A 242,934-nucleotide genomic window follows, 5' to 3' on the forward strand; every position below is an offset into this window, starting at 1 on the left:
CCCTGCCTGTCAGGCACCGAACAATGCCCCATTTTACAGTTTGTTTTTAACTCAGTTGTTACTTAGATGTCACTCTAAATAACTCAAACATTATTTTAAATTTATTCCTTGTTTTATTCTGTTCTGCACTGTAATCTCATTGTCCTCAGCCATGACAACTAATTAGATTGACTTTATGTCCCTAGAGTGGTGCTACACACAGGAGTGGTCTGTACACAATGTGACTGACAGGATGGGGCATGTGGAGGGGAGGGTTAGTGGTGTTGGTATTGATTAGTCTTACTACTTTAAGAATCGTAACTGTTTTTCAGTCTGGTAGTCCTGGCGTGGATGGGATCCTTTATTGTGTCACCTTTCCGTATACATGTCCTCATTGGCAGGCAGGGTCGGGCCAGTGAATCATTCGGCAGTTTTGTCTACCCATTGTAGAAACATTGGTGTACAGTACATTGCATGTTAGGATGTTCCCCACTGCACAGCTGAGGAAGGGTGTGCGTGTGTATGTGCACAGTCCAGCTCTCTTCCGTCGTTCTCATAAGAGGCTTTGTTGAGCTTTCCTGATTTGTGTAGACTGTTCTAGGACCACACAAGGTTGTGCGATATGTGCATTTGCAGGATTTTGAAACCGCTTGTGGTTCCCACTGCAATGCTGCCATGTAAAGAGGGGTGTGAGTGAAGCAAGTTATCCTGAAGTCAATAATTATTTCCTTTCTAACATCAAGGAAGTGGTTATTTGCCTGGATCCAGGCCTAGAGCTCTCCCACATCCCCTCTGCAGGCCTTCTCATTCTTAAAGGTGATGAGCCCACCATTCTTAAATCTCAAATTCAAGATATTCTTAAAAAGTCTATTCTCTAAAAGAAATTAAAGTGCAAAGCATTTCGCTGAGAGACAGTAATACTGGATCGGATTCTTTCACATGAAATCATATTAAAAATTCAAAATCAAATCTAATGGTACTGACTGCAATTACTGGAAGTTGGAAAATAGGAGATTTGAATACAGAAATAGAGTGATGACATCTCAAGAAAATGCATAGCAGAGGGGCATAAATAAGTAACTACCAATATTTGCATCTCTCAGTATTCATTTGATTTTATGTTTTTCTCAAGGTATTTATTTTCTAAGTGTTCTGCCTTCCTCACAAATACTTTGGATTACTGTCCTACAGAGTTCAGTACTGTCCTCCAAGTACTGAACTGTAATCAGCTTTCTGAAGACACACCAATGATCTGTATTTCTTGCTGCAACACTATTAGATCACAAGAATAATTATTACTTTTCTGAAATGAAACTTTGGAAATTAAGTGGGAAGATGCCCAGTTGAGATGAAGGATCATTCATCTTATTGAATAAGGGAGCTGAACACCAAGAAAATCTGCAGATGCTGGAAATCCAAGCAACACACAGAAAATGCTGGAGGCAGCCTGGCCTGCTGAATTCATCCAGCATTTTGAATAGTGGAGCTGGCTTGTTTCTCCTCCTCTTGCTTTCATTTTTGATATCTATTTTGTGGATATGATTGTTACCACTTTAGACTTCGACAGTTCATCAGTCACCTATTATTAAATTAATTTTCTAACATTTAATCTTCTCCTGAAAGCACATACCCTTTACTAACCTTGCCCAAAATGCATGAATCTTAATAATAAATGGTAGCTGTATGAAGAGGCAGTGGCTACACCCCCTCATGATAAGTCAGATTAGAAAAGGAAGAGTTTTCAAGGTTTTGCATTTCATTGACTCCAACCATGAAATAGTAGAAGTCTGATGACCTTCTTGTTCATTCTAAAATGAACTAGCACCTTATGTTTAAAACAAATGCCACAACTCTAGGAGCTAAGGAGGACAAACACATTCTCCTAGGCAACTTCAATGCCAATGTCATAAAAGGCACAAAACTCTGGAAGACTGAATGGCAAGGAAGGAGAGAGAAAGCCAACTCCAAGTATCCTTGTCCTGACAAAATGCCTGGAGCAGAGTCATGTCATAATCTGTTTCATAAGAGACAAGAACATGACATTATGGAAAGACACCTGATCTAGGCACTGACATCATGAGTAATCAAAGAAGTAAACCCACTGAGCTATGACAAAACCTTTTTCAATTTGTACTTTCTTTTTAAAGTCGCCTGTCAGATTCAAACTTTAAAAAGCAGTGAATAATAATGAAAAATAATGGTTTTATACTTACCATAGAGACTGCATGATCTACACTTAACTGATAAATATAAATTTATAAATCAAAATCCCTCATGTATGGCTAGAGCTAGTAATTGCACAGTAAACAAGGTTACATACTGTACAAAAGAACTTGATGACATTGTATTGTAATGTGCACAGATCCACAGTAACAGTCTTGGATAATTATCTACCTAAAAACACCACTATAAATATCATATTTTTGTCTGAACAAAGATAATATATCTGAAGTGTATGCAATGACTCCACTCATCAATATGATGAGAAATAGCAAGTTAATTTAGTTAGAAAAATGAAAAGCTTAACTTCAGCAGAGATGGAATTCCATCAAGTTTTATGAATGAAACCATTTAAATTGGATCTAATTTAAACAAATGCTTGACTAAGATATAAAATTCTAAGCACGTCCAATTTCAGGCTTTAATGCTTGAACAAACTTAAAATTCAAATATCACTATAATTGTATTTTTTAAACATAGGAAAATGAGACACTTTTCTGGGAAGGGCTAGGACACGGTGTTAACTTGACATAAAGACAGCAGGGAAACTCCAATATGTCATAGTTCCACTCCATCTCCATATGTCAAAGGCAATATATTCCAAAATATTCTTTACAATAATTTGATAAAAAAGAAATGACTTAAGATCTGAAAATAAACAGATTTGTTTTTTAAACTGAGCAAATTAATTCTGCTTTCTATACTTGATCCCAAATCAGCAGTATAATAATATATTCACATCACAGCTCATTGTCAATAATTACACATTCACTACTACACTATTCCTTGAAATCACTTTTAGTGGATTCCAAGGTCACAGGACAGGTCCAGAAGGTGCAGACGCCATGATCATATGGCATGGCACAGCCTGGAACAGGCATTGTTGATGTTGAATTCTGTGAGACATCTTAAAAAATCATCTACCCATCAAAAAAACATCCAGCAACATTGAATGATGCCAGATAGTAGGTAAGTTGTATGTTCAGTTCAGAGAGAATACCACCATATCTTCTATAATGTGCTAAGATTTTTATTCTGTGTATCAAAATTATAAGTGCCTTCAACATTACCATGAAAGAATTGTTTTTGAGTTTTACAAATATTTACAGCACTGTGTAACACGGTTCAAGTCTGGGGGGTTGGGTTTCCTTTCTTTTTTACACAAGTTAATCAGATCAGACCAAAGCACAGAATTCCAAAAGTACTATGTACAAACGCCATTAAAAAGTACAAGGAGACTGTTTGCTGTCAGTAGGTAGTTACAGCTAGTTACATGGCTGGCTCTGACAGCACAGCTCTATTTTCTCAGGAGTACCAGTCCCCTTGTGCACCCTTCCTACCAGTTAGGAAAAGGGTGTTTATTTATTCAGTACCAGTTTTTGCTGTGTATTGGAGACCACTTTTCACCACATTGGCTTAAAACTGAGTTGGATTGCTCCAAAAAAACAAGGATTAAAAAAACAAGTAAAGACTGTGGAAAGAATTTATAAATTAATGAGATTGAACAGATGTCCTGACAAGCATAAAATACTCTCACATCTTGAAGGGCAGCGTTAAGGAGCAGTGAAGCGCACTTAAGAATGAATGAAAGTACAAAGTCCGCATATGAAAATAAGATTTCTCTGAAAATGCATTTTGGCACAGGTAAAATTGTATGTTTTTTGTCATCTCAGCAAAGTTTGAATTCATGGTTCCAAGGTTTCAGCATTTCCCACCAGCTTTATTTCCCTTTTCAGCTTAAACTGTTCATCCCTCTTCTTTCAGCAACGGTCCGATAGATTCCTCAAAAGAAGATTTACAAAAGGAAAAAGTTGATCATTACTGTTGATGGTGGGGTTGAGAAGCATCCCATATCTGCCCTGCTGAAATAGGTAGCGATTTTAAGGTCCTGCCTTCCAAGTCCGTCAGAGGGGTCCAGGATGCTACCATGATAAGATCCATAACAATCTACTGCCATACAGTCACCAAGTCACTAATATAGTGCAATGGTAATCCCAATTCACTTAACAGGAATCGCCGAGAGTGCAGGATTACATAGAGGTGTTTCCACTCTGCCACTGGAGCCCACCAGTTCGCCCAGTACTGGAAACATTGTAAACACGTAGCTGCCCATTGTCCAAGTCGGGCCTTGCTTGGAAGAAGATTGGCAGTTGGCAGTGTAACGGAGTTCAAGATTAAAAGAGAGCAAACCAAATGCTCACACTGAAGCAATGACAATCATCAAATGAGGGGAGATGTTGGAGATGCTGGCAAGCAAATCTGGGGCTAGGCGGGATAGATGACTTTCAGAGAATTCACAGGGTGGGAATATTTGAAGAACGTAAGCAGGCTGTAAAGAGAAAAAAAATACAAAATCAGTTTATGTAGTTTTCAAAACATTAGTGGATTTCATGTAGAGTAATATTTATAAAGAAAGGTCATTTAAAATATTAACATAATTCCCTGTGAACCATTTTGATATATAAAAGGACCATAATAAGATTTAATTTTACTGGTGGGGGGAGTGAGGTTGTAAAAATCAGCTTCATTATGTCAAGAAGCTCGGAAACAAATCTCTTATAATTCATCAATATTAACTGTTTATAAATAGATCAGATTCCTCATTATTTCACCAACTGGAAATACAGCATGATCAGGGAGAAGGAAAAAAAAAACCAGCATATCCAGCAGGAGGGCAAATGACAGAAATGGCCTAGAAATAGTCAGATTCAACGTAGGGTTGGAAACACTAAAGTAAGGAATGAAAGAATGCTTTACCTTCCTGCTGCCAACCACTTTATCCTCAAGTACATGCTATTATTTCAAATCCCACTGAAAAATGCAATTATCTATTTCTTACAGCCCACTGGAAACTCCTATAATATTGTTCAGTTACATTCATTGGGGCAGCACAGTATTTCCCATTTCTGCAATGAAACTAATACAAAATAATACAAGACAAAGAAAATTTTGTCATACTCCTGAATGAATGACATTGCCAGCAACACACCCCATGCTTATTTGGCATTCCCACAAAGGAAAAAAAAACGCACACACAAAGAGCCATGAGGTAATGCTGCATCTCTATAAAACTCTGGTTAGACCAGAGTTCTGGTTGCCTCATGCCTCATATCAGAGGAAGGATATGGATGTCTTAGAGAGGGCGCAGAGGAGATTTACCAGGATGTTGCTGCCATTACAGAGCATGTCTCATGAGGAAAGATTGAACTGAGCCATAGTTTTTGTCTTTGGAGTAAAAGGTGATGAGAGGTCACTTGATAGAAGTGTATACAATGAATAGAGGCATAGATAGAGTGGAAAGCCAGCATCATTTTAGGAGAGTGGAGGAGACTAGGGGATGTCAGAAGTAAGTTTTTTTCCCCCAAAATTGAGTGGTAAGTGAACAGATGGTAGAGGCAGATATGTTAGGTACATTTAAATGACTATTAAATAGGTATAAGTTTGAAAGAAAAATGGATGACTACGTGGGAAGGAAGGGTTAGATTGATCTTAGAGTAGGTTAAAATGTTAGCACAACATTGTGGATTGTACTATGCTCTACTGTTCTATGTTCTCAATGAATTTCAGTTTGATAATCTACCTGATTCGAGCCAGGATTTGGAACATTGATAATTCCAGCAGCTTGTTTGAGCTGTAGATAGCTGATAAAACCAGCCTTCAGTGACTCTGTCTGACTCACTACCTCCTCCTGATCACGGCCACAAGGTAATGCTAATAGTAAGCAGTAATCAGTTTCCACCTGGAAAACAAAATTTGTGAATTAATTTTAAAACAACCAAGATTTCTTTCTTTGCAAGCACCATATTAAACTTACAATGTAAAAACAAAATTGCTGTTGAGGCATTTAATGCCCCATTAAGGCATTTTAAAGTCACTTACTGTCATTCTGCGTGCTACACCTTCTAGTTGTGTTGCTTCCAACCGCATGCGCTGAGCAATTCTGAGTGGAGGTCCACCCTCTGATGCTGGAAGCGATCGATGGGCCAGCACATTGTTGCCAGACACAAAATGTAGTTGTACTGCAGCTGTATCATTCTTAAGAGCTAGCAGACCCTGCCACACAATTGGGTATTTCTAAAGAGATAAACATTTCAAAATATAAATCACAGTTAACAATCCTTGAAAATTACTGCACTTCAGGAATATTAATCCCTTCTTGAAAAGCAGTTTAGTCTTTAAATTTGAGTTAGAAGCACATCATTTTTAATCATGGAAAAATGGTTAGGTGGAAGTATGAAACAAAGTGGACAAAGGTGTCAAAGTAATAACAGAGATAGAAATGGGAGAAATAAGTCATCACAAGACATCACCAGTATAAGTAAATAACTTCCACATTCAGTCTTAACATTTGTACATAGCTTGAAATATCATCTTATTAAATTTAAATCATCATGTTAGTAAATAAATCGAAGATAGTGATAAAGCTGATGCTTACAGTTAGAAGCTGCACCATGTCCACAGGTCTTTGTGAGCCTGATGACGTCTGTGGTTCCTGCTTCACAGTGGCTTGATGATCTGGCCTGGATATTACAGGTGACGGGGCTGCTCCTGGTGTTGAGGACTGTGTGGAAATAAACGATGACTGCTTTGGGGTTAGTGTTTGGTGAGGAGAGGGCAGTTCATGTTTGATTGGCAAAGACACTCCAGTTGGAGAAGGATAGGAAGTTGGATTAGCATCTGGTTGAACACGCTCTCTTTGTAGATGCTGCAGATGAGGTGAGTGCAGTTCCACCTGCCCAGACAGTCTGGTATCCTGGGATATTTGTGGAGTTTTACTTTTCTGTCCAGGATGGACATGTTCCCCTTCTGAAATACCCTATCAGAAATAGAAAGTTTTACAATCATGGAATTGAAAATATTTTTTTTTACTCATTCTTCCCACTGTTTTTATTAATGAATTAAGACAACCTCAGCAAAATTGCATAATAATTCTGCCTCCTCAATGATCTACAGTGACTTGTCATCTGGAAATTGTCTTTTCAGGCCTGCTTTTAATATTGAGAATCAGCTACCATCCCACAATATTTTAGAAAAGTTGAGCAGAAATCTTTCATGGGAAGGAAGAAATGATGTGACTTATTATGTAGAAATAGAACTATACTTTTTATAGATAATTCCAAAATCAGAGAAATCTCTCATTAATGGATAATATAATTTTGCAGTATCCTGAACTGAAATGATGGCTTTTGAAAGGATAGAAAATAACTCAATTAAAGATATAACTGAAGGATGGTAGTGGTGTGGAGAGAATTGAAGAAAAATATCTCATTGAGAAGAGATCTGAAATTTTCAAGGCCAGTAAATTCCTCAGTGGATCTTCCAACATAAGTGTTTACATATCAATCTGTAGTTGGAATAGGAAAGCTCAAAGCCGTGACGGAAGTTAATACGTTAGTCTTTGTTGGAGTCACAATAAGTTCTTGGTTGTTGTAATTGCTGAATATAGATTTTCCTTACATTGGGGATAAAACAGATCAGCAATGTCTCAGTTCATCATAAAAAAACTGAATATAGATAGAATAACAAATGTCCAGACATACAAAAGCCCTGTGCATACAACATGGGAGTAGTCAAAAAGACGCACAATGAACTTAATACTGATGACTACAATCAATTACAAGTGTCTTTTGAAAAAATGGGGACAGCATGAGTGCAAAGACTAAAAAAAAGTATGTGGTAAGTGAGCAGACTAATTTTCTTCTGAAGGTTATAGGAAGTTAGAGAGACAGATAAAACTAATCACCAAAAGCTTAGGAGTTGAAATCCATTAGATAGATAGTGCACTTCAGTTCAGATTTCACTGTCAGCCCAATTTCAAAGATAAATTTCAAGTCCGTGAGGCATCCTCAAGGAAAATAATTCAGTGACAAACACATACAAGAAAAAGTTAGTGAGCCCTTTGCAATTACCTGGTTTTCTGTACTAATTATTCACGAAATGTAGTCTGATCTTCATCTAAGTCACAATAATGGACAAACACAATCTGCTCAACTAACAACACACAAACAATTGTACCTCTTCTAATGAGTACACCATTTAAACAATCAGTCTAAAAAATTATGTGAACCTCTGGGGTAATGCCTTCTATAAAAGCTATTTGGAATCAAGTGTTCCAATCGATGAGATGAGATTGGAGGTGTGGGTTGTAGAGGTGCCCTGCCCTATAAAAAAGACACAGAGAAACAGGTTACTGACAGAGCCTGTGCTTCTCAAGAAAGATTTGTAGGTTTGTTTATGTGCACCATGCTTCGATAAAAACAACTTTTAGAGGACCTTAGACAAAGAATTGTAGAGATACATGAAGCTCGAAAAGGCTACAAAAGCATTTCTAAAGACCTGAGTGTTCAACAGTCCACATTAAGAGAAATTGTCAACAAATGGAGGAAATTCAGTACTGTTGCTACTCTCCCTAGGTGTGGGCATCCAGCTAAGATCACAAAATGCAATAATGAAGGAGGTGAAAAAGAACCCAAAGATAACAGCAAAAGACCTGCAGAAATCTCTAAAACTTGCTGAAGTCGCTGTTCATGTGTCTACTATAAGAAAAGCACTGAGCAAGAATGGTGTTCATTGAAGGGCACCATGAAGGAAACCAATGCTCTCCAAAAAAAAACACATCGCTGTATGTCTTAAGCTTGCAAAAGATTACCTGGGTGTTCCACAACATTTCTGGGACAATGTTCTGTGGACAGATGAGACAAAAGTTGAACTTTCTGGCAGAACTGTACACCGCTATGCTTGGAGGGAAAAGGGCACTGTACACCAACACCAAAATCTCATTCCAATTGTGAAGCATGGTGGAGGGAGCATCATGGCTTGGGGCTGCTTTGCTGCCTTGGTACCTGGACAGCTTGCAATCTTTGAGGGAACAATTAATTTAAAATTGTATCAAAACATTTTACAGGAGAATGTCAGGTTAGCGGTCCTTCACCTGAAGCTTACTAGAAGTTAAATGATGCAACAAGACAATGATCCGAAACACAAGAGTAAATCAACAACAGACACTATGGCATGACCTGAAGAGGGCTGTTCATGCAAAAGTATCCCAGAAACACTGAAGAATTGAAACTGGTTTGTTTGGCAGAATGGTCTAAAACTCCTCCTCACCATTGTGCAAGTCTGATGAACAGCTACAGGAAATATTTGGTGGAGGTTACTGCTGCTAAAGGAGGTTCTAACAGTTACTAAATACAATAGTTCACAGACTTTTTACAGGCTGGATTGTAAATGATTAAACGACGTCTTCAATAATGACATGAAAAGTACAATTGTTTGTGTGTTATTAGTTTAGGCAGATTGTGGTTGACTGTTACTGTGAATTAGATTAAGAACAGACCACATTTTATGAGTAATTAATGCAGAAAACCAGGTAATTGCAAAAGGTTCACAAACGTTTCCATGCAACTGTAAAAGGCAAATATGTAGGTGAAAAATAAAAAGCATTGACAATCTAAGTAAAACAATCAAAGTGCTATAGTAGGTAAATTTTGCAATGAACATACTCAAAAATGACAAAGAAACTGAACCTACAAATTTGACAACCATTAAAAATAAATTCAATCCAATATAAAACAGCAAAATTTACAACATTGTCATCAGCAGCAAAAGAAGGAAATCCCCAAGCTGCAATGTTTGGAAGTACAGGAAAATCACTTGACTTGAAACTTGCAGTGTCACAGGGATCAGAGCCATTACAAACTACATTAATGGCATAGATAATTAAACAATCAACTCTAGCCATCTAAGCCTACTGACAGTACAAAGATAGATGGAAAACTTGGCAAACAAACAACAAATGAACAAGGTGGAATGTAATTTGGGGAACAACAGAGAAACATTTTAGTACATAATTAGAAACCAATATATGTGGGCAATCCTTTGGACCAATGTCTCCGGATACAGAAAACAAACAGCCAATATGTGGCAAGTGACTAGAAAGCCAAAATAAATGATGTCATTGTCTCAAATGGGAAAAGAAAAAGAGGGTTTAGACTTATAAATGACAATAGTAAAAAATGCATTTGGAGTATAATGTGGACCTATGGTCATTCTTTTTTGGAGTTGTTATAGTAAATACTAACAAGTTTAATTTCCGAGGTGACAAGGAGGTTCAATTAATAGATATGAAGTGAAATGCCCTAAAACTCACTGGGATCAGAAGAATAAGTAACCGTCAGAATAGATTCGGAGAGGTCTTTTCCTTAGTACAGCATTCAGATGCTTAATCTTAGTCTGCTCATTTTCTCCACTTAAGAAACAATGTGAATCTTTAACATTTTCTACAATAGAAGGCTTGGTTGATCAGTCTCTGATTATATTTAATTATCAAATTTTCAAATCCAGTGCTGTATAAAAACTAAGGTAGATGTCTAAATGGTTGTCATATTGTCCTTTTTACAGAATACCTGCAAGTCAGATTATCACCTCACTTCAAAACTTAAGTATTTGAAAATGATACATTGTGGCGACCCATTTCCTGGCACATCCGAACCGGCTCACAATTAGCCAGCGTTCCGGCTAAGGGAGATAGCCTACGGGGATTTGCGAGCACAGAGCTTTGGAGCCTCTGCGCCACGGGGGGCAGGTTGAGGGAGGCTTAAAAGTGAGGCTGAGGATTTCGAATAAAGTTTTTCCTTCGACTGCAGTTACCGACCCCGTGTCGTAATTTTAGCGCTGCATGTAGCACACTGCTACAACATTGCACTTATTCAAGCAATATTTAGTTTAGCAGAACCGTCCTGGACTGACCATATCAAAAAATGTCAAGTTTATGCATTCAAACAATCTTACCAAACAGTAACTATTGCAAGGACAATGCTGCAAGGGAGGTCTGAGAAAGATGTACAAAAATACACTCAGAACTAATGAGAAGGGCTGTGGGATTGATGATTTGATGTGTGGAATAGCCACATAGATTAGATAATGTGGCACACAACCTGCAAGATTATAGAAAGATCATGATTTTCAGTAGGTGTCAAAGGAATCTATGCAAGGTCTGCCATCAAAAAGCTGTGCTACCAGTGTGACATATATGGTCTGCTTACGGATCATGATTCAGCCATGCATCATACCTGATAATCAACAGATGAAATTGTGTGTTAATATTCAGAGCAGAGATCAATAGATTGTTTAGACTCAAAGCGCATAAAGGGACTCAGCAAGGTAGCGAGTTTGAATGGACAATCAGTCACCGAACAACAAGGTAACTTGCCAGGCTTAATGGCCTACTCCTACTATTCTGTAGTTTTCTAAGAGGAACTAAAATCTCTCTGCAAGCTTTGAGTCAATTCCCTTCACCCATTGTCATAGGTGAAACATTTTCTGATTATTACATTGTTACTAATTGTGAAAGCATCTTACCACAAGTAGGCTGCTGTGTTTCTTATATTAAAAAAGCAATTATACTCATTTTAAGAATTATTGAAAAGAGATTTGTGATATCCAATGAATATGAAAAGTCTTACTGTCTTGCATATGTTTACAAAAATTGGGTGCAATCTTTTAATCTCAATTATAAGTGTGCATTCAAATAAAACATTTCTCTAAAGGAAAATGACCCAAGGGATATACACTCAGTGGTCACTATTATCAGATACACATGCTCATTGATTCACACGTTCAATCAAGCAATCATGTAGCAGCAACTCAATATATAAAAGCATGCAGATGTGGTCAAGAAGTTCAGTTGTTGTTTAGACCAAACATCAGAATGAGGAAGAAATATGATCTAAGTGGCTTTGACCTTAGAATAATTGTTGGTGCCAGACAGGGTGGCTTGAATATCTCAGGAATTGTTGATCTCCTGGGATTTTCACGCACAACAGTCTCTAGAGATGACAGAAAATGGTGCGCAAAACAGAAAACATGCAATTCTGAGGGTGAAAATGCCTTGTTAATTAATGAGGTCAGAGGAATGGCCAGACAGGTTCAAGCTGACAGTAACTCAAATAACCACACGTTATAACTCTGGTGTGCAGAAGGGCAACTCTGAATGCACATGTTGAACACTGCAGTGGAGGGGCTACAGCAGCAGAAGACCATGAATATACATTCAGTAGCCACTTTAATAGGTAATAAAGTGGACAGAGTTTATGTAAACAAATCTTTGAAGTGGCAACATGATTTGTGAAAACAGCTAAAATAAAGGATCCTTGATTTTATAAATAACATGTATCATACCTTCAACTTGGCAAAATACCCCAAGATAATTCATAGCAGCATTATCAAACAAACTTCAGTAACAAGCCATAAAAGGAGATAATTAGGTTAAGTAAATTTTTATATGTAACTTGGAGGTAAGAGAGCATAGAGGCAGAAATACTTGGGAAGGGAGTTCCAAAGCTTAAGGTAGAGGTAGTTAAAGACTCATCAACTAATGCTGAAATAGATAAAATTAGCCACACACTAAAACTGGAGAACGGTATTGAAGCTGATAGGGTAGAATGACTGTACAGAAATAGATAATCGCAAGACCCTGGAGGAATTTGAAAATTACACAAAATAATTTTAAGTAAAGGTGTTGCTAGATAAGGAGCCAATGTAAGACAATGTACATAAGATTGTTAAGTGAATGGTATAACTTCGGTAAAGCTTTGAACCAATGTTTCAAGGCCAGTCAAGCCCAAGGCAGAAACTCTTGGAGAAGTCTGATCCAAAGTAAAAAAAAGTGATAAGATGAAGGATTCAGAAGCACATGATCTGAAGTATGTGGAGAAAATAATAATAACATGCAAGTAGCAGATCTGACAATGGAGAAAATAGAGAGTCAATTTGTATCTCTGTTGCTATTAATCTGGTTCAGCAACAGGGAATGGCTAGGAGGATAGATGGAGGTGATGGCTTTAATTCTTCTTAATTATTTGTGTGAAATATCTACTCATTCAAAATAAGGTGTTGAAGGAGTAGCATACTTTTAAAAATACTGCGAACAAGACTTGAATTCCAGAAGTGACTAAGAGTGACTTTCTTGACATCTAAGTGACATTACGGAGCCCTGTAAAAAATTAAGTCAATGAACATAAAATAAAAATACCAATAGAACTACCTACCCTGACATACAATGGCAATCATTCTGGGAATTTCCAATGACCAGAAACATAACTGGACCACTGACATAAACACCATGGCTATAATGGGCACAAGTTGGGAATCCTATAGTGAGTGACTCACTTACTGACTGACAGTCTAAAACCTTCACATCATTAAACAGATTAAGTTAAGAGCATGAAAAATTTCCCCACTCGACTGGATGAATGGAATACCAACAATTTTCTAGAAACTTGATAGCATCCAAAACAAAGCAGTTCACTTGATTGGAACTCCATCAACTCTCCTAAACATTAACTCTCTAATACCACTGATAGACACTGACTTCAGTGTTTACCACCCACGAAGTTGCCTGAGCTACTCCAATATCAAACTGGCCACAACAAAGGAGAAAGCCAATTTGGATGTAGGTACAACGGCACCTGCAGGTTCTCTCCCCAATCACACGCATTGAGTTAGAAAAAATAACACTGGTGCTTCACTGTCACCAGGTTTAATCACAAATCTCTCTCCCCAGATGCACTCTGGAATATCTTCACCAATAGAGCCGCAGAGATTGAAGGCCTGGCTTACAACCACCTTCTCAAGGGCTAGCAGGAATGGGCAGTAAATGCCAGGCTTGGCAGCAATGCCCACTTTCTGAAAACTGAATGCAAAAAAAAAGTGACTCAAGTGAAAGAGACAGTATTCAGGTAGAGCCATGTGTTATCAGAGTGCATGCAAAATATTTTCAGATCATATTACAAAGAGGTCAGATTAAGATTAAGAAACAAAGAATATTCTAAGAATACTTCTGATATAATGTTGTGAGTTATAGGATAGTGGCAGAGAATAAAAAAACACAAATTACAATGAACTGTTAGAAATTGCCCATTTCATGGGAAAATGAAAAATATCACAACCTTTGAGACTGCAAAGCAGGCAGTTAAATGGCAACATGAACTAGAGAGTTAAATGGAATTTTACTCCCTAAAGCAAAGAATATTATGAGAAAATCTAATAAAGGCATTTAACATCATTAAAGGTGCTGAGAGAGCAAATTAACGAAAATAGTCATCATAAGCAGAAGGATAAGTAACCATAAGGTGTCCATTTAAGGTAAAAGCAAATCACTCAGATTTCTTTTTGAATACTGCAAGGTATTATGATCTAGAATATGCCCAAAATTATGGTGGAACTGGATGGGAAATAGTATTGGAAAAAAAGAGGATTCAAGAAAGAGTACAGAAATAATCTAGATTGCTCATTCAAAAGCTGGTACATGCCAAATACCATCCTGAATTTTATGATTCTGAAATCCTAAGAATTAATCTAAACTGTGGAATTTAAGCAACTTTTAAAAATTGACAGAGCAAGACCCAAAAGTTTAGCTGACTTCATAATTTGTTTATGGAATACAATGAGCATCAGAATTGATGAGAGCAGACTTCTTGTTCTTCACAAACATTTTACAAGCTACATTGTATTTCTTCACTAATAAATTACCATAGATAAGAATTATCTCAAAACAATAATCAGTTTTTAAAAGGAAATAATTGAGGGAGGAAAATTGCTGTACTTACCTGAGGTGTCATACTTCGAGATGGCAGGTTTATTCCACCAAACTGTGGATGACCAAGATGAGAAGGATGGAAGTTCCGAAGATCTTGATATCGTGGATAGTCATGGAAGGAACTAGGGACCTGGTGCATGAGCTGAACACCGTGGGAGACCATTACAGATTGAGACATGGGCATTCCAGGGGGGACATTGATCAGCCGAGCTTCACTGTGAGGGGACTTCGCCATTTTCACTTCAGATGTCTTAGGAGCTTCTTTAGCTGGCTGAGGGGTTTTACTAGCTGGAGGAGTTTTAACTGACCCTTCTGGAGTCCTGGCTTGTCTGGTTTCATTATGGACATCTCCAACTGCTGTTAGAGGTGGATACATCATCCGAACATCACGCAGCAGCATCTCCTGGGGGACATTATATTGATCCAATCGTAAACTTCCAGGATGAATTCTGTATTCTGGCTGCATCACAAGGACATCAGGCTGTAGGGGACCCGACCCCCTTCTAATCCCATGATAATGGATTAAATCATCATCAGGTTGATGCTGATTGGGTATCTGAGGCATGCACAAGTCCCTGATAACCGTTGACTGTGGCGTGTTTGATCGCTGCGAACGAAGTTCCATCTGAGATTGAAGCACAGCTCTAGGGGATGGGTGATGAGCTTCAGGTCTAATTCCATATGGGATACCTGGTACTGAAGGGGCATTCATTCTTACTTCACCCTGAGAAAGGTGTCCTAAGGAGACTACCTGAGTCTGTGTCACACTGTGAGGAGGCATAATTACAGACTGTTCTGGTAAATGCACATTGGGAACAAATTGTGCCATTGTGAGGCCAGCATTCAGAACCATGTTTGCATTTATTGACTGAGAAGCAGATGATGTACTACTAGGCTGGCACACTTTGGGAAATGAGGAAGGAGAATGAACAGATGTGTGTGGGGAATGAGGTTCCTGTTTAATGGAAACTGGCAGAGACAGAGCACGTTCTGTTGGGGTGCCACGACCGGAACTGATGTGGTTAGTGTCTGACTGCATCTTACTTGGTATAGCAGCATGGTGAGTGCTGATTCCTGGACTCAGTGTTGACTGCTGAGTTACTTTGACAGGTTCAATTTTAGGAACAACTGGTTCTCCACCTTTTTTGTTAGTAGTTATAATGTTTGGCAGAAGATTGTATACGATCTTCACTGATGCTGGTTGAGAAAGGATGGCAGATTCAGATTTCTCAAGGATCTGATGCTCCTGCTTAATACTTGAAATCACAGGTGGTGTATTATATGGCTGCGCACCACCATGTCCTGCAAGTATGCTTGAGGAATGAGTTCCAATCACATTGTAGCCTGTTGGAGTTTGTGACCCTTTTGTCACAGGTTGTGACTGTGAAACTGGCTCCTGTTTAGCTTGTGACTTGGACACAGATTGTTGAAACTCTATGTCTACTGCACTAGCAGGTGGAATCTGGCTGATCGGAGCACTTATTCGTTGAGGACCTTCAGTCTTCTGGCCCGAGTAGCTCAGTACCACAACTCCTTCAGACGTATTTACTCTTAGCCCTGGACTTGACCCCTGATTTAATGGGATATTATCCACTGACCTTGGCTCATCTGCAATATACGCCATTGTTCCAAGTTTGTATCTGCTGTTTTCAGTCAAGTTTGATCTATATTTCTGTTTTGTCAGAGACATATTTGGGAGGCTGGGTGATTGAGATGGAAGATTACCAGGGCCTCGGTTGTTCACTGAAACTTTTGCCATGTCCTCCTGGTCTAAACTTGGTGGCATTCTGCTTATTACTGAAGTAACTTTAGGTGAGATCAATGAACTAACATGTTTTTCTTTTTCATTAAAGGTTGGTATCTCTGCCAACTGTTGCCCTGCAGTAGTGCATGGTGGAACTGCAGGCTTCTCATCCAAGACCAATTTGTTGATTTCAGCTGAAGGAAATGCTTCATCTGTCCGAACTGAAGTCAAAGGTTCATTTATAGCTGTGGTAACAAAAGTTGTAGGGACTCCTGTGGCTGATACATACTTTGGCTCCATGAGAATTTTCCGCAATGTACTGGAATTTGTGTCAAGATCTGAAGCTTTGGTATCTGGGGGAGGAGCAGCAGGAGGAGGTGTGGAACAAGAACGGGATGCTTCATGTCTTGAAATCCAATCTGACACAGCCCCAGATGTAACATGTGTAGTTCCTAAAACAGGTGCCGGACTTACTGAAACCTTTGCAGTGGTGGTGGCTGGGAGTGCATTAATAGCCAATCTTGACATGCTCTGCTTAGGTTGAGACTCAGGTGTATGATCATTGTGTTGCTTTAATTTAAAATATGGAGGACTTTTGTTATCCTCACTACATGAAGAATGCTGTGGATCCTGAGGTGAAATAGCTTCAGTTACTGACTCCTTACTTGGTACAGTAACTTTCATTTCATCAGGTTTACACTCTTCTACTCCAGCCACATTGTCAACACCAGCCTTGGGAACACAAAGCGGTTCCACCACTACTCTTTTTGTAGGTTTTTCTACAATGGTTTCTGGTGTAACAGTACTTTGCTTTATGTCAGTAGAAACAGTCACCGGCTCAGGTTCAGAGCTGTTGTCGTCTGCTAGTTCCCCTTTTCTGCCAGTGCTTCCTCGCCTATTACGCCTCGATGCTCTAGGTTTTGAACGCCCTCTGCGACTTGGAGTTCGTGGGACTTCAACAGGTTCTGGTTTCAGAAGGTTCTCAGTTTTCTGGGAGATAATTTCAGACTGCTGGAGGCACGTGTCAGGATCTTTTACCTCAGACAAAGTAGTTAATAGAGCAGATCCAGAAACTGAACTGACTGAAACTGCTGACTGACTGTCCACCACTGAAGTTTTAGAAACCAAACTGTCTGAAGATATAGTTGGAGAAGCAAGACTGACTATTCCAATGGGAGTTTCAGAAACTACATTCTCAATTGAAGTTGAAGCTTTGGAAATCACACTTTCCACTGAGGCAGGAGCTTTAGATATCACACTTTCCACAGAGACAGGAGCCTTAGATATCACACTCTCCACTGTAATAGTGCTTTTAGATAACACACTCTCTTCTGAGACAGGAACTTTAGAAATCATGGTATCTAATGAGGCTGAAGCTTTAGAAATTACACTGTCTGCTGAGGTGGAATCTACTAGCGTAGTAGCTTCAGTTACTACATTACTTGTTGAGGTAGTAGCTTTAGAAATTATGCTATTTGTTGAAGAGGGAACTTCAGAAACCGTTCTTTCTACTGAGGAAACTTCTGAAGACATAGTCTCTGTTGATACGGGAAATTTAGAAACTGAGGGTGGGGCTTTCGAAACACCACGATCTGAAGTTGGGATCTTTGATACCAAACGATTTGAGGGTGACGTTTTTGTCAATAACCGGCCTGAGGCACTAACATCATTATTAGACTCTAATATATTTACAACTGCCTGATCGGTTTCAGGCTGTAATGCATCTGAGGGTGTAGGGAGCACCATATGATCTTCAGAGATGCCTGCCACAGTTTGTTCAGCAGAATATCTTGGAGCAGATGTGAAGTTGTCAGGTTCTGCTGATTCATCTGCAATAATGGAGTCAATGGCAGCTGCAAGTTCGGTTTCACTTGCCTGATGAGCAGGCTTTTCTACTTCTTCCTCTGGCCTAACATCAGGTTCATTTGTTGCCTCTTTGTAAGGATGAACAGTTGGGATTTCTGTTAATTTTGCAATGTTCTCTACTGCTCTTTCAAGTTCTATCTGCTTAGCACGTTGCACAGCTTCTGGTGAACACTCAAGTTTTGGGGTTTCTTTTTCTGGTGATTTTGGTGGTTCTGAAAATGGATTACTTGCTTCTTCTTCTATTAGTTTGGGTGACTGAATGTCATTTTTCACGGAGTCTTTCTTTACTGTCCCAGTCATCTCTACATCACTTTTAGTAACTTTTAACTCTTCGGTATTTAGTCTTATTTCCAAATTCCGTAAACTCATTTTGTCTTCATTGGTCTTAGAATTTCTTCCCCTTCCGCACTTTGATTTTGAGCCTTTCTCCAAAGTTTTTTTATCTATTATTTCACTAGTGTTTTTATCTGAAGGACATTTTTCTGATGCAACATCATTTTTGTCTGCTTTTTGATCAATTACCATCTCACTTTCTTCTACTGAGGTTTTTATATTCTCATTCGAACTTTGCTCAGCTAAGGGTTCTGCAACTTCATCTCTATGGTCAACACAAATCTCAGATGTCCTTGATTCTGTTTTAAACCCTTTTTTTCCTACGTGGCTGCTAAAAGCAGCTGAAGCAGGTACAGAATGTACAGCTTTCTGTGATCTTGGTGATTTCCAGCCTTCAACAGGTTTTGTGCTTTCAGTGCTATCTTTAGTTTCTGTTTCTTCAACTTCTTGCTTTACCTGGTCAGCTTTAAAACAGGGGACTTCTTCCCCTGGTCTACGGCGGGATTTTGGGGGTCTACCTCGTCGTGGTGGTGTTTGTACATTTGATGGTTCCTGAATTTCTTTATCGCCTCTTTTCCTGGTTGACCGTGATGTATCAGCTGAGTCCTTTAGATTTGGTCCATCATCAACTGTCGCGTAAACTGATCGCACATTTCTGCGTCTTGTTCTACCTAAAGGCAAACTTGGCTCCACTGTTTCAGACTCTGGGGCAGAACTTGGAGACTTTGCTGTATTTTTTGAGACTCTTTCTAATTCCAATTTCTGTTCCTGAACTTTCTGAGTGTCAACACGGGGTGATGATGACCTCTTCAGCTTTTCACGGTCTATCCTCTCACTCTTCCTTGTTACAGGTTTTTCTGTGATGGCTGCAGTGACTGCTTGAAGTGGTGCCTTTGTTCTTTTGGTTTGAGAAGACCTTTTCTCTTTTACATTTATAGGTTCTGCATCTACTTCATTATCCGAAATCTGTGGTTGTACCTCCAAATGTTCTTCTTGCTGGATGATATCAAACTGGGCAGTGGTAGAAGGATTTTTATCTCCTTTATGGTCTTCTGCTGTCACTTCCTTTTTGTTAGTTTTGGAGGAATCTACACCGAGTTCTTGCACTTCAGTTTCAGGATTTACGCACTTTTCTTGTAAGTCAGTTCCCCCTGGAGTTGGTGGTTTAATATTCAAATAAGAGGAATGTTCTCCAGCTGATATTTCCTCCTCAGCAGTCACAAGATCTGGAGTAACATTTGCATCTAATTGCTTGTTTACAATAGGTTCTACTTCACAAGGGCTCACACTTACAACAACAGGTTTCAGGACATCAGCTGCAGAAGCAAATTCTGAACGATTCTCTGTTGAGCTGGAAAGTACATTTTCTACCACTGATGCTTCATTCATTACATTATTCTTAACTGTATCCTGCTGTTCAAGGGGAACTGCCTGGGGAACAACTGATGATGGTGGTGGTATATGAGACCTAAAAAGTGGTGTAGCATTCTTTACCTCTGATTCAGGAAGAGATTCCGGTGTTTTAGGCTGAATTTCTTTTTCAATTTCTCGTCGCTCAAGTTCCTTTGGTTTCTGATCCTTTTCCTTTTCCTTTTGCTGCATACGTGTCAATTCAATGAACCGACTGTGAAACAAGACTACAGGTTCTTGCATCAGTTCTAGGGTGTTACTGGAACCATCTACAGATCCCTGCCTTCCAAATAATTTACCAGAAATTACATCCAAATCATCATCTTTTCTTTCAAGGTGCTGTAGACGTTTTGAATCCTGCTCAAAAATTGAGCTATGCAGGAACCGGGAAGCAAATAGTTCCTGCCTTTCTTGCTCATCTTCCTTATGGTCTTCCTTCTTTTCATCTAATTTACCTTCAGAATCTGTTCTGATTTTTTTCTTTTTCATATACCAAGAGGGGATTGGCCTTGGTGCCGATTCCACCTTTTCCTTATCTTTATCCTTTCTAAAATTTGCAAATCTAGAATCTCGATCCAGAAATGACCAATTTTCCTCTCGCGATGATGACAGAGACTTTGCCCTTTCAAGTAAAGCTTTAGTGTCAGGAGTAATTGTCTTGTCAAGAGCAAAGGAGTAGAATTTATTTCTTTCTAGAGAACTGGATAGCTTTAAGTCTGATATCCTATCCTCCCTATTCCGGTAAAACGAAGGAAATCTAGAACTTTCAAAGGATGTTGAAGCTTTGGGTGAATGAGACTTATGTTCATTATCCTCATCAGAATCACTCGGTACCTCACCTGGTTCTAGCTCACGCACTGAACGCTTGCGAATTCCATCTCGTTTTATAATGCTACTTGGAAAACTAACATCAGATCTACTTGCATCAAGTTTCAAACGTGTTTCCCAACGAGGTGTCTCCTCTTCAGAGCTCTGGGATGTTATTTTAATTCTCGACAAATCTAATACTTGTTCTCGCTTATTTGATTCATATGCATTGCACTTTAAAGGTTCTTCTTTAACAGGAATTTGAATGGTGGAGTCTAGTTTGGGAGAAACTTTAGATTCTTTTAGTAACAATGTCTGATGTGGTGAGTCAGAATTATCATCCTCATCTTGATAAGCCAGAATATGTCGAAACCCAGGAGAAAGGACAGTTTTTTCAGAATCCTCACTTTGCTGTCGAGAACTCCTATAATTCCTCTCTCGTTTCATGCTAATTTCAAAATCAAATTGGTCAGTTTTTCTCCGCTTAACTGGAGGAGAGTCATCTGTAACATCCTGAGGTGGCTTCCCCACTTCATGGACCAAACTTCTTCTCTCAAATTCATCTGCATTCTCTTTTTTGGGGCTGTTAAATTTTTCTGATTTTGCCATTTCCATTTCCTGCTGCTGCTTAAGCCGGCGGTTCTGTTCCATTTGTTTCCTATAACTCTGAGTGTAATCGATATCAATCCCAAGTTTCTCCTCTGCATCAGATGTCTGCAGTTTTTCATTGGTGGTCTTGTGATCATTTGTTTCTTCAGTGCCACTATACTTCCTCTTCCGTTCATCTCTTTTAATCTCCCCTTCTCCAGACATTTCGTCAAGATGTGGAGGCAGCTGCTGAAGAATTCCCTTAGCCAGAGGTTTCTGTGTGCCCACTTTCTTCACTCCAGTTTCCTGAATATCCACCAATTCTTCAGATGGCTCACTTAATCTACACTGTACCTCTATGCTGGACCGCAAGCCAATCCCTGCAGAAGCAGTGGAAGACTCCTGCCCTTCTCTGGGGCTAAATGCTGGAACCAATTTTTCTTGCTTAATTTTTCTGTGCTCTCGTTTGAGTGCCTCTTTCCGCACTGGTCGTCGGTCCAAGTCTCCTTCTTTACCCACTTCTCTCCAGGGAGCCAACTCGGGTTGTTTTTTTAGGCCTAGACGCAGTTCCTCTTCCTCTTGACTGCCTCGTTTAACCTCTAACTTCTGCCTGTCTGTTCTTAAAGCTGGATCTGCAAAACGCCTCTTCCTCGCCTCCAGTTTGTCAATATCCATTGCATTTGGTGCATCAGCACACTGTTCAGGTTTGAGGTTCTTTTTATGCTTAATTTTCACTTCCTTGTCCACAATTTCTATTTGGCTGGCAAGCAGTTTCTCTTTTAACAGTTTTGGCCTAGTAGGCTCTGATTTTGACAGCTCAGCTTTTGTTTGATCAAGTCGTGTTAACTGTACTTTGTTTTGTTCTGTAGGAGGAGATTTGACAACATCATTCTCTGGCTTCCCTCTCAATTTCTCTGAAACCAAGGGTTCAATCACCTTTGTCTCTCTTTCCTTTACACGAGTTAAGATCACACATGGAATTAAATCCAAACGATTTTTTGAAGCTCCTTCTTTCTCTGCTTTTTCTTTCCCTTGTTTTATTTTACCCTTTTGTCCATCAGGATTTAGATCCCTATCTATTTCCTGGTCTGTTTCAGAAGATGGGGAACTTGGAGTTAGGGGTTTCACCTTGCGTAGTTTGAGCTTTTCAGTTTTTTCCTTCTTATCTGGTTTCTCCACCTCAGATTTTTCAGTCTTTTTCACTCTTTCCAATTTGTCAACTTTTTCTTTTCGTTGAGTTCGTTTATCGATTCTTTCAGGCTCAAACAGCCGATCTTTCTCTTTTTCATTTTTATCATAACGATCTGGTCGGATTTTGTCAGGCTTATCAACTTTATCATATCGAGGAGGTGACAATGAGCTGCAACTACCACTACGATCAGAAGATCGACTATAAATCCTGCGTTCAGAGTCCATGCTGTCACTCTGATGTCTTTCAGATTGTGTTGGTGATGCACTACAGCTCTGGGCTCTCCTTGAATGTGTTGGGCTTTGGCTTCGTTCACAAGTTCGTCTTTCATGATCTCGTTCACGATCAGATTCATAACGTTCTCTCTCTCTTTCCCTTTCTCGCTGTCTGTAACTGTACTCCCTTATGTCCTGTTCATAGGGATCTCTGTAGTCTCTATACTCTCGTGGATCCTCATAATAGCGAGGATCATAATAATCACCCTGGTAGGGATCCCATTCTGCATAAAAATCTCTACTTCTTGCCCGATAGTCTCGACGAGGATCTTCAGGAAATACAGCAGCTGGACCCCTTACTGCATCAAAGTATGCTCGATCTGTAGGATATTCATGATACGATCCTCTCCGGTCCTCTCTGTTAATTAAAGAAATGTATATCAATTCAAATGTCATTGTTTTAAACAAATCAATGGCAGTATAAAATTAATTTTCTATTTGTAAATAGGCCATCACCAAAATTAAATACTCTGGATTTGATCCTTGTTTCAAAGCTATTCTGTAATGGAAAACTGCAGTCTTTTTTTTCACAAGCTGTTGTTAACAGACATTCATTTGATGACGTCTTATCCTGTGCTGTTGAAGTTTTCTAACTCTTTAAATTTAGATAAATTTAAATTTAAATAATAAGACGCCTTTAAATTTGTTTTGTCTTGCCAAGTTTTATCAGCACCTGGAAAGCCTACCTTCTTGTATACAAACCAGCAAACTGCATAGGTTCAATGCTGACCTCTGATGCTGACCATGTGGGATTTCACCTGAGTGCTCTGGTTTCCTCCCTTTCCCAAAAATGTACTGGTAGGTTAACTGGCTAGTTTAAGTTGTCCTTACTACAGATGGGTTGCAGGAAAATCAGCTGAGTTAATGAGAATGGTGCACTGACTGAGGGGCAGCCTATAATCTATGGGTCAAACAGACTTCTTCGATGTCAACTGGAAAAAAAAATCAAAATAGAATATGAAAGGGCAGCATTTGTAAATTTCCATGTCATGAAAACCATTCCGTAAACAGGGCAGCACAGATTGCCTTGTTTTGAAAATGTTACCATAGTGCAGGTATAAAAAAATTCTTTTCATTGAATCAATGTAGCACAGGGAGCAAAAAAAAAACATAATCTTCTGAAATGGGGAAAAGTAAGTGTTGCACTGATGAAATTCCAGGACTATATTTGACATAAAAGACAGAAACCATAAGGGACATTACCTATTTACATTGGACTTTTCAAGTAGGCAACAAGCAAAACACCTGTTTCCACATGTCCCCCCCGCCCCAAAAAAAAAGCACTTCCTACACAGCTACTTCCATCACCTTTGGATAATTCAGATTCAAGCAAGGACATCATCAAATGCTCCACAGAATGTATGGAGTTGCAATATTTGCTGATTAGTAAAGGTCCTACAATGGATTGATCAACAAATCATGGAGTCAAATAGCATGGAAACAAATCTTTCAGCCCACTGAATCCACACAAATCCCATTTAATCCTTCCCACACTATCTTCAGCTCTCCCCCAAAACAGTTCCACTCAATGAGTGCTTGGGCAATTTACAGTGGCCAATTAACTTATCAATCTGCACATACTTGTGAAGTGGATGGAAACCAGAGGAAACCCATGCTTTAATAGGGGGATATGCTAACTAAACACATAATGTACCTGAGGTCAAGATTGAATGCAGATTGCTGGAGTTGTAAGGCGATGGTTCTATTTGTTGTGCTATTGCACTGCACGAATCTCATTTTGAAAGTATATTATTATTTACTGAGTTAATGCTTGCAGACACTGAATCATTAGTTTTTTTTCTGCTGCAAGTCCTTTAAGTTTCTGTCTTGACAACAGAAGATTCACAAATGGATGAATGTTTTCACCAAGTCACTGGAGTGATTGTTTAAAGTTTGTTCTGTCTTCTTTATACAATGTGCATTTTATTAATTTATATCAAAATAAACAGCTACATAAAAATACCAGTAATACAGAATAGTCATTTTGAATTTGGACACAAAGTCTGATATTTTTACCCAGTGATGAATTGATACATCCCTGATCAAAATTGAAGTGCAAGCTGAAAACCAGAAAATGAATTATAATGTTTAAACCCATATATATCTGAATTAGGGAAGAGAGAATTATATCTGACTGCCATGGCCCTTGGATTATGCTAAGTATAGGAAAAACATATGCTAAAGACTTAAACAAAGCTTCCTCTAGAGTAAACCATTTTACCAACAATGCTTTTGAGAGGTAATTAAAACACTAGTGGAATGCATTGGAAACACATTTCGAATATACAAAGGTTCTACATTTTAAAGTTGCTAAGGCAAAAATTACGCATTTATGAGTAACCAATCCATGGACATACAATTCCTAATTTACATATAATAAATGTTCAGACATCTAATTGTCAAAGTTGATCAAAAATCCTGAGCTGAACAGTGTAGCAAACCAGAAGTTCTTCACACTATATAGTTTTCATTGTTTAAGAAGCATTAACAAACTTAAAAAAAAGATTCACTTGCCTTCTCTCTGCAAAGATTTCATATAGATCTCTAATATCTTGCCCAGAGACTTCCATTGAACGATAAAATGCCAACTGACTCTCACGGTTTGCAAAATCCACCTGGTATGGAAGATATCTCACTGTTAGGCATTAGAAGCAGAAACTATATCAAGTATGGATATATATATATATATATATAAAAAAACAAATAAATATAGCTGAATATTCAACTGCAAAGTTGAACTGGCAGCAAATAGTACTGTTTTAAATGCTTATGTTTCTTGCAAGCATTAAACTGCTTTTCCAATTTGCTTGCTAGTCATTATGCCACTTTAAATTGCTGAATGCCAATAGAGTATGCTTTCCAAAGTTATAAAATAAAATTTTAAACTTTCTGGGCTTTTCTTAAGATTTAAACTAAATAATCCCCTTCAATGTTGCTATTATTTCATGCTCTGGTTCTGAACATAACACATCAGCATTTCATGCAATTCCACAGAATTGAGGAAGGGTTGGGAAAAGTTTGTGTATGTGAGTGTGAGAAGACAGGGAACATTGCTATAAACATCTACCTGAAAGACAGAAAGAGAGGAATTTTAAGAATGAAGAGAACGTGCACTCCTAGATTCCCCATGAACTCTCTTATACTAACCTTTATTCTATTTCCTCCAATCTTCCTGCCCTTGGTCTCCTGCACCGCTGTCTGTGCGCATTCAATTTCATCGTACAACACCAGAGCCATTCCTTTCTGACGATCCAACACAATCTGTCCCAGGAGGTAAAGAAAGAAGTCAGCTAGTTCCCTGAATAGGAAGGGCATGTAACTGATATCTGGTAGAATCTCTCGAGGGTTTGTGCATTTTTGAGAAGGGCTAAGTTAGAATTGATGTTTGATGTCATTTCCCTGTAAGTAATCCATAAGCAGAGAGGTCTACTAGAGCTCATATCAATTATGATTATTGTGAAGGTTGTTTACATAGCTTATTCGTGAGCAAGGGACCTGTAATAAAATGTTATTAGAGAAGTTGTGTATCAGAGAGTGACATAGTGAATGACAAATTAAAAGATGAGCTGAAGATATAGAGAATGCTATATCAAAGAAATAATGCATCATCTTACTACTTTCACATCATTTTACACCCAGAAGAAATTAGCTGCAATGATAAATATAATTTTCAAATAAGCTTTGAACATATGATTTGTTTGATTCAATATCCTCTTCATAAAACTATTGTTGGTCTTACAACCAATTTCAAGATTTAATATGAGAAAAATCAACACCAGGGCTTCCAAAATAACCCAGCAGAGATTGTAAAACAATGGCTCTCTACTACCATTACTATTGTTATACAATGCAATGGTTCAATGTTCAGCAGCTCCTCACTGCTACATTCAGCTTTCTGAAAGGAGCCGGGTTACATTTTGATGCTAAAATATAGAACCGCTCCATATGGACATAAATAAGATTGATCAGTAATTCACAGAGTAATCAGTTCAGTGGCTTGGGTGGGAATATTCATTAGAAATGAGATCTGACAAAGAACTTGCACCTGAAACATTGAACAACTTTTTATTTCAGATTCCCTGTTCGTAAGCTGATTATTTAAAAGTGGTGGGGAAAAAAATGATTAAATATGCCATGCTGTGGGTGACATTACAGGGACCAGACATTAACTTTTTTAAGCATTTTAAACTGGCCAGAGCAGCAAACACAATCTTATTAAGGAAATAGTTTTTAAAAAGATTATGTTTAAATACTCTGAATAAAATGCATTTTTCACAAGTTTCTTTTAAGGTACAAAATAAAACTGAAAACTGACTAGATTAATATGCTTATGATACAAACTGATTATTATTATTTGCTTTTATCAGAACATGAAATGTATAGAAGGAATATTTTGAAGGGGAAATTGAAATCCAAATGATTGGAAGAAAATTCTTTTTGCTGCCAGTTGTTAATAACTTAAGGAATGTAAATGAGCACTGCAAGAAGACACTTACTTTGAGCACAGGACCATAACGACAAAAATGTCTGGACAAGTATTGTTCAGTAATATTTGAAGATAGACCATCCAGCCATACACAATTAGTTGGCATACTCTTTCCAAATCCCAGCTAAGGAGAATGAGAAATAGAGAGAAGAAAATAAGTGTACTTTAATTGTAACAAAACTCAAGGACCTAAATTCAAAGGATTAAGCTATATGGTAGACTTTCATTTTTGCAAATATCATCTAATTGGCTAATGGACAAAATTTACAAACTCTACTTATCAATTATAGAATAACTGATATAAAGATATTCACTGGAGATAATTGGTATAGAAACACGATGGAAATTTATACATGATTTATATATTTTGAAGATTTTATTCATCATATCTTCTTTCACACATAATTGACTCATACATTATTTGGCAGCTGAAACAGGAACTCTGCCTTTCAGTTTCCTTGCAGAACTGGCCTTTCAGGATATACTCAAACATGTTGGGATGACATTCTAAATTTCCCTCACTTCATTTGGGAATCTGCCATTTCTTTCCTTTACAGCTGAGCTAATTTCTCATGGAGTACTGATGTTATGCTTTGTAACTTCAAGATATAATATCCTGAAGCATTTCCTCGCTGTTTAAAAGTACTAAAGAGCACACAAATGTCTAATATTTTCATTTGTACATAAAAGCATTACTTAATTATAAATAATACTTCATTATATTAAGTATTAATTATTGTTATTTATCTTATTAGATAAGTACAATATAATGGTAGTAGAGAAGAGATGGCCACTCAAATTGTAGTACATAGTCAATCATACAAAGTAGTAATTTTTGGCTTTCTTTGGTATATGCCTACTGTATTCAACTGAGCAAAATGAATTTCATTTGAACATTCTTAAGTAAATATTTTATTCAGCTTCCATGTTGGCATTATTATAATTCAAATTTACATTCAGTGTTATGATCAGATATTCCTACAAATATCCTTGCACTAACTAGATATTATATACATTATTACAACTTGCCCATATAAAGTCTTGCAAAATGCAAACTTATGCATATTGCTTTCAAATCAAATTACAAAATGCAAGAGAAAAAACGGCACTTTGCCATATTGGGGACATAATTACTTTATTGTTGATTTCCTAGATGTTGAGTTCCTGATTTTTACTGAACCAGGTCAAGAAAAAAAAAATCCAAATGGAAGTGAGTGAAATCTAAGGATAAGTTGAATTTTGAATCAGATGCTTCAACCACAGAGGTCTGCATTAGCTCATTAAAGTTAGCATGGGTTGCTGTGTGACATGGGGATGGGATGTAAGGAAGGAGAAACCAGAGCAGATCAATCTTCCAATCTAGCCCAATGGAATCTTAAATCAGAAAGTGCCAGGCTTCACCATTGTCCAGGTCAATTTAGCTTGTTTCAACTCTTATCTGAGAGAGAAACAGTAATGTTTGCGTTCATACACTGTTCAGTCACAGCTCAGACAGGTTGACCAAAGGTAACACCAAATACATCCACAGACAGATCTGCAGGTTGGACACTATACCTAATATGCCAAAGAGAACAATGTAAAAACTTGGAGGGAGGAAAGGGAAAAGTAACTCAATAAAACAATGGGGAATATTACAAAAGTAAAGTTACAACAAAAAACAGTATACAAGAAATTGTTCAACAGAAAATTCTTACTAATATTTCACTGTGAATTCCTGATAAGTGAATATTCCTGATAAGCAAATGACTGTATTTCTCCTTCCTGACCTTGAGCCGATTATTTCCTAAGTACTCTCCGTCCATTTTCTTGATGGCTTTGCAGACACTTGCAATGTCACAGTACTGTAGGAAGGCGTATTGAGGAACCCCATTTACCTTCTTGATGTCAATATCCTGTCATTTTAAATAAAAAAAAGACAATAGCATGGACATTGAACTCTGGGCCTTTGCCTCATTTGGCAATTTTAATGTTTTGATATAGTTTTCTTTGCATTTACTTTTTAGATTAAGTTGTGCTGCAAAAAAAAATTCTTTGTTAAACATTTGATAGCTATTTTCATGTGGAAATGTAATGCATAATATCAATCACTACTATTTGCATTGGCCTCTTAAAGGAGTAGAAATAGTCAATTAGAAGATTACTCAAGGAAATGTAAATTTCTTAAATTTTAACAGTATTAAAACACCTGCTTGGATAGCACAATGTGTCTTCACCCAATGCTTGAACTTAAAGACTTGGCAGCAGTTAGGACTTGCACACAACCTTTTAACCTATAAACTATGGTTCAATTTGGAAACCAGACTGCTTCATATAATGGTGCTATTCGGGTTGCAAATCTGGTTCCAAATTTTAATAATTCATACTAACCAAATATAGAATTCAATGTGTGCAGATAAAAAGACAACAAAAAGTGAGTCATTCCTTGCCCTTTAAAAACTTCAGCCTGTAACCCTATACCCCATTAGGTCATACTCATGCAAAATCCTGTCCCCATGCTTACTATTCCATTGTTCCAGAAGCCCTAACGCTTCCAATTTAAAATTCCTAGTCATGTTTAAATCTTAGCTGGCTTTTTTTACTCTAGTGTTTCAATTAACAAATCAGGCAGGTTGATCAATGTTTAACAGTGCCTTGAAATACTGCAGGCATTCCCAAATGAGGTATTTGGAGTGTGCAGAGTGTTAATACACTTTCAACCTTTCAGCATTATGCACATTGATTTAGAATTAATTTGACCCTGCTCATCAGTTTTACCCATCACCCAAGAGGACTCATAATGTGACAATTAGACTATCAAAATTAAATGTAACAAATATAGCTTATTCTCCACAAGAGATTAAATACAAATCACAAAAGTTATTTATTTAATGCTTGGTAAAAAGATCTGCTCTGCAGCAATTATGGAAGATAATCAAGATGATAAATGATTAGAACGTTGATAAATCTATACAGCCTAACTTCACTTGCAAATCAGAAGCTCATAGAAAATCCTGTCATCTTCATAATGACCAATTCAACAGTGTACATACCACAATCTCCCCAAAGCGTTCAAAGATGTTTCGAAGATCTCCATAGGTTGTTGTTTTCTCCAAGTTTCCAATAAATAACGTCCTTGTGGCCTTGGGATGAAACTCATCTATTCGGTCATCCAGCGGTCGAAATTCATTCTCACTTTCCGTTTCTGCAAGGGGACCCAAACAAAAAAAAATTCAAAAATATATTATGTCACCACCACTAAAACATTATGCATATTAATCCTTCACATGTTCATACATTATACTGCATTTAACAATGCAGTACACATTACGTTCATGTAATCCCACAGTTACTTTGTATTTTTCAATCCTCAAAAGCTTTAACTAAGGTATAACTGACTAAGGAACTGTGTCATCTAGTTATCAAATACTGATTCCACCCAACCATTGTTGGTCATTTGTTCATCACCTGAGGCCTATTTTCCTAGAGTGGATATATATTCTGTGCTGCAGCAAAGACTCAATGCTGTTCCCTTCAGCCTGACAGAGTAGTGAAGCAAACAGATCGAGATTAGTTACAGCAAGCAGACGCTAAGGAGACCAGCAAAATCATGGCTGGCAAGTCACAGGTTGGAGGACCAAATAAGCAGGAGTCATGTGAGCCGATCGCCAGGGTTGGAGGTCCGTGTGTGATAAGAGTCAAGACTCAAAGGTCAAGACATCAGTGAGACCTAGGGTTGAGGTTGGAGGCCCAATGTCTGCAAATTTGGGAGCTTGGGGCCAAGGACTAGAGACAGTCTGTCCTGAAGTTGGAAACCAGTTTGTCTGCCTGGGTGGGAAAGGTTTGTTTTGCTATTGTTGTCTTTTGTTTTGCTCTGTTAAACAATGCAGGCATGCTATGTTGGTGCCAGTAAGTGTGGCCACACTTGTGGGCTACCCCCAGTACACTAATGGGTGTTATAGTTAACATAAATGACACATTTCACTGTACAAGTGATGTACATGTGATTCAATGTATACATGATAAATGAATCTGAATCTGCTCTAATTTTTAACGCAAGGAAATCCTATCAAAAGCAGTTATTACAGAATTCGTAGTTAAGTGAAAATGCTTTGACTACAGATTCTAGTTGACTATTGCCTCTACACTTCTACTCACACTGGCCAATCAATAGTTTTCATTTAAAGATAGACCTGAAATCAGCAGCCCACTGGTGAAGTGTGTACACAGATCCACTTTGAGGAGCACTGAATTGTAGAATTTCTCAATGAAATAAACTATACACAAATGAGACTTACACAAACTGATGCTTCCAAGTCAAAATGTTTAAAACAAGGGATCAGTTTTAAAATAAGTAGCTAGAAAGAAGTAAGAACCAATGCCTTCATCCAGATGGTGCGATATCTTTTGAATTTTCTATTCAAGCAGGTTATGGGGACTTCTCACATTCAAGATAGACAGTGCTAGATTTTTGTACACAAGTAGAAATAGGGGACATGAATTTTTAGTGAAAAATGATTTTCAGGCAAAAGCTGATCCATAATCTTATTGAATAGCAGAACTGAGACAGTCTGGCCACCATTCGATCCCCTCCGAACTCCTCGACTCGCAGCTCAGGACCCTCCGAGTGGTCAACCAAGCACATCTAGCTTCATCCCCCCCCTCCTCGGAGTACCTCCAACTTCTGGTTTTCTTTCTTTATGACCAAGAATAGGCACTTAACAGGACACAAAGCAGGAAGTCAGTTGATTTAATTGAGTTGAGTTTGTGTACCTTTCATCTCTGCATAAAGATAACAGGCAATGTACTAAGGTTCTTGTTCTGGCCTTGTGTAAAGGGGGGTTTCTTTTTCTACTGTGCAGTATGTAATCAAAAGGGCTTTGTTTTGTTAACTAGCAGGAATGTTTCTTTGTTGCGAGAGAGTGCTGGGAGAAGTGTTCCTTTGTAAACCAAATGGAGATTAATGTTCTTTCTTCTGAGTCTGTAAGCTTTTGTTGACGGGCTTTTGGGCAGATCAGCGCGAGGGGGTCCAGAGAGAGGACGCAATGCTGTAAACTGGGCGAGGAACGGACCCCAAGGGGCGGGGGGGGGGGGGGCCGAGGCCAGGAGGTACTCCGAGGAGGGGGGATGAAGCTAGATGTGCTTGGTTGACCACTCGGAGGGTCCTGAGCTGCGAGTCGAGGAGTTCGGAGGGGATCGAATGGTGGCCAGAAGACTTCAATAATTGAGCTCCAACGGTTGTGCACGAAGTGGTTTGGACTTTGATAAGTTTGGCACCTGTTCTTTATTTTTTCTCTTCATATATACTGTATCATTATTAATCACTTAGTTATAGTAACCTTTATAAATTGTACTCATTTAATCGCTTATGGTGTACTGTCTGTTTTTGGGCGAGGCGGGGACATCACACAGCATCCACACCAGCTGATTACCCAGTTTGGCCGGGCCAAAGACTGCTCCCCCTAGACGAGAACGAGCTGAGCGAGCCTGAGGCGACCCAGGGGGTTACACAGGCAATGTACTACGGTTCTTGTTCTGGCCTTGAGAAGCATCGTTTGCTTTGTTCAAACATCACTTCCTGTTCATAAGCTGTTTTTCACATCATATCCTGCACAGGTTAACTTGGATTTCGACCTGAACCACACATGGTAGAAAGACATCCATCTCCAACCACTCTTTATTTGCCATTGAAACTGTGATATTTTGTGAATCCTGAGCTTTCTTAATATTGGTAAACATTTAGTAGATGGACTTTGAAGAGGTAGTATGTCCTTTATCACTATTAACCCACAAATTCACTCTGATCTAAATGGCATAGTTACAGAATGTTGCATGTGTGTGTGTGTCACCTTGTATTCTCACTGATTGTGAGAATAATTGATAGTGTTAGTATATTCAGGCGTGTGATGATTCTGTATTGAATCTAATACGTACTTAACTTAATACAGTTTTACAAGCTTGTCCTCACCAAAAATCCAGAAAAAAGTCTCTGGCTTGGGTGACTTCTGAGAGAAGTTAAACTCCTTGCCTGGGTTTGTACACACACACACTGCAAGGGCAGTAGAGTTTCTATGTAATAAACTAATCCAAAACACAATTGTTCCATGCTTCCATAAAGCCTTTGATATAACCATACTCTCTCAAAACTCAGTGCTGCTCAGTATACACCTACCTGGGCCAGTCCAGGCAGTGACTTCAATCTGCATGCCAAAAAATAACTTCCCCTTAGATGCATTCATAGCCTTCTCTTGATCTTCTTGTTGTCGAAAGAAAACTAGGCCATAGCGCTCTTCGGATGCACCGTGGATCTGTACAGATGTTACCTTTCCATACTTCTTAAATTCATGAAATAGACCATCTTTAAGGCTTGTGTCTAAATGCAAAAATAAATATTTTCAATACAACACTGTCCACATGATGCAAAGTATCATTTTTCTTTAGCTTAATTAGTATTCAACAGAAACTCCAATTTTACAAGTGCTTACATCTAGAATGCTCTTCTGATCTGCAATGATAGACAATCCTGGTTTTCAGAGATTCTCAGATGAGAGCTACCAAAATGATCTGAAAGTATGGAAAGCACTGGCCATGCTGCAGTCAGCAGACAAATATAATATCCCCTGCAAAATCAATGGAGGGGAAGTTGGACTAAGAGAGAATTTGACCTGCTACTTGTATCCAATAATTATAATGACAAGGCTTTGCTCAATTTTAATCCAGATCTGTGTCATCCTTTTCAATAATATTACTAGCACGTAGAAAAATACAAAAAAATTAAGCTGCAATGAGGATAAAAAAAATCCTAAATTTTATTTTTATATAAATTATGCCGCAAGATGGCATCCCTAATTTAAACTTCTATTAAATTCTCCTATTTTATAAAAATGGATGCCAGATTTATTTCTAGTTCAGATTCTAACTACTATACACGACTGAGACATCAATATTTATAATTTCAACTGCTTCAAGAAATGCAGTAATAATAAAAAAATCCCAATATTAGTATTTCAGAGTTAAACCCTTTAAAAGGACATACATTAAGAAACCAATTAACTATGGGTTCTGAAATTAAAACGTAGTAATTAACCATGTGATAGCCATCAAGTTTGGAACTTTAACCTTTTAGCACTGATATAATATCAAATCCAGGTAACTTCTGAGTTTGCTTCCTCCACACGTGCTTTCAATCTTTTTGTTAGACTCAATAAAGTGAATAGATTGAGGTAAAAAAAAATCACATTTTTCTGAAGAGTGCTAAAGTTAGTACCCAGTGCTCCCTTACCCCTCACTCTTCCTCCTAACTGTTTTTCCTTCCCATTTGAAGAGATTTATTATTTGCTGGGGCACAACTGCACAGACTGTTAGTATATGTAGAAATGGCCATTTTCATGTGTACCTACCAAATTTAATATGAGCAGATTATTTGGTAATCACACACACTGACCTCATGTTCACAGAAATAATTTTGACAGTGATAAAGCGAAGGTCTATTTTTCTATCCATAACATGGGTATTTTAGGATCAGAAACGGATAATGGATTCTACCAGTAAGATGGCGGTGTGCAAAGACGCAGCAGCCTCTTAGGGTCAACCAAAGGTGTTTGACTCTGTTGAACACCAATAATGTAAGGTGCTTCAGTTGAACCGAGGTGTAGGCCTCAATCTGCAGGTTTGGCTGCTACTGCAGTCCAGGAGAAGAGGTGTCTGAGGTGGAGTAGCATGCCATCCATGTTCGGTTGGGGGCTGGCCTCGGGAGGGGGTGTTTGTGTGTGTGTGTGTGTGTGTGTGTGTGTCTATGGACTGGCGGGAACAGCACTATCAATTTGTAGGATATGCCACTCAGGTACTTGGGCTATATACATTTTGTGTGACTGTATGTATGCTCGCCATCTTGAATGTGCTGTGTATGTTTTGCACCTTGGTCTCAGAGGAACGTTGTTTCATTTGGCTGTATTCATGTATGGTTGAATGATAATTAAACTTGAATTTGATTTGATAGCTGAAGTCATCCTATTAAGCAGAGGATTCCAAATACCTTTATGGCTTAATTTTAAAATTCTCATACAGATTTCTAAATTTCTCTCATAGCCTCGCGACTTTCTGTGTTGTATTCTCCTCTAGCCAGTATGAAAAATTTTCAATCTTCCAATTCTGGAAATGTCTCCCTAAAAAAGTTCTCCTCTCTCTCTGTTCTTCCTTAAGACACTCGCTAAAGCCTCTCCTCTTGACCTAGGTTATTTATTTGTGGTGCAGTGTGAAATGTTACTTAATTATGTTCTTTACAGAGTACTCTGAGGCATTTTACTAAAAGCACTGCATGAATTAAAAAATGTTTTATCAGTCACCTATTGAGTGATTTAACTGCTATCATTGTGGCTCTGGCCTGAAGTATATTCTAACGTTTTATCAATTTTATTTTTACTTCATCATAGTAGTGAGGCTGTCAGGAAGGACAGGTAGATGATAAAGCAAAATTGCACACGGTGGGATGAATTGCAGTATAGAAGGGGGACAAAATCAAAAAGTGTTTTGGAAACAGGATTGCAAATTTTATTTTTGAATGCATAATGCATTTGGAATAAAGTAGATGATCTTGTAGTGCAGTTAGAGATTGACAGGTATGACATTCTGGGCAACACTGAGTTGTGGCTGAAAGATGATGATATTTGGGAGATAACATCCAAGGATACACATCATATCGAAACGACAGGCAGGGAGACAGTGGAGGTGGTGTGGCTCTGTTGGTAAAAAATAAAATCAAATCCTTAGAAAAAGGTAATATAGGATCAATGTTGAATCCTTGTGGGTAGAATTAAGAAACTGCAGGGGTAGAAATATCCTGATGGAAGTTATATTCAAGCCTCCGAACAGTAGTCAGGATATGGGGTACAAATTACAATGGGAGATAGAAAAGGATTGTCAAAAGGGCAATGTTACAATAGTCATGAGAGATTTCAAAATGTTGGTAGATTGGTTTGTGCTGGATCCCAAGAGAAAGAATTTGTAGAATGCCTACTAGATAGCTTTCTGGAGCAGCTTGTAGTTGAGTTCACGAGAGGATCAGCTATTCTGGATTGGGTGCTGTGTAACAAACCGGATTTGGTTAGGGAACTTAAGATAGAGGAACCCTTGGGAGACAGTGACCACAATTTGATAGAATTCACCCTGCAATTTGAGAGGGAGACACAAAAGATGTATGAGTATTACAGTGGAATAAAGGGGCGAGAGAGAGGGGAGCTGGTGGAAGTTGACTGGAAGGGTACACTAGCAGGGATGACAGCAGAGAAGCAATAGTTGGAGTCTCTGGGAGCAATTTGGGAGGCGCAGGATATTTATATTCCAAAGAAGTGATAGTTTTCTAAAGGCAGGATGATGCAACTATGGCTGACAAGGGAAGTCAAAAGCCAACGTAAAAGCAAAAGTGAGGACATATAATACTGCAAAAATTAGTGGGAAGTTAAGTGGATTGAGAAACTTTTAATAACCAACAGAAGGCAACTAAGAGAACCATTAGGGGAAAAGGTGAAATATGAAGCAAACCAACAATATCAAAGAGAATACCAAACATATTTTCAGATGTATAAAGTGTAAAAGAGAGGCAAGAGTAGATATTGGATAACTGGAAAATGAGGTAGTAATGGGGGACAAGGAAATTGCAGACAAACAATATGGATTTTGTATCAGTCTTCACTGTGGAAGACACTAGTAGTATGTTGGAATTTCAAGAGTGTCAGGGGTTAGAAGTGAGTGCAGTTGCTATTACTAGGGAGAAGGTGCTTGGAAAGCTGAAAGGTCTAAAGGTAGATAAGTCACCTGAACCAGATGCACTACATCCCAGGGTTAGCTCCTATGTGTTGTAAAGCAATTCTTCAGCTATTAGAGCAAAGTCTGGTACATACTGAAGAACATTTTTAAATGACTTATGCTTAGTTTATTTTTGTTTTCATGTATTTGATCACAGAAGACAGATGCACATTGGACGTTTTTCTTTATCTCAATCTCTACAAGAAATTGCAGAAATACCCATTCGCATTTTATTCTCATAATCTCATCAGCTCCTAAGATTCTATCATTCACCTGCACACCTGAAGTAATTTACAGTGACCTGCTAACTTACAAATATCCCACAACAAAATAAAGAAATCTAATTAAACACAAAGAAATTGTCATCTGTTAATTTAAACCAAACTGAAATTTAAAATTCCAAATTGTAAAATTGTCTCTTTACTGAAGCTACAACGTTGCGGTAAGATTACCAGACAATTTCTTCAAACTTAACAAATATCTACTAGAATATGACTGCTATCTGGATAAATCTTAACAAATGAGGTGTTACCCACCAGTAGAACGGACTGGCAAATTTTGGACCTTGATTCCATAACTCTTGCGTGGTTCATCCTTTTCCACAGGTGTTGGGAGTTGAACTGGTGGTGCAGGGACTGCAGCAGACTGAACAGATCTTGCTGGAGACTCGTCACTGGAACTGCTGCTTGAATCACTACTGTGAAAAGAAAAAAGCTGCTGATCAGATTTAACCATTTCAGCTGCAGAATAAACAGCATCCAACTTATTTATATCTATCCTACAATCTCAAAACTGTTACTTTGGAAGATAATTTATTATTTCCCCCAAAATACAAAGCTGTAAATAAGCATTAATTGAGACACTAGACTAGAGGCTCTTATAATCAAAGCTAGCATAGCAGCAACAATGAGCTTTTAGAAAGTTTTGCTCAGGTTAGCATGAATGCACATCAATTTACTATGTAACAATTTTATAAAAATGCAATATTAGGATAAAAACCATTCTTTTATAGTAAGGCTTGCTGCCTTTCATGGCAATTTTATTCAATCAGTACTTAATGTATAAAATGTCTTTATACATTAAGTACTCAGCATGGCATTATCATGTCTCTTTACAAACACTAAATTGTATTCAAGGTATACAAAATAACAGAGCAGCACAATATATGAATTCTCATCAGTTTAACCATATGTGTTAATAATGTGATGTCTCCAGCTTCAGCACTTTATAAGCAATCAGATTTACATTTCAGTGACCAAATACTAACTTTTTAAAAGATTGATATATTAAAGAAAGCCTTATAATCTATAACTCAACTTAGCATTAGTCATGTGGAAAAATCTTCAAAAAGCTGATAACAACAAGCATTAAATAAAAACTTACAGACTCAATGTACACAGGGTAAGCACAATTAAATGCAAAACAAACCTAAAAAGACCAACAACTGTTCAATCAAGCTATCTACTCTCAATGATCAGGAACTGATGGAAACCATCACCAACAGTGCTATCAAGTGGCAGGTAGCCACCAAAGGATCATGAACACAAGAGACACTGCAGAAAAATTCAGTTATACACACAAAATGCTGGAGAAACTCAGGCAACACTCATGGAGGGGAACAAATATTGGCTATTTATTCCCCTCCATATATGCTGCTGGGCTTGCTGAGTTCCTTCAGCATTTTGTATGAATAACCAGTGGAATCATCTAGCTCTACATAACAATTAGGTTTTAAACATGGACTAAAGATCTGAATGCCATGATGAAGTAGATTCTGAGGTCAACAGAGTTCATCTTATTGTACGAGATCATTCAATAGTCATGAAACAGCAGGACAAAAGCTTTCCTACAGCCTGGTGGTGCATACTTTCAGACTTTTGTATTTTTGCCTAGTGGGCAGAGTGAAAACAGAGATGGGTAGTGCCTATGATTGTGCTGGCTACTTTATTGAGGCAATAAAGAGTGTAGACAGATGCTATGAAGGGTAAGCTGTTTTCCATAATGTGTTGAGCTGCATCCATAACTCCCTGCAGTTAGGTTATTGTAGTCTCGGCCAGTCCAATTGCCATACCAAACCCTGATGCATCTGAGTTCGATGCTTTCTATGGTGTATCTATAACAATGTTGAGAGTTAACAGGGATATGCCAAATTTCTTTAGCTTGCTAAGGACTTATAGGCGTGGCTATACTTCCTTGGCTATAGGTCTATATGGTTGGAATAGATAAGGCTATTGGTGATGTTCACTCCTAGAACTTAAAACTCTCAACATAGTTGATGTAAACAGGAGCATGTGCACCCCTTTTGCCTTGAAGTCAATGACCAGCTCTTTTGATGATAATGAGGGGAAAATCATGGTCATGACACAATGCCACTAGGCTTTCTCCTTCTAGTACTCTGACTCATCATTATTTAAGATTTGGTCCATTACATTGGTGTCATATGCAAACCTGTAGATGTTGTAGAGCTGATTCTGCCACTACAGCTATGAGTGTATGGGGAGTACAGTAGGGGACTGAGGACACAATCTGGTTGAGCATCAGAGTTGAGGATAATTGTGCCGGATGTGTTGCTGCATGTCTTTATTGATTATAGTCCATTCACCAACAAGTTAAAGATCCAGTTGCAAAGGGAGGTGTTAAATCTGAGATCTAGGAGTTTGGCGATGAGTTTCCTTGGAATTATGGCAGAGCTGATGTCTTTACTATCCCAATATTCCAAGGGCCAAGGAGATGGTACGTCCTGTGGACTTTTTTTTTTGTGGTAGGCATACTGCAGACTCTGGCTGGAAACTGGAGTTACGCCATGTCTAGCTTCTTGAAGCATTTCATGATTGTGGACATCAGAGCCACTGGGCAGTAGCATCAAAGCACATTACCTAACTTTAGGTACCAGTGTAATAGTGATCTTCTCAAAGCAGATGAGAATCTCAGACTTAAATAGGGAGACATTAAAAATGTCTGCAAACAACCCCAATGTCTGATCAGAGCAGAATCCAAGTATGTGGCAGGACTCCATTGGGTCAGATGCTTTTTGAGGGCTCACTCTCCAAAAGATTTATCTTACGTATTCCGTGGTGACTCTGTGTACAGGTGAATTGGAGGTTATTGGGTGGGTAGTGTCATTCCATTTCTTTTCTGTTCAAAATGTGCATAGATTGATGCATGGGAGCACCACACCTGCAGGTTCCCTTCAAAGTCATACAACATCCTGACTTGGAAATGTATCTCTATTTCTACACTGCTGCCAGTTCTAAATCCTGGAATTCCTTGCCCAACTACACTATTTGAGTATCTGTATCAAAAAGACTGCAGTGGTACAAATGGCCAGTTTACCTCAATAATTTCAATCACAATTAGGATGGGCAAAACCCAAGTCCTCAGAAAAGTATACATGGGATAAACTTGCACACTTGAGGATGGATGGATAGATGATGTATTAATGATATGGTGTGAATTTAGGACAAATGACCTAGTTCAGGAGTTTCCAACCTTTTTTAAGCCACGGACCAATACCATTAAAGCAAGGGCCCATAGGTCCCAGGTTGAGAACTCCTGATTTAATATATTTACTTAAACTTTCAAATTCAAGGATTACACAGCATCCCCTTGGGTGAATCCTGAGGTTTGGAAACCATCAGAAAATGTATATAGCTTATGGAAGCAGCAAATTTCATGGGGACAGGAGAATATTTCTTCTTTGATAACCAAAAATATTGCTGATGCTAAAAATTTGAAATGGATCAGAAAACCTTGCATCTGTGGAGACTGAAACAGATCAATTACTTCTCATCAGAATTCCTGCCTGATCCTCTGATTATTTCTGAAACATTCCTTTTTAAAATTTCTATACTTTTGTATTAAATTTTTAGCCACGTTGTATCTCATCTGTTTGTTTTAAAACCATAGATATGAATCAGTCATGCAGATAAGGCAATCAGCCTAGCAAAATTATGAGGTCCCATAGTGTTTGATGCTAAGTATGAAGACTAATTTGTGTACTGCTATTAACAAGTCTAATTAATTACTAACACCAAATAAATAACACATTATCTAATATCATTCTGAAAACATAAGTACTGAATGTTTCAAAAATTGTTGACTTGAATGTTCACACATGAGAATCTACCGAAATTTGCTACCTCTTTTTGTTACAGAAGAGGACATGCCACTTCCAAAATAAATTTTCAAATGAATTAAAAATGCAACAGAGGCAAGAAATTGGAATTAGAAGCCAACTGCACTTTTCTCTGTGGAAGACATGGAAGAAAAATCAGGAGGTATGTTCTTATAAATATATGCCTGCCTACACTTACTCCCGGATGATGCAATATTTTAGTATCTGGACATCTAAATAATTTCAGAATTTTGTGGACTGGATGCTCTTCAACTATCTGTTTGACTAATGTTGAGTGGATTTAATGCATTTCAAATGACCAGTGTTCTCATAGATTAAAATAATGTGCAAAATTATCTGCTATGAATTTATATTGTCTTACATGCATACATATAAGTTTTTAAAAAAAAACATGAAATTGCATGATTACACATATAATTTAACTCTGTACCTCACTGAATGGTAGTCATCAATTTCCAGCAGCGCTGTCATATTATACTCAAAGCAGCTGCAAGGTCACATCACGTCAGGCTGCTAACACCTAACCCAGCTGAAAGATTATTTCTTAGCAGAGCTATAAAAGTCACCAGCAACTGACATTTTGGGTTAAGTACAGTGGCACAAAGCCAGAAATTACTCAAATTTTGTACACTGCATCATACAATAGGCTCTATTAGATAGCAATTGTTCTACACTTTTCTGGTTTTATGAATGCTTATTTCAATACTTATTTCATTTAGAAACACTCAATTCATAGTTACTCATTACTTTTACTGTGATGCCCTAACCCAAGTCCACCAGTTAACTTCTTAAATATCTACATAACAGCTGATCAACATTTCAGATATCCAATAGCCACCATACATAAAAACTGGGGAAAAAATTACAACCAATTTATCTAGCTGAAACACTTTTTTATCCACATCTGTTGCTGCTATAAATCTAAATTTTTGAAACTTACTCTCTTTAAGCGGTAACCCTCAAATTAATTTTATTAAATATATAGTACAACGCACTTAACAATAATGATACAATATTACAGACTGCCTCATAAGCAAAAACACAACTAAAATATCCATAGGGATATTCTGTGCTCCATAAGCTTCTAAGTTGAAAGAAGTTATTACATTTGTGTTTATTTATTAGTATTATATCAAAACCAGTTTGGTTTCATTAAGAAGTCACTGAAACGGGACTTTGAAATCCACTAGGAGGTGGTTCTGTGGTCCCATGAAACCAAAATTGAGCTTTTTGGGTATCACATCAAAAACACACCATCCCTACTATGAAGCATGGTGGTGGCTGCATCGTGCTAAGGGGATGCTTCACTGCAGCAGGCCTTGGAAGGCTTGTGAAGATAGAGGGTAAAATGAATGCAGCAAAATACAGGGAAATCTTGGAGGAAAACATGATGCAGTTGCAAGAGGACTGTTTTGTTTTTCAATAAGACGATGACCCCAATCATGAAGCCAAAAGTACAGAGGAATGGCTTTAGAACAACAAAGTTAATGTCCTGGAGTGGCCAAATCAGAGTTCAGACCACAATACAATTCAGAATTTGTGGCTAGACTTGAAAGGGGCTGTTCACTCACAATGCCCATACTATCTGATAGAGCTTGAGCAGTTTTATTTTTTTTAAATCACTAATTTTTTATTGCAACACCAACAAATTACATTCAATACAACCAGTTGCCGATTACATTTTGACTGTTTAACCCAGCCATCCCCCAACCCTCATCCCCACCCCACTTCCCCTTCACCAACCAACTGAATAGTAGTGCATACACAGACAGAGCTTTCCTATTTTAACAGAGGATCTTTTAAGTTAAATATCAAATTTGTCCACATTAAGAATATGTTTGGTCTTGCATAATTTACTCTTGCTGATGATAATTCCAGGTAAGAAATGTCCAAAAAGCTCCGAAGCCAGCAAGTACGTGAAATATCAAGAGGAGGTTTCCAACGTTGGACTACAATCTTCTTAGCTGCAGTCAGGCCTGCCAGCCAGATTTTGCGTGTTTTTTCCATAAGGGAAAAGTGGGAGTCATTACTTAGAAGATGTACAGCGGGGTCCATTGCTAACTGCACCCCCACTAGTTCTCTGAGAGTACTGGTAACCTTCCCCTACAAACCAAAAACCCCTGGACATTCCCATACAACATGTATAAAAGAGCCAATGGTTCCGTGGGGGCAAAATGAGCAATATGAGTCAGGAACCAGTCCCATTTGATGTTTAATTCTCAGTGTCAGATATGCTCTATGACAAAATTTCAAGTGTATACACTGATGATTTAGGTTTTTCGAAGCACCGGCAGCATTATCCCAAATCACATTCCAGTCTCAGTCTTGTCTCAATTCAGATATGTCCCTATCCCAGGCTTTCATTCCTGATGTAAGCATATATTTCTGGGAGTTTAATTTATCATAGATATATGACACTATCTGTCTTGGAGCACTCTGAATCCAACTTAAAATGGGATGGTCCTTTAAATCTGACCTCCAGCTGATCTTACTCTAAAGTAGTAGAAAAGAGAGTGCCTATCAATGCTATATCGAAATACCAGTTCTTGAAAGCTAAGGATAGTACTACTTGCTCCATTAACATCTTGAAGAGTAGTAATACCTTTATCCTCCCAAGTTCTGTTAGTGAATGGTTCACCCCCAGATAGAAATGATTATTGTTCCATAATGGAGATGATTTGCACCATTAAATTTTAGGAATTTTTCTGCTGCTCTAAACACGTGTGGCATATGGGTTAAAATTGGACCGTAATACAAATCACATTTTTTGGTAGACATACCTTCTACATTATTTGTGCTATTAGCTCTTGTTCTATATTTTTCCATGACAAAACTTTATCCTTCTCCATCCAATAGCTAAGACTTTTTAATACAAATGCACAGTAATACAGTTTAAAATTTGGACATACCAATCCCCCATCTGACTTTTTGAATTGTACAGGGGACCACTTTATTTTGGGTCATTTACCGTTCCAAACATAGCATCGCAGTAAGGAGTCCAGTTTTTGCCAATATCTTGCTGGAGGCGCAAGTTGGATCATTGAGTTGATAAAATTAATGCGGGGTAAGATGTTCATTTTAATGACCAATATATGAACTGGGACTGATGCTGGCAGGTGTCTCCATCTATTACTATCTTCTTCTAGTTTTTTCAAATTAAAGAGTAATTTGTTTTAGCCACAGATGATAGGGAAGTATTAACTTTAATACCCAAGTAGAGGACCTCATTTGTAACATTAATCTGGGGAGGGAGAGACACCTCACTTTTATCTATATTAATCAGCATCAGTGCTGATTTTGACAGGTTAACTTTGTATCCTGAAAGAAATCCAAATTGCTTCTGTGTTTTTAAAACATAGGGGAGTTTGTTGAACATAAGTCGTACAAACATTTGCGTGAAGTGATACCGAATGTGATATTGTACCTATTGTAATAAGGGAAATCTAAGGAGAGTTTCTAATTAAATGCGCAAGTGATTCAATAGATATAGCAAAAATTAAAGGACACAAAGGGACCCCTTGTTGTATGCCTTGTCCTATGTCAAATAACTCTGTGAAACCTCCTCCCACATATACCCAGGCTGAAGGATTAGCATACAGTGTTTGAAAAATATTGATAAATTTATCGCTGAACTTACATTCTTTTAGAACTCTCCAAAGATATGTCCATTCAAGGCGTTCGAACACTTTTTCAGCGTTTAGAAATAGCAGGCCACAGGCAGATGGGATTTTATGTATTGCACTCAGTATACATAAGAGTGGGCGATTATTATCAGATGCTAGACATCCCCTGATAAAGCCTGTTTGATCTGGGCTAATTATCTTCCCAACTACTGTCTCGAGTCTACTGGCTAAACCTTTGGAAAATATCGTGAGGTCGGCATTTATCAAGGAGATTGAACAGTAATTGGCACACTCCAAGGGGTCCTTACTGAACTTAGGTATAACTGTGATCAGGGTTGTGTTTAGATCTCTATGGAAAGAGCAAGTTCCAATAGCATAATTTAATGTTTCTAATCATACTGGTCCAAGAATATCCCAAAGTGCTAGGTAAAGTTCCACAGGTATGCCATCTATACCTGGCGTACGGCCCTTACTTGTAGCTTTGAGTAGCTCATCCAGTGTAATAGGAGAGTCTAGAGTTTTGGTGTCCTCTAATGACAACATATTGAGGTCTAATTCTTTAAAAAAAAATGTGAAGTCATTCTCAGAAGGAACTGAGCCACTTGTATACAGTTCTTTAAAGTAATTCTTGAATGTCTCATTTATTTCCTCTGTTGAAGATACTACTCCACGTTTAGCACACCTAATCGCTGGTTTAGACCTTTTAGCTTCCTGTTGCTTGAGCATTAGTGCCAGAAGATGGCTCGGTCTGCTGCCTTCTGCTTAATACTTATATTTGGTTATGTGGATCAACTATCCTACCCTGCTTCTTAATAAGTCACTTAATTCTGCTTGTTTTGTTTTGAGTTCATTTTCTTTTATTGTGGTGTATCTCCTTTTGAGATCATTCTCCAACACCTTACATTGTTCTTCTAGGATGGAAATCTTTTGAAGCCGGCTTTTATGCAGATAGGAGCTGAACCATATGGCGTTATTTCTTAAAAACCCTTGATGGAGGCCAAAACCACTGTCACATCTGAGACTCTATTTTTATTTAAATTTATAAATTCCGTCAGTTTTGTTAGAAATTTAGAAGGGTGGAGTTAAAGCTCCACCTAGTAACCTTATTTTTGATTTTGCCTAATTAAAAGTAGATCACAATCTATCTGATTGTGGGGGGATACTTTTTGGGGGTACTTTTTGATTGTGGGGGGGGGGGGATACTTTTTATAGGCACTGCATGTGCCTAAGACTTTTGCACTTTACCAATAACCATTATTACATAAACACCATCGGCTATGCAATCCAAAAAGCTTAGTAAATAGGTACGACAGCAACATTTCAGAAGCACAGAGGAGGCAGGCATGTGAACAGGCAGGGAATGAAGGCATATTTGTAGGCAGATGGGATTAGATAATGATAAATTGGTATCATGGTCAGCAGACTTTGTGGACCAAAGGGCCTGTTTCTGTTCTGTGTTCTGTGATCAATGTGGTACAAAACTTTCACTGTCTTACCACTTCTGTCTGAACTCTTGAACAATCAGTGATCCAGCCCAGTGAGGTAAATAATTTCCACTACATGACTTCTTATATTAAAAAGAGTATCCATACTTCACATATGCATAATAAAAAAACTGAAAGATTAAATAGAACAATAAAAATATTGATTGGTCTTCAAGCAAAAATTTCTTTGATCTATACTTTTTAAATAAAGTTTTTAGTTGCTTTATGCATAGCTCTGCAACACAAGTTTTATTTCTAAAAAGATGCTATGATTAATTTCCAAGCGGTCACCAAGTTAATAGACTCAAAATTTCACAATTCTAGAAAGAGAATGCTGACCAAGTTGATCCTGCAAACATCAACCAATGATCAAACAGACCAAAGAACAACTAGTTCTTGCATTTTTACAGAAGGGGGGTAGCATAGAGAACATGTCAACAGGGTGGAAACCAAATAAGACGAAATATGCAAGTGGTCAATCAGCTGAGAGGGCAACAAGTGTTCGTTAAAGTTGAGTTCAGAAGAATAATAAATTAAGGGAGCTGAATTGAGATCTGAGGAAAGGGGGAAATAAAAACCCATTGGAACTGTCAGTCACAGAACAATGCGGGTATTAGAAACTGGAAATACCAAATAGGTCTGGCAGAGTCAGCAGAAGGAAAACTGAGTTAATGTCAAGAGTTTTCAGCTTTTCAGCAGAATGGGCCGGTTCTGACACAAATTATGCCAAAAGCTCCATTACCCACCATGCCAATGTTTCTTTACATCATGCAAGTTACTACCCAAATTATATTTGAAGGATGTTCAATAAACTTAATAACCATCCATATCCAACATGATCTACAACAATGTTCAATCCACAATTCCCTGCAGGAAGCTTTCCACCTGAATAACACCGTGGGAGAACATGGTTGGTCTGTCAGAGGTATCTTTAAAACAAACATAAATAAAGTCCTCAAAATAAACCAGAATTATGCCATGCATCACTTCATACTCTAGGAATTTTTCAAATACACACACATCAAATATTAGCATGTACCTAACAATGTGATACTAGGAACACTGGAAATGCAAGGTCTTGAAAAGATACATTAAAGGAAAAGTTAGATGAATACACAAGCAAAGATGGGAAAAATATAAAGCAACTAGGCAAAATGCCTTGGAATGCCATGCATCTGATATCCTCTACAGTACACTACTTATTTCTGGCACTGTTTATTTGAGAAAATTCACAGCAATTATAATTTCTACTTTCGAGGAAAAAACTGTTAGACATGTAAGGTAAATAAACCTCCTCTATGTCAAGAACAGCTTTAGACATCTAAATATAGATGTAAATATACAATATAAAATGTAAATGTAGATGTAGATTAAATATAGCATTGCTCAACTAGCACTAAATTTTGGCACTGGAGCTAGATGGTGCACAAAGGTAAGAGAGCAGTGCAAATTATATTTACGCCTGAGATACTGCATTCAACTACTAAAATAAAAACACTTTACAATTACAACAAAATACAGGAGTAATTTACAGAAGCATTGTCAATTACCAACTGGGTCTTAACCACAGAAGATATAACAACAGAGGATCAACGGCTTAGTCAAAGAGATTTCAACAAAGTATAAAGGGTGAAAAGAGATGTTTAGGAAGGGGAAACCCCAATATTTGGCTAACAGAGCAGTAATGTGGATTATCAGTAACAGAATGACTAGTATCAATAATACTATCTTTTTGATAGCATCAAAAGATATCAATAATAGGAAGACTGGAAGGAGTGAGGATATGGAGAACCCTAAAACAAAGACATGAACAATAAAACTGAGGCACTGTTGAACTTGGAGCAAGAGTTATTCAGTCAATAGAAATATGATAGGTGAATGATGCAAGTTAAAGCAGGCACTGCTAAGAAAATTTGTGAGCCTGTTTATTTAGTGAAATGGAATACAGTAAACTCTTGTTTATACTTTCACAGTCTTCAAGAACCTGGCAAAAATTTCTAAGAACATTAATAAGGGAATTTTGTTTCAAGTGATAAACAAAAGAGTGAAAAAAATTACATATTTATAAGAAAGGACAGTACATTTGTGTTTTGATTAGTAGCAACATCATCTGTGATGATACGGCACTTTATTGGGTAGCAAGTAGTCATTCATTAGATTCATTTTTGCCATATTTTACATTAGTTCTGCTTAGCCTTAAATATAGAGTTGCAGTGTAAAACATGGTAATTTAAAAGGGTAAAGGGATGAAATATAGTTAAAATTTATTTAAAGGTTTATGGATAGGACACTAGTTGTGTGATACATCATAATTTTTTGATTAATTCTGAACTGTTGCCACCTGCCCCCTCCTCATTCACATACCCCACAAAGTATACTGTAATCAGGCAACAGTGACAACAATAAGGATGTCAACATAGTTGATATTAGCTTGGTGGAAGTAAGCAGTCTTGTTGAGTTACAGATACACAGCCAAATGTTCATCTTGAGAAAAATACCATACCAATGTTATTCTGTATAAACACTGATTCATCTTCAGAGAGATGCTATGGGGGGCAGCAAAATCAGTGAATGGGAGCTTTTCAAGATACTAACAACTAAAACACTATCTATATTTTTTCCTTAAAATAGTCTAACTAATCAAACATCAATAGTTCTCAAATTTGTTTCAAAAATATTTATCTCCTGTTTTTGCCCTAATCCAAAAGCTGAGTCTTGTTCAGGCACAATTACAAGGCTAGGAAATTGCAGTCAAAATATACTCCAAGTCAAGATACAACGTGAAGCTTATAAGACTGTTTAAAACACAATTTAATAGAGGAAAAAAATTCCAATTATTGAATTGTTTCTAAAATTAAATTGAAAATAAATATACACATCGAATTATTAATATTTGTAACACGATTATTTGTTTATATCTTCCAGAACATACAGAAAGCTATTCTATTTAGTGTTTTATGCACAATTAAATGCAGGTAGTCCCTGAGTTATTAGTTTTTTTTAATGCATTTTCTACAGATAAAAAAACCCCCAAATCGAAAAGAAGAGCATTAATACAGTGCAAAAATAAACATGCAATAATAATATAATACAAAAGAAGATAATTGAGAAAGCACCTAAATTGAAGATATGAAAAATTAGTATCCTCCCCAAGCCCCGCAACAAAAAAAAGCTCCAGACCAACCACAACACAATATAGAGAGTATAAATCAGGACAATCAAACCCCCAAAACTGTGAATACACTTAGCAACAGAAGATATTGATGTCTACTACCAAAAGAAAAGCAGCTGAAAGCAAGGGACCAAAAAAAACCTTAGTTAAGAGGAAGGTTATGAAAGTACTCATTTTATTAAGGTCCCCAGACCTTATGGAACTTGGTATCCGAATTAAGAACTGAATAATGAATTTTTTCAAGGTCTAAGCATGACATAATATCATTAAGCCACTGAGCATGCGTGGGCGGGGCAACATCCCTCCATCTAAGGAGGATTAAACGTCTAGCCAGGAGAGAAGCAAAAGATAATATTCGACACTTGGGTCGAACTCAGACGTAAATCTGTCTCACCCAAAAAACCGAACAATGCAATTAAAGGGTTAGGTTCTAGGTGGTGATTCAGAATATAAGATAACATTGTGAAGACGTCGTTCCAAAACTTCTCCAAGCTAGGACAAAACCAGTACATATGAATGAGAGAGGCCTAGCCCCTTTTGCATTTATCACAAAGAGGACAATATTAGGGTAAAATCGAGATAGTTTAGATCTGGACATATGGGCTCTATGAACAATCTTAAACTGTAAAAGGCAATGGCGAGCACAAAGAGAGGTTGAATTAACCGACTTGAGAATCGAGTCCCAAGTCTCATCAGATAAGAAGATATTTAAATCATGCTCCCAAGCCATTCTAATTTTATCCACAGGGGCATGCCGTAAGGATGCTAATTTATCACGAATAAATGATATTAAACCTTTACCTAGTGGATTAACAGAAAGAAATAAATCCATAACATTTTTCTCAGGCATTTCAGGGAAGTTAGGAATTAAAGGATTAATAAAGTGTCTAATTTGGAGATACCTAAAAAAATTAGCATTGGGCAGATTGAACTTAACAGAGAGCTGTTGAAAAGATGCAAAGCGATTATCAATAAAAAGATCTTCAAAATGTCTAATGCCCTTCCTATACCAATCATGGAATGCTGAATCATACGTAGTAGGTTAAAAAAAAGGTGATTATGTAAGATAGGGCTAGAAGAGGAAAAACCATGGAAACCATAAAATTTCCTAAACTGAGCCCATATACGCAAAGTGTGTCTAACAAGAGGATTAACAATTAATCTGGACAAACTACTAGGGAGTACAGAGCCAAGAAGCGCAGAGATAGATAAATCTTTAGTGGAACTCCATTGCCACCCAATTAGGGCACTCAGGTTGGCCATGGAAAAAAGACCAAAAGGTAGCACAACATATATTGGCTATCCAATAATATAAACGAAAGTTAGGTAAAGCCATGCCATCCTCTTTTTTAGATTTTTGGAGATAAACTTTATTAATTCTAGAGCGCTTATTCTTCCACAGATATGACAAAATAATAGAGTCTAAGGAATCAAACAAAAATTTAGGAATAAAAATTGGGATTGATTGAAATAAATATAAAAGTTTAGGGAGAACATACATTTTAACAACATTAATATGACCTACCAAACACATAGACAGAGGTGACCATTGTAACAGACTCTGTTTTATAGTATATGAAAGATTGGCAAAATTTTCATGGAGATCTTTAATCTTCCTTGTGACTGTAATCCCAAGATAAGTAAATTAATTATGAACTACTTTAAAAGGGAGATCACGAAATGTTAATTCTCGTGCTTCTTTATTAATTGGAAAAAGTTCACCCTTATGTAAATTAAGTTTATAGCCAGAGAACTGGCTAAACTGATCAAGAAGTGAAAACATTGGAGGTAAGGATGTAGACGGATTTGAAAGAAAAAGTAATAAGTCATCAGCATAAAGAGAAACTTTATGCTCAACACCCCCTCTCCAAATCCCAGTCAATTCAGGACAATTTCGAAATGCTATCGCCAAAGGTTCTATAGCCAAATCAAAGAGAAAGGGACTTAAAGGGCATCCCTGACAGGTGCCACGTTTGAGGTTAAATATCTGGGATTTCTGAAAATTAGTCAAAACAGAGGCAGTAGGACACAAATACAGCAATTTGATCCAAGAGATAAAACTTTGACCGAAGTCAATTTTTTCTAAAACTGCAAAAAAGTAGTTCCACTCTATACGATCAAATGCTTTCTCCGCATCGAGGGAAATAACACATTCAGGAATCCCAGATGGAGGTGAATATAAAATGTTAAATAAACGCCGAATGTTAAAAAAAGGAAGACGGTTTTTAATAAAACCAGTTTGATCATCAGAAATAATAGAGGGAATACAGTTTCTAATTTATAAGCCAAAGCTTTGGCCAAGATTTTAACATCAACATTAAGCAAAGAAATCGGCCTATACGAGGAACACTCTGTTGGGTCATTACCCTTTTTTAGTAAAAGAATAATAGATGCCTCATTAAAAGAGGGTGGCAATTTACCGTAATTAAACGAGTCAGACAATACTGAGAATAACTGAGGAGAAAGAAGTGAAGAGAATGATTTATAAAATTCTATGGGGAACCCATCAGGTCCAGGAGATTTCCCTGAAGACAATGCAGAAATTGCAGAAGATATTTCTTCTGATGATATAGGCGCGTTAAGTTTGGCTTTAAAATCAGATGAAAGCGAAGGAATATTCAGATTATTTAAAAAATGATCAACAGACATATTGTCATTCAAAGATTCAGAGGAATAAGGTCGAGAATAGAAATTTTTAAATGTGTCATTGATTTCTAAGTGATCCGATGTAAAGTCTCCATTCTCCTTCCGGATCTTTGTAATATGTTGTTTAGCTTTGGAACGCCTCAGCTGATTGGCTAGAAATTTACCAGATTTCTCACGATGAATATAGAAGTGACTCTTACTTTCAAGAAGTTGGCGTTCGACAGGTTGAGTAGACAGAAGATTAAACTTAGTTTGAAGTTCTACACTCTTCTTGTATAATTCAGGATTCTTAGTTTGAGCATACAGTTGATCCAATTCTTTAATCTGATTAATGAGGTCTAATCGATCTGCACAGGACTTTCTATTAAGATTTGCTGTATAGGAGATTATTTGACCCCTCAAATATGCTTTGATGGCATCCCAGACAATCTGGGATGACATTTCAGATGATGTATTGGTGTTAAAATAAAAGGTTATCTGATCTTTAATAAATTTTAGAAAATCATCATCCGATAGTAAAGTCAAGTCAAAACGTCAATGTTTATTCCTCTGAGGGAGACCAGGAAAATTTAAAGACAAAGTAATTGGGGCATGGTCAGTAATCAGTGTACTCTGATAGTCACAAGAATAGGCAAATGGAATAAGTTGATTATCGAGTAAAAAGTAGTCAATTCTAGTAAAGGTATGGTGAACATGTGAAAAAAAAGAATAGTCTCTCTCAGTAGGATGAAGGAAACGCCATATATCAGAGATACCATAATTAGAGAGAAAAGAGTAAATAGCTAAGGCAGATTTAGTAGGTAGTCTAGTAACAGAGGACGATCGATTGAAATTAGGATCTAACCAACAATTGAAATCGCCACCCAGTATAAGAGAGTATGAGTTTAAATCTGGTAGGGAGGAGAAAAAATGTTCAAAAAAATTAACATCATCAAAATTGGGAGCAGACAGGTTTGCTAGTACAACTTTAGTATTATATAATTTACCAGAAACAATAATAAAACGGCCATTTGTATCAGATATCTTATTATGGAGTTCAAAAGGAATATTTGAATTAATAAGGACGGAGACCCCTCCTAGCTTTGGCAGCAAAGGATGAATGAAAATGCTGACCTGCCCACTTTGACAGAAGCCGAGAATTATCAAAACTACGAATATGAGTTTCTTGAAGGAAAGCAATGTCAGCTTTGAGTTGTTTAATATGCGAGACCTTCCTTCTTTTAACAGGATGATTCAATCCCTTTACATTCCAGCTCACAAATTTAAGTGAATTAACCATTATCAAATGTTAGTGCATATAAGGTAGCAGGCATATAAAAAAATAAAGCAGTACAATAACAGTCTGGGAGCAAAAATGTAAACATAGATCCGAAGAATCAAAACAAAGACAAGTCCTGAGTAACAAAGGAAAACAAAAGAAACAGTGAGCAGTGTTGGAACTGGAGAACCCCCCCCCCTCGCAACCCAAAATTAGACGGCTACCTAAAAAAGCAGCTAGCTCTACCAAAAAAATTAACCCAAGTATGACTTCCAGTTCTGTGTCGTTAACAAAAGTTCCATATAAATAATATAGCAAATAATAACTAATTTATGCACTAGAAAACAGAATTACAAATAGAAACAACTTCAACAGAAGTATAAAACTTAATACAAAGAAAATCAGAAGGAAACTAAAACTAACCTACCCGCGAAACATTATAAAAGATTAAAAGAGAAAAAAAGGGAGAAAAGGGGGTAATTATAAAATTCAAAGAGAGTCCTTATCAACCATTTACAGGGAAAAAAAAGCAAAACTTAAACTATGAATCAACCAACAGGGAGGCCTTCAATAAAAACTCCAAACCTCCAAAACAAGTTAAAGACAATTGTAGTTCTCTATAGATAAGGTTATACAAAAATAAAATAGATTACACAAATAAAATCTAAAAGTTCGCAGGGAAACATTAAACTTAAATTATCTATTTAGAAAAAACGCACCAAGTCCAGGGAGAGATTGACTACAGCCCTTAGAGTTTCAATAGATAATGACTGAATTATTCAAGTAAAGTCTGAGTTCGGAAAAAATAGTTTTACTCCGGGAAGTATTTATCAACCATTTTAGAAGGTCAGCCCGGTTCCGAAGCAGACGAGGTGGCTGGAGGACTTCCAACAAATGCCTCAGCCTCCTTCACTGATTTAAACCACTTATAATCTCCAGTAGTAAGCGTAATTCGAAGATCTCGGAGATCTCGAAGATTTCGGAGAGAGGGTCTGAATCCGTGATCAAAAAGCACTTTCATTACACCTTTAAACTCAGCAGGCATCTTCAGAACATGGGGGGCAAAATCCTCCACAAAACGAATGACTGTATTTTGAAAAGCCAAAGTACCTCTGCGGCATGCCTCCATCGTCAAATGGTTTTTCACTTGGTATTGATGAAAGCATAAAATAATTGGCCGTGGGCGAGAACCCAGAATTGCTCGAGGAACATAGATCCTGTATGCCCTTTCAAGCTCAGGTGGAGTCGGAAGGAATTCTTTCCCGAAGATCTCACAGAGAAACTTAGAAAAAAATTCAACGGGAGAGCCTTTTTCGGTGGCCTCTGGCAAACCAAGAATTCGTAGATTGCAACGCCTGCTCCAATTTTCAAGATCCGCCATTTTGGAAAAAAGTTTACTGTTCTTCTCCTCTAGACTGGAGCAGAGAGTTTCAAGATATTGAACACGGCGTTTTAAATCTTCAGAAGTTACGTCAATGCGAGATAAATGTTCAGCATGTTCATCCACTCTAGCATTAATCTGATCCAATTTGACATTCAGCTGGTTGAAAGAAGTTCTAAATTCAGTTCTAAAGTCCATTAAAGTATCTTGTCGATGTTGTTCCAGAACAGCGAGAATGTCAGCCGACAAAGCCGTAGAAATTTCCTTTTTCCCGGTTTTAGTACTTTTGGTAGCCATTATAAGATAGATGTGTTCGCAGGCAGGTAAAAGAGAACTAATAAAATACCTAAGGTTTGAGAAGGGAGACACATAGTGCAAAGGTAAGAAGAATAACAGAGCAAAAGTTCAGAGCAACTAAACAATCGCCATCTTACCGGAAGTCCCAGTCGCTGAGTTATGAACATCCGACTTATGGATTTAAATGCGTTTGCATTTCCCCCTCCCCCCACTAGTTTCAAATCTCTTACTATATTTCCTTTCAGTTAGTCCTGACGAAGGGTCTCAGCCTGAAACGTCGACAGCGCTTCTCCTTATAGATGCTGCCTGGCCTGCTGTGTTCCACCAGCATTTTGTGTGTTGTTGTTGTTTGAATTTTGAGCATCTGCAGATTTCCTCGTGTTAACTCAACCTGCAAGTTAACTTTTAGGGAATCTTGCAAGAGGACTCCCAAGTCTCTTTGCACCCCTGATTTTTTGATTTTTTTTCACCAATTAAAATAGTCTAAGCCTTTATTCCTCTATCACATTCATGCATTTCCCTACATTATGTTCCATCTGTCCTTCTTTGCCCATTCTCCTAATCTAAGCCTTTCTGTTGACTCCCTGCTTCTTCAACACCACACACCCCTGCACCTATCTGCATATCAACTGCAAGCATAGCCACAAAGTGGTCGATTCTGCCATCCAAATCATTAACATATAACAGAAAAGAACGGGTTTCAACACTGACACCTGCAGAACACCACAATTTGCTGGCATCCAACCAATCCCTTGATTCCCACCCTTTGTCTTTTATTTTTCCTGTAACACCATGGCCTTTTATCCTCCAACCTGATGGCATGCCGGGTAGCCTCCAACCTGATGGCATGAAGATTGATTTCTCTAACTTCTGTTAATGCCCCTCCCAATCCCTTATTTATTTGTTTATTTATTATTTTCCCCCTTTCTCTCTTTTTCTTCTCTCTATCCCTCTCACAATCATTCCTTGCCTGCTCTCCATCTTCCTCTGGTGCTTTCCCTTTCTTTCTCCCTAGGCCTCCCATCCCATGATCCTCTTCCTTCTCCAGCTCTGTATCTCTTTTGCCAATCAACTTTCCAGCTCTTAACTGCATCCCTCCCCCTCTTTCTTCTCCTATCATTTCAGATCTTCCCCTCCCACTTTCAAATCTCTTACTATCTCTTCTTTCAGTTAGTCCTGACGAAGGGTCTTGGCCCGAAACGTCGACTGTACTTCTTCCTATAGATGCTGCCTGGCCTGATGCGTTCCACCAGCATTTTGTGTGTGTTGCTTGAATTTCCAGCATCTGCAGATTTCCTCGTGTTTGGGCTTTTATTTTGTTAAGCAATCTCATGTGTAGCACCTTATCAAAGGCTTTCTGAAAGTCCAAGTAAACAGTATCCACTGACTCTCCATTGTCTATCTTGTTTGTTATTTCCTCAAAGAATTCCAACAGATTTGACAGACAAGATTTCCCCTTAAGGAAATCATGTATGTAGTCTTTGGTCTCCAAATATCCTGAAACCTCATCCTTAATAATGAACTCTTGAATCTTGCCAACCACTGTAGTCAAACTAACCAGCCTACAACTTTTTTTTCTTCTTCCTCCTTCCCCTCTTAAAGAGTGGAGTGACATTTGCAATTGTCCAGTCCTCCAGAACCATGCCAGAAATCTAGTGATTCTTGAAAGATCATTACTAATGGCTTCACAATCTTTTCAGCTAGCACTTTTAGCATCCTGGAGTGCAGTCCATCGGGTCTAGGTGACTTATCTACCTTCAGACCTTACAGTTTACTAAATACCTCCTTATAGTAATAGCAACTAAACGCACTACTGCCCCGACACACTCAATTTCTCTGGCATACTGTTAATGCCTTCCACACAGAATAATTATTAGGTTCTTCTGCCATTGCTTGGTCCGCAATAACTACCTCTCCGGTGTCATTTTTCAGTGGTTCAATATTCACTCTCACGTCTCTTTTACTCTTTATAAATCTGAAAACGTTTGGTATTATTATTAGCTAGCTTTCAGTGGACTACAAGTGCAAAAGACTTGTGCTGCACCAACAGTCTGGCAAAATGCCAGCTTTTGCTGATTTTTCTAGCTCTTGGGCTGAGAAATCTCTTAATTGAACCTGTGCCAGGCTAACCTTGGCAGAAATACATTGGAGCCCACTGAAATGAAAAGGGAGAAATTTGCTTCAGAACGAAAGGTAAATTAAACTTTTTATTAATTAAATTAAATGATTTTAATTGTTTCAAGTAATGTCTGTAATTGTTAATTTCCATATTTTATTTTTAAATAACTCTAATACTTTGAATTATTATGGTTATTTGGCAATCAGAATCATTATATCATCACTTGCAATGGAAGAGTCTCTGCACTGAACCAAGATTCTACAGCAGTGAGTTGTGTTCCAAGTCACAAGGGGAAAAAGAGCGCAACACCACAGATCATGAAGCTGTGCAAAATGTGCTCTGAAATTTTTATACTTTAAAAAAAACAGAATATACTGTTTTGATGGAACAAAGGTCATTTACCTGAAATATTTGCAGCTGTTCTCTGACCTATTGATCACTCCAGCATTTTCTGCTTTAAGTTCAGGTGCCAAATATCCAGTGTTTTGTTTATGTGCACAGTGTACAGACAGCATTAGCACTGACTGGACATTAGCAATTTCTTTAATTCACAAATGAAATTACTGAAAGTGCATTGTTTAGCACCTTTAGCAACAGCTTGTTCAGGCAATACACACAAAATGCTGATGGAACACAGCAGGTCAGGCAGCATCTATAGGGAGAAGCGCTGTTGATGTTTAGGGCTGAGACCCTTAGTCCTGATGAAGGGTCTCAGCCCTAAACATCAACAGCGCTTCTCCCTATAGATGCTGCCTGACCTGCTGTGTTCCACCAGCACTTTGTGTGTGTGTGCGTGTGTTGCTTGAATTTCCAGCATCTACAGATTTCCTCGTGTTCGCTTGTTCAGGCAGTTTCCATTCCGTGTGTACAATAATTCATATAGTCCAAAATAAAACAGAAAATCGTTAAACTGCAGAATTTTCACAAAGCTGGCAGCTCAATTATATAATGCTGTACATACAGAATTACTGCCATTTCCTTCTGCCTTTATGTTGCTTTTTCAATCTATCCATTCTTTTTTGGATAGCATTAACATTTTGATTCCTTTTTCATTTAAATTGATACTGAGTCACGAAAGACAGCAGGTTGTGTTGATTGTCTGTGAGTTAAACGGGACTTCTCTAAACACAGCCGAATAATCGTGCTTGTCCTCAATGACACAGTCTTACTATGCCTGCTACCCTTTTGTTCAATGGCCATATCTACCCTGTCCCTCAAAATAACCTGCTCAATCTCACTACCCACTCTCCTCTCCGTACTGTTCATTCACATCAACCTACCGAACATCTCTGGTTCTTAGCAATCTCTGATATAGGTGAGAATTTCTTCACAATTCACTTTTCTTTTCATTTACTCTGCATTCAAAATTCAGATTTTTTTAAACTGTCAGAAGAGAATGAAGAGATAATTTACCCCTCTCCTTTTGTATCTCTCTCTCGTTATCTGTCTCTTATTCTGTATCACATGATGGAATTTAAAATTTTGTCATGGATGTAAATCAATCAACAAAATACAGGTAAAACAGTTAATTGACTGAAGTAAAATACATTGTTCTTCCTTTCCTTTATTTTTCAGCTCTTTCCAACTCTGAACAATTTACTTAATCTTTTAACAATGCTCACTTTTTAACATGGTCTGGATGCTTTACATTAGCAGTGCTTCTGGAATTTATCCATTAGCTTAGTCTTCAAATAATTTTAGAATGCATCTGCAAAAATAGTAGAAACTAAAACAAATTCCATCTGTACAGCTGAGAATCCTCCATACACACCGCACATCCAGGACAATGCAATTTTAATTCTAAATCAGCTCTGGGACAGGTCATTAGCTCCAAATCTGAAAGAGAAATCTTCAAGCAGTATTTATATGCAAAGAATACATTTCATGTTATGATAAAAGTGATTTTTTGTTTGCAACAAGTACTTCAAATTCTTGGGGGGAAATTATAGCTGAAAAAAAGGTGTGTGGGGGGAGAGGGGTAATCTTAACTGACAAACTCTCAGTCCATCTGCCAAAAATGAACAGTTAAAATTATAAAGTTCAGAATCAGAATCAGGTTTATTATCATTGTCATATATGACATGCAACTCATTTTGCAGCAGTAGTACACTGCAAGGATGTAAATTTACTCTAAAATGCTAAATAAATAATTAGTGCAAAAAAGGAAATAATGAGGAAGTGTTCATGACGGTTCAGAAATCTGATGATGGAGGGGAAGAAGCTTTCTCTGAATTGCTACAGACGCTGTCTATAATAGGTATGGACTTGGAATTTAAAATATTTTTAGAATCGTAAAAATAGGAATTCAAGTGGTACATACAAATTGTGCCATTAGATACATGCACATAAATATAGATATTAAACAAATATGACAAAATGGCATGATTTACACACATTGGATGTAAAGTCACTTCATGCAGCAACAAAGCATTTTGCTTTTTTCAATGAAAAACAAAGAAAGAAGAAATAGCAGGTTGATATAAATATATATTACATTGCTGTAACCATTTTACTGGGGTGATATTTTAAGTTTTATTTCTTATACTAGTGAACACAGTTTTAAAATGTAATAGCAGATTTTTCACTTTTATCCCAATCTAGATTGCTCTTCCAGTTTATTGTGGGAAAAAGGATAACCTAATCCTCCAAAAGTTCATTATTAAATTGGAGGTCTCCAAATGGAAAATGGAGGAAAGGCAATTTGCTCTGTTACATAAAAGGTTTTTTTAAACTAGAGAAGCCAAGGCAGACAAAGAGAAAAGAAAATGAAAGGTAAATTTTGTAATTTAGGAAAATAAAGTGAAAAGTAATAAATCAAACCTCATTAGGCAAAAGGGCTCATTCACCAATTTTGATCAATGAACTTTAGCATTATGCTTCCAATCATGTGAAGCCTATGTTAATTTGGTATCAGGAAACATTTGGTAGAAGGTTAGCAGAACTCCTCCACAAGCTATAATGACAAATAATTTCTGTGATGTTTAATTCATGGCATCAAAATAACTCCAATGGTTGGAGAGAGCAAGAATAAATAGGATCTCGGACAGCATTGTGAAGATTATTTTGGATACAAGCAGATCATCTATCATGGCAAGTCAATTTTATTTGTAAATGCACTATAGTGAGTCAAAAATACTGTAGCATACATGAAGTACTCCTAAACAAAGTTCCTTCAGAAATTTGTGACCTAAAGAACAAAAGCTGAATGAAGAAAAGATCCAGAAAGTCACTAACGATCGCGCTTCTACATTGTTAAGACCATATCTTGTCCAAGCCCTCAAAAGCCCATCCTGACAGCCAAAAATGGAGGAAAGCACAAGGATAGAGGATGTTCACTGGAAAAAGAGTACTATGAGGAAATTCTCAAACACAATTCTTTCCTTGACTCAAGTGCTCCACACGTGAACTTCACCACAAATTATACTGTTCAGGCCCATGGCCACTCAAGGCTAAAATCAACAAAGCTATAAACAATGAAACAGAAGCTTTGAAGTTTTGAAACGTGGTGGAGGAACTTCAGCGATAAAAATTGATTTTCATGTCAGAGGACAACAGAAATGCCATAACTTTGACCATCTGCAAGATAAAGAGGAAAATCTGATCAAGGTAACTACATCTCCCTGCCACCTACAATAGCAAAATCATCATATGGCTCTCCCTTCCAGTGACTGTAGCACTGCCTCCTGATTTTTCAGATTGGATTTCTGACAATCAAGATTCATGACAGACATCAACTTCATTGTAAGACAACAGGAAGAGAAATGCAGAACATGGTGTAAGATGGTCTTTTTAAACCCGGAAATCCTTCAACTCCATCAACTAAGGGACCATGATGTACTACTCTCAAATTGGACTCCCTACAGAAATATGTCAGCTACGCGATAGCAATCCGCTGTCTAAAACAACATGCCCACAACGGTCCCACAGTAAGTACAGACTGATGTCAAGCAAAGACATATCATTGCCCTAACACTTTTTACTATCTTCATCACTGCAGTACTGAACCTTGTATGTAACAAGCTCCCTGTTGGAGAGAAACTAATCTACAGGATAAATGGAGAACTGTTTTATCTACATTGACTTCACTCCAGTACAAAGGTCATTCCAACCTCAAAGCTAGACTACACATATGCATACCTGCAAGGCTCAATTGCATGCCAAGCTCCAAATCATTGTTAATTTCTTCACTAAAGCACATAACTGACCCTAAACTATGCTGTCAAGCAAAATATTTGTTATCAACTGTAGGATAAATGAGTCATGCCAACATCCTCAGTTTCACATTGCTAATCACAATCAATTGGCTCTGAAGGGCAGGGCACATTAATTGCATGCCTGATGCCAGATTCCTGAGACTAGCACAACATTCCAAGCTCCATCTTGGCAAGATTACCAAATGGAAAGATGAAACTATTTCTTCGATAAAATCTGACAACCCCCACCACCTAACTGCCACAAACAGAGGAACATTTTGGGTGAATTCCATCGATGACAAGCAGGGAACCACCTCCCATCTTAAGAGCCTCATCTATTCCATCTGTGGCAGATGGGTCCAACATTACCAAGCACAGATCCCCCAGAAATTACAGAACTGAAGAGGAATCAGGGAAACTTCCTAGAAGAATAGACAAGACGACAAAATGCTACTCATTGCAATAGCACAACAGTAATAACTCCATTTTCCCCAAGCAGTTATCCATGAGGAGCTAATAAAAGGAAGCTGAATAATAAACATCCAGTCTAATTTGTGGAATAAAGCAGTAACATATCCATGGAAATGCACACACATTTTACATCATTTGATTCCACCAAAAGCTATACAAATTACAGTACACAACATTTTTCCTTAATAATACTCAATTCAATAAGTTCAAAATAGCCTATAATGTTTTCCTAAAGGATAATATGCACAGTCATTAGAAATCTCACATAAAGACAGTTAATCGCTATAGTCATTCCCAGACAGCACAGCCACTTTTCTCCAATTCTGCTCCACTGCATTGGGGCGGCTGCAACGTCTACAAGTTAACTGACAGGCTTTTTACAGTCACTGCTGAGAACTTGAACCCTTTCTCCCCAGGCTAACCGCAGACTCCTGCCAGTCACATGTGTCCTCCCCTCTATCCTTCCACCCCCCCCCCATACCACAAGGACTCCATTAGAGGAAGTGAAGCTCATATTACAAATCTGACATGGCCAGCAGCCAATCCAAACTGGATATTTCCAGTTCAAACTAGCCGAGAAGCCAAAAAAGCAGTCTTACTATATTCAGATGCAAGCTTTTCAACTTATGCCACATAGAGTATTTTGCCAAAATAAGCCACCTTTCAATGTCATTCAGTTAAACATTATTTTTTTTATTCAATTAACAGCATCCAACTTTCACTTGTATACACTGCAATATATATGTAAAGCTGAATTTGCCAGAACATCACTCTTCGTACTGTGATAAAGGCTAATTGTTACACAATAATTCATTGCTTCCTTTTGCCTGTAAAGTCACTAAGTTAATCCTTAATTTACAAAAAAGCTTTGTGAATCTTTTCTTTTAAAAAAGACTTTTGGTTCAATCTCAGCATATAAATGCATATATAGAAAAAATAGAACTACGTTTTATTTCTTTGCAACAAGTAGCCTTTAGTTTTCTACACGTCACTTTTATATGATCTATCTGAGCTTTATAGTACTGGATCTCCAGGCACTTAAAACACAATCCCTCTGAGGCAATATGGGTTCTTGATTATGTATTAAATATTTAGTTATGTAATAAAACTAATACAGAATCAAGTATATTCTATCAAATTCGACAAAGCTCACAAAATACACCGGTTGAGGTCAACAGGTGAATTCAGATGGAAAAAGTTGCCGGCCATGTGAGCTAACAGCCCATACAGTCTTGAGCCTTAGCCAACTAATCAGCATCTTAATATCTGTGGCTCTCAAAAATAGTTGTCTTCACTGAAGCCATTTTCTAATTATAAAATATTCTTGGAATAAAACAGATGAAAGTGTAAAAATGAAAACATGAGTGGACCATTCAGCCCTTTAGCTAGCTTTGCCATCCAATAAGATACTGGTTGGCTCCCTAATATTTCCGTAATATCTAAGAATCTTAGATTCATTCAATGCCACCCACAGTGGGAAGAGGCACTTTATGCTTGTAATGTGTCTTTTAAGTACTTTGTATAAAAGCAAATAAATGTACATCATTTGCACAGGTTTGCTATTATAAACAGTGATTCTGTGGAGGCTGGGAGGAGGGGAGCCTCAGACAAATTTATAAAATTACGACAGCCAAAGTAGCTGATATTTGTTTTCCCAGGATTGCAATGTCCAATACTAGAGGGCATATATTTAAGGAGAGAAAGTTCAAAGGAAATGTGTGGGGCTAGTGTTTTTTCTTTATGCAGATAATGGTAGATACTAGGATAGTGAAGGCAGATTTGATTGTGGCATTTTAAGCGCTTTCAGGAAGGCACATGAATAAGATGGAAAGAAGGGATATGGACCAAGTGCATGAAAAAGTGATTAGTATTAAGGATCACTAATTTAATTAGCTCGGCACAACATGGGCCAAACTGCCTGGTCCTGTGTGTATTACTCTACATTCACAATATCAAAATCTGTTGTTTTGCAATTCAGAGAAGAAATTTACTTTGATAATATGCTAAATTGCCACATTTCAGTTTCATTAAATGTAGTTTAAGCTTACAAACCAACTTACATATACACATTTAATAAGCAAAGCAAAGGTACAGATGGAAGAGAAAAGAACTAAATAAAATAAGAGTTAATCAGCAAAAGTTCCCTGAAAATGGCATTACAATTGGACAGGGTGCAGAAGGCTTTGGCACACTAGCTTTCATCAGTCAGCACTGAGTATAGGAGCTGGGATGTTACGATGCAGTTATACAGGATATTGTTGAATCTGCCCCTAGAGTATCGTGTACATTTTTGGTTACTTTATAATAGGAAATATGTAATCAAGTAGAAAAATTGCAAAGAAGACTTACAACAACATTGCCAAGACTGGTCAAACTGAGTTATAGGGAGAGGTTAGGTAGACTAGGACTCTATACATTGGAGTGTAGGAGTCTGGGGGGGTAATTGGGGTGTATAAAATTCTGAGTGACATAGGTAGGGTGCACTTTTTTTTCAGCAGGGAAAGGGAATCAAAAACTAAAGAGCATAAGTTTAAGGTGAGATTTAAAACGGACCTTAGGGCAACTTCTTCACACAGCAGATGGTGCCGAAATGCAATGAGCTACCAGAGGAAGCATCAGAGGCAGATACAATAACAACATTTAAAAGACACTTGAACAAGCACATGAATAGGAAAGGTCTAAATAGACATGGGCCAAAATGCGGCCAAATACGACCAACTAAGATAGGCATCTTAGTTGCTGGACATGCTGGATTGCAGAGACTGTTTCCTTGCTATTATAGATTATTAGTTAAGATTTTAATTCTAATAAAGGCACAACATATCTAATATGATTTCACTTACTAATACCAAATTTGTACTTTTTTTTCCATCCTCATAATTGTTTGTTCTACAAATGCATGCTTAGTTCCTTGTTAAAAGGTACTGAAGAAGTTCTGCATTTGGTTCAAATGCTTTCTGACAGATGAGATATTAAACTGAGGCCCCACCTACCTGTTGAGGTAGGTGCAACAATTCAAAAAAAGAATTCTTTAGATGTTCTCCCCAATATATCCTTCAACCAACACCACCAAAACAGGTAAACTTGTCTTCTGTTATTGGTGTTGGGGGTTCCTGTTGTGTCCAAACTGAGCCTAAAAGAATGAGATAGGGACAGCCAAACTTTAGAATAAAAATTTTAGATCTGGCTTTATATGGCAACTTAAGAACATGAATTTGCAATTTAGAACTAAAGCCTGTTCTCTCATTTAATGAGATCACAGTTGACCTGTTCTAATTCCCTTAACCCTGCTCATTCCAAAATGCAAGTTAAAATCGCCAGCCTTGCATTTGCCTTATCTTTGCATTTTTACATAAGGCCTATTACCTTACAATTATTTCCCTGTTAAAACTACAATAAACAAGCTAAACTCCCATTTTAAAAAATGTAGCTAACAAATACACATTTTAGTAAGCAGTTTTTCACAGGAATACTAACCATGGAAAGGCCACAGAAAATAAACACATTATTGTTTACACAGCATTTACAATGGCTATGTAATTCAAATTCTGGAAAATAACTCCAGAAATATGTTGCCTTTGCTATGAAACCATTTTCTGTAGCACCTTGCTAATTATAAAATCTGATTTATAAGCCCACTCATCTAATAAATAAAAATACACATCAGATGAAGACTTACTGAACCATCTGGGACTTTCAAAATTTCCTGCAGTCAAAATATACATACTACTTTCTCCTACTAGTTACAAAGAAACAAATTCAGATGTTTGATTTTCTAGGCATAAGAAGTTGATCCAAATTGTGTGTATCTGCTACACTAAGTAGCACCACAGCTTTCATGCACATCACTATACTTCCATTTCTAACAACCATCTAATAACAGTTGATAGAATCACATTTGCACACAAGCATTTGGTACATATACAGAAGGCAAGCAGCTGAATAAAGTCACTATAATAAAACTAATTGCACTGATTTATTGCTTTAAAACATCAGTGTTTATTCAGTCATATTACTTCAAGGAAATATTGATAAGGCCTCAGACAAAGTCAGGAATCAAAAGGTTGAGCGTGGTATAACTAACGTTCTGAGCTGCATATATTTTAATGCAAGAAATACTGTAGGAAAGTCAGATGAGCTCAGGGTATGGATCAACACATGGAATTATGATGCTGTAGACTTAGTTGCAGGAGGTGCAGACTGGCAACTCAGTAGGGTTCCATTGTTTGAAACGCGCCAGAGTGGGAGAGATTAAAGGGGGAGGGTTGGCATTACTATTAAGGGAAAATGTCACAGCAGTAATCAGTCAGGACAGACTGAAGAACTTGTCTAGTGAGGCTTTATGGGTTGAACTGACGGATAAGAAAGGTATGACCACATTAATGGAGTTATATTACAGACCACCCAACAGTCTGCAGGATTTAGAGTAACAAATTTATAGAGTGATCATGAACTGCAGCAAAAAACATAATGCTGTTATAGTAGGTGATTTCACTTTCCACATATTGACTGGGGCTCCCATACTGTAAAAAGACTAGATGGGATAGAGTTTGTCAAATGTGTTGAGGAAAGTTTCCTTCCTCAGTACACAGAAGTCCCAACATGAGTGTGCACAATACTTGATCTGCTATTAGGGAATGAGACAGGGCAGGTGACAGAAGTTTGTATAGGAGAACACTTTGCATCTAGTGATCATAATACGATTAGTTTCAATGTCAATATAGAAAAATATAGACGTGATCCACGGGTTGAGATTCTAAATTGGAGAAAGGTCAGTTTTGATGGCGAAAGGATCTAGCAAGTGTGGATCAGGACAGGCTGTTTTCTGGCAAATGTGTACTTGGTAAGCAGGAGGCCTTCAAAAGTGAAATTTTTAGAGTACAAAGCTTGTATGTGTCTGTCAGAATAAAAGGTAACGATAACAGGTTTAGGAACTTTGGTTTTCAAGAGATATTGAGGCCCTGGTTAAGAAAAAAAGAGGTGCATAGCAGATACAGGCAGGTAGGAAAAAATGGAGTATAAGAAATGCAAGAGAACACTTAAGAAATAAATCATGAGGGCTAAGAGAAGGCATGAGGTTGCCCTAGCAGACAAGATAAAGGAGAATCCTAAGGGATTCTACAGATATGTTAAGAGCAAAAGGACTGGAAAGGGGAAAAAAACTGGTCCTATGGAAGATAAGAACGGTAATCTATGCATGGAGCCTAAAGAAATTGGGGTGGGGGGTTCTTAAATGGATTTTTTGCATCCTGTATTTACTCAAGAGATGGATACAGAGTCTACAGTAGTGAGGTAAATTAGGATGGACAAATCCCCAGAGCCTGACAAGGTGCTCTGTGGGAGGTAAGTGCAGAATTTGCAGGGGCCCTAACAGAGATAATTAAAACATCCTTAGTGACAGGTGAGGTACCAGAGAATGGGAGGATAGCTGATGTTGTTCCGCTGTTTAAAAAAAATCTTAAAAAATAAACTAGGAAATTATGAGTCGGTGAGCCTGATATCAGTTGTGCAAAAGTTATTGGAAAGCATTCTAAGAGACCAGATATATGGGTATTTGGATAGACAGGGACTGATTAAGGATAGTCCACATGGCTTTGGGAGAGGTCGGTCATGTCTAACCAATCTTATATAGTTTTTCGAGAAAGTTACCAGGAACGTTGATGAAGGCTAGGCTGTGGATGTTGTTTACAGGGGCTTTAGCAGATATTTGACAAGGTCCCGCATGAGAGGTTGGTCAGAAATATTTAATAGCTTGATGCTTTAGATGAGATAGTAAATTGGATTAGACATCGGCTTTGTGGGAGATACCCGAGAGTGGTAGAAGGTGGTTGCCTCTCTGACTGGAGGCCTGTGACTAATAGAGTGCCACAGAGATCATTGCTAGGTCCATTGTTGTTTGTCATCTATATCAATGATCTAGATAATAATATGATTAACGACAGTAGTTTCAGGTGACACCAAGATTGGGGGTGTAGTGGACAGCAAAGAAGATTATCAGCATGCAGGGGCATCTGGACCAACTGGAAAACTGGCAGATGGAATTTAATGCAGAGAAGTGCAATATGTTGCACTTCAGCAGGACCAACCAGTGTAGGTCTTATACAGTGAACAGTAGGACACCAAGGAGTACGGTGGAACAAAAGGATCTGGGAATATAGGTCCACAGTGTCATAATAAAGCTTTTGGCACACTGGCATTCATAAATCAAAGTATTGAGTACAGGAGATGGGATGTTATGTTGAAGTTCTATAAGACATTGGTGAGGCCTAATTTGGAGTACTGCATGCAGTTTTGGTCACCTATCTACAGTAAACATGTAAGAAAAATTGAAACTGTGCAGAGAAAATTTACGAGGATGTTACCAGGACCAGAAGATCTGAGTAACCATACAAGGAAATATTGAATAGGTTATGGCTTCATTCCTCGGAACATAGAAGGGAGATTTGATAAAGCTATACAAAATTATGAGGGGTATACATAGAGTAAATGCAAGCAGACTTTTTCCTGAGGTTGGGTGAGACTACAACTAGAGGTCATGGGTTAAGAGTGAAAGGTGAAAAGTTTAATGGTCACAAGGGGAAACTTCACTCAGAGAGGATCGTGAGAGTGTGGAATGAGCTGCCAGCGTAAATAGTGCATGCAAGCTCAATTTCAATATTTAAGAGAAGTTTGGATAGGTACATGGATAGTAGCGATATGGATGGCTATGGACCGGGTGCAAATCGATGGGACCAGGCAGCTTAAATGGTTTGGCATGGACTAGCTGGGCAAAGGGCCTGGTTCTGTGCTGTACTTTCCATGACTATAATTATATAAAATAGAGCCATGAAAGTAGTTTCAAGAAAGGAGAGATTGACAAATCTAGTAAACACAGATGCAATTTCTTGCTGTAGGCAAATTTCTGGAATCCATATATGGGGATAAAAGTGAATGTGTTTAGGAATACAGAAGTTTATCAAGATCAAGCAGCGTGGATTTCAAAAAGTCATGTTACTTTTAAAAAATTCAAATCATGTTTAAAGTTGTTCCTAGCAAGATAAATAGAAGGTGATACCTAACAAAATCATACATTTTTAGAAAGCATCTAGTAAGATTTCTTACAAGGGATTCATTAGTGAAATTCAAAACAATGGATAAAAATAAAGTAATTCGCCCAAAAAACCTTCCAAGGACAGAAAGCAAAAGGTTTTTGGATTTTAGAAGTATCAATTAGAATTAGAGATGGATTAGAATATAATACCAAAGTTGCTAGTGACAAAAAAATTGCAGCACAGGGAGACAAATAAATTAGTGAAAGCAAAGTGATAAAAACAATTTGATGTGAAGTAACATATTTTAGGCAAGAATTAGTAATGGAAATGCAGACTCATAGTAGAAAGTAAATAGTAGAATGAAAAGGTAAATTTCCAAGTTCAAACTTCCATGAAAAGTAGATAAAGTCACATAATTAGTCAATTTTATTTTGATTCTTAAAAAATGTAAACAGATGTTTCCACATTATTGATAAATTTGGAAAAAGGCAATGAATAGGTCAGTTAAAAATCACTGAATCTTTAGGTAATCAATTACAGGAGAGACCAAAGCTATTGAGACTTCATAAAATTACTGCCGATGATGCAGATCTGAAAGTACAGTGCATTAACTTCTTTTTCTCCTTTCATAAATGCTGTCTGGGCTGCTGAGTGTTTTCCTATCTTCTGTTGATAATGAAGCTATTCAATAGGATGAAGCTGTTGTCTAAAATACACTTATGGGCAGAGGTAATTTAAGATACTGGAACAACTTCCATTGAAGGAAATAATGCTAAAGTAATTTAATACAGAGATTTTGATATAATATTTTTGCTAGATAGCTCAATGTTGTGTCACTGATTTTCATTGTATAATATTCACTGCATAGAGACGTTACGATACAATTGCAGTTTCTTGAAAGAGCAAGAACATACAGAAAGTATAACATCTAAAGCTACTTTAATTCAAGATATGAACTAATGGAAGTACTATAATGATTAATTTAAATGATGATAACCAACGAATTTAATTTAAAATCTTTATATAACATAAGCAAGTTTCTGTTATCTGTCTCTCCATAATCTCCTTCAATTCAACAAAATAACAGCTAGGAATCTTTTATAAATGCTGTTCGCCACATACATGAGTCAATGATGACTCAGAATGTAAGCAAAAGGGAATTTTTTTCAGAATGCATAAATTAAAAAGAACAAACATAAAATATTAATTAGGTGAATACTGGCCACTGAATATGGTCAGTAACTTTGCAGATGGCATCAAAATCTGTGAAGTTTGTTCTTTATGTACTTGCCGTACAATTGTAATGATCATTGCTCTAAAATAGTGTCTTGGGTGTTAGCAGAATACACACATTGGAGAAAACAATACTGGGATTGGCTGACAGGAAGTCCTTAGCTCATGATGTCACAAAGAGGGTGAGGATCTTTAAATGGTCCTTCCTTTCTGTAGTTTCCCATCATTCTGAGTTTTGTTAACCTTTCAGTGTCATGGATTAGTAAATAAACTGTTGCCTACTTCTGCTCCTCCCATGCACCCAACCCTGAATATTACCAATTTCAGATTCAATCAGCAATATTCTTTTCAATGTTATTACCAGTCCCACTTTTTACTTTTATCAGATTCAAGCAATTTCCAGTTTTGCAATTTAAAGCATAGATCCCACAAAAAGTTGCTTGTTACACCTTTGTTTCTATTTACATCTCCTTTTGCTATGTGACATCTCTACGGCAGTTATCCAAGTGATTTTTTATTGCTTGTACCTCAACTATAAGACCCAGAGCATTTCTGTCTTGCTGTAAATGTTATTTTGACCCATACAAACCACAAGTAATGAGTTATACCATCACTATGTCTTAATATTTCCATAAATAATGTAATCTGACCACATTCTAATCACAATGCCATGCTATAATAGCAAACTACTTCACAGTACAAAATTAACATAGTTTTCCCCTCATGTTACATACAGATGAGAATATCTGATGAATAAGAAAGCAGTAAGCCAGCTAAATTGATTAGGCATTCTTAAGAATTCAAAAGTAGTTTTCAAACATCTACATATAAATTATTTTAATAGAAGTCAAATGCTTTGATGCTAAACCCATGATGCTGTTAGTTTATTTAAAATATGCCTTTACTAATATTTTTACCACTATGTCACAAGATAAGGTCTATAGAACCAACCAATATCCCAGTAATTTTGAATGTTTGCACACCAGTATAGACACAGCTCTAACCAGATATACTGTTCCACTACAAGCCACATCAGAGGCACCAACCTGACAATACAGAAAATGTTCTAGGTAATGGAAATGGAGCTGCCACATCCACAAAAGACTCAACAAACCCAACTGGAATAACCACAGCCAAGTCATTTTACTTTCAACTAAAGATGTAGAAAGCATCTTTTACAAGAGTTAATAACCAATAACCCACTCACCAATTCTACCAATTGGCTCCAAACTTCATGAGGTAGGTTCCAGAGAGATCGAAACAATGACTGCCCTTGATGCCAAAGCAATTTTTGACCAAAAGTGGCACTAAGAAGCCATAGTCAAAGTTATGAGAATCAAGAAGTAAACTACCCAATAAATGGAAGTTTACATTAATGTACATAATTAATACTTAAGCCAAACAAAAAAAAAATTTGGTTTGTTTAATGTTGTTTGATCTCAGTGCCAGGACATCATTTCAGAGTAGTGTCCTCAGCCCCTATCTTCTTGAACTGCTTCATTGATGACATTTCCTCTATCACAAGGTTAGAAATGTAAATGTTTTCAGACGACTCCAAAATATTCAATTTTCACAGCTTGTCTAATACCGAAGCACTCTGTGTCTGCAGGCAACCAGTTTTGGACGTCATTCAGGCAAGGGTTGATGTGGCAAGTCACCAAGCACATCAGGCACTGACCACTGCCAAAAGCAGTAGCAAGTCAAAGAACCAACAATGTTTACTGAATCTCCTGCTGTCAATATCCTTGTGGCTTAGAGGGAGTAAAAACACCACTCAAGCTGAATTGGATAAGATACTTGTATACAATGCTAGAAGAGCAGATTGGCAAGGGACCCCCTCTAACTCACCTTCTGCCTTCGAAACGAAGAATAGCCTAATTCTGTTCCTATGTCTTATGGTCTTATTTACAGGAAGAAGGCAGGAGAATGGGATAGAGAGGGATATTAAATCAACATAGATGGAATGATGCAGCAGACCCAAAAGGTCTAATTCTGCTTCTGTGTCTTATGGTCTATAAGATACATAAGGAATCAAATAGAATACTATTAACATGTCTAGATAACTGCAGTTCTTGAAAAGCTTGATACTACTCAAGTTAAGGCATCTATACGTGTAGTTCCCTCAACTTATTACAACAATTCTGAATTACCTCCTTTTCAGGTTTCCTTCCAGCACTTCAACAATTCCTTAGATATTTCTAACCATGAATGCTAGATTGTTTATTGTATCATGAACAGCATCATATTCAGGTCCAATATCTCCTAGGTCACTATCTGCATACACTTGCCACAGAGACAATAAATATATAATGACACCAAAAACTAGCTAAATAATGATATACAAAAAAAAATCAAATTTTCTCTTCTAATTTTGGATACCTTATTGGTGCATCATGTTATCTACCTAGGAAAGGAGTAGCCAGAAAATGCACTGTTCTGAACTACTTCATGAAAAATATACATTTTACTGAATCAAAACTGGTAAACCAATCCAGTTCCTAAATATTTTAACTGTTCACTCATTAAAAATGGAGATTAAATCCATGTCATTAAAGAGCTCAAATCTATCTACTACTTCTATTTCTGTTCTACCTACAATTGAGACCGAGAGCTTCCAGCTGTGTGCCACATTAATTATCTAATCCAGCTTAACCTGTCTTCAGCCCCTTGTATTTTAGCAAATACAAATACAAGGAATATCCCTCATTTTCTGAAAGGTACATTAAGGCATTTTGGATTAGAGAATGCTTTCAGCAATTTCAGGTAGCCAGTAATTCCAATCTTTGTAGAACCCTAGCATTCTTAAGTGATTTTTCAGCCATCTCTTTTTTTGCTGGTAATTTCTTAATCATTATCTCCTTATTTATATCTCCTGCTACATTCTGCTATTTATTATACTAGTACTGATGCAAACTCAGATTGCATTTCTGAAATCGGTGATATAAAAGGTGTCATTACAGCATCAAATAGAGAGAGATGCAGTATGTCCCATGATCCTGTATAAGGAACCTGGCATGAACTTCTACCCTTGTAGCTGTGCATTTCTGTGCTGGAATCCTTGCACAAATCACATCACTGACTTATACAGAACCTACCTGTGAGGGCTAGTGTTGAGCAAACTAAGGTGGCCAATGTGGTCACTCAGCACTGAGAGATGGGGCTCAGAATTGCTTTCTGGCCTGCAGCTACAACCATTGTTTTGCAATTGACAGCACCTACTCCATGTGCTGGCTCTCTCATCTTTTCAACTTGATGGAAAACACTATCACCCGCCTCTGGGCTTGGATGATCAGTGGAGGAAAACAAAAGTGAAAGCCAGATGACAGCTTCAATCACATTCAACTGGTGGCAATGAGGGAAACCGTATGAAACAGGAAGTCTGTAAACACAGAAAAAGTGCTGCCAGTGCCCAGCAATGGTCTGTATTCACAGTGCCAGTCAAAGTGCAGCCCTGAGCCTAAATATCTCAGTGCTTGACAGCTGCATTACTTACCTTGCCCACCCAAAAGCAGACCTCATTGGCAGTCTCCTCACAATGACAATTTCATTGTTAGATATGCACCAAGGGAGGGCAAGGGTTCACACCAGATTCCCATCATAGTAAGATACAGTCTAAGTAAATGCTTTTTTTGTGTGTAAATAAAGTAACAGTGAGTGTTCGCACTGGAAGACCAAGAACTCTATAATGACAATGCTCTAAAGGTTCTCAGTGGGTACTAGCATAATGCCTTTATTACTTACCTTCACTTTCAATCATCTCATCACTCTGCCTCCACCCTATCATAGATATTCCCTTATTTCTTCCTTCTGGTGCCAACATTTTTCAACTTAAAATATATTTCACCACTAACTTTTCCCAATTTCAATGAAAGGCTATTGACCTGAGACATTTAACTCTGTTTCTCTCTCCGTGCCTGCTGCCCAACCTACTAAGTATTGTGTTCCATTTATGAACTATTAAGCATAAATCATGTATTTAACTTGTACCACAAATGGTCTTAGATTAGTTCACTTTTAATAGGAATGATATTCCCACTACAATATATACGCAATATAATGAATAGAACGTAGAACAGTACAGCACAGTATGAGCTCTTCAGCCCACATGTTGGGCTTAACTATATAAACCTGCTCAATGAGCAATCTTATCCTTCCCTTCCAGACAGCCAATAACCCTTCATTTTTCTTTCGTCCATGTGTCTACCTAAGAGTCCCTATTGTATCCGCCTCTACTACCACCACAACAATGTGTTCAAGGCACTTACAACTCTTGTGTTTAAAATCAAACTACCTCTGACATCCCCTCACCTTAAACAGATGCCGTATGGCATTGGTCATTGCCCCCCTGGGAAAAAGGTACTGGCTGTTTCCTATATCTCTCATAACCTTATACACTTCCATCTATGCCTCTTATCATCTTGGTGACCAAAACTGAACCCATTCCCTGTTAAGTGAACAGGAGCAAGAAAAAAAGCCAATATCAAGTAAACTAAAAAGAACTTTATCCATTTTATATGACTAGATATTTACACTGACTCTGCAACTTCATAAATAAATGGGTGGCATGGTAGCATAGTGGTTAGAATAACACTATTACAGCACAATGAAAGACATGGATCTGATTCCATCACTAACTGTAAGAAATTTGCATGACTTCCCCATGACCGTGTGGGTCTCCTTTAGGTGCTCTGGTTTCCCCCTGCATATCAAAAAACATACAGGTTATGAGAATAATTGGTTACATGGATATAATTGGGCAGCAAGGGATTAGTGAACCAGAAGGGCCTGTTACTGTGCTGTATCTCTAAGTAAAATGACCGAACTGTACAATTCTAGTAAGTAATTCCACAATTAAATCTGAAAACCATACAGTTCAATGAACTTCCTTAAAATTCAGTATTGCAGATGCATTTGGACTCTGTGTAAAGTATCTCCATAGAGCATTTCATCATGGTTTTAACTGGGACTATTAACCTTTCTGTTCCCACAGATGCTGCCTGATCTACTAACCATTTCTAGAAATGTGTTCTAGGATATGCACCATTTTGCTCCTTGACTAATATCTCTTCCTTTGGCTCAGCATTCACAAGACTTTTCTCTCCAGTAGGCATGTATTAAGTCAAAACTTAACAAACTCTCACATAAATTTTTTTTTAATGCAATGTCATTTGGATTCGCAAAAATAATTTAAATGACTCTTTACACTGCAAAGCCAAAATCAAAACACATCCAAACGTGTGTAATGTCACATTTTAACATATTCTTTATTTGGTTAATACTGGAGATTCAATGCTATTTTTTCTGCCATGAATTTCCTACTCTGCATTTTGAGGATTAACCAGAATAGCACCAATTAACTAAACCATTTCCATTGCTCATATACACATGAATTAAGAGCAATAAGGTACAGAATGAAATCTATAATGGAAAACAGCTAGAGTACTTGTTTGAAAATTCACATGTTGTTTACTTGACAATAAAATGATGTTGAGCCACAAATTTAACTAATATCATAAATATGTAATGGTTATATTACATTAGCAATAGATGTCAACTGTTATTTTATTATTACCAATTCTTAGTTGATTAAGAATTTCTTGGATATTTTCAGTGCAAAGATTCAGCAGCTAAAACAATTTAGCTACTAAAACAATAACATTTATGTAAGACTAGTTTTTCCCATTTGGGATGGTTAGGAGGAATGACAGCAAGGGCTTCAGGTTGGTGTGGTGGTGGCTAATGTTAAAGACTTTGAATCCTGAACCTATGGTGAACTTGCTTAGGAAAGGAGTTGATTAAACAGCTATCTAATAAATATGACACAGCACAGCCAAATATAACCCTAGGACTAGTGGCAGCTGTCAATGTCCTTTCCAACAAAATCCATATGTTGTGTTATGCATCACAGCTCTTTCTAAGAGCTCAGCTTATCTGGTAGAAATGTACAAATGTGTGATATTTATACAATAAAAGAACATGATTTAGTTTCATATTTCAAGAGAATCAGTGCCCTTAACTTTTACCTATCTTATAGCTCTGTAAAGGAACAACAAACTGATTTCAACGCCACCACAAAATTCTCAATTTTCTCAGAGCAAACTGTATTTATACACAATGTACTTACAGACCTATAGAAAGCATCAAAATATATAGTATATTACCATAAGGAAGTATTTCTTAAAAGCACTTGAAAAGCTATGACAGATAGTACAATGGATGAGTCTTTAAACATACATCTACTTATAACCAAAGGCTATTCAGAAATTTACTCAGAAGGAATCAATTTGCCCAAGTTAACATATCTTACACACAGTTGCTGTCCTTCCCTAGACTTAAAAGGGCATACACTTCTGAAGATGCTATATCTCATCATTTTGTTCCAAATTCATGAATTAACAGAAGCTGCACAATTTATAAAATTCCATTTGGAAAAAAGGTGTCAAGAGGAACGCAAACAGATAATGCTCTGCAATACTCAAATGGGAAAACTGAATCAGAAACTCAACAGTAACATGCCAAATGAAAATAAGATAATATCTTAGATTTTGTGGTTATTAATGGCATCACAACTACCTGTATAATACATTTTAACAATGCGATGCAACATTTCACACATGCACAATTTAATAAAAATCCCGAACTTGCTGCCAGTAGTGCAGTACTCTTTTGTAACTGCAGTTTTCAGTCTGCTCCAACACTATCAAGAATTGCCTGAACTAAATTAAATTTAGTCTTTCTGCAAACCAGCCTCACTTCAACATCTCAAACTCAGTTACATGATATTACAATCAATTCTGACTAAACAATTATAATTACAGCAAATTTCTTCATGCATTGCAATTTCCCTATATGACAAATATCTTAAAATATATGAGATTTTAAAATGTTTCTAAAGTTTGGGTTATTTCATTTTGTCTTTAATTCTGATTCATATGTGACAATCTTTTGTTCAGCACTTCACTAAAATGACCTACAGACTGCCTCCCAATATTCTGACTCCAAAATTCTTTAAGGGAAATGAGCTGTTCTGTCAGCCCAATCATATCAAAGCTGCTGGACACAGAGAATTTAAATGGATTTTTCATTTGACAGCAGCAAACATTAGAAAAGGAGTGCTCACCGTTCAAGTCTCTAGATATTTTATTTATTCACACTGACGGGTTCTGGATCACTGGAAATTTTACTGAATTATGTGGCCAAAAAAAAATATTAAAAAGCAATTTTGTACAGATTTCAAAAGCTTAGGTCGTTCTTGAATACTCTTGGTAGAAGTTATAGATACTGGATAAAAGTCCGAAGGTAGGTATATTTCATATTCTACAAGTCCAAAGCATACTAGAATAATAACTAAGGTAGCACACCTGAGGTTAAGGTACAAGTAGCAGAATTCATAGTAAGCTAACAATTGAACAGAAAACTTACGAGTTAAAAAAATTATTGAGTTTGGTGAAATTGGAAAAAATTATGTGTCGAAGTAAATGGTATTGGAGTCACCAATTTTAATGCACTTTCATAATAACTTGGAAATACAATTTAATAATCACAATACTAATCAACATCAATGCTGATTACTGGAAAGTAACTTGTAAAACTGCAGTGTAAATAGTAAATGAATTTTAAAATGGGTAAACAAGATTTGTACAATTTGGCATGAGGAACATAAAGGCTACACATTTATTGTAATCAAAGCAATGTAAGAAATAAATTTAAAGAGTATAAAAGTGACATTAAACTTGCGTTTGATCTTGGATAGATCTCACTTGAAGTACTGTATATACTTCTGAATTATCAATGGCATTATATAATTGCAACAAGAATAATACTTGAACCAAAAGTGGAACTATTTTCTCTTTAATAAACATTTCAGAAGTGACTAAATGGGGTCTTAAAACGTACGAAGGGATTTACTGGAACAGATGTAAACTATATACCTCTGCATGAGAAATATCTAAAATTAAGAAACTTAACTAAATAGCCAATACTAAGAAAAGATCCAAGCTAAGAAAATAGAAAAGCAGGCTAAACATCCAAGGATGAGAAAGCAGTATATGCTAAAAAAAACTAGGCAAGTAAGCCTGGGGTTAGCTTATGTATAATGTACAAATCAGCATTGACCATTTTAAAAACATAAACACATTGGAAAGATTACACTGAGGTATGCAACCTATTCTACCAATCTTAATTACCTGTTAACTCTACTGCCACTGCATCAACCCCTAGATTTAATGTATTCTTGTAGAAATATTTGAGTTATGATATAAGCTATGCAAATTAAACCATGCAGTACCAACAATGCAAGTCACAAATCTTTGATATGCTTAAGGTATGGCAGGTCTTTCTAAGTGAGCTTATTAACTAACGATTCCTGTATGTCAGTGTTTCAAGCTGAGAGCCCATGCACCACACCATTTTACCATTTCAAGCAGCAGAATACAACTGGTATAATATTTAAAATAATCTGAATAGTAATCATAGTAAAATGAAAGGTAGTAAATGTAATCTTTCACTATGTACTCATAGGATCGGATGTATCCATGATGCCACATAGTTAGCAGGGATCAGGCGAAATGTTAAAACGTAACAAAAATGCAGTATACAAGCTATACTTTCTCACTACAATTTTTATTAAAAACTGACATGATATCTTGATCATTCTGCTCCAAATACTTCTCAAAAAACAGACGGGTGTACAGTATGCTAAACAACACTTTGTACTTTAAATACATGGATTACCAAGTTGAGGGGAAAGAAAAGATTTCACTGCTCTAAAAAATTCAATATTGCTATCCTATCACCAGTAATTTTATATAAAGTCTGAAAGAAAAAACAGAAATTAATAAATGAAAAACTGAAATGCAAAATTTTCTAATTCCAAAGCATCTGAATAGACTAACCAGACACAACTAAACCAAATCACCCAAAACTAAGTATCATTGTGAGAAAAATCCACATTCAAACGTATAAGTATTGTTACCAAAAAAATTTTCACGTGGTTAAAAAACCTACATAATCTCAAATTGCTAGTGCCATCAGCATCAACTTAATTCTGTGTTCTACACAAAATATACTTCCATGACTAACATTTTGTAAAATTAACAATGTTCCTTAATAAAAACGGCATGTAGGTTATACATTCTTACCATTGCATATTCATTGAAATCCTAGTAACACCACCAAGTTATTTTTCTATCTCGGTGGCATTTCATACACATTGTCAAAGATGGATTATGCAAAAAATACATTCCTTTCTTTTAAATAATTTTTGAGAATTCTTCATAATAAAACAACATGTGGTAACATAGATAAAAAACAGCAATTTTTTTAAATGTTGAATTACCAATCTGTACACTTCACCTTTATTGATGACTAGTGAAAGCGACCAAATGATCCCCTTTATTCTGGCGGCAAATGGGATGCGTTGATGGAAACTAATTGTGGTATGCTCCTCTCCACCTACCTGTCACTGCTGGTACTACTGCTGCTGCTGACTGAATCACTGCTTGATGACCTACTCCGGGACCCACTGCCACTGGGAGATCGCCGTGACCGTCCTTGGCTAGGTCGTTGTGGGGACTGGTTTCCTGACCGTGAGGAATGTGGGGATCGACTTCTGCTGTGCTGATAATTCTTTTCCTGGCGTCTCCCCCTTACTTCCCGAGTAATATCTTCCCTGTAGAGATCTCGGTGCACTACACTTGAAATTGCAAACTGTTCCCTCCCTCTTTGTTCATAACGTGGATCATGAGCTTCAAATCGAGTTGGACTTCGACTTCTTGACCCATAATAAACTCCATGCTGTATAGTTCGATCCCGAGGATCTCTATAGTAATCCTGTTCATAATGTCTGGGACGATCAAACCCTGCTGTTGTACGATCGTGGTGTCCATAGGCACTATGATCATAAGTACGCTCCCTGTTATCAGAAGCCCTGTGTTTTGTTAGGGGAAGGGATGGGAAGAGGAATGAAGAAAAAGATAATCAGTCAAGCATTCCCCACACAGCATGAAGATCTTCTAATTGCTCCCTCTAAACACCAGCAAGATAAGCATTTGGTTTTTAGCTAGTGAATATATAGAAACAATAAAGAAATTGGCAAAAGCATTATATTCAGTAGCGGTTATTAAAAAGCTGAATGCTTTCAATTTTTATCCTTCACAGTAGACCATCATTTCCTAATACAGTTGATAATATACTAATTATTAAGCTTATATTTCCTATTCTCAAATAGTAAAGTTAGGAAAACATTACTGCAGAAGCCATTTACCAAAGGCTAATTAATTTGCTGTACATTATCTTAGTAAAAATATACCAACTCATGTAGTTACTTTAAATTCTGGAATTTCCATATTTCTATTCATAATCTTCATAATTACTTTATAAGCATAACTTTTTAATTGCTTCCCATTTTAAAATTCTTCCATGCAAAATATTATAACAGAATTACTTTTTTGTTGACATTCTACAGTTTCAGAAAACAGAAAACACTGAGTAGCAAAGCCACTAAACTATGCATAGAGTCAAGTTGACTTAATCAGCGAGGTATAGAACCGAGCTTACAATGTACTGCAGAATCATTTTACACTGACCTTTCAGCAATGAAAAGAAGCAAGCTGATTCCAAAGCATTACTGCCATCAGCTGACACACAAAAAACACAATTTCCTAATCCATGAAAGACAAAGACAGGCAAAGAAGCTAACAGAGGTGCAAGACACTGAGATTCTATTGGCTAAGTGCTGATTGAATTTTTAGCATTGCTAATGACTACTGGAGTTAGTGGAAAGATAGGGTTGACTGGGTTAGGAGAGGGGCTAAGATACGCATGGCAGGGCATACCAACCTTTTTAGACTGCAGTAAACACGACCTAAATCCCAATTAAATCTAGGGAGAGAAAAGTGTACAAACATTCCCAATTTGGTCCCCTCTTAAAGGGGTAATCCAACTTCGGATAGTGCTAGTGCCGCATTGATTTGGGGATTGTATCAAGAAAACTGAACGCCCAAGAAAGATAAATTTCCATTGCCAGTGTTACGTACATTCGCCTCAAACAGATAGCTCCCAAAGTTTAATAGTAACTCCCAAACCCCAAGACCTTTCTGAGATGCGGAGTACGTTCAGATTGATGTATGATGGTAAATAGATGTATCCCAATTCGCGTTGACATTAAGCAACTATAACCGTTACTCCCAGAGCACAGAGCTTTCTTCTAGTAGTAGGTACATAACATCCATTTTCTAGCAGTCAGTTGCCATGTCTTATAATATTTTCATACTTGATCTGAAAGTTAAAAATGTAATGTATCCACTAATAGATTTCCCTTGTTTGATTGTCCACTGGTACAATAAGTAGAATCATGAAGAGTACGAAACACAAACCAGGTAATCCAAACTGCCATAAAACTACTTTAAGATGAATATAATCCCATGTTGAAGAGATAATACCCTCCATTCCATTATGCAGGAAAGTGAAATTCCAAAATGTGTAAAAGCTTCTACAAGTTAATCATTGGACCAGAAATATCCATAAGATCCAAATGGCATAAATCAAAATAGACAGTACATACGTAGACCCTTGCATGTGTTACGTTCTCAATTCTTCAGTTTTCCTTCAAATAAATTCATGTTGAGAATCATTAGCTGTAATATCCTTCAAGGAAAGTAGTAGATCAAAGAGTACTACATCTTCGTTGAAATATTTCATATCCAAAGAACGTGCATCAATATCTTACACTTAAGCCAAAGCCAATATGATACTGCAGGAAGTCTTCAATGTACTTCAATATTGTCTCAAACAGTAGGTCTAGTAACTCCATAGTATTCCTCAGGTTGGTTGTACCAGGATGCAATATCATAGCCACTCAATCGAAGGGATACATCCAGAGGGAACTGCTTGCAATCCATGGAGAAAAAGGAAGCTTATTACGAGGGTTAACTCCATAGTAACTGATAAAAACCTTCCATCAAACTAACCAAACTTATCCCAGGAGTAGTCATCCAGCCAGCTGCAGAATAGATCCACTGCGAAGAGGCCAGAGCTGCTACTGGTTTCAATGCTCTTCCACATCCAACAACGGCACGAATGTATAGATTTCCTCATTAAATCCATCTGGGAACCTAAACATGAGTTGCTGCTTCTCACACTATTTATCAACACCCTGCCTAGAGAAACCTTGGAACTTACCCATCAAGTCTCCGTTCATAACGTCCTTCCCGTCCATGTAGTGATGGTGGTGGTCCATATGTTGGCCCCCCACCACCTCCCCTGAACCCTGAAACCTCTCTAGTACGAGTTCCTATAGGAACGGTATCATCTAATCCCCGAGCAGCACTTGGAATAGTGCCAGGCTCATTGTAATCCGTTCGAAGGTCCCGGTCTCCCATTTTGTTGACCGAATTATGAGCTTTCTGTGCACTTTTGATGTCCACAAAATCCACAAAGGCTGCCACTCCTCCTTCTGAGCCCCTTTTGGGAAGAATTTTAACACTTTCCACACGGCCATATCTGAAAGAAAGAGGAAAAAATATATAAATATGTAAAACACAAACTAGCCAGGACAAGTTACAATCAATATTTTACATAATATTGCAACATTTAAACAGTATTATTTTCCTTTTAAGTAAAGAAGAAAATTAAATGCAACACTGTATTAAATTCAATACCAATGCAAAACACCACAGCAATTAGTACATCTAACATCTCCAGAGACCCTTCAACCAATCCTAGCCTTGGGTGTTTTTGTGTCAAGTTTGCATAGTCCCTGCATCATTCTTCTCCTGCAACCCGCACCTCTCTCCAACCCATGTTCCCAACAGTTGTGCTTCCACTCACATGCTAAAGATGTGCTAATTGGTGAATGAATTTGTTATTCAGGAGAATAAGAGAGGAGAGTTGATAAAGGAGTCAGAGAGAAAAGAGGGATTAATGCCTGTCTTGATGGCTAGTGTGAATATGGTGTGCTGCAGGAATCTACAATGAATTTAATTTTGATGTTTTTTAAAACTATATCCTCTAGCTAATATCTATACTCTCTTCTGAAAATATAGCCAACATCATGAAGAAAGTATTTATATATGGTATGACAGGACAAAGAATGGAGGACAGGGGTAAATTCTAAATTACTGTCAATTTCTTGCAAGTATTCTCTACTTGATCACCAGATTCCAGACCATGGTACTAATGAATACGTAATATTGTTGATTTGAGGACATAAATATTTTGCTATCAAAGTCAACATAAGATCCTAATTTACACTGTGTAAAGAAAACCTCAAATGAAATTAACTGTGTGATTTTACATCTGATGCAGAAATTTGAACAGAGCAGAGTAATAGCAATCATGTATATTTCCAACATTCACTGAAATGAATCACTGATTCCATTGGTAGCTTTTCTTCCTTGTTCCTATTCTCACTTTCAAAATCAGAGTCCCTACTTCCTCCAATCTCTTATCGGTTTTACTCCATTAATAATCTTAAGAGTCCCAGATAATTGCCATATTCCCATTCCTCAGCGAATTATTCATTGATGCTTTAGGATATGCATTCAGTATCCTGATGATTAACAGCACCAAATAAATTCCAATGGGAACAATGGCTCCTGCTAAATTCTTAAACAGAGAAACATCAATGTGCTTTAACCTGCTGAGAAACAGAAATTCAATTGTTCCTACAATGCATAAAATAAGATTTTTGTTTTCCCGGTTAAAATGATCCCATTCATTCAAAAAGATAAAGATAAAAGATCAGATTTATTTGGCACAATGTACATTGAAACAGTGAAACATACAGTGAAATGACTTATTCAGTGTCAACAATCAATGCAATTCAAGATGTGCTGGGGTCCACCCACAAGTGTCACCGTGCTTCCAGGGCTAACCTGGCATGCCCAAAACTTACTACCTTAAGTCTAATGTCTTCAGAATGTGGGAGGATAGGGAAAACACAAAAACCCTTTACAGACAGCGCTGCAAATTGAACCCCAATTTTATGCTTTACACTAACTGCTATGCTACTGTGCTATCCCATATTCATTAAATATGCAAATATTCATTACAGTCAACTAAAACATAATATATAATGTCCAACACAGCTGAACAATTCTTATAAGAAACTTTAAATTGTCACATCATGATTTTCATTCCACTTGCCCCCTCTCCACTTTTTCTTATTAAATTGCTAGCTTCCACTTGTTGAAGAGTATATTGTTGGGACTTAGCTTGTAACTTAGAAAATGGATTATGGTCAAAATTTTACATTGTAAAAAAAAAGCAAAATGAAGATAATGTTATTACTAATGAATATGCTAAAAGTAATACAACAGAATGTACAACCTATTCTTTTAAAGCATTAATTTAAAAAAATAGATTTCTATCAGTTCTCTCCTGGAATGTCCTTATCTTAGCCTAGAATTGTTTTATGTTTTCTAGGAAAGAATCTGCAGGACAGTGAGGAGTGCAAGGAAGTGAGCTGTTCTTGTAAAGGCCAATAATGATGAGGAGCCAAATGACGTCCTCCGAGCCAATAATGATTTTGTTGTGACACTATCTTTCTTTGACTGCATTCTGGCACTTGAAATTGATCATTTTCTTGATTACAAGAGGTAATATAATCTCATTTTCAACTATCACAATATGGAAACATGTTTCTCTTACAACCTGGTGGTATAAGATTGCTAATTTCCTACAGGTTATTGTAAAATACCTACAAAGTTTCTTTTGGGATGCTACTGATCCACCAACTCCTTTGGCAACTCCAAAACGCAATTGTGTGTATTTCCAGGAGATGTCATTACATAAAGAAATAAAATTGCTCTTCAAACCTCAGATGACTGGGGCTTGTTCTTGCACCCTAAATGTTTCTCAGCTACGCTGTTCAAGACTTATCATACTCAATAAAAAACTGTTGTCAGCAGTTCAGTGGGGGGGGGGGGGGGTAGGTAAAACTGCGGATAAACGTGGAATCTGTACAGATTTTATTAGGGATGGTTTTATCTTTATAGAATTATTTTAAGTTTCAGTAAATCTTTTACTATTACTAGAAATAGTTACAGCTATGTTATATGACAATTCGTGACTGTACAAACATAAATAACGCATAAAAGGTACAATTTTGAATTAATCTGATCAACGTTTTTGCATCAGTAATTACAAAACCGCAGGCAGTAAAATACCATATTTTCACCAACATTTCTGTGACTGCTGTTATCAGATTTTTTTTTCATTTTAATCCACTTTCAAATACATGACCTGTTTACAGACTTGTGTGTACTTTCAGAAACCAAGGCCGTTTAAACAAACGACCGGACTTTGAGCAAATCCCCAGAGCAGCTATTTATGTGTTTTTCCTCATTGACGCGTTCAACTGGCCGCATGACACACCTCGTGGCTGCTTTCCAACAAGCTCTCCCGACTGCTGCAGTCTCGCAGCCGACCAGCGGTGCAATGCTGTAAAATGGCGGGACATATCACAGGCATCAAACGGACACATATAATGGCGGGAGGTGAAGGGGGGAAAAACTCAAAATTGGGTCATTGTAGTAAATCAATTGCGCTAACTCAAGATAATCAGTTATTTCTATCCCGTCGAACATAATTCTCCCTAAAGCAATCCTTTTTTTTTAATTTCAAGGACATCAGTCTTTGTACGATTTTCATTGGGTGCAGTCATCAAATAATCTACCTTTCAGAAATTGGGTGGATCTAAAAAGGATATCACATGATCTGCTTCTATTGCAGTTTCAATGCGGTATGTTCTAATTTGCAATTGCTTCCCTACGTAGTAAATATAGTTTAAAAATCCTCCTTTTCTTGCAAGTAGAGAGGTAGTTCGATTTCCCACTTTTATCCAGTAACTTTTACAAAGATCTCCATGAATGCGATTATATGTTTGTAAATAATTCGTGATGCGACGAGAGTGACGTTTATCAGCGGAATAAATTGCCTTGTTTGCTTCTGGGCAAGCCTCTTGGGAGAAGCGAATGCCACACCGACATTTTTACACAATGCACATTATGTGGAGCTAGAAACTGCTCGACTACTGCAGAAATCCCGCATTCGAGGTTTTTTAAATTAAGTTTACTTCTTAAACTACGCGCAATAATAATTCTGTTTTCACAACGGCAACATTTGAAAGGAAACAATGTCCGACTTAATGTGTGAAGAAATTATTTATGCTAACTCAAATATAAACTATCTGCACATCCTATCCAAATTCTGTACTTCTGCACCAGGAACATTCAGCTAATGTTACAGAAGATTGTTAGTACAGGGAGGGCGGTGCGAAGAGTACAAAACTTTTTTTTCCCCTTTTTCCCAGTTTTGACAATTTTCAAAACGAAATGAAAACAAAACTATATGAAACAATCTGTACTTTCTACAGATGTTGCTGGATTAATAGTGTTTTCAGCATCAAGATAATTTTTCAGACGCCAACTATCTGCAGGTTTGTTTCGCTTCGGGGGGGGGGGGGGGTGATAAATAGGAAACTCTCAAACGCCTGCTTATATGGTAGCAACTTGATCAACATGACGGGGTGAAGATATATGCTGAAGACTACATGACTTGGAAATTATCACTTTAAAAACACAATGAAAATTTGAAAATGAGAAATGGTGGGTTACTCATCATAAATACAGTTAGGTTTTCAAACCGTCGCTCCCTCACTACGGAATCCAGTGGTATAGCCAGGAATCTGTTAACCTGACATGGAATCTACAATCCATAGATTTCACTGATTGTGGAGAAGGAAAGGGTCTATTAATTTTTGTTTAATAGTGGTTTGTTTAATATGTTATATTACTAGTTTTAAAAATGTTAATGCCACACATTGAAAAAGCAATTTAAAGCTGACAATATTTACAGTTGGGCTGTGGCATTTTGTGAACAGAACTTGTTCTGAGATCCACCCACTGACCACTGCTCTACTCTGGTTCTATCTGATCGAGCTTAACCTTCCCATTCAAATAAAGTATGTTCAGTCAAGTGGCAATAGTGAGCAACAGTAGCATCGAGGCCTTTTGGCTGCATTAGACCACATCTCTGCAAAGCAGCACTCCATATTATGAAAGTACTGTTGGTTTTTAAAAGATTGAGCTTTACACCACATATAAAAATGGTTCCAACTGCCCTATTGGTGATATTCCAGAGTGGCCAAAACTATCAACTCAATGTAGCATTTAATTTCCAAAGCTCTCTTCAAAAATCCAACAAATGACAGAGAATAATCAACACCTATACCGAATTATCTTTGTTGTGTGTGGCTTTTCATTGATTCTGTTGTGTTTCTATGTACTTACTGTGAATACCTGCAAGAAAATGAATCTCAGGGTAGTACATAGTGACATATATGTATGTACTTTGAATTTTGAATGACCAGACCTGTTTAACTTATATTGAAACAAAATAGATGCCAGAAATATTCACAAGGTCAGAGGGTGTCTATGGAGAGAGAAAACAGAGACCTTTTAGATCAATGACTCTTCATCTCTCTCCATTGATACCGCCTCACATGCTGATTGCTCACAGCATTTTCAGTTTCAGATTTTCAGCATATGCAGATTTGATATACATGGGGTTTTTAAATGTCTCTGATAAGACATGATAAAGACCAAAGCATGTAGAAATCAGACAAACAGGCCATCTAACAAAGCTGAGAATTATTAAAGGCAGTTACTCATAATGTAAGAACAAGGAAATGGATGTCCCAAAAATACCACAATTAATCTTCGGTACTACCTGTATAATGCTGTATCAATTTTCATACAAAATGAATCATGCATTACGAAATCACCTTGCCATGCAAAAGAACTCTAAGGCTGCATTTTAGATATAAAAAAATACTGATAGGGAATTGTACGCAAGTATGAGCAATAAAAGACAAGTAAAAAAGTTATCCAAAATGTAATGCTCCATGATGTTGCGTAAGGAGACCAGTTTTTTGATTTGTTAACTATAAACCTTACTTCTTATAAACTTATTGTCAATTTTTCTTCTGATGTTACAACGGTGGCAACATTTCACTTAGGCAGCACAAATGTCATCACTGTTAGTTATGCCTTAACATGCAAACTTAACATACACCCTTTCTGCCACTGCTTGCTCCAGTTATACAAATTAGTCACATGCAATTTTCCAGTAACAAATCTGTGCTGCCTTTATTTCAGGCAATACATTCCATGGACAAAACAACATAGCTGTTTCCATTTACTCAGCCTCTTTAGTATGATAAAAAAAACCAAGTGTTCTAGCACCAATATTAATGTCTGACAACCAGTTGCACAAGGAGAAATTAAGAAAAATTACCTTTGCTGAAATTGGATAAGAACACAAAAGCATGTTTTAAAAAAGACCCCTCAGGCCTACACCACCATTCAGTAGAATTATCGCTGATCTGATCTTGGTCTTGGCTCAACTTTCCTGTCTGGTTTCTTAACTGTTGATTCCACTAAAATCTAAAATCTCTTTCAATTTTGAACATACTTAGTGATTCAGCCATCACAACATTATTATAAAGATTCACGACCATCTCATTTGGTCTTATGTCCTGTATTTCACGAGATGAAATATTCTTTCAAATTGTGATAACAGGTTGCATAAACTTGGGTTGTATTTTATAGTAGGATAAACAATGATGCAGTTGAGTTGTCTCAATATTAAATTCAAAAGGGCAAAAAGACAAATCTGAGTTACAATACTTAAACAATGTTCTAATTTTCTACTTAACTATTAAAATCAAATTTCCAGATAACTTAGCATCCATAAGCATCATAAAAATTGAAGTGGATCATATCTTGACCAAGACTTGTTTAGTCAGTAAAAATCTTATGTGTATCTGCTAAATACATAAAATACCAAACAACTGCTAGCAATATACTCCAGACTTTTTCCAGATTACAGGAAATTATAAATTATTTAATCCATGCCGTCATTAACCATATAGATCCAAATACATTGCTGTTGTTTAAAACAACCGTCTCCACTCTAGCCAATATGAAACAAGTAATTCGAAATTTACAAAATACTATTTTTGTAAATGCACACTATATCCACACCAAGTATACACATCTTTGTATGTCTACTTTTGATACTTTAAAGATGGTTGGTGGTTTCACAATTTTTTAAAACACATAAAATTGTCAGATATTTAGCAAGCAGAGACAGGGTAATTTACTCAACAAATTAATCCAACATTACAAAAATATTGGAGACACAAGAGATTGCAAATACTGCAATCTGGAACAAATAGAAAATGAGATCCTTCATCTGGATTAAGAGCAGAAGGGATAAATATAAACATACAAGGGGAACAGATGGGCAAGAGACACTACAGTACAATTATGACTGCATTGTTCAAAATGCTATCAAACTAGAATTGTTTTCAAGATTTCAAGTATGCGCATGCTCTATATTGTATTTTTATATATTTGTATATTGTATGTGTTCCAGTTACAAACGCCAATTCTGATTGTCCAGGTAGAATTCTTAGCTACAGTTGTTCTTTCCAGCCCCAAAACTGACAATTATCTAACTTCATTATGCAGCATAACATGAAGGAGTAAACAACCTAAAGGCATGAAATCCTCAATATTTAAGTGCACAACAAAGATTATAGTGAATTGCTTAAGATACATCTGTGGTGTAGTATCGAAGTAAAATATTGCCAAACAGTACTTTAAAAAAATCTGGCTGGTGGTGTTAATGGCATCATAGCAGACTTCGAGGCAAGTGGTTCCGCTTTCCATCCATGCTAGGTTGAGTGGCCAGCTAGCACTTCGCCTCGTAAAAAATAGACAAATGTTAAGAAATATCAAGGTTGCTGGCCGATGAGCCACAAGGTGTGGAAAGGAACAACAACACAAGTTGTAAATAATAGGTAAAGCTTGCAGAGCTTATTGTTTGTCAGATCATTAACAAAATGTTATGATATAAAGTACTTACAGCTAAATGATGCTGTTTATCCCCTGGATGAACTATAAAGTATAATCTTTGTGGAGGAGGGACGGGAGCCTGAGACCCACATTCAACTATTGAGAAGCAGCTGCTTCCCCTCGGTTATCAGTTTCTGAATGGTCCATGAACACAATCTTGTTACTTTGACTTATTTTTGTAATTTAAAATGATTTTATGTCTTTTCATTGCACTACTGTTGCAAAACACAAATTTCATGTCATATAAATCAGTGTTAAATCTGAATCTGATTTTGATACATCATAGCTTTAATATACTGCTATATTCTTCCTTCATTGTGGTGTCAGCCCAAGATTTTGCTGCAGGTTTCATCACTCTGCTTGAATCCATTGCAGACCAATTGTAAATCAAAGTCAATATTGGTTTATATTTTTGAAAGGTTGCATTTTAGATAAAAAATACTGATAGGGAATTGTATGCAAGTATGAACAATACAGTTGTATTTAGGAGGAAGGTTGTTTCCCTTGTATATGAAACCAAATGCAGACACAGCAGCAGGACCAGCTGGCACCTTTGTTAAATATTGTGCCAACAAACCTTAACTGGTGGTTTGGAGCCAGTAATTTTGGACAAGTCATGATTTATTATTCATCTTTTTACTGCTAGCCATGCAAAGCCAAACTTTTCATTCTACAATCTTGTGCATAATTTACTTCACTTTATCTCTAAAAAAACATGTACACATGGATTAGAAACACTTTTCAGATACCACATGCTGAATTCATTTTAAAGATTGTTCTAAGGTAGTTAGACTACTAACATCAATAGAAAATATCCTATTTGAATTTGATTCCATCATTAGTTTGACCATTGTAAGACAAATGAAATTTAAAATGTTCTCACAATGATGAAACTTTCACAAACTATGCATAAGTAATTTATTGAACAGTAGCAGTACAGTAGGTGCAGCCTTCTTGGAGATGGGGCAGGAGCAGTAGTGTCAGTTGCATTCCTGATACAATAATCATGTGAAGTGATCCCAGGAAGAAGCCCAGACCAACATGGAATGTAAAATCAATTTTCAGATTTTGGAATGAATCTACCTTTTCCCATATCAGTAGCAACAGCTATCTTTAATAATAATAAATGGTCAGGAAGAGTAAATTTAAGTTTATGCCCTTCCATTTTATCAGAAAAAACTTCATTCAATGACGCCTTGACAAAATAATTCTGTTATTAAAAATGGACTTTCGAGTTTAAGTTATTACATAAAAGTGCTTTAGTTTAAAATGCAAACTAATCAAGATTAAACCTAATATGTATTCAATTCAATAAGAACATTTCTCCTGAATTTAATAATTGTTCCAATTAGATTCTACTGCAATTTAACACTCTTCATATACCAGATTACAAGGAGGCCACGCCCTCTTCTTAGACCAGACTGTTTACACGCACAAAAAATGACAACAGTGTACACTTGAAAATTCTAACGATTTGAAACATTAATGCCAAATCTTCCTTTTGCTGAAGAAAGCATCCAGGCTACCGTCGCTGAATTCGCCCGCCTTGCTCCTACTTTTTTTTAAAATATTTCTTAAATATACAACAACGGTGTACGACGGAAGAAAAACTCGTCGATCAAACGCTATTTAACACAGATTCACTTTATGCTAAGCTAAAGGTTTCCAACGATTCTCCACGCTGTTACAAAATAACATAAGCTGCAAATACAATGGTAAGTATTAAATACACCAAATATTGAATATTGTAACAATGAATTAGCTTGAGCTTTGTTTCACAACCACAAGCTTATTTGTATGTTTCCCCTGAAGTAGAACACTGTTCCAGATCGTTTCTTTCTGAAGCCTTTTGCACCCTCCCTCCCCCTTATGCGTTTCTCGCGTTCTCCAGTGGGGGAGGGGTGGGAACTGGCTTATTTGCATTTCAAACTGTTATACAGAGATACCGCGCTCTTCTATAATTAAATATGAATATAGACATCAGATTCTGGAAACCACAAATCGTTTCAATTCTTATAACCGTTGTGGTAGTATACTACGTATTAAAATTGTTTTAATTCTACAGATCTTTTGCTCGTCCAATCTGCTGGGATAAAGCACTAAAAACTGCAAGAATGTTTTTCTGCCTCTTAAAGAATTAAAATAAACTATTTTAATATAAAGATGAATTTATTAAAAAACGTATTTATAGCACTTGTAGATGTGCTCCCGTTCGCATCCACGTGGAGACATTGTCAAGATTAAGACACATTATATGCGTTCATATAAAAGTGATGTAATGCAAAATGATGGAATTTACATTACACCAGTAAACGAATATATAAAATATAGACATAAAGAACGTCCAAAACGCAAGATAATCGATGCTTATAAATGGGAGATAGAACAGGCAAATTCATCTTTATTGCAGTCATTAAATGCATGTTCTACTACTTCATATAAGATTCTTGACAAACTCCAGACTTAGATCTTATGTAATTAGATGTAACTTAAGACTGCGAACTTGATAACTTTGACAAATCACCAAGCAACTGTAACTAAGCGACTTAAGCATTGATCTAAAATGTAGAAACTTTTTACTAAAATCCTTTATCTAAACGCGGAATGCTGGCAAAATATACCGGATCCCCTTGTTACCATTTGTTTTCCATCGCACAATATGACTTTCAAATACCAGTTCCTTCTCCATTCCTACTCCTGTCAAAAAGCGAGAAGTCAGGTGTAGAGGTTTTGTAACAATGTATTTGCATCTTTGTCCAACCCTTCGGCCCCTTTCCATTTGTTAGAATAAAAATGAAATGATTTTCGATGCCTTCCCACCATTTTGAACACGAGATAAAAACTCTTACAGATCAAGTCAACCGTGGTTAGTTTAACTAAGATTTATCGTGTTCTTTTAAATCAAGCAACACACGGTTTATTATCAGGTCTGCTAATCTCAATGAAATCGGTGTTAAATCCCTAGTGCGTTGTGCAGTTCATAACGATATTTCCACGGAAAAAAATCGATGAGCTTTCCCGTATTATTTTAAGTTAGCTAGCTTCTGTTCTTGAATAGTTGTGATGCACCCTCCAACAGTTCTGGTATGTCTTTTGTGTTCAAAAAACGTAATAGGGATCAAGGAAGCAAATTTATAAGACCATTAACATACTGTTTCACAAAATACTGTGTCAAACATTATAGTCATAGCATCATACACAATATGGTAATTAGATTTTGCTACACATCCTCCGACAAAGTACATTTCAAATGCCAAACGTGAGGTATGATGCCGAGAATGGGATCCGCCATTTTACTCACGCTAGCACCACACGCTACGCTCAGTATCCCTATTTTGTCATTACCCTCTACATCAATACAACCGCTGATTAAAACATAACAGTTAAAGTTAGCAGCAAACAGTATGCACACTTGCGACTGGCTTTCGCAACGTAGCCATGTTTTAAAAAGTAAATTAGGTACAATTTCCCAAATTCCATCCATACACGCGAATTCGAACCTTTTTCAATTGAAACTCAGATCACTCATTCCTTTCTGGAAAATGCAATACAGTGCAAGATCTCCGGCTGAAAGATCAGAATTCATCATAGAGAAACAGGAACACATTTGAAAGCATGGCACCTAAAACTTAGTATTTTTAATCAAACGATTTCAATGGCATATTTCCTGCCAGCAGAAGTGTATCACGAGCCTGCAAATTTTCTTTCTTCGCTATGCAGGGTCAAGCAGCTTCTTCTGATCGAAGATAAGCGGCCCCTTTGCTATTAGCAAATGTGTTGTGCAGGATTCCCCTCCCCCAGTCCTGTTTCCCACAGACGGTCCTGTCCTCCATTACAGCTCCCATGTGTCTAAAAACACATCCTTCCCTCTCACGGGGCTGGAGCTTCCCAAACTCATAACGTTTTCCAGCATTAACTGGACGTTATTGCAAACTTCACGCTGCAGCGCACAGCGGTATTTTAAAAAAAGTACCGATTTAGCTAAGTAGCTGACTAGAATGAGGGGGAAAAAAGACAAAACGTGTTTGTGTCCCATTTCACTTTTTAATTGCACGGTCTTTCTTCTCTGCGGAGCTCGTCGAAGCTGTCTGGTGACATGAGTGAGCGTATATAAGGAGATCGCCTCAAGATTGTAGCAATGCCACACAACAATAGGAATACAGTCGGGCCGCCTCTGACCTGCTTTGCTAAAGTGGAGGATGTGAACTTAATCAGCAGTGTGTGTGTGTATATATATGGATCTCACCTACACAGCTGCAGCAAGACGCCGGCACTTTCTCCGGTTTCATTTACCCGAGCGGACTCGAAGCCGGGCCCACACAATAATACACTAAAAAAGAGTGTTTACTTCATCTCTCGCACTGCCAACTTACCGCTTAAAATGCTCGATAATCTTGTCTTCGCGGACATTTTCCGGCAAATTCCCCACCCAGAGGTGCCTGGTTTCTCGTACCATCCTTAGCGAGTCATAGGACCCCCGTTCAGTGTGTGAAAGTCCGTGATCGGGGTTGGCTGCTGGCGGCCCCAGGCCGGGTTAATCCTTGAGGTAAAATCCCACCATTAGGCTAACGCACACACTTACTCCTCGCTCGCGCCGCCCGACCTGACGCGTTTTTTTTCCTCGAGACGCTAACAGTGCGTCCCGAGACCCGATACTGAGGAGAACCACGCATGCGCGGAATTCGCGACCGCGGGCGCGCAAGCGCCACGAAACCCCGGGTCGATTCGGCTCCACGCACGCGTGGAGAAACCCTCGCCTCCCTTCCCCCTCCCCCCCCCCCCTCACCCCGCCACTTCCCAGCCGAAAGAATGGACGCCGTCTACGCATGCGCGCGCGCTATCTTTTCCCCATCGTTCGGCTGAAACTGCGGAACCCGCGCGTGCGCAGTGGGCGCGGCGCCTCCCCCTCCCTCCCCCCCCCGCTGCGCGACGCAAAAGGCTCCACAGCGGCAGCAGAAGTGCGCGTGCGCAGAAAGATAGCGAGGGGGAAAAAAAAGTGGTCTGGCGTGTTGTCTGCGCAAATGTGCAGAGTTGGTGTCTAGTGACTGGGAGGAAAGTTCTGGAAAGGCTGCTGTCGGCGCCGGAGCGCGATGAATAGAGAGGAATCTGAGAGCGCAGTTCCAGGGATATCCACTATTCCATTTAAAGAATAGATCTGTTTAATTCGTGTCCTTCGACTAATACTAGATTTTGGATGTTCTGAACGATATGGGAAGATTTTAGATGGCTTGAACGCCGAAATGACCGATTTGAGGAAATACAACCTTCAAAAAAAAAGAGCTTGTTACCAGTAGCTTTGTCAGAAAACTGCTGTGTGTTCGTGGGGTTTTCTAACAGGAATATCGTCCATTTCAGTCCTTTGTCCCTGTCTTTGTTCCCCTCCCCTTTCCCTTTCCAATCGGCGCCATTTTAAGGCGATGGAAAGTTCTGGAGAGTCCGCCATTTTGTGGCACCCAATTTGCTGCCCTAACAGGGAGTGCAGCGCCTAGAAACTGCTGGAATACCAGAAATATAGACTACCTTGTGGCTTAAAATAGTGGAATAACAAGCACTTAAGCCCTATACGATCTTAAAGTGTGATCTTTCTTGGAAGATGCTATTTCGTTTAGTCATATTGCTAAATAAAACTGGCTTTGCGTCCAACCTGTACAGATCAACTGTTACAAGATCGCTAAATTTAGGATATGTTAAATTTATATCGGGTTGGAGAGAAAGAAAATTCTCTGGGGAAAGGACAACAGTTTGGGTAGTGATACCACAATACAGTAAGTGTTTCAGAAAGGAGACCAATATAAAATACTTTATTAAATTTTGTATTTAATCATTACGTCACCATTCAAACATACATTTACAAACATATGTACAGACATAGCCTGACGGGTCACATGCTTCTCACGCTCTTGCTGTAAAATTGAGACCAAAAAAAATCACAAGTTTAATAGTTTTTTGGGTGGAGGGTTCGTGTTAAAACGGGTTTTCCGGCGATCAGCTGTTAGTGGGGGGGGGGAGGGTTAAGTTTTAAATGCTGATTGAAATTGCGAAATGTTCTTTGAATTCAGTTTGTGTGTCAAATGGTGCAATAGGCGGTTTCAAATGCCTGCTGTTTCAGCAGGCCCATTTTTATCAAGGGGGGGAGAAAAGTTTCAGTTATATAACGTGTTTGATATTCTGGAAATTAGCTGCATATCACAAAGTTGAGACGGAAATGGAACTTGGTTGCAGAAAGGTTACTTGTTTGACCTATGTACTTTATAATCAATCAAGGATTATGTTTGCTGTTCTTGGGTATTTAGCCATAGTGACCTTTGGTGCAAGATACCGAGGAGGGAAGGGCAAGGCTGTAAAGTACATGACTCATACGCTTACAGCTTTTTCAAAGGCTGCAATTATGTTCTGCAGTTGGCACACACGCAATAAGGTTGCATTTTGTGATAGTGGTAATATAAAAGCAGAACATAAAAAGGGTAATGGCGTAGTTATCGGAGAACTTTGGATTTGTGTTTGGTGCTAAACAACAATAATTCAGAATTTGTTCCAAATGGAAGCTTTTGATCTAACTAATGTACTGCACTGTGTCTTGTGTACCTGATAATTGGGTCTTATTTTAGTTACACGTATTTTTAGAAAATGCCCTTTGGAGGCACTTGCATTATTTCTGATTTTGTTTTCTTTCTCTGAATCGTCTATGGTAGACTCAGGGTATTAAAAAAGAGAATTCTTGTATGGAAGGGAATATATTTAGAAACCCAGATGAATACAGGTGTATGTTAAGCTGTTCAAATGTTTTCGAGCATCAGGGATATGACATTTCTGCAGGAACATGGTGTTGATATAGAAAATCAGCCACTTCTATTATTTGTGAAGGCTGGTAATAAATAATTTTGTAAGTGAACACCAATTAAAATGCATCACAAAGCAAAATTGAAAGTGTTTTCTGGAGTTTCCTTATATGGCATGTATTTTACTTAATGATAGTGAACCCAAATTACCTTTGCAGTCTTCACTTGTGTGTAGTTGGGCATCTTTTGGTTAACACTTCTTTGACCTGTGCATTTTGTCCTTTCCAAATAAAACAAAAACAGAAGAATGTTACCCCAAAGGCTGGTGTGTACATGTATATGTCTTTGGATTACATTCTGCTGACTAAACTGGTCCTAAACAGAACTGCAATTTAGCTTCATGTTCCATTTATATGTGTACTTAGTGATGTTTTGTATCAAATTCAGTAGTTGCTTCCCAGCAACCAGTTTTGTGGTTTCCCAGCAACTACCTTTTTGTTTTGTGGAAACCATGTACATTTGTTCCAAACTGGCTTTGTTTGCTATTCATTGGTTTAACTGTAAATAGTTACTACACTTTTTGCTGTATTTTATGTTTATTACTGAGGTTTCCAGAAATTCTCTGTGATCTAAAAATGGGTCACATTGCTTCAAGTGCCTTGATACTAAGAACATTTTATCTGAATGTCTGATTTGTATTTTAAAAATGTAAGTTTCTATTACAAAGCCACAAAATAGGAACAAGGGTACGTCCCTTAAGCTTGTCCTGTGGCTGAACTGCCCTAGACCACACCTGTGCCAGTTCCAGAGAGCCCTCAATTGTGTAATCATACAAAAATGTATTCAACTCCCCAAGGTATTAGTCTCCTCAAACTTCTGGGGTACAGAACTCCAGCAGTTAACCACCTTTGGTGAAAATGATTTGTTACACAGCTTTAAATGACTGTTTCTTTTCTAACTCTGCCTTCTTACTCATGGAAACATCTCAACCTATGTAATGCTCCCTTAGGAATTCACATATCAGTAAGATTGAAGATTTTCCTAGTCTTTTCAGAAATTAGCAACTTCACTGATGGACGTTTTCCAAATATTGTTTGGAAAACGTTTAATTGTTTGGAGCTGTTTAATTAACAATAGGTCTCTAACCAAATATCCTTCCATGTCAATTTGGTGGAAACAGAAGAAAAATGGTAAAATTAATTCAGCCCAATATGGATTGTCCCTTTATTTCGGTTATTTCCTCTATTTAAATAGAGGGGAATATTCTGCATGATGAACAGCATCTATGCATAAAAGCATTTCACATCAATGATCAATTATCACTAGTTATAGAATCAGAACACAGCACAGGAATAGGCCCTTCAGCCTATTCTGCCTTTCAGCCTGAACCTGAATAGAAGCACTCCATCTTCCTCCCATCCATGTACCTATCCAAATTTCTCTTAAGTCATACTTGCATCCACCACTTACTCTGTCAGTTTGTTGCACACACTCAACATTTTCTGAAGAAACTCCCTTTAAACATTTCTCTTTTCACCCTTAATCCACAACCTCTAGTTCTAATCTCACCCTACCTCAGTGGGGAAAAAAAACTTGCATGCATTTACCTTAAATTTTACCCCTGTTTACATTTAACCCTCATCAAATCTTCTCTTATTCTCCTATACCCTAGGAAATAAAGTCCTGATCTGTTCAACCTGTCCTTATTACACAGATAATGGTTCCTGTAACTTTTGTGCATGGTAACTTCCCAGAAACAACAATCAACAGATTGGTTTGGATCTCCATAGAGGAATAAATATGAATGGGGTAGCAGGAGAAAACTTCAACTCTTCTTCAGAAGGAAGAGCATATTAAGAAACCCTCATTTTCTCTTAGAAATTATAGCAGGGGTGCTTGTGCATCCGTCTCTGGAGCACTCTTCTGGAGAAGCCCGCCAAGAACAGAATTGGTATCAACTATCTCCTGTCACAGACTGGCATCTAATGAAGAGTTCAAACTGCAATGAAATACTGGCTTTTTTTGCTATCCAAATGCTCCTTGACCTTAGTTTTTACAGCATTGTTTTTATTTTTGGTTCCCAGAAACCAGTATTGTAATACTTCTTAATTATATGTGTTTGAATTCTTTTTTTCTGATAACGATAGTTCATCATGTGACCTTTAAAAGAAAAATAGGTTTCTAAAATGCAAAACATAGTCTCTAAATGCTAGCAGTTAGATAAGCTTCTTCCATATTGTGAATGTCTTTTATCGTTTCTCTGCTTGTATTATTCCAAACATCGATGTTTGTTACTTGATTTAATGGCATGTGCAATTTAGGAAACTACTTTCATCCATTTCTAAAAATGAATACACAAGGAGCTTAAATTAACTTTGTTTATTAGCATTTATTTAGTTACTTTAAAATTATCACATTTCCTTAAAGTTCTGATGCTCTCCTGACGACCCTTAAAGTATCCATGAAATGTTTCATGGGTGAATTCATCTGGACACCCATATGCATGTCCTTTCCAGATCAAATCATTGGCTAGCATGCTAATAGTTTTTCCCTCAATTCAAAGATGTTGCATTTAACTTAAATTGACACCAATTTATCATAGGTGTGTGGTCATGGACCCTTTCCTCTTATAACTATTTTCATCCAAGTGAAATCCTTGGATGTATCGGACATGTGGAAAAAGTATGTGACCACAAACCTACATTACACCAAGTTATTCAACTAACCGTGAAACTACTAGGTTATCTAGAGAGAAAGTAAATGGTTTTCTGATGCCTTTGAGGGATGGAAATACCTCTTCAGCTGGTGAAGTGTATGTGTGACTCCAGATCCATTGATTTAAGTTAACTCCGAACTATATCCTCAATTATATAGAAGCATTGGATTAGGAGTAAACCATCTGGCCCTTCAAGCCTCCTCTGCTATTCCAATGATCACACCAGATTCTTAGTACCATGCTTTTATTTCTTACTGCCCTTGCTGAATTCTGTGCTTGGACGTCTGTCTGTCTCCCTTTAAGTATATTTTGTCTTCACCTCCTGTCAATCCTCCCATCTGAATGGGGGAGGAGGGAAGTTTTTATAAATCATATTTCAGTATTGTCACCCTGTATCATGAAACTGTCACCCCTGATTCCAGACTCTTTTCCTTTTCACCAACCTACCCCTCCCTCTCTTCACCTACTGACTGGCAACGTCCAACTATTCTGTATCAGCCCCAATTTCTCCTTCAGTGACCATAAATCCCTGTATGGTAAGACTATCCTTGCCAAAACTGAGTATTGTCTTACCAAGGTCTTCTATAATTTTAGTAAGACAAGCTTGCTCCTGTCTTCATTACAAAATGGCATGTAGACCAAAATACTACTTGATACTTCAACTGCTGGTCACACTTGCATGTTTGCTTTTGATAACTGGTGTTTAAAGACATTGTATTTGTTTGTACATTAATTTATTACTATTTAAATAATACTTTGCCTTTGTGTTTTTCTTACCAAAGCTGATAACTTCACCTTCCTACAGGCAACTATTGGGATATTTTACCTCCTCCAACTCCCTTCCTCTCTTCTCTCCCCCCCCCCCTCCCCATTAGGGAACAAAAAAAATTTAGACCTACCTTGTAGATCTGGGGCCTTCTGAAAAATGCATGACTGCAACAAATAGTACTTGTTTATGTTTGTCTTGTAAACTGTCACTTTGCAATAGTAGTCTCATTCAGGATTTCCATCAATCTTAAAAATTCTTGGGTGATACTAACCTTTAGTTGAGATAGTAGTGTTAGTTAGCCTTGCTGCTGCTTTCATTGAAATTAGCTAAGATTTTGGAGGACTGGTGCAAGACACTTGTGACTTATTTTTTGCTCATAATATTTAGATTATTGCATTCTTGTTAATCCAAGAAATAATCAGTTTAGTAGTGTAATGTATAACATTAGGATGCTCCAACCTGTCAAACTAAATTATTCTGATTTGTTTTGGATTTCTCAATACATACCTTGTCCTGATTTACATATTAAATGTGTGTTGTAAAATGACCAAATGTCGTTAAATGTGGAAGTTACTGTTACTAAGTATAGTTATTAATATTTTGTAGGTTTCATATTCAGAATAGTGCAATGATTTATTTCGCTTCCGAGAACCCCTGAAATCAACTGCAGTAGCATCCTGAATGTGCAGATTTGTAATAGGAACTCTTTCTATTTTGGGAATTGAATCTTGCTGCTTCTGTTAGCTAGTATATGCTTCAAGAAATACATTTATACCAGTGTAATCACTTATTTTCTCAGCAGCATTTTACCTAGACTCGATGGTAAAACAGTTATCATACTTTTTTGCAGAAATATAACCCTTACGCAATATTACAAGTATGGATAAGCTATAAGTTACAGTATTAGGTTGTACTTGGGGGACGTTTACTTTGAGGATTTTATTATTCTTTGTACTTATATTTTGAGTACAAGTGAAAGGTTTTTTCTGTTTTTTTTGTTAGTTAATTAAGGAATATATTACTATGAAGGCATTATTTAAGGCCCAAAAGAAATTGCATTTGAAAAAGGGAACTGCCATCTTGAATCATTATGGTCTTTTTGGTGATTTATTTGTACTGTGTTTCCAAAGAGTTGTGTGTGGCTTCAAGGGGACTTGCAAGAGTCAATAATCTCATATCTGTTTTCAGCTTGTGCACTTGGGTAGGACAGGTTGTGATTATGGCTATTGTGCTTGGATTTGTCTACATTGCATTTTGTTTTTATGATGCTCTTGCATTCATCATCTTGAAGTGTTTTGAGAGACTGGTCATGGTATGCATTAATTCCAGCCTCACAAGCAATCTTGACTTACTGCTGCTTGTCCACTGACGTAATAACTCTATGGTAGGCACCATCTCCCTGACCTACACTCATCTCTGGAGCATCTGGAAAGCAAAGACACCTATGTTAGGCTATTGTTTAATAACCACAGCTCTACCTTCAGTACTACAATTACAAACAAACTCATCTGTAAACTCCTAATCCTGGGACTCAGTGCTTCATGTCCAACAGACCACATTCAGTAAGGATGGGCAGCCAACACTAACATACCATAAGACTGCATCCTTGTCCCCCAACCCCATTGCCTATACACTAACAAATGCATAGCCAGATTCTGCGTTAATTCCATGTGCACATTTGTAGATGACACCACTAAATGGGCTGTATCTTAATGAGTTGAGTAAAGGAAGCCTAGTGATATGGTGTCATAACAACCTTTTCCTCAGTGTCAGTAAAACAGGAGCTGGTCATTGATTTCAAGAAGAGGCCGCAATAAAGAGGCGCCTCTTTACAGTAACAATGTTGACATTGAGACAGTTGATAGATTCAAGATCATGAGCGTGAGCATCACCAATAGGCTACCCTGATCCAATCACATTGATAGGACCTTACTGCTCCTCTACTTAGGAAGCTAAGGAAATTTGGCACAGCCCCTTTGACCCTTAACAATTTTTATTTATGCACTATAGAAAGCTTCCTATTGTGTTGAATCATATTATGGCAGTTCCTCTGCTCATGACTGCAATAAACTAGAGATGTGAGCACAACTCAGTGCTTAATGGAAACCAACCTCCCCTCCACAATCTCTGTTTACACATGTCACTGTCTCAGTAAAACAGCCAGCATAATCAAAGGCCCCACCCACCCCAGACACTCTCTCCACTCCCCTCTACCATTGGGACAAAAGGCACAAAAGCCTGAAAATATTCCACCAGGCTCAAAGACAGTTCTTTCATTAGAAACTATTGAATGGTTTCCTGATGTAATAATATGGACTCTTGACCCCTCTCTACTTAAGTGATCTTTCTTACCTGCACCACACTTTCTCTGTACTGTAACACTTTATCCTACACTTTATTTTACCTTGTACTTAATGCACAGTTATAATGTATGGGCAATATGCAAGATAAATTTATCCACAGTACTTCAGTTCAAGAGACAATAATAAACCAATTTTCCTCAGTCAATGAAATAATACTAAAATGCAGCCGTCGGTTGTAAGGAGACATGTAACTTGTGCGAACTATTTGGTGGCAGCACAAATCAGTGTTTAGCCCGTACCTTTTCTTGATTTTCTCTTGCACCTCTCGAGGCTGGAATGTATTTGCAAGCTACTCAATCTTGACACATTCTCCTTGTACAAATTGTGTAATGCAAAGTGATGACACAATATTCCACTGTTTAGGCTACACAGCCAAGTCCAATATTGCACTTGGCAATTATAAAAATGGTATCCAGCAGTTGGAATTGCTGGATGGCATTTAGCATTCCTAACTTCTTTCCTCCTTATCCTGAGAACAAATGTTTTTTTGCCACCCAACCTTTGATTAAACCACTTGGCATAAATCAAGGATTAAAACTGGTTTGTATTATTTCAATAGTGTATATTGATTTCTTTTACTGTTTCATTGTGATGCAGTGGAACAGATGTACTTCAATATGAATTGAGGTGGGACAGTTGCTGCTACTTTAAAAGACCCTTTGTTATTCAAGTGACATATATATAATTAGTTCTGTAATTATGCTGGTTCCAAAATGTAATACAACCTAAAGCACGATTGCTTATATTTAAGTTGGATATATTTTAGGGGTCAGTGTTATTTGATGTGTGCAACTTCTGATCTAATGTAAATAGGAACAGATATCAAGTACAAAGATTCACAACTTTTAATATGAAATAGTATATTAAATGTGCTACATATGGAAAGATTGCTTAGTCCTTGGAACTGGCAGCAATATATTTGGAGCTGGTATCAGGAAGATAAATAAAACTTTTTTCATAAAATTAAAAAAAACTTGGATGCAGTTGAATTAGCTTAAAAACATGCCATCTTGCCCATCGTGCCTGTACCCATCTCAAAGGCTTACATGAATGCATTTTTTCTTTTACATTGAGCTTGTGTAGACAAGTACTCTTTACTTATCACAATGCATGATACAGTAAATTAATTCATTATACAGGCTTTCCATTCCATACCTGCCCAATCAGGAAGTGATGATATAATTTCATAATAGGGAAAATGTGACTGCCAGTTTGTATAGCCCCTCAGTATTATCACTAAATTTGTAAGGAGGGTGCTGATGCCAGTCTTATAGCTGATAGTTATTTTGGGTTTGATCATCGGCTATTCATCAAATCTGGTATTTTCAAGGGTTCTTTTTGGCACATTAGAGCTAAGTATACAGAAGCCTCTCACATAAATGGGGTCTGAGGAATGGTTTTTCAGCAGTCTTAAGTTCTGATACTGTCTATTTGAAGTGATTAGAAACGAAATAGAGATTTGCAACAACAAACAGCAGTTCACAAGTTGAATAATTCAGTTCTAAAATCTGGTCTTCAAGGAGTGGAGCTGGTACTTAGGGATATGTTACAAGTCTTGCAAAGGATCTGTTTGTTGAGTGGAAAACATCCTTCTTCAGTTGGGTCAGGAGATAGAACAATTCCACATTTCTGTAATACAACATGAAACATTTTAATCCACAGAATGAGTAAATAGACATTACATTCCAAACTCTTCACTAGTGCTAACTCGAATTGCTAGCATCCTAATCCCACAACAATTAATCTGATTGTGACAAAGGGTCTAAGTGGATTTCTCAGCGCACAACCCTGTCCCTAGATTAACACACAAACAATATCAACCCCAGAATATGTACTCAAAGGAAATTATGAGTGATGCTCCCAGATAAATTAAGTCACTGGACCATTCCCTTTATAGAAGTTTAATCTATTCCTGGTCTTCGTTAAAACTGACTAGACCTTGGCCTCAATGCCTCCTTGTGCAATTATCTCATTTGCAGACCCCAGTCAGTTCGGATTGGCAACAACATCTCCATCAGCAAAGGTGCACTACATTAAACTGTGTGTTTAGTCTGCTGCTCTACTCACTTTACTCTTGCGACTGTGTGGCTAAACACAGCTGCAATGCCTTATTCAAATTTGCTGATGACACCACTGTCGTAGGCCAAATCAAAGATGTTGATGAAGCAGCATATAGGAGGGAGGTTGAAAATATGGTTAAGTGGTGTTATAACACCAACCTCTTATTCAATGTCAGCAAGACCAAGGAACTAGTTACAGACTTCAGAAGGAAACCAGGGGTACATAAGCCAGTTTTTCATCATAGGATCAGAGTTGGAGAGAGTTAGCAACTTTAAATTCCTAGGTGTTACTATTTTGGAGAAACTGTTCTGGGCCCAGAATGCAAGTGCAATTATGAAGAAAGCACAGCACCAGCTCTACTTCCTTAGTGTCTGCTGAGATTCAGCATGACATTAAAACTGTCACAAACTTCTACAGATGTGTTGTGGAAAGTTATTGACTGACTATATCACAGCCTAGTAGGGAAACACCAATGTCCTTGAATAGAAAATTCTACAAAAAGTAGTGGATACAACCCCGTCTATCATGAAGAAAGCCCTCCCAACCATTGAGCACATCTACATGAAATACTTGCAGGAAAGCAGCAGCCATCAAGGACCCCCTCCGCCCAGGAGGTGTTCTCTTCTCGCTGCTGCCTCAGGAAGGTGTAAGAGCCTCCAGGTTCAAGAATAGCTGCTACCCCTCAACCATCAGATTCTTGAACAAAATTGGATAACTTCACTCAAATTCACTTGCCCCACTGTTGAAATGTCCCACAATCAGTGGATTGGATTCTTTTCCAAGGGCTCTTCATCGCATGTTCTCAATGCTTATTGCTTTTTTTAAACATTTTTTTTGTACTTGCACAGTTTATTGTCTTCTGCACTCTAGTTGAATGCCCTAGTTGGGTGGTCTTCCATTGATTCTGTTATGATTATTAGTCATAGATTTATGAAGTATGCCCACAAGAAAATGAATCTCAAGGTTGTATATGATAACATAAATGTATTTTCATAATATAATTTACTTTGAACTTGGGACTTTATAGTAAGCTATCAAATGTTAATATCAAAATTTGTCCTTACAATACAGTTCACACAGAAACAAAAATGTTTCCATAGTAATACTATGCAATGTTACGCTAATGCAAGGACATTAATCTACTTTCACAAAGGCACAATACATGTCTGTCACATGCAATAATTCACACTAAAAATAGTACTCATAACACAATGTACTCCGCTTCTGCACACTTCACACTTCACCTCCAGACAGCAGTTTGTTCAGTTGTGCAGTATCCAGATTTCAACACCATCTGCTAGTATAATAGTGTTACATTTAGTATACTGGGTTTAGATGAACCGTCAATGCCCTAGTCTATTAGCTGTAAAGACTAGATTTAATACTCTTTTACAGTATACATTCAAGGTAACCAGTCCAAGTGATACCACATTGAAGTTGGCAGCAAAATCAGTGCATGGTGTCTGATATGCCACACATTACTTTAAAGTTAGCAAATTGAGATCTCTTTTGCGTAGACCTTTCATCACATTGAAGTGAATTTTCATCATTATTCTTAATATTACGTATATTAGAGTAGTTTATGGTGGTTGCAAAAGGCAACTAAGTAAAAATGCAATTGTTATATAAGGATCAATTATCTGTTATGACTGTGTAGAGAAACAAGAAACTGATTATCAGTGATTATATTATAATGCCTGGGTCATTGGAGTATTTTCCTATATGATTCTATTTCATCTTTCTGTTTCCCATAATTATAACCTTGAAACAAAAAAAATGCACTATCTAGTTTTGGTTTAGAATTCTATTTAAGCAGTGGTAGTAACGTTGCCTTATTTATTGGTTTACTACAAATTCTGGATCTCCTGAAATAGTGCCAAAAATTTTGATTATACTGCACTATCCTACCCTGCTTCTGCTCTAGAGGAAGAATTGTCCTACCCTAAATTTTAAGGCTTTTTTAATACTTACTTTTCTACATCTTTAATCTAAAGATTTTTGGCCCATTTTGTTAATCTTGTATTCCAGGTAACTTAAAAATCTATTCAAGAATATTAACTATTGTTCAGTTGAAAACTCCATTAAGAAAATCCTATTCCGTTGCAATTGTCATTTACAACTAAATAATTGTGTACAGCATTTTGCTTTTAAAGGACGTTTGTGCTGTGTCTCATTGAGTAAATCCTATTGTAATTCATTTAAGTTGTTGGCAGTATACTTGTGTATCTGGTCCAGGAAAATTCTTAGTGTTTGCTGTATATTTATGACTAAATATAGACATTTTTGAGGGTAGATGTATATAGTATAAATGTTGTGGTCAATAACAAGCTTGATCGTGTAGTGCATAGACAAGGCCATTTCCCTTATCCAACTCATTCAAAGCCTAATCCGATTCTTTGCTCTATGTTCCTGTTTAATTATTTCATTCTATTGTGCAATTTGGACATTGGTATCCTGGATGCTGGGCAGACTAGTTTACATAGTTTACAACATTTTGCAACTTTTTCCAATCCTGTGCAATGGCCCCTCCATACCAGACAATCAATGCTTTCACTTCCATTGTTGATGAAGGCACCTCAACTGACAGCAATAATATTTAATTGTTTTAAATCTCATTTCCCCCTTGGCTCCAACAAAAACAATCACATTGTATTTTCTATAGTGGAGCTAAAAAAGTGCTCTAATCAGTATTTCAAACAAATTTACTTTGTTTACTGTGTTACATTCTTTTTTAATTCCTGATTGCTCTTTTAAATTGTTCATTATGTACATTTGTACTCTAAGAAAACATTTTTGAGGCAGGTCTTTTGGTCCACATTAATACATTTTCATTGTGTGTATGCTCCCTCGTTTTTAATTCAACTTATCCACAATAAATTATATTGTTTCACAATTGTCTGCTCTCTAACCTGCCAATGTCCTTTTGAAAGCTGCCTCTGACTGTAAATTTATCATCCTTTTGTATCATAAACAAATTAAGATTTGACTTTTTCCCCAATCTCTTGACAGATTGATGTAAATATGATCCTGGGCGGTGTCTCAATGTTGAGTGTAACATGCTTCCATTTTAGTTCTGAGGTTACTGAAGTCCATGTGGGAACCACAGATTGAGTAGAAGGTACCTGACCAGATGGGTGAGTGGGTAGCAGATAAGATGCTATTCTTTTACTGCTCTCTGTTCTGGAATTTTGTATATTCCTGATGTATGCGAATAAGATTTCTTAATGCCATCCAAAATGCTCCCCTCCATTCTGAGCAGTCTTATACCCTCCACTCTAGCAGACATCTTGTTGATGACATTCTGCATTGGGGCAAGGGTTATTGGAAAAAGTGGAGCAATGACACATCCTTGACAGTCTTCACTGAGATTGTGGATTGTTTAGGATCATGGCTTGCATACCATTGTGAAACAAACATATGCTGAAGACTGACTTTGAGATGAAGTTTCACACTATCTCCCTGTGGATGTAATCAAATGCTTTGAGGTTGAAAAAGGCTATATTTATAGTGGTTGGTGCTGCTCCATGCATTTCAGCTCAAATCGTCACACAAAGAGAATGCCACGTGTGAACTTGGGAAGCAAGTGGGAAGTAAACAAGGCTTTGAAGCAGACAGTACTCCTAAATTCAAAAGCTTGAGCAGCTTAATTTGTGAATCTACATATGTTTGGTCTACAATTTGGTAGAGGCTGACTTCAAAGATACTATGACTCTTCCAGAAAGGAGACATTTGACCTTAAAATGACATCCTTGCTGTTGACCATAGTGAAAATCAGGATTACTCTTAATGACATGCCGGTGGCCAATTGCAACATTATATCTATTCTAGAGACAAATAAGATATCATTTATAATAGGGGTTCCCAAACTGGGGTCCACGCACCACTAGTTTAACAGTAGGGTTTTATGGCATAAAGAAAGGTTTGGAATGCCTGATTTACAAGATACTGCACAATCCTTAAGGAGGTGAAGTCCTAACTTCATGCAAAATTTCTCTTCACCATACTGGTCTCAACTGCATATAACCATTGACCAGTATATAAAACACAGTATTTAGCAATTTGCCAAAATAGTTAATATCTAGCTGCAGAATATGAATTCACTAAGGGAACCACAAATCACTGAGAATATCTTTCTCCACTAGAGAAGACAAGAGCATCATTGTAATGTAAACACTTCCTTCCATGTCATTATTTTAATTTTGATTTATTTTTCCCACACTTTGCTACTGCACCACCATTTTGGAATTGTTTCACTATGGACAATTAGTTTGGATTTCTTTTGGGAAGATTGTGTCTTGACTAATTCTATGAGGAGGTAGCAGTGTACTTATATAAAGGTTTGACAAAGTCCTTTGTGGTAGATTGCTCAAAAATACAATAGTTTTCAGCATCCAAGACTGAAAAATTGGATACACAATACTGTAGATATTTGTGTGATTGTAAGACTGTTGCCAGTAGGGTTCCAGAAAGTGAAATGCTCACTCTTTTATCAAATGTGGTAGAGATAGAGTGTGGAAGCTGGTTCTTTGGTGCAAGTCCACACTCACCATCAACTACTAATGTCTCACAAGTTCTAGATTATACCATTTTATTATGAAATTCCCTAGCTTGTACCTCTCACCTACACACTAGTGGTAATTTGTAATGATCAATTAATTTACCTACCCACACATCTTTGGGTGGATTGGGAGAGAAATTGAAGTGGTCAGAGGAAATCCAGGTGGTAACTGAGATCAACTGTAAGCCCCATACAGCACCCAAGGTCAGGATTGAATCCTGTACTCTGGCACTGAGGTAGCAGTTCTGCTGGATGCGCCACTGTGCTAAGAAAAATATGTATTTATTGATTTAGACATAAATGGATGAGGCACAATGAAAGGTTTCAGATGGTATTAAAAATTGTCTATGCTTGACAGTGAAGAAGTATAGTTTAACCAGCAGGAATATATAGATAATCTGTTTTTCTGTGCAGAAAAAATGGCAAATGGAATTTTGGTGAAATCTAATGTAATGAGGAAAGTAGAACAGGGCAGTGGAATGTACAGTAAAGAATTGAATTGTGGAATAGTAAAGAGACTGTCCTGTGTATGTTCAGAAATTCTTGTTACCTGAGGCATAAAATAAAGAGATTATGTCAGAACTGTGCACAACATCAGTTAGTACTTGAAGTCTACACTTGCCTTTACCAGCAGGAATATTATTACCACATGGGCAATAAATGCTGGCCTTCCTAGTGTTGACAACATCCACAAATGAACTAAGAAAACATGCAATTTCAATAAAATATTTTAAAGAACTGAAAATGTATTCACTCAATCACACAAGAATTAGTCTTTTACTCTTTTTCCAATGCTAATAGAGTTGGATAGAACAGCACTACCCAATCCTACCACCTTTAGCGCCTTTTAGAACCAGAAGCAAGTCTTTCAGCCCCTGTGGAATTTATGTTAACCTCACTATCTTGGATGCAAAAATACAAGAATGCTGCACCTCAGCCACCACATCTTTAGGCATGGTGAAAAACAAGACATTCCTGTTAATAATCCAGAAATGAACTGAAAATGTGTACTTGATCACTTTTGAAGTTGAGTTTGCAACAAAAAGTGGAATTCTCAAAAATCCATATATGTAATTAATGTTCATAAGTAAGCTTGAGTATGTATCCACAGTTAAGGCCCACCATTAGACTGTCTTACCTTGTAGTTTTACTCTATCATCACCTGCTTGGCATATTTTTTTGGAGAAAATAAAGCCTTTAGAACTCAACAAATACATGCTTACCTCTACTTGTAGATGGTATTTAACTAAAGCCTGTTGTTACCTTTTAAAAGTGTGGGTTACACCCTTGTTGCATTCATTGAGGGTAAACATTTAGTAGTTCTGACTCTATTTTCCTGGAAGCTTCTGCTTATGAAATGTGCATTGTTCAGGAACTGGTATTTCAAGTTTAAGCAGGAAGACCAGACAAAGAAACAAACTGCCAACGAGATCACACAGCCATTTACATAATAGAACTACTTTCCCAGCAAGCTATAATTTTGACCCAGTAACACTGGGCATCAATAGAATTAAATTAACACACTCCATAGTGTGATACATAGTACTTGTCTGTTTCCCTAATATTGGAAACTTCCTGCTCCATCCAGCATTTTTGATGATTTATCAAAATGTTTATTCTAATCTTTGCCCTGTTAGAACATTCAAGGTTGGACTTAGAATGCAAAATATTTTAACTTGCCTTTTGCTGAGTGTGAGCTGATTAAAGCTCAGAGACTTTAACAGATTGAAAGATTAGGAAACAAGGAGAAATTGTGGGAAAAAGTATAATTTAGTATTCGTGGAATCAATATCAAACCAGATACAAAAGAAAGTTTAAATTATATTGAAAAAAGGTCCTGTTTTAAAATTTGATTTTTTAGGAAATTTCAACAAGTAATAACTGAAGCAAAGGCAATTTAAGCAAAACATTTTAAAAATGTATGTTACTCCTGTATTGTAATAGCAAAATGCTGGGTTTTGTTAGAGAATCAGCCATACTTAGATCCAAGAATAGGGAAGATTTCATCAAGATCAAAAGGGATCTCACTGGAAGATCCATGACAGTAACTACCCCAGAAAGGTGTTGAAAAGATCATTCAACAGTTGGAGAAACAACAAGACTTCTGGAGGAGTTGGAACCCTCCTGAAGTTCTAATACATGCCACATATTCATAACCTCATCTCAGAGCACATAAGGGCAAGCCAGAGATGCTGAAATTGTGATGATCTCAAGAAAGGAGATGAGGCTTATGTCAGTATTTACAGAAACAGCCTCCAATTTTTGCAGGGGAAGTCATCACAAAAATCTTCAAGCAACACACACAAAATGCTGGTGGAACACAGCAGGCCAGGCAGCATCTATAGGGAGAAACACTGTTGACGTTTCGGGCCAAGACCCTTCATCAGGACTGAAGAAAATTTTTCAGCTGTCTTCTTCCAGTAGCCAAAGAGTTCCACCTAGAGTTTCAGTGCAGGTTCCAGCCATTGAGAAGTATTATGGATGTGATATTCACTGTAAAACAAACCCAAGAAAAATGTAGGGAGCAACACCCATCCCATCACTGCATGTTTTTTAAAATTCCTACAATAACCTTCAACGTCAGTTTGTGAGTCTCTTAACTGTTTGAAAGTCCTCAAATTTGTTTATATTCTATGCTTGCTCTATAGCTCCACCACAAACCTAATACTGGTGCAGAGTGAAACCAAGCAAGGCAGTATCATAAGAATAACTCATAATTTTTTTCAATATTTGACTCCAACAAAATGAACGGGAAACTATTCAACCTTTGCCTCCTTTCCAGAATAAAAAAGATCACTCAATCAACTCATCTACCTGCTTGACTTATGAAACAAGTATTCTAGTTTCACTTCATTGTAGTAAGAAATTTCCTAGAGGATACAGAAAACATTTCAAGGACAATTCTCAAAAGTTTGTTTGAAAATTAGTAAGCAGGAATCCCCGAGCCTTGACAGTCACAAATTGGAGAAGGAGCCAGAAGACACCAAACTTTCAGATTGTCTATCACAGGAGTAAACAGAATCACACAACATCCTAATCAAACCAACTTTTAACGAACACCATCTATGGCGGAGTGTGGATCACACCTAAAAACCCATAAAAAAATCTGGAATGGAAGCAAAGCATCTAATGACTGCCTAAGTAGAAGAATTAACATTTTTGAAGTTTTTATCTTTAACCTTTCTGGTTCTATAAAAAGACCTTTGGCCTGAAACAGGCTGCCTGACCTGCTAAATATTTCCAGCATTTTCAGTTTTTAGATCTTTAGTGAAAATTCTGGCTTTGCAGTAATACTCTTTTTTTATATACTGTGGATTCCAGTTAATTCGGACATATTAGGACCAGTATGTTTGGTCCAATTAAGAAGCTACCCCAATTAGCCATTTTTATGGAAATAATTTAAAAAGGTATAAAAAAGACAAAACTGCTGTTTAACTGAGTAACAAATTATGTATTTAGATGAAATACAGAATAAATTAGAACACTACTACAGAACTAGAAAACAATGTATTAGTTCCAAATACAACACACACAAAACATTGGAGGAACTCAGCGGGTCAGGCAGCATCTATGGAAATAGATAAACAGTCGACATTTCGGGCTGAGACCCTTTTTCAGGATTGGAAAGGAAGGAGGAAGAGAATAAAAAGGTGGGATTAGGAGAAGGAGATAGTTAAAAGGTGATGGGTGAAGCCAGGTGGGTAAGAAAGATAAAAGGCTGGAGATGAAGGAATATGATGATAAAGAGAGTGGACCATAGGAGAAAAGGAAGGAGGAGGGGGTCTGGAGGAGGCGATAGGCAGGTGAGAAGAGGTAAGAGGACAAAGTGGGGAATAGAAGAAATGGGGAGTGAAACTTTTTTTACCGGAAGGAGAAATCAATATTTATGCCATTAATTTGGAGGCTACACAGACTTCTTCTTTGGTGCTAGATATAATTTAACATTCTGGAGAGTTTACCCTAATATTCTCATTGACTTCAGTTTTACCAAGGGTTCTGGATGTGCCACAGTCAACTGCTACTATGATACCAAGTGCTGTTACTCATATTTATATATTCTTCACTCACCGAGAGAAACAGTTAACATTTCAGATTGATGATCTTTCTTTAAAAAATGGAATTTTAAAAATATATTTTAAGATGCTGGTTTTCAGATAAAATTGATTACTTATTCCCATTTCTGAGGAAGGATCATTGACATGAACCATTTTATCTGTTTCCTGACCTGCTAAGTAGTTCTTCCTTTTCCCTCCTCCTTCAGACTTCAAATCTCCAGAATATTTTTGTGTTATATTCATCATTTATTATTCTCAAATCAACTAATATTACAATTTTTGTTCTAATATCTATGTTAACACACCTTGTCAATTAAAGCTCTTATTAAAAGTAAGGTGAATTCTGAATTGAAGAACAAGCTCATGTTAGATCAGACTCACTTTCTTCACTGTCACTTTAAATGTTGTGATTTAATTTTTTCTCCTATGTACCACATTTAAAAAGATAATGGACCAGAGATACCTACCTATTTGCTAACCTAACATCCCAAAGCCCTGTTACTCTAGCTTCATGAATGAGAGAAATAGCACCGTTCTCAGACACAGCAATCAGGATGATCTATGATCATTATTAGACAGAGAAATGCTCAGTATTTACCTCTCGCTTTCCTTAGTCTCCTTTGCTGCAGAATGAGGCTACCATCTCCATCAAATGGGCTAAATAGCCTAATTCTGCTCCTATGTTTTATGGTTCAATCTATATATAATTTTACTTTTTAAAAGCCTTGAGTTAATTCTGCTCTATTTAAAGCTTCCTATTCTTCCAAGTGAAATATGAGAAGGTATATTGTTGCGTTTTCAGTGCATTTCTCAGGAAAGCAGCGCGGACTTCCTCCACTTATGGGTTTCTACCATGTGTTTGTCCAACAGATTTAATGTTCTATCAAAGAAATATGATTTGTGATGTACCATGGGCAGCAGTTCTGACCTAAACTTCCCCATGAGCAAAACTGTCCTAGATGTGGTGTTTCAAATGGAAGTTCTCCCAGTTATGGGAGTACATACAATTCTAGTCATATTTCTGATGGTGTAGTAAATGAACTATTGAGTCATACAGAGAAGTGTGCTATTGTATCCTTGTCCTGAATTCACATTGCATGTATCATGATGAATTTTTGGGAGGTCTTCATTAATCTATTTTTTTTAAACAAAAACAAAATTCAACAACATACTAATGTCATCTTGATTGTAAAGTGCAATCAATATGTTTATTAATTTAGTTTCATAGTGGGATTAGATATATAGTATATATGCATACATCTTCTTCTGAACTGCGATCGCTGCAGTCTGTAGCATGTAATTTCCCTTTTAAGGATGTACTTTTGAACTGACTAAACGATCTGGCACTTTTGCGATCTGAGAGATTCAGCGAACTAGAGTCTAGAAAGTGCTGGTACAGCCCCATCACTGGGGGTGGACGCTACGTCGAAGCCTGATAGCAGAAGACAAAACCATTGTCAGCTCTATTACTCTGCACCGATTAAAGCATCAAGCAAGGTTAAAATCATCAAGGATGAGAGTGGAAAACAAACTGGTGTTCTGTACTATCTGCTTGCGTTTGACCAGTCTCGCATTCTTCTTGCAACCACCTTCAGGCAGAAGGTACAGGAGTCTTGGGTCCCATGGGGCCAGATACTGGAGCAGTTATTGTTCTGCAGCTACTGGGCTCCTGGGTAGGCATCACTCTATCTCTGCACTGAACTGGTTCCGTGGCTGTGGACTCTTTTTCGGGGACTCTGTAATTCATGTTCCACGTGTTTTTGTTTTCGTAGTCTTTACTATCTGTGCGGTTTGTCCACTTTTGCAAATTGGATATGTGGTGGTTGTGTGTGTGTGTGTGTGTGTTTTGCTGAATTCTATTGTGTTTCTTTGTTTTGTGAATGCCTGCAACAAAATACATTTCAAAGTTGTATATAGTATATATATTTTGATAATAAATTTGAAACTTTGAGATCCCTGCAACTGTTGAGTTTACTTTGAAAGTCAAGAGCCCTTTTTCATTATCAAAAACTCTCAAACAGTAGATTGCAAGAAGAAAGTTGATACTCTTTTCTGAAGCACAATGATCAGAAAGAAAGTTTTTTTATAGTCAAGGTCACTTTTACAACGTGAAAAACTTGGAAACCAATTTGCATACAGCCAGGTCATGTATCTAAGTGGTCATGGACAGAATTTAGAGTATTTCAGTAATGTTGGGTGAGAGCAACTCATCATATAACAGTACAACTTAATATGGAACCTGGAGCTTCTCTGGTTAGCATGACGTAATGCAACACATAGTGTTTATTCTTCCAATTTTTGCATATTGTTTTCTAAATATTTGGCTGAAACTGCTTCTCATCATGTGCCACTGACTTCATTCTGCTGAGTTTCTCTGTACTTTCAACAGATTATTTGAGTTTAGACTACAAATCCACAGCAAATTCTTAATGATGTCTTATTAAAGCCTTAATACTATATGGATTGTAAGTTACAAGTTTTATGATGTTCCATAATACTTCATGTATAAAGATTTGCTTTGATGTATGTGACTGTTGTTTTGGAGGAAAATATATGTGCAACAGTCCTCAAACATTGAGAGTTTAGTAACCGATAGGTCACTTTCTGTGGGTGTTATTGTGCAATGAATTTTGACCAGGATGCCAATACTCTGTTCCTTTTCAAGTACTGTAGTGTCATTGGATTGATAAGGTCCACGTGAGTGAGCTGTGACATTGCTCAATTAAAGGTCACCGATTCTAACACGATCTAGATATCAACTGACTTTCTATAAGGATGGTTTAGATTGTCCACTGTAAATCTGAAAGAAGACCCATGGAAATCTTAAAAAAATGAAACAATTTTTGCAGATTTTCAGTAGCTCCCCAGGCAAAGTTAGAATAGATGACTAGGATAGTACTGCAAGTGAACTTGGTTGGAAGGAGAAATCGAATAGGGAATGAATTCAGCACCAAGAATAGGGATCTGTATTGGGATTGCTTCTTTATCCATTATATGTCACAATTGAAGGCCTTGTGGCCAAGTCTGCAGATAGGTGGAGGGACAGGTAGTGTTGAGGAAGCAGGGACTCTGCAGAAGAACTTAAGACAGATTAGGAGAATGAGCAAAGAAGTGGCAGATGGATTATAGTGTAGGGAAGTGTATGGTCATGTACTTTGGTAGAAGGAATAAAGGCATAGATTATTTTCAAAATGGGGAGAAAATACAGAAATCAGAGGTGCAAAAGGGTTCTCATGCAAGATTCCCTTAAGCTGAACTTGCAGGTTGAGTTGGAAGTGAGGAAGGCAAATGCAATGTTAGCATTCATTTCAAGAGAACTAGAATATAAAAGTAAGTATGTAATGCTAAGGCTTTATAAGACACTGGTGTATTGTGAGCTGTTGTGGCCCCTTACCTAAGAATAGATGTACTGGCATTGGAGAGGGTCCAGAGAAGGATTATAAGAATGATCCCGAGAATGCAAAGGTTAACATATGAGAAGCATTTGATAGCTCTGGGCCTGTGCTCATTGAAACCTATCAAATAGAGTGGATATGGAGAGGATATTTTCTATAGTTTAGGACCTAAGGGCACAATCTCATAATGGAAAGTCATCCCTTTAGAACAGAGATCAGGAGGAATTTCTTTAGCTAGAAGATGGTGAATTCATTGTCACAAATGGCTGAGGAGGCCAAGTTGTTGAGTATATTTAAAGTGAGGTTTGATAGGTTTTTGTTTAGTAGGGGTATCAAAGGTTACAGGAGAAGGCAGGATCTAAAGCTTGAGAGGGATAATAAATCAGTCATGATAGAATGGCAGAACAGACTCTATGGACTGAATGGCCTAATTCTGCTGCTTTGGTCTAGGAAATGGTACAATTAGGCAGAAAATAATGTATGCTAAATGGCACAGTTATAAACCTTTGAAAGCGGCAGTACACTTTAAAAGGTAATGGGATTTGAGGACTCATAAATACAGTATAGATATAAAATTAAAAAGTAGGAGGTTATTTTGGATCCTTATAAAACCGGGTTAGATCACATCTGCAATATTATCTAATTTTGGCCACCATGCTTTAGGAAACAAGTGAAGTTCTCGGAGTGGATTCAGAAGAGATATATTAGGATGAGGGGTTTCAACAATGAATACAGACTGGAAAACCTGGGGTTATTCTCCTTGCAGCAAAGATATAGGAGCAAAGAGCTTAAGATTGTGAGAGGTTTAAACAGGACTGGGAAAAGTTGTTCTCATTAGCAGTCCAAGGACAGAGGGATTCTGATTTAAAGTACAAAGTAAAACATAGAGGAAAATGTGTGGATATTTTTAAAAAATCACTACAAATGGTGATGGCGTGTCTAAATGGAGCAGGATTAATTGGGCTTTCAAAAGGGAAAACAATTTATCCAGCTACAGGGAAAGAGCAGGAGAATGGGGCAGAATAGATAGCTATGCAAGGAGTTGCCATGGATTGCATGGGTTGAAGAGCTTCCTCCTTCTCCACAACAATTCCATGAAAAAAAATAATCATTCCTGAATGCTTAAGTTCAGAAATAGGTCAACCCCACAACTTGGTGTAACACATCACATGTCTCTGTGTAATGGAAAGATAGCTCTTTGATCCACTTTATTCCCACTCTATCCAAGGAAGGACAAGGAACAATATTCCCTCTCCATAAAGAAACTCTTACACTTGTCCACCAATTCACTACCTCTGTCCCTCCAGACCCTAGAAACAAAAACGGAGTGACATATTGATTGTTGCTATTCAGAACATAGAACAGCTCAGCACAGTACAGGCCCTTTGGCCCACAATGTTATGCTGACATTTTAATCTAATCTAAGATCAATCTAATCCTTCTCTCCTACAAAGCCCTCCATTTCTCTTTCATCCATGTGCCTAATTAAGAGTCTCTTAAATGTCCCCAATCTATCTGCCTTTACTTCCAAGCCTGGCAGTACATTTCATGTGCCTAACACTCTCTGTATGTGTGTGTGTATATATATATATATATATAAAAACTACTTCTGACATCCTCTCCCTATAGTTTCCTCCAAATACCTTAAAGTTACACCCCATTGCATTAGCCATTTCTGCCATGGATAAACCCACTCTATCTATGCTTGTCATCAACTTGTACATCTCTACAAGTCACCTTTCATCCTCCTTCTCTCCAAGAGAAAATCCCTAGTTTTCTCACCCTATCCTCATAATCCATGCTTTCTAGTCCAGGCAGAAACTTGGTAAAAATCTCTTCTGCACCCTCCCTAAAGCTTCCACATCCTTCCTATATTGAGGCGAGCAGAACTGAACACAATATTCCAAGTGTGGTTTAACCAGAGTTTTATAGAGCTGCAACATTATCTCATGGCCCTTGAACTCACCGTGTGCATTCTTAACCACCTTATCAACTTGTGCTGCCATTTTGAGGGATCTATGGAAGCGAATTTATTGTATAATTACAAACTTCTTATAATTTACATACTCTAATGTACAGTCTTCCATTATAAAATTGCTGCTCTATTGCACTAAAACATGGATAAATTCTCCTCAGCCCATTCTAGCTATGCCTGCAATAACAGAATTTGTCCTCCACAAATCCTTCTCATTACTCAGTGAAAAAGACACTTTTGAGATACTTTGCAATAGATATTGCTGTTTCCCTCAAAAACAGAAATTCGTTTGAAAATGCATAGAGTTCCTGACTATATTCTAACATTCTCTCTTCTATTGTCTTTCCTGAAATCATTTATGCTGCAACAACCCCTCTACCTAAAATTCATTGTTCAGATGATTCACATTGATCTCTAGAGTGCAAATGTAGCAATGAAACGTTGATAGCGAGGACACAGAGCCTTCTTACAGGAAATGAATTAAACACCATGTGGAATTACACCTCGTGTCTACTACCTAGCACAGACAAATGCATAAAGAACAGGACAATGAACATTCAGAATGTTCTTTACTCACTTTTAGAAACAAGACTGAGCCTAGACGGTAAATCTAAAGAAACAATATTGGCAGACTATTCACCTTTCTGAGATTGTCAGAGTTAAGCTTAATCCTGTAAATTCAATCCAGATGCATGCATCTTGTGGCAAGTCACCGGTTACTGATCAAAGTGGGTGCCCTATTAATCTGAAGGCTAATTATACTGCTTCCTATAACTGCTTCAGCATACAAAGGAAACCATATCTGAAACCTTTGTGGCCTCAACAACTCTGACTTAAGTAATATTTTTTTTAAAAATCTGAATATTTACCACAAAGACCCAGCCATAATTATGAGTGAAATAAGGTAACCTCATTTCTCCATACACAAGGGCTCACCTCACATCTATAACAGTTCACATGAAAGTGGAGCCCAAACAGTTCAATGTTCATGCACTCCGCCTGTCCAACTTCAGGTATGATTGGCATTTTGCAGACACAGCATTGCGGGGCATGTTTCCTGAAAGATATGAAACCATAATCAAAAACCACACATGAGCAATGAAAAACATCATTTACAAAAAAGTGGTAAAGCTTAAAAGCAGTCGCATTTTTCTCCAATCCATTAATTTTCATCCATTCTCTGAAAGTTGTTGATTTGGGAATACATAGGCATACCTCTGGGACCTTTCATAAAGATCTAGTCTTCAGAAACTATATTTGGGAGCTAATATGGTTCTTCTTCACTCAAAGTGTACCACCACGTGCTTCCCAGGGGAACTATTGTTTGGTTTAATTTTCTTCCCTTGCAAACCAGAAAACTCAATTCATTGAAAACTGAATCCTTGCATTCCCAAGACCTTGTAATCTCTGTTTCTCAGCTCTGTGTTTGACAGTTGACTTATCAACCTGTGCCATGAGTAAATTTCTTTTTATTAACTTTTTTAATTCAGTTCCTGTCTATAAGGAGATGAGGGCAAATTCAATTGTTCACAATGTGAGAGTAGGTTAAAGTGTAGAATTATTCTATTGTCTCTAAGCAATATGTATGATAATCTCCTTTATATTACGAGCATGGGCTTTCTCTCTTTTATCTATTGGCTTATAATTCATACCCAGATATTGAAATCCATAGAATCATAAAAATATACAGTCCTTATGTCCCAGAAGGTCCATGCCAATTCTGATGCCTAGCTACGCAAATCCCATTTGCCCAGATTAAACCTCCATCCCTCGCTGTCTTTCCTATTATACAAGGATCCTTCCAAATACCTTTTAAGTGCTGTAAATGTGGAGAAGTGCCACCACCACCTCCTCTAGCAGCTTCTTCCAGATATTCATATCCTTTGTGTGGAAAAAATTGCCTCTTAGAACGCCTTTAAATTTCTCCCCTGTCATCTAGGCTCTTGTATAATACAGAGGCTTTTACAATCTTGATGCAGACTATCAAGGTTGTTTAAGCCTCTATAATGCCAGCCCTCAGTCCACTATTTTCTAGTGAAGATAAACACAGTCTATCGAAACTCCTTATAATGACAGCACCCATCCCACCCCCCATTCCAGGCACAACATCCTGGTAAATTTCTTCCGCTCACTCCCTATGGCTACCATCCCTTTTCTGTAGTGTGGCAGTTAGAATTAACACGATACTAAGTGTGATCTAACCAATCATTTGTACAACTGCAACATGAAGTCACAACTCTTATCTTCAACACCTCAGCCCACAATCCCTGATGAAGACGGCAGAGTCTGTCATCAATTCATCGATTATAATCGATACCTGTACCCAGCTGGAAACCCAGAAAGATTTTATTTGTTATAAACGTCAGGAAAGCACTAGATCCCTTTTCCTCAGCTTACAAAGTTTACTAAATGCCTTTTTCACTACCTTATATATCTGTGTCACCACTTTGAGAAAGCTATGGACTTGTACCACAAGTCTCTCCATATACTTATGTTCATAAGATCCATGCCATTTATATATTCTACAGAATTTGACTTACATAAGAATATTACCTCACACTTGTCTGGATTAAATTTCATCTGCCAGTGCACAGCCCAACTGTCCAGCTGATCTGTCCCACTGTATCTTTTAATAATTTTTTTTTATGGCTCAACATGAAAATTGTTGACCTGCAAAGATACTACTCATACAACCTACATTCTCAGGCCAATTGTATATAAATTGCAACCAAAGCTCCCAGCACAGACCTAAGCAGTACACCATTTGTTGCAGACTTCCAGTAAGAAAAACACCTATCCACCCTGTCCCTCCACCTCCTATCACCAAACCAATTTTGGATCCAGTTTGCCAACACACCAACATTCCCTTGTGCCTCACCTTCTGAACCTTCATCATTTTTCTTAGACATCACCTCAAAAAAAAAATCCACATGCACTATTTGACACTAAACATTTCCTGTTATTTTTGTGGATTCAATGTAAGCCATATATTGGCATAACAAGGGCATATATAAGTGTCATCTAGCAAATAGATGTTCTGATCAAAAAGTCTTATATTAGTAGTTTGTTTATTAATAATATGCAGCCAGTAAAGCTAACTTGCTTTTTGTAATCCAAATTTCCTGATTGGTTTGCAAAGCAGTTTCAATGTACAACAGTGCCACAGACTGATGGCACATGGATATTACAATGATTAAATGGGGAAATATTTGCTCATTTACTAGCCTAATCTACAGCAACGTTGTTTTGGACAGACGTGGCCAATAAGCAGACTTCTTCATACTTCGCTCAAAATTACTTCCACACAGTGAGTGATCAACACCCGGAATGGACTGGCAAAAAGTTTAATAGAAGGCTGGATGGCTTTCAGAAACAAATTGATGCAATAGTAGGCTAACACTAGTGTGCTTCTCAAGGAATGAACTAATAGGAGTTAAATAGGCTCTTCAGATCAGCACTTGATCCACTCATTCATTTCCATTTACTTCCCAGCACAAATCACTGATTTTCTTTTCATCCTATCCCAGGGGCATTGAAGCTGACTTTGCCGTCCAAAGTGCTATTGTATTTGCGACATGCTATTCCCGTTCACTGCAGACACTGTGATCAGTATGATAGAAGCAACGCAATTCCTTTCTGAGCCACCTTAGAGAGTGTATTAGAGAACATCATGGTTGCTACTATGATAAGTTAGAACTATAAATCAGTATAAAAGCAAACCTTCGGCTGAAGCATGATCTTTTCAGTATTCTTTTATGTAGCAATTTAGATATTATACCTCTGAAAATCTTCAAGGCAGAGAACCTCATTAGCCTGGTTCACTCCAAAGCGCTCCGTTCCAATAAGTTGGTGGCAGACAACACATGTGAAGCAGTCAGGATGGAAAGCCTTGCCCATAGCCCTAATAATCTGACTCATTATGGTTTTGTTGCATTTTGCACACTTCTCCAAGGTGTTCTGCAATTTAAGGGAGAATAGAAATTATCATTAGCATCCTCGCTGCAGCTGGCAAAGTCGGACCCATTATATTGCACACATTATATTACTTGAGCCAAATTTGTTGGGTCTCCATTAAATTGCTTTTTTTGCTTTTCAGTAAAACTGCACTGAATGAGGTATGTGTAGAAATAATAATCTAATATTGGGAAGATATTTATGTGACCTGTATTACATATGGGCTTCTTAGGCACAACCAGTATCACATTTAATATGATTCTTTCAAGCCAATGGTCCTATCTGCAGAGAAAAATAAGGTTTCTATTTCCCATGGGTTAGATTATATTATGCTGTCAGGAAGTGTAGAGATAGGTGACAACTGTGATGTGCCACATAGTCCATCTTCTGGAGGGTATCTTACACAAAAACAGTGCCAGAAAATCACAATGTTGCACTGAAAGACTGTATATCCAGCCAACAGTTCTATTTTATTCATATTCACGTGTATTCACGTGTAGCATTGCTTTAGCAAAGGTTTAGTAGGTAGAGTGGCAGAGCGGCACTGTCATAGGCCTGCTGTCTCACAGTTCTACACATCCAGGTTCAATCCTGACTTTGAGTACTGTCTGTTTAGAGTTCGCATGTTCTCCCTTGACTCCGTGGGTTTCCTTCAGGTTTTTCCCAAGATCCCAAATATTTAAGTTAAGTTAAAATAAGTAGTGCAAAAACTAAAATAAAAAAAAAATAAGTAGTGAGGTAGTGTTCATGGGTTCAATGTCCATTTAGAAATCGGATGGCAGAGGGGAAGAAGCTGTTCCTGATTCGCTGAGTGTGTGCCTACAGGCTTCTGTACATCTGTCCTGACGGTAGCAATGAGAAGAGGGCATGTCCTGGGGGGTGGGTGTCCTTAATGATGGATGCCGTCTTCCTGAGGCACCGGTCCTTGAAGATGTCTTGGATACTACAGAGCTTAACTATGATTTTATTAATGTCAAAACATTATTATACTGTACTAAGCAATAAAACTTTTCTTCAATAAATGCTATTGCCCTCAGAAAAACAAAGAAGGAAAACACAAACTTTATAAAAAGAAATAATCACAGTACCTGGTAGCAAGATTCACAGTGAAGATCACCATCTAGGTTATAATACTTTTTTCCCACGAGTCTGCAGTTACATTTTCTACATGTCAAGCAATTCTCGTGAAACAGTTTGTCCATGGCTTGAACAGCAGGGACGGTTAGAGGAATTGGTTGGTTGCAAAATGCACAGATATCTAAGTGAGGGAAAAAAAGCCAAGTTCTTAACTTCCCCAAATCTAGTACAGTCTAGCACGAACAAACAGAGCCTAGGCAGAATTAGGGCACAGATTAATGCTTCACAGTTTGATTGAAAATAAGAGACTAGCATTTCAAAGGCAAGTCAACAATCTCAGACCCCAGGCACCAATCTCTTCACAGTCCTCAGAAAGTAGAGCTTCTGGGAAGCTTGTATCAGCAACTAGCAGATCTTATACTCATGAAGACTTCATGACTCAGTAGCAAATCCAATAATCTGGTTGAGATAAAGCAATTGGTACAAGAGAAACCAAATACTAAGTTGTATTTGTTATGTGAATTTGTTTCCATACCATGGTATATCTCCTAATACCCTTCAACTCCTATTTTAAAAAGTGTCTCTTTAAGAAAAGTTATTATCAATTTAATAGCTCAGAATCCTTTTTTTACATTTCAACACAGTGTTCTAGTATTTTTTAACTTGCCAAAGAACAGCAATTTTCAACATTGTTTTACTTTTGAAACATTTAAATCAAAGTGAAGCTTGTTTGCTCTGTGGTACCTTCTGATTGAGGAGGGAAGTTCTATACTATATGATTGCAATATTCTTAAATAGTTTTAAGAAATCAACCAATCACGACAAAGAAAATCTTAACATTCTTCAGAAACTGAACCTTCAAATTATAATGAAGTTTGTGATAGTTAAAGAAGAATGTTTTTGTGTGTAAGAAAAAAATCTCTTCAGTTTCAAGCACCTCCAAATTTACTAAAGCACAAATTAAACAACAATGTAAAGTTTCTTCTACACTGTCCCAACAATGTGCTTCTACTTTGCCCTGTTAACAGCAGGTCACTGACATTTTGAATTGACTACATAATATGTGTTGTATTGAGTCCAACTTAATACTGCAGATGTATTTGTTTTTCCCAATTTGGATCAATAATAAAACTAAAGGGCACATTAAAGTTTTATACCCCAGCAGTCAAGGTTGCATTTTAAAATAAACAGTTGAACTAATCTTGTCCAAGAGAAATCAGAGAGTAACCACAGGTATCGTAACACCAAAACATTTCTGGCATTAAAGGTTCATTTTATTGTCAAAGTACGCATGATATGGTGATGGGTTTGAGGAAGACTAAGCCTGCACTGCTCCCTGTTACTATTGATGGTGAGGACGTGGATGTGGTGAGGATCTACAAGTGCCTGGGATGCACCTGGATGACAGACTTGAGTGGGGAACCAACACAGAGGCTGTGTACAAAGAAGGGCCAGAGTGGCTTCAGCTTCCTGAGGAGACTGATGTCCTTTGGAGTGTGCAGGCCATTCCTTCACATGTTCTCTCAATCTGTTGTCACCTTCTATGCGGTGGTGTGCTGGGGCAATGGCATCAACACGGGTGACGCCAACAGGCCCAATAAACTGATTAGAAAGGCTGGCTCTGTTATAGGAGTCAAACTGGACACACTAGAGGGTGTGGTAGAATAAAGGACCCTACGGAAAATCCTGACAATTCCGGGCAATGTTTCTTACCCTCTGCGTGGCACCTTGGCTGAAGAGAGGAGCACTTTTAGCAATAGACTAAAATGACTGTGCTGCTCCAAAGAGCACTATGTGAGGTAATTTTTATTCCTGGTCATTGGGCTCGAAAATGAGTCAACCTATAGCCGAGGAAGTGATAACCCTCTCCTGTTAGACTGTTTGAGCTAACTTATATTTTATTCTTCCTTACTTCTCTGTACACTTGTAATGCTACTGTGGCACTGTAATTTCCTTTGGGATCAATAAAGGATCTACCTATCAATGTACAATACAACTCTGATATTCGTCTTCTCTAGATAGCCATGAAATGCAGAACAAGGCACTCCTTTATCAGAGATTGATTTTACACTGATGTATTTACTTAGAGATATAGTGCAGAACAGGGCCTTCCAAACCAATGAGCTGCAATGCCCAGCAACACACCTGTTTTAAGCTTAGCCTGATTCTTAAGGTTGTTAAAGCCAGGGGAGTTGGTGGGGACAAGCTCCCACTACCTATTAAATGCTCCCAATGTCATGTGCCTCAAATAGCCTCTGACGACCAACTCCAGCTCCTGGCCTTCATGTGTGTCTTAGCTACCAAGCCCAGCTAAACTGTTTCTACTGACAGAAGGGGAAAAGGCGGGGTACTGATGCCATAAAACCAGTCGTTTCGGACAGATGCGGCTCGTCAGCCATGGCTGGTAGCTCATTTAGGAGAAGGAAAACTCTGATCTCAGACTTCCACCACCTTGCGGCTATGCCCTCTCATGGGGAAGGCTTTGGGAGTAAATCCCAAGGGGAAAATCCGGAGCTGGAATCCCTACATTGAGTTCAATATCTACTGGCAACTCTCACAACGCTGCTGATACCAAACTGTATCAGTCTCTGCCGTTCCTTTGGGTTCATCAGATCCATGGAGAGGGGGAGTTGCTACATGGGCAACAACTTGAACTCCATATTGTATCGCACAAGCTTGCGTATCTAGTCAGCTAGGACACAATATCCATGGTCAACTCTGTGCGACAGAGGCCCTCACCTCAATCACAGAGCAATTTAGAATGACCAATTATCCTATTAACTGATATATCTTCGGACTGTGGGAGGAAATTGGAGTGACCAGAGATAACCCACTTGTTCACTGGGAGGAGGTACAAACTCCTTACAGAAGATGCCAGAATTGAACTCCGAGCTCCAACACCCCAAGCTGTGATAGTGTTGCTAACTGCTATGTTACCATGGTGCCCAGGATTACCATTCGGGTAAATGTGAGTATTTCCACAATGAATGCCAACCTCGACATAAAAATAGAAAACAATAATCAAAAAAGTAACTTGTGCTCCCTGCCCATCTTTTAATCAACGTGCAAATATAAAGCCATGTAAATATTAACTTTGAGATCTTATGGCCAAGAACAGCTACGCTTTAATTATGAACCAATAGTTCAATTAATCCGTTTTAGAATCCCGGTCATCATGTTGTTGCTCTGAGCAACAAAGAGGATTCAGTGCCTTCCCAACGTAAGTGATGAATAAACTCTTCTTGGGCTTCCAGCCAGGGACAGGTATCAATTATGACCGACGTTATGATGAAGGTAGCAGAGCCAGTCATTGAAATGCCATTTATAATTGATACCTAAACCCGGTTGGAAGCCCAATAAGAGTTTGTTCACAATGCTACCCAGGAGATTCAATACAATTGCTACCAAAATGAATTAAATACAATTAATTCATAATTGTATTTAAGGTGATGGCTGGAATTTTTTTCTGGTTACGCAAATGAAATATGTGTCAGTAGGTGATACATAAAACAACAGAGATAGCATTAAATGCTTTTAGTTTCCGTAGAATATTCAATACCCAGTTATGTTCCAGGAAACAAATAAATATGTGAATCCATTCCACACCAAATAATACCCACCTACCTTCTGTGGAACTCGGTGAACCATTCAGTTTGTCATTCAGCGTCTGAGGTGCTGAATTTTTCTGTATGTTTCCCACATTAGGAATGCTGTGTTTCACAGATCCAGAGGTTGGAGAAAATTCCTGGTTTTAAAAAAGTACATTAGAGAATTTATTTCACTCTCTTTTTCTAGTTTTTTTCCCACCTCATGACAGGAAAATAAGGCTGTACATGTAGTGTCTGACATATCAAAAGTTCATAAGTTTGCAAAGATGCATATCTTACTGATACTCGCACGGCAAAATAGATGAAGAAGAAAAATTAAGCCTCCTACCTGCCGTCTAGGGCCTGGTCCACCAGTTGGTTTCTGCACATTGGATTGTTTGGAGTCATTTACAGATGGAGCTGCCCTCTCATGGGAAAGCAGAGGTGGAGGAGGAGGAGGAAGTGGCATCTCACTGGGGTAAAATGCATCTCTTATGTTTTCTGGAGCAGGTGGAGGGGGAGGAGGCGGGTAATCTGCGAAAGAAGAGTGTGTAATATGGACAGGTAAAGTTGTTAAGACTAAGGCACATCCACATCATGGGACATTTCTGCCATAGATCGATTAGAGTGACAGAAACCGTTCTGAACCAAAAAGTGTTCGGGCACTCAGCTGCTTTAAAATGAACAATGAAAATTTAAAATATCAACAATTACTGTTAACTTTCTTATGAAGTTTTATGCCTGTTACTTAATCTCACTGAGCAGATTCAAGAAGGGTTTTGGAAGGGTCTCGGCCCGAAACGTCAACAGTGCTTCTCCCTACAGATGCTGCCTGGCCTGCTGTGTTCTACCAGCATTTTGTGTGTGTGTATTGTTGTGTAGATTCAAGACTCCACTGTCTTTCCTGGAGGCTCATTACAAGATGTGGAAATGCAAGCTTTTCCTCTGAAATTTTCTTAAAACACCCATATTTTGTACAAACTTGCAATAAGTGTCGGAAGGATTTTTAGTTGTGTATCCGTGACAGTCAAATCCAATTCTAGTTTTACCTGATGCATTACATACATACATTTTGCGGCAGGAATCACTGGATAATGATCACAGAAGTTCGTAAAGTCTGGTTGTTTTTTCCCTTCTGCCAAACAAAGGGGTGCTGAGATAAGTGAATTAAGGACTGATATAGAATTGAATGTGGACTGCCCTTATCTGTATGGATCAGTAATGCATTTCTCCACTACGCCTTTGGGGCAGAGCTGCAATCAAATTACCTTAGACATTGCCATTTCCACCTGCGTCTTTACCCTAGTGCAATCTAAACAATCTGAAATTGGATAGTAGCCCTGATTCATCACCTCAGACTAAGCCCACTGTGAGTTCCTCAGAAATTGATTAGAATAAAGTCACACTGATGAGAGATTGAGACAAACTGAAGCAGACTTTCCTTACCTTCGCTAGCAGGATGTACATCTTGTTGCACGGTCGCTGCCACTCCTTTCCTACCCACATTCTCAAACCTATTGGAGGAGGTCCCGGATCTAGGTGCTGATGGCGCTAATTTTTGATATCTATTGTCGGCCACCCTTGCAGCTTCAAGAGGTTTATACGTCTTCGGGGTGCTGATAGTCCCGGGAGTAGCAAGTTGGATATAAACTGAAGAAACCTTTCTTATCTGAGACATCCTCGATTCGCAATGCCTGCAGAAACAAACGATAATACCGGACTTGAGACTCTTTGGCCTGGGGTACATCTGACTCTCTGCAGAGTCCCGGCAGATGATAAAAGGTAAATATCAGCTGTGGTTGCTGAAACACAGATTAACTGAGGTGCTCAGAAAATAACCTGAAATGTTTAAAACAAACTTCCGTTATACTTGAAAGACCAGTCATTGTATTTCAGACAAGATGAATGTATGGCTGTTTCTCCAGTTCTCAAATCCTGACAGCAGAGAGGTCCTGTCCATTGGAGAGGGCCAATAAACAGATTAGTTTCTTGCCTATTCAAGTGTATTTCTCTTTAGGTTTCTGAATTTCTTCTCTCAGAGAGCAATGGTCCTCTGGAATTCTTTGCCCCCGAGAGTGGCATGGACACCAGATCATTAGATACACCGTATTTAAAGTGAAAATAGATAAGTATTTGAAAGATCAAGGAATTGAGGGTTATGAGGAACTGGCACAAAAAAGGAGTTGAAGCCAGCTTATACCGGCTATGAGCATATTGATACAGGGAAGGCTTGATGATGTTGATTAATATTAGAGTGAGTTACCAGTCTTTGGTAAGTTGTGCTGACACAGGCAAGACAACATCCTTCCTACCAAGGAAGAAGAGTGATAAGATGCAAGGAATGAATCTTACGGGAGCTCAAAGAGGGGTCTTGAGCAACACAACAAAATGCTGGCGGAGCTCGGCAGGTCAGTCAGCATCTCTGGAAGGAAGTGAACTGTTGACATTTCACCAAGACCCTTCAGGCTGCTTGACCTTCTGAATTCCTCCAGCAATTTATATCTGTTATTCAAGATTTCCAGCATCTGCTGAACTTCTTGTATCAAAGAGGGGTCTTCAAGCAGGATGGCTTCCCAAAGTTGACCTCATGTTGATGCATTGACATTCACGGTTCTGTTACAAACACACCTATTTTGTCCAAATACATCAGGACCCAGCCCTCACTCCTTTTATGTTTTCAGATAAAACAAATCAATAGGAGAATTTTGATGGAAATTACCAAATTATAAACCGAAAATGACAAGACCTTTAGGAAGAGCATGTGCCTTTCTGTTAGACTCAGCAGCTGCAACCAGATGGACAAAGTAGTTGAAAATTCCACTTATAGTGAGGAGCAAATGATATTGCAAACTGTATTTTTTTGCTTCCACAGCCTGCACCAATCCTCTATAGGCAGTCATTCAGATACATGTTGCTTCAAGGATACTGTATAATGTGTTGTTTGGCACATGCAATTAAAAAGACTCAGAACATTAATAACCCATTTGGCCCTGATATCCAATGTGACTTGTCACAATGGTGATCATAATGATACCAGCAGCCCTCCATAAAGGACATAAATCATAGAAAGATAGCCACCTTCTAGGGCCTCGGACTCGGTACAAACAAACCAAGCAAATACTGTGGCTTAGGTGCAGCCTTGACCTTCCTGAAACTGTTAATGCGCCGTGCAAATTCTAAGAAAATGACTGATTGCAATGCCCCTCCCAGAACTAGGTGTGCTGAGCAGGTCGTTCAAAGCTCAAATCTATGAGTACACAATGCCGACTGATCCCAGGGTTTATTGGGTTCACGAGTAGTTGTGGCACAGGTAATTTGGCTGCCGTCCCAAAACATAGTGGGGTGAAACAAATCAGCAAAAGTTCCTGCTCTCAACCCACTCCAACCTCTTCCGCTTACACTATTTAATGATTCTACGATAAGACCAACTCCTTTGTAAGTTGCCTAGCAGATGACGCATTTCAAACAAGAATTGGTCTGTCAATTTTGCATTAGACACACCTAGCTGAAATATTCAGGTGTTTCATTTGCTGAGAATTATTTCTGTTTCAGCTAGTAGTTTGTATGGTTAATTTTACTTAAAAGAAAGGAAGAAGACTGAATGGACCATTCAACTTTTTATTTGCTGGGATGGATAAGAGCATTTCACTTAAGACCATAAGATTTAGGAGCAGAATTAGGCCATTTGGCCCATCGAGACTGCTCCACCATTATATCATGGCTGATCCAATTTTCCTCTCAGCCCCAATCTCTTGCCTTCTCCTTATATTCCTTTAAGCCCTGACCAATCAAGGATCTATCAACCTCTGCCTTAAATATACAAAAAGTCTTGGTCTCCACAGCTGCCTGTGGCAAAGAATTCCACAGATTCACCATGCCCCGACTAAAAAAAATGCTCTTCATATAACAAGCCATTCAATGCTGGACGTATTTAATCCTCTTCGTATGTTTTGATATACTTAAAGACAAGTACTCTCAAAAAGTAGAGCAGCACCCACTATTTGAGTGCATTTCTGAAGAACAATGAGGTACCAGAGGATGGCCAAAGGCTGTGAAGCTAATGTTCGGCTCACATCTGCCCAATCAGTAAAGGAGGGAAGAACACAGTGGGAAACAACGTAGCAGGAACAATACCCAAGCCGGCTTGAAAAAGACAGTTTATAAGTATTTACTGTATGTTACTGGTTGACACCTATAATCCAATTGTACTCAGAGTTCCCTGGAGCACTTACCAAAACTGTAGTACTTGCTGTAGGAAGGCCAACAGCCCTGGAGGGTTTATAATCCACTAGCACACCTCTTTCAGAGTCTGCAAGCAGAACCACTCTGAGTCTAAACTGGTTCTAATTATCTCCTTCCCTCACTCAGGGATAGCCTGTCCGCCTACCTCTGCTTCACTTTACCATAAAAGGAGAATGAATTCCTCAGGCATTAGTACAGCAAACAGGAAGCTGCTCCCTAACCTATCCACTCCGCACAGACTCCGTTATCCATAATCAAACTTCTGTTTAAAAAAACGCACTATAATGCGGTTCTAAGATAAGGCCAGTCACTCTGGAAGTTTTTTGACAGATAATGTATTTCACACAAGAAATAGCCTGTTCATTTTTGCATCATCTCCTCCAGCTGAAACATCCAGGTGCTGTTTACAGAGAGTTCTTTGTATTCTAGTTAAAATCTTGTGTGATTAATTTTACTTAAAAGAGAAAGGAAGGGGACTGAAGGAACATTGCACCCCTGTGACTTCTAGCTTCCCCAGAATTCCCTTTCCTTTTAGACGACTGCCTGCTGGAGATGAGTAAAGGCAATCCATGTTAACCCTTTGAGTTCTGTAAGCCATTATTTCAGGAAAGGCATCTAGAGAGAGCTTCTCTGAAAGACAACTTTCTTGTCTTTTGCGAAGTAATTATGAAATTATGTCTTTCATGAAGTAAGTAAAGATGAAGTAATATAATAAGACAGAAAAAAAGAACTGGGCCAGGTAGGAAAAGATCTTTTTTTTGGTGAATATTTTTCCACTTTAACTTGCAGAATGTTAGTCCCTAAAATTGGAATTGGTTTATTATTGTCACATGCACTGAGACACAGTGAAAAGCTTATTTCACACTTCTTTACACAGGGCATTGAACAAGGTAAAACAATAACATTGCAGAATAATGTGTAACTTGCTGCAGAGAAAACGTGGAAATAATAAGGTGCAAAAAAATCGTAACGAGGTAACCTGTGAGGTCAAGAGTCCAACTTATCGCAGTGGGGAATATTTAATCTAACAGCGGGGTAGAAGTTGCCTTTGAGATTGGTGGTAGGTGCTGTCAGGCACTTGTATCTTCTGCCCAGTGGAAGAAAGCAGAAAAGAGAATGTCTGGGGTGGGTAGGGTCTTTGATCGTGGGGCTGTGAGAAGTAAAGGCAGAGTCCATAGAGGGAAAGCTCTATGTGCTTAGCTGTGTCCACAACTGCAGGTGGAGGCGAAGGCCAAGTCATTGAGTATAGTTAAAGTGGAAGAGGATAGTTTCTTGATTAGTAAGAGCATAAAAGGTTACGGGGGGGTGGGGGGGGGGAGGCAGGAGAATGGGGTTGAGGGGGATAATAAATCAGCCATGATGGAATGGTGGAATAGACTCAATAGACCAAATGGCCTAATTCTGCTCCTATGCCTTTTGATCTACGGTCTGTAACACTGTTTGTGAAAGTCACACAAAGAGTGAGGGTTTAGTGTAGTGTTATTGAATAACCACATGTAACAGCACACTGAAAAATGGCATTAGCGATTTCAGTGCAGTATTTCCTACTCTTGTGTTGCAAGTTCTTGCATTTGTCCACATGTAGGCCACAGATGCAATCTTTGCAGCCAGTGCTTAAAGGCATAAAACATAAAACATTTCCAATTCCGGGACAGGAGTGAACCGAGGCTGCAGTGATGGGAGAGGGGCGGGAGAGCGGTCCCAAAAGGTTGAAGGGACTTGGAAGGCTTGTGAAGGAGACATTTGTTTTGTGCACAGAATCCGCCAGGGCTACGACATGTTCCTGCAAGGGCATGAGTGCAGTGTGGGTCTGTGGTCTACGTCTTGAGATCATCTACAACGTAAGTAAATGCTACTCTCAAAGGCAAAGAAAAAGAGATCAAATCTTTTCTTCATCTCTTTGGAGGCCTCGCTAATGTTGCAGCAATCAGAAGACTAGGACGTGTGGCAGAGTTCAGCAGCAGCATCTGAAATCATCCTGAGGCGAGGAGGCTGAGTTCCAACCCTACCTACCAAAAAGACCGAGGCTTCTGAAGACACAGGCAACCATGGGTCTCCAAGAATACAAAAAAAATGCGGTTGGAGCATTAATAGCACAATTTCAGGAACTTGGCGTTAAACTCTGCTTTGTGAATGAATAAGAAATGAGAGACAATTAAGATTGAAAGATAAATTTTGCAGTGCTTGTGTCTGCTATTGTCATCCGTTGTGGGAAATTTGCGCCAGAAAAAGAACATTCTAGAGAGAACAACATTTCTGTCAAAGATATCAAATATAATTTTGGTTCCATAGTGTGTACCCAGCCCCTTATCGCAAAGAGTTAAATTTCCTGCCAGTCATAAATATACCCAGAAATGTGTGTAAGATAATAACCATTCCACGTCAAGCTGATTTCAACAGGGTTTTGTCAAAACAGTTTTAGCTATTGGTATCCCATTAATTACTCACAAGTCAGTACAAGATGTACTAAATGCAGATTAAAAACCCCTTTCATATTGCCCGGTTAAACAAGATCATATCAGTAAGCACTTACGTGAAATTCGGTGGTGAAGCTCCTTCCGTACTGCTCCAAGTATTCCTTGCCAATTAAACAGAGTTAGATACAAAATGAGGTGACCTCTACACTATCTTAACCAAACACCTTATCTCAGGGGCACAGCTGAGGAATACTATATCATTTCCAGCATCAATCTTCCTTCGGGGTTACAATCCAAACTATGCCTGGCTCAAAAGGTCCATGTTTGAGCTCCATTTCAAAGAATCCAATGCACTATGACTTTTGGATGCTGTCTGTGTGGAGTTTGCGTGCTCTAGCTGGGTTTCCTCTGGGTGCTCTGGATTTCTTTCCAAATCCCAAAGATGTGTGGGTTTGTTGATTCCTTAGCCATACCAATTTGTCCCTATTGTGTTGATCAGTGGAGTTGGTAAGATATACATATTACTTAATTATTGAAATGCAGTGTGGAATAGGCCCTTCCAGCCCTTCAAGGTCATACTGCCCCAGCAATTCCCCCCCCCCCCAGTTTAATCCTGGCCTAATCTCAGGACAATTTACAATGACCAGTTAACCTACCAACTGGTAGGTCCTTGGACTGTGGGAGGGAACTAGGAGGAAACCCACACCAGTCACGGTGAGAACGTACAAACTCCTTACAGGCAGAGGCAGGAATTGAACCCAGGTCGCTTGTACTGTGAACCATTGTGCTAACCACTACACTGCTGCACCGCCCCCAATATGAGGAGAATGAAAAGAGATGAGTGTAAAATGGATGCTTGATGCAACAAGACCTGGGCAATATCCAGGCCTCGGTTAAGTGGCAAGTAACATTCACATCACATGATTGCTAGGCAGTGTCCATATCCAACAAGAGAAAATCTTGCTATTGCTCCGATATTCAATGACATTACCATCACTGAATCCACTGCTATAAATATACTGGGAGTTCCCATGGCCCAGAAGCTGAACTGGAGCAGCCATATACAATGTGACTACAATAGCCGATCTGACACGAGGACCTCACCTCCTAAATCCCAAAGCCGGGGTCGTCAGGAACATGCTGGAATCTTCTCCACCTAACTGGAGGAGTGCGACTCCAACAACACTCATAGAGCGCTTTAGGGAGGCGCTCCACCCCCCAGCATTCACTCCCCACCACCGCAGCAGCACTTTGCTCCGTGTCCTGCAGCAGCTCACAAGGGCTCTTCAGACATCACTAACCAAACCCACAACCTCTACCGGTTGAAAGGGCGACAGCAACAAGGGCACCGGACCGCCGCCACCTGGAAGATGCCCTTCGAGTCACAGACCATCCTGACTTGGAAAGATATCACCATTCCTGTGCAATGGCTGGGGCCAAGTCCTGGAGCTCGCTCCCTAACAACACTGAGGGCACAGCCACACCTCACTGTAGCAGGTCAGGAGGGCAGCCCACCACCTCCTTCTCAAGGGCAATTAGGGATGCTGGCTCTGCCTGTGAAGGAGTAATAACAAGATGGCGGAGCAACACGCACCAAATTCTGTTGACAACATCTATCGAAATGAATAAACAGTTGATGTTTTGGGCTGAGGCCCTTCTTCTGGACTGCATTAGCATCTGCAGACTTTCTCTTGCTAATAATTGTTTGTCTTGCTGTTAGAAGTGCAGTACAGAGTGCACATCAGACACACTTATAGATGTGACAGAAAACCCTGCACAGTCTGGCCTCTAATGTGGATGAGCAGATCCCAAAGCATCATCATCATTATGTGTGATGTGAGCGATTATGGTCTTTCCAGGGCCATGATTATTCTTGGCAAATTTTTTAACAGAATCCCTCTTATGGACAGCGTCTTTACAAGATGGGTGAGCCCAGCCATTGTCAATATTCTCTTCAGAGGTTGTCTGCCTGGAGTCAGTAGTCGCAGAACCAGTAATATGCACCGGCTGCTCATACGACCATCCACCACCTGATCCATGGCTTCTCATGGGGGTGTGGGGCTAAGCAGATGCTACATTTTGCCCAAGGATGACTTGTGTCATGGTTTTTCGTGCCCCACAACCAGGAGACGTAGAAGATTCTTCAAGAAGTATTAAACTTTAATTTGCAAATCAAAGCTGAGACCGTCATTCAGCTAGTCGCTGATTGTCCACCGGTCCTTGTGCATAGCATTTTTTATAGCAATCTCCTGGTTTAGTTGCATTAGCATATCCAATCGGTCTACAGTTGCGTATCACACGTACATCCGCCACTATTGTTTCTACCCATTGACTTAATCATGTTCTAATCTACATCTCTTAGCTAACTCATTAACACACTATTATAATCTACATCTCTTAGCTAGCCTATCATTAACACCCCATTATCTTCTACATTCTTAAGATTTCATTCTCCTACTAAATTGGATACATGCATAGCAAATAGCAAACTCAAAGCTGACTACATAGTTTTGGTTACACAGCAAACAATGCAACTTTTATACTCCAATATATCCCCCCTTTGAGACCCAGAGGGTCTCACACAGAGAAAGAAAACTAAGAGTCTGCGCCCAAAAGCCCCAATAAACTCAAGCACTTATTCCCAAATCTCGGGTTAAACTATAATTTTCTGCGCCAAGACATCAAAGTATTCTTTCCCTGTTACCCTGGGCCGCTGAGCCAAAAACCTGTCCCTCTGTACCTGAGACAGGGAAAAAAAATCAGAAGCCCTTACAATCTACTCCCACATTGTCGTTTTTGCTCTTGTTCATCCTGCAGGTGTTGTAGGCTGTAACGATACATCTTCGGTGTTTCTTTCTCCACTAAGCTTGCTTCAGTAATTGCCACGAGCATCGGAAATTGTTTGGTTGCAGCACGCACTACAAGAGACTTGAGACAAGGAAGAAAACAGCACAGCACAAGCACACAGCTCAACAATACAATACAGACAGTTATTGCCATTTTAGTCAGCCATGCTCCCCATCCTCCGAGTCTACTTTCTAACAGTCAAATAACTGACGTCCGGACCCTGCATTCTGTTTAACTTCCTTTCTTAGAATTTTCAACTTATACATTGCCTTAGTAAACCATCCTTCTGAACTAGTGTTATTTGGTATAAAAGTACAGCACTTCTCTCCAAACATCACACAAACTCCTCCTTTTTCTGCCACATTTTGCTAGTTCCATCTAACTGTTCTCCCAAGGCCTCCAGTGCATCATTGGTGTAGTTGATGAATCTTTGCTGATTGTAATATATATAATTTATCCATTCAATGTTCTTAATAGTTCCTATCAAGGGTAGAGATGTTTCGAAGCCTGCAGCAATCTCATTTCTCGCCTTAAATTCGTTAGGTCGGTAACTCATCAATGCTAACGGTAAAGCATCAACCCAATTAAGTTTAGTGTCTGCACAAATTTTGTTCAGTTTGGCTTTCAGGGTTCCATTAATTCTCTCTACCATGCCCTGCAACTGAGGGTGGTATACCCATCCAAATCTTTGCTTTATCCTCAGCGCTTGTAGTACCAATTTGACCACTTTCTGGATAAAAGCTGAACCATTGTCTGAGCTAACTCCTGTAGGTATTCCAAACCTTGGGATCACTTCATCTGTCAGAAATTTTACCACCGTCTTTGCCCCTTGATCTCTTGAAGGTACCACCTCCACCCATCTGCTAAATCGATCAATTACTACCAGCATGTATCTTTTCCCTCTCACTGTCTTTATCATGTCTACGTCCTTCAGGTACAGGAATGTGACCTATTGGGGTTGTAATTCCCTACTCTGTGCAAATACCTCGCACTGTGACAAGACAAAGTCCACTGAAGCCTGTAAATAAGGTGCCCAAAAACCATCCTTCTTTATTTTCTTTATCACTTCCCTCCTTGCACAATGGTCAATCCCATGCGCTTCTGAAATCAGAATCATCAGTAGAGGGGTGGGTGCTACCAACAAACCGTCTTCCATGCTCCACAAGCCTTCCGGGTTCTGCTTGGCCCCCCTTCGTCTCCACATTGTCTGTCCTGCCACGGTTGCCAATTTTGTCGTGGTTTCCTATTCTGTTCTGCCCCTACAGACCTCTATTCAGAGCGGTATCCACATAACTTTCTCTTTGCACCTCGTCTATTCAGACCCTTATTTCTTAAGGCGGTATCCACGAGGACTTTCTCTATTTTCCTTTCCCTGCCCGTTCAGACCTTCGTTTCATATGAAGCGACATCCACAGGGATTTTCTCTTTGCACCTCGTCTATTCAGACCCTTCTCTCTCAAGACGGTATCCACGAGGATTTTCTCTATTTTCCTTTCCCTGCCCATTCAGACCTTCGTTTCATATGAAGCGGCATCCACAGGGACTTATCAACACCACGTGGAATTTTTCTTCACTTAACTTCTTATTAGCTTATTTGTACTTACCCTCACTGCAGTGTTCTTGACCAATCCTCTGAGCCTCCTGTTAACCCCCAATTCTGCCAGATTCTTTGGACCGGAGAGATCCTTCGGCAGTGGTTCCACACTTCTGAGACTCCAAGTCTTCCCAAAACCAACAGAATTCTTAGTCCAAGTTGTCGCAAAAAGCGCTTACCTTTTGTTTGGGTGCACCCTTAATTCTGTTAGCCTTGTGGGGTCCCTAGAGGACTGGGAAGCGTCCCCAATCTGCTGTTTCCTTTCCGCGGGTCTCTTTCCGGTCCTGTCGTGGTCGCCAATTTTGTTGTGGTTTCTCGTGCCCCACAAACGACCAGGAGACGCAGAAGATTGTTCAAGAAGTATTAAACTTTAATTTGCAAATCAAAGCTGAGACAGTTGCTAGTTGCTGATTGCCCACCGATCCTTGTACATAGCATTTTTTATAGCAGTCTCCTGGTTTAGTTGCATTAGCATATCCAATCGGTCTACAGTTGCGTATCACAGGTACATCTGCCACTATTGTTTCTACCCATTGACTTAATCATGTTCTAATCTACATCTCTTAGCCACCTCTCATTAACACACCATTGTCTTCTACATTCTTAAGATTTCATTCTCCTACTAAATTGGATACTAAATAGGAAGCTCAAAGCTGACCACATAGTTTTGGTTACACAGCAAACAATGCAATTTTTATACTCCAATTCTTGCAGGCCAGCAGAGGGAAGGAATGCCTCATACTTCCTTTAGTAGAAACTATCCCCACCACAATCCCAAAGCACTATCTGAATAAATGTGGGAATTCTCCCGGTGTCCTGGTCAGCATTAATCCCTCCAAAACTACAACATAAAAATGACTTGTTCATTTATCTTACTGACGTTCTTGAGAGCTTGCTATGTAATTTGGCTGCCACATTTGACACTATTTACTTAGAACTAGCTGCACCTCTAGCCAAGCCATTCTGACATGGGCTTTACCTGACAATGTGGAAAACTGGCTGACAAACAGCAGTAAATCTCAATCGTCAACAAGGTGGTGGAAGCTATCATCAACAATTTCACCTGCTCGACAAGAACCTACTCACCAATGTGCATTTTGGGTTTCAACAGGACCACTTATTTCCAGACTTCATCACACCCTTGGTGTAAATACGGACTGCCTTGGTCTAAACAGTGACTGCCCTTGGCTTAAAGGCAGAATTTGATTAAATGTGGTACCAAGGTGCTCTAGCAAGACTAGGTATCAAAGGGAGCATGCTCCAGTGTTTGGAGTCACAAAGGAAGATGGTCATGTTCATCAGAGGTCATCATCCCTGCCCCAGGATGTCACTGCAGGAGTTCCTGGAGAGAGTGTCCTTCCCAGCACTGATGACCTACCTTCCATCATAAATTCAGAAGCTGTCTCACACCTCTTGTGGTCCAGGTTTGACCCTAACATCTGGTGTTCTCTACATGGAGTTTGCATGTTCCCCCTGTGGGTTTTTCCCGGTGCTCCAGCTTCCTTCCATCTACAAAAGGAATCATCAGTTGACTACTGTAACTTCCTTCCAGTGGAGGTGGATGTCAAAAGATTGAGGCCGCATTAATGGGCAGGTGTGAGAAAAACATTTACAGGAAAATAATTGGGATTGATGAGATTGCCCTGGGGCAAGCAGAGACTCAAGGGATGGAATGGCCTTCTGCAGTGTATTATGAAGCTATGTAAGAATCGGTGATTCATTAATGATTGCACGATGTTCATTTTCATTTGCAGCTCTTCAGCAAGTGACGAGGTATGTACCTATTTACAAGAGAAGCGAGACAACATTCAGGGATGGGCTGTTCATTGACATTGTTCATGACGCAAAGTGTCAGGCAGTAGACATCTCCAGTGAACAAGAAGCTCAAGTAGAGCTTTGGTGATCCAGATTCAACCCTGACTTCCATTGCTGTCTGTGTGGAGTTTGCATGTTCCTCCTGTGAGTGGTTGGGGTTCTTCTGGGTATTTTGGTTCCCTCCCATCTCCAATGGAATCACCGTCTAGGCTGAGCTTCCCCTCCCTTCCCTATTTCCACAGCGATCATTCTCTCCGTAACTCCCTTCCTGCTTCTTCCTCTCTACTGATCCCGGCACTTACCTCCACAGCTATGCTAATGCTTGCCCCTCCACCTCTTAACCCCCATCCCCAATCAGGGCCCTAAACGGTCCTTCCAGGTGAGGCAGCACTTCACAATGTGCATCCATTGGTGCCTTTTATTGCAAGTCTGCTCCTGATGCAACTCCCTGTATGTCGGTGAGACCCGACGCAGACTGGGGCTATCGTTTCACTGATCACCTGCTGCAGCAGGCAAGGTCTTCTGGTGGCCAGCCATTTTAATTTCACTTCCCATTCCTACGCATCATATTCCATCTTGGTCGTCTCCACGCCGATGGCACCAACATCAATTTCTCCAACTACCAGTAATCACTTCCCTCTGTTCACAGTCTCCTCCGTTTTTTACTCCGTTAACCAGGTGGCCCCTTCATCCTTTCTCTTTCCCCTCCTCCATCCTCACAACCCGCCCATCACCTTCTTCCTCCCTCTACTTCGCCACCTCTGTCCTTTTAATCCATGATTGACTCTATCTTCTTGCCTCTTCCACGTATCACCTGCCAGCTTCTCATATCATTCCCACTCCCCCCTCATCTGCCCACCTTCCCTCTCTCACATGATTCACCTATCACCCACTAAGATGGTACTTCTCTCCATAACCTCCCTCCACCCTTAATTCTGGCTTCTGCTCGCTTCCTTTCCTGACCAAGAGTCTTGGCCTATAGCGTCAATTGTTCATTTCCCTCCATAGGTGCTGCCTCATCTGCTGAGTTCCTCCAGCATTTTGTGTGCGTTATTGGAAATGTACAGTATTACCTGTCCTTCACTGTTACTGGTTTAGCACCCCAGAAATCTCTGTACAACAGCATCATTTTCAAAAAATGAGATACAGAATTCAAGAATGTAGTTCATTATCACCTTCACAAGGGCAAGCGAGTAACTAATAGAGATCAGTCTTGCCCGCAGTTCCCAGATCCCAGAAGTAAACAGAAAATTATCTGCAGCAGCTGCCCCGGTCCTATCTTCTCTATTGTTCACATATCAGTGGGGCCTGTTCCTGTCAGATGCAAGTTGCCTGGCCTGTGAATTGTCTGCCCTGCATGACTGCTTGTCTCCCAACAGCGACTGTGTTTGTCCTGGTCACTCCCTGCCCCCAACATGTTGCTTTACTGATTTGCAGTGACGTGTAAGATGTTTTCACATCAACAGCTTCTGTGAACTCTCTCACGTTTTTGTCAGCCTTTGGTTGTTTGTCAGTCTTAGTATAGTTTTTCATAAAATCTATTATTTTTTTTTAAGTTTCCTGTAAATGCCTGCAAGAAAATGACTCTCAAGCTAGTATATGGTAATATATGCTTACTTTGATAATAAATTCACTCTGACTTTTGATACTTTAGCAAATGGTTGGATCCCTTGGGTGCAGATGAGTGGTTTTCAGCTGCTAATGATGTTCAGTGAGTCAATCACACATCAGAAGTCCATAAAATATAGGATCAGAATTAGGGCATTCAACCCATCGTGTTTGCTCTGCTGTTACATTGTGGTTGAATTATTATCCCTTTCAACCCCATTCTCCTACCTTGTCTCCATAACCTTTGACGCTCTGATTAATCAAGAGCCCTTCAACCTCTGCTTCAAATATACCCAGTGAATTGGCCTGTGTAGCTGGCTGTGGTACTGAATTCCACAGATTCACCAGCCTTTGTCTGAAGGAAATTTTCCCCTATCTCTGTTCCAAATGAACGTCTTTCAGTTCTGAAGTTGTACCCTCTGGTCCTAGACTCTGCCACATCCACTCTATCTAGGCCGTTCAAAATTCAATAGGGTTCATTCTTCTAAACTCCAGAGAGTACAGGCCCAGAGCTATCAAACAGTCCTCATATTAACCCTTTTGTTCCTGGAATCATCCTTGTGAACCTCCTCTGGACCCTCTCCAATGCCAGCACATCTTTTCATGGATAAGGGGCCCAAAACTGCTCACAACACTCCAAGTGCAGACAGACTAATGCCTTATTAAGCCTCAGTACTAAATCCTTGCTTTTGTATTCTTGTCCTCTCGAAATGAATACTAACATTGCATTTCCCAACCTTACCACCAACCCAACCTGCAAAGTAACCTTTAGGAATCCTGTAGGAGAACCCCCAAGTCCCTTCGCACCTCTGATTTTTGAATTTTCTCCCCACTTAGAAAACAGTCTATGCCTTTAGTCCTTCTACTAAAGTGTATGACCATGCATTTCCCTACACTATTCTCCATCTGCCATTTTTTTGCCTATTTCCCCCGAGTCCTTCCATTGACACCATGCTTTCTTAACGCTACCTGCCCCTCCATCTATCTTTGAATCATCCACAAACTTGGTCACTAAGCCATCGATTCTGTCATCCAAATCATTGACATATAATGTGGAAAAAAGTGGTCCCAAACCTAACCCTGCGGCATATCACTGGCCACTGGCGGACTACTGAAGAAAGCCCCCTTTATTCCCACTCTTTGCCCCCTGCCATTCAGCCAATGTTCTATCCATTCTGGTACCTTTCCTGTAACACCATGTCCTCTTACTTTGTTAAGTAGCCTTGTGTGCGACACTTTGGCAAAGACCTTCTGAGAATCCAGATAAACCACTGACTCTCCCTTGTCTATCCTGACTGTTATTTCCTCAAGATACTCCGACAGATTTTTCCGGCAAGATTTTCCCATTAGAAAACTATGCTGACTTTGGCCTATGTAATCATTTTTCTCCAAGTACCCTGAGACCTCATCCTTAATAAACAACTCCAACATCTTCTCAACCACTGAAGTCAGGCTAACTGGTCTATAATTTCCTTTCTTCTGCCTCCCTCCCTTCTTAAAGTGTGGAGTGAAATTTTCAATTTTCCAGTCCTCAAGAACCATTCCAGAATCTAGTGATTCTTGAAAGATCATTACTGATGTCTCTGCAACCTCTTCAGCCACTTCCTTCAGAACCCTGGGGTGTAGTCCTCTGATCCAGATGGCCTATCTAGCTTCCAGAGCACCTTCGCCTTAGTTATAGCAACTACACTCACTTCTGCCCCCTGACACACTGGAATTTCTGGCATTCTGCTTGTGTATTCCACAGTGAAGACTGATGCAAAACACTTATTAAGTTTATTATTACTTATCCCCATGGGTGCCCAGTCCCTATATACCTCCATCCCCCTACCAGGAAGGTCTCAAAGCTCTTCGCTTCTTTTTGGATTCCAGCCCTAACCAGTTCCCCTCTACCACCACTCTCCTCCGTCTAGTGGAATTAGTCCTTACTCTTAATACTTCCTCCTTTGGCTCCTCCCACTTACTCCAAACTAAAGGTGTAGCCATGGGCACCCATACGGGTCCCAGCTATGCCTGCCTTTTTGTTGGCTTTTTGTTGACTTTTCCTTCGCTACATCGACGACTGCATTGGCGCTGCCTCCTGCACGCATGCTGAGCTCGTCGACTTCATTAACTTTGCCTCCAACTTTAACCCTGCCCTCAAATGTACCTGGTCTATTTCCGACACCACCCTCTCTTTTCTTGATCTTTCTGTCTCCATCTCTGGAGACAGCTTATCTACTGATGTCTGCTATAAGCCTATGGACTCCCACAGCTACCTGGACTATTCCTCTTCCCACCCTGTCTCTTGCAAAAATGCCATCCCCTTCTCACAATTCCTCCGTCTCTGCCACATCTGCTCTCCGGATGAGGCTTTTCATTCCAGGACGAAGGAGATGTCTTCCTGTTTTAAAGAAATGGGCTTCCCTTCCTCCACCATCAACTCTGCTCTCAAACGCATCTCTCCCATTTCACATACATCTGCCCTCACCCCATCCTCCCGCCACCCCACTCGGGATAGGGTTCCCCTTGTCCTCACCTACCACCCCACCAGCCTCCGGGTCCAACGTATAATTCTCTGTAACTTCCACCATCTCCAATGGGATCCCACTACCAAGCACATCTTTCCCTCCCCCCTCTTCCTGCTTTCCACAGGGATCACTCCCTACACGACTCCCTTGTCCATTCATCCCCCCCCCAACCCTTCCCACCGATCTCCCTCCTGGAACTTATCCTTATAAGCAGAACAAGTGCTACACTTCCTCCCTCACCACCGTTCAGGGTCCCAGACAGTCCTTCCAGGTGAGGAGACTCTTCACCTGTGACACGTACGACATGCTGGAGGAACTCAGCAGGTCGGGCAGCATCCATGGAGACGAGCAGTCAGCGTTTCGGGCCGAGACCCTCCGTCAGGACAGGGCAGGGTACTTTGTGTTTACTTCACCTGTGAGTCGGCTGGTGTGGTATACTGCATCCGGTGCTCCCGGTGTGCCCGTCTATATATTTGTGAGACCCGACACAGACTGGGAGACCGTTTCGCTGAACACCTACGCTCAGTCTGCCAGAGAAAGCAGGATCTCCCAGTGGCCACACATTTTAATTCCACGTCCCATTCCCATTCTGATATGTCTATCCATGGCCTCCTCTACTGTCAAGATGAAGCCACACTCATGTTGGAGGAACGACACCTTATATACCGGCTGGGTAGCCTCCAAGCTGATGGCATGAACACTGATTTCTCTAACTTCTAAAACTGCCCCTGCTCCCCTTCTTACCCCATCCCCTCCATTTATTTATTTACCCCCCCCCTTATTTTCTGTTTCCTTTTTCTCCCTCTGTCCCTCTCACAATAACTCCTTGCCTGTTCTCCATCTCCCTCTGGTGCTCCCCTCCCCCTTTCTTTCTCCTGAGGCCTCCCGTCCCATGATCCTTTCCCTTCTCCAGCTCTGTATCACTTTCGCCAATCACCTTTCCAGCTCTTAGCTTCATCCCACCCCCTCCGGTCTTCTCCTTTCATTTCAGATCTCCCCCTCCCCCCACTACTTTCAAATCTCTTACTATCACTTCTTCCGGTTAGTCCTGACAAAGGGTCTCGGCCCGAAACATCAACAGCGCTTCTCCCTATAGATGCTGCCTGGCCTGCTGCATTCCACCAGCATTTTGTGTGTGTTGCTTGTTAACAAGTTTGTCCGCCATTTCCTTGTCAAACATTACTACCTCTCCGTTGTCATTTTCCAGCAGTCCGATATCCACTCACTCGCACCTCTTTCTTACCCTTTATATATTTGAAAGAACTTTTTGTATCCTATTTTATATCATTGGCTAGCTTTCCTTGATAGTTCATCTTTCATTACCCTGTATCTGTGTTCTCTGAGGGTGGCAGGGAATGGAGGGTGACCCTGGGGAATGAGCATCTGACAATTTCCTCAGGATACCCCAAAATATTGTTTATACTCGCACTAATTTTGTTACACAGCCTCGGCAGCTGGGTCCTATTTGTGGCAGAAAAGCAGTTTAAAAGCAAAGAGTGAATTTGAAGTATGCAAGGAATGCAGAGAGAGAGAGCAACTGTGGGGAGATTGCAGGATAATGAAAGCTGAGGAATGCCATTTGCACACTATGTATTTCGTCCAGGAGTGCCCTGTGAAGCATCTAATTGCTGTTGGGGTTGTTACTCTCTGGAGTTTATTCCTGATGTCAGCTTGGTTCAAAGGCAGCATGGTCGTCTCCCCCCCACCCACCCACCCCGGTACATAAATAATCTGTTTTACATTTCTGCAGGTGTCATTTTTCCGGGTGGGGCGGGTCATCATATTTAAGTTTGCTGATGACACCACTGTTGTTGGTGGGAGGGAGCCACAGCAACAACCTCCCTCCATGTCAGCAAGACCAAAGAACCATTGAATACAGGAAGAAGAAACTGAAGACCCACGAACATCAGGGGATCATAGATGGCAAGTGTACTTAAATTCCTCAATGTTATCATTTCAGAAGATCGTACATACCATCACAAAGAAGTCACAGCAGTGCCTCCACTTTCTTAGAAGTCTGAGAAGATACGCGCGTCATCTAAAATTTTATAGATGCATGGTGGAGGGTATAACAACCGGTTGCGTCACAGCTTGGTATGGAAACTCCAATACCCTTGAATGGAAAAGCCTACAAAAAGTAATGGATACAGACCAATGCACCCTAAGTAAAGCCCTCCACACCACTGCACACATCTACAAGGGACAGCATTGCAGGAAAGGACCACCCCCCCCCCCCAACCACCATCAGGCTACGTTCTCTTCTCACTGCTGCCATTAGAAAGGAGGTACAGGAGCCTGAGGACCCACACAGTTATTACACCTCAACTATCAGGCCGTTGAACCAGAGGGGATAACTTCACTCGCCCCCAACACTGAACTGATCCCATAACCCATGGACTCACTTTCAAGGACTCTTCATCTCATGTTCTCGATATTTATTGCTTATTTCTATTATGTATTTGCTCAGGTTGTTGGCTTTTCCACGTTGGTTGTTTGTCTATCCTTGCATTGTGTGTTTTTCATTGATTCTGTTGTTTCTTTGTAGTTACTGTGAATGCATGCAAGATCGCAGGCATTTATTTATATATATGACCTATATGCACTCTGATAATAAACATGCTTTGAATTTTAAAACCAACTTTCCATCTACCAATCAATCAATTTGATCAATTTCTACCAATCAATCAAATTGATCAATCAATTTGCATGGTACTATTTAAAGAAGCTTGATATTAATCCCCCAGCCAAGAGTTTTAAATGATAATAAAACGTTAATTGGATCAATGCGCTTTTGTCAGATTGTTGCTGACACCAGGCGTGTGAAACATGACACTGGCCAAATGACTCAACCTTGAATACCTACATTCCACAAGTGAAACTCTCAGGACCGAAATCCATCGGCATTTGACTATCTGTATCTTGCAGAGGGTGGTGAATGCCTGGAATGCTCTACCCTACTTGTGGAGACTGACTTCATCGTAAGTATTTAATATCGCAGACGGTAAAGGTTTGAAAGAGTTTGGAATTGACAAAAATGGGACTGAGGCACAGAGGATGGGGGAGGTCTGGGGTAGATCTCCTGGGATACTGAATGGCAGGGTGAGCTCGAACAGTTAAGACTCCTGCATATATTTTGTGGCATTCTTATGCATTTTTCTCCTCAGTTTCTGTCTTCAGGGTGCTAACCCGGCCCAGAGTTGACAATACTGAGGTGGTGCCCCCCCAGTGCCTCAACTAACCCGGGGAGTATCAGCAGAATATTTAACTGCAGAGGGACTTTAGCCAAATTCAGTTCCCTGACTAGATATTTACCGACAATCCCATGCCAACAAGCATATAGGGGATAGTGCAGAGGTTGAGGGGAGATGAGAGGACTACTGACCCTTTGTTGTTGCTTTAGAGTTTTCATTTTGCTCTGTTCTCTCTGAGTCCAGAGGAGGTTCACGACAACTATCCCAGAAATGAAAGGGTTAGCGTATGAGGAGCATTTTTGATAGCTCTGGCCCTGCGCTTACTAGAGTTTAGAAGAATGGAGTGGGCGGGGGGGGGGGGGATCTCTTTGAAACCTATCGAATAAACGATCTAGACAAAGTAGACATGGAGAAGATGCTTCCTGTAGCGGGGGAGTCTAGGACAACCTCAGAAAACCAGGACGCCTCTTTAGAACAGACGAGGAGAACTTTTGTTTAGCCCGAGGGTGGTGAATTCATTGCCTCAGTGGCTGTGGAGGCCAATTTATTGGGTATATTTAAAGTGGAGGTGGATAGGTTCCTGATCAGTCAGGGCATCAACGCCTATGGGGAGAAGGCAGGAGAATGGGGTTGAGAGGGGTAATAAATCAGCTGTGATGGAATGGTAGAGCAGTCTAGATGGGCCAAATTGCCTAATTCTGCTCCTGTATCTTTACGGCTTTCTTTGATCTTCCCCGGCAGACTCAAAATGACACTGATGTTTTGCCAGCATTTCTTCGCAGCCTGACCACCCTCATGCTCTCCTAGTTATTTTTAGATGCTGCACGCTGCCTCCTGATACCCGAGACTCCAGCAGCACAGAGCAGCTCAATAACCCTGTCTCGGAGGCTGTGACGATGGGACAAAGCACCGAACATGTGGTGCAGGAGGCCTACGTAATGTCGCAGGACTACATCAGGTACGTGACTGGTAGGGCGTCAAAGGCAGCTCCCAGTGTGACGGCAGCCACCCTGAGGCATGCAGGCGACGACCTCCTGGTGAAATACCCCATCTTCTTCAAGCGATGGCCCCGGGTTTTCAGGGACGTTAGCTCCGACGACGCCTGCGACTACTTATTCAGGATTCTGGACGAGCATTTTCAACCAGAGAAACCCTGGCAGAAGAAAGAGCTGACTTGGAGTGGTATCCTTTCTATTTATGTGCTGGCAGGGCAGCTGGCTATACACTGTCAAAAGAATGGCATGGAGTCAGTGCTGGAGGAGCTGGAACTCAGAGTTGGAAAGTACGTGGAGAGTAACGTATGCCCAAGCATTAGAGAAAGAGGAGGATGGGTGAGTATTGCTGGGAAAAAAAACTGCCACATCTTGATTCAAAGGCAGTGGGATCAAAATAGTCAGAGTGCATTTGCCAGCCTGCAGTGCACTGCCCAGCAGCAGTGGTGTGCCGAGAATCTACACCAATGGCCTGGCCTGACTCCAGTCTGAAGGTTTCATTTTGATCCCATTTGACTCCCAAAAATGTGACACCCCACACAATCCACACAACCCAAAAACATCTGTTTCAAAACAGGTCTCTGACAAAAAATGTGACCAAAGAAAAATTGCTTTTTTCTCTGAAAGCAATTTTTCTTTGGTCACATTTTTCCTCGTTAATTTTTTTCCCCTTACCCCACTATAATCTTGTTTTCCTTCACAACTATTTTCAGAATCAGATTTAATATCACTAGAATATGTTGTGAAATTTGTTGTTTTTCAGTAGCAGTACATAATATAAAAAAACTATATTACAGTAAGTACTGTATACATGTATAAATTAAACAAGGAATGCAAAAAGAGAGGAAAATAAAATAGGGAGGTAGTGTTCATGGGTTCAATGTCCATTCAGAAATCTGATGGTGGAGGGGAAGAAGCTGTTCCTGAAACTTTGAATGTGTGTCTTCAGGCTCCTGTACCTCCTCCTTGATGGTAGCAATGAGACGAGCACCTCTCCTGGGTCCTTAATGATGGATGCCACCATGCTGGGGAGGCTAGTGTCCATGATGGAGCTGGCAGAGTTAACAACTTACTTCAGATTTTTCCGATCCTGTGCAGTGGCCCCTCCATACCAGACGGTGATGCAGCCAGTTAGAATGCTCTCCATGGTACATCTGTAGAGATTTGCAAGAGTTTTTGTTGACATACCAACTCTCCTCAAACTCCTAATAAAATAGAGACTCTGTTGTGCAGTCTTTGTAATTGCATCAATATGCTGCCCACAATAGATCGTCAGAGTTGTTGACACTGCTCTCCCTTTCCACTTCTGATCCCTCGATGAGGACCTGTGTGTTCCCTCTACTTCCTCTTTCTGAAGTCCACAATCAAATCTTACTGACATTGAGTGCAAGGCTGTTGCTGTGACACCACTCAACCAGCTGATCTATCTCACTCCTGTACGCCTCCTCGTCACCATCTGAAATTCTGCCACCAATAGTTGTTTCTTCTGCAAATTTATAGATGGCGTTCGCGCTGTGCCTAGCCACACAACTGTGAGTGTAGACAGAGTAGAGTACGCATCCTTAAGGTGAGCCAGCGTTGATTGTCAGCGAGGAGGCTGCTATTTCTGAGCCACACAGACTGTGGTTTCCCAGTGAGGAAGTCAATGATCCAGCTGTAGGGGGAGGTACAGGGATCCATGTGCTCTAGCTTGTTGATTAGAATTAAGGGTATAATTGTGCTAAACGCTGAGCTATACTCAATAATAAACAGCAGCCTGACACAGGTATTGCTATTGTATGTTTTTCATACTCCGGTTGTGTAGTCACATTGTGCCCAATCATATTCTATCAAAAGCAATCCCCTTCAAATGCAACTTCAACAGACGAAGGGTCTCGGCCCGAAACGTCGACTGTACTTCTCCCTATAGATGCTGCCTGGCTTGCTGCGTTCCACCAGCATTTTGTGTGTGTGTTGCCTGAATTTCCTGCATCTGCAGATTTCCTCGTGTTCAACAGTTCTTCCTGGGCCTCTACTCGACATAAACAAACCCAAGGCCATAACAAGATTATAGGATAACTATGTGTCAATGTGTCTCCAACATCATGTATATCCTCGCTTACCCACACAACAAACTCACCTCCCCTTAACCTCAGTCCTCTGAATCCGCTGGACCCCGAGGACACCCTTCCCTCACATTCATTTCGATAGCAGAACAGCAAATAGAAATAAAGATTGCCCATGTATCTCACCAACAACTCACCGAGGAAAGGAAGTCGGAAAATAAGAAAGAACAGAAGAAAAAACAGAGGAACAGGATCTCATACCCTCATTGTCTCTAAATTGTCACAATAGTTGGACTGCTTGTCTGACATTCAGTACCAGGTGGACTGAAGTTTCCTCCAATGAAATAGTATTAAGTCTGAAGTTATTGTTTTCAATGCCTATCACAAACCCTGTTCCCCAGTTAACATCATCATCCTGCTCTTGGCAAACAGATCATCACAAACTCTAGTTAGACAAAACCAACGTGCATGCGTTCACGTTTGCCCACCTAAACGCATTGGATTAGTCTCCTCCAACAGCACAAGGGTGGCCCACAACATCCATACCCCTTAGACAAGAAGGGCTACAGACATGGAAGTCATCTGCAGGTCTCCCCCAAGTCACACGTTATCCTGGTCAACACAGACACCACCATTCCTTCATCATCGCTAGCTCTAAACCCTGGAACTTGCTATCTAACAATGTTGGGGGAGCGAATTGACCAGGAATCAGTGATTCACCACCTCCTTCTCTAGAGCATCAGACATGGACAGTAAACACTGCCCTGGCCAAGGATGTCCATACCCTATACATTAACAATTCTGTCCTCTCCTCGGTTCAGCAGCTGCTAAACCCTCTTCCATGTCATTTGATCTGTAGACCTGCCTACTGCGATACGGTTGTAGCGAGCCTTCCCTGTCCCACCCACTCATAAACCCAACCTCTGATAGATTGTCGGTGCCTTAACCCTCACTAAATCCTACTCACTTTTTGGCCCTGTGATTACAATTGTAGAATTATCGCGCTCAGAAGTGGGTCTCTTCCATACTGACTATGATGCCTATCTATGCTAATATTATTTGCCCACACTAAGCCCATATCCCTCTACGTCTTTCCTGTCCAAATGCCTTTTAAATCTTATTGTGACTGCCACCCCATCTCGCAGCTTATCCAGATAACCACCACCCTGTGTGTGAAAATCTTCTCCCTCAGATCTCCTTTAAATTTCTTCCATCTCACCGTAAATCTGTGCCCTCTAACTCTAGGCTCTCTCACCTGGGAAAAAAGACTTTGACAAAGTATCCCATTCATCCCCATTATTATATAGATTTATAAAACAGTGTGTTAGTAATGCACAGTTTGAATTCTGTGCACATCGAGAGGAGCAGTAGACCGTTACCGTTACTGTTGCCAACCCCTTGGTGTCCAATCACACCAGGCCGTAGAGTGGACTCCTTGCCAACCGGACCATTAAAGTCTCCCAGCAACAGCGGCTTATCGGAAGTTGCCACGCTACTGATGGTGGTTTTCAGCTCACGGTAGAATGCCTCCTTGACTTCACTGGGATTCGCCAGAGTTGGGGCGTAAATGTTGACTGTGGTGAGGTGGCGCTTTCCTTGCAGAGGTGTATGCAAGGTCTGGATTCGGTCAACCTCGCAAGACTGAGAGCAGAAACTAAAGTCAGGGGCATGGTGGCGCATGAGCTACCGTTTGCTGATGACTGGGCACTGGTTGCCCACTCTCTCGAAGCCTTACAGGAGATCACCAGTCGCTTTGCCAGTGCAGACAAAAGCTTTGGACTGATAATCGGCCTGAAAGTTTTGTACCAACCGGCTCCTGGCTCAAGCTACGAAGAACCAACTGTCCTCATTGATAACACTCGTCTCAATGCTGTCAACAACCTGGGCAGCACAATAACACCCTCGGCTTCTCTGGATGTTGAGCCAAGAACCAGAAAAGCCTGCTTTGCCTTTGGTCAGCTGAAAGATCAAGTTTGGTCACAGAACATCAGGTTGGCCACCAAGTGCAAGGTATACAGGGCCGTTGTCATGTCAGCCTTGATACACGGATGTGAGACATGGTGCCCATATCAGAGTCACTTATGCCAGCTTGACCAACTGCAGCAGCCTCACCTACGTTCTCTGATGAAGATCACCCGGCGAGACAAGGTCTCCAACACCGAAGTCCTCTCTCGAGCTGAAATGTCAGCAGTTTCAACCTCGGCGATGTCAGCCCAACGGCGCTGGGCAGGACATGTTGTCAGAATGCCTGATGGAGGACTGCCCAAGGACATCTTGTACGGCCAACTGTCCAGTGGTACCCGAAAACGAGGAGGACAGCGACTACGGTACAAGGATGTTCTGCACTGGAGCCTCAAGAAAGCTGACATTGCCCCATCAACATGGGAGGATCTGGCTCAAGATCACTCACAGTGGAGGCACGCCATCAGGAAAGGTGTGATCGCTGCTCATAGAGGCAACAGAGGAAAGGCACAGGAAGCGCCACAACAGAGCTTCTGCCCCTGCTGCCCCTCCAGGCCTCACCTGTCAAGGATTGGCCTGTACAGCCACTCCAGGGCGCACATATCAAACCCCACTAACTGACTGAAAGGAACCATCACAATCCTATGGGATGGTTAGCCAGAGAGAGAGAGTATATTGTCCTTCAGCCTCCTACATTCCAGTGAGAATAACCCCTTATAGAATCTCCCCTTATAACCACAGCCTTCTTTTCCAGGTGAATCTATACCCGGTGTGGTGAGTTGAACTTTACTACACTAAGTGTAGTCTAACCAGTGACTGGTACAGCTGAAGATTATGTACCAAATCTTGTATTTAATGCATTTTCCTATGAATGCAATTGACCGAATTCCTTCTTTGCCACCCTAACCACCCTTGCTCCCTTTCAGAGAGTTATGGACTTGCAACCATGGTGTCTCTACATATCTATGCTCTTAAGGTCACTGCCATTTCTTCTGCAAGTCCTATCAATTTTGACCTCCTAAAGTTCATTTCCTCACAACTATTGTACCAATTGACTGTTGCCATAATTCCAAAAATCTCACCTTTGTTTCCAAATTCTTCTGTGTCCCAATTCTTTCATCTACCAAATTTTCTAGAGGCCTATGACTCTGAAATAATTGTGCTTGTCCAATTCTGGACCATCTTTGAGAGACCATTAATTACTCTCTGTGATGGAGTAATTTGTAGCTACCAAAATCCAGAAGTCTCTTTCTGCACTTTGTTAATCTCATTTCTCATTGAAGTAATTAACTAATAAACTATCTGGTGTTCCTTGGGGAAGAGTGACCATAACATGATAAAATTCTTCATTACATAGGAGGATAGAAGAACTCATTTGGGGAATCTAAGTAAAAGAAACTTGAAGATATGAGGTGTACATTGGCTATGATAAATTGGGAGAACATTATATAGAAACATAGAAAAACTACAGCACAATACAGGCCCTTCAGCCCACAATGATGTGCCAAACACGTACTTACTTTAGAAATTACCTAGGGTTTACCCATAGCCCTTTATTTTTCTAAGCTCCATGTACCTATCCAGGAGTCTCTTAAAAGACCCTATCGTATCTGCCTCCACCCCATTCCACGCACTCACCACTCTCTACATAAAAAAAACTTACCCTTGACATCTCCTCTGTACCCACTTCCAAGCACCTTAAAAACTGTGCCCTCTCGTGCTAGCCATTTCAGCCCTGGGAAAAATCCTCTGAGTTTACGAGTTGATAATGAATAGGCCGTGAGACGCATTTATGGAATACAAGGGCAAATTCCAACAACTGTTCATTCCATTCTGGCATAAAAATAAACCAGGAAAGGTGACTCAACCGTGGTGGCAGCAATAATACAGTATTAGGTCAAAGGAGGAGAAGTTTAAGATGCCTAGAAAAAGCAGCAAATCTAAAAGCAGGAGCAGTTCAAAATTCAGTCAAGGGAGACAAAAGGAAAAGTACAAAAGTACGAGACCAAATTACAGAGAAAAGAGAACTATCTGTAAAACCCTTCTGTGGAAATGCGAGGAGAGAAAGATAATTGAAAGCATGTGTGGACCTCTTACTGGGTCAATTATAATTGGGAAGCAAAGAAATGGCAGACCTATTATGTGCATACTTTGGTTCTGTCTTCACAATGGAGACACCAATAACTTTCCAGAAATATTGGGAGACATATATACGATTCAGTGGGTGGGGTGGGATCTGAATGAAATCCATACTGCAGAGAAATGGTGTTAGTGTTGAGTGTTGATGACTGATAAATCCGCAGGCCTGTTAATCTACATACCAGATTACTTAAGGAAATGATGCTAGAAATAATATGAGCATTTCTGGCCATTTTCCAAAGTTCTATAGACTCTGGAAGAGTTCCAGTCGACCAGAAGGCGGCTAATGTAATTCGACTATATGAGAAAGGACAGAGAGGGAAAACAGCCAGCTATGGACCATTTAGCCTGGTAACAGTAGTAGGAAAATGTTAAGAGTCCATTATAAAAGATGTAATAGCAGAGCATTTAGAGACACAATCAGACTAACTCAACACGGATCAATGGAAATTGTTTTAGCAGAACTATTGGCTGTGGTGTATTTGGGTCTTCAGAGGTTTTCAGTGAGGTCCTGTTGAACTCTATCTTATTGGATTGGGGATAACACACTTGCACAACACGGAAACGGGTCCATCAGCCCAATGTGTTCATGCCAGACATGGTGCCTCCCTGGTCTAGCTTAATGCACCAATGAGGAATAAAACTAAAGCGTCTTTTTTGCCAAGTGACCAGTAGAAATCTGCAGGGACTCGTGCTTGGAATCCAACTATTCACAATGTGCATTGATGACTGAGACGAGAGAATTAAATGTAAAATCTGCAAGTTGGCAGTAAACAGAGCTGGGTGGAGTGTGAGCTATGAGGAGACTGGAGGGGAGGCTCTGGAAAGATTTGGACAGGGCTAATGCATAGCAGATGTAGCATAATGAGATTATCCACTTTGGTGGCAAATACAGGAAGTGTATCATTAGTGGTAAATTGGGAAGGAGAAAATGAAACAAGACCTCAGTGTCCTTCTGCAGCAGTCGCTGTAAGTAAATATGAAGTGCAGCAGGTCAGTCGTATCTTGTGCTTTGCGGGATAGGGAGTCGGGGTACCGGAGCAGGGGTATCTTGCTGCAGAAATTGAATTTAACTATATACATGTATGTAATGTATATAATCATATAATGCATATAGAAATGTTTCTCCAAAGCAGGACATAAAGCACACGTAACACACAATAACTTATGAAGGTAAGAATAAAATCTACAGGTGAATTACACATAAATAACGAACAAAAGTGCAGAATCAGAATCAGGTTTATTATCGCTGGCAAGTGTCATGAAACTTGTTAACTTAGCAGCAGCAGTTCATTGCAATACATGATAGAGAGGGAAAAATAAAATAATTGTAAGTAAAGCAATTACAGTATACATATATTGAATACACTAAAAATTGTGCAAAAAACAGAAGTCATATATATTTAAAAAGTGAGGTAGTGTTCATGTATTCAATGTCCATTTAGGAATTGGATGACGGAGGGGAAGAAGCTGTTCCTGAATTGCTGAGTGTGCGCCTTCAGGCTTCTGTATCTCCCACCTGATTGTATCAGTGAGAAAAGGGCATGCCCTGGATGTTGGGGGTCCTTAGTAATGGACGCTGCCTTTCTGAGACATCGCTCTCTATAAAGGTACAGAACAGATTAGCCAGTGACACTTTGAATATGATGCGGCAGGGAGTTCAGAAGCCTAATGGCCTGAGGGAAGAAAGTTTCCTGTCCTGACCATTGTTGTTTTTATGCATCATTCCATACAGGGCCTTGAGAAGGCCACAACCTGAGCATTGTGTGCAGTTTTGGTCCCCTTACCTGAGGAGGTATGTTCTGAGGAGAAGGCAGCTCTGGAAAACGGAGAGGCATTTGGCCACCCAGAGTTACGTTCACCAATATTTCGAAGAATGAGGGCATTTTATAGAAACTTGCAAAGTTCCAACAGGGTGGCAGAGACTAAATGTAGGAAAGATGTTCCCAATGGAGTCCAGCAACAACGATCATATTCTAAGGATAAAGGAGAAACCATTTAGGGCTGATATGAGAAAAACATTCTTCACCCAGAGAATATAAAACCTGTAGGACTCTCGACCACAGCAGACAGAAATCATTCAAAAAGTTAAATATAGTTGTTGAGGATAGAGTTCTCAATGTGCACGGGAAGAAAGCAGGAATAAGATATGGGATTTGGATCCGTACCCAACTGTCTAATCCTGCTCTTCTTCTCAACATGAGAAGTTTTCTATGTTACTCCTTAAAATCTAGCTCAGCATCAGACAAAGTTTAGCTTGAATTCAAAAATGCTGGAGGAACTCAGTGGGTCAGGCAGCATCCATGAACTGTTGACATTTTGGGCCCCGATGAAGGGACACAAAACAAAAACGTCAACTGTCTATTTCCCTCCACGGATGCTGACTGGCCTGCTGAGCTCTTCTGCTCCAAGTCTCAGCATCTTTAGCGTCAACATGTAACCTGAAGTGCATCAAGTATTTTTGCTGTACTATGGGTGCTACATACGGAGTTTATTACACATCCTTTTGTAACTTCCGAAATCTTGATGTACTTTACACCACACAGCAGCACTTCCATATTTCCTCCAAGGAGTTTCCCTCCGATTCTTTCCCTTCCTGCCCCCCCGGCCTCCCTGATGCCATGCGCCCAACGAAACAGCTGAAAGCCAGCAAAAAAATCTCTGCAATTTAATCCCAGATGACCTCTAGTAAATTTAATACATGCTTCCCCCATATATTTGACGCTATGTTATTTTTAGCAGGAATGCAAAAATATTACCATTACTGTACAATGAATAATCTAGTGAGGGAACGCCGGGCAATTTATGCTATCATAATTAGTGACCTCCTTGGTCCTGTTACAATGTCATTATATTGCCCGAGGCCTTCAGATTGCAGGATCCAGTCTGCTGGCAGTCCCACAGCCCACTATCTCTAGCTTCTGTCACACAGCCTGCAAGACCCCTGAACCTTCCTGGCTGAAGCAATAACTAATTCCTTCATCGTGTTGTAAAGCTCAGTCAAATTTACCTTTTTCTGAAGTTCCGAGAATCAAGAACTTGTGTGGGTAGCTCGGAGTCTTCGGTGGCACTTTGCAGCACCTTATCCAAAGTAGCACACACAAAATGCTGGAGCTATTGAGGAGGTCAGGCGGCATCTATGGAAAGGAGTAAAGAGGCAACTTTTCAGGCCGAGACAATTCATGGCTCTCAGCCAGGAATGCCCACTCTTTATTCTGCTTGGTAGGCCTGACCTGCTGAGATCCTCCAACATTTTGTGTGGATTTCCAGCAACTGCAGAATCTCTTGCATTTACTCCTTCCAAAGACTTCACGAAAACCACTGTGTGAGAAGACATACCTGAACACTTTAATCAGATATCAGTGCAAACACTGAATAACACAGCTTAGATAACATCTGGTAGAGACGGTCAGATGCTTGGAGCAGAAGGTGGAGAACTTTATAGAGGTAGTTACCCTTGCAAGCAGCCCAAGAGCTCCACCTGCCCATTCACTTCCTCCCTCACCCCCCAGACAGTCCTTCCAGGTGAGGCAGTGAATCCGCTGGAGTCGTCTATTGTGTCTGGTGCTCCCGTTGGGGCCTCCTGTATGTCGGTGAGGCATGGTGTAAATTGGGGGACCTCTCCATTCAGGAACCTCTGTTCCATTTGTAAAAGCGGAACTTCCCGGCACCCAAACATTTTTATTCCTGTTTCGACGTGTTGGTCCTTGGCCTCGTGTTGTGCCAAGATGAGCTCGCACTCAGAGTGGAGGGGCAACAACTTGCATTCTGCCTGGGTAGTCTCCAACCTGATGGCATAAATATCGATTTCTCCTTCCAGTAAAAAAGTTTCCAGTTTCCCTCTGTCTCCCCTCTCTGGCCTTTTACCTCATCTCACCTGCCTATCACTCCCCCCCCCCCCGGGTCCCCTCTCCTTCCCTTTCTCCTACAGTCCACTCCTGTCAGATTCCTTCCACTATAGCCCGTTCCCTTCCCCTCCCATGTGGCTTCACCTGTCATCTTCTATCTAGCCTCCTTCCCCCCCCCCAACTTTTTATTCTAGCATCTTCCCCACACTGCCTACCAGCTTGTACGCCTACCTCTCCCTCACCTCCTCATTCTGTCTTCTTCTCCGGTCCAGAAGAAGGGCCTCAGCCCAACTATTTCCATCGATGTAGCCTGACCTGCTGGGTTCCTCCAGCATTTTGTTTGTGTTGCAGAGGCAGACAAAATTAAGAGGGGTATAGATGAGCTGGATAGAACATAAAACACAACATAAAGCACAGTACAGGCCCTTCGGCCCAAGATGTCGTACCAACCTTTTAACCTACTCCAAGATCAGTCTAACGTTTCTAACCCTTCCCTCTTTCACAGACCCCCATTTTTCTATAGCCCTTATGCCTATTTAAGAGTTTCTTAAATGCCCCTAATATGTGTGCCCCTACCACACAGAAAGGCATTCCACACACCCGCCACTCTCTTTGTAAAGAACTTACCTCCAACATCCCCTCCCTGTACATTTCTCCATTTGCCTTAAAATTATGGCCCCCTGTACTAGCCATTTCCAAATTTCTCTGGTTACCCACTATACACAAGAATAGTCAGAGTGTTTGTCCTAGATTAGCAGAGGCTGAAACGAGAGATTTAACATGGTGGTGGGGGTGGGAGATTTAAGGGACAGGTTAGCAACAACTTTTTTCACCCAGAGGATGGTGAGTATGTGGAGTGAGTTGCTGGAGGTATAATTAGAAGCAGGTATAATTACACTTGAAAGACATTTGGACAGGTCTGTGGTTAGGAAAGTTTTGGGCTGAATCAAAGGCAAATGGAACTAGTTTACATAAGCTTTGGTCGTCATGAACACATTGGGACACGTTGGGCCCAAAGGCCTGTTTCCACGCTGTACAACTCCAAGTAACCAGCAGCAGGAGCATTCCCAATCCTGACAGGCAGTACAATCCCTTATCTGAAATCCTGCATTTCGGAATTCAGAATCCCTCCTTATTGGTTCTGGGACACCCCCCCCCCCCCCACCCCGCGGATACCAAAAAACACACATATTCGAGTCCCTTATTTAACCTGTCTCAGTGCGGGTGGACTTTAGGACCCGGCGGAGCTCCAGACATCCTCCCGTATACTTTAAATCATCTCTTGGTTACTTATAATACCCAATACAATGCAAATGCTATGGAAATAGTTGTTATACTGCATTGTTTAGGGAATAATGACAAGAAAAACATTCAATCAAATATAAAAATATACAGCTTCAAACGAACCGAATCAAACACATGGTAAATGACTTATTGGAATAAATGTAGAACATCACTGCCACTATAAAACTTCAGTAACTTGTCTTTCTGTTTCTTTAAATCATATACAGTGGTAGTTCTGACACCATGTTCTTCAGTAAGACGCTGCACAGACACACCACGATCCAGCTTCTGCAATGACTCCACTTTCTGTGTTATTGATAATGATAGATGCTTCCTTCTCTTTTTCTCATTGTTACCCATAAGGGTATCTGTAGCTCTTTTTGACATTTTCACAGTGAAATTAAACACAAAGTCAACAGTGAACACAAGATATCAGCGAACAGCAAATGCACGCGTAACCAGTACGAGCGCTGAGCCACAACAGACGTCTGGCGGCCTCTGCTAGTGCTGCCCCGTCACACCTGAGTGACGTCAGCTGTTGGCGAAAAAAACTTTGGTTTTCAGAGCTTTTTGGATTTCAGAATTTCGGATAAGGGATTGTGGACCTGTAGTAGCACCACTGGCTGAGCCACTGCCTCAATTCCAATTCAATCCTTGAGCCCAGTGCTACCTGTGGAGTTTGCACGCTCTCCTTATGGGATTCCTCCCAATCCTGAGGGCATGAGCATTGGTAGGTGAAGTGGCTACCTTAAACTGCCCCTGCTCTGGGCCTGTATTCACTAGCGTTCTGAAGAATGAGGGGTGACCCAATTGAAAACGATTGAATTGTGAATGGTCATGTGTACGTGGAGAGGGTGTTTCCAATGCTGGGAGTCCAGGGGGCATAGCATCGGTTTCAAGGGGTAACCTTTTAGAACAGAGATGAGGTGAATCTGGAATTCTTTGCCACAGGCAGCCGTGGAGGCAAAGTCTTTATGTATATTTAATGAAGAGGATAATAGATTCTTGATTGGTCAGGGGCTGAAGGGATACAAAGAGAAGGCAGGAGATTGGGGCTGAGAGGAAAATTGGATCAGCTGTGATGAAATGGCAGAGCGGACTTGATGGGCCAGGTGTCCTAATTCTGGTCTTATGTAGGCGAGTGTCAGCATTTGGAGAAAGTTATGGGAAACTAAAGGAGAATAAAATGGCACTAGTGTGTGTGGGGGTTGCTGACGGGGGGGGGGGGGGGGGGTCCCAGCTTCTGTGGTCTGAGGAACACGTCTGAATAACATGTCTCTCAAAGCTGAGTAACTCCATCATGCTATAAGTCTTCCTGTCTCTTTTGTGGAGTCACAGGGCACTCTAGCACAGAATCAGGCCCTTTAGCCCATCTATTTTATGCTGTCTTGTTTTTCCTGCCTAGTCCCATCTACTCAAGCCTACACCATAGCCCACTGTGCACATCTCACCCATCTACAGAACCTACCCGGGCTTCCCTTAAACCCATGTACCAATCTAAATTTCTCTTAAATGTTGAAATGAACCCGACACCTACCACTTGTGCTGGCAGCTCGTTCCACACTCTCACCACCCTCTGAGGGCAGAAGTTCCCTCCCATGCTCCCCTTAAACATTTCACCTTTCACCCTCAACCAATGATCTGTTGGGCAGCAGCTCTACGCTACTAAAGGATTTTGCTTCACTGTCGCTGCAGATGCGAACAAAATGACGTTTGCAGGTGGGAGTTTGGATGGGGTGGTTTAGAACAAAACAGATACCGAGGAGCACTACAGCACAGAGAGAGGCTTCTAATCCAGACCATGTCAACCTGTTACTCTGCAAGGTCCCGTTGACCAGATACGGAGTCATGGAGCACCTCAGCATGGAAACAAGGCCCTACAGCCCATCCGGTCCACATCAAACTCAAAACTCTGCCTCGTCCCATCGCCCAGTACCTGGACCACACCTTCCCAATCCACGTATTTATCCAAACTTCTCTTAAACATCCACCATTTCTGCCGACAGCTTGATCTGCACTTGTGCCACCCCTCTGAATGAAGTTGTCCCTCCTCGGGTACGCCTGAAATACACCCTTAACCTATGATCTCCAGTCCTAGTCTCACCCCCACAGTGGAAAAAACCTGCCTGCATTAACCCTATCTATACCCCTTATCATTTTTTTAAACCTCTATCAAATCTCCTCTCTATCTTCTATGCTCTAGAGCAGGGGTGGGCAAACTTTTTGACTTGTGGGCCACAAAGGGTTCTAAAATTTGACAGGGGGGGGCCGGACCAGGAGCAGATGGACGGAGTGTTTTGGTAATACACCTCATAAGAGAAAATAAAATATCATGGGATATGTAGAAAACATGTGCTTTAATTTCAATTGAAAATGAACAAATGCATTACAACAAAATATCTGTCTTTGAAGTCCCATGGTACTTAGCTATTTGTTGAAATGACTTTTAAAACACTGAAAATTAAATGAATAAAATACAGCTTTTTTTAATAGTAACAGTTATTATTTTAAAGCACTGAAAATTCTGTTATCCTTCAAGATATTATCATCATCACTCTCCTCCTGACTGTCTTTATTTCAAAAACGGTAGGAGATGCAGGTCTACTTGTCCTGCTCCTTCTTATTCAATTGTCCCCTGTGCCAAAACTCAACAACGACCAGCACAAGGACAGAACAGTGAGAGCGCGCCAGTATGCGGAGCGCGTTATTTGATCTGTAGCGCATTTTTTATTTTGAGAACGTACGTGCACCTGCGCACTACTCATGTCCATCACTTAACAGAAATGACATGTAACATGCAAGGCTTATTGAAAAAAATATTTTCAAATGCATTTTTTACATAACACAACGAAGAAACTTATTTTTAATTTCAGTGGGAACAGTGTTGTTGGTCTCCCTTTTTAGCCAGCGCATCAAAGTCTGGATTTAGTTTTGTTGTGGCGATTCTCAGGATGGATCTGAGGTGTTGGTCAGTTAACTTGGATCTGTGGCTGGCTTTGTTGATGTTCATGACGCTGAATACCTGTTCACACAAATAGGTCGAGCCAAACAAAGAGTAAAGCGCAAATGTGGAGTAATACGCTGCACCTCTACAAAGGTCAATGTATATAGAGTGCGTCATCTATTGGGAAAACGCCAGAATTGCGGGAAAAAAACGTTAACAAGGTTTATTAATATAATTTCATCAAGTTCTGCAGGCCGGATTAAAAAGCTCAACGGGCCGCATATGGCCCCCGGGCCGTAGTTTGCCCATGCCTGTCTTATGGTCTTAAAGCCCTAATCTATTCAGTCTTTCTCTATAAATCAGGTCCTCAAGTTTCAGCAATATCTTTGTAATTTTCTCTGCTCTGTTTCAATCTTATTTTCATCTCTCCTGTAGGTAGGTGACCAAAACCACAGACAACACTCTAAATTAGGCCTCACCAACAACGTATACAATTTTAACTGAAAATCCCAACTCCCGTACTCAATACATTTATTTATAAAGACCAATGTGCCAAAAGCTTTCTTTATGATCCTATCTACCTATGACGACACTTTCAAGGAATTATGGATCTGTATTCCCAGATCCCTCTGTTCCACCACACTCCTCGGTGCCCTACCATGCAAACCCCACCCTGGACGGACCTTCCAAATTGCAACACCTCACACTTGTCTGCATTAAACTAAGAAAGCTGTGGACGCAATCTGGGATAATCCTGACCCTGGCATCCAGGAGATAACAAGCCGACTGAGAATTTAACTTTCATCCACAGAACCTCCTTTCTGTTCCCCTAACCAGCAGATCCCCTATCGTTACAGCTCACCTCTTCGCCCACTTCCCTTCTGAGCCACAGGGTCAGACTCCGTGCCAGAGACCCAGCTGCTGTGGCTTTCCTCTGCTAGGTCATGCCCCCCAACAGTATCCCACTGATATATATCTGTTGTTGGGGGGAACGGCCACAGGGGTACTCTGCACTGGCTGCTTATTCCCTTCCTGCCTCCCGACCATCGCCCAGTTATCTATGTCCAGCATCTTGGGTGTCTGTGTCCCCTCAGTCTTCCAAATGATCCGGATTTAATCTGGTTCCAGCTCCAACTCCTTAGCACAGTTTGTTAAACGATGCAGCTGGATGCACTTTTTGCACGTATAGTTGCTGGGGACATTGGGGATCGCCTGACTTCCCACATGAGGAGCATTCCAGTACCCTGTCTGGCTTTCCCACAGCTCTAAATGTGTAGTAAGAAAGAACAAATAATGGAACGAAAGATCTACCTACGGCCTACACCTCTCCTCGCCAAAGCCTTGATGACCCAGAACCTCAACTCCCCACTCCAACGCTGACCCACTCAATCAGTGGCCACTCTGCTCAAATCCAGCCACCCTTCATTGGCCCACGCTAGGTGCTTAATTATGCGCAACCCAATGTCTCCTCAGGAACTGTGACATGCACAACGTGCTGACTGCCCCCGCTTGCTTCTTTTAATCTCTCTCTCTACACAATATTATCCAAATCATTAATATAGATGATAAACTATAGGCCCAGTGCTGATCCCTGTGCCACTCCACTAGAAACAGGTCTCCAGTCAGATGGCTCCTCCAGCTAAGCCAGTATTGAATCCAATGTATTACTTCATCCAGAATGCAAGAGATGGAACCTTCTAGACCAGCCTCCCACGCAAGACTTCAAAGGCCTTGCTAAAGTCCACATAGACAATGTAAACACCCTTTTCTTCATTAACTTTCCTGGTAATCTCCTTGAAAAGCTCTATAAGATTGGTTAGACATGACCTACCATGCACAAAAAGTATATTGACTATCCCTAACCCCAATACTTTCACTGTATTTCACGTCCTTTAGAATACACTCCGATAATAACTGACATCAGGCTCACCAGACTGTAATTTCCCAGTTTACTCTTAGAGTATTTCTTGAACAAAATAACAAATTTGCTATCCTCACGTCCTCCAGCACCCACCTGTGACGAAGGATATTTTAAATATCTCAGGTAGGGCCCTTGCAATTTCTGCAATTGCCTCCCACAAGGTCTGAGGGAACGCCTCGTCAGGCGCTGCTCACTTACCCACCCAAATGTAGCTCAAGAACCTCCTCTTCCGTAATCCAGATATGGTCCGTGATCTCACTGCTCTTAAGTCTGACTTCTGTAGACTCTGTGCCTGCTCCTGAGTAAATACTGTTGCAAAGCAGTTCTGCCAAACTGCGACAGATGGTATAATTACACTCAAACGTGCTTTAAAAGTCTATTTTCCTCCCAGAAGGAGACTTCAGTCCAATTAGGATGCAAGTGAAGAGTTAGGAGAGGACAGGCCAGTGGCTTTTGAATAGCTTGTAATGCACTTGCACCAGATATGATGCAAACCCAGTTATAAGTGGTTAGAGACATCACAAAAACCAAAGGATACCTCAGTCTCTCAGGATGTAGTTATTTGAATGTAATCTTACTATATGGACATCCTCTTTCCCAAATCACAGGATCAACTGTAAAGAGGGAGCGACAGTTGCAGGAATCACCACACTGAGTGGTTGAAATTCGGAAGACACTGAAGAGTCTGGGCAAAGATGTAACCCTTCTTTACCAAGCCACTGATACCTAATCCCGCGACCCCTCAACATGGGGAGGCACAATGGCTTTTCATTCAAAGCAAAGAACTAGAGGTCTTTGGCTGAAATACTAAAAAAAACAGGTGTCACAGAAACCAGGCAAGTGTTAAAAATTATCTGACACTATCTGAGATTTCCTGGTTACCAATAGCCCTTGAACTAACAGCATCAAAAACTGACAAGCTGGTGTCATTGCTGGCTTGAGGTTTTGCTCAGCTTCCTGCTTAATAATGTTATCAGTAACACACGATGCAAGCGTTTCAAACCACGCTGTCTTCTTTCTTTCTCAGTCTGGTTTCGTGGAGCGCTACGCCGAGAAGGAAGAGCCAGAAAACATGGTGATTCGCGTATGCTGTGGAATGTTACTCCTGTTGGCCACCATGTCCCTCACTTACTACATTTACAGGAGGTTGTGAGGGAATTGGCTGCAGATCATTTTACACACACAGAGTGGATCACCTGAAGCCCAGGCTCTACACATGATTCCATGGACCAGATCATCAGATTAACCATGTGTGCCTTGGGCAAGTCTTCTCTCTCTGCATCTTTCACAAATACTTCAGCAAAAATAATGGCATGTAATAACCCAAATTAAATTATATGAACGATTAAATTATGTGCTTTGTCCTGAGGGCAAATTTGTGTGAATTGACAATTAACCTCTCCTCCTCAACAGCATATTCAGATAATAAATGCAGTGGCCACTTTATTCGGCACTCCCATTTGTTAATGCAAATATATATTCAGCCAACCACGGGGCAGCAACTTAATAATGTACATAAAAGCACGCCAGCATGGTCAAGAGGTTCAGTTGTTGTTCAGACCAAACATCGGAATGAGGGAAGAAATGTAATCCAAATGACTTGAACTGTAGAATGACTGTTGGCGCCAAACAGGGCGGTTTGAGTATCTCAGAAATCGCTGATATCCTGGAATCTTCATGCACAACAACTTCTAGAGTTTATAGAGAACGGTGCAAAAACATTTAAAAAAAATCCAGTGAGCAGCAGTTCTGTGGATGAAAACACCTCGTTAATGAGGGAGGTCAGAGGAGAATGGCTGGACTGGTTCACGCTGTCAGGAAGGCGACAGCAACTCAAACAGGCAACAGTTGTGTGCAGAAGAGCATCTCCAAACACACAACACGTTAAACGTTGAAGTGGGATGGGTTACAGCAGCAGAAGAACACGAACATACACTCAGCGGCCACTTTATTAGGTACAGGAGATGCCCAATAAAGTGACCACTGAGCGTAGACTGGTTTATAGCATATGGCAGGATTATCTAAATTATTTAATTGGGACAAGGTTTCATTACGGGCCAGTTCACATAAAAACCTGGCTGAATTGATCCATGTAAGTGGCCGGCTGGTGGCGCAGTGACATCAGCCGGACTGCGGAGCGAAGGTTCCCGAGTTCGAATCCAGTCGGGCCGCTCTCGGACACACATCCCATCCGTGCAGGGTTGAAGTCGGCTCTCGTTGTGAGAAGGACGTGGGGAATCACTCACAGAATCTTTCCTTCAAGACAACCACTTGAAAACAAAAGTGGTCGTGGCACACCAAAAAAAAACACCTCTCACAGCCCTTAAAACCTAACACTCTCTGGAAAGTATGTTTATTACCATCAGACAGAGCAAGAGCAGGATTGATTACAGGATTGATGGCCTTTTCAGATGCAACTCCATGCTATTTCTTTAGCTTGATTCAAGCTTTGCTGTGGCACTAACTAGAACAAGACTAGTCAGAAATAAATAACAGTATATTAATAAACAGTTTCTCAGTCTTCATTTGGCGTCAAATACTTTCTTTCCCCGGCATTTTTTGTTCGCATCTTGCAAATGCATTTGCGGGGATAAAAAACGATAATGTAAAGAAACTAACCCAACAAGACCAGCCTCGCCACCTAGCGGACACAAACGTCATTACCACAAGTTCCTCTGAAAACTGAGTTCCTCCAGCATTTTGTAGGCGTCACTTTGGATTTCCAGCATCTGCAAGACTTTCCCGACTTTAATGGTTTAACATATTTGTGCTGATTTACGTCCTAGCTTTCAGAGAAGTCCCTCAGAGGCAATACTGGACAGAAATAATGTCAGAAATCTTATCCATGAATACATATCACCCTAATTTTACGTGACATCAAGTATTTTCTTTTTCCTGTACTTTTTGCACCTTGCAGATGAGAGGGGAAGGGAAATAAATTTGTGGAGAGATCTCAGCCAAAAAATTTGAATCAGACAGAAGTCTTAATGTAGCAGAGCAAGGTGAGCATGGGCTCCCAAAAATAGTCAAAAATCACCATTTTTACAGATAAGTAATGATTTAAATACAAGAAATGTTTCCGTCCACTTTCTCCCCCAAGGAAATTGCCACACACTGCATCTGTCTCCTCACTCAAATGCCCAAATTTAGTCTATGCTTGACAAATAGAACATGTATGAAAAAGTTGCCTGAAAAAAAAGTAAGATTTCTTTCCATCTTCATGTCATCCTCACACACCAATTTCAATTTCATTTTCATGCGACCATCACACAGTCGAATTTCAATTTATATTGCATTACTTGTGTGCCAAAACTTGCTCTATAGAAACATGAACCAAATTAAAGATGAAAGTGATGCCCAGTCTGAGGTATTAGGGCAGATATCAATGACTTGACTAAAGGTAGCTTTATGGGACAGTTTAAAGGAAGACCCTCGTCAAAGCACAACTAGCAATTGCATCCCGGGATGTGCAAAGGTTTAGGATCGGAGCAGTGCGAGGGGTTACAGATCTGGAGGAGATGGTAAAAACGGGGAGGGTTGAAACCTTGGAGAGATTTATACAACAAAGAGCAGAATTTTAAAAAACAAGTTCACAAAGGTTAGCAAAAATAGGACTGATGGGTTAACAGGTGGACAGTAGCAGCAGAGTTTTGGAGGACCTTAGTAATGGAGAGTGGACTACGAGGGAGTTGGAATATTCAAATCCATGGATAAGTTTCAAAGCAGAAGATGAACTAAAGTTGAATCATACCACAGAGGAGAAATTAAGTGATCTCAGAGATGCCCCAATCAAAGGAAACCTGACAAGTTTTCTTTCCTAAGTCTAAACTCCCCATCACCGAATCAACTGCTAGTGGACAATTAGCATTGACCAGTTAGCGGGGCGGCTACCAGACTGAGATAATTACACTGGACATGAAATCAAAGTCAGGTTGAATATCACCAGCATATGTCATGAAATTTGTCGTGAAGCTTTTATAATTTTGAGAATCAAACGTTTATTCAATAAATTTTACACAGAATGTGACAGAGGTAGATGGCAACAGGAAAACCAACATTCCCAGTCTGGGATCTTCCACATAACAGACACACTTAGAAAATATTTTAAATTCCTTAAAAATGTTTCTTATTCCTATGCTACTTCAAAGTCTGAGTGTGCTTACTGAAAATATTTATGATATCAATGTAGCATAAATTGCAAATACAAATTTAAAATAAATTTTCATTCAATATTCTCTTTCTAACCCCCACCAGTGTCAATACACATTGAGTTGTGGAGCTCCACAGATGTTATCATATCTCCACATCTGAATAACAGAATAATTAACTACAAAGGGGATCGAAACTAAGCACCATACCTTCCCCAACTCAATGTCTGCACGTACACTCAGTGGCCACTCTATTAGGAATCTCCTGTACCTATAAAAATGGTCACGGAGTGTACAAGAGACATGGATCACTGAACAGTAGTGGGGATTCTAGATCATTTCATTGCTTTGCTCCGATTAGTTAGTGCGTCCCCGAGTTAACACTGGTAAGAACCTCTACAAACTCCCTCCCCTCAGCTGGAATCAGCAGGAAAGACCTGGTTATAGTCCTGCCTCAGTACCTGGTGGTGGAGGTGGAGATATCAGGATGTTTTTTCTTTCTGTTTAAAAAATACTTGGGGTGGGGTGGGAGTCCAAAAATGGAAAGTAGCAGAGTCAATGCAGGGAGCTTCCTCCCCCACTCCCCCAAACACATAACAATTTACTTAACTGTTTGAGATTCCCAGATGTTGTTTCAAGGAGATGCCCCAGGGTAATTAATAACCAATCCCCCCACCACAATAATGGAAAGGCTGATGCCACTAATATTATGGGCCTCTTCAACGCTACCAACAAACTCGTTTTTGAGAGAATTACAGTTTTAGAGTTTGGCTGTAGGTAACTTTTCTCTTCCCTCCACGTTGTTACAAATAGCGAACGAAAAACACACATGTTGAAATAGTCAACTTCACAGTGACCTGCGGTCTTTCTCTAAATAATCTGAAGTTTGAACCTCAGTTTCTTTCAGTCTCCTCTGCGCACCAAACCGAGGTTGTCTTCGGTGATGGAGGCTTGAGGAATCCTATAAAACAACACGGAAACGCTGATTAAAATTTGCACTGATGCTAAATCCCGCTACGTCTGAAGGTGCTGACACACACACACACACACACACACACACACACACACACACACTGGAGTTCAATTTCTCAGGCACCCAACATTGGTCCGTGATGGGCAGAAGCATCATTATCAACGGGTCCGGATGTCACTTCCCAGCCTTCATCCCACTTGATCCCTGTAGGCAAGGTAGGGAAATTGCAACCCATTAAATGTTACCAAACCTCGAAAAAGAATTCAAACGCCAGGAAGGCGACTCGAAACAAATAAATGCAACTGAGTTATAAACACGGAAGGATATTAATGTACAATTAGTGTAAACGGCTGATCGATTCTCCTGACTCATGTGCTGAAAGAGCGTTTCCCGCGCTGCAGCTCCGACTGCAACAAATACGGGTAGATACAAACTTGGAGGATGCACAATCAAGTGTGAACACGGAGGGGTGTGCCCACCCTGTTAATGCTCCCATTATGTGAAAACACACACCACTGTTGTTTATCTTAGAGGGAAACAGAAATGTAGAAATTGCAGTGACTTAAAAAAAATTTCAAAAATCGAAGGCAAAGCCCGCGATGAGATAATTTTACAGACGATCAGAAAGCTCTCTCAAAATCTGTGCAGAGCGGTAACACTTACAGGCATCGCTGCACAGAAAGGAGAGGTTCTGCCTCATTCCAGACACTGGCCTGATCTGATCATCCTCATTTTATTTTATCCATTTCAAAGTAACAAACTAATGCAAACTAATTCAAAAAAGAATGCAGCAATTTTCAGTTTCAATATCCAGAGGGAGTTGGCCCCAAGATTCACCAGTCCGTGATTAAACCCTGAGGAATAACTACTGTACTCTCTGCAGGTCCATGGAATAAAGATACAGATCAAATGGCGCATTCATCGTTAGCGATCAAAGCCGGTGACCGGGCTCTGGGAGTGCTTTACTCGCCTGTTGTCTGCAGGTCTCCAACATTGCTCCGGCGTGGATCAGGCACCACACCTCCCCAAAGACGGACAGCAGCACGTGGACCACATCTATCCACCTCCCCACTGTCAGGGTCAGGATGAGCAGCCCGCCCATCCTCACAGCCACTGTCTGGTAGGCCATCTGCTCGCTTGGGTGCTGCTTCTGCTCTTCTGAAACGACAGGAAGAAATAATTCACAGGGACGTCAGCCACAAATGGGAGATCACGTACCACCAGACTGAAGGACAGCCGTCTATTCCGCTGTTATCAGACCTCCCACACTCTATCTCCCAGTCCACCGAGTCATGGCCCTCGCACCGCGTCTATCTGCTCCGCACTTTCTATTGTATTGTTAATGTTAGGGATTCCGGAGTTGTGTATATAACAGGTGCTAATTTCAACAGCAGCTGGTCTGTAGACCTGAACGTGGATTGTAGATTGAGTTTAAAATGCAGCTGTGAACAATGGTCTTCCCGGAGCTGCATTCTGGGGTCAATGGCAAACCCCATTTGAAATCGCCTGCCTGCACCTGGCCCAGAGTCAGCGGGAATTCACATTTGTTTCAGGTGTCTGGAGCGTCAGTGTCAAGATGCAAGTGCTTTTGAAAAATGTATGTAATCCAAAGGAAGCATTGTAGGTAGATTGTGACGACAGAATTGTCCCGCCGTTACCTTTGATCTTTAGCGTATAACCATGTCATGTAATATTGGGGCAGGCAGCCCACTTCTTCCAAGGGTGTCTCAGGGTGCCTGCTGCTCCTTTTGCTGAAGAAAGATTTCTACACCCACCAGCTTCAGTGTCTCACCGGTCGGTGACTTTGTACACAGTCACAACATTTCATATGCATTTTATTTCCACATTCTATTTTCCTCTTTACCTGAAAATACCGATGTATCACATCATCCGTCTGGATGGAACACAAATATATAAAAACGCTTCACTGTCTCTCAGTACTTTCAATAATAAACCAGTGATAAAAACTAGAGTAATGTGGGCTCTCACTGTTAGAACTTGCATTTATGTAGAATCTTTACCATAAAGAGAACTGGGAAAGATTTATATTCATAAACAGCAATATTATCTATGGGGGTGATTGATAAGTTTGTGGCCTAAGGAAGCAGGAGATGAGGTATTAACTTCAAACTTCCTGCATAATCACTCAAAGAGCTGACCTGAATGTGCATGTAACGCGAGCTGTATAACTCATCTCCTTCCACCTTAGGCCATAAACTTATCAATCACCCCCACCTGTGGACACTTGCTGGAGGCCCAAGATCCGTATGCTCCACGACCGCTGGACTAAGTGTGTAAAAGTAGGAGGGGGCTATGTTGAAAAATAAATGTGCTAGGTTTTCTAAAACTGACTCCTTCTACCTTAGGCCACAAACTTATCTATCACCCCTCGTACTATCAAGTATCAAGTTCATCTCAAGTGGAGAGTTTATGTTAAATAAACCTGGAGCTTTATACATGAAGGACACTCAACAGTACATTTTAAGACCAGATTTTGCACTGTAAAGGACAGAGAAACAACGACAGAGTTGTGTTGCTACCTCATTGCTCCAGTGAGCCACATTTATCCTGACCACCAGTGCTGTCTGAATGGAGTTTACATGTTTCCCAAAAAAAAAACACACGAGCTTCTCTCAGTTGCTTTGGTTCCTCTCTCTCTCCCCCACCCCCAAACGCACGGTGGTGTAGTGATTAACACCTCACTATTACAGCGCAGGGCAAAGTTCAGAGTTCAATCCTGGCCATCTCTGTAAGGAGTTTGTACTTCCTCCCTGTGACTGCGTGGTTTCCTCCGGGTGCTCTGGTTTCCTCCCACAGTCCGAGGACTTTCCAGTTGGTAGGTTGATTGGTCTTTGTAAATTGTCCGGTGACTTGGTGAGGGTTAAATCGGGGGTTGCTGGGCAGCGCGGCTCAAAGCTCCTGTTTCATGCTGTACCGCTAAATAAATAAAATGCCAAAGACGCAATGGGCCGGTGTAGATCGCCCCTTGTGTGCAAGTGAATGGTAGAGCCAAGGAGCAGGTAAGGGAGTTGATGGGGAGAGAGAGAATTAGATTACAAGGAAGGTGGCAAGGAATGGACTACTCTGGAAGATAGGATAGACTCAATGGGCTGAATGGCCTCTTATGACCAAGAAAGCAAAGGTATGAAAACTGCAACAATGAAACCAGAGGTGAGACTTTCCAACTAACGAGAGATACTGGAAGTGCCACCTCCCCACCCTGCCACAAAAGGAAATCCACTTGAACTCGATAAAATTAAGAAAGTTTGCTCTGGAGTAGAAACATTGAAGATATTTCAGCTGTGAGGAAATCCAAAGATCGAGGCCACGATTACAGGATAATCACTAATAAATCCAAGTAAAAAAAACTCCCCAAAAAAAAAACCTGCTTACCTGACAAACTGTGAGAACACAAAACTTGCTGAACTGAGAAGTAGTTGGGGCGACCTGTGTCAGTGTACTTTAGGAAGAATGGAACCAGAGGGCTTACTGATAGGATGGAATAAAGAAACAGGGATAGGGGCTTGTATAGAACACTCTCTCTGGTTCTGGTTGGCTTCAATGACCTGCTGTGTGTTATAAAATCCTGTGCAATAGACTGAGCAAAGCCGGATATTGAAGCAGGGACGAGCAGATGAAGACGGGACTGCTAAGTCAAGGGCATGATGTCTAAGAGCTGTGAACAAGCACGTTTAGGAAGCAGTTCCAAAGAATAGGGCTGAGGTCTCCGAAGGTCCTGTGGTGACTGGTGGGACAAGGGAAAGAGGGAATGGCCATACAAGAGTACGGATTCCTCCCTGGAAACTCAGTCAGGTTACCCTTGCTATGAGCTTATCAAATCACAGAACTGTGCTGCCTGGCAACAGGCCTTTCAGTCCAGCTCATATACACTGCTCACCACTCGACACGATTTCCGGACTTTCGGTAAGATGGCAGTGCAGACGGACGCAGTGGCCTCTCCGGAGCCAACCAGAAGTGCTTTCCTTTCTTTGATAAGTGTTTTTCTTTTTAAAACAATCACAAGACAATGCTGGACTCCAAGAACTTTGGGAGCTGCAGGTCTACCCCATCATTGACCGGAGGAGGTGGACTGCGTTGCAGCCCGCCACTGGAAGGCTTCGGAGTCGGTGTGTGAAGGCAGCGCGCGGCGGAACCGCGGTGACCGTGAGGTAATGTACAACGCCTCAGGCCGGTTTCTGTTATTTGCTGGGAGGACAGATGGCAAGGGAGTTGTGAGGACTAGACCTCCAGCTGCAGGCTTGCCTCATGCTGCGGTCCAGGAGAGGACACTCTGGAGGTGGTGTAGCGCGCGACCACGTGCGGTTGAGGGTTGCCCTCCGGACTTGGTCTATATATATATATCTTTTGTGTGACTGTGTGCACCCTCACTATTCTGAATGTGCCGTGTACGTTTTGCACCTTGGCCCTACAGGAACACTGTTTCACATGGCTGTAAGCGTGTACGGTTGAATGATAATTAAACCTGAATTTGAACTTGATTTGAAGAGCCCCCATCTCTCAGATCCTAGTCCATTTCCCTCTATGCCCAAGTAGATAAGGAGTTCATTGAGACATTTTTAAAAGCTGGTGGACGCATGACCCCTTGGCCACACTCTTTGTGGGGCAGGGTGGAGGGGAAACTATCAACACATCAAGTCAAAATATCCTCGTCTCCCGAATTACAGCTACATTTAGAACAGTTTACAAAGCTGGCAGGGTGCAAAGGGAGCTCCAGATCTGGACTAAACTGAGGAAACACTTCAAACAGATAGAATTATCCACTTAGAGGGAAGATGGGAAGTTTGTGGAAACTTTTCCAACACGCCCCTTTTCCCAGAAAGATTTTGATTCCCTTCCAATGCAGCTCGCTCCCATCCAGGTCACAACCCTCTTTTACACCTAACCATAGGTAATAGAACTTTATTAGTTTCACTGATTACTCATTCCACTCCTCAACTCTCTGCCGCAGTCCCCAAGTGTCGCTGAATAGCTATCAAGATGAGAACTTTGTGACTGTTGCTCTTTCTTTTCTTCTTTAACCTTGGGATAGAAGTTCTGTCCCGATTTGGAATCCACACCCTGACCACGTTGGCCTGTACATCTCCCTAAGTGATACATTAACCTAGGTGTCATGGAACAGTCTCTCCTTACACTTCCCAGCCAGTGGATGAACTAGACAGCTTTCCCCTCTGCCATCCTCACCTTGCATGTAGATGACCAGCAGCGTGTAACAGATGGTCAGCGGTGTCCAGAACCTTATTGCCTCTGAAGTGGTGATGAAGTCTCTGTTGATGAGGAAGATGGCTGCCACATCGGCCACCACGAACACGATTTTCAGGGCGTTGCACAGCAGCTTCGGGATGCCGTGCCAGGTGGTCAGGAGGAGGATGCAGATCCCACAGTATCGTTCCTTGCTGTGTAGCTCGTACAACAGGCTGGTGTGCTTCGAGAGCTTCCACACGTAGCACATAATCAGCCCGGCCAGACCAGTGCTAAGCAACAAGCTTAATGTCGAGTGAGGCGCCCCCTCATTCAGGTAGCTCAGGCCGGCTGTCATCCCACATCCCAGGGAGAACTGGCACAGGAGGAAGATCTGTATATTGGATGTGAGCTGAAATATAAAGTCCAGACACATCCTCTGTGACTATCAAACAGAAAGTTGACTTTAGATTTATAAAATAGACCCTCAGCCTTCTGAGCCGGTCACAGGCGAAGCCCTCCCCACCACTGAGCACACCTACAAGGAGCGCTGCCCCATCTTCACGGACCCCCACCCAGAGAGGTAATGCTCTCTTCTTGCTGCTGCAGTTGGGGAGGTGGTACAGGAGCCTCATGCCCTGCACAGCCAGGTTCAGGAACTGTTATTACCCCTCCGTCATCAGGCTCTTGAACCAGTGTGGATAATGTCACTCACCCCAACACTGAACTGATTCCACAACCTAGGGACTCATTTTTGAGGACTCTACAGCTCCTCTTCTCAATATTATTTACTTATTTGTTGTTATTATTTAGATTTTTTAAAATTTGCACAATGTTTGTTATTGTTTATGTGCAGTTTTTCATTGATTCTGTTGTGTTTCTTTGTATTTACTATGAATGCCCACAAAAGATGAATCTCAGTGTAGTATAAGGTGACATAATCGTACTTTGATAATACATTTACTTTGAACTTTGAATACCAACAGAGCCCACAGCTGTCCCCCAATGCCCACTCTACACTTGAACCCCCGCTCAAAGAGGCCTACTACCTTCCAGAGACTGATAATGCCCACATTCCCCTATGACAGAGCAGATTCGATGGGCCGAATGGCCTAATTCTGCTCCACTGTCTCATGGTCTTGTAGGCTACTGACCATCTCATCTCCCCAAAGTCTCTCCTCAACTTTTGACAGCAAGAGCCCTCATGATGAAAACACAAAATGCCTGAAACACTCGGTAGGTTGGACGGCATCTGTGGAGGGAGAAACAGCGTAAGTTTCCGGTCCAGGACCTTCGTCAGATCTGAAGAGAAGAGCATTGAGTTGGGATGTCACGTTGCCGCTGTACAAATGGTCAGGTCGCATTGGAGTATCGTGCACAGTTCTGGTCAGCGCACCACAGGAAGGATGTGGTAGCATTAGAAAGCGTGCAGGAGAAATGCCCCAAATGGAGGGTTTCAATACAAGAAGAAATTGGTTTATTCCCACCGGAAAATAGAAGACTGAGAGGCGACCTTAAGGGGTTTATACAAATTATGAGGGGCACATATAGGGTGGATAATCAGAATATTTTTCCTATGTTGGTGGAGCCTACAAGTAGAAGACATAGATTTAAGGCGAGAAAGGGGAAATTTAAAAGCGATCTAATTTCCTGGTTTTCCTCCACACACAGTGGTGGTCGTTTGGAAGGACACATCAAAGGAAGTGATGGAGGCAAATAAATTACAACATTTAAAAGGCATTTGTACAGGAACTATGGAAAGATACAATTACAGGAACGATAATGGCATGGATAGCAGAATGTCAGACAGGCAGGAGGCAGCAAGTGGGAATATGAAGGGCCTTTTCTGGTTGGCTGCCAGTGACTAGTGGTGTTCCTCAGGGGTCAGTATCGGGACCGCTGCTTTTCACATTGTTCATCAATGATTTGGATAATGGAATTGATGACTTTGTGGCAAAGTTTACAGATGATACAAAGATAGCAGGGGGTAGGTAGGGATGAGGAAGCAATGCGATTCGAAGAATGGGCAAAAAAGTGGCAGATGGAATACAGTGTTGGGAAATGTATGATGGTGCACTTTGGTAAAATAAACAGGAGTGTGGACTATTATCTAAATGGGGAGAAGGTACAAATATCTGTCCAAGTCCCTTCTGTAGTCTCTCTATAACCTCAAGGCTACCTGCCTTTCCTCGTATCTTCATATTGTCTGCAAAATTTGCCACAAAGCCATCAATTCCATCATTAAGTCATTGACATAACCATTCCTCCAGATCGAAAGCAGCAAACTGGCTGCTGGCTGTGTGCCTAGAGACCCGAGTTCTATGGGCACAGAGCTCGGAAAAAGTGACGCAACAGACTTTTAACAGCATAAATTGGTGAGTTGTTTTGTTATGTCTCCCCTCTCGCTGTGAAATGGGGACACCTCCTTTTCCCTTATTCAGGAGAGAGAGAGAGAGAGAGCCTGTGGTATGTTGAATTACCAGGTGAACGAGTCGTCTTTGGGTTACTGCAAGTCTGTGTCTTTACTGATGCTTTGCTGCACGTTTGAGTGTTCAGTGGGGGGGGGGAAGAGAGGTGCTGATGCTTTTTTGCCAGTGGGAGGGGAGCATTGCTGCTGCTTATGTATGGGGGGAACTGGAGGGGCTTTGGGGTTCCAACATTTACCTGTCATTCTTTCTTTGGATCACTTCTCTGTTTTCGTGGAAGTTTGTGAAGAAAAAGAATTTCAGGCTGTGTATTGTATGCATTTCTCTGACATTAAAAGTACCTATTGAAACCTATTGAAAAAGAAGTGGTCCCAGCTCCAGACCCTTATGTTTCACTGGCAGCTAACCAGAAAAGGCTCCCTTTATTCCCACTCTTTGCCTCTTGCCAATCAGCCACTGCTTTATCTGTGCTACTTTCTTTCCTGTAATACCATGAGCTCTTAACTTGTTAAGCAGACTCATGTCAAAGACCTTCTGAAAATCCAAGTACCCAACATCCCCCGATTCTCCTGTATCTACCCTGCTTGTTATTTCTTCAAATAATTCCAAGAGGTTTGTTAGGCATGATTTTCCCTTGACAAAACCATGCCGACTGTGGCTTATTTTATCATGTGCCTCCAAGAACCCCAAAACTACATCCTTGACAAGTGACTTCAACATCTTCCTAACCACTGAGGTCAGACTAACTGGCCTATCATTTCTTTTCTTCTGCCTCTCTCCCTTCTTGAAGAGTGGGGTAACATTTGCAGTTTTCCATTCCTCCAGAACCATGCCAGAAACAATTGAATCTTGAAAGATCATTACTAATGCCTCCACAATCTCTTCATCTACCCCTTTCAGAACCCTGGGTGTATACTTTCTGGTCCAGGTAACTTCTCTACCGGGAGGCCTTTCAGTTTCCCAAGAACCTTCACTCTAGTAATGGCAACTTCACACACTTCTGCCCCCAACACTTGAACTTGCACCATACTGCTGGCGACTTCCACGAGAAGAATGATGCAAAATACTTTTTCAGTTTGTCTGCCATTTCCTTGTCTCCCATTACTACCTCTTCAGAATTATCTTCCAGTGGTCTGACATCCACTCTCACCTCCCTTTCACACTTTATGTATCTGAAGAAACTTTTGGCATCCTCTATTATTGGCTAGCCTACATTTGTATGCCATTTTTCCCTTCTTAATGACTTGCCTTCTTTTGGTTTTTAAAAGCTTCCCAATCCTCTAACATCCCGCTAGTCTTTTATATGCCATTGTTTGGTTTTACGTTGGCTTTGACTTCTCATCAGCCGTGGTTGTGTCATCTTGTCTTAAGAATACTTCTTCCTCTTGGAGTGTATATATCCTGCACCTTCTTAATTGCTCCAGAAATTCCAGCCATTGCTGCTCTGCTATCATCCCTGCAGTGTTCTTTTCCCAATCAGTTTTAGCCATCTCCTCTCTCATGCCTCTGTAGTTCCCTTTACTCCACTGTAACACTGATGCATCTGACTTTACCTTCTCAGATTTCAGAGTGAATTCGATTACATTATGACCACTCTTCCCTAAGGGTTCCTTCCCTTTAAGCTCTCTAATCAATTTCGGTTCATTGCACAACACCCAATCCATGATAGTTGATCCCCTAATGGGCTCAATCACAAGCTGCTCCAAAAAGTCATCACATAGGCAGTCTAGAAACACTCCCTCTTGGGATCCAGCAGCAACCTGATTTTCCCAATTTACCTGCATATTGAAATCCCCTGTGACTTTTGTAACATTGCCCTTTTGACAAGCATTTTCTATCTCTCATTGTAGTTTGTAGACCATATCCTCACTACTGCTTGGGGGTTGGTATATAACTCCCATCAGGGAGAGTTTACCCTTGCAGTTCCTTAACTCTACCCACAATAACTCAACACTTTCCAATCTGCTGTCACCTTTTCTAATGATTTGATTTCATTTTTTTTTAAACCAACAGAGCCACTGCCTTCCTGCTTGTCCTTTCGTGACAATGTGTATCCTTGCATATCGAGCTCCCAGCTGTAATCTTCTTTCAGGCACGATTCAGCGATGCCCACAACATCAAACCTGCCCATCTGTAACCGCGCTACGAGTTCATCTACCTTATTCTGTATGTAGCGTGCATTCAAAAACACACCTTCAGTCCTGTATCGAAACTCCTCCCGTTGACTGTAATTTTGCCCCATCATCAGCCTCCCCGTGCTTGCAGCCTCACTACACACTGCCTCCATTTGTAAACCAACGACCTCATCCTCAGCACTATACACCACCGGACTCATTTATCTGAAACCTTCAAACACTGTCAAGCTAACTGGGCAAGAGTAACAGACCAGGTGGAGTGTCTCGACTGTACAGTTCCCTCCGTAGACGCTTCCTGATGGCGCTTCGTGCGTTGCTCCTGAATCTGCAGTCTATTGTGACTCCATTTTGAATGACCAAGAATGCTGTTTGTTTTCCTCCCCCTCTGCCAAAGGTAATAAAAAACCGCCGGTCCTTACCTGGTTGTTGGAAAGCAATACGGAAATTGTTCGAAGGGAGAATTCCAGCACGGTGAGAGAGGCCACTCTCGATCCCACGAGGGAGAATAGGACGGTCAGGACGCAGAGGTGCAGAGTTTGCAGGACCTGCTGTGGCGAGCGCAGTTTCGCAGCTGCCGTGCCATCGCGCACAGGGTCACTAAAACAACAAGACAACAGCCTTTCGTCACGACGAACTCTTCCTTCCCACCACGTGGCGCCCCCAGATGACAACAGGTTGGAAGGAACTCTAGTGAACGGAGTCCCTGCTGTCGTCACAGTCACCTTTCCACGGTGCCATGTTGAATAAGAGTTGCGGGACGTAATGACCGTTCCCTTTCATCTTTCCCCTTTGGAGGGGACCTCACTAGCATCCTCAACCACCCGCCCTGTCTAACCCAGTCCTGATGCAGAAGCTGCTAACTATCTTGAGAATGGATACAGAGACGGCATTCAATCAGCGTGTGACTTTCTGCCACCCTCTCAACAAATGACATGTACAACTGGTTTATGACATGACCACCTCCAGTTAAAGATATCTGCGAACCACCAGGAAATATCATATGACAGATTACTTTGTGTGCAGAATTGAGCAGCAGGCTTCCAAAAATAGCAATAAGACATATGACAAGTTCATTTGTTTTGGAAGCAGAATGGTAGAAAACTGGGATATTTCCTGAGTAGGCAGCATCAAACTTTTTCGCTTCTTGTACTTCGGTTTCTCCAACCATGCCCTGCTCCTGTCGTAGTTTCTCGTGCCCCACAAACAACCAGGAGACGCAGAAAATTCTTCAAGAAGGGTTAAACTTTAATTTGCAACTCAAAGCTGAGACAGTCATTGAGCTAGTCGCCGATTGCCCACCGATCCTTGGACATAGCATGTTTTATGGCAATCTCCTGGTTTAGTTGCATTAGCATATGCAATTGGTCTATAGTTTATAACTATATATATTGGTCTATATCACATGTACATCCGCCACTATTGTTTCTACCCATTGACTTAATCATGTTCTAGTCCACATCTCTTAGCTAACACTCATTAACACACCATTGTCTTCTACATTCTTAGGATTTCATTCTCCTACTAAATTGGGTACATGCATAGCAAATAGCAAACTCAGATTACATAATTTATATCTCTTAGCTTCCTTTTATTAACACACCATTGTCTTCTACATTCTTAGGATTTCATGACAATCATGTTCTAATCTATATCTCTTAGCTAACACTCATTAACACACCATTGTCTTTTACATTCTTAATATTTCATTCTCTAGCAAATAGCAAGTTGCAACTTTCATACTCCAATATATCCCCCCTTTGAGACCCAGAGGGTCTCACACAGAGAAAGAATTCTAAGAGTCTGCTCACAAAAGCCCCAATAAACTCAAGCACTTATTCCCAAATCTCGGGTTAAACTATAATTTTCTGCGCCAAGACCTCAAAGTATTCTCTCCCTGTTACCCTGGGCCACTGAGCCAAAAACCTGTCCCTCTGTACCTGAGACAAGGAAAAAGACTCAGAAGCCCTTACAGTCTACTCCCACACTGTCGTTTTGCTCTTGTTCATCCTGCAGGTGTTGTAGGCTGTAACGATACATTTTCGGTGTTTCTTTCTCCACTAAGCTTGCTTCAGTAATTGCCACGAGCATCGGAAATTGTTTGGTTGCAGCAAGCACTACAAGAGACTTGAGACAAGGAAGAAAACAGCACAGCACAAGCGCACAGCTCAACAATATAATACTGACAGTTATTGCTATTTTAGTCAGCCATGCTCCCCATCCTCCGAGTCTACTTTCCAACCGATCAAAAAACTGATGTTCAAATCCTGCATTCTGTTTGACCTCCGTCCGCAGATTCTTTAATTTATTCATTGCTCTGGTGAAAGACCCTTCTGGGCTAGTATTGGTCGGTATGAAAGTGCAGCATTGTTCTCCAAACATTACACACACACACCCACTTTTTCTGCCAAAAGCCAATCCAATACCTGTCTGTTTTGCCACGTCATCCTGCTAGTTGCATCCAGCTGTTGCCCTAAGGCCTCCAGCGCATCATCAGTGTAGTTGATGAATCTCTGTTGATTGTAGTATATATAGTTTATCCATTCAACATTTTTGCTTACCCCTATCACAGGTTTGATAGCTTCCCAGCCTGCATCTCATGCGGTGTCAGGCATGTCATTCGATTAGTTTGCATGCGGTAACTCATCAATGCTAATGGTAAAGCATTGACCCAATTAAGTTTAGTGTCTGCACAAATTTTGTTTAGTTTGGCTTTCAGGGTTCCATTAATTCTCTCTACCATGCCCTGCGACTGAGGGTGGTATACACATCCAAATCTTTGCTTTATCCTCAGCGCTTGTAGTACCAGTTTGACCACTTTCTGGATAAAAGCTGAACCATTGTCTGAGCTAACTTCTGTAGGTATTCCAAACCTTGGGATCACTTCATCTGTCAGAAATTTTACCACTGTTTTTGCCCCTTGATCTCTTGAAGGTACCGCCTCCACCCATCTGCTAAATCGATCAATTACTACCAGCATGTATCTTTTCCCTCTCACTGTCTTTATCATGTCTATGTAATCGATCACTAAATGTTTAAATGGTCCTTCAGGTACAGGAATGTGAACTATTGGGGTTGTAATTCCCTTCTGAACATTATTCTGTGCACATACCTCGCACTGTGACAAGACAAAGTCCACTGAAGCCTGTAAATAAGGTGACCAAAAACCATCCTTCTCTATTTTCTTTATCACTTCCTCCTTGCACAATGGTCAATCCCATGCGCTTCTGAAATCAGAATCGTTAGTGGAGGGGTGGGCGCTACCAACAAACCGTCTTCTGTGCTCCACAAGCCTTCCGGGTTCTGCTTGGCCCCCATTTTTTTTTTTCGCATTGTCTGTTCTGCCAAAGTTGCCTTACCTTGTATTTCAATTAGGTCCTCTACCTCAGGTTCTGGAGCTAGGCTTACCTGGGGGGGGGGGGGGCAATAACAGCTGATGTACACCCAGATGCTTTTCTGGCTGCCTCGTCTGCAGCTTGATTTCCCTTTGTTATTACATAATTTCCCTTTTTATGTGCCTGGCATTTTACTATAGCCAATGCTTCAGGTTTCATTATGGCTTTTATTAAGTCTAGAATTTGCTGACAATGTTGTATGGGATCTCCACTTTAAAACCTCTCTGCTTCCACACTGCCCTGAACAAATGGCATACTCCATGAGCATATGCCGAATCAGTATAGATGTCTACTTTCTCACCTTCCATCATTTCACACGCAGCTGTCAGGGCTTTGATTTCCGCTAGTTGGGTGGAACACAGTTGGGGACAGGACTCCATCCTAATAATCTTATAGCTCGACTGATCCTGCTGCACTACTGAGAACCCTGCATGGTTTCCATCATAATCCCTATAACAAGAGCCAGCTATGAACAGAACCTTTTTATCTGCATCCTCTAGTGGTTCTGACTGTAAATCTGCTCTCAATTTGGCAAATGCCATTGTCTTCCCTACACAATCATGGGGTTCTCCTTCATTGTCTAAAGGGACATAATCGGCTATATTATTGGTAGTGCATCTCTGTATAGTTATGTCTGGAAATGTCAATAGCATTTGATACGCTGCTATCCTGGCTGGCATCAGCACAAATTTCCCTCTTTCCAGCAATTCTACTACTTTGTGGTGTGTGTACAGGGTCACAGGATAGCCCAGGGTTACAGATGATGCCTTTTCATATGCATAGTACAGCGCCGCCAATCCCTGATAACAGGGTGGATACCCCTGAGCCACCTCATCTAGTCTCGTACTGTAGTATGCTATCGGCTGCTTTGCTTTTCCTGTGCCTGTCTCTTGTGTTAGAACCACTGTGACATAACCCTCCTGTCGGTTGGATACATACAAATGAAAAACCTTCTCATAGTCAGGCAAAGCTAATGCTGGTGCTGACTGCAATTCCTGCTTAGTAGTATTGAAAGCTATCTCCGCCTCTCCATTCCACTGTAAGCCGTTCTTCAAATTTGTATGTCCTGCTTCTTTCATTATCTTTCTCAAAGGTGCCACAATCTCAGCATATTCTCCTATCCAATCTGAGCTGTACCCTGCCATTCCCAAAAACATCATCATCTGCCCTACTGTCTGGGGCTTTGGGGCCTTAGTTATTGTCTCAATCTGATCTGGTGCTATCGCCTTCACTCCCTTGGATATTACCCTGCCTAAGTATTCCACTTGCTGCTTGCAAAATTGCGGTTTCTTTTTGGATACTTTATGTCCTCCGTGCGCCAGCTTCTCTAACAGAGTTATAGTGTCCTGCTCACACTGTTCCTTACTGTGGGAGCAAATCAACAGGTCATCCACATACTGTAACAATGCACTTTTCAATGGTATGCCCTCTAGGTCTGCCTTCAAAACCTGATTAAAAATGTGTGGTGAATGTTTAAATCCTTGCGGCATTCGGGTATAGGTATACTGAGCACCTCTGTAAGTAAATGCAAACAGATACTGACACTGGTCGGCTGGAGGAATGCTGAAGAAAGCCGAACACAAATCAAACACTGAAAAGTAACTTGCTTCTGGTGGAACATTAGTCAAAAGCGTGTGTGGGTTGGGGACTACCGCTGGCCAGTCCTCGACCACATCATTTACCACTCGCAAATCATGCACCAATCTCCACTTAGATTTATCTGCTTTTAAGACCGGCAGCAACGGGGTATTGTATGGACTGTTTGTTCTTTTAAGCACTCCTATTTCAAGCAACCCCTGCACTGTCGATGCTATTCCCTCTTCTGCTTCTGGTCTTAGAGGGTATTGTAGTCTCCTGGGTGGAATTGCTCCCCTTTTCAGCCTTATTTCCACCGGACTAGCTGTTTTTATTTTCCCTATGTCCGTGTCATGCTGAGACCACAGAATAGATGGCAACTCATCTAACCTTCTATCTTTCTGCTGGCCTCTTTCCTTTCCCAGCAAGGGTACGTGTGGTTGGGGAGTTATTTTGACCTCTCTCACTGTCCCTACCATATCTACACTTACCATTATTTTAATGCAATTGTTGCCTTCTGATATCCGCACCTCTGGCGTGATTTTCCTCCACACTGTTATGGTTTCAGCACTTTTAACTAAGGGTCCTAAGTCTTTAGACTGATATCCCTTGTTTACCAACAACGTTATGTGGGGCGCAGCCTCTGGTATCCTGTACCATTTTTCTAAAAAGGTGTTCCACTTAACTTGTAAAGCTGCCCCTTGCTTTCCAATTATCACAGCCTCCCCTTCCAGGTGCTGTTGGGTACATGCCTCCAGGTGCCACCTCTCCTCTAACTCCCTGTTCTGAGTCTCGTCAAAAATCACTACAATGTAGCTCAGATTTGGGCATTACAGCCCTGGGTAATATAGCCTGCACGCCCTTTTTCCATTTTTCCCAGGTTTCCTGAATCTGATCTGTGATGTCTCCTATCTTGTCTTCTCGCACTATCAATTGAGCCCCTGCTCTTTCCACACTCAGCCCATTTCTGGTACATTCTAATTTTAATTCCAGTTTCAATAAGGCATCTCTGCCTAACAAATTAATCGGAGTTCCTTTAAATACTAGCACCAGCAAAACAATTCCTTTATTTCCCATTCTCAACCGCACTGGAGCCGTGCACTGTGTTTTCCCCAAGAACCCTACCACCATCTTAATAAACTTTCCTGACATGGGAAGGTGAAGGGCATACTGTGGCTGTACACAAGTGTACGTGGTTCCAGTATCTATCATCATTGGTGTCAGTTGCCCTTCTAACATAACCTGAACAATGGGTTCCTTGTCTGCCTCCCTTGTTATCATTGGGTAATGTCCCTTCCCACTTGAGTTCTCGGGGCACCCCTAATACCTCGCATAGGGGTTCACAGGTCCGCTTGGGCCTTTGGGGGCTGGTCCTTGGCTAAGCTTTAGTTCCCTTCTTATCGGTTCCTGCTGGTGTGTGACAGGCCATGGTGTAAACGGACAATCTCTTCTCATGAGACCTGGCTGATTACATCCCCAGCACAATCTCTCCACCTCTCTTTCCCCATTTCCTCACTTGGTCCCCTCTGCCCATAGCTCCTCTGTCCCCCTCCTTGGGACTTTCAGTCCTGTCTGAGCTGTTTGAATTTAGTTTGTTCCTGATAGGGCATTTGTGGGAATGCTCCTCCAAAGACGATTACTGGCATGTGGTTTTCCAGCCCTTGTCTTACAGTATGATCGGTCCCTCCATATAGCAGCGCTTCATCCAGTTCGATGGCTGTACTCGGACCGGTGGTTGCTGGCAGCATCTTTTTGCTTTTCTCTTTTTCTTTCTTTTTGAGTTCTTTGAGCTACATTTGTATAAACTTTCTCTGCACGTCTTGCTGCTGCTCGGCCAACCTTCGTTTGTCTTTCCGGTATTTCTCAATCGCATGGACTATGTGGTCTCTAAATTCTTGTGGGGTCTTTGACGTTAGCCCAACCACTTCCTCCAGTTTGGATTTTACTTGCGGAGGCATTGCATCCAAAATGCTATGTCGGAACAGTGTGGTGATAAATAAGCTATTTTCCACCTCTTGCTCAGTCTCCAGTCTCCACCTTGTCAACTGGTTTTCTATGTTGGCTGCTGGGTTTTCAGTGGATCCCCCTTTAAGGCTTTGGGTTCCACTTTGGGTGGATAAAGCTTCCTGAGGGCCTGCCATACCCTCTGCCTCACTCTGTCAAACCCGTCTCCATCAGTTCTCGGGTCGTTCGAGTTTACTATGCCAGCCATTTCCATTAGTTCGTTAAATTTGGATGTTCCCATCAACCTTATCAATAGTGACTTCAAATCTCCCATAGCCAATAATCGTCCCGCCGTTTCTTCTTCAAAGGCTCTAATCCATTTCCCTGCTCCTTCATGTAGATTGGGCAGAGTGTTTTTCAGCCCTTCTAGGTCCTGGAATCACCATGGGATATACTGCACTTGTCCTGATCCTTTAACTAACAACGGCATCATTCTTCCTCCTTCTTCCCACCTGCCCTGACTCTCCTCCTCGCCTGACTCCCCAACTGTCTCAGGGTATGTCTTTACTGCCTCCCACACAAATGTCTCCGGGGTCCTCTTCTTTCCCTCGGTCTCCTTGTGGAGTCCTTCCTTTCTGTCTTGATTCAATACTTGGTTGGCCCCTGGAGTATTTTTCGCATCTCCTCTGGCAATCCCCTCTCAGTAACTTATCTGGCTCTCTCTCTACTTCCGCAAGTCGCTCCCTTACCGCCTCCTTCTGCTCTTCTGGGCTTCTGCCTCCTACCTCTTCCCCACAAATTCTCACATCCTCTCTCTCTCCACTTAACTCTTGCTCCTCCAATGAGTCACCTTCTCTTTCTTTCTGTCCGTGTCTGTACACAAGTGGCAGGGACTCCTCATGATCCTCACTCGTGCTTGATTCCCTTCTCTCTTGTGTTTCTCCAAGACTCTCATCTCCTATCTTTTTTCCACTTCCTCTTGAATGCCTCATCTCTTCCTGCCCTGATGAGCCACTTTCTTTTCTAGTCTGTTTATTTCTATGGTATAACCGATACTCCTCATATTCCTTTTCCTCTCTCAAGTATTTCATCCGTTCAATCCCTTATTCCATTTCTCTCTTTGCCTGTTCCACCTTTATCCTTTCTGCCTATATCTCCTTCCATATCGCCGCTTTTTCCTTCTCGTATTGTCTTCTTTCCTCCTCATTATCCCAAACTTGTACTTCTCCCTGCATGTTTACTGTCCCCGCCAGCAGGGGGCACTGCTTAGGGGTTCCTTCCTCATTATAGGGAGGGGGCTTTTCTGTTACTTTCGCATCCGGGTACGGAGCTGAAGCCAGTTTCTCACTGTACCTTCCTCTCTCTCTCTAACAGGCTGTTTCTCCAGCACCTTAGTGTCTTCCTCGCTTGTAATCAATATTCTACCTGTCCTCCTCAGCCTTTCTCCCTCCGTTCTGGAGTTTTAGCACTTCCATTTCTCGTTCTCTTTTTTGCCCTCTTTTCTTAGATTTATCTTTTGGTTTGTGATTTTTAATTAGTGCCTCCATTTCTTCACACAAGCTTACTTCAAACGTTCCTTCTCTTGGCCACTTTGTGACCAGGTTTTTGGTTCTTTTTTCCCATTTTTCTGAAGTTTTTGTGATCTCATATTTATTTATCGGGAATTTTTTGCTCAGAATATCTACTGCTGTTCCTTTACCTATCATGTTATTCTCTCTTTTTAAGGTATTTCAGAGATTCATAGTTCATTTACTGGATAATATCTATAGATAATGTCTATCTACCAGCGCTTTAAACTATATATTGGACTGTCCTTGTTTCCTATTCTGTTCTGCCCATACAGACCTCTATTCAAAGCGGTATCCACAGAACTTGCTCTTTGCACCTCATCTATTCAGACCCTTATCTCTTAAGGCGGTATCCACGAGGATTTTCTCTATTTTGCCTTTCCCTGCCCGTTCAGACCTTCGTTTTATACGAAGCGGTATCCACAGGGATGTTCTCTATTTTCCCTTTCCCTGCCCATTCAGACCTTCGCTTCATACGAAGCGGTATCCACAGGGATGTTCTCTATTTTCCCTTTCTCTGCCCGTTCAGACCTTCATTTCATATGAAGCGGTATCCAAGGGGACTTACCAACACCATGTGGAATTTTTCTTAACTTTTTATTAGCTTATTTGTACTGACCCTCACTGCAGTGTTCTTGATCAATCCTCTGAGCCTCCTGTTAACCCCCAATTCTGCCAGATTCTTTGGACTGGAGAGACCCTTTGGCAGTGGTTCCACACTTCTGAGACTCCAAGACCTCCCCAAAACCAACAGAATTCTTAGTCCAAATTGTCGCAAAAAGCGCTTACCTTTTGTTTGGGTGCACCCTTAATTCTGTTAGCCTTGTGGGGGTCCCTAGAGGACTGAGAAGCGTCCCCAATCTGCCGTTTCCTTTCCGCGGGTCTCTTTCCAGTCCTTTCGCGGTTGCCAATTTTGTCGTGGTTTCTTGTGTCCCACAAACAACCAGGAGACGCAGAAGATTCTTCAAGAAGGGTTAAACTTTAATTTGCAAATCAAAGCTGAGACAGTCAGTAAGCTAGTCGCTGATTATCCACCGATCCTTGGACATAGCATGTTTTATAGCAATCTCCTGATTTAGTTATATTAGCATATCTAATCGGTCTATAGTTGCGTATCACAGGTACATCAGCCACTGTTGTTTCTACCCATTGACTTAATCATGTTCTAATCTACATCTCTTAGCTACCTCTCATTAACACACCATTGTCTCTACATTCTTAAGATTTCATTCTCCTACTAAATTGGGTAAATGCATAGCAAATAGCAAACTCAGACTACATAATTTACATCTCTTAGCTTTCTCTTATTAACACACCATTGTCTTCTACATTCTTAGGATTTCCTGACTTAATCATGTTCTAATCTACATCTCTTAGCTACCTTTCATTAACACACCATTGTCTTCTACATTCTTAATATTTCATTCTCTAGCAAATAGCAAAGTTGCAACTTTTATACTCCAATACTCCTCAGTGTCCTCAAGGCCACGTACAACATTGGAGATGGATGGGGCACGAGAGGCCAACTCCATCATCAAGACAGCACACCACTGGACCCTGAAAGGGCGGAGGAAATGCAAGAGACCAGGGACTACTTGGTGCCGTACCGTAGAGGCAGAAATGAGGAGCCTCAACCATGGCCAAGGACAGAGAGAGAGATAGAGGACCTTCAGTGGCATAACAGGCATTTGATGGTGATAACTTTCAGGCAGTTAGTGGAATTGCTGCCTCTCCTTACAGGATGGTCATTTTGGTGAAGGGCTCTGAATGGCAAAGCAGTCTATTCCCTGGAGCTAGGTCACAGGTGAATAGCAGCCTGGGGTAAAATGAGGAGTACACAAGGTCATGTTCGCAGGCATACCTCAACGTTAGATGCAAATCTAAAGGTGCAAGCACAGGAGCGAGTGTATATTAAATGGCAAAAAAGAACATCATGGAATAGAACTAAACAGGAAATGCTGGAAACACTCAGCTGGTCGGACAGCATCTGCAGAAAGAGAAACAACCAGCACTTCACATGTGAGACTTTCCATCAGCACCTACCTTAAAAGTTTTGAAACATTTTAAAATAAGTTTCAAAGTAAAAGTATACTACCTTAAGATTCATTTTCTTGTGGGCATTCACAGTAGCACAGAGGAATACAATAAAATTAATTAAAAAAACTACACATAAAGACTGAAACAATCAAGACAAACAGTGCCAACTTTAGAAAAGTAAATAAATAATACTGAGAACATGAGATGCGGAGTCTGAGAAAGTGAGTCTACAGGTTGTCATATCAGTTCAGCGTTGAGGTGAATGAAGTTACCCATGCTGGTTGAGGAGCCTGATGATTGAAGGGTAACCTGTTCCTGAAACTGGTGGGGTGGTACCTAAGGCTCCTTGACTTCCTCATTGGGAGACCACAGCCTGAGAATATCTGAAATTACATCACCTCCTCACTGACCGTCAACACCAATGCATCTCAGCCCACAGTTCTACTCTCTCTGCACCCATGACTGTGTGGCTAGGCACAGCTCAAACGTGGTCAGTAAATTTTCTGTTGACTCAACTGTTGTTATCCTGCTGGTGGTTTGTAGTGGCTTCAGCACCAGACTTTGAGTCGAGCGCTCCCGGGTTCGAATCTGACCGGCCCCTTGCACGATTTCCACCCATGCTGAGTTGAGCTCGAGCTAGTAACTTGGCCTCATTAAAAAAAGACACAGGTAAATGCTAAGGAAACAGCAAAATAAAAAGCTGCTCGATGCACCACAAGGCGCACGAAGGAATAGCAGCTGGTGATGAGGGAGTGTACAGGAGTGGGGTGGATCTGCTGTTTGAGGGGTGTTGCAACAACAACCTTGCACTCAACATCAGTCAGACCAAGGAATGGATTGTCGACTTCAGGAAGGGGAAGTTGAGGGAACACACACCAGTCCTCATTGAGGGATCAACAGTGGAAATGATGAGCGGTTTCAAGTTCCTGTGAGCCAACCTCTCTGAAGATCTATCCTAGCTCCAGCATGTTGGTGCAATGACAAAGACTATAATGACTATAATTCATTAGGGATTCTGAGGAGATCTGGTATCTCACCAAAGACACTCACAAATGTCTACAGCTGTACCGTGGGAACATTCTTACTGGTTAGGTAGAGCCACTGCACAGGATTGGAAAAAGCTGCAGAGGGTTGCAAACTCCGCCAGATCAGTGGGCACCAGCCTCCCCATCACCCAGGACACATTCTCTTCTTATTACCATCAAGGTGGTACAGGAGGCTGGAGAGACACACTCAACATCTCAGCTTCTTCCCCTCCATCATCAGATTTCTGAACAGACAACGAACAAGTGGGCACCACCTCACTATTTTTGCTCTCATTTGCACCATTTTAATTATTTTACATACAGTACATTTTAAATAATAATTTATAGTTTTTTATGTATTGCATTGTACTGCTGCAGCAAAACAGATTTCAAGACATACGTCAGTGATATTAAAACTGATCTGATTCTGACTTCCCAAGTACAAAATGCCACTGCCTTCAGTTGGTTCATAGACAACCTTCCTTCCATCAGAAGGCCAGAAGCAAGGCGTTCGCTGATCATTGTACCCAGGACCTGCCCTCTTCTCTCTACAACCATCAAGGAGAAGGCACAGGAGCTTGAAGATGCACACTCAACATTTTAGAAACACTTTGTGCTCTCTGCCATCAGAGTTCTGAACGAACCATGAACCCAGGAACATCACCTCACTATTTTGCTCTCTTTTTCAACAAATCACTGAATTTTTAAATAGCAATTTTTATACATTGCGATGTACTGCTGCCACAAAACAACAAATTTCACAACATGCGTCAGTGACGGATGCTTTGTCACTGTTGCTACGCCACGGCTTTGTTATAAAGAGAATAAAGCATTGCAGACAAAGACCTTCACCACTAATGAACTGTTCAGCACACAGCAACTTTGGGTAAAGTAAGGTCTACTGATTGTCAGGAGGCTTGACCCAAAAGCAGAGCAGCAGAGACGATTTTGCAGTAAACAACAAATTTAATAATAGACAGGAAAACAGCAAGCCACAAGGGGCCACAAAACTAGAGGGGATAGAAACTAAACAATAGGCAACTCTAGGCAGGGAGAATGAAAGTCAGGAGCAATGGGTTGAGTCCGGCTGCTTCAATGAGTGAACAAGGACTGTGGATGAGAACTGGGTCTAAATAGGTTGCAGGTGATGAGTCTGGAATGAGCGGCAGGTGAATCGTATTCACTGTCTGGAGATGCGGATGTGCCTGCAAAGGACATCCTTCAATGGCCACAAGGTTGTAGGGGTGAGAGACAGGTTTGGTAAAGAGTTCAAGCTGCACACACGCACACACACACAGTCCCATCCAGAAGGTTGTCTGCTGCATCAGCATCATTAGAGCTTCCTGTGCATATAGAGCTGACAGAACATGAAAGAGGACAAACGGAGTGGGACAGGCTATAGTGCTGGAACAAGGGGCTGAGGAGAGCTGGCCAGATAGAAAAGCCCCTCGTCTCTACCTGGAGACCAGTGGGCATTTGGTTCCAGGCTGGTTGCTCCTCAAGAGCACAGAAATTGCTTCTCCACTAATGGGGGTGGGGTGTGGGGTTAAGGGAGCTCTCCCTTACTGCAAGGGTTCTGGAAGCATTTGGGATGAGGGTCCTGCAGCCTGCAAAGTTTTTGGAAATGGAACTGAGGGTCTGGCTGCTGACGGAGAGCTGGAGTGATGAGGCTTTTGAGGTCAGAGGGCACCCGCCAGGTAGACAGCTCACCATTCTATCCCTCTGAAATGACCAGAGCAAAATTAGGCCATTTGGCCCATCGAGTCTGCTCCACCATTCAATCATGGCTGATCCCTTTTTGTCCTGATGATAATGGACCAACAGCATTTCTGTTTTCCAGCTGCGCTTGGCCAAGAGGGTCCTGAATTCCACAGTGTAATCCAGCACAGAGCACGAGCATTGGTGCAGGTGCAGTATCAGATCCGCTGCTGCCTTTTCAAACCCGCCACTTTCCATATTTGTTGCAACTGGTGGCTTTACTGTCCCAGTTAGGGGTGGCCTAGGTCAGAGCTCGCCCAGTCAAGGGATGAACCCGTCCATAGAACACAGAGACGATTGGAACTCGGAGCATAAAGTGTGCTGGGACAGGGCGTTGCGGCATCAGGTTGGAGTGTTCAGCAGCTCAAAGGGAGCAGCAGTTGCTGTAACATGGATGTGGATGACAGACAGATAGTTGATGGCTTCCTGCTGCTTCTGGATCATGTTCTAGTGTTGACAAACGACTTCCTTTGGGTGCGCACACTCTGCTGGGTCAGTCAGCGGCTCCCTCATCCTGTCAGGAAATGTGGAAGAGGCTCGACCCAAAAGCAGAGCAGCAGAGATGATCCGGCAGTGAACGATAACTTTTAATAATAGCACGCCACGAGGGGGCCACAAGACAAGAGAGAACAGAAACTAAACACAGCAGACAATGATGTAAACTTTAGGCAGGGAGGGGGGAGTGGGAAGCCAGGAGCAATTAGTTTGAGGCCGGCTGCTTCGATAAGTGAACATGGACTGTGGATGAGAACTGGGTTCAAATAGGCTGCAGGTGACGAGTCTGGAATGAATAATATTAGCTGGGTGGAGACTGGGAGGTGCCTGCGTGCGCGGGCAGGGAGGTGTCAGCAGGAGTGGTCCTGGCGTCAATCACAAAGGCGTTCACTTACAACCTCACTGGGTCTGCACGGTTACTCCAGAAAGACAGTGTTTAACAACGTAATAACTGTTAAGTCGTGTGAATTCATAGCAACTGTTTAAACTGCACATTCTCATCCTCGCAGGGAATAAAATTAGTTTAGAGATCAAGCACTTGAAGTTTTCTTTCCACCCGGCACTTAACCCGCACTGTTCTCTTACTAATTTAATTTTGTCCTGCTAATCCTTAACTCGCAGCGAGATTAGACTGTTGGCCCCATTGTTCACAAACGTTGCACCGACCCTTTGCACTCTCTGCCCTGATATGCCGGACAATACATGACAAACTAACTCGAACATGCCTGAGCTGAGGGACGTATACAGGATTGGGAACACAGGTACGGTGCGAAGCACAGGACCATCAAGCTCACAAAGACATTAAAGGATAGCGAGACTGCAGACGCTGGTCGGGAACACTGAGAGGACTCAGCGGGTCACGTGGCATCTGTTTAGACAACGTTTTCCGCCGGGACCCCACATCAGGTCCCAAGAGAAGAAGATCTGGGTTGGATGCATTTATACTAGGAGATTACCGGGGGTTAGATTTTAAAAAACCCTAGATTTCGATTAAACTCCAATGGCGAGTCTCCAGCACAAACCCACCAAAATAATTTTTTTTTTTAAAAGCCAAAAACTTACTTGAGATGTTGGATGTGAAAGTAGATCCGCAGCAAGTGATTGAGAATGGAGACGGCACAGGCGGCAATCACACCTAGAGTCAGGGGGCAATGTTAAACCCGGCCCACACACACCCCCAACACAAGATCCCTCAGGTCCTCTAACATCCCACTCCAGCCCTCATGGCCACTGACACCCCAACCCAATCCCACACTGTCTCAGTTGCCTCTGCCTCTCCTATTCCAGCTCTTTCTCCCCTCGCTCCAGCTCTCTTACCACAACATCTCTCCACGTCTCTTTCCCGCCCTCTGCCCTGAGCTGCGATAAGACCCTCATTTACCCCCAGCCCTGCCTCCTTCACCAATCCTTGCCCCTTCTTGTCCAAGTACCCGGACTACCTCACTACCTTGTTCTCCCACCCCAAGAGTGGGTAGGTAGGTTTCTCTCTCTCTACTCCATCCGCCCCCTCCTTCCCCTCCTCATAGTTTCCCCACCTCTACCCTCTCCAACCAGACTCCCCTCCCCCGCCCCCAGCCTCTCAGCTCCGGATCTCCCACCCTCCCGCCGGGCTCCTCACCCTGTAGGAGGTTGTCAATGGCATTGATTCCCTGGAAAATCCATCCAAAACTGGGAATGCAGCTTCGGAAAAAGCCCCACATTTCTCTGCTCGGTCGGTCCCGGTGGTGGATCAAAGTCCGCCTCAGTCACTCACGCCTTGCGCTGGGACCAGCACCGCCCGGCGGCAGCGGAAGGCGGAACTCAAACCCAGATGCCAGCCGGCAACCCATTCGAAGTGAAAATCCCGAGGCGAATAATTTAAATCAGATCAGCCCATTAAACCAGGCAGTCTTCGTCCGTCTCCGTGGGGGCCTCAACCTGCCCCGTACGAACCACGGAACCGCGGAACACATCGGGATTACGAGCCAACCCTCAGAACTGCATTAAGATTATCAGTGCTGTAAGGAGTTTACAAGTCCTCAAGTGTTGCGAGTACAGTATTCCCCATCTCCACCGGCATTTTCCCATTATTTACAAAAGATTATTCACTAACAAAATCACTACACATTAATGAGAACATAACTATTTATAGTTTCAAATTAAAATGCGATTATCTACAGCACACTCGAAGCCCCTGATGTGTTTTCCCATCTCATTAACACAATGATATTGTTAATACTGTCCACAGCCAAAACCATCATCTTTCAACACCATCCCAACGTGAACAGTATCGAACTCCAAACTTCTAGAAGCACAACTATCCTCCACTGCCCGCCCATTGTCTCCCAGACACGCCCGGAAAGTTAATTATCCCTCACAATCAAGAGAAAAGCTCCAGATGCTGGAGGTCCCAGCAACACATACAGAATGCTGGAGGAAACGTCGACTGTTCTTTCTCTCCCCTCACCCCCGGCCTGCTGAGTTTCTCCATTGTTAATTATCCCAACACGGGCAGAGCGCCCAGTCAGAAGGGTTCCAGCCGTTTCTGAACCTCACCTTCCGCCGTTTGCACTCTGCGGACAATCATTACTTTTTGAGCCCGCGATGCCCGATTGTGAGAGGTTGGACGATGGAAAGGTGTCAACCGGGATCCCGGGCAGAATCATCTTCTTATCCAAAATAGCGCCATACATTCTAACGCACTTACTCCCCGAGGCTCTTGGTGGCGATGTCCGCCTCCACCCATTTTAACTCTACTTCCCACTCCCGTTCCGACATGTCAGTCCATGGCCTCCTCTGCCGCCAAATCTCAGTTCTGTCTGGGTAGCCTCCGACCTGATGACATGAACATTGATTACTCTCAATTCTGGTAATTTTTCCCCCACCCCCACTCTTTTTCCAATTCCCTTTTCTAGCACCCTCCCCAATCCCTTCCCCTCACCTGCCGACCACCTCCCTTTGGTTCTCCTCCTCCATCCCTATCTCCCATGGTCTGCCTCTTCTTCAGCCCTTTACCTCTTCCACCTCTCACCTCCCACCTCCATACTACATCTCCCCCCCCCCACCAGCTTGTACTCCTACCCCTCCCCCACCTTCTTTCTCCCTTCCTTTCCAGTCCTGATGAAGCGTATCGGCCCGAAACATCAACTGTTTATTCCCCTCCATGGATGCTGCCTGACCTGCTGAGTTCCTCCAGCAGATGGTGTGTTACTCTGCAGACACCCCTGGGTTTAGTGTTCATTTCCCCCTTATGATCCGGAAGGAGGTATTTCCGCGCACTGGGTCTCTGCTGGTTCACAGAATGATCGCACTCCTCGCTAATTTTTCCTGTAGCCTTCGCCCCGTGTTCCCGTTAACTCCGCCGGATAGTGACCACCTGAACAACCCCCCCAGCCGCCCCCGTGACGTGACAGGAAACCGGGACACCCCGAGGATACCCCAGCAGCTGCGGGGCGAATTAACGCAATTATCGCCGTCTCGGGAGCTGAGTGTGACGAGGGTCCGTGGTGAGGATGGTTCGGACCCAAGTGCTGCAGAACTCGAGGCTAGGATCGCGAACTCTGCACACAACAAAACACAGGACCATACCTTTGGTTGGGCTCCGTTCGCTGCTCTTTAAATACTCAATTCTTGTCGTCCAAAACACTATCGCCAGTCAGCGGGACGGTCTTCAGGGGGGCCGTGCCAACTATCCCTATTCCTGAAGGTTAGAGCGTTGGAAGCCCGGGAGCTGGCGCGGCTGGGTGAGTGTGGTCACAGTAGCTCCAGACTTCTTAAAGACTTGTGCGTACTCAGTCAGATACGGTGAAGTGCGGGGGACCCGATACAGAGTCATGGAGCACCTCAGCACGGAAACAAGGCCCTACAGCCCATCCGGTCCATGCCTCGTCCCATCGCCCAGCACCTGGACCACACCTTCCCAATCCACGTATTTATCCAAACTTCTCTTAAACATCCACCATTTCTGCTGGCAGCTTGATCTGCACTTGTGCCACCCCTCTGAATGAAGTTGCCCTTCCTCGGGTCCACCAGAACTATTTCACTTTCCACCTTTAACCTCTGATCTCCAGTCCTAGTCTCACCACATCTCAGTGGAACAAGCCTGCCAGCATTAACCCTATCTACATCCCACATGGAGTCATAATCCACTTTTGGCAATTCAGCCCATCTAATCCATGCTGAACCATTAATCTGCCTACTCCCGTCGACCCTCATTCAGATCATAGCCCTCCATACCGCTCCCATCCATGTACCCACCTAAATTTCTTACTAATGTTTAAATCAAACCCACATCTGCCACGTGCACTGGCAGCTTGCTCCACACTCTCAACACCCTCTGAGTGAGGAAGTTCCCTCATGTTCCCCTTCAACGTTCCATGTGTCATCCTAAGCCCCTGACCTCTAGTTGTGGTCTCACCCAACCTCAGCCTGTGGAATTTACCCTATCTATACCCCCTCAGAATTTTGTATATCTGTATTAAATCTCTCCTCAATGTTCTATGCTCCAGGGAATAAAGTTCTAACCTATTCAACCTTGCCCTATAAATCAGACCCTCAATTTCCAACAACATCCTTGTAAATTTTCTCTGCACTCTTTCAATCTTATTTACAACTTTCCTGTAGGTTGGTGACCAAAACTGCACAGAATACTCCAAATTTGACCTCACTAAACAATTTCAACATAACATCTCAACTCCCGTACTCAAGCAGATTGGTTTATGAAGGCCAATGAGCTGAAAGCTTTCTCTATGACTCCATCTACCTTGACGCCACTTTCAATGAATTATAGATCTGTATTCCCAGATCCACCTGTTCCACCACATCCCTCAGTGCCCTCACCACTCACCATGCAAGTACTGCCCAGGTCAGTCCTCCCTAATTGCAACACCTCACACTTGACTGCGTTAAATTCCAACTGCCATTTTTCAGCCCATTTCACCAATCTGTCCAGATCCCGCTGCTATATTTGATAGTCTCTCTCACTATTTACTACACCCCTAATCTTGGTGACATCTCCAAATTTGCTGATCCTGATCCAGATGATGAGCAACAATGGACCCAACACTGATACCTGCAGCACGCCAGTAGTCACAGACCTCCAATCAGAGAACGATCATCTGCTACCACTCCGTGGCTTATCCTGCAAAGCCAATTCTAATCCCATGGGAGATCTCGTTAAAGGCCTTGATAAAGTCTATGTAGACATTATCCACTGATTTGCCTTCATCAACTTTCCTGGTAACTTCCTCAAAAAACTCCATAAGATTGGTTGGACATGACCTACTATGCACAAAGCCAAACATCCAGGACCTCACCTGCAGCTAAAAATGTTATAAATATCTTAGTTAGCACCCCTGCAGTTTCTGCACTAGCATCCCACAGGGTCTGTGGGAACATCTTGTCAGTTCCTGGAGATTTATCCAACCTAATTTGCCTCAAAACAATCAACAGCTCCCCCTCTGTAATCTGTATAGTGCCCATGACCTTGCTGCAGCTTTTCCTCACTCTTACAGACTCTGTGTCCACCCCCCCCCCCCCCCCCGAGTAAATACAAATGCAAAAACCCATTTAAGATCTTTTTGGCTCCACACATAGATTACCACACTGGTCTTCCAGAGGACCAATTTTATTCCTCGCTATCCTTTTGCTCTTAATATACCTGGAGAATTCCTTAGGATTCTTCTTCACCTTGTCCTTTAGTCTTCTTTCAGGCCTCCTGATTCCACTCTTGCATGTCTTACTCTCCTCAACTACCTCATTGGTTCCTGCCTGCCTATTCCTGCTATGCATCTCCTCCTTAACCAGGGCCTCAATATCTCCTGAAAAACAAGGTTCCCTAAACCTGTTATCCTTGCTTTCTATTTTGACAGGAACGTACAAACTCTGTATTCTCAAAATTTCACTTTTGAAGGCCTCCCACTGACCAAGTACACCTTTGCCAGAAAACAACCTGTCCTAATCCACACCTGCCAGATACCTTCAAAACTGGGCTTTCTCCAATTAAGAATCTCAGCCCACAGACCACACCTATTCTTCTCCATAATTACTTTGAAACAAATGGCATTATAGTCACTACAGGCAAGGTGCTGCACTACACAAACATCCTGCCTCGTGCCCTAATAGGAGATCTAGTACATCACTCTCTCTAGCTGGGACTTCCATCTACAGATTAAGGAAACTTTCCTGAATACTTTTGGCAAATTCTTTCCCACCCACCCCTTTCACAGTATGGGAGATGGGGGAGGTCCTAAATGGAATTTTTGCACCTGTATTTACTTGGGAGATGGACACAGAGTCTATAGTAATGAGGCAATGCAGCAGTGAGATGATAATACAGATCACAGAGGAGGAGGTGTTTGCCATCTTGTGGCAAATTAGGGTGGGATAAATCCCCGGGGCATGACAAAGTGTTGCTTTGGACTCTGTAGGAGGCTAGTGCAGAAATTGCAGGGCACCTTGCAGAGACGTTTCAGTGTTCAAAGTAAATTTATTATTAAAGTACATGAATCTCACCACCCCTGTGTTTCTTTTTCTTGAGGGCATACTCAGTAAATCCAAGCAACATGATAGTATCAATGAAAGACCTCACCCAACAGGACAAACAACCAAATGTGCAAAAGACTACAAACTGTGTAAATACAAAAGAAATAATAATAATAATAAATGAATAAGCAATAAATATCAAGAATGTGAGATGAAGAGTCCTTGAAAGTGAGCCTATAGGTTGTGGGAACAGTTCAGTGATAGGGCGAGTGAAGTTCTCCTCACTGGTTCACGAGTCTGAAGATGGAGGGGTAAGAACTGTTCCTGAACCTGGGTGGTGTGAGTCCGGAAGCTCTTGTATCTTCTTCCTGATGACAGCAGAAAGAAGACAGCATGCCTAGTTGGTGTGGGTTTTTAAATGAGGATTTGAAACATCCTTTGCCACGAGTGGGTTGCTGGAGGATTGCTAATGTTGTTCCATAGTTTAAACAAGGCTCTAAGAGTAAGCCAGGAAATCATAGGCCAGAGAGCCTGACTCAGTATTGGGAAAGGTATTCTAAAGGATAGTCAATATGGCTTTGTGCGTGGTAGGTTATGTCTAACCAATCTTACAGAATTTGTTGAGATTAAGAGTTCGGCACGGACTAGGAGGGCCGAGATGGCCTGTTTCTGTGCTGTGATTGTTATATGGTTATATGGTTATATAAGTTACCAGGAAAGTTGATGATGCAAGGCAGTGGATGTTGTTTATATGGACTTCAGCAAGGCCCCTGACAAGGTTCAGTTGCTTGGGGTTCAAGATGAGGTAGTAAACCTGATTAGACTTAGGCTTTGCAGGAGAAGCTGAAGACTTGTTGTAGATATTCACCTCTCTGACTGGAGTCCTGTGACTAGTGACGTGCCACAGGAGTGCTGGGTTCATTATTGTTTGTCATCTGTATCAATGATCTGGATGATAAACCGGTTTATTGAATTTGCAGATGGCACCAAGATTAGGAGTATAGTGGGCAGTGAGGACGGCTATCCTGGCTTGCAGTGGGATCTGGACCAGCTGGATAAATCGGCCGAAAGATGGCAGATGGATTGATGCAGTCAAGTGTGAAGTGTTGTACTTTGGAAGAACAAACCAGGGAGGGTCTTACACGGTGAGCGGTGAGGAATCTGGGAATACGGATCCAAGATTCCTTGAAAATGGCATTGCATGTGGATAGGGTTGTAAAGGATGTCTTTGGCACATTAGCCTTCATAAATATTGAGTACAGGTGTTGGAATTTTATGTTGAAATTGTATACATTGTTGACGAGGCCTAGTTATGAATATTGTGTGCAGTTTTAGTCACCTACCTACTGGAACTGGGGGGGGGGCAGGGAGAAGTTACGTCTGTACTGAAGGAGGTGTAAGACACTCCTTCCCTCTGCTAGCCTACTGGGCAAGGTGTAACACCTGCTTAGCCCCTCGATCAGGGTCACATGTGTCATGGGAGCAGGTGGCGAAATGGTCGTATGAGCAGCTGGTGCTTGTCACAAGTCCTGGTTATGCGACCATTGACGTCATGTAGACAATCTCTGAACAGTGTATTGACAATGGCTGAGGTCAGCCATCTTGTAAAGACACTGCACAGAAGAAGGCAATGGAAAACCACATCTGTAGGACAAATGGGCAAAAGCAATCATGGTCTTGGAAAGGACAAGATTGCCCTTGTCATGCAACACAGCACGTAATGATGACCTACAGTGGATGTAAATAGATTGAAAATCTGCAGAGAAAATTTGCACAGACGTTGCCGGGACTTGAAGACCTGAGTTCTAGGGAAAGGTTGAATAGGTTAGGATTTTATTCCCTCGAATGAAGAAGATTGAGGGGAGATTTGATAGAGGTATACAAAGTTATGAGGGATATGGATAGGGTAAATGCGAGCAGCCCTTTTCCACGGAGGCTGTGTGAGACTACAACTAGAGGTCATTGGTTAAGGCTGAAAGATGAGAACATGAGGGAGGTCTTCTCCACTCAGAGGATGGTGAGAGCATGGAATGATCTGCCATCACAAGCGGTGGATGTGGGGTCGATTTCAACATTTAAGAGAAATTTGGATAGGTACGTGGACGGGTGTAGAATGGAGGGCTCTGATCTAGGTGCAGTCGATGGGGCTAGGCAGATTAATGCTTCAGTATGGACCAGATCAGCCAAAGGACCTGTTTCTGTGTAGTATTCTATGACTGTAAGCAATGATCAAATGCAGAACAGATTCGATGGGCTGAATGGCCTGATTCTGCTCCTCATGCTGTTAAAATGGCCCTGATTTTTACCCATTTCAAGGAATCAGAGATATAAGCTGGATAAAGCCCATCCAAGGATAGTGTTTAGATACTATCACAGATTTAATGTCATAGAACAATATTCTCACCTTGTCACTCAGGTCCAGAGGTTGGCTGACCAATTTTCTTTATAGCTTAGGAGAGAAAATTCCATTTAGGACGGTACGTAAACATCTGCAGTGCATTATCCCCTCTATGGGTAACATCTGCTTAAAATGGAAGAACTTCGTCGACCTGTGATTTATTTGATGTTGTGGTGTTCGCCGAGCTTGGCAATTGGCTTGCAGACGTTTCATCACCAGTCGAGGTGACATCCTCACTGCGCGGTTGTTGGTGTTTCTCTCTGGAAACACTTGCCCTTCGTTCACTTGCCTCGGTCCTGATTGGCTATCCCTTCGGCTGACCTTTGAATTCTATTGGCTCGCGTTTCGAAGATGGCGTTGACTTCGAATAAACAATATCGTGATGAGATGTCTGCAAGCTAATTGCCCGGCTCAGCGAGCACCTCAACGTCAAATGCCTCAACCCAAGCCGCCAATATCCATGACCATCTTATGGCAACGGGAAGGAAAAGCGGGTCACGGACATGGAAATGCCACCACCTTCACGTCTCCCTGCGTACTGCCTGCATTTGCCTCCTCTTTGCCACAAAGAGCCCTTCACCACAATGTGCACAGCACTTCAAAATCCTGCCTCACCAGTAGCTACTCAAGGTCAGGGCTGGCCTCACTGGTGACACCACATACCTTCAAAGGATTAGAAAAGACACACGTGTTGTTCCCCAGATTAGTTTTGCCAAGGCAGTTGTCTCAAATCGTGATGCAAGCTAAAAGGAAATGTACTTTTATTGCTTCATTTACAATGCTCAAATCCAAAATTAGGACTTGTTTTCATAAGTTTTGGCTTATAATTTGGAGCAATCTTGTCAGTTCATCGTTGGTTACATTTTGATGTTTTGTTTGAGATTTATGAACAGTAGTTAACAATATCTGGCCCAGGTGTGACTTCAGGCCCATCCAAAATATCCCCATCTTCATTGATGTGAAACTACAGCAGGTGAGCGTTGAACCCCCTTCCCTCTTTTCCATTCCTTATTCTGGTTACGGTGTCAAAGGTTACAGGGGGAAGGCAGAAGAATGGTAGGTGAGAAGGATAATAAACTAACTGTGATCAACTGGTGGAGCAGACTTGATGGGCTGAATGGCCTAACCCTACTGCCCTGCCTTGTGCTCTTAATATATGGTCTACGTAGCACAGCTGCTTGTCATGATCTGTGGTTTCTGGTGAGTTCACAAAGGCAGCAGAAGGGAAGGTCTGTTAAAATGGGACTGAGAGAGAAAGTGTACCTATTAGATCCAAACCCAGCTGGAGAGTTTAGCTTCTCCCCCATCTTGCTGCTGATCGGTCCAAAGGAGACCAGAGTTCAAGTCAGAGACACGAGAGACAGCAGTTCCAACAAACAATCTGTTAAGAGAAACTCAGCAGCATCTTTGGGTTAGACAATAGACAATAGGTGCAGAAGTAGACCATTCGGCCCCTCGAGTCTTGGGTGGGAGAAATGTGTGGAAAGGAACTCCTGGCCACAGATGCTGCCCGGCCTTCTGAGTTCCACCAGCGGACTGCTGCTACTCCAGAGAACAAACCACCACAATCACCCATCACCTCCACCACGCCCAAGCCTCCCCCCGCTCTTCTGCTGGGTTCACGCACACTGTCAGTGACTCTAATTATAAACGCGGCCCGTTTTGTGACCGGCTGTGATCTCATCGCGTTGGCTCAGTTTTAAAACCCTCATTACCACAATTGTAACAATTCAGATCATTCAACGCAGTTCACAACTCTTATTTATTTTTGTCTTTTTATAAGTGTTAGACAAGAGTAAAAGGCACAAAGGGTTACAGTAATTCCCTGGACACCGTGATCCGTGTGGACAAAATCCACGATGTAGGGATGGCAAAAGCAATCCTTAGAATAATCAGTGCTTATTGGGTGTGCAGTAAACCCCCGTGTAGACTGTGTTCTACAGGACATCATCAGCTGGGGGCAATAGTGATCCTTAATGTTCATTGTACAAGTTTGTTTCGAGTGATCTATAGGGTACATATGATCTACGATCTGTAGTACAGCTGGAGCTGAAGTGGACACAGAACGATGCAGCAGTTGAGTAATCCTTTCGGACAGTTCCAGCCTATCCGAGTGTGCTGAGGTTCAGAGTGCAGACTACAATGAAAGGCACTTCACTGGGGTAGCAACAATCTTAATGTTAGTCGACAACTCATATCGACTGCATCTTTCCTTTGGAAGCCACAGACAGTGTGTGGCTCAGGACCGCAACCTGGGGAGCAAAGCCACCGTACTGGAGATCTCGCTGGCATACTTTTTGGTACAGCTTTGGCTAAGCTCATGGGTTTTTCCACAACCGGCAGCTCTTGCTCCAGCATTGCAAAGTTTCAGTCTTTTGACTTCAGTCAGGCATCTCAAGTTGATTAGTTGCTGCACTGGGCTGCTTGTTCTGTGAACCAAAACCCAGACCTTCTGATCCCAGGTGGGAGCAATGCCCACGAGACGTTGACAGTAGTGTCATTTACGTACGCTGCCTCTTCAAAAATTTAACAGCTTTGTGCATTTATCCTCAAATTGAATTGCATTTTGCATTAGTTGGCTTTGTAGTTGAGAAAAGACCGGTGTTATATGGAACTCCGTTCATGATTGGTCTGGAGAAGGGGCCTTCGCTGAACGGTAATGTCATTTAGATCCACATCTGGCCCTGGACAGCCTCGCTCTGATTGTTAATATTGCCCTCAGCTCAGTCAGAATAGAGCCATCCACGAAGTGGCAAAATCCCACTTAAAGAGACTGAGTGGGGGGCAGATAATATAGGTTCAAAAACATCACACAAGGGTTTGATTCCATGTTCCAGTGCTGTCTGTGTGGAGCTTCCACGTTCTTCCTGTGACCGTACGTGTTTTATCCGGTGTCCTGTTTCCCTCCCACGTCCCAAAGATACGCGGGTGGGTGAGCTGAAAATGGCCCCTATTGTGTAGGCACATGGGGGGGGATCTGGGGAGGGGATCATGGGAACGCGAGCAGAATAAAAGACTTTCACATTAAGAAGGTGTTAATGCTGAGTGCAGACTCAGTGGGTGAAGAGCCGGTATCTTGACCCTCTATGGGGAATTGCACAGAGTTTTGAAGCATGAAGGAACCTTATGCCACAGTTAACCTGCCTTACACCGGACCTAACCAGTGTTTGACAGGGGACTGCTGAGGAATCTGACCAAGGGGCACCTGGTGCTGACACTGGATACCTGCACTACCCACTTCTCTTCTCTGCACTATCGGGTAGCTGAATGTTCAACCTTTTTTTTTAGATAAGTTGGACTGCCCAGCAGTGAGGCTTAAAAAGCAGACAGAATGGATCACCCTGATTCCACAAAGAACAAGGGTTATTTTTCCACTGCAGCTGTGGGCTGTGCTGTCTGAGTTAGAGAGAGAGAGAGAGAGAGAGAGAAGGGGTCCCTGGTCTAGCAGGGAAAGTGACAAGAGAGACATAGCAAGACTTTTGCATGTTGAAGGGACAGATCAACATAAGGTTGTCCTTTGTGATTTCGTCCCCAAGTTATTTCTGCTGCTGCTCCAGACCAACATGTGGGCAGATCTATCCCTGGGCCCTTCTAATAGACCCAGTGTAACTCTCTCACTACACAGAGCTGAGTTCACACCACCACAGAGTGATCGATCCATTGGGGCATTTGATGTGAGGGGAACTTCAGTAGAAATGAGCGGTGGTGTGGCCTGTCTTTCAGCATAGTTAAATAATAACAGTCTCTCCGCTTAACTTGTGAGCGGGGACACTTTTCTTTCTCACCAGTGGGGACGTCGCCCCCTCTGTCCTTCTATAACAGGAAGTCTCGCCCCCAGTACGTTTACCTCCCGGCTGCCGGGGGAGCTCAGATTTTCTCCTGGTAGCTAGGGTAAGCCAGCTTCTTCAGTTCGTCCCACAGGAGCAGGCTGAACACCGTGTGCGGTCCCAGGCGGAAGTAGCTGGGTCCGATCCCCTTGTACAGACCCAGGAGCCCTTCTTTACTCGAGACCTTCAGCAAGCAGTCCCAGAATCCCCTGTAATGCTTTCCCTACAAGAAAAAAAGTTTAAAATCAAGCAGGTCCTTCTTAAAGGGACATCACCCCCCCCCCCCCCCCCACCGACCCTTAGTGCTCACTGAGTAGCAGAGTTCAAATAAAACGAAGAGGGCTTTGACCTTAGGGTGGCTGGCTGCCCGAGTGCATCGACTGGTGTCCAATCAGAGAACAAAGAGCTGACTGTGCTTTGGGGCTACGGGTCGGTCACAGGCACCCAATGAGGCAGCTCAGCAGACTGATCCCGCAAAGACCCACAGTGGATTCCTGAGAAAGTGCCCCGCTTGTATGAGTAAGAGGAGGTCAAACGCCTGATGCACTGGACACCGCTGGTCAGCATGCAATCACTGTCAACAAGGCACCAGGCCAACCTGACCCATTCTGAGGCGCTTTCCGTCCCGTGGGAGAAGAGGGTTAGAATCGTCTCCTGTGAAAATTGCAACAAACGAGTTGTAGCCTGGCACACAGGATTAAGGTTGATTGTGAAGTATATACTTCTAAAAAGTTGAACTGGATACCAAGAAGAGCCGGGAGTTGGAACAGCATTTGTGTTTGGTTGTAGAGGTCCCACCATCCAAGGCATTCTCTCTTCACACTGCTGCCATCAAGAAGGTGGTACAGGAGCCTTAGGTCCGACACCACCAGGTTGACGAACAGTCATTACCCTTCAACCATCAGACCTCTGAACCAGTGTGGGTAACTTCACTCAGCTGAACCCAAAAACTATGGACTCACTTCCAAGAATTCTACAACTCGCGTTCTATTTACCTATTTATTATTATTATTATTATTGTTTTAAAATTCTATTTGCACAGTTTGTCTTTTGCATATTGGATGTTTGTCCGTCTTGGTGTGTAGTTTTTCACTGACTCTATTGCATTACTTTGTTCTACTGTGAATACCTGCAAGAAAATAAACCTCAAGAGTTGTATGTGGTGACATATACATAGTTTGATAATAGATTTACCCTGAACTTTGAGCCTCTTGCTGATGACACGTTCAGACGTCATGGTGATCGCCACAGCAACAAGCTCTCGCCATGGACCCATTGCATTGCCACCAGCCTGAAAGCTACTGGATAACGGATGGGACCAACTCACAGCCTAACTTCAACCGGGAGTCACATCCAGGCTGGTTGGCAATCAAAATTTGGAGCCCTCCCTTCCAGACCTCAGGCTAACTAGTTTTATTGCAGTAAGTTAAGGATTAGACCCAGAGTCCTGCAGCTCAGTGTGAACAATCGAGAGATCAGAACAGAGGAATAGATCAAAGTATTAAATGTTGATCGTGGCTTATTTGCCCATTTAGCCTCCCCGTCTCACCACTGGAGATAACTATGTAGTTTGCCTCTCCGAGTGACAGGACTGCTGGCTGCTCCGTTTGCTGAAGAATTGGGGAGGTGGCTTACTTCTCCTCCGGACTTCCTTTTCTATAAGTACAGATTCACCCCATGCCAGCCATGACAGATGGGGTGATTGGGGGGCGGGTGGAGGCTGGGGCAGGGTGAGCTGATATACTTCCATTGTTACATCATAGCTGCCCGAGTGGTTAGGCTGTGGGGAGGGCACCTACCTTGCCCACCTCATCGACCGGTTGATTGTAGAGTCTGGTACTGATGACATCAAAAGGCGTCATGGTGATCACCACGGCGACACTGCTCATCATCCCTCCCAGCAAGCTGGCCAACCAGCTGCCAGTGTGGAACAGCTACATTAAAATAAATTGCAATAAACACGATAAAGTTACAAATTCTCCTTTATTCAATTCAATTATCAATGAACTCCCTCAATACCTAAATTGGCAATACTGCACGTGACAATACGAGAGAGTTGGAATCCAATATTACTGACATCAATACAACTCAAGTGCACACTTTCAAATCTGCTCCTTGAGTTATACTGACGCCTTGTAAAGATCTAAAGATCTGGGAAATTACTGTTCCCCCTTCAAGGCAGTGTTGCCTCGGTATCCTTCAGCTGCTCCACATCTCTCCAATAAATAACTTCAAAGCTTCACTTTATTATCAAAGTATGCGTGCAGAATACAACTCTGAAATTTGTCTTCTCCAGGTAGAAATGAATCAAAGGAAAACCATGGAAGTTGTTGAAAGACAAGACATCAACTCCTCCCTCCTCGCACAAAAATGAAAAAGAAACAAAATTTGCAAACCTCAAACCCCCAAACCCCTCCTTTGCATCAAAGGTGTCAACTCATGAATGGGACCTTAAACCGGGGTTCTGCAGGCAGCTCAGGTTGATATAAGGGACTGTGCCATGGAACCATGGTGGAGTTGGGTTACTCAGGCCAGTACTGATGATTCAATCAATGTACAACATCCTGAAACAGTGGTAGTGAATTGTTTCTTCGTTTCAGGTCCTGGTGGCAGCTGCTTTATCCAGGAGTTGGCTCAACCCGCAATGGGACTGATACAAGCCACGGAGACTTGGACAGATTGAAGCTGTTCGAGGGTGGAAGGTGCGTAGCTGGGCAGGAAAGTAACGGGGGCTGGATGTAACTAGGGCATGTGAGTGGGCTTTGGCAGAAGTCGAGGGGAAGCAAAGGGTAGGCAAGTCATCAGAGCTGCAGGCTGACTACCTGGCCACTTTCATAATGGTAATAGAACAGGATTGGAAATTCAGCCTAGGACAGCACGAGATGCCAAGATTATTGCCTGGCTCAGTCCCCTTAGCACTTCTGTTAAATCACTTTCTGACCTTCCTGCTTCAGCAGAAGCACAGTTACCCCTGATTTTATACTATGGTTCTCAGCTCTGGAATCTCTATGCACTTAAGTTCAAAGTTTAAAGTAAATTTTATTATCGAAGTACATATACGTCAGTATATACAACCCTGAGATTCATTTCCCTATGAACAAATCTATAGAATAGTAACTATAACACAATCAATTTAATGTCCCATAGTCCATATCAGAGGTGACAGAGGCGCCTGCAGATGTTACAATGAAGGGAACTGATAAGGTCACACCTGGAATATTGTATACGGCTCAGGTTCCCCCTAATGAAAGTTTGCACTTGAGATAGAAAGAGTGCAACCAAATCAAACACTGGGATGGGGATTGACTGATCTATGAGATTAATAGATCGTGGATTTATGGAATTTGTTGCCATATACCCATATACAGCTGTGGAGGCCCGATCATTGAGGATGTTTAAGGAGGAGATTGATAGGTATCTAATTAGCCAGGGTATCAAGGGATATGTGGAAAAAGCTGGAAATTGGAACTAGATGGGAGAATAGTGGAGTGGAGGAGCAGACTTGATGGGCTGAATGGCCTACTTCTGCTCCTTTGTCTTGTGTGTGTGATTAAGTAGAATAGGTCGAAGGTCCAAGGAGTTTAGAACAAGGAGAGGTGATCCCAGGGAAATACGTAAAGTTCTTCTGGAGCTTAGCAGGGTGATTTTCCCCCCCTCAATACAGTGCATTGAACTGGGATCACAGTGTCAAAATAAGGGTCACTGCTTAAAACTGAAGAAAGGATTCAGGGGTGGTGAAGTTTTGGAATTCTCTGCCCTGGACAACTGGGATTCAGTTGATCAGTCCAGAACTATGGAAGTAAGGGATAGGCGTTTGTAGGAGTTGGTGACCTTGAGGTAAAATTGAATGGTGCAGCTCTGAATGGGACTGAATGGCCTACTCCTTCTCCTGTTTCTTGTCCTTGAACATGGATTAGAAGCAGCATCCAGAGCTGATTTTCTCCTCTGTAGTCAGGTTACTGGAGCCAATCTCTACACGTAACCTGAGGTTAAAATGGATGGCATGGCTCAGCCTCATTGTGCTGTCAGATTTGTTCCGACGGGTTTAGTTAAGAGGCAGAGGAGCCTTCTCCCACCCTTTCTCCTCCCCATTTTCACACCAAAACACCCCAGGGCTCCACACTAGTAAAAGCCAGTTGTAATAAAAACCAGATTAGCATAGAACATAGTACAGCCCTTTCAATTCATCAGGTTGTGCTGTCCTTTTAATCTACTCTAAAATCAATCTAATACTTTCCACCCACATAATCCTCCATTTTTCTTTCATCCATATGCCTAAGAGTCTCATAATTGCCCCTAATGTATCTGCCTCTAACACCACCCCGGAAGCATATTCCACACACCCACCACTCGCAATGTGAAACACATTCCTTTGGCACACCCCTATACTTTCCTCCAATCATCTTAAAATTATGCTCTTTTGATTTAGCCATTGGCCCCCTGGGAAAAAGCCACTAGCTGCCCACACTGTCTATGCCTCTTATTATCTTACACATTTTTATCAAGTCACCTCTCATCCTCCTTGGCTCCAAAGAGAAAAGCCATGGCTTGTTCAACCTACCCTCATAAGACTACACTCTAGCCCAGGCAGCAGCACGGCAAATCTTCTCTATGGCCTTTCTAAAGTCTCCACATTCTTCCTAGAAAAAGGTGACCAGAACTGAACACTAAATTCATTACACACTTATTAACTGTACATTAAAACGGCATCATCCCACCAGGCCGGTTCCTAAACACTCACCTGCTGGTCTTCCACGAGCTGCTTGGCGGAGTCAAACGTGGCGAGCTGAGCTGCGGATCCAATCATCACCCGGGGAACAGCGCCGCTCACCCCTCGCCAGAGTCCCTGGAACCCTTGCCGCTTGTAGATCGCCAAGAAGGCAGTTCCAACACCCTGGGGTGAAAACACAGGAAGCTCAGAAAAAAACCAGGCACGTCCTCACTCTTACATAGCACTCTCTTGTGTGGGGGGGAGAGAGAGAAGGGGAGGAAAGAATATGGGGAAAGGGAATTATCAGAATCACCGGCATTTGCCATTAAATTTGTGTCCTTGTGGCAGCAGTAAAATGCCATACATAATAATAGAGAAAAAACTGTGAATTACAATGTGTGCGTGTGTGTGTGTGTGTATATATATATATATATGTATATACACACACACACACACACACAAAGTATATATATATTTTAAAATATAGTTAAATTAAATGAGTATTACAAAAAAATAGCAGTGAGGTAGAGGGATAAACGTCCTTTCTTTAAGATTAAACAAGATTGGGAAAAGGAACTTAATTTGACTTTTATAACGGAGGACTAGATGCGGATCTTGAAGTTGGTTAACCCTTCCTCGATTTGAGCTAGCCATTCATTGATTCAATTTAAAATTGTACATCGTTACTATTTGACGAAGGAGAGATTGTCTGAAGTCTTTCCTAATGTTGATAGTTACTGTGATAGATGTAAAACTGAGACAGCTACACTGACACACATGTTTTGGTCTTGTTCTATACTGGAAGAGTTTTGGAAGTCAGTTTTTTCCACAATTTCTAAAGCACTTAAAATTAATTTACAACATTCTACAAATTCCCTCTCTTGGGATCCAGAAGGAACCTGATCTTCCCAGTCTACCTGCATATTGAAATCCGCTATGATTATTGCGAAATTACCCTTATTACAAACCTTCTCAATTTCCTGTTGAAATTTATATCCTACATCCTGGCTACCGTTCGGGGGCCTGAATGCAACTCCAATCAGGGTCTTTTCACTCTCATAGTTACTTAACTCTACCCAAAGGACTCTACATATCCAATCCTATTCAAAGGATTTGATTTCATGTTTTACCAACAGAGCCAACCCTCCCCCTCGGCCTACCTGCTTGCCCTTTTGATACAAGATGTATTCTTGGATATCAAGCTACCAACTGTGACTATGACCTGTGATAGTGAAGGGTGAGGGGATGAAGGGGAGAGCATGAACTCTGCCACAGTGAAGGATCTCTGCTTCTGGAGAAGGAGGCCTCTCATTCACTGTTGCCAGAGGGTAGGCCCCTGCATTCGGTTTCTGAGTTTCTGAGGTCTCCCTCTCGATGGATGTTACCGCAGTTCTGAGTTTATGGATTTGAACTGTGGTCTGTGCACTTTTCAGTCTTATGGTTTTTCTTTCTTTCTTTTCTTTTTCAATCTTTTTATTAAGTTTCATATATATATAAAGAAAAACATAACATAATAATGAATAGGTTATGAATACAATAGACGAAATTACATTGATAATAGGATAATAATATCCTATTAAACATCAACAGAAAAAAGTACATTAATCAATCAAGTCTGTATAACTACATATGAAAAAAAAACAAAAATAATTGTCAAAAAAGAAAAAATTAAAAATAAGTAAAAGGAAATTTATATTGATAAAAAAAAAGCACTAAACTAAACTAACATGGGCAATAGTAACAGTTTATAAGTATGTGATAGTGTCAAAAAAAACTCTGGAACTCCATACCTGAACAAGAATAAGCAGAAAGAAGGTCTGGAAAAGGTCAGATTAATTCATATGAAAATGTCGAATAAACGGTCCCCAAGTTTCTTCAAATTTGACTGATGGGTCAAAAATAGTGCTTCTGATTTTTTCTAAACTTAGATATGAAATAGTTTGAGAAAGCCACTGAGACGTGGTAGGAGGATTTACTTCTTTCCAGTTTTGTAATATAGACCTTCTGGCCATTAATGTTACAAAAGCAATCATTCGTCTGATTGAAGAGGAAAACTGAATACCATCCTCATTTGGTATACCAAAAATTGCAGTAATGAAATGAGGTTGTAAATCGATATTCCAAATAGAAGAAATGGTAACAAATATATCCTTCCAATAGTTATGTAAAGTGGGACATGACCAAAACATGTGGGTCAATGAAGCCACTTCTAGATGACACCTGTCACATTGAGGGTTAATATAAGAGTAAAATCGAACAAGCTTATCTTTAGACATATAAGCTCTATGTACAATTTTAAATTGTATTAAAGCATGTTTAGCACATATAGAAGAGCAATTAACCATTTGTAAAATTTTTTCCCATTTATCAGTTGAAATATTATATCGAAGTTCTTTTTCCCATTCTTGTTTAATTCTATCTGATATTTCTGGTTGTATCTTCATAATCATATTATAAATAAAAGCTACTAATCCCTTCTGACAAGGGTTTCAGGTAAAAATCAAATCTGAGAAATCCACTGAAGTTGAATTGGGAAAAGATGGTAAAACTTTATGTAAGAAATTTCTGATTTGTAGATATCTGAAAAAATTAGATTTAGGTAATTTAAATTTGTTGGAAAGTTGGTCAAAGGACATCAAAGTATCTTCAAAAAAAAAGATAATGAAAACATTTTATACCTTTCCTTTTCCATATGCTAAAAGCTTGATCTGTCCAGGAAGGTTTGAAAAAAAAATTAAGTAAGATAGGGCTATCAAGAACAAAGTTTTTCAGAGTAAAAAACTTATGAAATTGAAACCAAATTCGTAATGTATGTTTGATAACAGGATTAGATATCTGTTTATTGAATTTAACTAAATCAGCAGGAAGAAAAGAACCAAGAACAGAGAATAGAGAATATCCCTTTACCTCGTTACATTCCAAATTTACCCACTGCGGGCGCAGTGGTGAATCCAAATCTAATTTCCAATACATTAAGTTACGAATATTATTTGCCCAATAATAAAATCTAAAATTAGGTAAAGCTAAACCACCATCTTTTTTAGATTTTTGTAATTGTTTTTTACTTAACCTGGGGTTTTTATTTTGCCACACAAATGAGGAAATTTTTGAATCAATGTTGTCGAAAAAAGATTTGGGAATAAAAATTGGTAAGGCTTGAAATAAGTATAAGAATTTCGGTAAAATCATCATTTTAATAGCATTAATCCGACCAATTAATGATAAGAATAAGGGAGACCATCTTGTAGTAAGTTGTTGAATTTGATGAAGCATAGGTAAAAAATTCAGTCTAAATAAATCTTTATATTTCTTGGTAATTTTTATACCTAAATAGGTAAAGTTATCAGTAACAACTTTAAATGGTATCCTGTCATTCAATAAAGTTTGTGCGTTTAAGGGAAATAATTCACTCTTATCCAAGTTTAGTTTATAACCAGAAAAGCTACCAAATTGAGCCAACAAGAATAAAATAGCGGGAATAGACCTGTCAGGTTCAGAAATATATAACAGCAAGTCATCAGCATAAAGTGATAATTTGTATAATTTCTCATTACGGGTAATACCAAAAATATTAGGAGATTCACGAATAGCAATGGCTAAAGGTTCTAATGCGATATTAAATAATAAAGGACTTAAGGGACAACCTTGTCTCGTACGAGATAATTGAAAAAAAGAGGATCTATAATTATTTGTAAGAACAGAAGCAACAGGTTTATAATATATTAATTTAATCCATGATATGAAGTTGGGACTAAAATTAAAATTTCTCAATGTATTAAATAAGTATGTCCATTCAACTCTATCAAAAGCTTTTTCAGCATCTAATGAGATAACACATTCTGGGATTGTGGGTGATGAAGTATAAATTATATTAATCAATTTTCTAACATTAAAAAAGGAATACCGATTCCTAATAAAACCATTGATCTACTGAAATAATCTGTGATAGTACCTTTTCTAATCTAATGGCTAAAATTTTTGTAAAAATCTTAGAATCTACATTTAATAATGATATAGGGCGATAAGATGCACATAAAGTAGGATCTTTATCTTTTTTAAGAATTAGAGAGATAGTAGCTTCATAAAAAGATTGAGGTAATCTCTTCTTAGCAAACGCATCATTAAAGATTTCACATAACCAAGGGGAAAGCAAAGAAGAAAAAGTTTTAAAAAATTCTACAATATAACCATCAGGGCCAGGAGCTTTCCCTGAATTCATTGATGAGATAGCCTCTCCTATTTCGGGCATAGAGATAGGAGCATCTAACAAGCTACGATCTTCATCTATCAGTTTAGGAATATTCAAATTGTTAAAAAAATTATCCATCATGGACAGGTCACCATCAAATTCTGATTGATATAAAGATTTATAAAAATCTTGAAAAGTATTATTGATTTCTTTATGATCAGTAGTTAAATTACCGTCTTGTTTACAAATTTTAATAATTTGTCGCCTAGTCGAAATAGCTTTTAATTGATTAGCTAACAGTTTACCAGTTCGATCACTGTGAATATAGAACTGAGCCCTGGTCCTAATTAATTGATTTTCAATTGAAGAAGATAACAGTAAACTATGTTCCATTTGAAGCTCAACTCTCTTTTTATAAAGTTCTTTGGTAGGAGTCACAGAATAAATCTTATCAATTTCCTTAATTTTATCCACTAATAAAGCAATATCTAAATATCTTTGTTTTCTTTTACCAATGGAATATGAGATAATTTGTCCACGGATAAAAGCCTTAAAAAATCCCAAAGTATTCCTCTGTCGATTTCTTCAGTATAGTTTGTTGAGAAAAACAAGTCAATTTGCTGTTTTATGTAGGTGATAAATTCTGGGTCTTGAAGCAAAGTAGCGTTAAGTCTCCAAGATCTAATATTATTGGAAAAGTCCGAAATCTTAATAGATAACTTCAAAGGTGCATGATCCAAAATAGTAATAGAATCATATTTACAATCAATAACATCCGTTAATAACCGATGATCAATAAGAAAATAGTCAATTCTAGAATAGCTATGATATACATGTGAAAAAAATGAAAATTCTTTATCTTTAGGGTTCAAAAACTGCCATATTTCAGTGATTCCCGAATCAACCATAAAAGAATTAATAAGTAAGGCTGATCTATTCGGAAGAGTACGGATAGGTTTAGATCTATCCATCGAAGGATTCAAACAACAATTAAAATCTCCACCCATTATCAACATATTTTCATTTAGATTAGGAAGGGAAGTAAATAAACGTTTAAAAAATTCAGGGCAGTCAAAGTTTGGAGCATAAATATTAACTAGAACCACTTTTCGACTAAAAAGTGAACCAGTTATCAACAAAAATCTGCCCTGTGGATCAGAAATAATTTCTTGATGTGTAAACGAAATTGAGGGGTCTATAAAAATAGACACACCCCTAATTTTGGCGGTACAATTCGAGTGAAATTGTTGACCCTTCCAGAACCTAAAAAAACGCTGATTATCCTCCCTCCTAATATGGGTCTCCTGTGCAAAAATAATATTAGTGTTCAATCTATGGAATACTTTAAATATTTTTTTACGTTTAATCGGATGATTTAAACTATTAGTATTCCAAGAAATAAAGTTAATAGATTTATCCATCATGCCAATATTTGTTGTGTATATCATAAAAGGTTACAAAGACACATAACCCATAATTCAGGAAGAAGGAAAATTGATTCAGGAGCAACCGGAGAACATGACACCTCAACAATATTAATAACTTAAAGTCGGCCCATAGACTAAAAGCAAAAAAATAAAAATCAAAAGCGTGAAGAAAGATCCTTCCCCCCTCCCCCCACCCTTTGAAAGAAAGCCAAGCGGCAGGCGCATAATCTAATACTAACATTACCCCCATTTCAAGATGGCAGCTCCATAAAAAGATTTTAAAAAAACTATGTAACACCCAGATTTAAATATAGGGTTGCAAAAAATATATATATATATCAGTCAGAATGAAAAAACTAATATAATAAAACAAACAAACATTAATAAAAAAGTATAAACATTAAAATTTAAAAGTGTAATATACCTTTAAAAAAAATCCATATTCAAATACAAGAAAAATGACGTTTCATAAGCAAAGGCTTATGGGAAGAAGAAACGACATTTTGAAAAGCCATATTACAAAATACAAATGTAAGTTCAGCAACCTATTAAAAGAAATTTAATTTAAAAAAAGTTATCAAAGACACTACAACATATAAAAAAAAAGACCAAAAAGTCCAAAACATTCGTCCCATTTCTAAGTGCAGGCAAACAAATAAATGCTTACAGAAAACAAAGTCTTACGGGAAAAAGAAACGACATCTTGAAAAAAAAAGTAAATCATTATTACAAAATATAAACGTATATATCCAAAACAGAAAAAAGAAAAAAAAAGATATTATAAAAATTAAAAAGAGCATCTATAAACAATGATGATAGTAAAAAAAAACCAGACCCGTAGATCAGGATAAGAAGTTATAACCCAGCTTCATAGGTTAAAACTTAAAATGAAATGGCATCCTCTCTCCGAAAAATCTTCAACGTAACACATAATTCAGGTTGCACTAGAAGATCGATATTCTTCAACAAATTTCTTCGCTTCTTCCGGAGTGTTAAAAAATTGCTGACTGTTGTCGTTCAGCGTAATTCTAAGCTTCGCTGGATACATTAAAGCTTGTTTAAGTCCAATCGAGTGAATCTCTGCCATCACTGGTTTAAAAGCGATTCTCGCTCTCATTACTTCGAACGAATAATCTTCAACAATTCGAAATGTGTTGCTATTGTGAGAAATCATATCTTTTTTACGAGCTAATCGAATTAAAAGCTCTTTCTCCCGAGGATAATGAAGGCGAACAATCACCGCTCATGGTTTAACACTCGTAGCTGAAAACCTCGCAACTCTGTGAGCGCGGTCGATAACAGGTTTAGCTTGCAAACCTTCACTACCGAAAATTTCCCACAATAATTTAGAGAAAAATTCAGTTAAATCACCGGACTCAACTTTTTCGGGAAACCCGATGATTCGCAAGTTCTGTCTGCGAGATCGGTTTTCGAGATCAGTAATTTTAAACTTATACTGATCTACTGTTTTAACAGTCGATTGTATCTTCTTGTCCAGCGCTTCAATTGTACGTACTTTTTCACAAATTAATTTTTCAAGAGTCGTAAACTTATCTTCATGCCGCTGAATATCCGATGCCTGCGATTGAAGCTTATTATCAAGCGATCTAACAACTCCTTCAAGTTCAGACATTTTCGTGGTAAGCGTGTTTTCCAAACTTGCCAGTTTACTTTCCAAACTAGTTGCTTTACTTTCCATTTTACTTTCCAGCTTGCTTTCCAAACTTGCAAGTTTAGTATCCAGTTTAACGTCCAGAAGATTAGAAATTGCGTCGATAGATAAAGGCTCCTTAGACGATTTCTTGCTTGTAGCCTTTTTAAGTTTGACAGAATTAGATCAAATATAGTTTTAGGAAAAAAAAAGTTAATCGAAAGTATCAACTCATATGATTAAATTCGAAAAGATTTGATTAAAGGGTGATTATAGTTGAAAAAATAAAGAGCGCCTAAAAGGCAGATGTTTACGTTGCCATCTTGAAACTCCACCCCCAGTCTTATGGTTTTTTATACTCTGCGTTTTCACCCATTCTTTCTTGTTGCCACGTGATGTGATTTGTTAGTTTTTTTGTGCGAGGGGAGGGGATTTGGTGGTTGATTTTCTTGTTGGTTTTTTTTTGAGTGGGTGGGGGGTGGGATTGACATTTTCTTTGCACGACCTCCGTGGTTTTCTTCATTTCGCCACGAAAGATCAGAATCTAGAGAAGATGGATCTCAGAGCTGTGCACTGTGGACATCATTTGATAATAAATTAACCTTTGGGAGCACATATCTAGTTTGGAGTCTCCGAGGAAGGAGTGATTGATAAAGGAGGGGAGAGTTTCTGGGGGAGGAGTGATCCTGAGAAAACATATTGTTGTGACATCGGGAAATCTAGTCACTACTGAATCTGGCAAGCTTAATCTGTTGACCTAACCAGTTTAACCTGACATTGATCAAACTAAGGGTGCTTCTGTACAGTTGTGATTCCACAGTGATAGGAACCAGTGTCCAATTCCCCTGCTCTCCCCTCAGTTACTGAATAATTCCGAGTCGTGATGAAATGTTCAGTGTCAGGATTAAACCTCAGAATGGAAAATGCAAACTGTCATCATTTCACGTCAAGCCAGACTTGGCCACCCTTCCCTTGATCTGTCAGCTTTGACTGCAGTTAATAACTAACTGAATCACTATTATTGACCTTTACTGTGGATCGTTCGTGGGCCAGCTCCCAACAGAACAGCAAGCTATCTGTGACAGGAGGAGCACAGAGTCAGCACATTATCCTCTCTCAGAACAAGTGGTAGCATAAACACCAGCACAAGAGATTCTGCAGGAGCTGGAAGTCCACAGACACACACACACACTCACACAAAATGCTGGAGGTCAGGTAGCATTTCGGGCCAAGACCTTCCATCAGGACTAGAAAGCGAGGGGGACAATGCCAGAGTGAAAAAGGTTGGGGGCGAGGAATGAGGACTAGCTAGATAGTGATAGGTGAAGCCAGGTGGGAGGGAAGGGTAAAGGGCTGGAGAAGAAAGAATCTGATAGGAGAGGATAGTGAGCTATGGGAGGAAGGGGGGGCACCAGATGGGAGGTGATAGGCAGGTGAGGAGAAGACCTATGAGGCCGGAAGGGGGAACAGAAGAAGAAGAAGAAAGGGAGAGGGGAAAAGAAAAGGTGAAAAAAATTACCAGGAGAGATTGATTTTCATGCCATCAGGTTGGAGGCTACCTAGATGGAATATGAGATGTTGCTCCTCCACCCTAAGAGTGGCCTCATGGTTGTAGGAGAGGAGCCTTGGCCCAACATGTTGGGCCGGAAATGGGGTTAGGAGTTAAACTGGTTGGGCACTGGGAAATCCTGCTACTGGAGGATGGAGTGGAGATGTGTGACAAGGTGGTCCCCCAGTTTACGTTGAGTCTCGCCAGTGTAGAGGAGAGCACATCAGGAGCACTGATACAATAGGCGGACCCAACAGATTCACAAGTGTTGCCTCACCTGGAAGGGAGGTTTGGGGCCATGCTGAGGAAGCCAGGAGGGAGATTAGTGGGAGGAATCATGGAGTGAGCGATCCTGGTGGAAAGTAAAAAAACTCGAGGCTGCTGCAGATCCAGTCCATAAAGGCATCCGTTTACTTTCTCTCATTTCTCTCAGAGAACAAACAACTGAATTGCAAAGTCTGGGCTGGGCCAACATCTGCCGTACTGGCATTTGGGAGGTGCCAGGGGAACACAGACTCAGAATAGAAAGACATGCCTTTGAAACAGAGATGAGGAGAAATTGCTTTAGCCTGAGGGTGGTGAATTTGTGGAATTCACTGCCACACATGGCTGTGGAGGTCAAGTAACTGGGGAAGTTGATGGGCTCTTGATTAGTAAGGGCATCAAAGGTTATTGGGAGAAGGGGGTGGAGAGGGATAATAGATCAACCTCGATGGAATGGCGGAGCAGACTCAAAGGGCCGAAAGGCTTAATTTGCCTCTTATGTCTTATGGTCTTGTTACCTTCAGCATTTGAGAGAAAAGGAACTGGCTGGAAAATGATAGACTTTCTCTCCGTGCCTTGGGTTCAGAATCAGGTTTAATATCATGGGCATATGTCGTGAAATTTGTTAACTTTATGGCAGCAATACAATGCAATACATAATAAATAAACATAGAGAAAAAAGCAATGACACATACACACATATATATATACACACACACACACACAAAAACACACAAAAGGGGTGTTTGATAAGTTCGTGGCCCAAGGTAGAAGAAGTCAATTTTAGAAAACCTAGCACATTTATTTTTCAACATAGTCCCCTCCTCCATTTACACACTTAGTCCGGCAGTTGTGGAGCATACGGATCCCTTCTTTGTAAAAGTGGTCCACAACAGGGGTGATTGATAAGTACGTGGCCTAAGGTAGAAGGAGATGAGTTATTAACTTCAAACTTCCTGCATTTTCACAAAGTGTTGAACTGCATGTGCATGTAACGAGGGCTGAACAACTCATCTCCTGGATCATTCACGATGAAAGCTGATGCTCTTTTGATTTAAGTGGTACACCATTGTTTTCAAAGCAATTCAAAGATAACGCAGTTCCCTTTTACAGAAGGACGTAAGCCTCTCTGTCCAAACAGCACGTACCTGATGGTTATGCTGGTGCCCCACAGCGATGACTGCTGCAGACTGGGCCTGCAGGTGTGTCTTTACCTGGGAAGAGACAGAATACATTCATTCACAAACGGTATATGGACTGTGGGGAACACATTTCAGAAATCAGCAGAGGTTAGAGAATAAAGAATCAGACAGTCCAATTGCTGAAATGCCTTTTCTGCCCAGCATTCCCATGTGTTGATTGAGTAAACCCATGAGTATTTAAGTGAAGGGTGAATGACTGTCCCACCGAAGGATCTTTGGACTGCTTCATCAACACCCGTGACTTAGATATGCATTTCCCTGCATTCTGTTATCTGTTTATAACCACTAATCAGTAAATTGAAACAAGTTTCACTACTACTTAGATTAGAGAATTAGAGTCATAGAGAAGCACAGCACAGAAACACGGCCCTTCAGCCCATCTAGTCCATGCTAAACCATTTAAACTACCTACTCCCATTGACCTGCACCAGACCATACCCCTACCATCCATTTATCTATCCAAACTTCACTTAAACGTTGAAATCGAGCCCACAGGCACCATTTATTCTGTCAGTTCATTCCACACTCTCAAAACCCTCTGCGTCAAGAAGTTTCCTCTTGTGTTCCCCTTAATCCTTGACCTCAGGTTGTAGTCCCACCCGACCTCAGGGGGAGAAAGGCTCTTGGCCTCTATCAAATCTCCTCTAAATTATTACGTGAGTTAAAGACCAGGCTTACAAAATAAGGTGCGTGTTCCACTTTGAGTGAGTTACTGAGTCTCAAGAACCTCCTCCACACCTTTTCTGTCCACTGACCGACAGCTTTCAGCTCCTGACTGCTCCCCAGGAGGGTGGGGACCTTGAAATGGTCTTCAGTAATAAGCTAGTAAGCACTTAGACAACAGGCAGCACCAAGCAGGGGTTGCAGGTGACTGGAAAATGGCCACCGATAATACAATATGTCACCTTCAAGCTGACGTTCCCTGTGCACTGTTACATTCAGTGTAAATTAATGGAATCGATTGCCAGCAATGAACGTGAGGATCATCCGTAGCCCAATAACCTAGTTACAAGAGGAAGACCATCATGACCAATCATCTCAACCATTTTTGAGGAGGTGACCATCCCTGAATGGACAATAGTTAGCTCCCAGGACTGGCCTCTGAGAGGCTTGTGGATTCAATTCTACATGATTCTACAATTCTACAACTAACCCCAGCATTGTGACAGTAGAAGTTGAATGAAGATTCGGGTTTTTTGAGTTTTGTCAAGAGCAGACCAAAGTCCCTGAACAGGAAAGTGTTTATAAGACACTAGTCTGGTCACAGGTCAAGCATTGTATCTTGTTTCGGGTGCAGCACTTTATGAAAATGCAAAAGCTGTAGGGGAGGAGTAGAAGGTAGTTTGAAAATCATTTATAGATGAGGAGCTTCAGGCATGGTATTGTCCTCTTTGGTACAGAGACAAGATCTGATGGAAATATCTAAAATTGTGAAGGATGCAGTTGAGTAGATAGGAGCTATCCCATTGCAAAGAAGTTCAGGAGTAGGGAACAGACACTCAGTGACCACTTTGTGAGGTACACCTTGTTAACGCAAGTATCTAATCAGCCAATCATACGGCAGCAACTCAATGCATAAAAGCATGCAGACATGGTCAAGAGGTCCAGCTGTTGCTCAGGCCAAACATCACGATGGGGAAGAAATGTGATCTAAGTGACTTTGACCATGAAATGATTGCTGGTGCCATACGGGGTGGTTCGAGTATCTCAGAAGCTGCTGATCTGGGATTTTCACACACAACAGTCTCTAGAGAATGGTGTGAAAAACAAAACAAAAAAAAAATCCAGTGAGTGGCAGTTCTGTGGGGGGAACCGCCTTGTTAACGACAGAGGCCAGACTGTTTCAAGTTGATAGGAAGGCAGCAATAACTCAAATAATCAGGCGGTACAACAGTGGTGTGCAGAGAAGCATCTCTGGATTCGCAGCATGTTGAACTTTGCAGTGGATGGGCTACGGCAGCAGAAGACCGTGAACATACAGGAGGTTCCTAATAAAGTGGCCACTGAGAGTGGAATAAAGGGATTACCAAAGGGACGAGAACTGCATTGTGGGAAATTGGGCAGCACTGGGAGTGATTCGGGTCCAGAATGTAGTGAGCAGATTCAGCTGTGGTGCTCAAAGTGGGTCTGGGTGCCGATCTGCGAGGGAAGAATTTGCAGCAATATACTAGCTAAACTGATCTTGCGTAGAGCTGGTACAGGCCTGACGTGCCAAATGGCCTCCTTCCACATAGTAAGTGTGCGACTCTGTCCCCACGGCACCTTTCAAAGTCACCTCGAGACGCAGGGCCTGAGGAGAAGCAGCTGTTGTTTTCCTCTGCAGCGTCACTGGAACAGCTCTTGCACTCCACGTGACACCAGGGGTTATTTAAATCTCCGGCGTGTGGGAACCTTCAAAGAAGATGGTAAGCGGCTGCACACTGGAGACTCGGGAACAGCTGCCAGCCCGGTCTCCCCACCAGATTGTGCGCGGAACCCGACAGGAGCGTTCACAACCAGAGTGTTGCCACTGGCAGAGGGGTCAAGAACTAGGGGACTGAGGAGGAAAGGAACTGGCAAAGGTTTTTTTTTAACTGTCGTGTGGTCACGGTCCGCAGTGCGCTCCTTGCAGTAGTGGTGGCGGCAGATTCATTTGTAGTTTTTGTATACTGGTTCTGCAGGAAACGCAGGGAAGTGGGATGAACTGGGATTGTATTTACATTGGGTCAGAATCTACTAAATGGGTTGAAGCATCTCCTTCATCCTTTAACACTCATTTCGGCCCAACTGCCTTATGCTGACTAAGATGCCCATCCAACTCAGCGAAAGCCAGGCCATCAAATTCATCTGAAACAGCGAGCACAACACGAAGACGTTTCCAGGACACACACTGATTGCTACCTTGATTTACTCGGCGTGGAAACTGCGCCCTCAGAGCGACAAGGTGAAAACTACGTTGTACCACTTCAATCGAAAGGACACCAGCTTTCATCAGGAACAATGACTGGGGTGATCCAGGACACACGTGGCTTCTCCGTGAAGCCCAGCACGGATCACTGTCTGGCATCTGTTGTGAGGGCTGCTCACGTAGCGTGACCATTGTATCTCCGAGGGTAACGCACTGAGTCACAGTGTGCGTCCTAGTTGCGTTTCCATGTCCGATATGCAGAAGAATCACTGGTGCTGTCTTTCGAACGAGATGTTGAACAGAGATTCAGCCTGTTCTCCCAGGTGCAGCAAAACAATCTCACTGTATCAGGAAGATGGGCATGGGGATTGCATCCTTCAAAAGAGACAATCAGGGCACTTTCCCCCTGCTCAGTGTGGCAGTCTGTCACAAGCTGGTGGTTGCATTTCCTGCATTTGACAGCGACTACATTCCAAAAGGTAGCTCACTTAGAAAGGTTTGGGATGTCCTATGTAGATGTAACTTTTTTGATTTGATTCAGCAGCTGATGGAAGCAAGTTGGATCTTAAGTTCCTTGGTGTGCACATAATGGACAACCTGACCTGGACCCGCAGCTCCTCCTTCCACCGTCTGCACTTTCCGAGGAGATCGTGGTGTGCCAGGCTCCACTCTGACAACTTCCTACAGGGGCACCATTGAGAGCTTCCTGTCTGGCTGCATCATTGCGTGTGACGGAGGCTACAAGGCATCGGACGGCAAGACCCTGCAGAGGGTAGTTAAAACCCCCTCCCGCCCACTTGTGATATTAACCAGGAGTGTTGCAGACGAAGGCCCCAGAGCAATGTGCAGAATCCCCACAATCCCAAGCCACCACCTCCGTCAGGAAGGAGATACAGAAGAATCAGGACTGAGTAAAAACTCCTCCCCTCAGGCTGAGGCCTTGTCACTAGATCAGCCTGCTGTTTACCAGATACTGCACCCGATCTGCATGCCTTTTCAATTATATTTTATTATTTATGGTAATATTTGGTTTACGCATTGAGTGTTATATGTTTGTGGGTGCACCACGATCCGGAGGAACGTCTTTTCGTTCGGTTGCAGACGTAGTCTGGTGACAATAAACTTGAACTAGAACCATCCTTCCAACTATGCTGAAACACGGTGTAACAGCAACATCAGTAGGATAACACATTTACGAGTGCACCTTTGGCTTGCTTTGTGGACTTCGAAACCTCAGCCTCCGTCAAAGGCCGAACTCTCCGAGTGATGTCCCCCAGGAAGCTTCACTGTCAGCAGGAAAGATGCAACAAGCACAGAGACAGAAGAGATTCTGCAGGCGCTGGAAATCCTGAGCAACACACACAAAATGCTGGAGACACTCAGCCGGTCAAGCAGCATCCGTGGAGGGAGATAAAGAGGGGTCATCAGGACACAGCCTCCATCAGGATCCCACAACATTAGACGTGTGGGTTGGGTGGTGAATTGGCCACTGTAAATTATGCAGGTGAGTGGCAGAAACTGGGGCCTGCTGACAAAAATGTGGGGAGAGTACGAGTGGAGTTGGATTTGCGAGATGGGTGCTTGGTGGTTGTCATGGACTTGATGGGCAGAAAGGCCTGTTTCCCTGCTGCATGACTCTACTGCAGCTCGAGCACTGTGGGTTTGCAACATTCCCTCCCTCCCTGTCACAACTAACAGCACGTCCTTCCTCAAGCAATAATAGTATTTTCTCCAAACGAGCCGAGACTGACAATAATGACACCTGGCTCTGTTGTTCAGAATGAAACTCAAAACGCCGTTTAATTATGTAGCTGCAGAATCCATTTAGTTATTTTGCTGCGGTTGGCAAAGAAACTCTCTGTTTATTTTCCAAGATCCAATCAAAAAGCCCTTGCCTCAGTGACTCAGGGCAGAATTCCCACACGTTCGTTTAAAATTATCCGGTTCGAGGCCCATCACAACATCCTCTTGTAACAACATTACGTCGACTTAGTGGGTCTAACAAGCCTGAAGCCTTGTTACTCATCATCGTTATGTGCCGTGTCGTATGACGTGGTCTTGACCATGATTGTTCTTGGCAAATTTTCTACAGCAGTGGTTTGTTATTGCCTTCATCTGGGCAGCGTCTTTACAAGACTGGTGACTCTAGCCATTATCGATACTCTTCAGAGATTGACTGCCCGGTCGGTGTCAGTGGTCCTGTGATATGCTCCAGAGGCTCATACGACCATCCACCTTGCCCAAGGGTGGCCTGCAGGCTAGCGCAGGGAAGGAGCGCCTTACACCTCCTTTCTCCACGTATCTCCACCCCACCACCCATTGTTATTGTTATATATAATTAAAAAAAGATGGACCAGTGGGCACAAGGCCTGAACCTTGATATCCCACAATCAGGATGCGTAAAATGCTGAGTATCAGGTAACATGAGCAAAATTCGCTTGAACTAATTCTTCCTGAACAGTAATTTAACAAGCTGGATTTACAGTCTTACTGGATAAGCAATTCAGAGGTAGGAGATGAGAGTTCAATCCTAGCCCGTTTGGAGCTTGCATGGGTCTCCTCCCTATGTTCCAGTTTCCTCCCACGTGCTGATGGTGGTAGGATAATTGGCCACTGTAAATTGTCCCTAATGTCTAGCTGGGTGGTAGAAGCCAAGGGGAATGTGGACCGAATGGGATTAATGGAATTGGAAGCTTAATGGTTGATGTGAACTTTGTCAGTGAGACAAAGAACCAGTCATTCCTTATCAGACAGACTAGACTCCTCAAACAAATACCACCGTCCAGTTAAGGTTGTAACTGATTTACCTGGACCCAAGAACAATCAGTCTTAAATTAACCTAGAAAGCCATAGCACTCACACCTCACTACAACAAATGACAAACACAGGAGCCAGTTAACAGTTTGTGTAGGTATTATTAGAAGGTGCAAACTGGTGTAATTGAGCACTGTATCAGATTTCTTCTTTCTGCTTCTGAAGGCTCTGGCCCTTATAGTCACACATTTCTGGAGAGCCAGCCATTCTCCTCGTGTAGTCCTGGATACCTGTTGCTGTTCGACAGGTGAAATTAACATTGATCTCACCCACAAAAGCAACTTCCAGTGGGGAAAAGGATCAAGCATTTTCCCAGTGTTTATGACAAATAAGCTCTTCTCGGGCTTCCAGCTGGGTACAGGTATCGATTATAACTGATGTTTCGATGCCAAACGCTGCCATCTTCATCAGGGATGACGCCAGGGCATGTCCAGTCTGGGGGCATTTATATGCCCATAGTCCGTCCCTGCTGGAAAAACCAGGAAACCGAACAATGAAGAGGAACCCAGCACTACAGCCTGTCTTCCCTGTATTTCCACGGTTTCTCGAAGGATCGTCAGGGTCCTGAAGAAATACCGGATTAATGCCATCCACAATCCTGTAAGGAAGCTCAAATCACAGCTTATGCAGGTCAACGATGACCTGGGAGTCAGGTCAGTTGGTGTTTACAGGATTCCCTGTGAATGTGGAGCAGGGTATATCGGCCAGACGGCGGAAACCTGCATCAAGGAGCAAGGGAGGTGTATCTGTTTGGGTTACCCGGAAAAATCGGCAGTAGCAGCTCATTGCATTCACAATGACCAGAGGATGGCACAAAACTGCTGTGCCACACCAATGGCTTTTGGGACGGCCTGGTAAAGGAAGCCATTGAAATTACACTAAAGGAAAAGGATTTTAACAAAGACAAAGGTCTCACTCTAAGTAAGAACTGGGATTCGATTGTAAACAAGGTGGGAGCAGAAACCTGATTGGATGAGGACTAACCAATCAGAAAGGATGGACGACGGGGGGATAAATACCACCGGACTAGACATGCCCAGGGATCATCCCTGATGAAGATGGCAGAGTTTGGCATCAACAGGGTGGTTATAATCGATACCTGTACCCAGCTGGAAACATGAGAAGAGTTTAACTTTCAGTGGGGGAACTGGGGATGGGTGATCTAGAGCAGAAACCCTGGATATTTTTTCTAGAGTGTGAAAATCCGTCACATTCAAGGGGTTTAACAGAAGCTCAGATCTGTATGATCTTGGTCCAGTGCCAACAAGTGCCCCAAGGAAGTTCAGGTATTGACCAGAACCTACAGAATTTTCTTCTCTATTGGCTTGCGTTCTATATAATCTACTCCAACCCATAGCACAAGTGTGTGTGTGTGTGAGAAAATTAACAGCTTGGAGATACGTCTTAAAGGAAAACAAAAATTTAACCGCTGCCCTGACGAGAAAAAAAGCCTTGCAGGGTCACGTGGGTGGGAATGTTCTGTCTCCAAATAGCAAGATTTTGGAGAGATAATGCAACATCATAAATTAATAATGACACAAGGGACATAACAATGATGGGGTAAGGAGCGTTCACCAGCACTAATGAACAGCAGGGAGTGTGCAACAAAGGAGAAAAGATTACAGGAAATAATCAAAGCAATTACAATGGCAATTAAGAAATCAAATTAGAAGAATGGGGAATAAAATTGTTATGACATTCTACGTGCTCACAAGTGGAAAGCTGGGAAGGGTGTCACAATAAAATCATCAGCCCAGATAGCAGAATGACAGATGTTTGAAGTTGTTCATGGGATTGATACTAAGAGAAAGCTTCCACATGTGGGAAAGAGCAAAACTGAAGGCCATCTACAACACTGTTCAAAGGTCTTAGGCACATGTATATGGCTAGAGTGCCTAAAACTTTTGCACGGCACTGTGTTTGTCACCATGGAGCAGAGAGTGAGTTTGTAAATCTGCCGGGAGCAAAGCATGTTGGGAATGGCGAGGGTGGGTGTGGGACAGGTGGCAGAGAAGGAGTGCCGGGGTGGGGGGGGTGTGGCATAGGTGCAGGCACACTCAACCAGGCAAGGTCATTTGAATCCTAACAATTGGTTTATTGATCATTACAGTATGGTGCTTCCTGCCCCCTTCCCTTTTTCCCCCAACCACGATTCCCCTCTCCCTGCCCCTTTCAGTCCACAACAGAGACCCATATCAGAATCAGGTTTATCATCACTCACATGTGTCACTAATTTTTTTGTTTTTGCAGCAATACAGTGCAATACATAAATTTAATTACAGTACTGTACTGTGTTAGGCTCCCAAGATAAATGTGTATGTAAAATAATCACTAAGAAATTAAATAATACACTTCTTTGAGAGTAGTTAGGAGAGAACTTGTTTCCACAGAGAGTGGCCAAAGCAAATGTATAGATGCAGTTAAGGAGACACTCAATGTGCAAATGACGGTGAATGGAATGGAGGGGAAAATGATGAGAAGGGAAGTCAGACAGAAGACTGAGTGGTATATACTCATTGGCATGGACTAGCTGAGGGAAATCGAGCGTATGCTACAATTCAAAGTAAAACAAATATTCTAATTGCATTACCAAAGGATTTTGAAATCGGTTGTCTTTAATCGTGTCAGAAGGTTGAGGGGGGGGCTTGATAGAGGTATTTAAAATTATGAGGGGGATAGATAGAGTTGACACAGATAGGCTTTGTCCATTGAGAGTAGGGGATATTCAAACAAGAGGACATGAGTTGAGAGTTAGTGGGCAAAAGTTTAGGGGTATCACAAGGGGAACTTCTTTACTTAGAGAGTGGTAGCTGTGTGGAATGAGCTTCCAGTAGAAGTGGTAGAGGCAGGTTCAATATCGTCATTTTAAAAAAATCAGATAGGTATATGGACAGGAAAGGAATGGAGGGTTATGGGCTGAGTGCAGGTCGGTGGGACCAGGTGAGAGTAAGCGTTCGGCATAGACTAGAAGGGCCGAGATGGCCTGTTTCCGTGCTGTAATTGTTATATGGTCAGATAGTCTAGAGCAGAGGTTCCCCACCCAGGATCTACAGACCCCTTGCTTAATGGCAGAAAAAAGGTTGGGAGCCCCTGGTCTAGAGAGAAGAATTGGACCAGGATGAAGTCTGCAGTTACAGTTATTTCTACTGATACAAAATTAAGTCAGCTTTTATTTTATAAATGACAGCCTAGAAGACACTGGAACACATCCGTAGCAAGACAAGTTGTTTGCTTAGGGCTAGTGTGCACAGAAACAGGCTGATAAAAGTCAGGATAACCTTGGGGTTCAGAAATGGGTGCAGGAGGGCTGGACCTAAACCATATTAATTATCACTAATTTTCCACACTTTATCAATCTGATACCTCTCGCATCATTAAGGGGTTAATAGGAATGAACCGGGAAGAGTCCTGGGCTCCAGGTCAATGAATTAGACAGGCTGTCCATCGCAAGTGACAGAAGTAGGCCCAGTTCAATCTGCAGGCCCATTCCATGGCAACGACATGCTCCACTGTCTATCTCATCATTCAAAAGTCAGATATTGCTGAATTGAAATCAGGCAATGCCAATACCTAGCAGGTTAGGCACTGCCTGTGCCGAGAGAGACAGAGTTAAAGTTTGGTGTTTGTGAGTTTTCATAAGGGCTGATGAACATTCATTGACCTGAAAGATCTCCTCTCCACAGACACTGCTGAGTGTTTTCAGTATTTTCCGGTTTTAGGCTTGCTTATTCACTAGGCACCAGATCAGCTGGTTAATTGTTTCATCATTTGTACCTTTGCAGAGGTGATGGGGGCAGTGGTTTTCACACTGTCTAGATACCCAGAGCAAATTCCTGGGGACTTTGGGTTCAAATCTCACCATACCAGATGGTGTGAAATTTAAAGCTGAATTAAAATGTCTAACAATGACCACAGACTCACTTCCAAGGACTAGGTATTATTTATTTTTCTTATTCATTATTTGCACAATTTGTCCTCTTTTGTACATTGGAAATTAGTCAGTCTTTGTTAAGCATAGTTCTTCATAAATTCTATTATATTTCTTTGTTTTACTGTAAACACCTGCAAGAAAATGAATCTCAAAGTAGTGTATGGTAACATATACTTTAGTAATACTTTGAACTTTATGATTATTCTTTAATCTTAGATTCACGTAGAGGTGGAAATTTGCTATCCTTACCTGGTCTGGCTGACGTGTAGCTCTAGACCCACAGCAATGGGGTTGAGTTCCAACTGCTCTCTGAGATGTTGAAAATAACCACTAGGCTCCTTACAGCCCACAACATGGCCGTTAGTTTAAATGCACAGTAACACTGACAGCATCTGAAAAGCATTTGTGTGAAGTCTAATGTTGGAAGGTGTGGTCTAACAGGCTTGCCAGCCACTGCAGATGTCGCAGATCAAGCCAGAAGTCAAGATAGAAACCTCCAAGAGGACCACAACCCTGCCGCTGGGTTTGGAGGCTTGCGTGCCTCGATCTATGTTGGCTGGAGTGCTTTGGCTCTTGGTAGGGTCATCCATGCCAAACAGGTCAAAGGGTAGAGGCCAGACTAGGAGTGGCCCACCAGTCCTCCAGCGCTAACAACCCTGACTGGTCGCAAAACAAATTGGTATGTACATAGTAATGAGGCATCCTTCTTTATCTGTGTGTGACAGTAAGGACAGACAGAGGTGGGGGACTTTCACTGCCGTCCTAAATGCCAGCAGTGTAACGGGCAGTAAAAAACCCCCAGAAAATCAGCAGGTTAGGCAGCATCTCCGGAGAGGGAAACCGAGTCAATATTTCATCATCAGTGGGCATAGTCTCAGGCTCAGAGGCCAGAGAAAAGTGGCCAAAGGATCGGTAGTTCTGTAGATGGCAGGAAGGATCTATAGCTCTTCCTGTCTGAAGGGATGGGAACAGAGGTGAGACAGGCCAAAGAAGTGTCCAATATCATGCCAGGCTCAGAATTCATTACCACGGGATGAAGCTGAGACCGCTGGTGAAGACAAACTATTCAAGATCCAGAAGGCCTGGTGAGAACATGGCAAAAGGGTAGTATTAAAGGTACAGACTCCCAGGAAAGTGATGGGGCACAGGGATCTGGAGAAGCACTCGATTCAAGATCTGTGACGTTTGTAATTTCAGACATAGATAGAGATTGCTCCTTTACTGAATGTGTGATGGCAGAACTGAGTTAAACCAAGTCAGCGATGTAGGAGAGAGAGGTCAAAAGCACCACATACTGTCACATGGCATTAGTCATAGATCTTGGAATGTGATGAGAACAGTGGATGTCTTGAAATTAAGTTCATTGACCTGAAGTTCTAACTTGGTTTATCACTCCAAATATGCTTCCGAGCAGCTGAGTATTTCCTGCATCGTCAGATTCCAAGCACCTGCAACCTTTTATTTTACAAGTAAAATTAGACATGTTCTCTTTGTTAATGTGTCGCTATGCCGATGCCGTACAAACAAAAGTTGCATGCCACAAAATCTTGGATGCACTGAATTGCCACGTCAGTGAACGTGTGGGAGAACTGGTGTGAATCATTTCAGAGACAGTCCACTGTGGCAAAGTAAAGCGGAGACACTTTCTGGGTGTTGCAACAGCAGAGGTCACTAAAATAATCTTCTAATACTGTTTGCCTTTAGATTCCCAGCTCAGTATTTTCAGCAAAATTTTATAAAAATGAAGAGTGAGGAATTAAGTAATAAAACTGAATCAGGAAGATGAAGACACAAGTAGGGCTACTACTAAAGCTCCTTACATCGATGGGCATTTGAATAGCAAGGCATAGATAGGTTACAGTCTGAATGCAGGCAAGTGAGTTTAGTATAAAAGGGCATGAACTTGATGGGCTGATGGGCTGTTCAGCTCCATGACTCAATAGTCACTCTTTCTGATCCTCCCAGCAGTAAGCTTTGCTACTGGGCTTGCTGGTGTTTGCTACAGGGTGTAGGAACCTCTGAGCTCAGCAGCTGGATCCTGACCTCTGCTGCCAGCTACACTGATCCTGCCAAAGGGATCATTGGCAGAAAGTCAGGAGCAACAAAAACTGGACGGTAAATGGGAGGACTTCTGGAAAGCTGCTAAATGCTGTACCATCCCTGACTGTTGGGCAGACCTGAATTCTGGGCTGTTGTGTCAAGACGGGTATTTTCAACAGGATAGGGGCATGCTGCACCTGGAAGTACGAGTTGCCGGTGAAAGTGTGTTACAGCAAGGACCTGGGTCCTCACCGTGTGGTGAATGTTTTGTACAAGGACCTGGGTCCTCACCGTGTGGTGAATGTTTTGTACAAGGACCTGGGCCGTCACCAGGAGATATAAGTGTTGTACAGCAAGGACCTGGGTCCTCACCGTGTGGTGAATGTTTTGTACAAGGACCTGGGTCCTCACCGTGTGGTGAATGTTTTGTACAAGGACCTGGGCCGTCACCAGGAGATATAAGTGTTGTACAGCAAGGACCTGGGTCCTCACCGTGTGGTGAATGTTTTGTACAAGGACCTGGGTCCTCACCGTGTGGTGAATGTTTTGTACAAGGACCTGGGTCCTCACCGTGTGGTGAATGTTTTGTACAAGGACCTGGGTCCTCACCGTGTGGTGAATGTTTTGTACTGCAAGGACCTGGGTCCTCACCGTGTGGTGAATGTTTTGTACAAGGACCTGGGTCCTCACCGTGTGGTGAATGTTTTGTACAAGGATCTGGGTCCTCACCGTGTGGTGAATGTTTTGTACAAGGACCTGGGCCGTCACCAGGAGATATAAGTGTTGTACAGCAAGGACCTGGGTCCTCACCAGGTTCCTCAGTAGAAAAACACTGCCTTAAAATAATTTGGATTATCTATTCAACTAAGCAGCAGACCTGTAACTCCTCCCAGAATGAAGCTACAAATGTGGCCTACCCCTCCCTCATGGACTGTGAAGACAGTGTTATTAAAATTCATTAGTTTCTGCTCCCACTGTTGTACTGAAATAATGGCGTAAGCCAGATCCTTTGTCACCTAGATGAGTGACCAGGCAGTCCTCATCCTTCACATGGGTGGCCACACCACCCCACTCTTCTCCACTGCCATCAGCTAACTGAGGCAGCTGAATACATCCTTGTCCGCCACTCACAGCCAGAAAATCGGTTCCAGTGGGTTTGCTTCCCGCTCCCAGTCGGATAACTCTGGCGACAAAGATCGGAAGTGGTCTCAGAAGACAGTTTCCAACTTCCCTCCCAGTCGGTGTCAGTTTAGACACGTTCACTAGCGACACCCACCCCTGGCTGACCACCACCTCCCTCAGTGCTAAACTGCTGGCCTGCTTCTCCAAAATCTGCCAGACATTTCTCCCAATAAAGACGGAGATTACCTCAGCCATTATCTTGGGATCTCACCACAGTGCCTGTTCTTTAGCCACTGGCTCCATCGTCTCCCTGTCAATCATCCACACTGATTCACAAATCTGACATAGAGCAGATGCCTGGCCCCCATGTATCTAAACCACTGCAATCACTCCTTAACCCTGTCTCACTCTCAGCCCGTTTTTAATGTAATGTACACTGATATGCCATGGTTCCCTCTGGATAAGCCACACTAGGTTCTTAGTTTCCATGGGGATAGGGGTACAGACTTCTGGGAAGATGATACTATTAACTAAATGGTAAAAGATTGCAGCATGCTGCTGTGCAGAGGGACTTGGGAGTGCTTGTGCATGAATCACAGAAGGTTGGTTTGCAGGTGCAACAGGCTATCAAGAAGGCAAATGGAACGTTGGCCATTGCTAGAGGGATTGAATTTAAGGCCAAGGAGGTCATGCTGCAACTGGGTAGTGGTGAGGCCGCACCTGGACTACTGCGTGCAGTTCTGGTCTCCTTACTTGAGGAAGGATATACCGGCTTTGGAAGTGGTGCAGAGGAGGTTCACCGGGTTGATTCCAGAGATGAGAAGTTTAGACTATGAGGAGAGATTGAGTCACCTGGGACTGTACCCACTGGAATTCAGAAGAATGTGAGGAGATCTTATAGAAACGTATAAAATTATGAAAGGGATAGATAAGATAGAGGCAGGAATGTCGTTTCCACTGGTAGGTGAGACTACGGGACATAGCCTCAAGATTCGGGGGAGTAGATTTAGGATGGAGATGAGGAGGAACTGCTTTTCCCAGAGAGTGGTGAATCTGTGGAATTCTCTGCCCAATGAAGCAATGGAGGCTACCTCAGTAAATACATTTACGACAAGGTCGGATAGTAGAGGAATTAAGGGTTGTGGGGAAAAGGCAGGTAGGTGGAGATGAGTCCATGGAGAGATCAGTCATGATCTTACTGAATGCCAGAGAAGGTCCAACAGGCCGGATGGCCGACTCCTGCTCCTATTTCTTATGTTCCAATATTGTAAAGATAGGACACTGCAAATACACTGTTGTCTCTCCCCAGACAATGCATCTCCACGTATATATGCTGTACAATATTCTGAAGTGTTCAAGAGCTTTAATAAACATATCAAGACATTTCAACACTTAAAAGGAAGTTATGTTACTAGTTAACAAAATAATATCAAAACAAATATGATTTATTTTTATGGCCGAGCAGACTCGATGGGCCATGTGGCCTAGTTCTGCTCCTTTGTCTTATAGTCTTACTATCATGAAAAGTACACGTTTACAGAAGATGATACAGAGAGCAGTAACGGAGCACTGTGGTGCTAGGGAAAAATACAACACATCTCGTGGACCTCTCACAGAATAAATGAATCAGTCCTCAACGAGATTAAACCCGGTCTCTCTCCCTCTCTCTCTCTCTCTCTCTGGAGGCTCAAACGACAAGACAATGCCTATAGTACTTTGGGCACGTCATGCCAAGAAACAGCTCCCTGGAAAAGAATTTCACGCTTGGCAAAGTGAAGGACAATGGAAGGAGTAGGGCCGCCAATCAGACGTTTGAACATAATAAAGACAGCTATGAACCCCAATGTTGAGCCACCTTTGCAAGGATCGAAACTCATTCAGAGCAACTATCCATAGGATCACCATGAGTCGGCAACAACTCGATGGCACTTAACAACAACACAGCACTGTGCAGGTTTTATTACTGCAGGTCTGGGGGGGGGGGGGCGCGGAGGGATCATTAATAAATGTTTGACAGCAGAGCTCTGCTTCAGGGATCCAAATCTGTCTGTGTGGAGTTTGCCTGTTCCCCCGTGACTCCACAGGTTCCTCCCCCTCCTCCCTGGGTGCTTCTGATTTTCTCCCACATCCCAAAGTCGTGCAGTTTGGTAAATAGCCGCCATAAACTGTCCCCCGGTGTGCAGCTAAGTGGCTGCATTTGGAGAAAGCTGATGGGAACTGTAGGGAGAATGGGATCAATGTTGGCACAGACTCGGTGAGTCAAAGGTCTGTAGGACTATGATTGTGTGTAGAACTGAGACAACAGGATGGGTTACACCTAGATGGTGTAGGAAATATGGCCATTCATCTGTACACATTCCTCTCTTTTAAAGGTGTGTTATATCTTTCTGAGGTGGCTGAAACCCTCTGAATAAACTCAGTACGGATCCACAGATAGCAAACCAGCTGACAATAAGTACTGAATGTATTCCAACACACTCCCTGTAAACGGCATCCAAATCTCTGCCTGTGTCTCTGTTGACAATGTTTATCCATCAGCTCTGAGCTTGTGACAACTCCTGAAAAACAGATTTTAAACCCCTTCACAAGCTTGCATCTCTCTGTAACTGTCCCTGGCCATACAACGCCCCAAGATGATGGTATTCCCTGATTCTGGCCCACAGAGAATCCTCAATTTTTCACCACTCTACCTTTGCCAAGGTCCAAAGATCTGATTTGACCTCTGGACTTACACACTTCAATTTCCTTCTTTCAGATCGTCCTGTAAACCTCTGGCAGCAACCAATCTGCAGGTCAGGCAGCACCAGTGGATGGGGAGGATTCTGTCAATGTTTTGGGCTGAAATCCCAGCATTTGCAGTCACCCATGTCTCTATCTTGTTGACAAGACCTTAATAAGCCAGGTGTTCATAAGCCAGGCTGTGTTTATGAACGTTAGGGTGAGGGCACACGTTATTGTTGTTGACAGCCGATGTTGCCATTAAAGTCAAAAGCTTTCTGATCTATTGTGTCAATAATTGCTGCAGCCAACCTTGGAACAACCAGCAAAACACCCCAGGGAACGTTGTGGAATGTGAGAATTTACGCACAAGCAGGGAAAAAGGGGCAGACAGAGGAAGAAATGGGCAGGCGACATTGCAGAGTGGACTGGAGAGAGCGTTGCCACAGCCCCAGGCACTCGCCCACAGCCGTGAGAGATGGAGGCAACTGGTGAGGCGCTCGCCCGCGCGACCCAAGCAGGTTGCGGGGTCTGCAACCGTGACCGTGACCTGCGGTGGGGATAGAAGGAGAGAATTTGACGCTTTTGAAGGTGGGGAGAGAAGTGACAGAAAATGGTGGTTATCTACCAAGCTGGGTATCGGCTGACCATTCCAAATCAAAACTCAATGTTCAAAGAAAACTTACTTTCTATGTACACCTCACTGTGTACTGACATCCATTTGAGAACATTCACAGTAGATCAATAAATCAGTGAAAAACTATACACAATAACAACTAATGTGCAAAAGAGAAGCTACAAATACAAGCAAATAATAGTAGTAAATGGTAAATAATTAACACTCAGAACATGAGTTGTGGAGTCATGCAGTCATAGGTAGGTTGTGCAGTCAATTCAATATTGAGGCGAGTGAAGTTGTCTGCACTTGTTCAGGGGTAATAACTGTTCCTGAACTTGGTGGTGTTTATACCCTAAGGCTCCTTCACCTCCTTCCCGCCCGCTACGGTGCACGGAGAGCGTGGCCTGGAGGGTCGGGGTCCTTGAGCTGCTTCCCTGGAGACGTGTTCCATGCTGGGGAGGGCTTTTCCTGTGACGGACGGGGCCATCAGATCAAATTGGAGCTGACAGGACTGGTTGATGGGGGGGGGGGGGGAATGATGATGAGTTGAAGGCTGGGAGGAAGGTGTGCGATTTTGCTGGGAAAGACACTTTGGAACCTGACAGCCCCCTACATTTATTTATTTACGGTGGCCGCCGCACAGTAACCCCCCGGTTTATAATGACCAATTAACTTACCAGCCGGACCGTGAGCACCCGGAGAAAACCCCACGTGGTCACAGGCATCGGCGGGAATTGAACCCGGGTCACTGGGACCGTGAAGCGTTGTGCTACGCGACCAATAGCCAACACCGATTAATGACCAGCGTGAGGGCCGAAATTTACGTTGGGAGTCTAAAAGATTTCAAAAGACTTAAAAAGATTTTTTTTCCACGCGGTGCAAGGTTCAGAGATATGGAGGGCGCGTTCCAATTTAAGCTAACTCATTAGGACCGGCAGCTTACCTGTGCATAATTAAAGAAGTTATTGAGCAGAGTTCAACAGCTGATAACAGTTATTGAAACACTGAGGTTGCAGAATGAAGGTTGTCACGGTCTCTGCTGACTCGACCAGCACAGGGTTGGGTAATTATTTTACTCAGCGGACTGGCCAGTGGCGAATGCCGGGCCAGATAAATCCGAACCACGGCAACCGTTACCCCTTTCTTTAAAAAAAACCCATTTTCGCCCGTGATTTTACCGGCGGTGCACGAACAAACAGCCAGGCTCGCGTCAATCTGGGTCTGCAATCTCTCCAATTCCCGTCACACCGCCGTGGTCTCTAGCCGGCATTTACCGGCGAGACCCCATTAGTGTTCGCGCAACGACTGAAAAGCAAAACACCGCAGACGCAGGAAATCTGAACTAAAAACCGGGGGATTTAAATAAAAAAAAGATTGGCAGTCCACCAGAATCCAACGGATTCAACGTCCTTGCTTCCAGCCTAGTAACCCCCACCCGTCCCCAGACTCCACCTGTCCCGAGTACCTCCAGCATCTGTTCTACTGTATTGTCACAGACCCCACTACTCTGCCTCCCTCCCACCGTGGGCAGCAGGTTAATTGTCCCTAGAGTCTGGAGGCAGAGGCTGCGAGTATTTTCCACGGGCAGACGGGCCCGTTTCCATGACGTTTCTCTCTGTGACTCTGTCACCCAGACTCACCGAGGAAACAGCCCGCGGTGTTACTGTTGTACACACACACACAGGCACTCACCAGATAAGCAGGGCTGCCCACCACGGCGCCCATGGCTCCGGCCACTGCCCCCGCCGCGATGCTAGAGGCGGTGCTGACCCTGCCGCCCTGGTGCCGGGTGAAGCCCAGTCCCTCCAGCTGCGAGTAGGCGCCGAGGCGGACGCCGTTCATCAGCGCCTGGTACAAGATCGCGGCCGTCAGTCCCTTCTGCAGCCCCAGCAGCCCGTCCTTGCGGGCGATGAGCACCAGTGCGTGGAAGACATTGCGGTAGAGCCGGGGGTAGGAGCCCCGGGCGCGGAGCTCTCCCTGCAGCTGCATCCGTGTCTTGACCACCTCCAGCGGGTTCGTTAGCACACAGGCACCAGCCGCCGCCGCGCCGCCCAGCGCGAAATCCATCGCCTGCTCCCGGCGGCCGGTAGCAGCAGGAGCGCACCCCGGGGTGCCCCGGCGGATCGCCTCCGCGTCAATCAATACTCGCCGCGCACACCCCCCCGCCGGCGCGACCAATGGCAACGCGGAACCGCGCCCCGCCTCCGAACACGCCACGCCCACCGGCTGCGTGCTTCAGACCATGTGCTCCCCTGTGTACGGGGGGCGGGACGGCCCAGGGCTTTAATCCGCCTCCTCTAACGTACTGTCACAATGACTCTCCTGTCTCACGATGACTTTAACCTGATCTCTCCGACTGTTTGCGTCACCCGTCGGCATTTTCTCTCGATCTCCCTCTGGCAGATTTGCCGGTTGCGTGGGAACCGCACCCCCCCCCCCGCAATACTCACATTCTTTAATGCTGACGACAAATAAAACTCTAGGTTGGGCAGCGTCCTTTTCAGTTAAATACAGCATTCCAATTCAATAGGCTATGACCATGGTTTTTCTGGTATTTGGCTCTGAGGGACTGTTGGGACTGCTGAAAGTGCACAGTGCTGACAACACAAGAAGCATCATTTTCACTGTAAGCAGAAAGGGCAGAGGGAGGGGAAGAAACTGGAGACCTGTCTCTCTGTTCAAAGGATGACAAGATGCAGCCTAGAGCCATCATCAGCCCTAAGCACTCAAGTCAAAGCTCTCCGGTCCACGGTCGGTCGATGTGACTGTGTCCTGTTTGCACCCACAGGTTGATCAGCATTGATGACCAGGTTGGTCTGCTTTCAAGAGGCAGAGTTTCCTCTGTCAGTTTGCCCCCACCTTACTCTGCTCTGAAGAAAACAAACCCAGCCTATCCGGACAGTCCTTCAAGGCGAAACGTTCTACCCCAGGCCACATCCTGTGAATCATCTCTGCACTTTTACAGTGAAATCTCGACGTGGCAACCAAGCCTGCACCCAGCTGTGACCTAACTAACTATTTAGAGTTGTGCGAATAATCTCCCACCTAATGAAGGCACGTATTCTTGACCACAGCAGCTGGTTAAGGGATGCTTGACATGTCCACCAAGGTCTCTCGCTTCCACAGTGCTTCTTGGGTTTGTGTGTATCCCAGCCTTACTTATTCTTCCAAAGCACGCCACCTGTTTTTTGCCATTTCATTATCCCTTACCACGTGATCAGTGCGGCCCTGCAACAACAACCCTGCCTGTCCTCATGTTATCTAAAAACTTATTGATTGTCCTTTCTATTGTTAGGTACCCCTAGGGTTCATGTTTTCCTGTGGACTGTCGCTTTAAAACAGACTGACTTTTGGACACTGTTTGAGCTGCTCCATAGAGAGAGAGGTGGAGTTATTTGATGGACAATCGATGTTACGGTTTCTCCGCAGCTTGCTTACTTTTTACAAGGACAGTCACAGACACACACAGTTAGAGTCGAGATGGACTCGGTCAATGGAAGACACCGGTGAGTGCGGTCGATGGTTTAAACTTTCAGTAGCCCAAAAGGGGTGAGTTGAGATCGACCCAGAGTATTGATAAATGACTCTCACAAGTTTCTGCAACCAGAAGAAGTTTGCAGAGAGGAGAGGAGAGGAGAGGAAGGTTTGAAACAGAAGAAACGTAGTGACAAAGAGATCACTGTTTGGACTCTCTCTCCAAGTAGCCCGGGAGGATGAGTTTGTTTCCATTCGAATACGATTGTGTGATTGTCACTGAGTTAATCCACAGGAGTGGGCTCTCTGGTGAGGGGAAAACTTTGTGAATACCACGTGTGTGTTTACCCTTTGTCTGGGTGGGTCTTCTTCTTCTTCGGTTGTCCATCGGAATCCGATCACGACGTCCTCTCCTTTAATAGTGAGATCTTTGATGACTATACAGTCCTGTCCTGGACCCACAAGCTCTATTGCAGGTGGCACATGTATATGTGGTGGTGGTGGTGATGGCAACCACGGCTGCATTTCTCCTGGCTCTCTTCTTCAGTGGGTACTTCACTGAAGAAAGGCACCCCTGTGGCAAATCACTGCTGGCGTTATTTTGTATGTTGTGGAACTGGATAAGTGGCCATCACATTGTGTGATTGGGGTAACCTTGTGGAATCTACCGGTGTGTCGACACTTACCTGGGTGGTGGTTCCCTTGAAGATGGTCCCTTTTGTGATGAGCTACTGTTGGTGACGATCCCTACGTGGATTCTGTTTGACCATCCTGTGGCCACCACTGAGGGACGTCCTGTAGTTGAACTCGGCTGTGGTACCGCTTGTGTTGAAAGGATATTCGTGGAAGATCACTGTTGGTGATACTTCGTGTGTGGGGTGGAACAACTTTGGAGATAAAACCTACCACTATTGTTATTTTGTAATGCTGTCATGGAATCTGTGGAATATCGACATAATTGCCTTCCCACAACATTTGCCTTTGGATTACAAACATCTCGCATTAATTAACCTGTGAACTGAACTTTTCTTACGTACCATTTTAAGACTGTATCACTTACCAACTAAGTTTGAAGAAGTTTGGGGATTTATATATTTACACCTATATATGCATAACACTGTTAACTCTTGATTTACCTGTTTTAGGTTACTTTATGACGTAGTTACTAATAAAATAGTGTTTTGTTAACAGCAAAACCAGACTCCAGGTGTGTTCTGTTGCTGGTACTTTTACAGGGTTGCGTGGACATAATGCTATGATTGCAGCCAGATCATGAATACACAAAACCAACAACAAGGGTCCCTGTTGCACACCATTGGGTTACAGGTCTCCAAATACAAAAGCAATCACTGGCCATCACTCTCTCCCTCCCTGCACCAGGCCAAATTTGTCACTTGCCCTGGATTCCGCGGGTTCTTTTGGGCCTGACCCCATGCAGGACCTTTTTAAAGACATTATCGAAGTTCACGCAGACTACATCCTCTGAGTTACCCTCATTTGAGGCTGTTGAGGAAACGACTAACTGTGCCAATCAAATGAATCTGACAGGACCTCCCTGATCAAATCTATGCTGTTAATCCTTAATAAACCCCTTTCTCTTCAAGGTTAGATTAATCCAGTCTCTTAGAATTTTTTTCAGTAGGTTGTCTCTCCTGTTCTTCTCATATATGGGTACCACCTCCACTCCCATAGCCCCAGCAATCTTCTTCCTTGCCTCCCATTGCAGACTGGAATTCAATGCATCACATACTGGGGATTTATTGACATCAAGCCTATTGCAATATATATTAACTATTTTCAATGGTAATTAAGCATAGAACACTATAGCACAGTACAGACCTTTGGCCCATAATCAACACACACAAAATGCTGGAGGAACTCAGCAGGCCGGGCAGCATCGACGGAGAAAAGTACAGTTGACGTTTTGGGCCGAAACCCTTCGGCAGGACTTTTGTCCATCGATAATGCCTGGCCTGCTGAGCTCCTCCAGCGTTTTGTGTGTGTTGCTCTGGATTTCCAGCATCTGCAGATTTCCTGCTGTTTGTGATTTGGCCCATGATGTTGTGCAGGACATTGTGAGGTGCAC

General features: G+C 41.0%; 5 protein-coding genes across 14 annotated transcripts; 1 reads left to right on the plus strand and 4 right to left on the minus strand.

The window, feature by feature from the left end:
* Positions 1–3,159: 3,159 nt before the first annotated feature.
* Positions 3,160–94,903, minus strand: spen (spen family transcriptional repressor). 3 transcript variants are annotated; one of them, XM_059951920.1, is made up of 15 exons: positions 94,614–94,903; positions 82,499–82,819; positions 79,776–80,246; positions 37,812–37,969; positions 33,644–33,844; positions 30,525–30,676; positions 29,262–29,387; positions 27,506–27,619; positions 26,157–26,270; positions 25,524–25,624; positions 14,808–23,367; positions 6,635–7,015; positions 6,079–6,273; positions 5,780–5,938; positions 3,160–4,528 (listed from the first exon to the last, which is right to left on the minus strand). In XM_059951920.1, the coding sequence occupies exons 1-15, from the start codon at positions 94,694–94,696 to the stop codon at positions 4,397–4,399; spliced, it is 11,268 nt and encodes a 3,755-aa protein (XP_059807903.1). In that variant the 5' UTR covers positions 94,697–94,903; the 3' UTR covers positions 3,160–4,396. The 3 variants fall into 3 exon arrangements, with proteins under 3 accessions (XP_059807903.1, XP_059807902.1, XP_059807901.1); XM_059951919.1 differs by having other exon boundaries at positions 37,812–37,972; XM_059951918.1 differs by having other exon boundaries at positions 29,190–29,387; positions 37,812–37,972.
* Positions 94,904–103,694: 8,791 nt separating this feature from the next.
* Positions 103,695–141,533, minus strand: LOC132382069 (filamin-binding LIM protein 1-like). 4 transcript variants are annotated; one of them, XM_059951923.1, is made up of 10 exons: positions 140,008–140,409; positions 136,962–137,116; positions 134,305–134,349; positions 128,976–129,223; positions 127,879–128,063; positions 127,567–127,687; positions 123,954–124,123; positions 122,690–122,868; positions 119,848–119,968; positions 103,695–104,496 (listed from the first exon to the last, which is right to left on the minus strand). In XM_059951923.1, the coding sequence occupies exons 2-10, from the start codon at positions 137,078–137,080 to the stop codon at positions 104,383–104,385; spliced, it is 1,302 nt and encodes a 433-aa protein (XP_059807906.1). In that variant the 5' UTR covers positions 137,081–137,116; positions 140,008–140,409; the 3' UTR covers positions 103,695–104,382. The 4 variants fall into 4 exon arrangements, with proteins under 4 accessions (XP_059807906.1, XP_059807904.1, XP_059807905.1 ...); XM_059951921.1 differs by having other exon boundaries at positions 136,962–141,533; XM_059951922.1 differs by lacking the exon at positions 134,305–134,349 and having other exon boundaries at positions 136,962–140,407.
* Positions 129,230–167,270, plus strand: bcl2l16 (BCL2 like 16). Of its 2 annotated transcripts, XM_059951926.1 has the most exons (4): positions 129,230–129,311; positions 146,523–147,540; positions 148,561–149,084; positions 165,916–167,270. In XM_059951926.1, the coding sequence occupies exons 3-4, from the start codon at positions 148,650–148,652 to the stop codon at positions 166,039–166,041; spliced, it is 561 nt and encodes a 186-aa protein (XP_059807909.1). In that variant the 5' UTR covers positions 129,230–129,311; positions 146,523–147,540; positions 148,561–148,649; the 3' UTR covers positions 166,042–167,270. The 2 variants fall into 2 exon arrangements, with proteins under 2 accessions (XP_059807909.1, XP_059807908.1); XM_059951925.1 differs by lacking the exon at positions 146,523–147,540 and having other exon boundaries at positions 129,268–129,311.
* Positions 167,271–168,869: 1,599 nt separating this feature from the next.
* On the minus strand, positions 168,870–196,396 carry tmem82 (transmembrane protein 82). Of its 4 annotated transcripts, XM_059951927.1 has the most exons (6): positions 195,182–195,442; positions 194,626–194,698; positions 180,189–180,366; positions 175,212–175,620; positions 170,980–171,167; positions 168,870–169,997 (listed from the first exon to the last, which is right to left on the minus strand). In XM_059951927.1, the coding sequence occupies exons 1-6, from the start codon at positions 195,261–195,263 to the stop codon at positions 169,884–169,886; spliced, it is 1,044 nt and encodes a 347-aa protein (XP_059807910.1). In that variant the 5' UTR covers positions 195,264–195,442; the 3' UTR covers positions 168,870–169,883. The 4 variants fall into 4 exon arrangements, 3 of the variants coding, with proteins under 3 accessions (XP_059807910.1, XP_059807912.1, XP_059807911.1); XM_059951929.1 differs by lacking the exons at positions 194,626–194,698; positions 195,182–195,442 and adding an exon at positions 196,250–196,396; XM_059951928.1 differs by lacking the exons at positions 194,626–194,698; positions 195,182–195,442 and adding an exon at positions 196,099–196,241.
* Positions 196,397–203,160: 6,764 nt separating this feature from the next.
* LOC132382073 (solute carrier family 25 member 35-like) lies at positions 203,161–239,526 on the minus strand. Its single transcript, XM_059951930.1, has 5 exons — positions 239,067–239,526; positions 221,190–221,255; positions 210,992–211,144; positions 208,050–208,184; positions 203,161–206,473 (listed from the first exon to the last, which is right to left on the minus strand). Exons 1-5 carry the CDS (start codon positions 239,439–239,441, stop codon positions 206,291–206,293), a joined length of 912 nt encoding a protein of 303 aa, XP_059807913.1. The 5' UTR covers positions 239,442–239,526; the 3' UTR covers positions 203,161–206,290.
* Positions 239,527–242,934: the final 3,408 nt, after the last annotated feature.

Source organism: Hypanus sabinus, chromosome 27 (genome assembly GCF_030144855.1).
Source record: "Hypanus sabinus isolate sHypSab1 chromosome 27, sHypSab1.hap1, whole genome shotgun sequence".
NCBI classification, from domain to species: Eukaryota; Metazoa; Chordata; class Chondrichthyes; order Myliobatiformes; family Dasyatidae; genus Hypanus; species Hypanus sabinus.

Excerpts from the sequence above, each read along its gene's own strand:
- spen (XM_059951918.1), bottom strand. The coding sequence starts at position 94,696 with ATGGTACGAGAAACCAGGCACCTCTGGGTGGGGAATTTGCCGGAAAAT. Across the intron at positions 37,973-79,775 it reads AGTAGTACCAGCAGTGACAG|TAGTGATTCAAGCAGCAGTT; the intron begins GTAGGTGGAGAG and ends TTCTTTTCACAG. Across the intron at positions 30,677-33,643 it reads CACTGCCTGGACTGGCCCAG|AAACGGAAAGTGAGAATGAA; the intron begins GTAGGTGTATAC and ends GTCCCCTTGCAG.
- bcl2l16 (XM_059951925.1), top strand. Across the intron at positions 149,085-165,915 it reads TTAGAGAAAGAGGAGGATGG|TCTGGTTTCGTGGAGCGCTA; the intron begins GTGAGTATTGCT and ends TTTCTTTCTCAG.
- LOC132382069 (XM_059951921.1), bottom strand. The coding sequence starts at position 137,188 with ATGGCAATAACTGTCTGTATTGTATTGTTGAGCTGTGTGCTTGTGCTG. Across the intron at positions 119,969-122,689 it reads TGCCTTGAAGATTTTCAGAG|GAAACATGCCCCGCAATGCT; the intron begins GTATAATATCTA and ends CATATCTTTCAG. Across the intron at positions 104,497-119,847 it reads TGAACTGTTATAGATGTGAG|AAATGTGGAATTGTTCTATC; the intron begins GTGAGCCCTTGT and ends GTTGTATTACAG.
- tmem82 (XM_059951927.1), bottom strand. The coding sequence starts at position 195,263 with ATGTGGGGCTTTTTCCGAAGCTGCATTCCCAGTTTTGGATGGATTTTC. Across the intron at positions 175,621-180,188 it reads TATTGCTTTCCAACAACCAG|CTCACATCCAATATACAGAT; the intron begins GTAAGGACCGGC and ends TTTATATTTCAG. Across the intron at positions 171,168-175,211 it reads GCTGGTCATCTACATGCAAG|AAGAGCAGAAGCAGCACCCA; the intron begins GTGAGGATGGCA and ends CTGTCGTTTCAG.
- LOC132382073 (XM_059951930.1), bottom strand. The coding sequence starts at position 239,441 with ATGGATTTCGCGCTGGGCGGCGCGGCGGCGGCTGGTGCCTGTGTGCTA. Across the intron at positions 221,256-239,066 it reads TGGGCAGCCCTGCTTATCTG|GTAAAGACACACCTGCAGGC; the intron begins GTGAGTGCCTGT and ends GTCTCTTCCCAG. Across the intron at positions 211,145-221,189 it reads GGCACCAGCATAACCATCAG|GGTGTTGGAACTGCCTTCTT; the intron begins GTACGTGCTGTT and ends TTTTCACCCCAG.